The sequence below is a fragment of the Ursus americanus genome, chromosome 11, assembly GCF_024610735.1.
Source record: "Ursus americanus isolate L20-20 chromosome 11, mUrsAme1.1.p, whole genome shotgun sequence".
Taxonomy (NCBI): domain Eukaryota; kingdom Metazoa; phylum Chordata; class Mammalia; order Carnivora; family Ursidae; genus Ursus; species Ursus americanus.
Genome location: NC_142137.1, coordinates 75,543,540 through 75,830,324, shown reverse-complemented (window position 1 = coordinate 75,830,324; position 286,785 = coordinate 75,543,540). Strand labels below are relative to the sequence as shown.

At 46.7% G+C, this 286,785-nt stretch overlaps 5 protein-coding genes and 1 pseudogene across 40 annotated transcripts; 3 read left to right on the top strand and 3 right to left on the bottom strand.

Annotated features, from left to right (window-relative positions):
• Positions 1-43,383: 43,383 nt before the first annotated feature.
• On the bottom strand, positions 43,384-68,489 carry ERMARD (ER membrane associated RNA degradation). Of its 17 annotated transcripts, XM_045770557.2 has the most exons (19): positions 68,292-68,489; positions 67,592-67,738; positions 65,374-65,542; positions 64,010-64,149; positions 62,670-62,771; positions 62,305-62,394; positions 59,863-59,960; positions 59,290-59,447; positions 58,128-58,242; positions 57,424-57,526; positions 54,745-54,774; positions 53,198-53,266; positions 51,960-52,133; positions 49,146-49,229; positions 47,431-47,504; positions 46,735-46,860; positions 46,265-46,483; positions 45,380-45,493; positions 43,384-43,572 (listed from the first exon to the last, which is right to left on the bottom strand). In XM_045770557.2, exons 3-19 carry the CDS (start codon positions 65,540-65,542, stop codon positions 43,389-43,391), a joined length of 2,049 nt encoding a protein of 682 aa, XP_045626513.2. In that variant the 5' UTR covers positions 67,592-67,738; positions 68,292-68,489; the 3' UTR covers positions 43,384-43,388. The 17 variants fall into 17 exon arrangements, with proteins under 17 accessions (XP_045626513.2, XP_045626511.2, XP_045626514.2 ...); XM_045770555.2 differs by having other exon boundaries at positions 67,592-68,489; XM_045770558.2 differs by having other exon boundaries at positions 59,290-59,426; positions 67,592-68,489.
• A 73-nt stretch (positions 68,490-68,562) lies between these two features.
• Positions 68,563-81,901, top strand: DYNLT2 (dynein light chain Tctex-type 2). Of its 2 annotated transcripts, XM_045770625.2 has the most exons (4): positions 68,563-68,772; positions 76,591-76,797; positions 79,314-79,472; positions 81,624-81,901. In XM_045770625.2, exons 1-4 carry the CDS (start codon positions 68,659-68,661, stop codon positions 81,732-81,734), a joined length of 591 nt encoding a protein of 196 aa, XP_045626581.1. In that variant the 5' UTR covers positions 68,563-68,658; the 3' UTR covers positions 81,735-81,901. The 2 variants fall into 2 exon arrangements, with proteins under 2 accessions (XP_045626581.1, XP_087721840.1); XM_087865714.1 differs by lacking the exon at positions 79,314-79,472.
• Positions 81,902-90,519: 8,618 nt separating this feature from the next.
• On the top strand, positions 90,520-108,817 carry PHF10 (PHD finger protein 10). 2 transcript variants are annotated; one of them, XM_045770580.2, is made up of 12 exons: positions 90,520-90,816; positions 93,174-93,280; positions 95,524-95,654; positions 96,274-96,357; positions 97,294-97,427; positions 97,525-97,674; positions 98,265-98,374; positions 100,041-100,194; positions 102,433-102,588; positions 107,019-107,127; positions 107,412-107,600; positions 108,626-108,817. In XM_045770580.2, the coding sequence occupies exons 1-12, from the start codon at positions 90,535-90,537 to the stop codon at positions 108,709-108,711; spliced, it is 1,692 nt and encodes a 563-aa protein (XP_045626536.2). In that variant the 5' UTR covers positions 90,520-90,534; the 3' UTR covers positions 108,712-108,817. The 2 variants fall into 2 exon arrangements, with proteins under 2 accessions (XP_045626536.2, XP_045626537.1); XM_045770581.2 differs by having other exon boundaries at positions 90,664-90,816; positions 96,280-96,357.
• C11H6orf120 (chromosome 11 C6orf120 homolog) lies at positions 107,874-110,779 on the bottom strand. Its single transcript, XM_045770582.2, has 2 exons — positions 110,682-110,779; positions 107,874-110,310 (listed from the first exon to the last, which is right to left on the bottom strand). The coding sequence occupies exon 2, from the start codon at positions 110,267-110,269 to the stop codon at positions 109,715-109,717; it is 555 nt and encodes a 184-aa protein (XP_045626538.2). The 5' UTR covers positions 110,270-110,310; positions 110,682-110,779; the 3' UTR covers positions 107,874-109,714.
• Positions 110,771-279,855, top strand: WDR27 (WD repeat domain 27). Of its 18 annotated transcripts, none has more exons than XR_015726188.1 (25): positions 110,771-122,034; positions 122,163-122,385; positions 131,503-131,644; positions 135,012-135,136; positions 137,526-137,639; positions 138,656-138,707; positions 139,955-140,025; positions 141,789-141,906; positions 142,879-142,999; positions 144,202-144,305; positions 145,316-145,383; positions 145,577-145,698; positions 146,124-146,206; positions 149,622-149,700; positions 150,688-150,765; positions 158,025-158,122; positions 159,607-159,699; positions 164,291-164,412; positions 165,438-165,571; positions 169,326-169,423; positions 170,747-170,868; positions 179,956-180,053; positions 181,043-181,145; positions 201,349-212,091; positions 212,881-218,037. XR_015726188.1 is itself a non-coding variant. In XM_087865709.1 (25 exons), the coding sequence occupies exons 2-25, from the start codon at positions 122,197-122,199 to the stop codon at positions 274,222-274,224; spliced, it is 2,487 nt and encodes an 828-aa protein (XP_087721835.1). In that variant the 5' UTR covers positions 110,771-122,034; positions 122,163-122,196; the 3' UTR covers positions 274,225-279,855. The 18 variants fall into 18 exon arrangements, 17 of the variants coding, with proteins under 17 accessions (XP_087721835.1, XP_087721837.1, XP_087721833.1 ...); XM_087865709.1 differs by lacking the exon at positions 212,881-218,037 and adding an exon at positions 274,171-279,855 and having other exon boundaries at positions 201,349-201,447; XM_087865711.1 differs by lacking the exon at positions 212,881-218,037 and adding an exon at positions 230,862-242,010 and having other exon boundaries at positions 201,349-201,447.
• Positions 181,976-182,927, bottom strand: LOC148109308 (polyglutamylase complex subunit TTLL1 pseudogene; annotated as a pseudogene).
• Positions 279,856-286,785: the final 6,930 nt, after the last annotated feature.

Genomic DNA, 286,785 nt, shown 5'->3' with positions numbered 1-286,785 from the left:
GAAGGTCAAGTTCGAGGATGAAGGCATAGAATCGGGGTGATTAACTAGCACCTGGACATAAGGTCCGTCTCAACTTTCCTGGGGTTCCCCCGGGGCTCCCCCTTATTGGCCCCAGATTTCATTGGGAAGGGTCAGAAAGAATCGTAGACACAGATAAATGAAAGGGTAGAAATGAGTTAGCTGAGGGTAAAACAGGAAGGACGGGCAGCAAAGTCACAAAAATAACCCTAACGTTAACTCCTCAACGAATTCTCATTGGGATTCTGCGATGGGAAAGCTGTAGATTAGTCAGCGAAGCGAAAGACACAGTCCCTGTTCTCAGAAAGTACCTTCGAGGGTTGTCGGCGGAAGAGGGAGGAGCCGGTATAAAAACGTGGGTGTCGTGATTTAGGGCAGCATAAGTTCTTTAAACAAGAATTGCTGTTCTTTGTCAAATGAGAGGAAGATCGTTCTGGTCTCCCTGGTCAGTGATAACCACAAGCAGACTTTGGGAGAAGGGCCCCGAGCGCAGCCCCGGGAGGTTGATAAGCAGGGTCTGTGTGAATAAAGGAGTCCTGTGCACAGAGGAGTGGCTGGGAGAGGGCCCTGCCAGCCTGGAGTAGACCGGGAGCAAGAGGGAAATAAAGCTCTTTCCCCTACAAATGTGGGTCTCATCCATCAGAATTCGGACCAATCACCCCGGGATTTAATTCAGTACAATCCAATGAGCACTTTCTGAGGATTAGCTGCCGATTGCTCCCATTGGGCTGACGGATCTCTGGCGGAACGAAATAAGTAGGTGGGATCGTCTTGGCGCTCTGAGACGCCACAACTGGGGTTCCTACTCCGTATTGGCCAAGGAAGACGGCCAAGCGTGTTGGGAATGAAAGCCTTGTCCTCAAACACGCCAGTCCTTCAGGCGGGGGGGGCCTTCCTGGGGGGGGCCACACTGTCCCTCAAGGCTCCAGGAAGCACTCTCATCAGTGACTACGGCTACTCATTTTTGAAAACTTGGAAAATTCAACTGATGGATTGGCTCCACTCAAAAGACACCCGAGTGTATGAAATCTAGCAAGCAGCTCTGATCTCTCTGTCAGCACTCGCTGGGGAACACCGTCCTTCCAAATCCCCCAAAGGTGAAGGGTGTCTGAAGCGAGGGGGCCTCTCGAGAGCCTGGCCTCCAGAGAAGGAGAGGCTGTGACAGATTTGAGTCTGGGGTCTGGGGAGGACTTGGGCCTCAAGTCTCCACACGCGGGGCTGGACTGAGCCCCCCCCCCCCCCTCCGGGGACACGGGGCCTTTCTGTCAACAGAGGGAGCAGGTCATCTCCACGAGGAACCCCCAGTTTATTTCGGGTGTTGCCTCCTGGTGTTTTCTCCGCTGGCCACATAAAAGGGAACAGCTTGCACAGCTGGAGGCTAGTGTGGAGGCTGCAAGTGGGTGATGAGGGCGGGGAGACAGCAGCTCTAGGCGGATCCTCACGCTTGGACGCAGCTCTCTGCGATCCAGGGGCCTGATTCATCCCCAGAAAAGGGGGAGACGGCACTCACCCCAGTGTTTTCCGTGCATGCCAAGTTGGTAGAGTGGGGAATTTAGGTTGATTGTTTGGAAGAGAGATCCTGCAGCAAAATGAAATATCCCAAAAGGATTCGGGGACTGACTCCAGGCTTGGTGCACAATACAAGTACCGTGGTGTGGGGCGCCTGGGGGGCTCAGTCAGTTGGGCGTCTGCCTGTGGCTCAGGTCACGATCCCGGGGTCCTGGGATCAAGTCCTGTGTCGGGCTCCTTGCTCAGCGGCAGTCTACTTCTCCTTCTCCCTCTGCCCCTCCCCCCTGCTTGTGCTTGCTCTCCCTCTCTCTGACAAATAAATAAATAAAATCTAAAAAAAAAAAAAATTACTGCGGTGTGACTTCTTGGCATCTAACCAGCTAGGGGGCCGTGAGCTGCATCAAGCAGGCCAGGCTCAGGTGGCATTACCTGTCCCAGACCGCAAACAGGTGTCCTGGCTCTCGAGAGGAGACTGCCCCCAGGGGTCTCACGGGAACGGATTATCCCACAAGGTGGCGGGGCTGCTGTGGCTCCCAGGCCACCATGCTCCTTCACCATCTCCCGCACTCGGGGGACTGGGTCTCTGGACGGAGTGTGAGGGCGCAGGGCGCTTTCTTCTCAGCCGGCTCCTCACACAGCCACATTCACCACCAGCAGGAAACGTTCCCAAGCCGATGCCCGCGGTCGGGGGTGGGGGGTCCTGGGATTGCTTCCCCGGAGCCAGGTCGGCCCACTCAGGATGGACACATTTCCAGAAGGGAGTCTTTGTGGGCTAGGAATGCTGGGTGGCAGCCGGAAGCTGAGCGCGCTGGGCGGCGTTGCTTTGTCCAAAGGAGTGGGGTAAGATACGTGGGCAAAATCACGGCGGGTGTGGTTCAAGGAGCCTGATGAAGTCTCCGCGTCTCCAAAATCATGCCCGACTACAGCACAGATCCTTGGGCCCCCTGATAGTCCAGTCACGGCAAAAACAGTATTCCAAAAGGGGGGAGGGCCCTGGCTACTGAGTTGAGTGGGTTCCTACCAGTCTAGCCCCTCCCACGGAGGTGCCGCGTGTGACGGCAAACTGCAGAGAGCGGGCTCTCGCCGCCGGAATGACCAGGTGTCAGGCGGGCGGCAGGAGAAGCACATTACAATGAAAATACCAAAAAACGTTAGGATGATAAGACGGGCTGAAGGCCTTTCCTCAAGGACCAGGAAGTCACCCAGGAAACTTGGTGTGTTTGACACACAGGCTACGCGAGACGGAGAAGATAGAATCGGTCAGCCCTGGCTAAGACACAACTGTCCAAAAGAAGCAGCTGACCCACCCAGACAAGAGAAGAAACGACACGTAAAAACGGGAAAGAGGCAATGATTATTTTTGCAAATGACATGATGAGATTGGCGTGAAACCCCATCATAACAGAAAATGCAGGAGAGGGGCTCCCCGTGAATTAACATGTGCAGACCCTCTGACGGGCGTGAGGTGGGCTCCTCCAGGGCCAGCCAGAGAGCCGTGGGGGCGGGCGCAGGGAGAGGGGCCGTGGGCCTTGGGGACGCTCCAAGCAGGAGGACAGCACGAGCTGACTCACGGCTTTCAAAAGTCACTACATCTTACGTTCCAGCTCCTTTATGAGACAGTAAGGCCCAGTATGTAGGCTTGATGTGGAAGAGGGGTGCTGACTGTGGTTGGGGACCGCAAGCACCCTGGCTTCCCCTGCCTGGGGCCCATAGGGAGCTCACGCCGCTCCAGCAAACTCGGGTCATTAAATCCATTGTAAAGCCTGCGTACTCCCTCTCCCGGCACAAAGCCAGCTTCCTCGCCCCTCCGCTCCTCCCCCACACGTTCCCTTCCTGCCACGTGACCCCTGCCTGGTTCTTATCTACCCCGTCCTGCCCACACCTGTCACGGCCTCAGCGTCCACAGATGTCTGGCCGCCACACCTGTCTCTCTGTGCTGCCTTTCCATTCCAGTGAATTTAGACACTAAGTCACCCGCCCCGGTACCCCCCCAGACCCCCCCAGACCATCCCAGGGAAAAGTGGTCCCTTCAGTGGGAGGTTTAACTGCTCCCCTGCCCACGGATTCCAAGAGGTTCCCTGCCCGGGTTTCAGGGGCCTGCCCACATTGCAGCAGCCCCACCGGGCCATTCTGTCAGCCGGCATTTAATTAACTAATTACAACCTGCTCACACGAGTACACAGAACGCGGTGTTCGGAGTGCAATTTTCTCCTTCCAATTCATTTATTATGAGCCCCGGAATACATCTGATAGGCTCTCCCCGAGGGGATGGAGTGGTAATTGGTCCCTCCATCTGGCAGCGAGGCTCTGTGCCCCGTCAGTCCTGCCCGCTGCCGGAGGGACACAAGAGGACAGGCAGCAGGGGCCGAGGGCCCAGGTGGAACCCGGGGGCGTCTGGGACGTGACTGGCACTCCGTCTCCATGAGCTGTCACGGCGGACCCACGCAGGCTGTGACTGTAGAGCTGGGAAAATGTCCTCCTGCGGGAGACAAGCTTGGTGGTGACCGTGTCTCCGGCCCACGAGCAAGCCTGCACCCCCCATTCGGACAGGTTGGCGGGGCAAGCCGTCGAGATGGTCTTGGCCGGCGGCGGGGCCCTAGCCCAAGGCTGGTGCTCTGATCACCTCGCAGGAAACAGAAACTGCCGTGGGTCATTTGTTCCAGAGACACTGGCCTGGAAAACTCCGAGTTTTGCCCGGGGTCCCCGGCCGGGCTCCTCTCCTGCGTGGGCAGAAACCTCGGGAAGCCGCAGCGCCACCCTGCCTCCCTGGGCCCTGGGCTTCCAGATTCGGGCCCACGAGCCTGCACGGGACCATCACAGCAGAGCGCCGTCCCAGAGGGGGCTCAAGGCCCAGGCGTGGAGAAGCCAAGAGCCCGCACAACGCCAGGTTGCGTCACCTTGGGGCTGCGACAGTGACAGCAATTCAGCGGCTTAAAACAAAGCAAATGGAGCGTCTTTTTTTTTCTGCAGCCGGAAGTTCTATCCCTGGGCCTCACCAGGCTCACATCTGGGGCTGGCGGCTCTGGGCTCCTGCAGCGCCGGGCACAGCGTTTCTTAGGCCAGGTTCCCCATCTCTGAAGCCAGCAGAGCCCCTGGGGCCTTGCTCACGTCCCAGCCCTTGGATGAGTCCGTGAACATCTCTAGGCAGACACTCATGCTTCCATCACACACCAGAGGGAGATTTCCAGGCAGAAGTTTTAAAATTGCAAAGAAAAAAACTCTGTCAGGGGCAAGAAGGACCACATTTCTCTATATGGCTGATCCAAGAACTCTGTGCCTCCCACGTGCCGTGCGCTCCGTTCACATTCATTGTGCTGGAAAATAGAATTTGCCAATGAAACCACCCACTCACGTTCCGAAGATTTTTAACTACGAGATCAGTTTCCTTAGTAGATACAGGACTACTCAGTTTCTCTATTTCTTCTTGAGTGTGTTTTAACAGTTTGTAGCTTTCCAGGAACCGGTGTGTCCCATCACCCTGTCCGATGCACGTGTGTGGCGTGTTCACAGGGCTCCTCGCGGTCGTCTGTAACCCCACACCCTCGTTTGTTCCTGATATTGTAATTTGTCTTTTCTCTTTTTTTCTTTGTCATTCTGGCTAGAGGTTTACTGATTTTGTTAATATTTTCAAAAAATCTGTTTTGAATTTATTCATTTTTCTATTATCCTGTTTCCAATTTTCATACAGTTCAAAATACTTTCTAATTTCCTTGCAATGGCTTCTTTGCCCTATGGATTGCCTAAGTGTGTCATTTCATTTTCAAGTAGTTAGAGGTTCTCTAAATATCTTTCTGTTATTAATTTTCACTTCAATTTTTTTATGGTCAGAAAACATGTTTTGTATGATTTCAGCTCTTTTAAATTTATCAGTTTTTATGACTCCAGATGGTTTATTTGGTGGAAATTTCATGTACACCTGAGAACGACATACATCTGTTCTGCTACAGTTTGGTACGGTGCCGTACCCCTGTCTGGCAGGTGCAGCTGGTGACGCTGTTCTGCTCTTCCTGGTCCTCATCCTGGTGGATCTTCTGTCTGCTAGGTCTGCCGATCACAGATGAAGGAGTATTGACGTCTCTAACTATAATCATTGATTCCTCATTGCTTTTTTCAGACCTATCAGCTTCTATTTCAAGTATCTTGTGTACTTAAGTGTGTACTCATTTAGGATTTTAAATTGATAAATTCACCATTTATCATTATGTCATCTCCTTCTTTAGTGATGGTTTCCTTGCTGTGGAGTCTACTTGTCTGATATCAATGCAGCCCACCGCAGCTTTCCTTTTATTGATGTCTGCGTGGTACATCATTATGTTTAAAGGAGGCTTCCGGTAAGCAAGATAGCTGGGTCTTTTTTTTTTAATCCAATCTGATAATCTTTTTTAATTAATATGTTTAAGTCATTTTGATTTAATTTAATTACTAATATGTTTGGATATGTTTACTATTTTATACTTGTTTTGTTTGTTCCCTATATTTTTCATTGCTTTATTTCCCCCTTTCTGTCTGTCTTAGAATTATTGGAATATTTTTTTCCTATTCCATGTTAATTTTTCTGCTGGAGTCTGGTCTATGCCACTTTGTAGAATCATGTGACTATGTAGTTGTTGGAGGTAATAAATCAATTTACAAGTTCAACTTTTCACTGTCTACTTAGTGTAGAGGCTCTTTTGCAGAACAAAGAGGCTGGGCTCAGGGGGTAACATCCTCAGGGTTACCACGCTTAGGGGTCCACGCTTATGGGGAGGGACCACTTTCAGGGGTCTGCACTCAGAGGGTGTTCATGCTCAGGGGAACTGTGCTCACGGTGGATCCATGATCATGTGAGTCCCTGGTCAAGGGGACCATGCTCATGGGGATCTATGCTGAGGGGTTCATGCTCACAGGGGGACCAGCCTGTGGGGGGGTGCATGCTCAGGATGAGAAAAACTGACATGCACAAATTTCAGCATTTATGGGGTCTTGTCCTGGGATTTAGGAGACCCTGGAAACGTCTAGATTTTGCATAGTCGGTTTTGTTTCACCAGAGGGATCACCCACCCTGTGGCCCCCAGGCATTTCTACCAAATGTGTTTGAACTCCAGGAATCTCACAGGAAAACCCATGGCACATAAGAGAAAATACTGATTTTTTGATGTGTATTTACTTTGTATCTTGTCCCATGTAAAACTCTACATTTTTCTATATAACGTAGATATGTTAGAACAGTTGTTAATGGATACCATTTATACATAAATAAATAGGCAGAGCGTTGCCGTGCTCGGTCAGAGTACTAATGGTGGGGGAGCAACCAAAGAGGTGGGAGGCCACACAAGGCCTCTGAGCAAGTCCCAGAGGCCACGACATTGGGGATTGTTTCAAGTCTCTAAACACATCCTTGGAAAACATCAAAGATGCATGGCTGATAAATAAATGTTTCTTAAAAAAACAACAACCCACAAAACAGAACAATACACAGCCCAGACGCCCATGGACACACAAGTAGTAGAGACCATGATGGCTTCACCGGGACAGGAGGGGGCTTCTCTCCAGCTGGAAAGGACAGTGTCCTGGGGGGAGCAGTCAAGGCAACAAGGACGCAGGGGTCCTGGCATCCTCAGGACGGCTGGTGGCCCTCTGGGCTGGAGTCTAGATGCCCGGGGTGGACGACGAATCCCTGGGACGTCATAGCCTTGAGCGAAGCAGCCATGGGCCACTTGAGTGGTTTGGGGGAGGGGCCGAGCAGCGGGAATGGGGGGCCTTATACTTGTTTTAACCTGGCCGTCCGCTGTGGGAGTGCAGTCCCCACCCAGGGGACCTCCTAGCTGTTCTGAAACCACCTGCCCAGTGAGCACACCAAGCACGAGCTCAGACACCGCAGAGCAGGCCTGTCAGAAAGTCAACAACATAGAAAGATGAAGAAAAGTTTGGTTTGGACAAACTTGCCAAGAATTTTGCAATCAGAAGACCCAGGAGGATTTTTTTTTAAATTTTGTCATATAGAGTTGTCTTGTTCCAAAAAACAGCTTGTATTTGAATTACATGAGGGAGAAAGCCCTAGGTGCTCACATGGGGTCTGCACAGGAGGACACAGGGCCAGGTCACTGCCCTTCACCCCCTGTGCCTCCCAGACACCAGATCCTGCATGACAGCCCCTCTTTCCGTCTCCCCTGATTCTCAACTCTCTCCCTGTAAGCTGTTTCCTTGGGCGCCTTTCTGGGGCGCTGCCCCCCCCAGGCATCTGGCCAGTTCCCACTGGGGGGTTCGGGTGAGCCCTCCAGGTCGGCCCCACTGCCTGCTGCCCCCCTCACAGGGGCCAGCCACCCGCCACCGTCGGCCTCCCCTTTCACCGCGCTCCCGGCACTGAAACGGGCTGAGGCTGTGGTTGGTTGATTGTGAGGCACAGGGGAGCTGAGCCCTTGGCCTCCTTGTCCCCAGACTTACCCCGAGAGCCAACAACAGTGCCTGGAGCACAGTGAGTGCTGAGCGCGTAGTGCTGGCTTCATGAAGAGGACGGGGGAGACGGGTAAGGGCACGTTGCAGATTTGGACCAAACACCCTAATCTGGGCTATACATGTTTTATTTGGTCTCCGTTTCACTGGAAAAAAACTTTATGTTAACATCAGGAGATTTCACTCTGGAACCCAGATTTCCGGATCCTGGAGCAAACCCTGCTGGCGGCCTGGCCCGCTCCCCCACCGCAGCTCCCCGCACCCACCCTGGGCTGCCCTCTCCTGCCCACGGTCCCCACCCATGTCTCGTGTGCAGAGGCCGCATGAGGCCTGAGGAAACCCGTAGAGGCTGCTCCCCCTTCTTCTCTAAGGACGCAGCCCCTGAGGGGACGTTCTGCGGGGAGGAAAGCTCTGGCCACGGTGGGAGCCACACGGGGGGGCAGGAAGCAGACATGCACTGGGGTCCAGGGCAAGCGCAGGTGGCCCGAGCAGGGGACGGACTCAGAGAACTCGGGACCAGGGTGGTGGCGCCTTCTGCTGGCCTCACGCGGCTGTGAGAAGCCAAATGTCCCCACAGTCCTGAGAACCAGGCCCACAGGGCCCCAACTCCTGCCCATCGACAAGCTGTAACCGCGGCTTCACAGGACAATCGTGGCAACATTTTTAAAGGCTCTGGTGTCAAAACAAAGCAAGACCCACCAAGGCGGGTCATTTATTTTTTTTCATTTTGTTAATTTAAATTCAGTTAATTAACATACAGTGTATTATTAGTTTCAGAGGTAGAGTTTAGTGATTCATCAGTCTTATTTAACACCCAGTGCCCTCGCATCTTGTGCCCTCCTTCACGCCCGTCACCCAGTTACCTCATCCCCCCACCCCTCCAGCAGCCCTCAGTTTCTTCCCTAGAGGTAAGAGTCTCTTATGGTTTGTGTCCCTCTCTGTTTTCATCTTGTTTTATTTTTCCCTCCCTTCCCCTATGATCCTCTGTTTTCTTTCTTAAATTCCACATATAAGTGAAATCATATGATAATTGCCTTTCTCTGCTTGACTTATTTCACTCCGTGTAATTCCCTCCAGTTTCATCCATGTTGATGCAAATGGTGGGTATTCATTCTTTCTGATGGCTGAGTAATAGTCCATTGTATCTATGGACCACAACTTCTTTATCCATTCATCTGTTGAAGGGCATCTTGGCCCCTTCCACAGTTTGGCTATTGTGGACATTGCTGCTATGAACATTGGGGTGCATATGCCCCTTCTTTTCACTACGTCTGTATCTTTGGGGTAAATTCCCAGTAGTGAAATGGCTGGGTCATAGGGTAGCTCTATTTTTAACTTTTTGAGGGAACTCCCATACTGTTTCCAGAATGGCTGCACCAGCTTGCATTCCCACCAACAGTGTAAGAGGGTTCCCCTTTCTCCACACCCTTGCCAACATCTGTCATTTCCTAACTTGTTAATTTTAGCCATTCTGACAGGTGTGAAGTGGTATCTCATTGTGGTTTTGATTTGTGTTTCCCTGATGCCGAGGGATGTTGAAAATTTTTTCATGTGTCTGTTGGCCATTCGTATGTCTTCTTTGGAGAAATGTCTGTTCATGTCTTCTGCCTATTTCTTGACTGGATTATTTGTTTTTTGGATGTTGAGTTTGATAAGTTCTTTATAGATCTTGGATATCAGCCCTTTCTCTGCAATGTCATTTGCAAATATCGTCTCCCATTCCGTGGGCTGCTTCTTAGTTTTTTTGACTGTTTCCTTTGCTGTGCAGAAGCTTTTTATCTTGATGAAGTCCCAAAAGTTCATTTTTGCCTTTGTTTCCCTTACCTTTGGAGACCTGTCTAGCGAGAAGTTGCTGTGGCCGAGGTCACAGAAGTTGTTGCCCGTGTTCTCTAGGATTTTGATGAATTCCTGTCTCACATTTAGGTCTTTCATCCATTTTGAGTCTGTTTTTGTGTGTGGTGTGAGGAAATGGTCCCATTTCATTCTGCTGCATGTGGCTGTCCAATTTTCCCAGCACCATTTGTTGAAGAGACTGTCTTTTTTTCCATTGGATATTCTTTCCTGCTTTGTCAAAGATTAGTTGACCATAGAGTTGAGGGTCCATTTCTGGGTTCTCTGTTCTGTTCCACTGATCTGTGTGTCTGTTTTTTTGTGCCAGTACCATGCTGTTTCAATTATTATAGCTTTGTAATAGAGCTTGAAGTCCGGAATTGTGATGCCACCAACTTTGGTTTTCTTTTTTAAAGTTGCTTTGGCTGTCTGGGGTCTTTTGTGGTTATATACAAATTTTAGGATTATTTGTCCCAGCTCTGTGAAAAAAAATTGATGGTATTTTGATAGAGATTGTGTTGAATGTGCAGATTGCTTTGGGCAGCATAGACATTTTAACAATATTTGTTCTTCCAATCCATGAGCATGGAATGTTTTTCCATTTCTTTGTGACTTCCTCAATTTCTTTTGTTTTCTGAGTATAGATCTTTGATTCTTTGTTTTGGTTTATTCCTAGGTATATTATGCACCCAAAACCATGTCAGGTCATTTATTTTTTTATTTTTATTTTTTTATTTTTATTTTTTTGGTGACACATTCTTTTTTTTTCCATATTCTCCTTCACTTTTTTTATAATAATTTTTTTATTATGTTATGTTAGTCACCATACAGTACATCCCTAGTTTTTGATGTAATGTTCCATGATTCATTACTTGCATATGTCACCCAGTGCACCATGCAATACGTGCCCTCCTTAATACCCATCACCGGCCTATCCCAGTCCCCCACCCCCCTCCCCTCTGAAGCCCTCAGTTTGTTTCCCAGAGTCAATAGTCTCTCATGGTTCATTCCCCCTTCTGTTTACCCCCCCTTCATTCTTCCCTTTCTTCTCCTACCAATCTTCCTATTTCTTACGTTCCATAAATGAGTGAAACCATATGATAATTGTCTTTCTCTGCTTGACTTATTTCACTTAGCATTATCTCCTCCAGTCCCGTCCATGTTGCTGCAAATGTTGGGTAATCATTCTTTCTGACAGCTGAGTAATATTCCATTGTATATATGGACCACATCTTCTTAATCCAGTCATCTGTTGAAGGACTTCTCGGCTCCTTCCACGATTTAGCTATTGTGGACAATGCTGCTATGAATGTTGGGGTGCGTATGGCCCTTCTCTTCACTATGTCTGTATCTTTGGGGTAAATACCCAGTGTACAATTGCTGGATCATAGGGTAGCTCAATTTTTAACTTTTTAAGGGACCTCCACACTGTTTTCCAGAGTGGCTGTACCAACTTGCATTCCCACCAACAATGTAGGAGGGATCCCCTTTCTCAACATCCTCTCCAACATTTGTTGTTTCCTGCCTTGTCAATTTTTGCCATTCTAATTGGCGTGAGGTGGTATCTCAATGTGGTTTTGATTTGAATTTCCCTGATGGTTAATGATTTTGAACATTTTTTCATGTGTCTGTTAGCCATTTGTATGTCTTCATTGGGAAAGTGTCTGTTCATATCTTCTGCCCATTTTTTGATTTGTTTATTTGTTTCTCATGTATTGAGTTTGAGAAGTTCTTTGTAGATCTTGGTCAGGTCATTTAAATCAGCTTCTGGAAGCAGGGTCTGGATGCAGGGGTCTAGGAACTCCCCGTGATTCTGATGCACACCAGGGTTAAAATGCCCCTGGCTACAGCGTGAGGGGCTCGCGGGTAGATAATCTCCCTAGCAAACGAGAAAGGGAGCAGAGGAGGAGGCCGACTAAGAGGACAGGCAGCTGCTGTGTAAGCGCAGCAAACCGCCTCGAGCCTGGGGAGAACATAGGGGGCCTGATTATATAGAGTCCCACAGCCCCTTCCAGGCTCTGCCCCCAAGACTCCACTGTGAGACCCTCCCCTTCCCTCCTCCAGCCGCTGAGGCTCCGTCTCAGGAGGAGCAGAAACCCAGCGACCTTGTCACCAGGGGCCCTTTCCCGGGGGCACCTGTCTGCCCAGCCCTGCACCCCACCCCCCACCCCCGCCACGCGTTCCCAGTGCCGCTTCCAGAGCCTGCACTGCCGGGTGTTCAAAGACACTGTTCTAACAGGACAGAGGCCGAGCCAGGGGCGCCAGACTGGAGTCTGAAACTTTCTCCAGTTACATAGTTTCCATCTTGGCCCGTCAGCAGCGCCAAGAGCCCTGTGCCATTGCCGCTGTCGGCCCCTTGATGTGACCCAGGCCACCTGCCCACATGCGTGCTGCAAACAGGTGGACGCCAGTGAGTCGTCTAATTGTTCCCTTAATTGTGAACCGTGGAGGCTGAACTGGGCGGCTCCTCGGAAGGGGTGGGCTCACCCCTAGAGGTGCCCCGGGCTCTGGGGCCACTATCTGCTCACCCCCAAAAGTGCCCAGAGGCACATTCACGCTGACACACGCGTCTCCTCCCTCCCACACCTGTGGACGCAGCCCCAGGCCACATGGCCCCCCGGTACTCACAGGGGAGCCTGTCCCCCACCTTCTCTCCCCACTGTTGGCCCCTTCTGTCCGGCACAGGCCCCACTGTGCTTCCTAAAGATGTGTCAGCTTAGGGCAAGGCTTTCCTGCGGCTTTAAACCGCCCTGGTGAGTGGCCCTCTCCTGAGGGGAACCTGTTTGAATTCAGACCAGAGCAAGAACAGCGCCCCTCAGCTCACTCGCTGGTGAGACGCTCTTGAGGGTCTTTCTTGGGGGCACTCAGTTGGCCCTTTCCCATGCTGACCCCTAGTCAGAGAAGCATTAGGTTTTCTGCCAAAGGGGGCTCCTGTCGCCAAGTCACCCGTGAGTGGCAGCATCTCTCCTGTGCCAGTGGCCGATAGTCCAAGGAAAGCCACGAAGTTCCTTGTCCTCAGCTCAGATCTACAAGCTGCTGGTGTCCTTTGCGTTTGCAGGACAGAAGCACTGAAATGTATTTTGTATTACATGATGACCGCGCAAACCAAAATGTCCTCCAGCTTGGGGGTCTGGACAGGCAACCAGGTGTGTGCAGAAAATGGCAGCAGAGAGCAGAGTGGTTTACCCTGTTTCTGAGCAAAACTAACCTTGTTTTCTCGTGTTTTTGGCAAAACAATAATAAATTTGCTTCATTCCAAAAACTTTCCATTTTCCTTAGGTGTTTACACAGAGCTGTTGTTGATACAAAATGTAGGTTTCTGGCTTCTGAGACCAGCTCTGAATCCAAGAAATTGGGTCAATATTTGAAAAAATAAGTTTTCAGTGTAGAGCTCATCAATAAATTCAAGGAGAAGCCAGTTTCAGCCAAAGAGTAATTATTTGGGGTTTTGCAAACCACCTTTCTTTCAAAAAGTTTAAAACATTTTAAGCCTGTTTACTCTGTGGTCACAACAGAGAAACCAAGAGGAGCACTTTTGTCCCCTTCCTGGTAAAAACGGAAACTCTGAGGTGAGTGCTCCTCACCCCCACCCCAACTCCAGGACGGGAATCCCAGCAAACGGGACCCTGCACGTCGATGCACCCTCTCCAGAATAACGGGAGGGCCGGATCCTGGGAGGCCGGTCAGACCTGCTCTCATCATTTAATTCTTGGAGCAGAAATGGGGCCTAATGGACGTGCAACATCCCCCCACAGGTGCAGATTCAAGGAAAAAACTACATCTTCAACCCCAGAATCTCCATGCCAGCCCACCCCGCACACAGCAAGATGCTAATGCTCACGGAGGCCAGCCATAAACTCAGTTAATAGACTCTCCGAGGGAAAACTGGCCATGACCGGCGTTTCCCAAGCTCCCGCTTACGCTTCTGCACAAGATGTTTGCCCCACGTCCTCAGACAGTCTTAGGTTGGTGGGATCTTACTCTTTGATTATGTCCCCGAGGGTAACGTGCTTTCTCACGTGCTTCATGTTCCTTACAAGGACCCACATAAACGGCCAGAACCCAGGACTTCGAAACTTCCAGTAGCAGGTGCAAAGAGGACTCTGCACCCGTGTCGGGTCTGACTGTCTGCGTGTGCCGGAAACACGCCGGCCAGCGGCTCCTGGGCCCCTGACAGCTCTGTGTGTCGCAGAATCACAACGGCTGTATTTGGTCTGGCAATGCACAAGTCAGATCCCTCAAAGGAGGAAGCCCAATATTGGAAGTCCCTGTCCTGGAGAAACAAAGGCGAAAAACACTCGCACATTTGTATTGTGTCGCTGAGTGAGAAGGTCAGGGACACGTGTGCACACGCTCTGTGTTCTCTAGCTCGACGAGGAGGGGGTGCCGGTCACCAGCGCAGGCCCCAGGCGCTCCCCTGGCCAGCCAGGCAGGCTCCAGAAACCACCCCACATTCCTGACAGGCCTGGAGCTGCCCAGGGTGCCTGTCAGGACATGGGGCCCCTAACAGTCATTTTCGAGACATAAATCCCACATAGAGCTCATGTTAATTCACGCATGATGCTGACGGTCAAAGTCGCGGGCCCTGCTCTGTTCTGTAGGTGTGATCCGGAATTCTGTCCCGGATTACCAGCTCCGAATGCACATCCCTGGGGACGAGTCTGTCTGCAGGAAATCATATAATTGGAGAGACGCACACTCTCCGCCATTAGTGAAGATAATTAGAATTCACGCCCAATTCTCGTGTTTAGCCGGAATTGTGGTTGGTGACATCATCACCACAGTCAGCAGACCACACCCTGCATGGCCGCACACCCGCACTGGCTTCAGGGGAGGCAACAGCGGCCCAGGACCCCAGCCCGGAAAGCACCGTGTGGGAGCCCGGGGCTCGGATTCAGAATGCGGTGCCCGAGTCCCAGAGTTGGGAGGATGCCCAGAAAGGAGCGCTCTGTTCTACGGTCGAGGGTCACGTGCAGGCCAACAGAGAGCCAACAGCCTCTGTGGGTGCAGCTGAGCCAGGGGGAGTCTTCCCTGCTTTGTGCCAGCCCCGCTCCAGGCAGGCCCATGCCGGCCACTGGCACAGCCCCTGGGAGAACCTGACAGCACTTAGCGGTGCCAAGTGACAACTGTCCTTGCAGACAGACAGACAGAGGGGAGCTGGTGGAAGCCGTGCCCAGGCGACAGCCTGCCGGTCTGGGAGCCCCTTTCCACTCGTCTCCCTGAAGGTCTCCACGTGCACGAGCTTCCCGGAAAGCGTCAGCATCGTGCCTGACCGCCGGCCCGCCTCGCCTCCCTCATGCTCCAGGTTCAGAGCAGCCTCAAAAGCAAGTCATCGGGCGGTCCGCCTGCAGAAAGTCGCATTTCCCAGACATCGCGGAAGCTGCCTCCCCTGCACACCCCACGGGCTGAGTTAGGGACGAGACGGAGAAAGCGTTGCTCAGAGCTCGTGTTTGTGAAGATGCTTCCAAAATTCTCGATTGAAAAATGGACCAACGCTATCAGTGCCACAGCATTTGTGCTGACAGTGTGAACAAGGGTCTGTGTGGGTCGGGGCCTCTGTGGGCTTGTAGAGAATAAGGACACGGGACAGGCCAACGGGGCATGGGTCTGGAGCAAGGTCTGCGAGCCTGAGTCCAAGCCAGGAGCAGACAGAAGCCCCACACACAGGAAAGGAGGGCAGCGCCGGGCCTTGTGGAGGCCGGGGACAAGGCCATGCAGGAGGAGAATTCCTGCATGTAGACAAACCACTTTTCCTGCATAGTCTCGGCTTCAATCTTTGCCTGCTCAAGGGACAGCAACTTTATGTCATTTCCCGTTCAGAATAGAAAAGTCATCCACCATGTTTTATATAGATGTTTGTTAGTTTTTTCATCCAAACACCTTGCAGCTTCATGTCTCGTGACCGGCTGCTGTTCCCAGAGGCACCGGGGACGCTGCCCATGGCACCGGGAGGAGGGGGACAAGGCAGGGGCAGCAGCTCAGGTCAAGGGGCTTCCCAGACACACAGGCAGGTAGCAGGCTGGGGGTCCCTGTGCCGGGAGCAGGCTCTGCTGTGAGCCCTGAAGGACGGGGGGTGGCAGGTGGGCAGGAAGCTCGCCCATGAGGACGGCACCCAGAGCGGAAGGCGTGCTGCTCAAACCCACACTTCGAGATGAACGAAGACTATGGAGGGACAGCTGTGGCCACCTACACCTGCGGGACCACCCCCTGCGCAGCCCTCGAAAGAGGCTGTTCTGCGAGGCAGGCAGGCAGGACGAAGGGCACGGAGCTGCTCCGAGGAGGGGCTCTGCACGCGGCCCCACGCACTCCCATGCGGCAAACGACAGGCCCTCGGCAGTTAGAGGCCACTGGCCACCACGGGTCCCTCCAGACCCGTCCTACCGGGAAAGCCGCCATCTGCGACAGCAGGCCCGTCACACACACACGCGCACGCTGGCATTCGAGGAGCAGACCTGAGGCACCACTTCACGGTGGGGGGGGGGGCGGTGAGGCCCCGCCGCAGAGGGATTTGTCCCCGGTCGCGTGGAGATGGGAAACCAGCGCTTGAGCCCCCGAGACCGGCCTCCTCCCTTCCTGTCACCCCCGTCTAAGCAGACGCCCGGTGGCTCTGAACATGGGGAGGGGAGCATCTCGGCATCTGAGGGTCTTCGCCAGCCCTCGGACTCATGCTCAACCCCCGTTGCTCCCTCCGGGACTGCCAGAGCAGGGTGCCCGCGCGGTCTGAGCCCCAGATCTCACTCATTTGCTTCTTGACAAATCCCATTGTCCGGCTACGTCAGCGGGCAAAGCTCTGTGAGAACGCCCCCAAAGCCGCCAAAGGATCTGTGTCCAGAGGCACAAAGCCCACCCTCAGCCCCCAGCCACATGCCAGGGGCAGCGCCAGACAATGCTATCCACCGTCCCCAGGCCCTAAGTACAGGCCTCTGCTGGTAGATTAAGACACTAATCCGTGCTCCATCTCCGGTTCTTTGAGGCCGTTTTTGAAGGTAATTCAGTGCTACCCATTTGGGGACTTAGACAAAACCATGGCCAGGAGTGACCTTTGATTCCCTTTGGAGGCGCTAACGAAGGTTTCCACAGGTGAAGGCTTTCTATCCGTGCCTGACAATGCTGATTGATAACACGGAGCTAATCTCTCGCCTTTGTTCCCAGGGGGCAAAGGTTCGAGCTGCCCCTTTGAATCTGGGCCTTTCAACTATCCAGTGAGTAAATCATAACAGGACTGGAGGCCCCAGGATTAATGCCCTGCAGGAAATGTTCTCCTGGGTCCCTAATGACCACGGCCTCGCTGGGAGGGGGGAACGCTTCGCCCTTACCTTAGAAACAGGGGAAACGTCGCATCTCGTGGCCAGAATACCATGAAAGAGAGGAGCAAAATCAGAGTTTAATTATCTGCCGCGTTCACGCAGCTGATGTGGACCGGAGTCAGTGACAGGAGAGGAGAGAAGGCCGGCCGTGTGTGACCTGCTGCAGACTCCGGCGGCGGGGGCAGCACTCACGGGGCTCAGCATCCTGACAGGCCCCCTCCTCAGGGCGCAGGTGCACAGCCTGTGAGCACGGACAGACGGACGGACGGCAAGCCGGCGGGGGAGCTCCCTCTGACCCCGCAGACTCGGGGACGCCTTCCGTGCAGCTCTGCCCCCCAGCCTGTGCCGGCCGCTGCCTCGTGGAGCCTCGCACTAGGACCAGCTCCCTCCAACAGACACACGATGAGAGCCTTGTCAAAAAAGAAAAAGAAACAGGGAAATCAGTTTTAGCAATTGTACTTCATGAAACCGATACATCCAAAATTTTGTCATTTCAACATGCAATCAGTAACAAATGATTATTAATGAGATACTTCGCTGTCCTTTTTCACATATGCCTTCAAAATCTGGTGTGCGTTTTATGCATACAGCGCATCTCGATTCGGATGAGCCTCGCGTGGCGTGCGGCCGCCAGATCGGCGAGCCTGCTGTTCTCCCGGCCTGCCGGGGGCTCCTTGCCGCAGCGCTCACAGAACTCGCAGCGTGGCGAGCGCTCTCAGAGTTCACCTGCGTCTGGAGAACGGCCTCGGCCGCGTGAGCTGCAGTCGCAGGAATGAATGTGCCGCGGCAACATGTCCTCAGCCCGTGGGGACACGTGGAAGGAGGAGGAGTGAGGCTACATGGCTGCCCTGACAGGAAAGCTGTGCATGGAGGCTCTGCACCCATTCCAATGTGGGGGAAGTTCCCAGACACTAGCTGGGCCCACAATTCACTCAGTTCTGACACCACGTACCTGGATAGAGTCAGGCCCCACGGGCTAGCGGCTCCGTCCCACTGGACTGTCCCCCACTGGAGGTGCCGATCTCAAGCCACCTGTGCCTCTGACCCCATCAGCTACAGATGGCACGTTCCCACAACCTCCTTCTTGGGTTGAATTTGCTAGAGTGGCTCACAGAACTCAGAGAAGCCCCTGGTTCCTTATGAAAGAACGTGACTCAGGAACAGCCCCACGGAGACACATGCAGGGCAGGTATGGGGAAGCAGGGTCCACACCCTCTCCAGGGGTGCCACTCTCCTCAAATCCCCACATGTTCACAGACCAGAAGCTCTCCAAACCCCGTACTTGCGGGTTTTCATGGAGGCTTCATTGCACAGGCCTGATTGATGAAATCATGACCATTGGTGATTGACCCCAACCTCCAGCCCCTCCCATCCCCCCAAGGTCAGGGGGTGGGACTGAAAGTTCAGAGCCTCTAATCATGTGAGTGGTTCCCCTGGCAACCTGCCCCCACCCTAGGGGCTTTCCAAAAGTCACCTCGTTAACACTACAAAAGACACCTTTGTCACTCTCATCACACAGACCAAGTACCTTGTTCTTACAAATCCCAACATCAAGAACCAAAGAAGTGAACTGTGGAGCCTGAAGGTCCCCAAGGACATGAGTTTTTATGACCCGAGTGACCGAGGATCCACTGAGGAGAGAAGCGAAAGGACAAGGAAATCTCTCCCTTCCAGAAATTTCCACCAGAAAGACGACAGAGGAAATGTGCCAGCCCTGGGAAGGAGAGGCTCTGGACAGGATGGGCCCTGTGAGGCCCTTGGGGGCAGAAGACCCTCCCCACGGGCAGGCTTCGCCACACAAAGCTCTCCGAGCCCCAGGGCGACAAATGTCCTTAGTTCCACAGTCAAGGACGTGCACGCATGGCAGTGAGGCCACGGAACAGAAATCTCCAAGATCCTCGCGCCTGGGGGCTGGGCCAAGGGCAGGGGCTTCCTGGGACGAGGCAGCCACGGACCCCAGAAATGTGTGGCCTGACAACCCCCAAGGCAGGAAAGGGAGAAACCCCACTGCAGATAAGCCCTCCATCCGCGTTCCAAGTGACAGAGAAATGTGAGGCTAGGGACAACAGCCGGCAAGGACGGGACTGAGACCCTCCGCACACTTGTCTCCCACCATGAGGACAGGGGACGCAGGAACGAACATGGGCCTCCGTGTCACGCTCGGCCAAATGTCATTTAAGAATGAGAGAAAACAAAGACATTTTCAGAAACAAAAGACTATGGGTGTTTTCTGCTTCCAAACCTCCCAAAAAGGATTATTAAAGGATTATTTTGAAGAAGAAAAGCAAAAGGTAAATAAATGCCTGTGAGATAAGGACCATGGTGAGCATAGACATGGATACGTCAATAACTTCAATATAAAAATCAAAAAACTAACTTCATGTTTAAATGTAGGTGGTTAAAAATGCTAAAATCCTTTTCCTGTTTGGAAGGATAATAAGACTGGGCAGATTCTGATTTGTTAGAAATGAAATTATAGTGAGATATGAGTGTTAAGATGTTAGGTGAATTTTAAAAGAAGAGAAATTAAAAACAAAACGGGGAAAACGAGGAGGAAGTGATTAAGATCTATTGACCAAAACTAGTAGCATTCCTATATCCACTAGTTACCAATTATTCGATGTAATAGGAAAAAAATATATCATGAATAATAACATAGAAGCTATTTTTAAAATAGCAGTAAGTCTGAGAAAGACACGCGGGATCTTTGGGGAGGTGATTTTCAGCCACTGAGGAGCATAAAAAGGAGATTGGAACAATGGACATACACCGTGCGATGCTGTGTTTATGGGTGTGAGGACTAATTCTGCAAATGTAGCAATTCTCCGCCTTTAGGGCCTATGAGTTAAACGGCATTGAGGGGCGCCTGGGTGGCTACGTCGGGTTGTGATCTTGGGGCCGTGAGATCGAGCCCTGCATCAGGCTCTGTGCTCAGCAGGGAGTCTGCTTCTCCCTCTGCCCCTCCCTGCTGCTTGTGTGCGCTCTCGGCCAAATAAATTAATTAAATATTTTTTCTAAAAAAGTAATCACTCCCATGCACCAAAGAACACTACCAAGAAAGCAAAGAGACAATCTATGAAATGGGGAAAATATCTACAAAGCATACATTTGGTAAGGGATTACTATCCAGAATATATAAAGAACTCCTTACAACTCAAAAAAAAAAACAATAAAAAAAATTAAAACGTGGGCAGAGGACTTGAAGAGACATTTCTCCAAAGGAGACGAAGGGCCAACAAGCACACGAAAAATGTTCCACCTCCTTAGTCATCAGAGAACCACGAATGAAGCCACGGTGGCGTTCCGCTCCACACCGGCCAGGACGGCGGCATGCATGTTTGCGTAAGAGCAGAAGCAAGTGTTGGCAGGGATGGGGGAAACTGGAACCTTTGTGCGCCGTGGGCGGGGCTGCAACACCGCATGGCTGCCGCGGAAAACAGCCTGTTGCTCCTGAAAAAGTTAGACATAGAATTACGTATGACCCGGAATCCACTTCCCAACGACGCACGGAGCAACGGAACGCAAGGACACGCACAGGGGCTCGCACACACGTGTTCACGGCAGCGTGTTTCATAAAAGCCAAAAGATGGAAGCGACGGAGGGTCCATCCACAGGTGACCGGGTGAAGGAAACGTGACCGCGACATGCAGCAAAGCAGGATTCAGCCATAAAAGGGAAGGAACTTAAGAGACAGAACCACATGGTGGGCCTTGAAAACGTGGCACTCACTAAAATAAGCAGACACAGGAGGACTGTGCGCGTGCGAGGCACCGGGAGCAGCAAATTCACGGAGATGGAAGGTAGACGAGAGGGTGGGGGTCAGTGTTTAATGGGCACAGAATGTTTGGGGGGGACGAGGAAACCGTTTTGGATAAAGACAGTGGTGATGGCCACACAGTGTTGTGAATGTGTTTAATGCCCCTGCAAGGCACGCTCACTCAGACGTTTAAATCATAAATACTACGGCGTGTCTATTTTATAAGAAAGAATGATGCTGGGAACGTTGGCTATCATAAAATGATACTCCTACCTCAAACTTTCCTTGTATACAAGCTCCTGGGGGTTAAGCAGGTCTTGGAAGTAAATACAGGAAAGTATCTCTATGATCACAGGGGAAAGTTATTTTAAGATACACAAAAACATGCCCCCCGACAGATGAATAAGTTTGATTGCATCAGAATGAACAGTTTTGTGCCAATGCCAGTTCCCAGTTCTGACGAATGCACGAGGGCAACGCGAGATGGAAACAGACCCTGGTGAGGGGCACACAGACCTCAGCACGAATCGTCATGTCTGTGAATCAGAGCAGAAGAGACTTACACCCAACACCCAACAAATATTAACATACAGAACTTGAAAGCATTCCTACAAATCAGCTTAAAAAATAAACTGGAGAGGAAAGTGGGTCACAGAAAGCACAGAGGCTCACCTGTCACATGTCTCGGCCTCTCCGTTACCAGGAAGAGCAGGTTTAGAAAAAACACAGGTGTCCTGTCGCATCCCTTCGAACAAGGAAATCACGCTGGTTCGAGCATGCTGGTGTTTGCAGGGGGAGGGAAGGGAGGAGCTCCGGGACGCTGCTGGTCGCGCCCCGGCAGTCAAGTGAATGTGAACACGCCCAGGGACCCTGAATGCGGCCTCGCGTGAGTTCTCACAGGAGCACCTGCCGGAAGGAGACTGCAGGTCAACGTAAGTGACCAGACACCCTGAACGAACCAAGAGATAAGTAAGATGTTGATGCTACGTACGTATCGAGATGGGTGAGTTAGAAGACTAACCAACGCCAGGGTGACATCACAGTATCTAAGGACCAGTAAGCAGCGGGCTCCAGGCCCCTGCCGCGAACCGCCCCACCCACACGGACAGGTAAACACCAGCCTGGGGGAGCCTTGCAATCATAGGCTTGAACTTTTCCGGACAGTTCTGCCTGCCTGGGTGGAGACGGCAGGCGGCTCTTCCTCCACAACCAGCGTCGTCTCCTGCTGCCCCAGGCCTCAGGCTACCTCTCCTCTCATGGCTACTGAGCGTCCAGACCCCAGGCCCGGTTCCAGGCCGGGTCAGGTGCACGCAGCCTGGAAGACCGTCCTCGGCTGGACCCAGGTGCTGGGGCCACAGAACGGGGGCTGTTCGTCCTCTCGGCTTCATCCCACGACCTGTGGGCCCCTCACCCTGGCTGTGGCTGCTGATGCCCACGGCTCCCGCTTCCCACACCCCCCATTGGTCCAAGTCCCATTTCTAGGCCCTGCCCCGAAGACCACGAGGATGATGTGGTCTGGCCTCCCGTGGCTCTGGCACCACCCAGGTCCTACACAGAGGTCTGCTGGAGGAACTGGTATCTGGCACAGGAAGGCGAGGTTTGCAGGCCAGGAGAGGGTGCGCATGGCCGCTGGGGGGCTGGACGGGGCGAAGAGTGGCAGAGAGGGGGCCCGGCCTCGGACCAGGTGCTGCACAGAGTCACTGCTGTGTTTTGGGGACAAGAATGACATAAAGGGCCATACACCACTTTCATCCCCATCATGTAGGTAAGGAGCCTGCAGCTTGGGGACCCAAGAGCATGTCTGGGGACACAGCTCATCCCCGGCGCAGGCCCCCGGATTCTGGGCTCCACTGCCCATTCTTGCAGCACTAGGCCAATGGTGTCTCTGCAGCAGGTGTCGGGCGTCCTCAGGAAGGGCCCAGAGAAGAGATGGCCTCCCGTCCACATTCCTGCCAGGCATCTGCTGACTTTCCAGCATTAGAAGACAAGCCAGACAGATGACGTGTTTCTAGGCACAAAGAACTGCCCACGGAGAGGATGTGGCACAGCTTGTGAGGGGCGGGACAGATCCAGGGTCCGGTCTGACCCCTCGAGCCACCTCACGGATGCCACTGGGCCAGTTCTCTCAACCGTTAAATAAAGAACGTAAGCCCAGGCAGAGGCAGCTCTCTGTCCTCCAAAGGCTCACACTCCCCATGGCAAAGGGCAAGGTCATCCCGGGGCTTCCTGTGCCTGCCTTGCTTCTCCCCCATTCCTGCCTCTGAGCCACGCGTCCCCTCGTAGGCCACCCATAGGAGGGTCAGCCGTGACGCTGTGTCGGTGGTGACAGGGTCAAGACTGGACGGTGGCCTCAGGGGCAGTGTGGAAATTTCACTCAAAGGCCACTGGCAGGTATAAACAGCAGCCCCGGCTGCAGCTAGGGGCGGTGAGGACAAGACCGAGGTTATCAAAGCCGAGGGGCAGGCCTCGCCGTGCTCGTGCGAGAAAAAGGACCGCGAGAGGGAAACGTCAGCTGCAGGAAGGAGGGACCAGGATGCCCAGGAAGATGGCCAGGAGTGTTGGGCCAGCCCCCTGTGCCGGGAAAGCCCTGAACAGGCAGGAGCAGGGGTACAGGGGTGGGGGGCATCTGCGTGGTTCCTCAGGAGATCGGATGGAGCACAGCCAAAGCTGGTAACATACAGACAGCCAGAGTTAGAATTTTGTTGGTGGAAATGCTGACCTCAGAGTGCATCTTAAACCTGCCGTCTGGCATGTGTCTCTAGGGCAGCTGTTGAGACCCCTGTCCCCAGGCAGGGGTCCATGGGGCCATCGGGGGAGGCTCATGGGCCTCCTTCCGGCTGGCTGAGCTGGAGGGTCCTCAGTGGGGACAGTGACGCTGGTCTGCTTCCAGGTTGCTGAGATGCTGGTCAGGAGGACATAGCCGCTTTCCAGACTCTGAGAACGCAGCAGACGAACGATGTGTTTTGAAGGGCATGGGCTGACAGACTGAGGCCCATGGGTGTATTGAAGTGCTGACTTCCCCCCATCAGTGCAGACGTCCCCTCCCTTTGGGCTAGGACCACGGCCTTTGCACCTGACACTAGCCTCGCAGGAGGGCCCGGGACGTGCTTCTGTGGAAAGGCAATCCTGGGGAGCAAACGAACACCCCCTAGTCCCACGACGACCTCTCACCCCCAGCTGGCCGCCCTGGCTCTGATCCACGCTGCCCTGAATGGGCCCCCTACTCACACCGTTTGTCTGCTGTGCGTGCTGCCCAGAGTGAAAGGCTTCATGGGCTGGCCCACATGTTTCTGTCTGGCAGAGAACATGGCTCAAGATGGGGGGGGCAGGACTCACCGACCCCTCCCACTCCCCAGAAACACCTCCGTGACCGACCCCAGGAGCCGCATCCCCCAGGCAGCGCTCCCGGCAGAACCGCAGTGGGACGCGGGGCTGATGAAGCCTGCATCCGCGGTCAGAGCAGCCCCGGCCCAGCCTGGCAGGAGCGGCCACCACCGCGAGCTGGAGGACAATGGCAGGATGCTTGGAAGAATTCCCCCTTGGAGGGAGAAGAGGATTAAGGGCCCTCTCGGGGCTGCCAAACCCCAGCCCCAGACATCATGGCAGCTCAGGCAGGCGCCTGGCCGTGGGACATCAGGACAGATTGTGTTTTGGCAGCTGAGGTAACGGCTGGCAGGAAGGGGGGCGCGTGCGTGGTGGCACAGACTAATGATGTGTGAGGATCGGAGGCGCTTGGCCGGGACGGCAGGTGAGAAAGGGGACACAGGCACGCGCTCCCGCCACGGGGCCCAGGGTGCTGTGTGCACGAGAGCCAAGAAGAGACGCACCACGGAAATCACAAGAGCCAGTGGCTTGTCTCCTGGCGGCTCCAAGAATAGTGTCCCTTTCAAGCAGGCCCACCTGCGCTCCATGTTGGGCTTTCTGTGGCCTAACAGGGAGCTGGTGTCTTGTTCAAACATTTTGCGGGTGAGCGGGCAGCAGGGAGGGGCGGGTGCGGGCTGTCTCCAAGTGCGGGGGCCTCCTACCGCCTGCTTGGAGAAAGGGGCTGGGCACGGAGGGACCGCCCTGCACGGCTCCCTCTGGCATCTTCTGAGGGATCCCTGGCTGCGTCCCTGTGTTGGGCACATATCTGTCAAGAAGATTAGTTTCAATTTGCCGTGAATGTTTTCAAACTCCTTCCTTATACATGAAAGTGTCACCACCTCATCTCAGCCTCTGCCAAACTGAGTGGCAAGTGCGTAAGAGGAGTTTTCTGTTTTCTGGGGAAGATAAATAAATAACACTCGCTTTACATAATCCCTTGGCCCACGCCAACGAGCCGTTCCGTGCTGGGAGATACATCTGATCGACGCGGGTCCTCCTGTCTGGGGTGTGTATGTTCCAGTCTGGATTGTGCTTAAGGAAATTCAGGCCAAAGCAAAGACGTCACGTTTGACTGAAATCGTATATGACCCTCACAGAAGCTGGGCTCACGGGACAGTCCTGGATGATTTCTGCTTATCCAAGACTTGGTCATTTACATAAAAAGTAAGTCCTACCCAAACCTGTCCTTACAGAGCGCAGAAAAGAAACGGACAGAAATGGACTGCCCACGAGGGCTACCTGCGAGCACGGGGGCCGCCCAGTTCGGTGTGTAGGGTCCCGGCGTGTGCCGCAGGCCTTCCCGATGGAGAGGGAGGCTCTCGAGGGCACAGGGACGTGGCCGTGCTTCTCACATGCACCTTCTGATGAAGCTGAGCCCACGGTGCGGTGCTGACCTGTCCACAAGCGGAAACAGGCCCGTCCAGGCTTTGCAGCTCCTGCTTCATCACGCGCCCCTTGGAACGGGCCAAGAAGCTATGAACTGAGCTCTCAGTGCTGGGCCCGCCGCCATCACCCCCAAACACACTGGAACCGGGGTCAGGTGGTGCCTGCCTGGTTTCCTCACTCCCAACGTTGGTCTGGACATGCAGCCTCAGCACAGGATCTGCTGTCTCGCAGCCACCGTGGCCTCTCCCTCCACTCGCGGTCCGCTGCCTCCCAGCTACCCCGCTGCACGGCTGTCGGCCCCATGCACACGTGAAACCCTTTTAAGAAACATCAAGGAGTAATAGATGGAGAATCAGCCCACAGAGAGGCCCCGGAAGACCAGAAAACAAGGTTCGATCCCACATTGTTGCCGGGCCGACGAGTTCTGTTACTGTTGGTGATGGTTTGCCCTTTTGGGACACGGCCACATTGAAGCTTCAAAACTCATGCCATCATAGGAAATCATGGATGAGTCCCGACAACAGTGAACTCTGCCGTGGGAGACGTGGGCCGGGACACAGGTGCTGAGCTCCACCTGCCGTACAGTCAGCCCGGCAAACCCCTCACCCCGCTGTCCCCGCTGGAGCCGGGTGCAATCCCTGGGCCGCCGTCCCATGGAAGGGGGCTCAGCAGGAAGGAAAAGTGCCGTCGGGTTGCTAGCTCTCGATTCCATCGTTCTTTCGCACCTCCCCCAACACCGAGGAGACCTACTGATAACCCGCTTCACCACAGAGGACACAAGAAAATCACCAGCCGTCCGCGCTGTAGACCATTTAAAGACCGCGCCATGACACATGTAGAATCAAAAACTGGGTACCAGACGTGATGCCAGAGATTTATGAGTCCAGACACAGGGATCAGTGTCCTCAGGGCCCCCCTGAAGTCCCAGCAGATGCGTATAGTTTTTTTAAAGCCTGAAGATTGCCCCCTTTCAATGGCAGGTGCCCGCTCTCTACCTCGGAGGCAGAAAGGTTTTTCCATCTTGGTTCCCAATCACCACAAAACCACAATGTGATTCTGCAGATTGAGAGGTTGACAAACAAGGTCAGGACACAAAGCGTTAGAGACAGAGACGGGCGCTGGGACATCTCCGCTCCCGACGCTCCCTCTGCTGTCACCACGGAGACCAGGGCTCGGCAGGGCCGTCTTAACGGTTGGCTTCCGCGCACTCAGATTCCCTACTTACTTGCTTTCTTGCTTCTTATTTCACTTTTAGAAAGGGTTTAAAAAGTGTGCATCATGTCTATTTAAATTTACTGACTTGATTTTTGTATCATCCCCCAGCCTCCATCCATGCCTGCTTGATTAAGAAAGAATTTAAGATGGCATACCAGACATGGCTTTATGCATTTAAGGGTATATGTGTATATTTGATGCATATTCTCTGTTTCAAACTCAGAGGAAAACGTAAGCTTTAAAACAATGGCATGACTGCACGAGGTCTAAGTCTTTCCTGCTAGGGTAGTTTGTGAAATTAACTCAGGATGCTGTTGAACTCTGAGCGCATAAGAAAATGTCTCTATGGAAAACTGGGCTTTGAATGATACGTGCTAGGGGCTGCAGCGACACATAATTCCATGCCAAAATTAAAAGCCTGGTTTCAAAACCGGTTATGGGTACTTTGTTTTATCTTGTAATAGATCCAAGGATTTTAAAAAATGGGATCATCCTCATCAAAGCTGAAAAAGTATTTGATAAAATTAAGCATTAAAAACTTTAATAAAATAAAATTAGATATTTTCTTAAAATATTAAGATGCATCTATCTCAACCCAAAGACAATATCAAGTGAAAACCAAATAATAAGAAAATTTAGTAATTTATCAGAGTATAAAACTAACATGAAGAAATCAACTGCTTTATAAGATATAACAGAAGAAAAATACCTCTATTTAATTAACCAACAAACAAAGATAAAGCATTAGGAAGGAACTTCAGAAAGTTACACTCATATAAAAATTCATATAAGAAAATCTGAACAAGTGGGGAAAGCATCTGTCTTCCCCAACTTAATTTATAAATTGATGTGTAAATGGATAAAAATAAAGATGGATTAAGGTTTTTCTAGATCTTTGCATTGCATTTTTGCATTTTTTTTTATTGCAGGGAGAAGGGTAGATAGTCTGATCCTAAAGTTTAAATAGAAAAAGAAACCAAAAAGAATAGGCAGGAAAATCCTAAAAGAGTTAAGAGTACTAGCTCTTCAATCATATAATAGTCTCAATAATTAAAACCCTGCTGTGGGGCTCATGAACAGACACACACCACAAAACCACAGACAGTACAGGTAAACACTAAAACACGTGAGAAACCAGTATACAATACAGGTGACATCTCAAATTAGTAGTGAAAAATTGATGAATAAATGGCGTCAGAAGGACAGAGTAGCTATCCAGCAAGTAAGTAATAAAAGACAAAAGCCACACCCCATGCCTCACGTTGTACATCAAAATAAATTCCATAAAAGTCAAATACTTAACTGTTAAAAATTCAACTATAAGAGCATTTATAGAAATCATGGGCAGGGGCGCCTGGGTGGCACAGCAGTTAAGCGTCTGCCTTCGGCTCAGGGCGTGATCCCGGCGTTCTGGGATCGAGCCCCACATCAGGCTCCTCTGCTGGGAGCCTGCTTCTTCCTCTCCCACTCCCCCTGCTTGTGTTCCCTCTCTTGCTGGCCATCTCTCTGTCAAAAAAATAAAAATAAAAATCTTAAAAAAAAAAAAAAGAAACCATGGGCAAATTTCTTCATAACTTTGTAGTCAAGGGAAGACTTTTTTTTTTAAAGATTTTATTTATTTATTCGACAGAGAGAGAGACAGTCAGTGAGAGAGGGAACACAGCAGGGGGAGTGGGAGAGGAAGAAGCAGGCTCCCAGCAGAGGAGCCTGATGTGGGGCTCGATCCCATAACACCGGGATCACACCCTGAGCCGAAGGCAGACGCTTAACCGCTGTGCCACCCAGGCGTCCCAAGGGAAGACTTTTTTAATTCAAACTAAAAATCCAAATGCAGTAAAAGAAGAATTTATAAGTTCAACTACATAAAAATAAAAAGTTCTGCATGAAAAACTGCCATCAGCATATTAAGGAGTCAAGACAGACAATCAAAAAAATATGTATTTCATCTCCTATCACAACCTATATCCTTAATATAAAAACAGCTCCTAGAAATCAATAAGAAAATTAGCAACGTCCAACAGATAAATGGGAAATAACTTTAATTAGACAGTCCAGTGAAAAGAAAACACAGAAAGATGCTCAACCTTACTAACAATAGAAAAATTATTTGATTGGCAAAATACTCAGTTAATGAGATTGTGAAGACAGGGGTGCTTTCATATATTAAGAGAGTAAATTTTATAACCCATACAGAGAATAATTGGGAAACAGCTATAAAATTACAAAAGCGCATATCCTTTGAGTAATTTTATTTGTAGGAATCGACTCTAATGATATGTGCAAAATGACATCTATGCAGTGCTTTTAGCCCAACATTATTTATTATAACAAAAGATTTGCAACAACTTAACTGTACATCAATAGGAAACATCCATATAATGGAACACTATTCAGCTTTAAAAATAGAGAAGTTCTCCATTTCTAATATGGGAGATTCTCCAATATATACTGTTAAGGAAAAGGGCAAGGTGTAGTATAGTAAATACGCTACTATTTGTATAAAAAAAAACAGGGAGAGTGGAAGTGAGCATGTATATTCATACTTGTTTGTATGTGCATTAGGAAAGTATGAGTACACAATAATCACAACTCATATCCTTAACATATAAAGAGCTCCAAGAAAGCAATAACAAAGAATGTTTTACACAGAGGAATCTGGAGAAACTGGGCAGAGGGGGACGGGGTGGAAAGCAGACACTACACTGAATACCTTTTCATGTTTTTCTTTTTTATTTCTAAACCATGTGAATTATTACCCATTCAAAAATTAAGCTAATTCTAGGGGATAAAATTATCTTTTTTATTTAAAGAATACTCTCTTTTATGTTTGAGCCTCAAATAATATATATTACTATTTCCCAAATGGACAGACTGCCGTTGACCTTGTAGACCAGTTTTTTTTTTTAGTATGATAGACAACAGAAAATTGAACTTCAATATGGTGTGGTTTGTGTTCACTGACCAGTTCAGTCAACATAGTCTTTGCTTACAGTATGACTTTCTGTTTTCTCTTTTTCTCTGTACTATGGATTCTGCAGAACCCCGTTGTCAGCTAGCCCCTCTGAGCTCTCATCATGTCCTGAGAATCTAAAGCAACATTGTCAACAGTCCCCGCGGCACGGAAGGCCAGGTTCTGCGTGTGACAGGTGAAGCCAGGCATTTCCCGTCAGTCCCCTCGAGCCCCGGCAGGAATTACAGCCACACGGTTCCCTGGGAGACTCCCGGGCATGTGGAAGTTCAGCGTCTGACAAAAGTCACCCCTTTGGCCCAGGGCAGGGGTGGGGCGCTGCAGGTTTCCGCTGGGGGCGGTTTCTTTCTCTTGCCTGCTGTCTGTCCTTCTCTGTCCTGTTGTCCCCCCAGTGCTGTCTTAACCCAGACATTTGCAGGCTGCCAGTCCTTTCCTGGAACCAGTAAGTGGCCAGCCCGGAAATAGATGAGAGCTATCGATCAAACCCAGGGGATTTTGGAAATTTGTGTTATTCCCATGGAGGCTGGAACTCCAAATCCTGGAGTGCTGACGACGCCGGAACCCAGCGGCCTGGCTGCACTCTGCCCGTGCCCGCCCCCAGCCCCCGGCGTTCGGATTTCTCCACCCCCCTGGATCTGAAGGCCTCGGCCAGTCCAGGGCCCTGCTGACTGCCTAGCCTGCCCACTTTGTCTCTCGGATGGGGGTCGGCCCCTTGGCCTACTTGGTGCTCTGTGAGCTCGCCAGGTCCTGACCACTGTGAGGATGGCAGCTGCCTCGCGGGGCGATCGCCAGCGCTGTTGATGACGTAGAGAAGGGGCAGGTGTCAGCAGCCACGAGGACGGCACTGCTTGGGCAATGTGTCCGTGTCCCTCGCCTCCGTCGTGGGGCAGGCCCCTCTGACCGCTGCCCGCAGTGGACATGCCCTGTCCTTTTTTGTGAAGTGTGCTCAGCCTGGCCCTGGGCTGGCTGCCCCCAGTCCTCTCCGGGCTGCCCCTGCCCCTGTCCCCGTGGGCTCTCCCTCCAGCACCTCACTCTCCGCTGTGACCTGGCGGCTTCATGGCCCCGACACGGCAGGAGCCTGAGCCGTTCCTGCCACCGCTTCCACGGGCACCTGGAGAGCGCAGGGGAGAAACTGCGCGACTCATGGGGTGGGTGACGGACGGTGGGGAGAAAGCTGATCCTCTGTGGGGCGTGAGATGCTCCCTCAGCTAGCCTCTTGTTCAGGGCAGCATAAAGCAGGACCGATATGAAAACCGTCCCGTCCGCCGCATCCCGGAGGAAGCTGACGCGCTGTCACGCGGGCGGCCAGAGGGCCGCCCCGTTTTGTCTCCGCTCTAGAGCCCTGCGTGGTCCCGGAGGCCGTGGCGAAGGAGCCCTGTGGCCTGGGCCCGCGCCTACCCTGGGCGAAGTGACAGTGTGAGGTCAGGGAAAAGCTGGGTGGCGGGCCCAGGACTATCTCACGGGATGCCCCCTCAGGAACGGTGCCGCGGTGCTCGCCGGTCCGGTTTGCTAAGTAGTGCTGGGGAACAAGTGTTTGTCACAGGTGCTGAAACTCGCGGTCTGGAGCTCTCAGATGCCGGAGTATTTCGGGACCGCTCATTAGGCTCAGGCAGAAGGCGGGGAAAGCCACCGGGACTCATGCCAAGCAGAAGCTGGCACACGGGGGCCTCGGCAGCAAGATGTGTGCTCTAACACGCGGGCGGGGGGGACAGTGCCGTGGCTGGACGGTCCAGCCACCATCTGCACACGACCCGTTGACACGCGGCCACACCCACACCATTTGTCTGCCGGCTGGATGTCGCCCCTCCGAGGTCCCCACGTAGGTGTCTGGGGCAATCACACCTTCCTGTTGTGGGTTCCCTGATGGGACAAACACAAGGCAAATGGGCTTCCTAGTGATGTCTCAGGTGCCTGACCATTAACCAGCCCTCCTTCCCAGGCCTGGTGTGACGGGCGGGACCTGGCCTCTCCCCACTTGTAAATAATGGGGGTTCACCCACCGTCCCTGGGGAGCGACTGGGAAACCGGAGCTCCTTGCTTCTCCCACATTCCGACACGTGTGAACACTGAGACTTCTCTGGACGAGGGCAGTGCGGGCCTCTGCCGCTCCAGGACCCCATTTGTCTCCGTCATTGAACCCCTGACCTCGTCCAGGCTACCAGCCCCACTCTGCCCCCTTCTCCAGGAGAAGTCTGTGAATTTCACCACTTCACATACCGTTGGCTCTTCAAATCCCTTCTTCCTGACTTTGCAACTCTCTGCACCGCGTTCTCCTCCCGCTGCAGCAACCCTGCCCCCTCCACTTCTTGTTCCAGAGTACCCCAGAGATGCCCACAATCCTCCCGGCCCCAAACCACCCTCCTCACCCCTGAGCCTCATGGCCGAACCCCAAGGGTGCCCAACATCCTCACCCAGGCCTCACTCCCTGTCATGTTTCTGGGGCCACCTCTTTCTTCAAGCCCCCAGGCGTCCCTCCCACACGCCAGCTAGGTTCTCAGCCTTCTAACTTGTGTTTTGTTGGGCTTGTCCAGTGGTCAGGCTGCTAACGTCGTTCTTCCCCAGGTCCTGTCCTCGTTTCCCTCCTGACACTGCAGACCCCAGGTCCAATCAGACGAGGCTATGACCACAAGACAGACTCGTGGTCCGCACCATGGATGGAGAAGGCCATGCTGGCCCCCATGTCTCAGCCCACGCCTCCCTGACCAGACCCGAGGACGACAGCTTGCCCTCCACACCCCTTCCCTCCGCCGCTGCGGCCTGTCTACCACTGATGTCTGCCTCCCTCTGTGTCAGGCCAGGGCCCTTGTCTCAAGTGTTCAGGGATCCCTTGGCCTCCCTGGCGAAAATAAATATCTCCCACAGTGAATGCAAATACTTGTTTTCTGATTAGTTATGTCTACTTATTATGTAACTTTCATTCAAGCCGAAGAAATCCGAATTATCAACTACAAAAGGGAAGAAATGAGAATCCAATTCCAGCAAGAAACTGGCCCTCCAGGCCGCCAACCCCAGGACACTCGCTTAGGCGGAGGGGAGGCCCACGAGATTTCTCTGCTGTTTGATCATCAGGAGTGTCTTAGAAGTGAGCAGGGAGGGAGTGAGCAGACGGTAGGTTTGGGAAGCAGATGCCCTCGCAGGCTGGAGCCGCCACGGAGCCGGGGAAGAGTCTGCGCCACTCCCCGAAGTCCTGGCAATGACACAGGGACAGACACACGTGGGCTGAAGGGAAGTGAGACGGCCCACTTTGCCGCCCACCAGCCACAGGGCACCTGACGGGCTCAGTTCTCGGTTTGGTGGCTTTCTCGTGGACGCAGACCTGTGGGCAGGCCCTCCTGCCCGTGTGACCTCACCTCTCAGGCCCTCCCTCTTCCCCTCAAAATGGGTGACGCTGCCTCCTTCTCGGGGTTGCTGTGAGGTCTGTTTTTGGGTGATGTGCATCAGGATGACCGCCTGCAAACTGTCCCACGAGGGACTCAGGAGGCGCCGCAGACCGCCACGGGCGAGGCGTGGCCACCTCTTCCATTGGCATCCACCGCGTAGGGCGGCCGGGGACACGGCTCCGCGCGGCGTTCCTGCCTGGAAAGGGCAGGCTAACATTCCCGCTCCTCCTTCTCCCTCTCAGGTTTTCTGTGCCTTGGCTCCCCCGCTCTGGAATGGAGTTAATAACACCATCTGGCACAGGGGTGTGCACAGACGTGAGCAATTAGTGATTGCAACGTACTTTGAAAATGAATGAGCTGCTCGTAGGGGCGGCATTTAATATTTATAATGATAAGTCTGTGCCTGCTGGCTTCACAAACTATAATCACCGTTACAGGCCTGAGTTTTATGACTGGCTTTTTGAACTTAACATTAACTACTCTTACTTTAAAGTAATTAAATGACGTGTCGAAAGAACTTCCTGCATTCATCCAGGGCCTTCTTTGGATAAACTTGAGGTCCCACCTTAGGTCCACTGGAAATAGTCCCACAGTAACTTGCGTGGCCACCGCCTTCCCACAGCCCCCAGGGAACCTGCCGGCAGGCACTCACGGTCTGCGGCCCGGATGCTGACGCAGGTCTTCTGGAAGGCCCAGAGCGCGTGCAGCCCAGCCCCTGCGGCCCTGCCCGCCCTGCCCCAGCCCTCGTGGCCGCGTGGGCAGGTTTACGGGAACAGCCAGGTGGGAACTCTTCTCTGCACCTCGCAACAAGGATGAGCTGTCACAAGATCTCCACGGCCCATCCGCCCCTGAATGCCCTCCTAGACAGGAAACCATCGCGGTCTCTAGACAAAGAGCTCCTCTGCGGGTCTCGGAGGAGTGCTGCATGGTGGGGAGACCTGGCTGAGGCCCTGCGCCTCCGAGACAGCCCCTGCCACCCCGCGTCACTGCCTGCGCTCCTTTGTCCTCGCCTGTCCCTGTGAGTGGAGGAGTCCCTCCGTGAGTCGATGGGTAGGAACCACACTGACCAGGCGCGGGGCCTGCTGGCCTCGCCCCTCATCCCAGCCGGGGGCTGGCAAGAGGCCTTCCCTGCGTCTGTGAGCAGTGCTGGGACGGAGGGACCATGTGTCACCTGACCCGTGGTCGCAGAGGCTCACCTCCTCTGGGCAGCCTGCCTCAGCCAGCTCAGCGGTGTTTGCCACGTTGTTGGCCAAACAGCGCCACCACGCGTCTCGCGGAGAAAACGCAGACGCCCAGAAAGTCACTAGGGCACCGGAAGTTTATTCCTAAGACCAGCTTCCCGACCAAAGTGCTGAAAACCAAATCCAAGGTCACCAAGACGTGACGGACAGCCCTCTCTGGATGTGATCCTGGGCTCACGCCGGGACACCAGCCGTGAGCAGGGCACGGGGGCGATAGGCAGCCCCGTCCGCAGGCCACAGGCGGTTCCAGGTCACACTCGGCAGGGTACTTCTCGGGCAGAACCAGACGGTTCTCAGCTCTGACGGGAGGCAGAGGACCCAGAGCGGCAGGTGTGCCCCCCACCTGGTTTACCTAAACTATGTAGAGACCCCAACACCAGCAGCTGGGGAGGGGGCGCCCATGCCTCTCCTGCCGGCAAGCTGGCCGGTGTGTTGGCGTCCCTCAGGAGGTCAAGTGAGAGGGAAACTTCCCCTTGCTGGCGAAGCCCAGCACAGGGACAGGTGGCTGACCCCGCGGGAATGCAGCACCCCATTGCCCCATCCGTGCAGGGGAGGGTGCACCGGAAGCTCAGTGGGGAACGAGCTCAGAGGAGGGGGGGCCGAAGGGCAGCGCCCAAGCATCTGCGAGGAGCAGTGTCCACTCACAACAGCCGGGCCTCCATGATGCAGGGGGGCACTGGCCACCCTGCCCTGCACCTGGTGCACCCTTGTTGCGGGTTGTGATGGCTCACCACACGCCACGGCAGGAACAGCAGGCAGGCTTAGCCCCGCACCCAGAGAGCCCACACTCTGGGAGGCAGCCCTGGGTCTCGGGGTTCCCAGAAACTCCCAGCAGGCTCCTTGCTGCATGCTCTCCCAGGGAGACCATTCTCCCACCTCTGAGCCCAGACCAGGTCAGCTGAGGGTGCAGGGCTGGCTGCGACATTCCCCTCACGGAGTGAAAATCCAGGGGCCCTTGTGCATAGAGCAGAAGTGCTGTCCTACGTCTGAACTGGAAAGCTCTTCCCGTTTTTCCATGGTCTCTGTTAGGGACTGGATTGGGTCCCCCCAAATTTGTGTGCTGAAGTCTTAACTCCCAGGACCTCAGAATGTGACTGTATGTGGAAGTGGGGCCTTCAACGAGATCGTTAGGTTAAAATGAGGTCCTTCAGCCCTGATCCCGTCAGACTGATGTCCATGTGAGAAGAGCAGATGGGCCGACATCCATGGCCCGGCAGGCTCAGGGGACAACCCTGCAAGGAGGCGGGAGGGCGGCGTCTGCATGCCCCCAGAGAGACAGAGGCCTCTCCTTATGAGAGGCCAGACCTTCTCATGGTTCTGTTTCTCTGGAGAGCCCCGGCTGATACTGGCCACGCGGAGGTGTGTGGCTGAATCACATCTACGCTCTCCCTCCCACCGCAGAAGGTGACATGTGCCCAGGTTCCGGGGAGGAAGACAAGACGTGTCGGCGAGGGTGATGGCAGCACCCTGCATTCTGCAGGGATGCGAGGGGGAGAGGCTATGCTAAGGCTCCTTGCTTGTGTTTCAAAGAACACGATTTTCTCTTTTTTTGTCTTTGAAGCAAATGCTGGTTCAAGCTGAATGCATGGCTCCCCAGAGCCGTCGGTGGCCTCCCGCGCCCGGCCTGTCCCATGAAACAGGCTCACGTTGGTTTGGTCATGTAGGTGCGTTTCCGGGATCCTCAGCATTCCAGTCCATCAGTTGTCATTTCTCCTCTTTCATTTATGAGTTTATTCATTTGGGTCCTCTCACCCTCTTTCTTCGTGAATCTAGCTAAAGGTTTGCCAATTTTGTTTATATTTTCGAAAAGCCAACTCTGAATTTTGTTGTTTCTGTGTCATCTTGGTCTCTCATTTATCTCTGTCTTATCTGGATTGTTTCTTTCATTCTGCTAATTTTAGATTTATCTGTTCTTTCTCTAGCTCCCTGGAAGGTCCAGCGAGGGTGTCTGTCGGAGATCCTGCATTTATCACTATGGGCGTCCCCTGGGGAACTGCGTGGGCCGCGTTCTGTCAGTTTGGGTATGAGCTGCCCCCTTCTAGTCTCAGGATAGGTTTTGTCCCCTTGTTGACGTCTTCAGTGATTGTTCAGGAGTGTGTTGATTTCCACAGATTTTTGACTCTTCCGGTTTTCCTCCTGTTACTGATTTCTAGTGTCACACCACTGTGATTGGAAAAGATGTGTGCAGCGCATTCGCTCTTCCGAGATGTGTTGGGACGTGCTCCCTCCTGGGGAGCGCCGCGTGGGTGCGTGACAAGAGCGCGTGTCCTGCTACTGCTGGAAGAAACGTTCCCCGTTAGGTCCGTGTGGTTGACGACCTCATCCAATCTGCCGCTTCCTCGAGGATCTTCTGTCTGGAGGATGTCCCTAGTACTACTCTACTGCTGTTTCCTTCCTCCGTTCTGTTAACACTTGCTTTAGGTATTCACATGCTCCAACGCTGGGTGCAAATATATTTACAATTATTAAACCCTCCTGATGAATTGACCCCTTTATCACTATGTAACGATCTTCTCTGTCTCTTGTGACGGGTTTTGTCTAAAAGCCCATGTTGTTGGGGCGCCTGGGTGGCTCAGCAGTTAAGTGTCTGCCTTTGGCTCAGGGCGTGATCACGGGATCCTGGGATCGAGCCCCACACGGGGCTCCCTGCTCCGCTGGGAGCCTGCTTCTTCCTCTCCCACTCCCCCTGCTTGTGTTCCCTCTCTCGCTGGCTGTCTCTCGGTTAAATAAATAAATAAATAAATAAATAAATAAATAAATAAATAAAAACTTTTTAAAAATAGAATATATCTATAAGAAGTCAGCAAAGGGGCTCAGCTGGCTAGGCATTCGACTCTCGGTTTCAGCTCAGGTCATGATCTCAGGGTCGTGGGATCAGGCCCCACATCAGGCTCCATGCTCAGTGGGAAGTCTGCTTGGGATTCTCTTTCCCTCTCCCATCCCTCCCCTTCGTGCTCTCTCTAAAATGAATAAATCTAAAAAAAAGAAGCCAACAAAGAACGCATGGCTCAATGATGGAATCTTAGGAGGAACAAGATGAAGTTGTTTCCTACTTTGTGGTGTCAACTCTTTTCTCACGTGCAGAAACTCTTATGCACAAGGAAATGATATGGGAGGTACATTCCCACATTTGGTGGCAATGGGGAGGGCCTCATGCAAAGCATCCTGGTTCCTTTGCGTGGAAGGTGTTTATTTAGAGGAATAACATGATCTGACCAGTGGTTAGGGAACATAGTGTTCTGGCTCAGAGCATGCACTGAAGAGGCGAGAGGAGAAGTCAGGCTCTCTACAAGTCCTTAGATGACGACAAGGACAGGCTCGGGCACTGCATGAGGGGGTAGAATGGATGGGAAATTGCGAGGTGAGTGCTGGCATGTGCCCCTCAAGGTTCTAGCCCTGGAGTTTGGGGTCCTGGTGCTGCCTTTCACCGAGACAGAGCACACACAGGCAGGACTGAGGGGAAGAGGATGCCAGGTGAAGGAATGTGGCCTGTGGGGTGCTGGTGCTTAGCTGTCCGGGAGGTAGAAGATTGAGTCTTAAGGTCGGGGCTTGAGATAGTTGGGAATCATCAGCATAAAAGTAAGTGGGGAAAATAATTTGCAATTTAGAGCAAAATCCTATTGCATCTTTTTGTGCCTCATAAGTGTTGGGTCATTCATTGCCTGGGCAGAGACTGCTTTTGTTTGGGAAAGCAATCTGGTGGGACACAGTCTAAGGAAAGTAAGACTTCCCCTGGAATGCCTTAACAGGAGGGTAACTACAGAAGAAAATCAAGTATTTGGTATAATAAAGTGAGAGTGTGAATCCCCTTGGACAGCTTTTGGGTAGAGCTGGGGAGAAGCCAGACAAGTGGAAGGAAATGGGGATGTGAGAAGCACTAGGGACAGAGTCAGGGCCCTAGCGGTGGACACAGCTAATGAGGAACCCTGATGGTGAGCGATGAGAGATGTTTGTCGGGAGAGTGAGGACGGACACTCAGATGGAAGTGACTTCCTTCTCTGTGTGGTACTGGCCCTGTGTGACCTCTAGGGCTTCTGCAGAAGGTGTCCCCACAGTCAGCCTGGCGCGGGGTTGGCCGCGCAGGGATCGGCATGAGGAAGGCTGGCTCAAGAGGCATGCAACCCCTCCAGGCCACTTGACGCAGCGGGCCTCAGTGACTCCGCTTTTCATATCCAATCTGCGTGGATCTGTTGAAATCCTTGGTTTTCCCAAACCAATGCAAATGCCACCTCTGGGGAGTACCCCTAGTCTCCCCGAGGGGACACAGGCTGCGTGTGTGCACGCTGTTTCAGCCAACACTTGCCCCCTTGGTCTCACTCTGACGTCACTTCTGCGTCAGCCACTCTCTGCCGGCCAGCTCCCGAGCACGTCTGGGTGAGAATGTGCCTGTTCACAGCCCTGAGAGTGTCCAGCCTCTCCTGACACGGACACAGTCTGCTGTTCATGCAAACTTGAGCTGTCTGGTTTTGTGAACAATATTTCTAATTGTCAACTCACAAATCAGCATTGTTAATATTAGTTTTGTGAACTCGAACTTCGTGAATGGGAAGGAGGATCGTGCTTTTGGCGGGCTGACAATAACCAAACTTCTGTGCCTGCATGACAAAGGCCATACACGTGGCCAAACCCAAAGTGTGGGAATGAACCTGATATCCGGGGTCTCATTCTGCCAAGTCTGCTGCTGAGAACCTGACCTCCTCCTGCTGCTTTCCAGAAAACACTCAGGAAATGTGTCCTCCGGGTGGTCTGCCCAGATCCCAGCACCTGAGGCGTGGACAGGCACACGGCCAGGGCCTAGACACCAATCAGGAAGGAGTGGCAGGGCCAGAGGAGGAGAAGTCCCGTGGGTGTCGAGGACACTGCCCATCCAAGAGGGAGCCGTGTGTGCTCAGTTGGGAGTCTGGCCCTGTGATGCCCGGAAGAAACGCAAACTGAACTGGGGTCTCTGCCCGGACGTGGAGCAGAGCCAGGTCTGGGCACGGGAACGGGCATCCAGGGTAGGCTCTGTCGGCCTCTAATGCCAAGTCCCAGAGAGTCCCCCTGGCCACAGGGATGTCCTCTTGCACCACCTGAAGCTGGCCACACCCGAACGGCTGCCAGGAACCCTCAAGAACCGACCCTTCTGCCTTTTTCTGCTTCCACGTTGGTAATGGGGTCAACCCCAGCAGGCACGGAGACAAAAGGACAGAGTTTCACCCAAGAAAACAACTGTTAATTTCTCCCAATTGCACTGGCAGAATTCTGGGGTGTGAGCATCGATGCCCTGGTGCTGGATGATGAGGACACAGTATTGGCTCTGAAACGTACTGAATTCTAGACCTCACAATGGCCTAGCTCCCTGACACCCTTCAGAGGAAGAGACCCAAAAGCTTTGGAAGGTGGGAATATCTGAGATTTGTTTTTTTTAAGATTCTATTTATTTGAGAAAGAAAGGATGGGTAGGGGAAGGGGAGGGGCAGAGGGAGAGCCATTGATGGTCTCGCCATCCCGCAGGACATGGTGACACTTCCGCCACCAATGGTATGTGCTGACGCGACACAAGATGTCCCAGACACCTGGATGAAATACACGGATACTGGCGGGGGGGGGGGGGGGAGGGTGCGGTCTTGAAGTTTTCAGGGATCCAGCGATCAGGGAATGTTCACACCCACGGCCACTAGGAAAGTTACCAGTGAGACTCTTCTGGCTTCTGGAAGCAACACTTACCAGATGTGGGCACACTGTGTAGACATTTACCCAATAACCCACAATACAGCCAGTGCTGCACGAGGTCCAGAATGAGAAAATGCTCGGCCCCTCAGACCGTAGTTCCAACACAGAGCCACCAACTGGTCCCCGGCACCCACGGCAGAGCGTGAGACTACCCTGCAGGTAACGGTTCTCCTTCGACGCCTGCTAGACGGGGGGACAGACTCCGACGCCACACTTCACCAGGGACTCCACGTTCCCACGCCCTGAGCTGGTCAGAGCGCTGTCTGACGCTTTGCAGCCTTGGGCTGGGCAGCTGCTGGAGCACGTCATTGTTAAACCGAAGTGACGTGCATACAAGGCAGGGCTCAAGCGTGTCCTGAAGGTGCGGCAGACGGTTCAGATGCCCACGTGCGCTGCCGCAGTGACAAGACCCTCTTCGTGTGCCCACGGTCGCCCAGAGTTGCCTGGGAGCACCTGCCAGTAAAAAAGGGTCTTTAAGACTTTATTTTAGAGAGGGGGGAGAGAGACTCTCGAGCAGACTCCATGCCCAGCAGGGAGCCCGACACAGAGCTCCATCTCACCACCCTGAGATCATGACCTAAGCCTAAACCAAGAGTTGGACACTTAACCGACGGAACCCCCCAGGCGCCGCACCTGTTAAAAGGTTCTATTTGATTTCTGAAGAATACCATTGGTACCACTTAAAGGTGAAGAATGGGGGCGCCTGGGTGGCACAGCAGTTAAGCGTCTACCTTCAGCTCAGGGTGTGATCCCCACGTTCCGGGATTGAGTCCCACATCAGGCTCCTCCGCTGGGAGCCTGCTTCTTCCTCTCCCACTCCTCTGCTGTGTTCCCTCTCTCGCTGGCTGTCTCTCTGTCACATAAATAAATAAAATCTTTAAAAAAAAAAAAAAAGGTGAAGAATGGTAGCACGAGAGCCTCAAGGGTGACCCTGGAGCAGCAGGTCAAGCACCGCGTGTCACAGTTCACGTTACCTGGAGAACGCAACAGTCCGGAGGACGGGTCTCCAGGAAAGCGGGCAGTGGCAGTCCAGGTCTCAGAAGGAACAGGACTGGGAATCAGTGGCAGGTGGGTCTCAGCTGTGGACAAGGGCTGAGGAAGGGGAAGCGGCTCGAGCTCCCGAAAGGAGCAACATGCAGATGACATCTCCCGGGTGGGAGCTCACCCCTGGTGTTCAGGGACACGATGACTCATCTGTGGACGTCCGTGACCTTTCTGTGCCTGTCAGTGACCCCCGCAAAAGCCTTACTCACCGCCATGGTTCTGACAGCACTGCTTCTAAGAGGTCTGTCTCCCACAGAAGTCTGGCAACGAGGTCCGTGGATGATCCCCACCTCGGCACGGGCTCTGCACCCCCAACCACCCAGCTGGACAACACGGCAGGGGCTCCGCTCGAGATGCTGGCTTGTGGCAGTGCCTTGTGCCCTGAACTGCCCCTCATGACCTTACAGCGTGGTCTTGCCCGCACCGAACACACAGCTGGAGGAAGCATGTGACGTGGGGATGGTCCCTCTCGCTGCATCAGCCACTAGCACAGCCCTCTGAGAATCTTGGGCTCTGCTGACATGAATATCTGTTCCTAGGAAGGTCTGCTCCGCAGAGCGACACGAGTGTCCCATCGGCCTGCAGGCTGAGAGGTCACCTGGCTGCCCTGGACACCTCGCACCAAGAACCAAAATGCAAAGCCAGTTGACTGTAATGACTTGGGTCACTGCTGCCCACTCCCCTGAGGACAGGCCTGCTGCCAGACAGGGGCAAGCAGGAATGTGTCTGGAATTTAGGAGATCCTTTGGAGAACCTCCTAGAATTCCCATTTCCAGCAATCAGAGCCAATGGAGAATGAGTTGCCCAAACCAGAAAGACTTCTTGGAGGGAGACCTCTCAGGAATGAGGTCCGGGTCAACCCACCAGGTGAGGAACCACCACCAACAGAAGTGGGTGGTGGAGGCAGAGGAACATGGAATGGGTTGTAGAAAAGGGAATTTTTAATACCAACATCTGTCGTCTCACCAGGAGCAAACGCAAGGTGCACAGGAGCTCCACCCATCTCTCCATGTGCTTGGTAAATGTATCAGTTCTTTCACTGCAGCTCCCATATCTGGAGGGTTGAGTGGCTAATCCCATAAATTACCATTTAAATTAGAATCTGTCCAAGGGAGGGTGTGACTGCTGCAAAAGAACAAGTCGCAGGAGCAGAAGCTCAGCCACGTGGGATCTGGGGTCTACACCTGCACCAGAGAAGGGTGCATCACAGGCACAGCTCGTGCTCTCTGTCCTGGAGTTTAGTTTAAAAGGGGGTGGTGGGTGTTGAGTTGGCCAAGGGATGGATGGAATGTCTGTCGTCCCACAGCACCACCCCTTCCCTTTTGAGGTCTCCTCAGCACTGCTCTCCAACAGCAGAGAAGCCAGAAACACACAGGATGGACACTGTTCCTTGGACTAGAACATGGGCTAGACCCTGCCTGGGAGGTTTGGATGGTGGATTAAGAGGCCACGATTCACTGTGTGTGGCCTAGCGCATATGCAGACCTGAGGTCTGGGACAGCCTCACAGCGGGTCCTGAGAGCTGCTGGCTTTGGACTGTCACCAGACAGATGACCCAGACAACTGCAGCAGCACAGAGAGCCCTTGAGAATCACGGACTTTGGCTCTCTGAGCAGGACCGGGGTGACTGCACCCTTGACCCTCACTCCTCCAGCTCTCCCCACTCCTATGAGAAACCCTCCCCACCCAGACAGGTGCCACGGCTCCTGCTCTCCTGGCCACACATGGACGGGCAAACCTGCTGCCTAGCACCCATGTCTGCCCACCATACCCTCCTCCCCAACTCTGTCCCATGGGATGTGGATCATCCAACCTTACTCTCAGCTCCAGGATGAGGCCGGACTGGCCCACACTCTTTCTCCGTGCCCTGTGGTGGCTCAGGATTGAAGTCTACCCAGTCATCGCCAGTGAGGATGGGGGCAGGGTCCTGGCCACAGTGACTGTTTTGAGTTTTCTGGGTGACATGTGGGTGAAAAGCTCCCCCTGGACACTGTGTCATGGTGGCCAAAATGCTGCAGCCATTAGGTCCCAGGAAGGGACCCAGTCCGAGGTTCACACAAACATGGGAACAGCAGTTCAGAAAGCTGCAGAAAAACAGAACTTGATCCCTAATCAAGCAGAGCCTGCAATCCACCCTACCTTTGGCTTTTCAATGTCCGTGCTGGTAAAGCCTATTCAGGCTGGGTTTTCAGATGTAGCCAAAAGTATCTTGACCTCTAAGTGTTTTCATAAAACTCCTTTACTTGTGGATTTCTTGGCTAAATGTATTAACATTTGTTTCTTTTCACTAAAAGTCCAAATTTTCAACAGTGCTGTTCGTGTAAGATTGATAGTTTCATTCCACTTGTTCTTCTGTTGGCTGGTGTAAACCACCAGGTTCTCCGTGTACCGCAAGATCGACTTTAAGAACCTGTTTTAATGAAAAAAATTAATTTCTTTATTCTATTATAAAATGCAACAATGATTTAAATACACTTTTTGTTTCGGAATTAAAACTAAAGTACTGTACTGAATTTTTGTCTGTAAATTCAAATAAAAAAACTACATGCAAACAGGAAGTGATAACAGAAGCTAGACGAAGAGATGCTGAACGTACACGTCCCTGGAGAGGCGGCTGGACCCCAGACGAGTTACTCCCCCGAGCACCTTGTTAAACTCACTCTCACTTTGTAAGATGGTTGCACGTGACGGAACTGAGCTCCAGAAAAGGCATTAGCGACCGCCCGGATTAAACGCCACGTGAGCACGTGAGCACGCAATGCACACAACAGGGAGCGTGCAGGCCCCGCGGCTCTGTGCGGGTGCCGCCCTCCGACCCCGGGCATCCCGCGCCTGCGCTCGGGGTACAGGTGCACTGCCTCGCGGGAGACACTTTCCACTCGGACACAGCACTGCTGAGAGGTTTTTATCTGATGGCTCCCGGGCTCCTCTCCAATGTGTGGGGATCACATCCTCTTCTATTTTCCACATTCTCCCCAGTTTGCCAAGCAGGCTAAAATGTTCCCCAACTTCTAATTCTGAGTATTTTCAAACTTAGAAGTTAAAGGAGTAATATAATGGAAGTCCACAGATCCTTCATCTAGAGAGTGGTCTTCAGCTGGGGATGACTCTGTGCCTGGCAATGTCTGCACCATCTTGAGCTGTCACCGTGCAGGGCTACCGGCACACGGCACGGGGGGCCAGGGCGCTGCTCCCACCATGCGTGCTCAGACGGCCTACCGCGGATGACCTCCCAGAGCAGAATGTCAACGGTGCCAAGGCGGGGGCGGCGGTGTCATCTGAAGCCACCGGTCCATAACATTCAGCATGGCGGCTACCCTGGTTCCCACCTGGGTTCCAAGTTTAAGAAAACGCCAGTCCTGCTTCTATGTTCACTTTAAACACGAGGTATGTGCTACCCACAAAGCATCAGCAGTATCACTCTCTGGGTTGTGGTGGTGTTAGGAGGAAAGCTGAAAGCGTTTGCAAGCTCATCACATTTAATGTTCTGAGATGACCCTACACAGGTGTTAGTTTTAAAGGTTCACAAACTTGCACCAAAATCCAGAGAAAACCAGTGAAGAGCCAACCAAGACTGTGGGTTTGAAAAAACAATGGGCACCTGCACCCCAGTGTTCATAACAGCTCTGTCCACAATAGTGAAACTGTGGAAGGAGCCGAGATGCCCTTCAACAGATGAATGGCTATAGAAGTTGTGGTCCATATATACAATGGAATATTACTCAGCTATCAGAAAGAACGATTACCCATTTGCAGCAACATGGACGGGACTGGAGGAGATTATGCTAAGTAAAATAAGTCAAGCAGAGACAGACAATTATCATGTGGTTTCACTCATTTATGGAACATAAGAAATAGCAGAAAGATCGGGAGGAGAAGGAAGGGAATAATGAAAGGGGGGGTAATCAGAAGGGGGAATGAACCATGAGAGACTATGGACTCTGGGAAACAAACTGAGGGCTTCAGAGGGGAGGGGGGTGGGCGGCGGGATAGGCTGGTGACGGGTATTAAGGAGGGCACGTATTGCATGGAGCACTGGGTGTTATACGCAAGTAATGAATCATCGAACTTTACATCAAAAACTAGGGATGTACTGTATGGTGACTAACATAACATAAAATAATAATAATAAAATAAAATAACCCGAAGTGAAAAATCACTTAAATTTACCAAAACTTAAAGTAAATTTTCATTTCTTACACATACAACACACTTACTTTAGATACTGTTGATATTCGTAAGTATTTTTTCCATGAACCACGTGAATGTTGACCAATTCCAGGGCAATCAGCAATAAAATCAGGTAAAGCACAGGAGACAGAAGTTTAATACTAAAAAAGATGAAGGAAGTTAAATTTTGACAAATGTAAGTATTTTGCACTTAAATTGGTGAAAACTCTTTTTCGATCCTTTTTTCAAGGGAACTTCAATTCAGACTTTGCAGGAGAAGGCCGCATTCCTTGTGTGCCCTGCCCTGCCATGCCCTGCCTGTCCTGCTGCCACCCAGCCTTCCAGCAGCCGTCGCCCAGGAGCAGGACACCGCTGGCTCCATGTCCAGCACTTCCACTGGTTCTGGGTCTCTCCATCTGCCAGCATCTTTGCTACAGTCTGATGTTTGGTAAAGGACTGTCACAAGAAGAAACACACAAATGGCGCAAACATGGAAACGTGTTCAGTGTCTGCAGGGGAAGGGCTTGGGGAAGGATCTAACATAACAGGCATCATCTTAGAAACTGCTGGTAGGAGTGGACCTTCCAGAAGCAGCCAAGGAAAACCCGTTAAAAGCTTTATAGATACAGATACCACTAACTCAGAGTTCTAGGAATTTGTCCCAAACGGTAATTTCTTAGGGATATACAATGCCCTAAATACACAACAGGTACGGAACCAGGATGCCAGCATGCCCAAGCTGACCTGCTGCTAACATTTTAAATGCAGATATTCACTGGGGTCAGTAGCACCCATATTCTCTTACGCCAAAATCATAACAGTATTGAAAACACTGTGTCCTGTAATGTCCTCTGAAAGTAAGATCAGAGCTGCATCCCAACAGAACCCCTGCCCAGCGGGGCGTCTTCAGACCAGGACAGCGAGCCACACACCTACTGAGCATGTGCAGGTAGGTCTGCCTCTGCCGGGAGCGCAGCCTCCTTTCCACCCACTGCTGGTGTCTCAGCTCCGCAGAGGCAGCGACCTGGCTGGACACGCGGGTGCAGTGTGCACTGATGTTTCGGAGCACGGTGAGCACTTCCAGAACAGTTCTGGGACAGAACAGAGTTGGGACGGGGGTGCCGCAGAGCTCCTGGATCACCTGGGAGCACCTGGGGATGAGAGCGTGCATTAATTCTCGTGGCGTATGGTCACCGCCTCGACGGTCAGCTTCTGGGGAGCAGTGGCCAGTCGCGCATTGTGCTCAGGTCTGCGGTGGCACGCACACGCACGCTTTACTGTGGGGGCAGAGTGTGCAGGAGACCCTCGTCGGGCACACCAGCGCCTCAGAAGCCGTGGAAGTGTGGGACCCCACCGCGGCTGGCCAGCGCTCCGAAATTTTCCACAGTTCTCAGAGACTCACCTCTCATCGGGAAGACGGTCCCAGCCGCTGACAACACCGTCCCCCTCGGGCAAGTGGCGGAGCAGCTCTTGCAGGATTTCTGTGAATAAAGCCTCACAGGCCTGCGTTTCAGAAGTACCTTCTAATCTGAAAACAGAAGATATGTAGATATAGGACGATGATGAAGACGCCCAATCAGTGCCCATGCACAATGTTTAACGGTTCACTTAATCTACAACTTAGTTTTCCCAAATATAAAATGAAAAAGCCACTACCAGAGGCAGTGGTAAAAATAAACGGTAAGATCCGCTAAAAGCAACACATTGTTGACGACAGATAAGCAACAAACCATCTAAGTGTTATTCCCATGACGTGCATCTGCTGTATCCCGATTCCAAACTCTCTGTCCCCACTTCTCTCCTGACCTTTAGATCCTGTGTCTAATCACCCACTAAATATTTCGAGCGGACACCATCCTCCTCCCCACAAAGACTGCCCCTCGTTCCTATGTGTCTGGTCTCCCCAAATGTCCCACCACCGCTGGGCCCTCAGCAGGGAGACCGTTCCCCCTGCGCCTCCACCGAGGGGCCTGCCCCACCCACCGAGGCCCAGCACGCCCCCCACACTTGGTCTTCTCATGGTGTGGCCAAGACCTCACGTGGAGGCTGGCGTCCACTGGGGACTGTGAGGTCTGCGTGACCCCAGGATAGAACTCACCTGGCTGCCTCCTCAGCCTCTTCAGGCAAAGGCAGGAGGGGCCAAACCCTGATGCTCTTCTCACAGCTCAGCACCTGAGAGGAAAATGTCCTACTGCTTCTAAAGATTTTACAATAACAGTCTGGAAAATACGTTTGTAACTATTACGAACGTAGCGATCACTTTCTAGGAGATATATATTGCTAAAATTGTTACCGATCTTACAACATTTTAAGACCAGGTGCTGGGTCGCAGTTATTCAATATAATCAGATAAGAGAAGGCCAGTGAAATTAGCAGGAGATTAGGAAGTAGTTACTATGCGGAGTAGTTGTAAAACATATCAGCAAACTCTTGACGCCCCTGCTGTTGAGAGCTGAGGTCTGCATCCCCTCCCGAACCTGGACGTACTCTGGTGAGTGGTCTTCACCCAGACAACACAGTGGAAGTGAGGATGTGTGACTCTGGAAGCCAGGTCAGAACCTCTCCCTAGTTCTCCAGGAGGCCCTGCACCAACTTCTCATCTTCTCAGATGGAACACCAAACCAGGGAAAGCCCATGCCAAATTTCTGACTCATGGAAGTGTAAGCAAATCGAACGCTGACACCACTAAATGTAATTCATGCAGCAGTAGTAAGCAGAGCAATGACCTTAAAAAGAATGGGTTGCAAGACCGCTAAATGAAAAATGAATACATCGTAGGCAGCAGGAATAAGAGGCTGCCGGGGAGGGTGACGTCGGAAACACCCACTGTGGGGCATGAAGGGGCCTCAGCCAGGGCCGTGGAAGCAGCAGCCAACGAGCAGCAGGGCTCGTGAGGCTGGAGATTCGGCCACGGAGGTCTATGGGCAAAGCCTGCCTTCCTGAAGCTTCTCTTCCTTCCGGGACGCTCCCCCTTCTTCGTCCCTTCCCTTCCTCCCTCCTGACTGCAGGTCGGGGTGCTGCAGGCATGCTCTGGTGTCTTCCCTTGCAGCCTCATGCCTCACTGCTGAACTAGAACCCGTGGGACACAGGTATTCGGGTTGAATTCTTCCCTCACGTAGCACCAGGACAGCAAAACACCTCTAGAACTCTCTGCATGTCCACTGCTGACAGCCCCTTCTGACACTATTTCTCTTAAGACGTCATCAATGAGACTCTGTTGTCTCGGCAGTTTCTTCCAGCTGCCGCTACACATCTCTCCCTGAACCCTCACGTGTGGATTCTACAGCTTCCGTTTAGAGGCAAGCTCACTGAGGAACGTCTGCATTAGCAACTGTCACAACTGCTCTACTCTTGAAGACAACCCCGTCCGTGCCCCTAGCTCATTCATATCCTGCTACGTGGAGAGTGAAGTACCCAAGCTCATTTCCACACGGGGACTTCCTGGCAGAGACGCTCAAATGTCTGTGGTTTACATGATTTAATTCACAAGGGGACAAGCTGTGGCCTCACGTGGTAAAAGGAACATTGCCACTCTTCACCACTGGCACATGGGGTAGCAGTCCCGAGCTAAGGCAACAACCTGCTGACCCAGCCACCACACCTCAAGTACTAAAATCACCAGAAACAACAAACACCGCCATTACTGCCTCTGCTGGATGTGGGACATGAGGCTCAGAGGGACGGAGCTGCACGGCCAAGGCCACGCTCCTGAGCGGCAGCCTCCAGTCGCCCCTGAGGTCTGGCTTGCCAGGCTGCCTGGACCCATGGGCAGGAGCCGTGCACGCCCGTCCCGATGGCCCGTGTGAGGCTCACCTGTTTTTTAAGCTGAGAAACTGGGTGGAAGTGAGCACGGTAGCCCTCTGCAAGACCAACCAATGATTTTATCGCTGCTTTTTCCTGGTTCAGAAAAAACAGACAAGGGTTACTGCGATGTGTGGACAGGCCCCCAGTTTTCTCTGGCTGAGTGTGAGTCATGCAACAGCTCCCGTGTCACCATTTTCCTTCAGCTGTAAGAGAGCAAGACTCTTCACTGAAACAGGTCTGAGACAGTGGTCAAATCATAACCAACAAAGATTTTTTAAATGAAGCCAATTAACAATGATACATAACAAAGGGCACATCCGCTCTTTGTCCACAATCAGTGACACAAGAAATACATAAGAAAGAAGAAAGACTCCAAACAACTAGAAAATATAAGAACGTCTCCAAAAAAAATAGAACAGGAATTTAAACATTAAAAATCAGTACAACCAAAAATGAGTCATGTTGTTAAACACATAAATACTGGACAAAAGGGTAGAATAACATTATTTACAGCTGATGTAACTGTGTGACTAGAAAATCCATGCTGGCTAACTAAAACTATCAGAAACAAAAAGAAAAGTCAGTGAGTTGAAAGCTAACTTAATATACCAATAATCAAATCAGTTGCTTTCCCACACAGAAGCAGTAACTCCCCAGAATTCTCAATAGCACAAAGCAAATCGCTATATATCCAGGTGCAAACCTTTCATTCGCTCTAAGACCCAAGTCCTACCGCATAGCAGAGAGGTTCTGTGCACAAGGCAGGCGGGCCAACCTCTGCGTGGGGCAGCCACAAGTCACACGTGTGAAGATTAGTGATGAAGCCACAAGAGGCCCTGTGTTTCGGCAGAGCACACGGCTTCTCCTCTGAGACCCGAGACCTGGGAGGATGGAGGGTGGAGGGAAGGAGGAGGGAGGGCCTATGGAGGACCCCTCTGGAGGCTATGCTGACAAGAGAACAAAGGGCCATTGCAGGGAGCGCAGGTGAAGGCTGGGGCAGCTCGGCCCAGCACACGGCACTGGAGTGCTGGGGACCAAGTCTACGGTGGAGGATGGAACACAGGACGTGGACAAGCAAAGAGAGGAGGATTCTGGCCTCTGGATGGCGCTGCGACTCACAGGGAGGCTCAGGGAGGGGAGGCTGAGGACATGGAGACACCATGTTCGGGAATAATTTTCACTGTTATAAAAACCATCAATTATCCCTAAATTAATCCATCAAGAGCCCATTCCTGTTTGTTACTTGGTTAGCCTTGGACTTTATGTTTACTGTAACTGTACACGTTTGCCTGCAATCCTAACAGGGAGGAGACGGAAATTCTGAAACAGAAGAGAGATGGGAAAGTAACCTTACAGACATTGAACTGTGTCACAAAGGTGAGCACACCAAGTCCACTGCACACACTACCGAGATGTCTGTCTTCCCAATGCTCTCGGGCCAACGTGCAAGCCCTTTGAAAAAAAAAAAAAAAAAAAACCCACAAAAAAAACAAAAACAAGTAAACCTAGATTCTCTAAATAAATTCCAACTGGATCAAAAGATGCAAATGGAAAAAAAAAACCTACAAAGGTACCAGGGAAATGCATGTATATGTTTCTAATTTTGGAAAGCAAAGGGTCTTTTAAGAATAATTCCAAATGTATAAGCCAAAACGTAAAGACCTCAAAACTTCAAGAAAAATAAGAAGCAAAATGCACACTGGAGTGGCAAGTACGGCTAATAAACCATAAAAATGCATAAAATGGAGCAAAAGACATTAATCGTACACAAAAGAATCACGGACTTCCAACAAACAATAAAAGACACCAAAGTTGGGGCGCCTGGGTGGCTCAGTCATTAAGCGTCTGCCTTCGGCTCAGATCATGATCCCGGCGTTCTGGGATCGAGCCCCACGTCAGGCTCCTCCACTGGGAGCCTGCTTCTTCCTCTCCCACTCCCCCTGCTTGTGTTCCCTCTCTTGCTGACTGTCTCTATCTCTGTCGAATAAATACATAAAATCTTTAAAAAAAAAAAAAAAAAAGACAGCAAAGTAACACAAAACACAGAGATAAAAACATGGTCTTCCTGGAACGTTTTGCTTCAGAACTGTACTTGAACAAATTCACTTACACACGTGCCCAAGTGAACAAGGACTGTGTACTTCAGACACTGTAACTGGGAGTGTTCCACACGTCAGAACTCACCCATCCATGAGGAAGAGCTTACATAAGCGAGGATACACGGATAAAAACGTCAAGCCGCTGATAAAAACCAGGTGGCACAAATGCTAGCCACAAACAGGTCTCTTCCTCTAGCTACACCGTGTGCTCGTGGGAAGAGGCGGGAGCAGACGCCCACCTGGGAACCGTGCTCACCCGAGAAGGCGCCCCTGAGTGCTGTCACTTTTCCTATCACGTTTTCTGTTTTGTGTGAACCTCTACACAATCTTTACAGTAACTGTGACATGTTTAACTTGAAAAAAAGATGAAAATATCAATAACCCAAATTATTTGTTATAAAATAATAAAAGAATTAGTTGATCGATCAATGCAAATATTCCATCCGACCAATTTAACCATCATTTGTAAAGTTTCCTAATATGTTAAGTTAATCCTGTTTTATACTGGCTGTTTGGGTTGGTCACACAGTATCGGTTTACCTGCTGCAGCAAATACATGCACGTAACCAAATCAAGTCACGATTATGTGCTCGGATGGAGCCATACTGGAACTCAGATAAACTTAAAGAAAAGGTGATTAAGGGTTAATTACATTTGAAAATAAACTGTATTCTGTCACAGCTGAGTGACAGTGAATCTAATGGTTCTCTTCCCTATATGTTACCTTACAGGCTGCCGACAGATCTTCGGCAACGAATCTCAGTATAAGTACGATGGAAAATGCAAGCAACTGGTTTGCTACTTCTTTTGGGAATTCAGGTAAGTTGATTTCCCCGTGGCTTAAACGGTCTCTTATACGGGGGCCCTCCTGATGGTTCAGGAAATCCCAAAGAAACTCCTTTCAGAATAAAAACAGAGAAAATATTTTGTTAGTTTTCTCAACCGAGGGAAGAAAGAACGGGCCACGCGTGACCTATCTACGGAGCAGCAGTGTGTGCTCACAGAGACGAGGAAACCGAGCTTCAAAAAGACAGACTTAATCAAGGTCATACAGCTGAGGGACCATGCTGGGTTCTCCCTGGGAACTGTCTCTAACTGCACCCCCCACACACTCTGCTGCTGCTTGGGGCAGGACCCTCCCTGGGAAGCCCCGGTCTCTCTCACTGCACCCGCCATGCTGCTTGGGCAGGACTGACAAGGAAGTGGACAGAGCCAGTGCTTTCATAAAACTCACCAGGTCTTACTCACATCCCCCCTGAAGGAACAGGCTGAGGTGTCCATGTCTGGAAGCTAACTTTCCTCCTGCCTGAACACAGCTTCTCCCTGTCCTGCAGCCTCTAAGTGCCCTCTCTCAGATCACTCTCTCCTGCTTCCTTCCTTATGGCACAGGCTGCAGCAGAAAGAGAACTGCTGAGCCAGGCAAGTGGACAGAGCCGTCCCAGAGATCCGGGAGGGAGACAGAGGCCAGATACCCTAGTTCACTCATCCTAGCTTCCTGATGCCAGAGAGTGCACAGAACCCCACTAACGTCATGCAGGAACTAGAATCTAGCCTGCTAGGAACTCTCAGTTAAAAGGAATAAATATAAAAATTCTACTTAGAGTCCAAAGTAGCCACTGTAATAGCTTCCTAAAGTAAAAAAAAAAAAAAAAAAATGGTAAGTAGGAAATGGAAAAAATGGTCGACATCGCTATCCGTGACTGCTGCTCCCTCCAGCACCACGTTCCGTATGACAGACTCACATGCCATTTGGGAATAGGGCAGCTCTATCAGCAGGCCTCAGAAAAAGGACATTTAAACCCGAGCTGCACTCTGCCGCGTGCGTGACGTTGAGACAGTGCAGGGCGGCTCAGAAGCGCTCTTTGTGAGCGTATCACAAGCCAAGATTACTTCATTTTGGAGAAGTGCTAATCACATCCATAAACAGAAGAATATCAGATCAGAAAAGGCCTAGTATTTTACCATTGCAGGCTCTCCGAGGAAAAGAGGAAGCTGATTGATTTTACCATCATTCAAGTGTTTTGCCAATATCTGAAACACCAAAAATACATACAGTGATTAATTAGTGCACACACATGTACATACAGAACCTTCAAAGGACCCGGCGTCTTTGGTTCTCACACACTGCAGAAGCCGAAGCACAGGAAGTAAGGACAGTCTTAGCGACTGGGTGCTGCACACAACCCACGAGCCACTGAGCCCACCCCGGAAGCCAGCGGTGTGCTGCGCACCGGCCAACCGGGCAGGATAAAACAATGAATGAGGATAAAGACAAGACACGGCAGCCACCTGTTTTCTAAACCAGTATGACCTTAGGAATGTATGGGAATAGAGAGAGCTTCCTAATTGTGTGTGTATACGGGTGTTTATGTGTACTTACATCCATCTGTGTGAGTGATGATGTGTATATCTGGTATTCGTGTGTTTACGTGTATACATGTGTGTGGATGTGTACTTACAGGTGAATTCACGTGTACAGGTGCAGGGGTGCATATCACGTATGTGTATTTGTGCATACATACGCTGCTGTGGATTTACATGTGTGTATCCATTTCTATGGATTTTGTACATATGTGTGCACGTTTCTGTGTTATATGTATACATATATGCATATATGTATGGATGCATTTGTATTTGTGTACTTACATGTATGTGTGTTCCTGTTTCTATGTATGGGTTCATGTATATTCACACGTGTGAGTGTGTATCCGTGTGTGTGTGTGTGTGGATAGAAATATACATCAGAGTTACCTTATATGCCACTGCTTAACACACCAGTTTGGAACGCAACCACCCGAATAACCCTATAGACCCTAATCCCATGAAGATATGACTTCACTATCTAATTTAACCATCATAGCATCAAACATATTATGTATTACATTATAGCAAATTACTCACCTAACGGAATAAAGTCTACAGGCACATTGCTTGATTCCACCCGCCACTCATTCACTAAGGAGTCGAAGAGTTATCTTAAAGGCAAAGTAATCTCGACACCCAAATCTCTCCAGAGACTCTCCCTTTGTTTCCTCATGTCTGCTAACTCTGCGAAATCACACTTCAGGCTCTATAAGGATTATTATCCAGGATTACACACACGAAAGCCTCTGTACTCTAAAGTGATTAAAGATATTTTCGATGGCAATTTTTACTAGCCCAGATTTTCAGCTTCAGAATCACACACCCAATTCACAGATTAAATACATCAGCGTGCATGTTAAACTGCAGCGCATGTGTATTTCACGTGCAAGACAAGCGAGTGTTAATCTTAAATCTAAAATGCAACCTCCACATAATTATAGCATATAATATTAGGATCTCCTGGCATTTTCCAATGTTGCTCTTTCCGTAACTTCAGAAACTAGGTTAATCATACTGGATCCCAAAATTAGCCTGAAAACTATACTTAACATAATAAAGTGGTTTTTTTGCATGTGTGACTATCAACATTTCCCGTGTAGTAAAAAACAACATTTTGTTTCCAGATACTCCATAAGTCTACTTACTTCATCGAAGGTGGTATAAAGAGCCGTGGACTTCAGAAAAGAAAACAAAAGAAAAGAAATAATTAAAACAAAATATAAGTAGAGTGACATTACTCAAAGGAGAAAAACAATTCTAGTACACGGCCACAAATACGAAACCTTCTTTTGAAAATAAATCTTAACCTGGCGACACCTTGGGAAGAATGCCACTGGCGTCGCAGCACATCACACCAAGCTACGGTGAGCCCGGCAGGCCCTGCTCAAACTCTGCTCTCACACACGCTTCAGCTCACGTTCCTCCCATCACACAGCCCGACTCACACACATATTTGCGTGCAGGTGAGCACAACTGGACGTGTTCTCCCACAAACAGCCTGTGTTTTGCACGCTTCCTGGTGCAATCAGTCCCGTCTGCAGACAACAGGCTCTAGAGCCGGCTGCCTCAACATCTATGCCTGGCTTCTCCCCAGAAGCAAGACCCTGGGCACCCCCCACGCAGGTATCTCTGCAAAATGGCATGCAGGTAGTGCCCATCTCGAAAGGCTTCTGGGGAATTTAGGAAGATTTTGCATACACTGTGATGAAATCAGCATTCTGTGGAAGCCAGCTCTCAAAGTGTCTCATTGACTAATGCTTATTAACATATCTTCAACTTAACATTATGAAACTTCCTTCAACATTTATTATGATACCTATATAATAGCACATACCTATAAAGTCTGTATCTTTAGCTCCCAAACCTATCCTGCTGACCTGAAAACTCTTCCTGAGCTCTATTCTAAATATCCGACTGCCTACTAAACACTGAACTTCTCCTCGATTGCCATGAACTGCACGCGTGAACTTCTACCTTGTCTTAAGGAACTGGTATCAATGTCTTATTTCTTACTCCTCACACGTGAGCTTCCTAAAGTCACACAGTCTTCCTCATCTTCCGATCTCCCACTATCTCAGAGACCTTATGCAGTAAACAGGAACGGCACGGGCACAGCACTTTACAGCTGTAGAAACTATTTTCTCATGTGTCTTGACTCATAAATAAGTTGATGCCAGGGTCATTCTGAACAAGAGCCTGGCCTACAATCTAAGATAGTCTTTGATAAAAACAGTCATGCTATTTACTTGTGTGGTCAAATAACACGTAAACAGCCAAATCTGTTTAAGCCACCATGAAGTAATCCCAAGCATACTAGAGTGACAGCTGTGACAACCGGGGTTCTAGCTCTTTCTGCTGGAAGACAGGTGCTCCGCAATGCTGCCTAGCACTGCCCGGGACTGAGCCGACAGGAAGGGCACTGGGCGTGGGCATCGGGGGACACAAACGTGAGCACTGCACTCTTAAGGAGGCTGCACCAGAAACCTGTACACACATGCACGTGAGGCAACAAAACAGTACACGGGGAAGAGAAGGTGCCGAACTGGAGTGGTCACTGGGAGGTCACTCACATGGCCTGAAGTGGTCAGGCAGCGACCGTGGGCAAAGCCTGAGGAAAGACATGTTCTGGGACTGGCGAGGGGCCTCGGTTATGCCGGAGGAATCCGGCAGGAGACAGACCGGAGGAAAGCTGGACCATACGCAGTCCCGGCATGCCCCGTGCAAACGCGAAGCTCGTTGTAGGTACCGGGATGCCATTCAAGTTTTGAGCAGATGAGACCATGAAAGACGTAAGAATCATTATCACTGTGATAATTATTATAATGTGAGAGGAGGCGGGTGAGGCCTCAGCGGTGAGAATGGGCGGGTGGGGCTGGACACCAAATGGACGAAGGGGACACAGCACCAGGTGGTACTGGAGGCTGGGGCCCGGCGCCTGAGCGGATGAGGACAATAAGGAACACACAGAACAAATTTGTGGGAGAAAAAGTGAGCTTTTTAGAAATAAAGTAGTACGGAAAACTCCTGTAAATGTTCAGCAAACAGAGTAAGCCTAACTCAAGAGGAGGACGAGCTGAGCTAGAGGAGACGACTGCCTGGGACAGCACCTGCCTTTCACCCTACAAACTGCTGTCCCAGCACTGCTCTGGCCACATCAACAACTCAGCACGTGTCGGGCTTTCGCTTTTATTAGGTTCAAAGTATTTTCCAATCCTTGCTCCCCTGCAAGTAAGGTGGCTTAAAACCTGGGAGGGAGTAAGATTTCCCGGAGGTAGATCCAGGGAGCACAGGGTTGAGAACACAATTCTGAAGAATGCTTCTGAAAAGGGGCAGAAAGCGGAAGCTGATTGAGTGAAAGAAACAAGAGTTCCAGGTACACTGGCCACTGATGTTCGCTCCGACACACTTGCCCCCTTGCCTCTGCCCGCCGCAGCCTCTGCAGGTAGTTGGGTATATGGCCACCCAAAGGCTTCCCCAAGCCTCCCTGGCCCAGAGCAAGGAGTGTCCTTGGGCAGAGCCACCTCCTGGGGCTACAATGCTGCACTGACAGTAATAGCTACAGAGAGGAGTAACATGGTTTCTACTTTTGCAACGAGTTTGAAATACTTGGAAATACAGAACTATCAAAACAATCACAAATAATATGTCGTTAAAATCATTATAATAGGAAGCCACAAAAAATGACAATCAAGCCTTCCAAAGAAAATTCTTAGCCAAAAAATTCATTTACTGGTAAACAAAAATGAGATATTAAAAACTTTTAATTAGGCAGAGAGAGCTGTCAATACAGCGGCAACCACCATCAATCACTAAAGCATACATACCTCAGCAGTCAGAAGTCTTTTCGGACATCTGTTAACTGTGGCAAAAACTCTCCTAAGCCCCGTCTCTAGCTGTGTCAGTAACAACACGGCACAGTCAGCAAACCTGCAAAATTGAAGGAAAATGGGTAAATCTCAAGCTTTAAAAGTAAACATTGGCACCAACCCCAAATAACTGCACTTTGTTCCAGATATTATCGATGTGCGTTAAGGCAAGGAGGGGTGACAGTACCCGCTAACGTGAGAAACAACACAGAATCAGTCTGCTTAGACCCGTGAGCTTCAATCTCCTTTCCACTGTTCTGACATAAGAGAAAACATGCTTAGAAGCTCCCGAATAAGATGTTATCAAACATCTGCCCGATTCCTCCCATCACTTGTAAGAAATACTCGTATTCCAGGATTTGGGTGGGTTCTCAAGGCACGAATGAACCTACACACAATGGAACCTGAAGGAAGGCCAAGGCCGTGGGCCTCACGACATCCACGTGCACCTGCTCTGCTCCCCAGGAAACAGAGTCTAACTCACCTCCTCCTTGTTGCAGGGACACGCGGTTCTCTCACAGTAAGAACTCAAGTGACACCGAGAAGTTGATTCCAAACCACGATTATCGGTATGGACCCCGCCAAACGGCTGACGCATGTTCTGGTCAGTGCTGTGAAAGTGCTTTCTGCTCGGCCCCCCTGGAGAGGGCCCCCTCACTCACCTGTGTGACCTGAACGCGACTAACGCAGCTTCCCAGTACGGCAACATGACCTTTGATATGAAAGAGGATTTCCTCATCACTTCTTCTAACACCGAAAGTACCTCAGAAGTGAGCTCTGCAAAATAACAGAGCCTTAAGCACAACCACGCTCGTCAACCAAAGAAGGATGTAAGCAGACGCAGGGCGGGATGCCCACGGGTTGTAGGTGACTGCGGCAACCCCAGGGCACGCGCACGCGCACAACCGCCTGTTTAGTGACTCAGGCCACAGCTGAGAGGAGAGGACGTCAGGGCTGATCACGCTGACCAAAAGTAGATACATTTTCAGAAGACAGAGGAACAAGACTCAGCCCTGAGGTAAACTGTGGACTCTGCCTGATGATGACGTGTCCATGTAGGCTCATCCCTGGTAACGAATGTGCTCTGCGGGGCGATGTTGCATGTGTCGGGGCGGGGGTGTACGGGGAATCTCGGCACCTCCTTATCCATCTTGTTCCAAACTGAAAACTGCCCTAAAGTCTTAAAAAGTACGTATCATTGGCAGTCACTGGACCACCGAAGGGTCTGCGGTACGAAAAGGCTAAGACTGCCGGGACCAAGGTGACCTGGGCTATTCCTGCCATGATTTCCATCAGAGGTACAGCCCCCACAGCTCTGCTGCCCCAGTGGAAAAGGAATGGGGTCAGAGCAAACACATAGTTTGACTGCACTTTCAAGGTCTTGTGTCCCCCACCCCCATTAATTTGGTAAACGGCTTTGGCACTGAAAATTAAAAAGACGACGGAGGAGACCACCTACACTGGTGGCCTTTTTGGCATAATCACGTGTACAAAGGCAGGAGGGCTAAAAGGAGGGGAATGTACGTTCCGAAATGGTCCTAAGCCATCTGTATGCACACACACTTGGAGCATGAACCATTTCTAACACGAATAATGGATTCACGCAGCCACGACTCTCAAAGACTCCCCAGCACAACCTGGGGGGCGCGGTGGGAGGAGGTGAGGTTTTATGTAGCGAAGTTTAAGCACCTTGGAAAGTTCATCTTTTCCTGCCTCTGGAGAGTAAGTAGTCCATCGAAACGGCTCATGTCCCCATGCTACCTCCTGACTTTATCCCTATCTTCACGAAGACACATTCAGGGGCAACTGAAGTACAGCACTTGCCAGGGAAAACGGCCAAATCCTTGAGGTCTGTAAGAGCTACGAAAGGCCGGTGTGCCAGCACACGTTCAGTTCGTTGCAAGTAACTCTTCAGCAGCTGACCCAATCCCGCAGTCAACAGTATCATCGCTGAACAGTATCTAGTGCAAACACCACAGGATCTGTTAGAAAAATGCACCGTCATACACAGAGACAGACTGACGTTGAAAAGAACAAGATTAAAATTAAGAAAGCACACCACCATTCGACTGCAGGAAACCCCCCCTGGCTGTGGGAATTCAGCTACGCGAGGGCTGGGAGGCTCGCGAGCGCAGGTCTCAGGGTCTCCCGTGTCCCAGCGAGTGGTGCCCCTCGTCACCTCCGCGAGGCTCGGCCTCAGGCTGCCTCTGGGGTGGAAGTCAGTGGGGTCCCAACCCTGTCACCACACCAGGTGTTCATCGACCTCAGTCTGATCTTCAAATTCCTGCCTCAGAACTCTTATCTTTCTCAAAACACACTTTTCCCTGACGTAAAATTCAAGGTCAAACAAACGCCGAAGTACCTCAAAGAGAGAAAATGACCTTCCTACCAACATACTTTGGGGGGATTTCGTGAGGAGAGGCAAACCCGTGCCATAGGACATTACGCAGGTTGAGTCCACACGGAGATCCGACGAAGACTTTCAGCACGTCCATCTAATCAGGTTAAGAACAGATTACTGAACAGTTAAAGAATCACAGAATCACGGAATAAACTGATAGAATTGTGGGAGAATGTCTGCTTTCTTCTTTAGAACAGACCCAACACTCCGGCTGGCATACAGTAGTAGTATCAGTAGTAATAGTATTCAAACAACATTTACCGGGCGTCTAACATGTCAAACACATTTCGTGTGAACTGATCCTCAGAACAACCTATGAGGGCACTACTATTAATCCCACTGTGCAGATGAGGGATACGAGCATGGAGAGCTGGAAGCTAGGTCTCAGGGGCCACGAGCTACGACGGGGAATGAGATCTGTCCCAGGCTATGAGACATCGAGCGTGCCTACTACCTAGATAAAATAACACAGAGAGTAGGAGACGGGAACTGCACAGAAGGCAGACCCTGTGAGGAGGGGCTGCCCACTGATGCTCCTAGCCCAGGCCTCCCCTACTTCTCTGCTGGCTGGAAGCTCACCATTCACCTGCTGCCATCCCTCCACTTAGAAAGACTCCCGTCGGGGCGCCTGGGTGGCACAAAAGGTAGGCGTCTGCCTTCGGCTCAGGGCGTGATCCCGGCGTTATGGGATCGAGCCCCACGTCAGGCTCCTCCGCTAGGAGCCTGCTTCTTCCTCTCCCACTCCCCCTGCTTGTGTTCCCTCTCCCGCTGGCTGTCTCTATCTCTGTCTAATAAATAAATAAAATTAAAAAAAAAAAAAAAAAAGAAAGACTCCCGTCATGGGGTTCCCGCTTCTCAGATGGCGAGACTCGTGCGTTCCCACGGGCTCGCTCTTGGTTAGAAGCGCAAAACTTCGGAACAGATTCAGGAAAAATGGAAGACACGCAGAGACTAAAAGAACTCAAAAGCAATCATACGAGAACAGTGAGCCCCCAGAAGACTCGGGGAAGGACAAACGCTGTGTTCAGACGCCTGAAGGACTCTTGCTGAGAGGGAACAGATGCAGAAATTCTGAATTTCTCTCAAAGGGCAGGACAAGCCAGAGCAGAAATTACAAAGAGCGTTTTCGACTCAGCATCAGAACACTTGGCAACCAGTCTCTTCATGCAATTCCAGAAACTCTTGTCTATTTGTAGCACATGAATAGTAATACCTAATACTAGTAATCGTAACAACACTCTTAAAGCTATATTTATTTTTAATTTAATTTACTAACTTTAATTAATTGTTCATACCACCTGGGCAATCAGAAATACACAAGCCAATGAACTAGTAGAAGGATCTGCGCCTGAGAGTGGCTGCAGGTCGGCAAGAAGCTAACAGCACCCAGGCAGACAATAAACAACGGGTCAAAACACCTGGATCTGTTTCAGAATTCAGTGTAACTACAGGTATTTTGTACTTGATCTTCACTCCATATTCTCCACTAAACAAAGTGAGCTTTAAGCTGACAAGGGACCACTATAAAGTGGGAGGTCTTTACTGAAAACAGATTTCTTATCCAAAAATAGTGAGTCTAGCTGGTAACATATTACACCAGTATTTTAAACATCATCCTGGCTCAGCTGGCTCGGCTTTACACAGGACGCTATCCTGGTGTTCTTCTGCACCTTGACCCTGCTTCACTCGGTTGCCTAAAGGTTATTCGTTAGTTTTATTTTTTTTTTTAAGATTTTTTATCTATTTATATGACAGAGAATAGAGACAGCCAGCGAGAGAGGGAACACAATCAGGGGGAGTGGTAGAGGAAGAAGCGGGCTTCCAGCGGAGGAGCCTGATGGGCTCGATCCCATAGCGCCGGGATCACGCCCTGAGCCAAAGGCAGATGCTTAACGACTGCGCCACCCAGGCGCCCCTCATTAGTTTTAAACAGCCTTGGTCATGTGGCCTGTCGAAGATTTTGACAAAGTAGACAGTTCTGCATGTTTTTAAATTGGCATCTAATTTTTTTTCACAGGAAGCCTGAACAGTTTCAAAAGGGCATAAATTCCCACATTTAAAAAAATGGATATTTTACGATAAAACTTTAATACCACTCCCTGAATGGTTCAAATTTTATTCTAGAATATGTAATTATGGTAATTATTAATGTATAATTAATGAAAGCAATAGAGTTCAAATTGTTCATCTGGCTGGCCCCCCAAGGCCATCCCACCAGAGACTATTACAGCACGCTAAGACTCAGAGTAAGAGAGACTTGTGTCTTGTGCCTGGAAAAGTGGCAATTTTGAAAGGGGAGGTGGGTAGGGAGAGTATGCTCGAATTACAGCTGTCATCCATTTTTCCCACTGCAGCATCACTTTCTGAGGAACAGAAGTAGCGCTACCACAAACGGCTGTGCTGCGTCGACTCTACCAAGTCCAGGTGAACAAGCTTACCACCGACCGCCCAAAGACCGCAGCAAGCTCTTCCGATGCAAGCAGATCTCTCAAAAGAAAGGGGCAATCCTTCCCATTCAGTAGGAAGACCTAGAATCCAAACAGCTGCATTCCAATGAGCCAAACAATGTGAAGAAAAATCCCACCCATCAAGCCACTATTTGTACAAATGAGGGAGAAAAGCACTGAAGACACCAATGTTTTGATTTCATAATCATTCAAAGAGAAAAATACTAAATAAACATCTGTGCCAAATGACTACATAGGAAAACAATCATTAAAATCAAGAAGTCTGAGGATAGCTGTAGAAGTTATATGTTCATGCAGATACTTTAGTGAACCAAAGAAAGAGTTCTCACACTTACATCACCCAAAGCCCGTTCTAGACATGCCGTCAGTTTCATTAAGCTAAGAGGAATAGCGGGACACTGAGGGCTTTCCAAAGCATCGAGTATTTCAGGAAATAACTGTGTAGAATAAGACATACGTTAGAACCTATGATCAGTAAGAAATACTTCTCAAAATATTTCTCAAGCAATACTATTTATGACATTCAAACTTCTAAAGGTGTCAACTGGTATTGACTTTTTTGGTATGGGTAAACATTTTCTATAGAGATATATAGTTGACCCCTGAACGTGAGTTTGGACACCACAGGTCAGCTTACATGTGGATTTTTTCCACAAATACAGTATGGTATCGTAAGTGCATTTTTCTCTTCCTCACGATTTTCTTAATAACTTTTCTCTAGCTGACTTCATTGAGAGAATACAATATATAATACATAAAACATACAAAATACATGCTAATCGACCACTTACATTATCAGTAAGGCCTGTGGTCAAGGGTAGGCTATTAGCAGTTCAGTTCTGAGGGTGTCAAAAGTTATATGCAGATGTGTGACTGCACAGGAGTGGGCACCCCAGCCCTATGTTGTCTAAGACTCAAGGTAAACAATATCTAAAGAATCAAAAAAATGGTTAATATCTAAGGAGTTTTGAAAGTTTTTTTCCTCCTTTAAATGTTTATTGAAAGCAACAAATCTGGCATAACTATAAATTGGAAAGTCAAATATTTTGACCTAAATCTTATTTCCCATTTTGATTCGTTAATAATAGATAAATGTGAGGCAGCTCGGCCTGTCACAGCAATGACCCTTCTATCGATATCAGGAAATTTAAAGTATTTTAGAATTGGACCTTTTATAGTTACTGCCCTATTGTGGTCATTAAATGTGCCAAGTGCAATGGCTGGTTTGCACCAACCAACAAACTAGCCCAAACAAGGTTTGGGCTTGACCCCGCACGACCCCTCCTCCCTTCGATTCACCCTCCACAAGCCAAGCACCACCCCCCCCCCGGGTTTCCTTGTTCCACTGTCTCAAGAACACCTTACTGTCTGTCCGTAAGGTCTTTGCTTTTCTCTGGAGTGGTCCATCCTCATCTGTCCCAGGACCAGCACCCACATACCTAGCTACTCCCCAACCCCAGTATGGATAATGCATCCAAAAACTTCCTTTGTTCCAAGGACGTTTCAGGCCATGGTGATTGCGTAACAGTCTAAGTTTCCCTCACAACCCTCAAGCCTTTTTACAGGTGGATGGCTTAGCGGATGGAGGAGACCCCTTTAAGATGAGCAGGTAACGAGGGCCTCTAAGCAGACTTTGCAAAGTCCTATATTTCTAAAGGTTGTTCACAAGCCAAACCTCTGGAAAAGCTGTCCACTGCAGCCACGGTGTGTATTGAATTTCAAACTGCCCCTTGGTCAGAGATAACAAATGTGAGTGGACGGCCTCACACACAGGGCCCAGCAGCCTCACGCTGCCCTGGTAATCCAGACTCTGGGCTTCAGGGATAAGAAAACAAGTGTTAGTACCACAGCTCCATATCGTGTGATGAAAATGCCTAAAGCATCAAAGAAAAAGTGTTTTAATTGTGAAGTTTCCATGAAATCAACAACTGGTTTATAGTTGAACTTACAACAAAGATACTCCGATATTGCTGAAATAAGTTACATAGCGCTTATCTGATAATAAAAGAAAAATACACTATTAGTATGGTTTGGTTAATCAAGAGAAAATATTTTCTTCACTTTACTGGTACCTAAGTTTATACAAAATCAGGTTCATGCTGTATCTATCTTAACCTGATTTGTTTACTTGACATTATTAGACTGTGAGATTTCCAATGACGTTATTTTAGAACACATGAATTTTTTGTTTTAATTTTTTGATAAGTTTGAAACTGAACATTCACAAGGTTCACACCCAAAAAATAGAAAAGGGTGAAGGTCTCCCTTCTTGCCACCCAGTTCTCTTTCCTATAGCAACTATGGCTATTAATTCCTTGGGTATATATAGAAATATTTATACACACAGAAATACAATTATATGCTCCTCCTATTTTTTCACTTAGCCACGTGGTTCAGAGAGATGGGCTTCTCATTCCCTCGTGCCACCACATAACACTCTCTTGTGTGCCTCTGTCATAGTGACGCAGTACGTTTGGCTGTTTCCAACACTTGGGTTTTTTTCCATTTTTGCTTACAATCAGCACCAAGCGTAACCTTGCACAAAAGCTCTTTCATACTAAGTGTGCCTGTCTTACTAATTCCTGGGATAAAACTGCTGGGCCAGAGCACGTTCATTTGCAAACTTTGTAACTATTATTAAATTTCCCAACCCACATCCCTGCTCTAAAAAATGTACAATAAAGCCTGGAACATTTAAGACAGCTGTGTAATATCCTACTGGTCATTTCCTACCCAGAATTCCTAGGACTCCTACTTTCTTCTCTCTTCCATCTGACTGCTGGCCTGGAGTGAGACTGTGCCACCTGCGGCCTCCTTCTCACACAGGGCTTCCTTGGCTCACCGTTCTAGTATCTCTCCTGTGGTCCTCTGGCCTCATTCCCTCCCATGTCACCCGGTCCCTTTCGTCTTCTGAGCTAGGTCTGTATTATAACAACGTCTAACTAAGAGAAACAATGGTCAGAAAGGAAAGTTTTAGAGTCAAGACGTTTTAAATGGAATATCACTGACAGCTGCTTGCGGTGCAAAGAATGTACAGACCTGATTGTGTATAGATCACACAGGCTGTGATGGTCTGCCAGCATACTTCACCCCTCTGACTTACAATGCTATTGATATCACAACGTTCTCGGACTTCAAACCCGAGGTTACAGATCATATCATAGACTGAGGGAGAAAGACAAGTGGTAATCGGATCCTCTATTAGCATCTGAAATATAAAATATAGAAGACATTATTTAAAAGAGGTACAAACAGAGTAATATCAATTATATATTCAAGTCACAAGAAAATCCCATTCTATCTTAAGTACAGAACACACCCAGGTATAGCTACTGCTGACACACTTTCTGGCTACCGTGAGAGCTGTATGATTGAAATACTATGATTTAATATTAATTAAAGATAGTTTACATAAACTTTTTCAAATAAATGTTGAAGATGTGAAATTATTGATAATATTTGTTAAGATAGGAGTTTACAGAAGCTTGGCACATCGTATGGGTAGTGCACTGTTCCTTTTAGCATTCCTCTACTGCCCCCAAGTTACCAAATGAGCAATTTTTTTTTAATGGGGAATGGAAAAGCAGAAAATCAAGCACAATGAACTACAATGAAGTAAAAAGCATACCTCAGACTCCTTACGTGGTATAAGAAGCAGCAAACCACACTTTTACATGAAGGATTAAATAATACCAAAGCCTCTTAATTATCCCCATATTACACTAACATCATCTTATAAACCTGCAAAGGAGTCACACTCTGGGACTAAAATTATCATGGGGTCTTCATCTGATGTATCAAGTCAAAGGGTGTCTGTTCTAACACGAAGGCTTAAGCCCTACCAGCACCCTGGTTTGGAAGCTGGTAATTTTGAGTTCCTCCACTCCACTCAGCATCCCCCCGTTACAGTGTTCACTCCTCCTGTTCCCCAGAACCCTCACTTCCCACTCTCAGCACCGGCTGACAACCAATCTTCCACAGACTCAGGGAACCTGCGCCGAACAAGCAGTGATGCCGTGAGCCTACAGAGCGCACGCTGCCCAGCCGGTCAGGGACCACGGACACTGCAAGACAGGAGCGGGAAGACGGGACCTGCTCCTGCTGCCTGCAACCTGGGCCTTCCTCTCCACTCTCTGTCCCTTGGAGCTTCTCCCCAGCAGCAGCAGTGCCCCCGGCCAGAGTAGCGGAATGCAGTCTGCAGTTTTCCCAGCACCTGTAGGCCCAGCTTCTTCACTGTGACCCCACCAGAGACACCCCACCAGCTGTCCACTGCCTGCTCTTCAAAGGTCTGCCTCCCAGAATTGCCAGGCCCAACCCGTAGCTGAGCAGCACAACCTGTTCCTTAGAGATCCAAGTTTCAGCTTGGTGGGACCTTCCATGAAATCTCTAAGTTGTAAAATTCCAACCACTTCCGTGGGTCTCTCAGTCCCACAGCGAGGGACTGCTTCCTACAGCTGCCAAGTCCACAATACTTGCAGAGATCTCTTCTTACTCTTTTTGTAACAATTCTACACCTTGTTAACTCTTACTTAAGTCTCTTCCTTCAAAACCTAGTGTGGTCTGTCTTCCGACTGATAGAGAAATGTAACCCTAAAGCGTTACTTTGATATCAAAAGGGACTCCTTGCATTTCTTAAAAGCATTTGAACTCCAAAGCAAGGAGCTCTGGTTCTGGAGTGACAGGTGGCAGGCAGAACTGTTTCTGCACAAAAGCCCATCTACTCCACTACTGCAGGCCCTGGATATGGTAACAGAAGCTCTAAGAAATGTCTTCTTTTTCGGCTGTATTCGCCCTATCAATAGAGTTGCCCAGCAGCCTTAACCAAACTGTAAGATCCGAGAGCACCAAGGTCAGGTCTTATACAGAACGTAACCCCACGACACAGCATAGCCCCCCACCCAATAAACGAATGAGAGTTAACTAAATGATGGCTCATCCTACCTGGAGCTGAAGGGAATACACTTCAGCTTTGGAGAACAACAATATCCTGTCCCCTACCAAGAGATACACAATTCTAGAAGCTGGCTTTTATGTTAACTTTCAAGCTCATACTGTCTTGGACAAGAACACACCTCATGTTAATTAGGAATAAAATCCCACTTCAAATCAAGAAATATTAGATACTGCAATACCTTGTGACTCACGACTGTACATTTTCCTGTGTGTTAGTTATGAACATGCCTGTCCTCCCAGTAGAAACCAGAACCGCTCCCCCTGACATTTGTCAGTGTGTGCGTTTGTGTGCACCCACCCATACCTTTACTCCTTGATACTCCAGTGTCTTGTCCAGGGCAGCATGGGGCAATGCAAATGACCTATGCTTAGGACCTTCAGTTTGAACTCTTCCTCAGACTCGTTGTACCTCTTGTTTTGAAGAAATTAGTATTCTGAGCCTCCGTTTTAACTGTAAATGGTGCACAATATTATCTTCTAGGGTTGCAGTCATTAGAGATAATGCTTGAAAAGCATCTCACGCATAGCACTCAAAAAGCAGTAGCCATTATTGCTAAAAGTGATGATGAGGTTTTATATTTAATTGCACGAGGATAGAAAATAAAACCTTATGAGGCAACCCCGTATAACCCGATCTATAGCCATTGAGGCCTTTGTGATTTAGTTTTGTAACCAAAATGGCCTAAAAACTTCGAATTTCAGTTTGCAAGTACCAACTGCAGAAGTAATTATGACACAGGGCAGGACGCAGAGAAAGCTTCCTTTAGAGGACGAAGCCCATAGTATCAATGACGTAATGGCTTGTGAAGACCTGGCTGGGGCCCCGCACGCGATCACTCCTACACCACTGACTCGCGGCCTTCAGCCTGGGGCCTGGGACGTGCGGGGACCTGAGCCCCAGGAGAACTGGCCAAGGAGAACTAGGGCCAGGGCTGCCGCCTCCGGGGTCAGGGTCGGGTGCTCATCCCCCGCGCAGCCGCCGACGAGGGGCTGGCAAGTCCAACCTGCTTCCGCGGCGGCGCCGGCGCGGACACCACCGAGGCCCGGGAACCGCGGCCCAGAGCCCGCCGGGCTATCAGGGTTCGGCCTACGTTGCACCTCCTCCCGCCCGAACCTCGGCGGGCGCCGCGGACGCCAAGAACGCGTTCACCTGCCCACGGGTACCCGGTTAGCGGCCTCTCTGGGGCCGTCACTTCCGCCTCCGGGAGGCCGGCCTGGCGTCATGACGCACGCTCCGCCCCGCCCCCTCCCTCCCAGCAGCATTTCCGTGCCGGCGCGGCGCAGGCGCGGGACTTGAGCTCTCCAGAGAAGCGGCCGAGGCCTTTGGGGCGAGTGGAGGCGGGCCGCTGGGCGTGGTGGAGCGCGGAGGGCATGGAGAAACGCGGGCGAGGCGGGAAGTCATCCCCGAGTCCAGCACCTCAGCTGCAGCCGACGCCGCCGCAGCCTCGGAAGGAGAGGAGGCCCAGCATGTTCGAGAGGGAGGCAGTGAGTGCGGGGGCGGGGCGGGAGCACGGTGGCCTGCGGGGCGGGTGTCGGTGAGCGGCCGGTCGGTCGCCCTCGCGCTCCCGGGGCTCGTGCTCCCCTCCCTCGCGAGCCCCCCTCCTTCGTGCTCCCCCCTCCCTCGTGCTCCTCCTGTTCCTGATCCCCTCCCTCGTGCTCCCCTACCTCATGCTCCCCGCGCTCGTGCTCCCCCCCTCGTGCTCCCCAGGCTCGCGCCCCCCTCCCTCGTGCTCCTCCGGTTCCTGCTCCCCTCCCTCGTGTTCCCCGCGCTCGTGCTCCCCGCGCTCGCGCCCCCCTCCCTCGTGCTCCTCAGTTTCCTGCTCCCCCCCCCCCCCGTGCTCCCCATGCTCCTGCTCTCCTCCCTCGTGCTCCCCGCGCTCGTGCTTTCGAGGGCTCACACTCCTGGCGGGGCTGTGAGAGGCTCGTTGCACTCAAGGCCGCATGTGTGCTGCGTTGACCAGGACAAGGGTCCGATGTGTTGAGTTTTCAGAAAGAGCTGCAGTCTCAGTATTTGAGGGTCGTGCAGGAGGAAAAACCAAATGCGAGACTTGTTGTCTGGAGTTAATGGAAGATGCCGTTCACTTTTATGGGTGGAATAATACCAGGGTTTCTGTGAGGCCATAGTTCGAAAACCATTATTGTAATCGAGACTTTTCCTTTTATTGAGACGTTAAGTGAGGAAATAATTTGTCCAAGGATAGGGAACTGTAAGGCTAGAGCGGAGACTAGCATCTGCTCTGGGACTCCTGGTCCACTTGCCTCAAGGTTTCCTTTCCCACCTACTTAATGGGATCCATAATCGACGCAGTGAAGGAGAGAGCAGACAAAACGCTGATGTTGAAAGATCCTAAAACAGGGGCACCTGGGTGGCTCAGTCCTTAAGCGTCTGCCTTTGGCTCAGGGCGTGATCCTGGCGTTGTGGGATCGAGCCCCACATCAGGCTCCTCCGCTATGAGCCTGCTTCTTCCTCTCCCACTCCCCCTGCTTGTGTTCCCTCTCTTGCTGGCTGTCTCTCTCTCTCTCTGTCAAATAAATAAATAAAATCTTAAAAAAAAAAAAAAGAAAGAAAGAAATAAGGAAAGATCCTAAAATATTTCTAGGAATAAAACAGGAATCAAAACTTGGCTCTAATGACAGCTCTGCGATGTCTACATTTTACAAAGGAAAGAACAGACTAGAGGAAGAAAATAATAGAGCAGTTTCACACAAGGAAGAGAAAGGGCAGAGTGAGGCTGAAAACCTTAATCTTTTGGAGGTGGAGTGTCATGCCCCCAAAAGCTATGCTGTGCAGTTTGGCCCCGTAACAGTATGAGCTCCAGCCATGCAGATCCACTTACATAGAGATTATTTTCAATAAATGTACTGAAAATTTTTTTGGAGATTTGTAACAAATGAAAAGACATTTTTCTAGCTTACTTTATTGTAAGAATACAGTATATAACATTAAAAATATGTGTTTGTTACCTGTTTATATTATTGGTAAGGCTTATGGTCAACAGTACACTATTAAGTTTTGCGGGACTCAAGTTACAGACTTTTTTTTTTTTTTTTTACTGAATGGGGGTGGTCAGTGCCCCTAACCTTCCTGTTGTTCAAGGATCAGCTGTGTTGCCTGGTAATCTGTTTTATAGATAGATCATGAGCAGTAAAGAAAAATTTCTGTATTTCTGTATTTTGAGGTCATAAGGAAATACTAAAAACAGCTATGATCTTAATTTCAACAACTTGGATGAAATGCACAAATTCCATGAAGGACACTATTATGGGTTGAATTGTGTTCTCCTAGGATTCATATGTTGAAGCCCTTACCCCCAGTACCTCAGAACGTGAGTATATGTGGAGATAGGCCTTTACAGAACTAAGTTAAATTGAGACTGGTAGGGTTTCCCCTTATCCAGTCTCACTACTGTGCTTGTAAGAAGAGATTAAGGCACACAGGGTAGAACATGCCTAGCAGGGTGACCATGTGAAGATGCAGCAAGACAGCAGCCATCTGCAAGAGAGAGGCCTCAGGAGAAACCAACCCCACTGCCACTTTGATCTTGGATTTCCAGCCTCCAGAATTGTGAGCAAATAAACTTCTGTTGTTTAAGCCACCTGGTCTGTGGTCTTTTATTATGGCAGCTCTAGCCAACTAATACATAGAAACAAACTACCGTAGCTCGCTCTAGAAATAATAGATACCTGAATAGCCCCTATAATCTATTAAAGAAAGTGAATCTCTAGCTTAAAACCTTTCCATAAAGAAAACTCCAGGCCCAAATGGCTTTTCTGGTGAGTTTCTGCCAAATACTATATAGTGTTGTGCAAAATTGAAGAAAAGGGAATTCTTCCCAGTTAATCCTATGAGGTCAGCATTACCCTGCTATCAAAACCAGGATAATAAACACTTCCTCATAAACACAGATGCAAAAATTCTGAATGAAACTATAGCAAATTAAATCCAACAACATGTAAGAAAAATTAAATACATATACTGCACCTAACATAGGAGCACCTAAATACATAAAGCAAGACATAAAGGGAAAGAGACAGCAATGTAATAATAATAGGGGACTTCAATACCCCACTTCAATCAATAGGTAGATCATTCAGACAAAAAGTAAAACATCATCCTTAAGTGACACATTAGACCAGATGGACTTAACAGATATATAGAGAGCATTCCATCCAGGAACAGCAGAATACACATTCTTCTCAAGTGCACATGGAGCATTCTCCAGGAGCTATCACATTAGGTCACAAAACAAGTCTTCATAAATTTAAGAAGACTAAAATACCAAGCATCTTTACCAACCACAGTGGTATGGAACTAGAAGGCAATTACAAGAAGAAAAATGAAAAATTCACAAATATGTGAAGATTAAAAACATTCTATGGAACAACCAGTGTGTCACTGTAGAAATCAAGAGAAATTTAAAAATTCCTTGAAACAAGTGAAAGTGGAAATACAACATACCAAAATTTATAGAATGCAAAAAGGCATTTCCAAGAGGGAATTTCATAACAATAAATGCTTACCTCAAGAAACAATCTCAAATAAGCAACCTAACTTTACACATCAAAGACTAGAAAAAGAACAAATGAGATCCAAAGTTAGTAAAAATAAGGAAATATTTAAGCAGAAGTAAATGAAATAGATAATAAGACAATAGAAAGGATAAGTGAAATTAAAAGCTGGTTCGTTGAAAAGATAAACAAAATTGACAAATCTTTAGATTCACCAAGGAAACAGGAGAGGGCATAAATAAGAAATTTGAAACAGGAGAAAAAAAAATGAAGAACATTACAACTGAAACTGTAGAAACATAAAATATAAGATATTACTAGCAGTTATATGCCAACAAATTTGGACAACCCACAAAAAATGTATAAATTCCTACAATAGAAAACCTGAACAGATCAATTACTAGTAAGGAGAGTGAATCAGTAATCAAAAATCTCCCAACAAACAAAAGTCCAGGACCAGATGGCTTCACTAGTAAATTCTACCAAACATTGAAGGAATTAATACCAATCTTTCTCAAACTCTTCAAAAGAATAAAAGAGGAAGGAACACTTTCAAACTAATTTTATGAGGCCAACATTACCCTGATACCAAAACTGTACAAGGACACCAAGTGGGTTTAAAGGGAACATACCTTAGCATAATGGAGGTCATATATAACAAGCTTACAATGAACATACTCAATGGTGAAGAGCTGAAAGTGTTTCCTTTAAGTTCAGGAACAAGACAAGGATGCCCATTCCCACCACTTCTATTCAACATTGTATTGGAAGTCCTAGCCAGAGAAATTAGGCAAGAGAAAGAAAGAAAAATCATCCAAATTGGAAAGGAAAATGTACAACTGTCACTATTTGTGTATGACATGATATATATGGTAAATCCTAACGACTCCACCAAGAAACTGTTAGATTCAATAAACAAATTTGGCAGAATTGCAGGCAACAAAATCAATATGAAAAAAAATCTATTGCATTTCTATACACAAACTATCAGAAATTAAGAAAACAACCTCATTTCACAATTGCATTAAAAAGAATAAAATGTCTAGGAACAAATGTAACCCAGGAGGTAAAAGTCCTCTACAGTGAAACCTGTAAGACATTGATGAAAGAAATTGAAGACAACACAAATAAATGGAAAGATATTCAATGTTCATGGATTGGAAGAATTAATATTGTTTAAATATACATACACCCAAAGCAACCTACAGATTCAGTGTAATCCCTAATAAAATTCCAATGGCATTTTTCACAGAACAAATAATCCTAAACTTTGTATGAAATCACAAAGGACCCCAAATACCCAAAGCAGTATGGAGAAAGAAGAACAAAGCTGGAAGCATCTCACTTTCTGATTTCAAACTGTATTACAAAACTTTAGTGATCAAAACAGTATGGCATTGTCATAAACTCAGACACATAAATCAATAGGACAGAACAGCATCCAGAAATACACATTTATGGTGAATTAACTTGTAACAAAGGAGCCAAGAATATACATACAATAGGGAAAGGACAGTCTTTTCAATGGTTGTTGGGAAAACTGGACCACCGTTTTACATGTACACAAAAATAAACTCAAAATAGATTAAAGAATGTAAGACCTGAAACGATAAAACTCCAAAAAGAAAACATAGGTGGTAAACACCTTGACATCAGTCTTGGTGATGATTTTGTGATCCAACTCCAAAAACAAAGGCAACAAGAGCAAAAATAAAGAGGTGGAACTACATTAAACAAAAAAACTTTGGCACAGCAAAGGAAATCAACAAAATGCAAAGGCAGTCTACTCAGTGATAGAGATTATTTGCAAATCATATAACTGATAAGAGATTAGTATCCAAGATACGTAAAGAATCCTACAACTCAACAGTAAAACAAAACAAAAACCAAACAAACCAAAAATCCCCTAGCAAATGGATTAAAATATGGTCAGAAATTCTGAATAGGTATTTTTCCGAAGAAGACATACAGATGGCAACAGGTACATGAGAAGATGCTCAACATCCCTAATCAGGGAAATGCAAATCAAAACCACAGTGAAATATTACCTCACACCTCTTAGATTGACTATTATCGAAAATATAGGACATGACAGGTGTTGGCAAGGATGTGGAGAAAAGGCAACCCTCATGCAGTGTTGGCGGGAATGTAAATGTGTACAGCTACCATGCAAAACAATATGGAGGTTCCTCAAAAAATTAAAAGTAGAACTACCATACAATTCAGCAATTCCATTTCTGGGTATTTGTCCAAAGAAAATAAAAACACTAATTTGAAAAGATACACACATCCCTATGTTTATTGCAGCATTATTTACAATAAATAGCCAAGACATGAGAACAATCTAAATAGTTATTTATTCCTCCATTTAAAAAGATGAAATCTTACCATTTGCAATAACATCTGTGGACCTTGAGAACAGTAGGCTAAGTGAAATAAGTTACAAAAATACTGAATGATCTCACTTATATGTGAAATCTAAAAAGAAAATAGGTGAAGGAGGTCAATAGGTATAAAATTCCAATAAAATAATGATAATAATAATAGTAATAGTATATTATATTAAAGTGGGGTTTGTTCCAGGAATGCAAGGTTGGTTAAACATTCAAAAATCATATAACCATATTAACAAACTATTAGTGATGAAAATAGACTGGCAAATAATAACATTTCTACTCATATTAAACCAGCTCACCAAATAGTCACGGCCATAGCTGGACAATGATATATATCTAAGATGATGCTAGCTCTGTGAAATGTATGCAGTGGTTGAATAGATGATATGTACTTGTTATAATCAGATGCCAAGAGAAGAGCTGAAAGATTCTGCACTTAAACATGTTCTTTCTCTTGCCAACCTGCCAATCAGATAAACCCCTCGGGGCAAAGAATGGGAAGTATTGCTCCAGTGCCAGTTTCTGCCGCATAAAATAGAGAATAAATACTCTCACAATACTCCTAGGATTGTGATTTCTGATATTTACATTTTAAACTATTGACCTCTGCAGTAAAATATGATTAGGAGGGATGATAGAAATATGTAGACCTGTTTTACATACTTAGAGAAATCTAGAGGTAATAAACATCAAAATAAAAGTTTAAGAGCTGGGTGCAACAGTAATCCTATATAAAAACAACTCCTAAAAACATAAAATGTGTTTTTAAATCACCTTAACACCTCATCAAAAAAAATAACAAAAGAATAAATGCTTCAGAAGAAATTGAAAGATTTGTGTTAATTACTTGGAAATAAAAATTCTTATATAAATGCCAAAGTAAACCATGTTCCTGTTTAGAAAAGCTATTACAAAGTTACAGAATTACTTAATGTTATTTGTAAAAAGCATTACAAAGTATAAAGTTATCTTCATCCAAGCCCTGATCTCCTAATCTGTTCACCACACCAACCAGAATGACCTTTTAGAACTGTAATTAAGAACATATCACTCATGTCCTTAAATTTTTCCAGCACCTTCCCACCGTTCTGAGAATAAAATCCAAACTGCTCACCACATTCTACTCAGTGCTTCACAACCTGCTCCTTGGTTGCCTTGCTAGCTCCCTTCATGTCACCACTCTGCCTCACTCGGAACACTTGACCCAGACTGACCACAAACCCGCTCCTAGAACACACTGCCTTGAAGCCTTTGTTCTTTTTGGGCTTCAGCCCAAATCTAACTTCATTCAGAGGGGCCATCTCTGGCCACTCTGTCTAAATTAGTCCCTCCCAATGAGCTCCTACCAAGTCAGGTGGTTTTATTTTTATAGCAATTGCTACTATTTAAATCCGCTTATTCATTTTCCTATATGCTTTCAATTGTCAGTCAGCCCTCCTGTCCATTGGAATGATCCCTGCATGAATGCAGACTCCTTGATTATGAGTTAACATAAGCCGAACAATTAATCCCTAGCTATTACAACAAAGCTCACCACTGTAACTTCAGAGCCTAGAACATTTATCTGGACCATATTAGGCACCAATAAACATTTCTTTAAGGAGTGTCGAATGTCACAGAATGAATGTTGAATGTCGAAAGCATAAAATTTTGATGTGTACCACATCAATTCATTTTGCTATCTTTTCAACTTAAGACTTATGTAATGTTACTTATGTAAATGTTATGTAAAGACTTATGTAAATAATGGTATTTATTCAAAGACAAATAAAAGTAAATAATTAAAATTGTAAGAAGACAATGAAGGATAATATTTTCATAACCTCAGGGTAGAGAACAAGAAAGTTTTCTTTACACACCTGCCTCCTAGCACCAGTTGCCCTCCCTGGAGGCCTCTCTTGTTTCTGGTTTTTTGTATCTTCTATGGATATTTTAAATGTTATCTATGCAAATTTCTGTTTATAGATAAATAGATGATAGCTAGCTTGCTAGATTATTATTTTTCCTTTTGCCCAATCGGTAGCCAGGAGTGAATCAGTGAATCTAGGATTCAGCAACTTCTTTATCACAGAAGTCAATTAGAATGGATTTCCAAACTTTGTGTCAGCTATGCCCCATGGTACCAGGGTTCTTAAATCTAAAATTTCATTTTAGGGGTGCCTGGGTGGCTCAGTCGTTAAGCATCTGCCTTCGGCTCAGGGCGTGATCCCGGCGTTATGGGATCGAGACCCGCCTCAGGTTCCTCCGCTGGGAGCCTGCTTCTTCCTCTCCCACTCCCCCTGCTTGTGTTCCCTCTCTCGCTGGCTGTCTCTCTCTGTCAAAAAATACATTAAAAAAAATCTTTAAAATTTCATTTTACTATTAAAAAAGTAATCTCTTTCCCTTCCCCCTCTTTCAGTATGCACAGATTTTAAAGGAAAGACTGAGAGAATCGGTTCATGATGTTCAGTATGTAGAGCCTCCATTTGATGATTCAATTGCTGATCTAGGTAAAGAATGGAAGAGTGCCCTGGCAAAATTAAAGTTTGCTAATTCATATAGAATGCAGCCGTTGAAAAAATTCCAAGCTCATTCAGTAGAAACTAAAGTACAGCAGATATTAAAGGTAGGTTGATAAATACATATAATAGCAATATCTTAGCTTTGGAGATTTGATAAACTATATTAAGATTTATGGCCATATATTTCATTGATTGATGTTTTTTGTAGCATTTATCTCTGAAAATAAAAAAGTACTCTGTAGTCCTACTCAAGAACCTTCACATCAGTGCTGTGAGCTAGATTTAATTCTTTTGTTATTTCAGCTCTTAACTACCCATAAATTATTTCTCTCTCAGGTTTCGTGTTTTCCCATATTTGGAGGAATGAGTTAAACAAAACACACTGCTCTGTATATGGGTGTGAAAAGTTGGTTCCTGGACACTAAAGCGTCTTAAGGACAGGCAACTGCCAACAAATGCACAGGTTCCCTTCTTTCAACTGACTGGTATCTAAAGGTCATTTAAGACAGTTGTTTCCAGGCTAATCCAAAAAAGCTTCTTCAATTTTATGAAATACTGTAAGACTAATATTAATACCAACATTATTTATACTAATGTTGGTATCTGAAAGCTACATTGTTCAGATGGAAAGAATTCCTTCATCATCTTTCTTAAAGGAGCAAATTAAAATTTTTTATTTATAGAAAGTTTGAGGGACAACTTTTTCTGAATCCCCTTTTCATCTGGTCTCTAGTGCTGGGCACCAGGCACCCAGGCATTTTCTGATGGCCAGATCCCCCTGGGGGCTCCACCAAGCCTGAGTCTACCTCAGATAGGTTCCTTGTTTCAAAGTTCCCTCCCCCTTCAGTTTACAAGGTACATCCCTTCAGACACAACTGATGTGAGCTAGCTGTTGGGAAGAAAGCATCTCTTTATTTTGCATAAATGATTAATACTTTTTTAATCCTATTAAAGTTTATTGTTTAAATGAATTAACTTTTATTAATACAGAAGAATATTTAGGGGGCCTACTGTAGCCTCCCTCTACTACCATAGACAGAAAACTGAGCTAATCATTGTCAGATGGCTCATTGCTTCAGGAAATAAATTCAACTCAATTTGATACAATAAAATAATTATTGATTACCTTCTTATTTAAACACTAGCAGCAAGCATTTGTGACATGAGAATATACATTTTGGTGTTTCTCTTGCTTGGTCTTACCACATAGACTGAGTTCAGACTTATTGGGTATAGTAGGATTTCAAACTGTATTTACATATGTTAATTTACAGAATTTCATCGAGCATGATAGGGCCTGGAACAGCTGATTGGATATGTAGGTGGATAGGTCAGGGTCATAAGGAGGCCACGGATTTTTCCCTTGGGTTCAAGGAAAATTCAGCATAGTTCTTGATGCAGAAATGGTTTGTACTGGGGCGCCTGGGTAGCGCAGTCCTTAAGCGTCTGCCTTTGGCTCAGGGCGTGATCCCGGCGTTCCGGGATCGAGTCCCACATCGGGCTCCTCCACTGGGAGCCTGCTTCTTCCTCTCCCACTCCCCCTGCTGTGTTCCCTTTCTCGCTGGCTGTCTCTCTGTCACATAAATAAATAAAATCTTTAAAAAAAAAAAAAAGAAAAGAAATAGTTTGTACTGCTGGAGCTTGTGGGTGTCTTCCGACAGCAAGTGCTCATTCTTTATTAAATAGGAGCACGTGGTGGGCGAAGCCTGAGGTCTGTTAGGCAGATTCAGAAGAGAGAATGGATGTTGCTACATGACTGAAAGAACCACAGCCAGTGCCTGAGGGAAACGAATGCTTCTAGACCCAGTTTTAGGTCCAGCACCATATTCTAGAAGGGAATCAAAACCAAAAAAAAGAACAATATATTTGGTTTTACTTGCCTATAAAATTAGCTGGTAGGAGTTCATTCGTTATTGCAGGACCCAGAACCGAGTTAATTCATCATTGTCCGGGTAAGTCAGAGGCACTTGCAGTCTGCTCATGAGGTGGGCCAGCCTGCTTCCCGGCCGTGGGAAAGCCTAGTGCTTCATGGCTCATCTCTGTCTCCCCAGATGTGATTAATCCACAGCAGACATGGCAGGAAACCTGGGGTCTCCTCAGCATCCACCCGGAGTCCACAGAGAGAGCCACAGAGTGCCAAGCCATGGGGAGAGGGCTAGAGAAGTGGCGTTCATTCAGGGAGACTGGTGAAGACAGGAGTCATATAATACAGGCTCCAGTCCAGGAAACCCAGGCTTTAGGAAAACTCAAGTCTGAGATTTAGCAAATACGGAAATTATAGAAAGATTTCCTTCATCTACCTAAGCATTCCCAGAAGCATTGTTTTAAAATTCCCCTGTGTGTCCCCACCAGTGTTTGATGGGGTGACCTAGTAAAGGAAAACCTAGAGGTTAAGAGTGGTAATGAAGAGCAATTGAATGTAATTAAAAAACCAAAATAAACTTTATTCAACATTGTTATTGAAATAAATTGGTAAGCACAACATTCATTTAATGTTATTTGGTTAGGAATGCATGTATTTTTTTAAGTTATATGTATTATTTAGATATATGTTTTCTTGAATTTCTATGTAGAAAATATTTGGTTTGAAAATTAAGATGTTTTTCCTATTTTTTTAAAGGAAAGTCTTAAAGATGTCAAATATGATGATAAAGTCTTCTCTCATTTGTCACTTGAATTAGCAGACCACATCTTGTCAGCAGTGAAAGAATTTGGGTACCACCGTTACAAGTTCATTATAAAAGTATTATTTATTCAAAAAACTGGTCAGGCAATAAATGTGAGTAGCACACTGACCCAGCATCTATCAGCCAGTGCTCCAGTGTCCCCTCTAGTGACCTGACCATTCCTGTGCCACCTGCCTCCCAGGCACTTTGAGGCCCCCAGGTGCCTCTCTGACAAAGGATGATTTTGTTAGCTGTATCTTCCTTCACTGCCTGTTATTTGAAAAGTACTAACCCAGAAATGGCAATTTTCTATTGATAATTTATTAAACTATATGACTACCCTATTCCTTGGTCACACTAATTTTGACAGTTTGTTATTTGATAAGTAACCAGTAAGTTTATTTTGAGCACTAAAGGGAGTTAGATTAGGTACTGAGAAAAAGACAGAAAATGGGGAGACGCAGACCATGATTCTCTGAGAGTTTTTACTGTACTTGAGGAAAGGAAACAATTGCAGGTCGGAGGTTAAGAAATGGGGGGGCGCTTGGGTGGCTCAGTCGTTAAGCGTCTGCCTTCGGCTCAGGGCGTGATCCCAGAGTCCTGGGATCGAGCCCCACATCAGGCTCCTCCGCTGGGAACCTGCTTCTTCCTCTCCCACTCCCCCTGCTGGTGTGCCCTCTCTCGCTGGCTGTCTCTCTCTCTCTGTCAAATAAATAAATAAAAATCTTAAAAAAAAAAAAAAGTTTAAGAAATAGAATGGGATGGACAGTGGGCCAGCCAGGGTTTCGAAATCCAGTCGACCTAGATATGAACACTGGCAGTGACAGTTGGAGCCTGCGGCCTGGGCATAGCTGTTTTCACCTGTAAAATGGAGACAGTACACCTACTGGCCGCAGCTGCCCTGATGGTCAAGTGAGGTAGTCTGTAAGAAAGCCCTCCACCTGGTCTCTGGCACAGTCCTCAGTAAGAAGCAAGGCAATTACTGTCATTTACAAATACGGATACACTAGGCCACGTGAGCTTGAGTGAGCTGCCCGTCAACATGTGGCAGCCGGGCACGGTCTGCAGTCTTCGTGGAAGCAGGCGGAGGGGCGCTGGCCACACGGGAGTCGGCAAGACAGGTGGCCTTGGCTCCCAGGGAGAGGAGAACACTAGCACATACTTCTCACGTGGAGAAGATTAAAGTAGGGCAATGTGATAGAGTGGCAGAGTGGCCGCTGGGATTGTCTGGAGATAGGGAAGGCCCTCTGCTAGAAGAAACCAGCTGTGCCAGAGATCCGGGAGAAGGACTTGGCAACCAGAGAACACGGGAGTGCAAAGTTGCCATGGCAGCGGGGAACCTGGTGTGCTTGGTTAATAACCTGTGTGCTTGCCGTATGTTTTGGTTGCAGACATGGGTATGATGTGCATTGGCTAATCGTACCATACAACAAACCACCCCAGAACTTAGCGGCTTAGAACACCATTCTGTGGGTCAGCCCACCTGCAACAGCTGCTTTTCCAACTGTTCTCCCTGACGCACTCACAGCCCCTTGGTGACTCTGCTGTGCTTCAGGTCCAACACGGCCTCACCCACATGGTTTTGGCTGGTGCTGGCTGCTGGGTGGGGCTCCTGAGTCACAGTCCTCCAGTGGGCTGAGTGGCTTTCCTTATGTGGGGGTCTCCTCACAGGGTTCTGAGCAGGTGGGAGCAGAAGACCTCTGAAGGCTTTGGAAGTCACACAATGTCCCATTCTTTTGCTCACAGCAAGTCCCAAGGCCAATTCATACTCAAGGTCTGGAGAAACCACAAAATGTTTGTGGCCATTTATATCCACCATGGAAAAGTAGGCTGTAGTCAAATCATGTATGGCCTTGTGAATGAAGCAAATGATTTAGAATTTTCTCTAACTGCCTGCTTGGATAATCAATGCCATTTCTTTATTTTAAAACAAGGTTCTAATAGACTTTCCCTTGAAATTTTTTAAAGATGGAAAGGAAAATTCCATATCAGGGCCTGTAACACAGAGGAATAGTACTGTATGCAGAACTCTTAGACCCAGTTTCAGAGGGCTCCCATCCCTGCCCCCAGACACTCTGCTAAGGTCCAGTCCCTGTGCCAGAGAAGGACCACTCCAGGAAGAGAAGAGGGGCCCTTTCAGGAAAGGGGAAACTGGACAAATTACTTTTTAATATCACTTTCTAAGATACTTTATAGACTTTATAGAAGTTTACTTCTTAATATGTTCGATTGAATGTTGGTCTTTTGAAATTTGTGTATCACAGATTGCCAGCAGATGGATCTGGGATGTTGCGTGGGACAGCTGGGTTGCAGTGAAACATGAAACAGAAACGTACGTCGCCTTGGCCCTGGTGTTTGCTCTCTATTGTGAATAGCTCATTAACACGTATGGGAGTGCTTGCCTCTCCACTTTCCCGAGATGCGTGACTTTGAAGATTTGCAAACTTCATAGGAGTTTTGATTAGCTATACTTTTGCCTCCAGTTGAAGCTTCATTGTATTCTTTTAACAATAAACAAGTAAAAGCCAGATTTTTACCTTCATACTTGTTAGTTATCATATTTATTGATGTTCTATTACCCCAAAGTATAAAAGTATGAATGATACATATGGGGATAGATAGATATGAGTATATAAATGCGTATAGTGGATTCTAATATAGGGAAATTACTTATTTTTAGAATTAAGACAACTAGAATTTGCTACAGGAAATTATGACACAACATCATAATGTGTCAAGTAAATGTTAAAATAGATTTTGGAAAACTTCTAAGGGCAGTTGTATTTTTAAATGGCATTTTAATACGTTACGGGCATTCTTTAGAAAGGACTTACAAGTTTGAAATAAAGACCTTAATGTATTTAACACATCCCTAACCAATCAAAATGCTTAAAGGGTGGTCATTCTTTTTGTTAGTCTGTTAGTTAAATTCTTTTTAGGTGCAAGAACTGAAAAACCTAATCTAGTTGCTTCAAAAAAAAAAAGAGAGAATTTTATTTTCCAGGCATTTGATCAGGGATCCAGGTTGTTTGTGTCTTTCCCCTCTCCCCCCAGACTTTTACATACATTTGTTTAACTTCATAGAATTTACTCGTGTTCCTGTCTATGACTAGACGTGTCATAGTTCACTCCTTGGGGCTGGGGCTGCATCCCCCCTTTGCTGGAGCACATGACCACATGAAAAGAGTAGACAGGACTATCAGGGCTCTCCCAGCAAGGAAGCAGGGGGTGGGCTTGGAGGAGGCAACCAATAACGTCTGTGGTCAGATGACTTTCAGAGTTGTAATCAGAACTCGAAAAACCATGTCAAACTGCATGGATGGTTAAAACAGCCATTAGATGGATAGTCCAAAGACTGGAAGGTAGAAAGGTAGAGGAGAGTTTTCTTTTCACTCCATGTGTTATCATGACCTAGATAATCCAGGACTGACAGTTCCGTGCTGCGCAACGTAAACATGCTCAATGTCGCCCAAAGAATCTTCAGCACGGGAGTTCTCAGTTGTGAGCGGTCGCTGCAGAAACAGTGGTAAGGAGGCTGTGCCGCAGCTCCTGGTAAGCAACGCACCTTCCTGCTGAACTTGCAGGAATCATTAGTTGTAAAGCGCACGGCCCCACAGATGATTTGTAAAGTGAGAATGATACCGTCCTTCTAAGGCTAGTGTGGGAACTACATGAGGTAATTAATAACCAAGCGCTTGTGCCCAGCACCTCAGAGAGCCCTGGAGTTTCCTACGGCCTAAAATGTGACCTGTTGGTATTACCTGATTTGAGGTCTCAGAAGTACCTTCCGCTCTGCTCTTTCTCTTGCCTTCCCCAACCCTATACATGCTTTGTCCATACAAGTGACTCAAATCCCCCCTTCTCCTCCACCACCAGGTCTTGTCTGGCTCTGTGCAGTGCCCCTTTCTTCCGTGTATTCATTTGTTCACTGTTTTGTTCAGCCACACTCTGTGTGCACCATGTCCCAGGCACTGTGGGAGGCTCAGGTGTGCAGCAGGGCCCTGGTCTCAGCGGGGTTCCATCGAGGCAAGAGCACCTCCGGAGGAACAGGCAGCACACCCTTCTTTGCATCCCACAGAACACTGGTGGTGCGGCCACCTGGAAGGCATGACCCGGGTCATGTCAACCCCTGGCCGGGTTGCCTCAGTCATCCTCGGTCACCTTCTGAATTAAAACAAACTCTTCTGCCTACTCTTACAGGTCTGATTCTCCAGGGAAGAGAGCTGCCATTTTCAGAGGTTTGATGGATTCCAGGTGCATGTGAACATCTCTAACCCAGCAGTACTTCTCGCTGCTGCCCCCACTTGACCTCCTCTGTCATCAGGCGCCTTGGATGCCCTCCTTTGTACTTTCCCCTGTCTCGTGCAAGTTTCTGTTCAGGCCTCCCTCTCACCACAAAGACCCCTTCCTGCCTCTCCTCCTCCAAGCTGTATGGAGGCTTGTACCAAGAGAGCCTCTGCCCTGCACTCAGTCACATCTTCCCACTCTGCCTCGGCTGCCACTTTACCGTGAGCCTGCAGAAGCCACTGGCCATCCTTCTGAACTAATTTCCCAGTGCCATTAAGGAATCCTACGAATCACATCAGATATGACACAGATGTTTGCTTCAGCTGCTAGAGAAATCTGCAGGCCCCTGATCTGACCTCCTGCTTCTCAAAGCTTTTCCTAGCACGTTAGTGACCTTCCTCTGCAGGGTTCACAGCACTCCTCTATATTCCCAACCTCTCCTCCACATGTATTTTGAATCTCTTTCCTTTTTTTAAAAATATTTTTATTTTTAAAAATATTTTATTTATTTATTTGAGAGAGAGTGAGTGAAAGAGAGCATGAGCAGGGAGAGGGGCAGAAAGAGAAGCAGACTCCCTGCTGAGCAAGGGAGCCTGACACAGGGCTCGATCCCAGCACCCCGGGATCATGACAGACACGTGACCAACTGAGCCACCCAGGCGCCCCTTGAATCTCTTTCCTTAATAAGGACTTGGCTTGTCCCCACGGAAGAGTCTCTGTTCTCTGAAAGGGAGGGATATGCAAAGCAACCTCCAAAGGAGCCCTAAGACCAAAGAAAAAGGCCAAGTCCAGCTTGAGGAGAAACAGTTTGTTAAGGGGACTTGTGGACAGAAGTGTGTCTTGGGTGGCAGTGATGGATAGATTGCTCCAACCCCACCTTCCTTAAGACCTGCTTTTTCAGCCCTGGAGGGTGGGCATACCTGGGGGGGGGGGTCAGTCAGGAGGACAATGGTCAAGTATCCCTGTGTGTCATAGTCCTATGTCCAGGGCAGAGCAAGCACATCAGGTCCTGAGAGTGTGCCTAATTAAGGGTGCGCTTAAACAGAATGACAGCCTGGGGTAGGGGCTGTGCTCCAGAAGGTCACAGAGTGGCCATCATGGGTTTGTCCAAGGTGACATCCATCTGGTTCACCCAGCCCCTCAAGCAAAAGCTGTTTTTCCTCTTAGTCCCTAACGCAACCCTCTGGACTTAAACTGTGTGTATTCACACCTCTTCACGTCTGTGTGCCACTACTGCCCATGGCCCCTGGCTTGTTCCTTCTCATTACCTGAAGACAAGAGCTAGGGGACTCCAGCCCCCATCTCTGTTGACTCCTGCTACCATTTGTTGTGACTTCAATATCCACTCAGATAACTGTCCAGTAAGGCTGTCCCCACGTGGGCATGGTTCTGATATGGACAAATTCTGATTGCCACAGTCCAGTTAAGAAACACCAGTCCCCCAGAAGCATGATTCAAATTTCAACTACTCTGCTGCATTGACTGAGGAAGTGCACCAAGTACAGACCTCACAGCCAGCGCTCAGCCCGCAGATCACCACGCCAATGACCTGCACATGTTCTGGTCTTCCTCGCAAAGCCCGTCAGGGACTGGTCACTGCACCCCGGTTATTCAGTGCTTCGGGCCACAGCACAGACAGCAAAGTGTGCAGCTGTACCGCCTCCTTGTCTCCCAGTGACACAGCCACAGGATGGTTCACAAAAATGGACCATAAAAAGAAAATTCCGTCTGACATTAAAATTTTGTTTTACAGAATTTGCCAAAAAAGTTGAAAGTTCATCAAAGAAATAAGTGAGGAGCTGAAAATGAAATTGGATGTGATTAGGAAATTTGAAAATGACTAGAGTGAAGCCGAGATGATGAGACCTCAGCCTGCACAAAGGTACTGTCCAACAAGGAAAAGAGCATGGTAACGTTGGATCCACATCCTTTAAACCGCTGTTGGAACAGAAAAATGCTTGTAGTCGACAAGACCTCCTTCTGCTTTGGACCGAAGACGGTATAATAATGACAAATCCCAGTGGGCCTGGCTAGCATTCAGGCCAAGCGTTGACGTTAGTTGTCATGTCAAAGAAACTGTAACTACAGAGAGACGGAAGAGCAAGCTTGACCTGCAGTAAAGCTGGTTGCATCCTTGCAGAGGTCCGTGGAGTTGGTCAGTGTTGAGCTCTGGTGAAGCCGCTGGGCCAGACCAGGGTGCTGCTGGGAGACCTGCCCCCAGACCGCACAGGTCAGTTAGAGCAGGTGGTCGTGACAAAGGGTGAAGAGACACTGAGAACAACTTCACGTTAAGGACACTTGGAGATATTTTACAACACCGAAAATGCAAAACATCAAATGTTGGATGGAGTATGAATTTATCAAGGCACAAAAAGGTAAGTGATAGTAGGAGAAGGCAAGTGCTTTTCAAACTACTCAGTAAAGTTTTTAGACAGAAATAAAGCACTAATTCTTCGTGTTTTTCGTATTTATAGTGTACTAAATATTTTACAATTAAAAAAATTCTCTATACATTTATAATTGGCAGTAAGGGAGTTTTAAATATTTTACCGAAAGTGTTGGGTAATTATAATTTTTCTCTCTGATTATTAAGATCACTTTGGACGATCTCAGCTTCCGTGGTATTTTTTACAGTCCTGTGCTCTCAAGAAAACTAGGAATTCTGTACTCCAGCTTCCTGATTCCTTGACCAATTCACATTTGGTGACCTTTTCCTCTAGCCCACCTTGGTCATCTACTCCTTGGTTCATCCTGTAGACTCAGCTATCATCAACAGCAGTAGGACCTCTGAAATCTTGGACTCAAAGCGGGTTATTTTTATACAATCATTTTCTGTCCTTAGGGTTCAGCACCTGTAGAATCTTACTGAAATCTCCATTCAATGCAATAGCCCATCATTATAATCGCTCCCTTACAATCACACTCAAATTCCTTTGCCCCCTTACTCATCTGGGAAAACCCCTTCCTGAAGGAAATGCATATTCTTAGCCTGAATTCAAGTAGCTAAATTTGACAGAGAACATGGGAAAACCAGACCAACTGGTTTCCCTTGAAGCTCTCCAGCAAAAACCTGCAGCAGGCAAACCCCTTGGTACCCTAGGAACTTCGCTCTCCCACCTCTCCCCACTACCTCCTTATTGCTCTCCTTTCTTCACTTCTGTGCGTTGTTTCACCTCCTATTTCTTTCAGGAAAGAGAAAGTATCAGAGGAAAATCTTTCAGGTTTTCCACCACCACATCTCAAAATCTACTTGCATCTGCAGCCACATTCTGTTTTCTGTCTTGTCCCAGTGGATGGATGGCGCCTCTTGCTGTCAGGGGTTTACCCAGCACCTGTGCTGGCTTCTGGCCTTCCCAGAGCTGCCTCCCATAGCTCCTGCACGTGATGTCCCCTCTGCTCCCCCTCATCAGCATTCAAGCTTGCCCTTGTGTCCCATCTTAAAGACAACAGCCGACTTCTCCAGCTACCATCTTTCTCTGGTACTCGGCACAAACGTATTCACATATTAACCTCCTGTTCCCTCCTCAAGAGACTTCAGTCTGGCTTCTGAAGTTGCCACTCCTTAGAAACAGCTCCACAAATAATTAAGTTTGCTCATTCCCCCAGATTGCTAAATACAATGGACATTTCTCTGTCCTCATCTTATTCAACCTCTCAGTTGACATAGTTGACTGTCCCTCTTTATGAAACACTCTATCCTCTCGGTTTACAAAATCTGTCACTTAGTTTTCTACCTATTTCCAACTTAGTACATAGTAAGGTAGTATTTGATGAATGAATGAATGATTCTCTATATTTCTATCACCTAACATAATTCTTAGTTCATAGCTTCTTTTCATAAAATATTTGTGAAATAATTGGATGGACATTATTATTTTAATCCTACAAATGAGGAAATGGAGTTTCAGAGAGATTATAAATTTACCCATTATGGATCACACAGCTATTACGTGGCACAGTTGGTACTGACAACAATCTTATCTCTCTTTTTTTTTTTTTTTAAAGATTTTATTTATTTATTCAACAGAGATAGAGACAGCCAGCGAGAGAGGGAACACAAGCAGGGGGAGTGGGAGAGGAAGAAGCAGGCTCATAGCGGAGGAGCCTGATGTGGGGCTCGATCCCAGAACACCGGGGTCACGCCCTGAGCCGAAGGCAGGCGCTCAACCGCTGTGCCACCCAGGTGCCCCTTATCTCTTTTTTTTTTTTTTAAGAGGGAGGAGGGAGGGGCAGAGGGAAAGGGAGAGAGAAGATTCCAAGCAGGCTCCACACTGAGCGGAGAGCCCCATGCTGGGCTCGATCTCACCAGCTTGAGATCAAGACCTGAGCCAAAATCAAGAGTCCGATGCTCAGTCGACTGAGCCACCCTGATGCCCCCAAAATCTTAACTCTTAATCTTTGTTCTCACCATTGCATCATGCCACTGCCCTGTATATTTCACCCCTACCTCCTGGAATCTGCCTTAATTTACCCTACTCTCGACCCACACTGGAATGGCTGATGTGCCTAAATATGCTTCCTATTTTTCCACCTTCAGTCTTTTCAGGCTTGAAACCCTATTCCCGCTTCCAGTTGTACATTTACCTGGAATTGTCCTACCAGTCTCTCAAGATACTTTTCAAATTCTATTTGTTCTAACCTTAAAATCTTGACTTTTGTACTTGCAAGGAAATTTTTTCCCCACCTAAACTGCCTTTAAATACATTTATATATTTGTGTCCTATTCTTTCAGTGTTGAAACCGCTCATGGGCAGTGTCTCCTTAATATTCTGGCTTCCTTGCATGTTGAAAGGCTGAGTCAATATCTGTTGACTTGGAATGAAGAGTTTTAAACTTGCGTCTGATCTAGAGACAGAATATCCAAGGGAAGAGAGTGGACCGAAATAACTATGTATACACACACACACACACACACACACACACATATGTATATATTTAATGTTAAATTCTATCTAGAGATCTGAGTGAGGGCCCTGATCAGTTAAGAGAATTTGGGAGAAAGTTGATTTTTCTTGGTGGTATTCAGACAGGCCATTTTCTTCAGTGGGTAGGGAAATGGGGAGCTGGTCTGATGAGGTTGTGAGTGGAAGCAAAGTTTAAATGAGGAGCCTTTGTGAGTCTCCCGCTATTGGTGCCATTTCTGAGCTGATGGGAATGGAAAGTCAGGAGTAGGTGGGCTGGGAGAATCAAAGTAGGTCCTTTAACCCTTTGCTTCGCCTTTCCAAACCTGTGTTTGTTGAGTGTAAGCAAAAATCATGAAAGCAGGGTCGTGTGTCTAGTGCCCTGAGCAAGTCCTCTACACTCTCCCTAATGAAGTGTCTGCTGAGAGGGCAACTGCAACACATTGCTGGGGCCCTTGTCGTCACAACTGTCTGCCATGTTCTCGCAAGGTTCAATTCCTAGCGTGTGTGAGAAATCCTGGAAGTGAGCAGGGGAAGTCTACGAACGAGGGTTCATAATAAATTCAGCTCAATAAAACTCCTCCCATTACGTCGGAGTCTTTTATCAGCCTGCCATTGTACTCTGACCTGTGCGTAACCCTGAAGATCAGGGTTCCCCGCACTTTACAGATGAGGCAGGAGGCCCGGGGGAGGTCGGGAGGGTCCCCATTGGAGCAGCGCTAGGGAGCTCTTCTGCGCGCCCGGACGCGCCCGGTCGCCTTCTAGGGTCTCAGGTGCGGGCTGCGGCGGAGCGCACACTGCGACGCACAACCCCACGCATGCACGCTGTCCGATTTCGACGGCCCTGGGGCGGACGTGCGCGAACTTTCCCAATGAAAGCGGCCGAGGACGTCGCTGGAGCGCGCCGGCTGCCTGGCAGGTGGCTCAGGAGCTGCGGAGAGCGCGAGGCCGCCGGCAGAGAACAAAGGCGGCCGAGGGGCGGTGGCCAAGGACCCCACGCGAGGAAATGGGCAGGGGCCCTCACAGCCCCCCGCGACACAGCCCACAGGGGCGGTGCCAGGACGCGGGAAAACCCGGGGGGAGGGCGTGGGTCCCTCGGGATTGAGGGGGAGGGCGGACGCCTGGAGGGAGGGTCCCTCGGGAGAGGGGGGTAGGAGGACAGGGACCCTTGGGAGAAGGGGGGGAGGAGGAGGAGAACCCCGCGGGGTAGTGGGGTAGCGGCGGCGGGGACACCTGGGGGGAGGGGGCGGAGGGTCCCGCGGGTGAAGGGAAGGGGGAGGGGCGGCGGGGACCCCTGGTGGGAGGGGGCGGAGGGTCTCTCGGGGGAGGGGAGGGGATTGGGGCGGAGGGGGCCCCTGGGGGGAGGGGCGGGGGAGGCGGAGGGTCCCTCAGGGGAGGGGGAGGGGCGGCCCCCCTGGAGGGAGGGTCCCCCCGGGAGGGGAGGGGAGGGGGCGGGGCGGCGGGGACCCCCGGGCGGGGCGGCGCGGGCGCGGTGGGAGGAGAGGGCTGACGTGTGGCGGGGCCGGGCCGGGCAGGGCCGGGGGCCGCGGGGAGGGGGCGGCTGCGAACGCGCCAAGTGGCGGCGGGCCGGGGCGGGGCTGGGGGCTGAGGGGACGGCGGGAGGTGGGGCCGCGGAGCGCGCCGGGCTGCGGCGGGCCGGGAGGTGGGGTGGCGGCGGCGGCCCGAGGATCGCGCGGGGCCGCGGAGCGCGGCGGGGCGGGAGCAGCTGAGGGCTGCGGTCGGCGGCGGCCGGGGGGCCGAGGGGAGCGGCGGCCGGGAGGCGGAGAGGGGCCGCGGGGAGCGGGCGGCGGAAGGGCGCGGCGCGCGGGGCGGAGGAGCGCGCGGGGCCGAGCGGCGCCGGCGCGGCGGGAACAGCCGAGGCCGGCGGACGGCGCCGAGCGGCCGGCGGGGCTGACGCGCGCGGGCCGCCGGCGGCCTCCTTCCGCCCCCTCAGCCGCGGCGCCCCGGCGGCGCGCTGGCGGCGGCCATGGCGGTGGCGGCGGCGCTGGCGGGCCGCGGGGCGCGCGGCGGCAGGGGCCGGCCCCCGGGCGGCGGGCGGGCGGAGGGGGCGGGGCCCGGGCGGCGGGCGGCCCGCGCGGCGGCGGCGGCGGCGGCAGCGGCGGCGGCGGCCGGGACGAGGCGGCGGCGGCGGCGGAGGCGGCGGCGCGGGGCGCTCGGGCTGATGGCGGCGGCGGCCGGCCCCGGGACGGCGCTGTCCCCGCGGCCGTGCGACAGCGACCCGGCCACCCCCGGAGCGCCGTCCCCGAAGGTGAGGAGCGGCACCCGGAGTGGCGGGGCGGGGACGGGACGGGGCCGCGGCGGCGGCGGGGCCGGGCCGCGGGGTTCCCGCCGGGACGAGCCGGAGGCCGCGGCCCCCCGAGGCCGCCGCCCCCCGAGGCCGCCCCCGCTCGGCCGCCGCGGCCGGGTCCCTGAGGCGGCGGGGGCGGCCTGGCCCCGCGGAGTGCGGGGCGGAGTGCGCGTCGCCGGGGTTCGGAGCGCGCCCGGCGGAAGCGGCTCTCGGGGCCGCGGCGTCCCGGCCGCGAGCGGGGAAACCGGCCCCGGAGGCTCCGGGGTGGCTCGGGTGGCTCTGGACTGTGTTGCCTCGCCGAGAACCCGGCAGACAGCTGGAGCACAAAATAGTCCGTGAACTTAGTTTAGTAACTAGACCAGCACGCAGGCGTTCTAATTTTTCCTGCGAAACTCTTTTTGTGATTTGAAATGTAGTCGGTGCCGTTTCCCGGAGCTAAGGGGACCGCGTGCTCAACCGGAGGCGACTGGAGAGCAGCCGGGCTGCGAGCTAAAGCGCGTGTGCGCCATCAGGGGTTTGGGGAGAAGGTGGGCCCCCGGAAGCGGCCGCTGGAGCAGGCTGCGGAGAGCCTCGGGGGGCGCGCACCTGCGGGGGGAGCGCACCTGCGGCCTTGGCATACCACCTGTGGCTCGGAGTGCGGCCGGTCCCTAACGCGCCGCTCCACCGCGCACCTGTGCGGGCAAGGGGCCGCCGACCCACGCTCCCTCGTGCTCGCAGTGCCTCTGCTTAGCACTGCTAATAGCACATGCAGAGCACTGCCTATGGAACTCTGGGTTCAGCTTTTTTTGAGGACTTTGAATTTTTAACTTTTTTTTTTTTGAGTGTTTCAGCTTTTTAACCAAGGGAAATACACTTAAATCGACGTAAAAGTTCTTAAAATGCTCAATCGCAGGTAAAACAAAACAAAACAAAAACTCTTGAATTTGGTTAAAGGGAGTTTTCCTGAAATACTGAATATGAAATGTCTCAATTGTGATCCTTACTGTTAAGTGTAAAATTTTGGAGAATACATTTATTCTGTCTGTTCTCCATCTCATACTTGGTTGCTTTTCTTCATAGGAATGTACAGAATTCTTTAATTGAACGATTATATTATACAGGAACTAAAAAGGACAGTATGCCATATATTGTACTATTTGGGAAAGGATCGGGGTAAATTCCTAAGTAGCTGGAGCCATTTGAGACTTTCCAATTATCATCACAGTTATATTAACTTTTGTAGGACACTTAATTATTTGCTAGGCCTTGCTCTAAGTGCTTCGCACGTATTTAACTCATTTAATCCTTGCATCAGCCACGCCATGCAGGCGGTACTATCATCTCAATTTTACAGGTAAGGAGAGGCTCACAGAACACAGCACTCAGCTAGTGAAGGAAAGTGCCCAGTAAGATCCCAGTCCAGCTTTGGTATACATGACCAATATAACTTATTACCTCTTTGTATTCTTCTACGGGAGTGCCTTCTTTTTAATATGTAGCAAGAAGACCATGGTATTTAACAAAACTGTATTCATCTTACAAAGCTACATGTCCTTGATTTTTTTAAAAAGTTATTTTTGTAAGCCTTATAGTCATTAAGCCTTAGGTAATATGTAAATAAATCCATTTTCTAACATCTGATGCCTCATTCGCGTTCTGAATGGAATGGTTCAACTTAAAGTCTTGATATTAATGTCTCATCACGGATAATGTTACCTAAAAATGCTTAGGCCTCCCCTCTTTTGATGGGGGTGTGTGTGTTGCTGTATAGATTGATGACTCTTATTAGGGAATATTTTTGCTAAATTTTTGCGGTGTAAGAAAAAAAATAGCAGGATTGGTAACCTGTTTTTAGTCTTTGTATGCCCTTTTTTCATGGAAATAGAAGTATATAAGAGCCCATTAGAATAGTCCTGTCAACCAACGAGCTATGAGTTGAGTTAAACACTAAATGATTCACATATTTTTTTCCTAGCTGAGGTAGGAGGGTTTGCTTTAATTTTAGAGTGTTGCAGCAATTTTATGTGTTTTTAAAGCACAGGATATTTTAACTGCAGTCGGTAAGAAAGCAAAAGTAGATTTAGATTTACAAGTCAATTAAAAATTTTCTTACTCGGATTGTATTGAAGATCACTTTTTTTTAAGTTTTCTTCTCAGGTCTTGCCATACCAAATTCTTGACCCCTGTTAATTATAATAGAAGGTTAACATTTGTATAATCAGTTGTCCTTGAAAAGCCTTTAAGTGGAGTCTTTTAGCAAGTCTGGGAAGATACATAATCGTTCTTTCCTTATTTTTTTATTGTTCTCTTTTTATTTTTTGAATTTTTTAAATGTATAGGATGATAATGAAGATAATTCAAATGATGGGACCCAACCATCCAAAAGGAGGCGAATGGGCTCAGGAGATAGCTCTAGGAGTTGTGAGACTTCAAGTCAAGATCTTGGGTACTGTCATTTCATTGCTTAATCGTAGTTTTTGTGGTATGTTTCTCTCCTCTGCGATACCTACCTCCTCCCTGGCCCCTGCACTGGCAAAGGCAGTTGTTAGAAATTGTAGTATACTTTTGTCATGTTTTTACATATGACGCAAACATTGCTTTTGCTACTCAGTGCAATTACGGCATGTATTTATTGTGATAAAATACACATATAAAATTCACCACTGTAGTGATGTTTGGGTGTGTCACTCAGCGGCACAGGTTAGTCCAGTGTCCTTCAGCTGCCACCTGCACCCTTCTCTAGTGCTTTACTACTGCGAGGAAACGTCCTAGCCATGAAGCAGTAACAGTTGCCACTTCCCTCTCTCCCCGGCCCCGGCAGCCGCCATTGCCCTCGCTGACGTTTTGGATTTGCCTGTTGTAGTGTATTTCGTGTAGATGAAATCATAACTGTATTTGTCTTTTTGTGTCTGGCTTCTTTCAGCGTAACTTCTTGAAAGTTCATCCATGTTGTAGCATGTGTTGGAATTTCCTTTCTCTTTAGGGCCGAACTGAGCTCCGTTGTGTGGCTAGACCACCTTTTGTCCTTTCATGTGTGACTGACACTAGGGTTGTTTCCCACTTTCAGCTGTTGTGAACAGAGCTGCGGTGGACGTTGGTGTACAAATATGTGTGCAGTCCCTGTTTTTAATTCCTTCGGATCTATCCCTTGGGGAGGAGCAGCTGGATCGCTGCTGTTCTGCCAGCAGTGCAGTTTCCTTCCCCATTGGTTCTGTCCCAGTTCTTCTGATAATACCACTCTAAGAGATGTGAGCGACATCTCACTGTTGTTTCTAGTTGAATTTCCAGAATGACTAGTGGTGTTGACCGTCTTGTCAGTGATTATTTGTGAATCTTTGGGGGAAATGTCTCTTCAGGTGTTTCCGCCATTTTTACACTGGGTTGTTTTGTTGTTGAGTAGTAGGAGTTTTTTTATGCATTCTGGATATTAATCCCTTATCAGATACAAGATTTGCAGTTCTTTCTATTCTGTGGGTTGCCTTTTTCACTCTGTCGAAAGAGTCCTTTGCTGCACAAAATTTTTAATTTTGCTGAAGTTTTAATTACCTATTTTTCTTCTGTTGCTCATGCTTTTGGTGTCATGTCTAAAACCTGTTGCCAAATCTGAGATCAGGAAGAGTTACTCCTTTGTTTTCCAAGAGTTTTCTGGTTTGGTTCTTGTATTGAGGTTGTTAATCTATTATTGAATGTGATAGGAGGTAAGGGTCCAATTTCATACTTTTGCATTTGGATATGTAATTTCCCAGCACTATTTTTTTTTTTTAGATTTTATTTATTTATTGACAGTGAGAGAGGGAACATGGAAGGGGAGTGTGAGAGGGAGAAGCAGGCTTCCCGCCAAGCAGGGAGCCCAATGCGGGGCTCGATCCCAGGACCCTGGGATCATGACCTGAGCCGAAGGCAGACGCTTAACGGCTGAGCCACCCAGGCGCCCCTCCTAGCACTATTTTTGAGAAAACTCTACTTTTTGGTTGTTACTTTTAATTGGATGCATAAAATAGTGTCCCATTCTTGCCTCTATTGTGCACTGATGAGATTTAGGGGTTGAGTTGGCGGGGTCCAGAGATCTGTCATTGGCTCTTCAGGATTGGGATTGGTCCGTGGTACACTGACACCATCAGACCAGGTCTGTTCTCTGCTTCTGGCCTTGTGGAGTCTATGAGAAAAAACAATTATGGTTTATAGTTCAGCTCTTTGAGAAACAAGGTTTTGGAGTTCTGCTTTCTTGGCTGTTTGATTCACTGAACAGCAGGTGGAAAATGAGTTGGCGACTTTGTACCTTGGGAGAATGAAACAGGGGTATGGGCGTGAAGCCCAAGAGAGGGAATTCAGAAAAAATATCACCACCGTTTTGGCCTCGTAGATCTCTTACGCTACAAAATTCCTTTACTGCTGACACTTGTGAGTCGTGGCTCTTCGGGGTGTGTGGAAGTGCTCCAGTGCTTTGTTTGGTGTCGCACATGCTCGCTTTTCTTTCCCTCTGCCTGTTTTGTGATGTTCTTGGACGCACAAGACCGTGGGAACTTGTATGTATGGCAGAGTCCGACGACTGAATGAGAATTTAAATAATTAAAGTAGTTCTCCAAAATTCCTAAAAATAAAACTCCTCAAAAATAAATCCTTAAAATAAAAATGACTAAAACTTAACAAAAGCCACATTTAAGGCATAATATATATTTCTGTGCTTAGCTTTAGCTACTATCCAGCAGAAAATTTGATAGAGTACAAATGGCCACCTGATGAAACAGGAGAATACTATATGCTTCAAGAACAAGTCAGTGAATATTTGGGTGTGACCTCCTTTAAACGGAAATATCCAGGTATTAAGTCTTAGTTTATGTAAAAGATTAAGTCTAACTTGTAACTAATAGTAATTCTTTTTGATAGGTTATCAACTTCTGAATATTTGAGTATGGATTGTTTGTAATATACTGTATATTCTGCTGGCTGATGTTCCTTTCTGCTGTCACCCAACGTTTCTCTCCACTCTCAGTTTGCTCTTATGCTTTATAAATGGACTTAAGAGCAAAATGTGGAAGGTGAATTTCCTGGGGGAAGTCTTAGAAAAAGTCATGTTATGGCCGAAAGCAGCAGGAGTTTGATTCTTTCCTACTGCTCCCTGGCCTGAGTGAGGGAGGCAGTACGTGGGGCTGCGTCTGCATTTGAGAAAAGCTGTCTGTGCAACTAGTTACTATTCTTGCTTTGGGTTATTCTATTTTCAACTTTAATTTAGCTTTTATTCCTTGAATTTGTACGATAGCGTGGTCTCTTTAGTAATCTTTGGAATATATAACACGCAGTACTTTTTCAAGTCCATGAAGAATTTAACTTTTTAAAAAATCTTAAAAAGGTTTTTAAGTTTTTAAAAGCTTTACAAATGCATAATGTTACAAATGTAAAAGACTATTTTTAATAGTCTTTTGTTCTTTTTTTTTGGAGATTTAGAGCGACGAGATTTGTCCCATAAGGAGAAACTCTACCTGCGGGAGCTGAATGTCATCACTGAGACGCAGTGTACTCTAGGTAACGGAGGCTTTGAACGTGGATTCGGAAAGCTAGATGTTTATGAGGTGATATTGGATGGGTATTTGTCGTCTTTCCTGAAGTATTTTACAATATTAATGAGCTAGATTGAATTATTTAAGTGTTAAATTGTTTTTGGTTTTTGTTAAAATACAGAGAAGAATGACATTTTATAACAGTATCATTTCACAGAAGTGTCCGTGTGTCTGTGTGTGTGTGTGTGTGTGTGTGTGGCATGCAAGATTTGTATAGTAGTTATTAAAAGTACTGGTCTTTGTCTCGTATAGGGCACATTTTGCTGTTTTTAGTTCTGTATGATTATCTCCATGCTTTGTTTCCAGTTTTTCTTTCATAAACGTTTTAATGTGCCATGGCTACTTTTTAACATAAAACCATGGGTGTTCATCACAGCAGTTGGTATGATCTGATGCTCTGAGTTTGAAAATTGCCTGTGTGACTTGTATGTGTGTGCTGATGCCTCTCTGGGAATTTGAATGGACTCTGTAATATTTCTCGTGTATTGAATTTGAAGACTAAGTACTGCAATATATTGAAAAACTCTTGTTTTCTTCTAATATCTTTTCTTAGTTAAGGATATTAGATTAAGGATAATCCTTAGTCCTCAATTGCGTATAGTTAGTATGCATCATTATTTAGCCACTGTTTTAGTAAAGGGATATATGTTTATAGTACATTGAATCTTAAAGTGGTTGAAAAATTGATTTATTTTCTTTTGCAACTTTGATGAGCTTTTTTAAAAAAATTGTTTGACGTTATATTATGAATATTTTTTTAATTTTCGAATATATCACAGTATTTTCCCTTGACTACTGGAAAACTTTAAATGTAGGGTGAAGGAAAAGCAAATTTTGAAAAGTAGTTTTGTTCAGTTAGCCTTAAAAGAGCTTTTTTTACTTTTTTTTTGGTCTAAAATAGGTTTAACAGCATTGCGCAGTGATGAAGTGATTGATTTAATGATAAAAGAATATCCAGCCAAACATGCTGAATATTCTGTTATTTTACAAGAAAAAGAACGTCAGCGAATTACAGATCATTATAAAGAGTATTCTGTAAGTATTGAGGTGCCTGCCATCTCTTATTTGGTTTGGGGAGAATGACATTTTGTAAAGTTATATTTGACTTCCAAATGTAATATTTTTATTTCAGCAAATGCAACAACAGAATACTCAGAAAGTTGAAGCCAGCAAAGTGCCTGAGTACATTAAGAAAGCTGCCAAAAAAGCAGCTGAATTTAACAGCAACTTAAACCGGGAACGTATGGAAGAAAGAAGAGCTTATTTCGACTTGCAGACGCACGTAGGGCTGCTTAACTTTCTTAGTTCCTGAACCTCACTTAGTGCTGTGATGGTAGAGTGCTCAGGACCTCCTTTATTTAACCGTTGTTTTTTCATACTGGCAATGTGTCCTTTTCTGCCCCAGAACTTGAGATATAATTTTTAATGATATGCCAGTAATACTCCGCTCACTTGTGTGTGTGTGTGTGTGTGTGTGTGTGTGTGTGTGAGTGAGGTGTCTTTTGCTCTGTGGTTGACATTCTACTACTTGTCCCAAGGGTTGTTTTAAGAAATTTCCATCTTAATTTACGTAATACTCATGGTTGCCATGTGAGGTTGAAGCTAGTATTCTCATTTCTTAGATGAGGACGTTTGTATGCGTTGCCCAGGTCCCCTTGCTCATCAGTGGTGGGCAGAAGCACACCACGTTTCCCTCAGCAGTGATGGCCGTGGTGAAGAGCCAGACACAATTCCCCTGTACAGCTAGAAACACTCTCCTGTCTCCTTGGGTTCTAGTTCCTAATGTCTCCTGTGTTTTTAGCCTTTTGGGGTGAGGAGCACAGTGGAGAACACAAGGGATTGTGTTTTGTATTTCTCTGCATGTTAACCCAGGTTATCCAGGTGCCTCAAGGGAAGTACAAAGTGTTACCGACAGAGCGAACCAAGGTCAGTTCTTACCCAGTGGCCCTCATCCCCGGACAGTTCCAGGAATATTACAAAAGGTATTCATTGGTTTTATGACCCTTCCTACTGGGTATTGCTGAGGGACTTGAAAGTCTTGTGTACTTGCCTCCAAAAAGTTGGGCGTGCGTCCATATTCTCTGACCTCTGTGGCTCTGCCGTGAAGAACACAGTTGAGGCGGCGCTTGGACAGCTGCTGACAAAGCCCAGGCTGCCCGTCTCCCCGCCCACCTACTCATGTTTCTGTGGGCAAGTGCCAGAGGTTCTCAAGCACCTCAGGTCTCACACTGTTCCTTTGTCACTTGAAAGTTTGTTGGGAATGCAGACTCCTGGGCACAACCCCAGACCTGCTGATTTCTTGTCTGTGTTTCCACAGACCTCTGCTGGGAAGCACTGGCTTCGTCTGCAGAGAGTATGAAGGAAGGAGCAGAGTGGCTGCTTGGGTGGGTGTGGCCACCTGCTTGTTCAGCCACATCACTGGCCTGGCTGCTGCTTCCACACAGTGTAGCAAGATGTTGCTCATCTCTTATCCCCAACCGGGATGTCACTGAAAACCAGGCGAACAGGGTCATTTTGTTTGAAAATCTCAACTTTTACTTCAGCTTTAAATCTTATGTTCTTGAGGAAAGAGATTATTCTTTAAAGAATAGTATTTAAAATAGACTATAGGATCGGGGCGCCTGGGTAGCGCAGTCGTTAAGCATCTGCCTTCGGCTCAGGGCGTGATCCCGGCGTTCTGGGATCGAGTCCCACATCGGGCTCCTCCGCTGGGAGCCTGCTTCTTCCTCTCCCACTCCCCCTGCTTGTGTTCCCTCTCTCGCTGGCTGTCTCTCTCTGTCACATAAATAAATAAAATCTCTAAAAAAAAAAAATAGACTATAGGATCATACTATTTGAAAGCCAAATTTAAATCATGGATTAGCAGATTTTAATTCACTTTTGGGTCAGCAGATTATTAAAAGTGATATGCAGGGTACCAGTCCCTTTGCTTTTTGCTATGTTAGTTGAGGGAGCTGCTGATCTGGTGCCTACTCCTAAACGCAGGTGTCAGGGTGTGGACCGGGTGTGATGTGGGGGGGGCCGGCTGGTGGGTGGGAATGGCACGAACATGGCGTGGGTGCCATCTGACTCAGGATGAGGGCCTGCTGATCTCTAGTGTCAGACACAATAGGTGATTAATTTGGTTTCTTAGATAATGTCATGGACCACGCACTGCCGTGCATCACGAGCGTCGATTGATGTAACCCTCACGTCCGTCTGTGAGGTGGATGCATCGTTGTCCTCGTTGCACATGCGAAGCAGCGACAGACCCACAAGCAGTGAGAACTTAGGGAGTGGGGGTGGGGTGCTCAGGCAGCTTAGGCTTTGTGCACGGTCCTTAACTGCCACAGTTCCACTGTAGTCTGCTGACTTTTTTTTTCCCTCCTCTTTTTGGGTTGAGGATGAAGGAGAGAGACATTATCTTTTGACAATAAGAATCAAGTGCATATATTACACTCTTAGCCTGTTGTAAAAAAATGTTTAAGCTTTTTATTTATTACCTTTCTTTACTTGATAGAAAATGAAAAGTTATTTGTTCCATCTGTAATCGTTTTCCAAAAGTATTTGGGGTTAATTGAGAAGATGAAGGCTATCTTTGAAGCTCATGGATTAGATCATTCATATGAATCATAAAAGATAACTGACAGTCATCTGTCTGAACCTCAGGTACTCACCGGATGAGCTGCGGTATCTGCCGTTGAACACCGCGCTTTATGAGCCCCCTCTGGATCCTGAGCTCCCGGCCCTAGACAGCGACGGCGATTCGGATGATGCCGAGGACGGTCGAGGCGAGGAGAGGCGGAAACACAAAGGCACTTCGGTAGGAGCATTGATCTTTACGAGGTGGTGTCTCCTGCCCCTTGAGTTTTTGCTAGTTGCTTTCCCAGATGTTGAATTGAACTTGTGTCACCACCCTCTTTTTGAACAAGGACAGTTGCATATAATTTCCTGAATGTGTTCATCAAGAAAATTTATTGTGTGCGTTGGTATAGATGGGCTGTGCATGGCCTTTGGTAAGTTTTATTTTTAAAGTTGCCTTTAAAGTTATCACAGGCACGTTAGGAAAGGGCACCGGATATGAGTTTACAATCCTGTATTGAAATGTCTTGGTTTTGGGAGCACGTTAACTTGTGTTCCTATTGTTTAACTTTTTTTTTTTTTTTTAATATTTTACTTATTTATTTGAGAGAGAGACAGATATAGTGATAGAGAGCACAAGCAGGGAGGAGAGGGAGAAGCAGGCTCCCTGCTGAGCAGGGATTCCCCACTTGGGGCTCGATCCCAGGACCTTGGGATATGAGCCGAAGGCACTTGACCGACTGAGCCACCCAGGCACCCCGTCCTGTTGCTTGATCAATAGTTCAGATTTCCTATAGGAGAATGTGAAGGTGACTGGTACGTTGTGCTCTTCGGGAAGTTTTCTTGTATGACTTTTTTTTTCCCCCAAGCAAAATGCAATTGCATGACTGGGAATGTCTGGTGTGCGTGGTGGAGGTGAAGGAGAACAAAAATCACAGTGCCAGAGGATTTTGATTTGATGTAGCACATTTTTAAACCTCATTGTGGCCAGCCTGAAGCCGAGAATGTGCTACTATTAAATGGGCAGTACATTTTTTTGTCACCAACAACTTCTAAAACATTTAATGATACACATTACATAAAATAAGATGCTATTCCAGTAATTAAAGTGATGGTACCATTTTTCTCCTGTCTTATTGGTAAAAGGGGAGCTGTGGTGTGAGCAGGCTATGTTGAAGCTGACTTTCCCTCACTCTGCCTAGAGGAGTATAAATTAATCCAGCATTTCAGGAGAGCATTTAACAGTTTATACCAAGATTTTTAACTTCCACAGAATTTGACCTAGTAAATATACTAACAGAATTTACCTGAAGGACAAAATTTAATTAGGAAAAAAAATGGTCGTTGGAGTGTTAACAGTATTTGTTATAATGGAAATTAGGAATAAGTTCAATGTCCACAGTAGGTGATACATTACATTTACATGACAGAAATTAAGTTCAAAGAATATTTAATGATGTGTTAAAATGCACATAATACTTAAAACAATTGAAAAACACGAGCATACACAGTGTAATCCACGTGTGTGTTTTAAAGATCACGTTTAAAGATTTATTTATTTTAGAGGAGTGGGGGCGGGCAGAGGGGGAGGGAGAGAGAAAGTCTTAAATAGACTCCGCACTGAGTGTGGAGCCTGACGTGGGGCTCGATCTCACAACCCTGAGATCATGACCTCAGCTGAAACCAGGAGCCGGTCGCTTAACAGACTGAGCCCCCCAGGTGCCCCACTAGTTTTGTGTCCTAAAACAATGAGGAGAAGTGTAGATGGGGTGTGTGTATGCGTGTGTGAATGTGTTATGCAGACGCACACCTGGAAAACATTACAAGGAGACACGTTCATGTGCCCAGCAGTCTCAGAATGTTTATCAGGATAGTTACGGATAGCCTACTTTTTTCACTTATAATTTTCATAATTTATATGAACATAGCATTTTTATTTTAGTTAGAAAAGTTTAAATTAACAAATGAAGAATTAAATGATCAGATATTGAACTCCTAAACTTTGAACATATAAAATATGTCAGATACTGTCTGTCGTAGAGCCTCAGTGATATTGGTGCTTGCATGGAATACAGGTGAGTGCTTGAAGAACTTTAATGACATTTGTTACTCAGTAAAAATACCCACCCTTATTTAAGAGTTTATTTTTTAAGCCGTTTTTTGTCTGAAACAAACAATGCCCGCCGGTGACACAGCACAGTGCTGTCGAACACCGGAGCAGCCAGTTCTGTCCATGTTACGTCAGAAAACGGTGGATGAAGGTACTAGCTGGTGCAAATGAAATTAGTTCTGTGTTATCATGTATTTATAAGACCGGTAGGTGATTTTTAACATGACTTCTTTTAGTCTGCACTGGAAAAAGTTTTCTTATATTTACCATTGTCTTTTTATTTTTACACTGATGGAACTTCAAAACTTCTTATAGATCCCACTCAAGTCTGTGTGAATTCCAAGGAATCTTTGTGCTTTTGACCTCCAGGACAGCTCCTCCGGCAACGTGTCTGAAGGGGAAGGCCTTCCCGACAGCCAGGAGGAGCCTTTCCAGGGAAGACAGAGATCCAAGGACAAAGCTGCTACTCCAAGAAAAGATGCTTCCAAACGTTCTGTACTGTCCAAGTCAGTCCCTGGGTACAAGGTAGAAGAAAAAAGCCCCTGACTCCGCTTCCTTCCTGACCAGCCTCTCTCCCCGAGATAGTCTAACTTGACTTTCAGAGTCGCGGAGCTCTGCCTGCTGCACTTCACTAGCTGTTCTTCTGTGGTGTGTGCCCTCTGTCGGCTTCCTTCTTTTTTGCTTTATTTCCCTGGTGGCTTTTCTGTCACTTTTGCCTATGGTTCAGCTTCTGTTTTCTGTATATGTACAACTTATAAGAAAATCTTTTGTCTTTTAAACAATAACCAGGCAAGTATGGGTTTTTAAAAAATTATTTATTTCATAGGCAGAACTTCATACTTTGTTTCCTTGGAGTAAAGATCCTAATCATCTGACATTTAAAATATCCTCGTATTTAGTATAGCTGAACATGCTAAGCTGTAAGGGATGGGTGGATAGACTCTTAGAGTAAGCTGCCTTTCCTGGAGAAAGATCTGGGTTTAATCTAAAGATTATTTGATCCATTGGCCAAATTCAGCTAACTCTGCGATAGAAAATAGTAAAACCTGTTATTTACATTGTGGTGAATTTTTAGCCTGACCTTGGCAGATAGCCTCTATAACTCCATGACCAGGATTTAAGCATTATTTAGTGGTGCAATCTGGCATATATATTTATATGTACTTGTGAACTTCTGGTCTGGCTCTTCTCAGAGTAAGGTAGTATGCTATCAGCAATAGTATTGTTACCGTCTTCCCCCTCAGAGAGCTAGGTGAGAGGTGAGTAGCCTTATCCCTGCATGGGGGTTTAGGAATGTCCTGCAAGGGGTGAAATCAGCCGCACGGTTTTACGTTCTGGACGGTAATAGTAAAATAGACCATTCGTATGGTCTGGAATGTATCAGAATATGCCTTTTATTGTGGTTATGAAGGTGTTTTGAAGGAACGTTTTAGAGTAAGGCGATCGGGTAGTTCTGCTGAGTGGAATTGTTAAAGCATCTTGTCGTGTGTCAGGATTGGGGTCGCGGTGGACGATCTAGAAGAACAGGTGCGCGCGCGGGCCGCCAGCCAACTTCCCTTCCCCCAGCCGGGCCCTTCTCGCAGTCCGCTTACCTTTCTTCTCCTGAAGTAAACAAAGCAATTTAACAAATTAGTGTATTTAATCCGTGTTTAATTTGAAAATGCCTTTACATAATCAACTTAGAAATGCGTGTTTTTCAGTCTATGGCAAGCAAATTTTAAGCTTCATTTGGCAAGGGTTGGCTTCCAAGGATGGCTTCAGTAGGCTGCAGCTGTGTGATTTTTATACTTGTTTTTACATATATAGCTTACCTAATTTTTTAAACATAAAATGTAAATTAATGCTTAATAATTGGAAGCAAATGAACTCCAAAGATTAAATCTTGGAAAGTGAGCCCGGTGTGTGTGCTGCAGAGCGTGCTGCTGGTCTTCAGTTGGAGTGGCAGCTCGAAGCACACTGTTGGCATCAAGGAGACCTTTCACAGTACGCCTGGATTCATCATGGGTTCAGAGGAGAGAATGGTGAAGTCGATGTTTTAATAGAGGCCGAAAATGAAGAATTATTCCGCAGTATCATTGATTTAATCTAGAAATCCTATAGATTAACCTAAATTGATATTACTCAAGGGAGTGTAATATGCAAAATACACATTTTATAATTTCTGTGAACATTTTTAGTAGCTAAAAATGTTTCAGGTATTTCAAAGTTTGGAACAACCAGTATCTAGACTTCATACATTAATGTGAACATGTTTATTAAAATTAACCTCTCTATGAAAAATATTAATAAGCCAAGATGTGCCTAAATATTAGGGTACTTCAAGCTGAAGGTCATATATATAAATATGTTGGAGTTAAGAAAAATGATGATGTATCTGATGTCTTGCTTAATAAGATTCACTAGTGCTTGCCCTTAAATTGTAGGACAGTATTGTTTAGGTTACATTAACCTGCAATTAAAACATAATTGTTAGGATTCAGGCCTATCTGACAAGTTTATAATTAAAATCTATATTATATTAGTGCTACCGTGAAAGTCTCACTTATCTTTGGTTATTTCTCAAGCAGGAAAGTCAGTGTGTTGTGAGCCTTTTATTTGAGATGCTGAGAACCATTAGGATGAGTATTTTACTTTTCTTGTCAATAGTGAAACTTTGATGTTGTTGCAGTTACTAGAAGTAGAACTGACTGTCAGACATAGGGTTCTCTTCCGTCAGTCTTCGAGGGAGTTCTGCACACTGTTCCCTTCCTCCGTCAGAGGGGTCTCCTTCAGAGACTAGCTTCCCAACTCGTGGTCCTGGGTGTGAGCAGGTGGCTTCTCAGCTCAGAGTGCTTGAGCGAACAAGAATTGCCATAGGAAATGCTCCAAAGCTCTGTCTCTCTTTCTTTCTCTCTCCCTTCTCCACCCCTGTCACTCCCTCTTTTCATCAAGATGAAGACTGTTGGGTAAGAAAAATTTTAAGTGGTTTAACAAAATATTATGATTTTTAAGCTTAGAAGTAAACCTAGAATTTTCTTGGTGTCCCTTTTTTATCATAGGTGTTTAATGTATATTTTAATGGCTGTAGAACTTGAATTGCTCTAGAATGTGAATGACTAGCCTTGTGTTTGATTCCTTTTTGACTTTTGTAAAGGATCTCCTATGAGGAGTTCTTTTAGGATTTAAAACTGTGTAGTTACTTCCCTGACTTCAGTGAAAGATATCCGAATACCTGGTATACCAGTATCTAACTTCAACTACAAGTATTAAACAAGTATATCTTTTCCATTCAGTGCAGGTGCCATAACCACAAGAGAGTTCTTATTTTGGTGTATTGAGAGGTAGTTTTCTGCTGTATAGTATGGCAGTTACAGATGTGGTCATCACCGGATCAGAACTTGGATCGTAGAAGTGCACTTCTAGCTGTCTTGTGTTCAGGTGTAGGAAACACAGTGAGAACGTCCTGCATAGAATGTAGCAGCAACAACGGAGGGTAACTGCGCTGCAAGACCACACGGTGTGAGCACGTGACACTATCCTTTTGTTGGGGGAGCAGGGTATACAGACACACATACAGGAGATGTAGAATAGTTCACGGTAAAGTTTTACATGTATGTTTTAACTTCCATGATATTTATTATTTTGTAGAGACATTTGTGATTGTGTAGTTATTGTTTTTATTATATTTATGTATAAGGTTGACTTTTTTTTAAATAAATAAGCCAAAAATTATTTTTGAATGCCTCTGTCATCTTTTGCAAAGAAAGATAATTTAAAACATAAAAAACTTAAAGAATTAACGAATTGTTAAGGCTTAACAGGTTTTGAAGGTGGCAGTGAGACATTTCAAAGCTGGATTGCTGTATACAAAGTTGGAGTTTCCTTTAGACTCCTCTTTGGTTTAGTAACTTAGGAGAGGGAAATAGAAGATGTATTTGGCTGGGTTGGAATAAAACAGAAATACCCCAGTCCTGTTGAAGAGAATCTCCCCGCTGGTCGTGTATACACATATGACCCTGGCCCATCTCCTACTTGGCCCATGCTTGCTCTTCTTTTTCCGCCACCATTATGTACGTATTCAGGTAGCATGAATGAACATCATCTTATGGTCAAAGCTGTGACGTTTGTATGTTCTCCCTCCCCTAATAATTGTAGGTGCTGTGAATCTTTTCTTCTTTGTCCTTTTCCGTGTGTTGCTAAGTGTTTTTTAAAGCCCAGATACTTTCATTGAATTGAGCAAAGCTTTAATCCAAAAAATGAATGGTACTCGAGAATATGAGGGTGTCTGTAATTTTTTAAGTGATTTTTTTTTTCTTTTGCTTGTCTGAAAACTTATTTTCCTCTTTTATGTTTTGTATCTCATATGGAATGCTTTTCCCTTAAGCACAGGCTCTTTTATTATTAGATATGCAAAGGGAATAATCATAGCTTGGTTTCCAGAAACATTTATGCACATGACAATGTATGGATGAGACATCTTTCAATTAAAAATGTTAAAACATTGATTCTTGTAACTTAGATTTTATAGATCTATTTTTACAACTTTGGGAAAATAATCAGTTTTTAAACAAAACCAGTATATAAGCTGCTTAACACAGAGCCTTCTGTTTCTCAGTAAGCCTGACTATACATGTAATAGTCATTCGGTTCCTGGATTTTCTCTTCCAGTTAATAGTTCAACTTGACATTGTAGTTTCTTCCCTTCCAGTTTATTATACAGATCTTACTGTGCACATAGGGAGTGTAGAATGCTACATTTAATCCTAACAGGAGATCACGCTGTTGACAGAAGTTTTAAACGAAATCGAAGGCTTTAGTCAGTAGGCCATTGTATGTTGAAAGCAGGCTGTCTGGTTAGGTCTTTCAAAAAGGTCCTCACTAGCAAGTTACCAAAAGTAGATAGGCAGTAACAATTCCTTATGAACCCATAGTAAGTTCTTCTGGCATGAATTTATAGCCCTCTTCTACCCTTCCAGCCAAAGGTCATTCCAAATGCTCTATGTGGAATTTGTCTGAAGGGTAAGGAGTCCAACAAGAAAGGGAAGGCTGAATCACTTATACACTGCTCCCAGTGTGATAATAGTGGTAAGTACTGACATGTCTTCTTAACATTTTAACCACCCTATTTGTTGCTTCGAAAACCAGGATTTTTAGTTGTTAGACCTGAGTCAAAGAATCATCAAATTTATAGGGTAACTTGTGAGGCATAGAAAAGCCGCCCATGTATTTTCCTCTACTTCTTGTATTTTCATTTCTTTGGTGATTAAACATTGTAGCCATTCTCGAGAACTCGAAGCAAACTAGCATTTTATTATGCCATATTAAGTTCAACATTCTTTTGTGAAATACTAATGCTGGTTTTGGTTTAGGCCATCCTTCTTGCCTGGATATGACCATGGAGCTTGTTTCTATGATTAAGACCTACCCATGGCAATGTATGGAATGTAAAACTTGCATTATATGTGGACAACCCCACCACGAAGAAGAAATGATGTTCTGTGATGTGTGTGACCGAGGTTATCATACTTTTTGTGTGGGCCTTGGTGCTATTCCATCAGGTAAAGACTGAAAAAAGGAGGAACATTATCTTTGAGTGAAGGGACTCTCCCAGCCTTTTTTTAAAGGCTTTGCATAACACCATAAAGACCCTTCTGTTAAGAAGTGACCAAAGTTGTGATTATCCAGATAATGTCCACCTGCTTTTCATCCCTAGGTAACCCAACTAAAGGACAAATGGGATGTCAGAGTGCCCCATCCAAGTGCTGGAAGTAGAGTCCAATGTAGCGTGAACTCATGTCTTTCTACTGAAAGAACTAAAGCAAGAGCATCAATTTGTTTCAAAGCCTTGATTTTATTTTTATGTCATCTATTCAGAAACTTAACAAAAATGACTGCTATGCCTTTATAAATATTAAACCAGATTTCTATAAAATGAGGCAGCATGACAATTCCAGATAACTTTGGAATGAACACAGAGTCAAAGAATAAATCACAGTAATTGGACTAAAATATTACACATAATTGTGTAAATTTAGAACTTATTTGCATAGTTAACACTGTATAATACTTTTATAAAATATATGCCTAGAACTAAGTTTCCTGGGAATCATTAAGAAACAGGCAACTTGAAGTTCTGGAGTAACTCAGATGGAGTACATGGTAGTTTATCACTGATCAGTTTAAAGTGCGTGTCTGGTACACCAGGCCTCAGGAGCTGCCACTGAGCAGCAGAGAAAAAGGCTGAAAATAAGCCAAACTCTGTAACAGGTTTTATAGGAGGATTTGTAGTACTGAACTCTGAAAGTAGGATAGCGTTTGGGTTTCAGAAAGGACTGTGGTAATTTTTTAAAGTCCTTATTGTATAGAGTCGCTCCCCCCCCCACTGGCACTGAATTTCACATTCAGATTACACTGATGAAGGGAAGTGTACATTTTTCTCCCTAAACTCATTTGTGTCCTTCACATCACAAATCCACAGAGAAATGTCATTAGTGATAGCTAAGGAGGGAGAGCCAAATGGGTTTAAAATTCAGTCCTAAAGAATTAAATTTCACACTATATTAACTAACAATTTTTCTCCTAGGTCGCTGGATTTGTGACTGTTGTCAGCGAGCCCCCCCAACACCCAGGAAAGTGGGCAGAAGGGGGAAAAACAGCAAAGAGGGATAAAATAAAGTAGTTTCTTGACCCCCATATTGTAATATGGATTTAAATGAAATATTTGGTGCCAACTTACATTCTCAATTTTATGCCAATAAAAGATTTCTGAAATTAACTATGTGCTTAAAATCTGCAAGTTCATTTATTTGTTATAAGCCACTTTTACTCTTAAAACCAATTTCAAGTAGAGAAATAACAGTTCATTTTCCAAACGTTTTTTCAATTTCTTAGTACTTTGGCTCTATCCAGAAATTCAGTTGGAAATATTAAGACAATTTAATTGAAATACTCAACTCTTCCTCCATTGACCTGAAAGTGACTATTATTTGCATGAAATTTTCCTAATCTATATTGTTTCTGGCCTATGGTGGGTAGCATAACAGTTATTTAATGATGGAAGAATTTTAATATAGCCAAAGGTGATAAATACAAATGACCTGATGAGATCTGGTGCAGCTGGTACAGGAACAACCTGGGTCTGTCTGCCAGGAAACCCGTCTGGAGAGGGGTGCCCACTTGACCTGGGGAGCAGAAACGGGGCTTTCGCCCCATACCCACCCTAATCCCCAGAAATCATTACGTTTCAGACTTGCTTTTAGTAACTCTGAAAAGTCTACACGTTGTTAACTGGACTCGGAATTTCTAACCAGAATACAGTTCTAGCTACCAACCTTTTAATCTGATGCTCTATTTCAATTTATTTTATATATACCTGGGTTACTGCGATATTTTTAGTCACCTGACAAGCTAATCAAACTGGAGTTTAAACATTTTATTGTGCGTATTCCTTTTACAGGAATTTTGACATTTGGAGAAAAAAAAATTACATCGCTCTTGCTGCTTTCCCTACTTTTGGGGTGTATGAGGTAACAAAACTGTATGGCTTTATTTTCCATCCCTCAATTAGAAGAAGTAACCAGAATTTCCACCAGATCAGTGTAGCTGGGTTCCAAGAGAACTGCAATCAACTTCACAGATTACGGGCGTGAGACTCCAGAGCACGTTCAGTGAATCAAAACAGGATTTCAAGTACCAGTTTCAGAATACTAATTAGTATAGTCCAGAGCACGGACTCCTCCTCCGGGGGCGCATCCTCGGGGGCGTGGGCGTGCCTGTGCCCTGGGTCCCTGCCATCGATGGCCGCGACCTCAGCAAAGGGGGACTGCTCAATCCTGCGGTCGAAGTACACTTTCATCTCGAACTCGCTCTCGTGGTGGGACGGGTGCCCGTAGATGCCGATGCCCACAGGGCGCTGGAAGTGCGCGGGGATGGACACCACGTCCTGGCCGCACGTGACGGACTGCAGCTCATAGTCGTCGAAGCTCGGGTGGAGGGTGCTGTCCGACACGTACAGGTCTGCATCTCCCTTCAAGCTCTGCATCCTAAGAACAATCTTCCCCTCATGATTTAACCTCAAGTAGCTGTAATTCCCGGCTCCTATCTGGCCCTGCACAACGTGCAGGAGGATCCATTCTTCGGGAACTTCGTCCTCGTCCGAGGGGCTCACCGAGGACACCACCTGCGAGGCCAGCAGGACCAGCAGCGCGCGCTTCCAGGCAGCGGCCATGTCCGCCGCCCGCCGCAGTCACCTGCTCCCCTGCGGACGTCCTGCAGGAGGACCAGAGGGCAAGCTCAGCACCCCCGCGCCAGCAGTGCCGGCAGTGCCGGCAGCGCCAGGCCGCTGCTCGGGGGCGGGTCCCCGGAGGCCCGAGGAGGAGAGCCGAGAAAAGAAGGGGAAGGAGGAGAGGTGCTGGGTGGGAAGGGGAGGAGAGAAGAGAAGGGGAGAGCGGGAGCGGTGCAAGGTGGGAAGGGGGAGGGGAGGGAGGAGCGGTGTAGGGTGAGAAGGGGGAGGGGAGGTGGGAAGAAAAGGACCGGGGCGGCTCCGGGCAGCCGGAGCGCGGGGCCGAGCGGAGGGGCGGCTCTGGGAGCGACGGCCCTGTCCGGAGCGAGGACTGGGGGAGCCCGGTCACCGTACTCACCGCCGCTCCCCGCCAGGCGCCGCGTCTGGAGCATCCGGGCCGGGGCTGGAGCGCCGCGCCAGGGCAGCCGGAAATGAGGCGGCGCCCGGAAGTGAGGCACGACCCGGAAGTGAAGCGAGACCCGGAAGCGGAAAGGGCCCTTAGCCTCTCGCGGAAATGACGAGGGCAGTGGGTCCTAAGCCGCGGCAGCTCGTAACCCGGGCGACAGGGGTGGGGCGGGGCGCGGCCCGGCGCTCTCCGAGTGCTCACCGGGACGGAGCGTCCACCTTGCGGGCTGCGCGCCAGGTCCCGGCGGGCCCCAGGTGAGAGACAGGAGGCCGAGGACGCGACCCTTCTCAGGCACCTGTTACCTGTTCTCTGTTCCTCGTAAGAACACGGTAGTTTTTGAAATGCTCCTAAAAGAGGCTTCCCGATGGAGTCGTATTTCTGTTTAGGGTACTTGGTGAATTTGGAACCTGGTGTGGAGGGGCCCCTATTAGTCATTGAACTAGATTTCCCGAAGAAAGATTGTATGCATTTTCGGATCACTCGTTGTTGTTGAGTCCCATTCTGCTGCTTTCGTGGAAATCCGCGGAGTCGGACCTGAGAGCACGCAGTGCCCTGGCGCCCCTGTCTGGGGACTTGGACTCCGCCGGGTCCCACAGGACTCGTGGGACGGTCGGGGCGCCGAGGGAGGCTGGGTCAAGCAGGTGTGGTTGCAACACCGACTGGCGGCAGTCGAACTCACTTGTGGGCGTGTCAGGGTGACAGGACAGGCTGCAAGCTGATGAATTTTGTGAAATTGGGAAAAGCCACCTCCAGGGGGTCGTGACCCGCTGGTCTTTGGGCTGGTGATGGAGGTGGCACCAGTCGGGGTGTCTGCTTGCACGTGGGATTCCCCCGCTGACCTGGGCCGACCACCCGTTTTATTTCCCCGTGAAAGCGTATTGGCCTGGAGTACAAGAGAGAGGCTATGGCAGAGGGAGACATCTGGATCTGTTTAAATAACTGAAAAAGGAAATGAGTTTTAAACCACAGTATCGTTGTTCGTTCTCGATGCCTTGTGCTCACCTAACAAGTCATGGTTCGGAAGTGAGGGCTGAACGTCGTCTGTAAAGTCAGAATTTCTTCAGTCTGCCTAACAGAAAGAGGGTGTAGTCTGATTGATTGATTGCACCTAAATATAAAGAGTAGTGTTACCTTTAAAATATTTAATAATTTAGGAAAGGACTTCAACAAATAGAAATGACTGTGTCTGATTTGGTGCCCTTCCCACTCCCCGCACTTTTGTTACCAGCCTTGTTCCATATTATCCTAGTTCTAGCCTCAGGATAGCGAGAATTAGGGCTCTCTCCTGTTCTGGGTCATGTGGAGAACTTTATGTTTTCTTTTGCTCCAGTGTAAACCATCAAGGATACTTTACTTACGGTTCCATTTATAATTTTCTGCGACGAGCTTATCCTCTCGTGAGCATCATTTTGGCGGCAAGCACTCCAACAGCCTTTAAATGCTTGACCTGTGCCCACAGGGTTTCCAGCTTTTTTGGCTTCCAAGATTCCCATTAGCTACAAGCCATTACTTACTACAGAATTTTATTCACATGAGGCCTTGTGCTGGACCCAGTCCAGCTTAAATTGGGCCCAGTTTCATCCAGGACCCAACCCAATTTTTAAGTTGGACCCAGTTTGGTAACCACCAGCAGTTCCTGGTGTGGAATCTGGGCAGGGTGGGGAGAGGTTGTGGAGAGGGATTCCAACCAAATGGGCAACTGTAGATCTCAGGAGATTGGGAGATCAGCACAAAGAGAGCCGCACTCAGAACCGAGAGGAACTCACCCAGGGCTTGGGGAAACAGGGACACAGAGAACTCAAAGTGCTTTCAGGGTACCATGCCTGTGTTTCTCCTTGCCCTGAAGCTGTCAGAGATCGCTTCACATCCCATCACAGCTGCTAAATCTGTAAAATCACAAAAACTCAACTGAATACATTTAAAGATCAAATTGGCTATTTAATGATGCATGAGGCATCCCTGTCTAGCAGTGGAAAGGAGCTTTGCCGAGCTGTAGGAAAGGACAGGCTTTTAAAGCTGGAAAGGGTGTGAGAACGACATTGTTAGACAATGCATTGTTTCAGACAAGGTCGCCTTCCTCAGGGAACGGAAGGGGTCTGTGGGCCAGACTATCACTCTGGTGCTAACCAGATAATTCCAAATTGAGTGTAGAAAGTTAAATTCCTGGGGATTGAGACTGCAGTTAGACTAGGTATTAAGTCTTGGTCTGCTGACATGGGGTTTAGTACAGTGACTGCATTTTGGTGGCGTTGTCTTCTTTCTAACAGTTCAGATATGTACTGAATATTTATCATGTATTAGGTACTAGGATACAACAGTGAGAAAATAGACACATTTTTTCCTTTCCCAGAGCTAGACATTAATCAGTTATATAATTTTATGTGTGTATGTGTGTGTTTATCTATATACACTTGACCTTTGAACAACATGAGGGTTCAGTGTACCTCCCCCCCCATAAAGTGGAAAATCTGTGTATAATGTTTGACTCCCTGAAAACGTAACCACTGGTAGCTTACTGTTAAGGAGAAGCCTTACCCATAACACAAACAGTTGACTGACACGTATTTTGTGTGTTACATGTACTGTGTACTGTATTCTTACAATCAGATCAGTTAGAGAAATGATAAGGAAAATACATTTACAGTACTGTACTGTATTTGTTGAAAACAGTGTATGTAAGTGGACCTGCACAGTTCACAGCTGTGTTGTTGAGGGACGGGCAAATCCGAGGAATGAACTGGGTCACAGGAGGACAATGAATGGGGCTGGGCACATGGTGGAGAATGAGCTCCAACAGCTGGGCTGGGCTACGAGTCTGGTCTTTATCTTCAAGAGGACGGGTAGCTGTTGGCAGCATCTAAGCAGGACGTTGCCTTCATACCTTGTAGTTCAGTCATTCCTTGGTTGTGGATCCAGAAGGAGGTCCTTAGGGAACTAAATTCCCCTCAGGCTGCTTAGAGACAAGTAACAAGGACTGGCCTGGGTACAGGTGCATCTCAGAACACTGGCTTCCTGTAACCCAGCAGCCAGTACCTTACAGGGTAATGGAGCCCGCACTGTAAAGGTGGTGACGCATGTGCAGTGCACATTGCATGAAAATGCCAGGCTGCAGACATGTGAAACCTCCACTGGGTTGGGAATTGTGTTGAGGAAATGCAGGTGATCACCCCACAGGTCTGGGAGCACATGGTGTCAGCATCCCAGAGCCCTGTGGACCTCCCGTCATCACTCCCTGCCTCCCTCCCAGCAATGTTTCCCAAACATCCCTCCCTCCTTCCCAAAGAATCCAGCTCTGCGCGCTGGTAGACCAATACTGAGCAGACACTATGGTATGCACGCTGTTATGGATACCCCTCTTTCCCCAGGCTGCGGCACGTGGACAGTTGGGCTGTTTCCGATTTTGGAGTCATGAATAGTGCTGCTTTGAGCCTTCTGATAGCTGTTCTGTGTTACCTGTTTCTTGGTGCATGTGCTCATGGTTCTGCGTGTGCTCCGCAGAAAATTACCCCTAGATCTGTTGAGTGTTTGCTCCAACTTCACATTACTCCTCCCGTGGGGTTCGGAAGCTCATCCATATTCAGTGATCTTTTCTTAGTCTTTTTGATTTTAATCGTTCTGATGGTGTTCACTTTTCATTTAAGTTTGCATTTCTCTGATAATTAATGAGGACGAGCATCTTCTCCAGTTAATTGGCCATTTGGAGATCTTTCATGAAGTGCCGTTTGCATATTTTTCTATGGGCTTGTCTGCCTTAAGATTTGTGTGAACTCTTTGTGCATTCTGGATGTCTTTGTCAGCTTTATGTGGTGCCCATCCTTCCTACTTTGTGGCTTGCCTTTTCACTCATTGAATGGTGTCCTTTGAGGAATACAAGTTTTGTATTTGTGGATATTGATTATGATATTATTGTGGATGTATTTTATTAAAGTTTCTGTCCTTCTCGAACATCTAAATGCTAATATATACTAGACAAACATGGGTTTGTTTTTTTTTTTTTTTTTCCTAGTATCTATTCCTTTTCTGGCAGTAGTACTTGGATTTCCTTGGGTCACCACTCTTTTTCCTCTCCTGGCCAGGCTCCAGGGGTCACAATTCCATGACACATAGGGCTGACTTGTCAGCACAGTTTTATCCTTCTGATCACATGGTAAATTCAAGGATGAGAAGTGGCCCAAACTCATAGAGAATGTTTGGGGTTTGATAGGAAGAGATGGTCACTCTTTCCAGTGCACCAGAGCATGAGAGAGTGGCCACGGGAGCTGCTGGCCAGCAAATGGCAACAAAAAGGAGGAGCCAGAGCCAAGATAGAGGCAGTCCCAGCTGAAAGATGAAGAGACCAGGCCTGGCTGGCTCAGGCTGCTGTATGGAGCCCTGCACACACTTTCCAGTTAAAGGCCTGCCCCTCCCGAGGCCCCTTTCTTTAAGGCCTATCAGGCTGAGCTTTCTCTCATTTACACTGAAAAGCCTCTCGCTGACATGCAGAGTAAGCTGCCATAGTATCTACTGAATGTAAGGACTGTCATGGCATTTTATATTCTAATCGGTGCTATTTTGGACATCCTCGAAGAAATGCATTTTGGGAAATGTATAATGACTTGCTTCTTTTAAGTTTATAGGATGAAAATTTATGAATCAAAGAATATGTACTTTTTAAAATATTTTGATACACTTTTACCAAATAGCCAGGCTTATACCCATTTATTCTCTTCCCAGCAGAAAAAGTCTGCACATGATATTTTTACTTTATAATGTAGTTATTGCCGAGTTGGTGGATGAAAAATGATACTCTTTTGTCTTATGTTGCATTTCTTGATTACTAATTTTTTATATGTTTATTGGGCACTGGTATTAATCCTTTTGTGAATTTATTGTTCCTGTTTATTTTTTTATTTTTAAAAGTAATTTTATTTTGTTTTTTTCATCATGATGCATGCCCTCCTTCATCCCCATCCCCTGTTTTTCCCATCCCCTGCCCACCTCCCTCTGGTGACCCACGGTGTGTTCTCTGCGGTTACAAGTCTGTTTCTTGGTTTGTCTCTCTCTCTCTCTCTCTCTTTTTCCCCCTGTGTTCATTTGTTTTGTTTCTTAAATTCCACCTGGGTGAGATCTTATGCTGTTTGTCTTTCTCTGACATATTTTGCTTAGCATCATACTCTCTAGCTCCATCCATATTGTTGCAAATGGCAAGATTTCATTCTTTATTATGGCTGAGTAATATTCCATTTGTGTGTGTGTGTGTGTGTGTGTGTGTGTGTGTGTATCCCCTATATCCATTCTTCAGTCTGTGGACACTTGGGCTGCTTCCATTATTTGGCTATTGTTGATACTGCTGCTATAAACATAGAGGTGCATGTCTCCCTTTGAATTAGTGTTTTTGTGTTTTTTAGGGTGAATATCCAAGTAGTGTGATTATTGGAACATAGGGCAGTTTTTCTTTTTTTTTTTTTTTAATTGAGAGAGAGAGAGAGAGAGAGAAGGAGAGTGAGAGGGAGCAGACTCCCTGCTGAGCAGAGAGCCCGATGTGAGACTTTATCCCAGGACCCTGAGATCATGACCTGAGCCAAAGGCAGATAGATGCTTAACCAACTGAGCCACCTATAGGGTAGCTCTGTATTTAACTTTTTGAGGAACTTCCATATTGTTTTCCAGAGTGGCTGCACCTGTTTGCATTCCCACCAACAGTGCACGGGGCTTCCGCATTCTCTGCATCCTCCCCAACACCTATTGTTTATTGTGTTGTTAATTTTAGCCATTCGGACAGGTGTGAGGTGATATCTCATTGTAGTTTTGATTTGTATTTCTCTGACGATAAGTGATGTTGAGCATCTTTTCATGTGTCTGTTGGGCATTTGTATGTCTTCTTTGGAGAAATGTCTGTTGATGTCTTCTGCATATTTTTAAATTGGAATATTAATTTTAGGGGGTGTTGAGTTAAAAAAAAAGTTCTTTATAGATTTTGGATACTAGCCCTTTATCTGATGTGTCATTTACAAATATCTTCTCCCATTCCGTTGGTTACCTTTTAGTTTTGTTGACTGTTTCCTTTGCTGTGCAGAAGCCTTTTATCTTGATGAAGTCCCAGTAGTTCATTTTTGCTTTTGTTCCCCTTACCTTTGGAGACCTGTCTAGCGAGAATTTGCTGTGGCCGAGGTCACAGAGGTTGCTGCCTATGTTCTTCTCTAGGATTTTGATGGATTCCTGTCTCACATTTAAGTCTTTCATCCATTTTGAATTTTTCTTTTTGTATCATATAAGAGAATGGTCTGGTTTCATTCTGCTGCATGTGGCTGACCAGTTTTCCCAGCATCATTTATTGAAGAGACTGTCTTTTTTCCATTGGATATTCTATCCTGCTTTGTTAAAGATTAGTTGACCATAGAGTTGAGGGTCCATTTCTGGGTTCTCTGTTCTGTCCCACTGATCTGTGTGTCTGGTTTACCACACTGTCTTGACGATCACAGCTTTGTAATGGCGCTTGAAGTCCAGAACTGTGATGCCGCCAGCTTTGGTTTTCCAGTTTGCCTTGGCTGTTTGGGGTCTTTTCTGTTTCCATACAAATTTTAGGACTGTTTGTTCTAGCCCTGTGAAAAATGCTGTTGGTATTTTGATAGGGATTGCATTAAATGTGTGGATTGCTTTGGGTGGTGTAGACATTTTAATAATATTTGTTTTACCAGTCTATGAGCATGGAATGTTTTTCCATTTCTTTATGTCATCTTCAATTTCTTTCATGAGTGTTTTATAGTTTTTAGAGTACAGATCTTTTACCTCTTTGGTTAGGTTTATTCCTAGATATGTTATTGTTTTTGGTGCAGTTATGAATGGGATTGTTTTCTTAGTTTCTCTCTCTGCTGCTTCATTTTTAGTAGATAGGAATGCAATGGATTTCTGTATATTGATTTTGTATCCTGCAACCTTACTGAATTCATTTGTCATTTCTAGCAGTTTTTTGATGGAGTCTTTAGGGCTTTCTATATATAGTATCATGCTATCTGCAAATAGTGAGAGTTTCACATCTTCCTTACCAATTTGGATGCCTTTTAATCCTTCCTCTTATGTGATTACTGTGGCTGTGATTCCAGTCCTGTGTTGGATAAAACCAGTGAGAGTGGATATCCCTGTCGTATTCCTGACCTTAGGAGAAAGGCTCTTAGTTTTTCCCCATTGAGGAAGATGTTTACTGTTGGTTTTTTTTTTTTAAAGATTATTTATTTATTTGATAGAGAGACAGCCGGCGAGAGAGGGAACACAAGCAGGGGAAGTGGGAGAGGAAGAAGCAGGCTCCCAGCGGAGGAGCCTGATGTGGGGCTCCATCCCAGAATACCGGGATCACGCCCTGAGCCGAAGGCAGACGCTTAACTGCTGTGCCACCCAGGTGCCCCTGCTGTTGGTTTTTATTGCTCCTCTGTAGTTTGTATTTTTTTTTAGGTTTTAAGCTTTTTCTCATTATTTATAATAGCTCTCTAAATATTAAGGATGTTTGTTCTTTCCATTATTTTTGCAGATTTTTCACTGGTTTTTGTTTTTGAATTGTTAATAGTACTTTGTAACCTGCAAGCCATCTGAAATTTAATTGTTTTCATTATTATTTCCCAAATGGTTTAATCTAGTCGTCCCTGATCAATTAGAACAATTGGTTTCACATAGCTGAAGGTCATACTCCTTCCTCCTCTACCCCAGTTATGCTTTCAGTTCTGTCCAGGGGTTCCTGCGTCAGCAGGGATTTCTGGCAGCCTGTGGGGGGAAGTCATTTGGGATGGCTGGCAGCTCAAAGCTCTAGGGGTAACTCGCCTTTGTACAGGGATTGGCCAGCAGGACCGCACACATTTCGTGCGGAAGGGTTAGACGTCTTGTGTCTGCGGGCGGCTCCGAGCCTGGTCACTGGCACAGGCTGGCTGGGTGTTGGTGCACTTGTCAGGCCACTTCGAGCAGCACTGAGTGGCTGAGCAGGCGGCCCATGCAAATCCGTTTGATTGTGAAGCCGTGTGGCCTCTGCCTAGGTTCCCTGTGCTGCTGCGGCTCTCTTACAGGGGTGGAGCTGTGAGGTCACCTGTGGCCCGGCTCTGGGTGTGGGTGGCAGAGGCGCTGCCAACGAGGAGTCAGCAGTGGGAAATGTCACCCCGTACTGATACCTGTGACGTTTTTACCTGTAAAATGGAAAAAAAGCATTTAACAAACAACTTTGAAGGGTTGTTGTAAGTATTAAATGACATAGTGTATTTATTGACACACCCAAATCTGCATGTTAATATGTGTGAAAATGATTTTTAAACTGTAAGTACAAATTCTATTCTTTGCAAATCATGGTGCTGAATGTTACACGAATTACAGAAGAGATTTAAGACAGTTCTTGGTGCATAAAAGTTTATGTTGAAGGAATAATACAAAATTTAATCACAGTTTGATGGGTGGATTCTTTTTTATTTTTTAAAATTTTTATGTCTTTTTAAGTCTCACAAAAATGTAAGAATTTTACTCAAAGTAGCACTTTTTTCTTTTAAAAATATTTTTTATTCAAGTGTAATTAGCAGTATTATATTAGTTTCAGGTGTACAATATAATGATTCAGCAGTTCTGTACATTACTCAGTGCTCATCAGGATAAGTGTGCCCTTGATTCTCTTCATCTGTTTCCTTCACCCCCCAACCACCTCCCCCCCAACCACCAGTTTCTTCTCTGTATTTAAGAGTCTGTTTTTTTTTTTGGGGGGGGGTCTCTTTTTTTTCTTAGTCTGTTTGTTTCACATATAAGTGAGATCATATGATACCTGTCTTTCTCTGACTGACTTATTTCACTCAGTTTAATACCCGCTAGTTCCATCCACATCGTTGGAAATGGCAAGATTTCATTCTTTTTGATGACTGAGTACTATTCCATTTACATATATACCACATCTTCCTCATCTATTCAATGGGTAGATTCTTAAAATTTTTTAAACAATTATAACTTTTTATATATTCTTTCATGTTTCTGACAATATTTTATGTTTTAGGGAAGCGTTGGAGGAGCCACACAGTAATCTCATTGCGTCCGTCTGGGACACTCCCCTCATCACCAACTACATGCTGGCTACGGTGCTAGGCACGGGTTCCTTTGAAATGATAAAACCTACAAAGCAAATCATGGTAGCTTTAAAATGTTTAGCTATTTTTTATAGGAAACTCCCTGCCATGTCTTGGCAGTGCAAGAATAATAAGTAAAACCAAGTTTATGAATTGGAAAAGATTATGCATTAAAATATTCAGAATGTTTTTATTTTGTCTCCAAATTTTTGCAGAATTTTCAAGTCTGTAAAAATCGCCTCTTATTTGTTATAACAGAGAACATTTGTTTTGTGGGAGATCATGGAACATAAGTCCTCTGACTGTATTTTGAGAACTTTATCACTTTCATCTCTCTGCTTGTCTGGTATCTTGGCCTTACAGATGCTAAAATAAGGGTTTCTAGTTAGGTCTTCTACTGGAATGCTTACAGACTTCTTTTGGATTGTTTTCCAACAGAATAGCTTGGGTAGATATTTTTGTGGCTCTCCTTTGTCTTGTTCGATCGTGACTGTCGTGCCTGCGCTGGAAAGTGGTTATGGCCGACTGCCCAGTGCCTGGGTGCTGTGTACCGCGAGGTCCAGCCCTCCATTCCGTGGCCTGGGCTTTACGTGGAACACCACCTGCGCAGCTGGGAAGCCGCCACGGGATCTTTCTCTGTCTGCGGTCCTGAAAACTCTTGTGTGGTCTGAGCTGGCATCACGCAGCTGGAGGATTGCAGCCCAGGGCCCTGACCCCAGCCCCTTTTTTTTGCCTCTGAAGGGGTTATCTGGGTCAGGGTGTGGGAAGGCTACGGAGGTGGGAGGGGCATCTGCGGTACTCAGCTGAGACCTGAACGCTGAGGGGCCGGCGGGTGGAGAGCTCGAGGTGGAACCTTCAGACAAGAGAGACCGTCAAAGTGAGGAGAAGCGTCTCCGTCGTCAGAGCTAGAAGCAACCCCGCATGATGGGTGCAGAGGGAGCCTCTGTGTTTACGTTGAGATTTGCTGGCATTGAGGGCCGCAGTGCCACCGGGCCCAGGGGAGGCTGCCCTTCAGTAATGAGGTGGTGTGGGCGTCTGTGGCATCCTCACCCCTGTCAGGGGTTGGGGCGGGGTCTAGATTGTTTTGTAGATTTGCATGATCTTTCTTTTGGGTATTGAGGGCCAAAGTCCTCTTGAAGAAAGATGGGGCTAGGTATAGATTGGATATGAGGGCCACAGGAAAGGAAGGGATTGATATTCATGTAGGCTTTTGTCCCTGGAAACTAGAACGTGGTTGTGCCATGATGAGAGATCTGGAGATAGAAAGGGTCAAACTGAGAGTCATCTGTTCTCCAAGTTCCCTGAGCCAGAGCCCCTGTGCATGGAGCTGGGGACTTGGCCCTCTCTCTTCCCAAGCCCAGTCCCTCTTGATCCTGACCACCTCGCCCATTGCTGCCGGCCTGAAATGTGCATTTTCCTAAACAGCTTTGTTCAGCAACCTTCAATAGCCCTCCAGTTATGAACTGGGCTTAAGTGGAAGCCCTTCTATATGGTCCGTTGCTGAGCACAGCAGGCTCGCCCCACTGGACGATGACTTCTTCTCCCTCTTCTAACCTCATCCCATCTCTGCTGGGCAGTGCCCCCGGTCTTCTTCTGTCTGGACTACCCCTTTCCCCATGAAGCCAGCATGTGACCCATATTGGGTCCTCTTGAGTCCGCTCGACCACCATGGTGACCAGATAGCTAAACCCTTCGTTCATGACTATGTCAGCAGATTCTGTGGATGAGCTTTTCAGGTCTAGTGCCTGGAGTGAGGCGTGAGGCAGAGAAGAGTCAGGATGACTCGAGGGCTGCATGTATATGAAGAGAGAACGTGTGTGAAGTCATTAACTGTGAAGTGGGGTAGAAGGCTGAAGCAGTGTTTGTTTTTGTCAGTATTTCATTCATGTATGCTTATGTTGTGAAACACTTGAACAAACCCAAGGTAAGCAATACCAGATCTAGATTAATATTGCACTTTACCACCAATTTGCTTGGAAAATGATTTTGTATCTCAGAGTCATCAATAATAATAATCAATGTCAGTTATAACTTTGTGTTCACTCCTCAGTGCTAGTGCTGGGCTCGTGCATCGTGGACCACCGTCATAGACTGCCTCTGCCTTTCTGTCTGTTTTCTAGCCGTGGAAGCACAGTCCGCAGCTCTGAGCAAGGTGTGTTGAGTAGGAAGAGGAGGACCTGAATCGAGGGCCGTTGAACCTGAAAGCCCGTGGGACGAGTGAGCAGTCGTGTGTGTGTGTGTGTGTAAGCTTCAGGACTTTCAGTAATATCTTCTCCTTTGTCTTGAGAGTGGGGGCAGGTGAGTCAGTAGGTGTGGCAAACTGTGCGTGTGATTGTACCCGTCATGTCTGTATTAAATATCATCCCCATAGCTGTCTTCCACACACCTGGGAGTTCAGACTGGAGATGGAAGACCCACAAGGGATTCTCTGCGCTGATGCTGGCCGTGTCGGTGACTTGGTCACAGAGAAAGGCCTGGTAGCATCGAAGGAGCCTGCACCCCATGTTCAGCTCGCTTGTAGCGCTCAGTACTGCGCTTTCCCTGTAGACGGGAATGCGCTTTGCGTGTGGAGCACCGAGGACCCTTTGTACCAGGTATTTAAAAATTTCTGTGTGTTTTTTGTGAAGTCAGATGACACAGAGAGCCTTGCAGTTGCCTGCCCATTTCTCGGATGCTGTTTGGGTGATTCTGCCCCCTGGGGATTCCAGGACCAACTATGGGAGAAACAAAAACACTGTGCTTATGCTGGAGTTTTAGAAAATAAACTGCCTGGAATCACTTCATTAAAAAAAGTTCTTCCTCAATAAGAATAGAAGCCAGAGTAAGTACAATAACTCCATAAGGAGTGTGATTCTTTTACTCTGGGCAGTTTTTCTATTTTGTATTAAGATTTCATACATTTATATAATATGTAAATATAGCTTATTACTGGAATGTTAAATAAAGTGTATAGTTCACAGTAAAAAAAAAATAGAAACCAGAAAAGGCTCATGTTAACATAATCAAGACAAGTTCAATTTTTGTAGATTTTAAATATAACACATTTAAGGAAGTTTATTACAGAATCTTTTACATCAAATTGACAGTTTTAAAGCCATCATTAGTTTTCTTTCTAAAGTTATTTCATGATTAGTATACTTACCAGAATGCTCTTCAAAACAGGTTTCATAGTACAAAATGAAAAGAGTAAATTCTATCAGCATTTTGGGTGTTGGGATCACTTTTATCTTTATTTTGGATTTCAGGAGTTTAGGGCCAGTGATGACAGCACATGGAGCCAATGCTGTGCTTGCCTGAAAGTTTCTTTTAATTTCAATGTTACTGGAACTCACTTCACTAATAGTAGGAGCTGTTCATCACTGTTAAAGAGAAACCTGTAGTTAGATTTTTCCCCATCAAGTTACGACAGATTTTATTATGTTTCTTTAACATGACTTAACACTGATGAATGGGCTCCTGCATTCTGATGTCCAGCTTGATCTCTCTCGCTTTTTCAGTGAAGTGTGAGATACTTAGAAAATTGTGTCCCAAAGACCTCGATGTGAGACAGGAATCCATCAAAATTCTAGAGGAAAACATAGGCAGCAACCTCTACGACATCGGCCAAAGCAACCTTTTTCATGACACATCTCCAAAGGCAAGAGAAACAAAAGATAAAATGAATTTATGGGACTTCATCAAGATTAAAAGCTTCTGCACAGCCAAGGAAACAGTCAAAAAAACTAAGAGGCAGCCTACGGAATGGGAGAATATATTTGCAAATGACACAAAGATAAAGGACTGGTATCCAAGATCTACAAAGAACTTCTCAAACTCAATACACGAGAAACAAATAAGCAAATCAAAAAATGGGCAGAAGATATGAACAGACACTTTTCCAATGAAGACATACAAATGGCTAACAGACACATGAAAAAATGTTCAAAATCATTAGCCATCAGGGAAATTCAAATCAAAACCACACTGAGATACCACCTTACGCCAGTTAGAATGGCAAAAATAGACAAGGCAAGAAACAACAATTGTTGGAGAGGATGTAGAGAAAGGGGATCCCTCCTACATTGTTGGTGGGAATGCAAGTTGGTACAGCCACTCTGGAAAACAGTGTGGAGGTCCCTTAAAAAGTTAAAAATTGAGCTACCCTATGATCCAGCCATTGCACTACTGGGAGTTTACCCCAAAGATACAGACGTAGTGAAGAGAAGGGCCATATGCACCCCAATGTTCATAGCAGCATTGTCCACAATAGCTAAATCGTGGAAGGAGCCGAGATGCCCTTCAACGGATGACTGGATTAAGAAGTTGTGGTCCATATATACAATGGAATATTACTCAGCTATCAGAAAGAACGAATTCTCAACATTTGCTGCAACATGGACGGCACTGGAGGAGATTATGCTAAATGAAATAAGTCAAGCAGAGAAAGACAATTATCATATGGTTTCTCTCATCTATGGAACATAAGAACTAGGAAGATTGGTAGGGGAAGAAAGGGATAAAGAAAGGGGGGGTAATCGGAAGGGGGAATGAAGCATGAGAGACTATGGACTCTGAGAAACAAACTGAGGGCTTCAGAGGGGAGGGGGGTGGGGGAATGGGATAGGCTGGTGATGGGTAGTAAGGAGGGCACGTATTGCATGGTGCACTGGGTGTTATATGCAACTAATGAATCGTCGAACTTTACATCGGAAACCGGGGATGTACTGTATGGTGATTAACATAATATAATAAAAAAAAACATAAAAAAAAAAAGAAAATTGTGTCCCAGATATCGAGTGCCATCGTTTGATTATGACGAAGTGAACACAGCTGGGTTTCCATCATCCAGGCTCTGCCTTGTCCCAGGCTGTGCTCCCTTCCCTCCTCCCCAAACGTGACAGGCCCTCAGCTCCTGGCGCCCTGTGTTAGTGTTGCTCGCGCTTGAACTTTGTATGAGTGGGGTAATGCATACTGCCGGTTTCTTTGACTCACCGTGGTGTTTGTGGGGCTCCTCCTTATGGTTCATTTGCATCCCTGCACAGTATCCCGTTGCATGGGCAGACCACACTGAACCCTTTCTGTTCTTATTGGAGATTTCCGTATTTTGGCTGCTACGGGCATTCCTTTGTGTGTTTTCTGGTACACACGTGTGTACAACTGCTGAGTCATAGGGAATGTGTGTATTCAGGTTGTTAGATAATGCCGAGATTTCCCAGTGGTTGTAGTGACCTGTACTTCTTCAAAGGCCGTGTAAGAGTTCCACTTGACCCACATCCTCATCTGTACTTGGTTCTTTTAGTCTGAGGCCTTCTGGTGTGTGTAGGGGTGCTTGTTTGTAATGTGCAGTTCTCTGCTGACTAGTGAGGCTTAACCCCTGTTGGCTAACTTATTGGCCATTTGGACCTTCTCTTTTGTGATATGTGTTCAGTCATGTGCTGTGTTTTCTGACAGATTATCTGTCTCCTTCCTGTTCCTGTGAAGGGTTCTGTATGTATTCTAAACAAGAGCTTTACATTAGTTTGCATTTTCTAGAGTTTGATGCCAGTGGAATCAGAGCTTGCTTTTTGTGTCTGGCTTCTTTCACTCAGAATAGTTATTTTGGAAGTTTTCCGCATTGTTCATGTGTCAATGGTGTATTCTTTTTCAACACTGAGTCGTTTCCCATTGTGTGAATGTACTATAATTTGTGTATCCATTCTCCTGCTGTTGAACATTCAGGTTATTTTCACTTTGGCTACCGTAGATAAAATGCTGTGAATGTTTGCATATCTTTGTTTTATAAATGTCAATTAGGTCACATTGCTTGATAGTGTTCTTCACATCTTCCACTCATGGCCTCATGTTCTGTCAGTTACTGAGAGATGAGTATGGGAATCTCTGACTCTACACGTGAATTTGCCTCTCTCTCTTCCATCAGTTTTGCTTCATATATTTTGAAACTCCATTATTAAGCACATAAATGTTTGGTATCTTTATGTTCTCTTGGCGAATTGAATCTATGAATGTTGCAAAGTAACATTTCTTTATCCCCGGTAATATTTCTTGCTCTGAAATTTTGGCTACATTTTTCTTTTTCTTTTTTCTTTTTTTAAAAAGATTTTATTTATTTATTTGACAGAGATAGAGACAGCCAGCGAGAGAGGGAACACAAGCAGGGGGAGTGGGAGAGGAAGAGCAGGCTCCCAGCGGAGGAACCTGATGTGGGGCTCGATCCCATAAGGCCGGGATCACGCCCTGAGCCGAAGGCAGGCGCTTAACCGCTGTGCCACCCGGGCGCCCCATACATTTTTCTTTTTAGGGACTACTTTTTACCTTTTTTTTTTTTTTTAATTTTAAGTCTTTATTATTTTATTATTTTATTTTTATTTTTTAAAAGATTACTTATTTATTTGAGAGAGAGAGACAGCAGAGTGAGCAATATGAGTAGAGTGGGGAGGGGCAGAGGGAGAAGCAGACTCCCTGCTGAGCAGGGAGCCTAATGTGGGGCGTGATCCCAGGACCCTGAGATCATGATCTGAGCTGAAGGCAGACGCTTAACTGACTGAGCCACCCAGGCGCCCCAAGACTTTAAAAGCAGTTTTAGGTTCACAGCAAAATTGAGGGGATGGTACTGAGATTTTCTGTATACCCCCTGTGCTCCCTGCAACACACAGCCTCCCCTGCTGTCAACACCCCGCACCAGAGCTGTGCATGTGTTGCAACTGACGAAGCTGCACTGATACATTATCACCCAGAGTTCATAGTTACCTCAAGAACCACTCCTGGTGTTGTGCATTCTGTGGGTTTGGACTAATGTGTAATGACATGTGTCCACAATTAGAATATCATTCAGAGAATTTCAGTGCCCTAAAATCCTGTGCTCTGCCCCTTCATCTCTCCCTTCCCCAACCTCAACCCTGGCAACAGCTGATCTTTCACTGTCCCCATGGTTCTGCCTTTTCCACAGTGTTGTGTAGGTGGGATCAGACAGTGTGTGGATTCAGACTTCTTTCACTTAGCAATATGCATGGAAGATTCCTCTATGTCTTTTCATGGTTTGATGGCTTATTTCTTTAAGAAATATTTCTTATTTCTTAGTGCTGAACAATATTCCGTTGTCTGGATGCAGCAAGTTGAACTATTTACCTACTGCTTCCAAGTTTTGGCAGTTATGAGTAAAACTGCTATAAACATCCATGTGCAGGTTTGAGTGGACATACATTTTCAGCTCCTTTGGGTAAATACTGAGGAGCATGAGAATATTTTTGTAAGAAACTGCCAAACTGTTTTCCAAAGTGGCTGTACCATTGTGTATCCCCCCAGCCATGAGTGAGAGTCCCTGCTGCTCCACATCTATATTGGCACGGGGAGTGTCGGTGTTCTGGAGCTTGTCACCCTGGTAGTGTGCAGTGTCGTCGACGCAGTGTCGTCATTGTCGTCGTCTTCCGTATCTCCCTGATGACCCGACGACGTGCAGTTTGCTCACCCGTCATCTGTATATCTTCTTTAGTGAGGTGTCTGTGATGGTCTCTGGCGCATTTTTTAACTTGGTTATTTTCTTATTGTTGCCTTTTAAGAGTTCTTTGTATATTTTGGGAAATAGTCTTTTATCAGATATGTCTTATGCAAATATTTTCTCCTAATCTGTGGTTTGTCTCGTTCTATTGATGATGTCTTTGATGGAGCAGAAATTTTTAATCTTAATGGAAGTCCAGCCTATCAATTCTTACTTTCATAAGACACCTTTGGTATCTTATCTGAAAAGTCATCACCAAACAAAGTCATCTAAGGTTTTCTCCTGTGTTATTTTTAAGGAGTTTATAGCTTTCTCCATTGTATCACCTTTGTTCCTAAGCCAAAGTTCATATGACTGTGTTTCTGGCTCTCTCTTCTCTCCCATTGATCTGGTTGTCCTCTCTTTTGCCAGTACTGTACAATCTTGATTAGTGTAGCTTCATAATAATGGAAGGCAGGGAGTGTCAGTCTTCCAGCTTTGTTTTTGTTGTTCAGTACTGTGAGGCCATTCTGGGTTTTTTGCCTCTGTATAAATCTTAAAATCAGTTTGTTGATTTTGACTGGGATTGGATTAAATCTATAGATCAAGTTGGGAAGAACTGACATCTTACAATATTGATTCGTTCTGTCCATGAACATGGGGTATCTGTCCATTCATTTAATTTTTTTATTTCTTTCAACACTTTTATTTTTCCTCATAGAGATCTTATATAATTTTTTTTTTGAGCAAGAGAGAGAGAAAGTGAGCATGTGTGAGGGGGGTTACAGAGGGAGAGGGAGAGAGAGGATTTTAAGCAGGTTCCATGCCCAGCACGGAGCCCAACACGGGGCTCAATCTCACGACCCTGAGATCATGATCTGAGCCAAAAGAGTCGGGCACTTAACTGACTGAGCCGCCCAGGTGCCCCAGAGATCTTACACAATTTTGTTAGATTTGTACCTAAGCATTTCATTTGTTTGAGTGCTAATGTAAATGGTATATTGTGTTTTTAATTTCAAAATCCACTTATTTATTGCTGGTATATAGGAAAGCAGTGGAATTTTGTATATTAACTTTGTATCCTGCAACCTTGCTATAAGTGCTTAGGGTCAGGAGTTTTTTGCCAGTTCTTTTGGATTTTCTACATAGACGATCATGTCACATATGAACAGAGACAGTTGTATTTCCCTTTTCTCTGTCACTATACCTTCTATTTCCTTTTATTGTGTTATTGTATTAGCTAAGACTCCCAGTATAATGTTGAAAAGGAGTGGTGAGAGGGGATGTCCTTGCCTTGTTTCTAATCTTGGTGGGAAAGCTTGTAGTCTCTCACCATTTCATGCATTAGCTTTTGGTATTTTGTAGATACTCTTTATTAGGTTGAGGAAGTTCCCCTCATTCCTAGTATACTGATAGTTTTTATCATGAATTGCTGTTGGATTTTGTCAAATGCTTTTTTCTACTTTTTTTTTTCAGATGAACTGTACTGTGAAGCAGCTACTATTTCTATTTATTTATTTGTTTATTTGTTAGAGAGAGTGAGAGCGCATGTGGGGGGGCAGAAGGAGAGGGGGAGAGAGAATCTTAAGCAGGCTCCAGGCCCAGCACGGAGCCTGACATAGGGCTCAATTTCATGACCAGCCAAAATCAAGAGTTGTACACTTCACTGACTGAGCCACCCAGGCACCCCAGCATTCTTTGATATTTTCATGTGATTTTTCTTCTCTAGCCTGTTGATGTGATGGATTAATTGATTTTCAAATGTTCAACCAGCCTTGCATACGTGGAGTAAATCTCCAAATTCTGCTTGGTCATGGTGTATAATTTTTTATACGTTGTATGGTTTGATTTGCTGACATTTTGAATATTTTGTTGAGTTTTGCATCTATGTTCGTGAGAGATACTGGTTTTTAATTTTCTTGTGATGTCTTTGTCTGGTTTTGATATTAAGGTAATCCTGGCCTTATAGAATGAATAAGGAAGTATTTCCTCTGCTTCTTCTGAAAGTAGTGTTTCCCTCTGTTTTCTTTATTCAGTCTTTTTTTTTTTTTAAAGATTTTATTTATTTATTTGACAGAGAGAGAGACAGCCAGCGAGAGAGGGAACACAAGCAGGGGGAGCGGGAGAGGAAGAAGCAGGCCCTCAGCAGGGAGTCTGATGTGGGGCTCAATCCCAGGACCCTGGGATCACGCCCTGAGCCGAAGGCAGACGCTTAACGACTGAGCCACCCAGGCGCCCCTTTATTCAGTCTTCTGAAAGAGTTTTCAGAGAATTAGTAAAATCTCTTCCTTAAATATTGGGTCGAATTCACCAGTGGATCCATCATGGTCTGATGCTTTCTGTTTTGGAAAGTTATTAATTACTGATTTTTTATACCTCTTTAACTTTTTGAACATATGGAATAGAATTATAATTATTGTCTTAATATCCTTATCTCATAATTCTGCAGTCTGGATCAGTTCTGGTTTGGTTTCAAGGTCATCTGGATGATCTGTGGGTGGGTGTTTTCCATGGTTCTATATTTCTCTTGGTTTGTGACTGAATGGTCTTTACTCCTTGAATACCTGATTATTTTTGATTGACTGCTGGACATTATATATGAAAAAAGTGCGTAGCTAGTTTGGGGCTCTGGGTGACCTTAACTTCTTGCAGAATTTATGCTTTCTTCTGATAGCTGGCTGGCTGAGGGCACGTGCAATCCCAGGTCACTCTAATCCAGTTGGGGATTATGAGAACTCGAAGGTGGGCCTGTGAGCCCTCTTCTGTTGCCCGTTCACCTTCCCTCCTTGGGCCTGGCCCTTTGTATCACTACTTTAGGCCTGGGCGTTTGGTAACATGCCCTTCCCTACCACCTTAGTAGGCAGTATGCTTTTTTTAAAGCAGAAATTTATTAAAATCTATTTGTATTATTTTAAAGGAAAAAAATGCATGGAGTCCTCAACCTTAAGGCCATCGGCTCTGTTCTCAGAAGTACTTTGTCAGGCAGTGGAATTCTTTTCCCCTTTCCCAGTGAGATAGTTCTGTTTGTACCTGAAAATAGATGCATTTAATTATACTGTTTTTGTGCCCCTAGTCCCATAAGTATCTCAGGTTTCGACTGCCTTTACTGGAATTGGCAGAAAGCTGCCATTTGACAAGTCTTCATGGGTGAATGGCCTCCCATGTTGGGTCCCTTCTCTGTTTCCTTCTGCTCCTTTCTTAATTCTTTGTTGCTTTCATTGCTCTCTGATGTCTTAAAAGTGTATCTGTATGTTCTTGGCAAATTTTGCCCCGCTTTCTTGTCATTCTCATCAGGAGTTTGGTGCAGATGAACTGGCTGCCACGACCAGAGACAGAGCTCTCCTTGTTCTCGTGTTTGAGTGATGGCTCTCATGTCAAAGTGCCTACTGTCTGCTGACTGTCAGCTTGAAAGTACCTACGTAACACAGTCTAGACAACCTGTGTTCTTTCCTGATTCCATTCCCCCTTTTTTAGGCCGCCATTCACCAGGGTTTCAACCTGGAACACTGATTATCTTTGCTTCTGTCCCTTCCCCCATCTCTCAGTGTCCACTGGTCACAGAGTCTTCAGTTCTCTGTCTCCTCCCATCTCCATCCCTGCTACCCTCATTCAGCTTTTACTGTACTTGCTTTGGGATGTTTGGTCCCACTGTGTGCCCACGGTGGTCCCTCTTCTGTGCTTGCAGCAGTGTCACAGTTCTGAGAACAAGTCTGGTCAAAGATTCTTCTGCTTGTACCTTCTCGCTGGCCTCCCATTTCCTAGCACCCTGTCAGAACTCCGTACACAGTGCCCAGCCTTTCTGTAGCTTCACCGTGTTCCTTGCTTGCATCAGCAGCCTCTGACACGAACCTGGTCTCCCAGCGACCCGAGTGCTCCCCTCCTCTTGGGGATCCGTCATCATTGCCTTACCCTTCAACGTCCCACACAGCTGTTACTTCTTCAGGCACGTAGCAGAGATGCGATTCACATTTGCTTAATTACTAACTAGCAAGGACGTGGAGGAGCGAGAGGACCTGCCTCACTTGACTAGTGTGATTCTTGACGTTGAGTAGCTGTGACAGGGTTTGCTTGAGAGAGTAACTGAGCAGTATGTTTATAGGAATTTTAATACATGAATTATAAATGAATATAGGAAATAAGTATGTTTGAAAAATTCAATCCATTTGATTTCTTAGGTTTGAGATGATGCTGTTATGTTTGTTTATATTTAAATGGTATCCATAGTTTATAATAGTTTTGTTTCTGTTAACCCTTTCAGCCTCTGACCCTAAGAGGACACCATGAGCCAATTACTGCTGTGGCGTTTGGAAATGCAGTGAGTCCACTTCTCATCTGTTCCGCATCACGGGATTATGTTATAATGTGGAGTCTAGATGAATGCAGACAGAAAGCACTTCAAGGTAAATGAACATTTAAAATATATTTAAAGAAATGTACAAAGGGAATAACTCATCCTTAAATAAACTTGGTAACGTAAGGGGGCTTGGGAGAATTTTTCACTCCTTTAACCTTGAAACCAGATAGATGTCCAAGCTGGACGTTCTTTGGGGGAAGCATACCAGGCATTCAGATCTACTGACCTTTGCTGTGTGTGAAGCTGACATGATAGGCTCCTTAGTTTTAATCTTCCGTGTTTTGTTATTTTGAAACCTGTGTTTTTTGTGAAACTCTGAAAACATGTAGGCAAGTGGAAATATTCTTTCCTTACAGACAGTGAGGAGAGGCAAACATGTATTAGGCAGGCAAGCAAGTGGTTATGAGTTGTGGGGAGCACAGTAGAGAAGGCAGGCGAGGGGTCGACGGAGGGTGTGGGCAGAATGCACTCACGTGGTGTCATCTCTGGGGAGGTGACTTTTGAGCTGGAACATGAGGAGGAGCTGGATGGAAGGGCTGGTGCTGGACAGTGGCACCGTGCTCGGTGTGTGCTCGGGCCGTCTGTATCAAGAGCTCAACCTGTCGGCCAAGCCGAGAAGGAGCCCACAGGATGGGAGCATGGTGATGTTAGAGAGTTTTATCAGATGAAGGTGAGAAGTGAGGTGAGGACCACATTAAGGAGTTTGGGCTCCATGTAATTGGTTACACTGAGAATTCGTAGGATTGCTCCAGAAAACAGGCATGAAGGGATCTTAGGCAGCAGCACGTGGAGTAGTTTATACCTCATCTCATGTAATTTGTAGTTGAATGCCCAGGGTCAGTGGATCAGCACAGCACACACACACACAGATGCACACTCGCATAGCACGCACATGCACACACGTGCACAGCACACACATGCATGACACACACATGCACACACACGCACATCACACACACGCACAGCACACACACGCACAGCACCTGCATGAACACATATACGTATACACACACAGCACACAGATGTACACACAATTACATGTATGCACAGCAACACACATAAGCACAGCGTGCATGCACACGTGCACGGCAACACGTGTACACACACACAGCACACGTCCACAGCACACATGGACACACATGCACAACACACACATGTAAATATAGTAAATATACTGCACACACATATATGCATCTAGTAACGTATGTGTGTAGTCCATACACTTGTGTGTATATAGTGTACACATGTACACGCATACACTACACGCGTGCATGTATATATGCACATAAGTATACATGATGCAGAAGCATGTACATGTGTGTGCAGCACATGCACACACGTGAACATAGGTACGCACGGATACATGTGTGCAGTGAACCACATGTTCGTTATCTGCTCCCTGCAGAGGTCTTTGTAAATAAGCAGCCTTCCACATGGGAAAGGGCTGCACTCTTCAGAACTCATGTGGACTTGGACCCATGTGGTGTGGTCCAGGGACAGGGTCGAAGCTGGCCCTGGGGCACAGCCCCGGGGCTCTGCTGGAGCACGGCACGGTGTGCTGCAGCTGCTCCTGTGTCCCGAAGCTCCAGCAGTGGGGCCGGGGTGAGCTGTCCACCCCCGTCCAGGGGAGCTGCAGGGGCCTGGGCAGGACGCAGCACTGCCAGGCTTGGTTTCCATGCCTGTTATGGCAGGTGCGCTGGATTACATCTTCCTGTCCAATATGATTGCCTTTGCACTTGGACTAGAAAATGCACTGTGACCTGGGGCTGTTGTTGGTCACTTGTCCCCAGGCTCCTTTGCTGGCTCCCTGTCACTCTCCACCCTCTTCACACTGGAATATGGGCTTTCCCTCTTTCCCATCAAAAATCGCTCGTTTGGTGATGACACCAGGCTCTGACAGCTGCCACCACTGCTCTTGCTGAGTCCTCCCTCCAGACTGTGGTCTCATGTGTGAACTGTGCCTGGATATCCCCACGCAGATGTCTGACAGCAGAGTAGCTTACCTGTCCTGATCGCCTTTCCCCTACCTGCCTCCTGCCTCCCGCCTCCCTGCAGCAGCTCAGGTCAGAAATCATACCACTGTGCTTCTGCCTCCCGCCACACCTCTACATCCAACTGACCCCAAGTTCTGTCTGCTTTACCTTCAAAACGTAACCAAACTCTGGACACTCCTCACACCCGTCTTCACTGCTTCCCTGCAGTCCGGGCTGCTGAGATCACTCAGCGGGGTTATTGCATTGGCTCCTCCTGCTCACCTTGCCCAGCGCTCTCAACTCAACAGCCAGGGGTCCCTGGAAAACTGGAGTCTGAGTATGCCACACGTCTGCCCAGAGCCCTCTAGTGCCTTCCCACCTCATGCAGACTAGGGACTGACAAAGCTACGGAACCCCCAGCCGAAGCCCCAGTCTCAAGGAACAGCCCAGGCCCGGTCCTGCCCCCGGGCCTTTGCATCTGCTGCCCCATCTCAGGACCATGGTAGATTCTGCCACATCCTTCAGGGTCTCCATTGCCATGGGCCCTTCCGACCACCACCCTGGACCCTAGTCCCTTTTTGCACTTTGCTTTCTCTTACGGTGTTCACTTCCTTCTAGCATTGTACCTAATTTGCTTATTGGTGCCTAAATGTCCCACCCCGTACCCCAGGTAAGGTTTCCACAAAGGCAGGATTTTGTCTCTTTGTTCACTGGTCTGTCCCGGGTGCCCAGGGAGATGCTTGGGGTAGCGCAGGTACTTGTTGAATACTCATGGAATGAGACCATGGGATTTTAGCCAAGATAGAACTCCATGTGATGTATGTGCCTCTCCCGTTCTGTAGTTTGCGGTCTCGCTGGTGACATGACCTTGCTGGACAGGGCCCATCCACAGTGGCGCCGAGTCCTGCCTCATGGTGGGTTGGTTGAGGGAAACCTGCTTGAGGCTGCGGGTCAGCTAGTGTTGTCACCTTGGACCTGCAGGCCTGCCTGGAGACATCCTCATGGGGGTAGAGAGGCCCCGGAGGCTCATATGGGCACCCTGTGCCTTCTGCCTATCTGACATGGGCCCGAGCAGCTCACACCGCTGAGCTGGGAGCTGGTGTGGTCATGGAGGAGGAAGGATTGGGACCGTGAACGATTTTGTATGACCCCCATTGTGTGTGCACATGCAGCCTTCCCAGAGACCCATTATCTGTGATGACACCAAGTCATTTTGTGACGGATGATCCCTGCATTCCATGTACTTCCAGAAGAACTGTTCACACTGATGTTTTTCATACTCGCAAGGAGCCAAAGTCACATCCAGGCCCATCGTCACTCTGCATGTGGTTTTGGAGGATAGAGCTACAAGATCAGAGCCTCCCTGTGGCTTGTTGTGGAGTTGGGCTGAGGTTGTCGAGTCCGTTGATAGACTGACACTAACACTGACACTCTGTCTAGGGCTGACTCCTCGAGGGGTTGTCGTGGGCACCCTCCTGGGAAAGGTGCTGTGTTTGAGGTTGAGCCCGGATGACCGTGTGGCTGCAGTGTGTGCTGGAAAGCAAATATTCATGCTGGATACTGAGGTAAGGTTCGATGCCTGCCCGCGTGCAGTTGAGTGGGGCCCCACCTGCCTCTTATCAGCAGTACTGTTAACTGGGCGGTGAAGGAAGACACACTTTACTGCACTTGGGAAGCCGCCTGAATCAGATGCTGCTGTTTTATGTCAGTCATAACCCCAGTCCATGACATTAGGCTTCAGGCTGCTAAGCAAGTGTGTTTGGTCAAACATTGATTTCTCTGATTTCTCCTCCTCTGGTGATCTCTCCAACCCCTCCCAGCACAGTGCTTTTGTTTATCTCTCTTTTCAAAGCTTGCTTTCTGTCAAAAACTGGACTTTTCTCACCTACCTCTTAACTTGGGTTGGCTTAAGCGAATATGTCTCCTCTTCCAGGCTCTGCAACTTCTAAATCTCGCGTCTGACTAGGAAGCGGGAGCCCATTAAGCTCAGCCAGGCATGAGAGAGCAGGAGTGGGGCCGGGGGTGTGAGGAAGGCCTCCCGTTTCCTCAGAATTCACGTTCTGCTTGAGACTTACTTTGGAGACAGATCATCTGAGCCCTGGCCTTGGCTTCTGTTTGTTAACTTCTGAATGCAGTTAACAAAGCTATTTGCCTATGAGGAATTTTCTGCCACATCTACTTAAAAAATCTGGGTTAGGGAGAATGTCAGGCATAAAATCTGAATTGAGGATTAGTTGATGGTCGGTTTACTGTGTGCAGGCAGTTTGGGGCACGGAGCGTACGTGTCTGTGTTCATGCGATTTTTGGCCAAATTGTGCAACTGAGGCTCACGCAGATTAAAGCGCTAACATTGTAAGTGAGGTCACAGGTGTTGGAAAGTGTCCTAGGGTTCAGTGTTCCATTCAGGCACCGACCACACAGAGCACAGCTCACCAGCTGTGGGGGAAGGAACGCAGGTGAGCCGGGAGGACACGAAGCACTGTCAGCATCAGAAGGAAGATAAGATGTCCCAGAAAGAGAAGATGACAAGCCTGAGTCAGGCCTCAACCACGCACATGGAAAGTGAGGGGGCAGATGTTTGTTCCGGACTGTGTACGGCTGGCCTGTCATTGTTCGCATGTTTCTTAGCAGGCTTGTGGGATTTACTGAGGGAAAGTAGCTTACCGAACACGCGTGGGCTGCCAGCAAGTACGGGACGTGTTGTAGTTCTTTCGACAGAACATGTAGGTAGTGACCAGTTTATGAACTTTGCTTTGAGAGACTTTAAATGAATGCAGAACACTTAAACTAATGTAACACATGACCATAAATACCGAAAGGAAAGAAGGTATTTTCCAGGATACAATGTTATTAATAGACAAGGGCTTTTTCATATTCCAGACATTAGAGGGAGCAGAAATATGCATTTCCTAACATCCAGTCTGGAGAGTATCCCTGTTCTTGTGCATATTATGACCCCACCTTGTATTTTTAATCATCTGGTGATAAGAGACGTAAGATAGCTTGTCAGGGGTTTCGGGTTACATTATTGGAAGTCTTGGAGGGTTAAGTGCTTACTTCTTAGTTAAGCTGCAGTGTGGCTACAGGTGTGTATGTATTTTTTCCTGCATGTGTGTGAGGGGATCTTGATCTTGTCTGACTGGATGCCGCGGGGTTGAAGAGAAGGCCTGATCCCAGGTGCCCGGAGCTCCACAGGGACGTCTGTTGGGGTGACTGGTCACCACCATCTCTCTGCCGTGCTATGTGATTCTGGCTTGTGACACTGTCTTCTGGGGCTGCCTGGCTAGAGCAGGTTTCAAGGGCTTTGGAGAAAGGGTAGCTCAGTAGTAGTAGAAACACTGTCCCGTCTGATCTTAGGACGCTCTGCCCACCCCCGCAGAGCTGTTCTGGGCAGTCCTGGCAGCGAAGAGTGGCCTCAGGGCTGCACATAGGATGTGGACGGGAAGATGGGAGGGCCCCGTGAGCCGTGCCTGCCATGTGGCTCTGCTCGGGATCGGCCTCGGGTCGCTCGTCTCTAAAACTGCCGTGCACCTGTCCCTGGGCAGCTTGTGCCCCCTCTCAGCTCAGCCATCTGAATTTTATTTTATTTTATTTTTTTTTAAAGATTTTATTTATTTATTTGACAGAGATAGAGACAGCCAGCGAGAGAGGGAACACAAGCAGGGGGAGTGGGAGAGGAAGAAGCAGGCTCATAACGGAGGAGCCTGACGTGGGGCTCGATCCCGTAACGCCGGGATCACGCCCTGAGCCGAAGGCAGACGCCCAACCGCTGTGCCACCCAGGCGCCCCTGAATTTTAACTTCTAGGTTTATAGACAGGTAGTTTCACATTTGGAAAAGGGAGTTATGTAAAATAGAGCTTAACAGAGACTGTTTTGTGAGATGTATGTAACTTCTTAATAACAACAATTGCCAGAACATTTAGTTACTGATCGTCCTTCACAAATTTTCCCAGAGCCGGTCTACACTAGCTGAGCTGCAGGGTCACCGGGGCGTCGTGACTGCAGCCGAGTTCTGTCCGTGGCAAACACATATCCTTATCTCAGTGTCTGAAGACAGAAGCTTCAAGGTAAGGGCATTGGCATTGGAGTACTTTAGCTGCTTTTCAGAGGACTGTGGACACAGTTGGGCAGGCCTTTCTGGTCTGCGGTCACCACATACACGTGATTTTATTTCTACCACACTTCTGTCCTGAACTTGGCCCGAGGTGTCAGCTGGGTGTGTCCCAACATTCCCAGGTGGGCTTGGGTCAGCTGCGGGACCCTCCTCTTCAAATCCAGGACCTTGCGGAGCTAGAATGTTAATTTACTCCACAGTGTTTCCTGGGGGCCCAGAGCAGAAGAGCCATTTTCCAATATCAGAGGATTCAATCAGAACTAAATCGAGCTGAAGAAGAAGATAATTTAAAATGCCAGCTCTGTTCCCATCCAGCTCCCAGTCAGCTAGCATCACGATTATTATCCTTGAGGACTTGTACAGTGTAATTGGAAGAAGAGTTACGGGTGGTTTACACCTGCAGGGGGGGAGAGGAGAGAGACTGAAACACCTCCTGCGTCGTCTGGAAGTGTCTGCCCAGCAGACCGGACCTCACAGATGCTGCTTCCCTTGCTCGGGCCCAGCCCCAGCCCCTCCAGCTGCTGCGAACAGATGAGCTGTGTCTGGATGGCAGTGAGGGTGCCCGTCATCTCATGGGGTTTCTGAGAATGGGAGGTGAGTGTGGAGAGCACTAGAGTGAGTCTGAAACATGCACTCGCACTTGACAGCTAGGCGGCAATGACTATGCCGGCACACCTCTCCTGCACAGTGTCAGTTGGGTACTGGAGATGTCTGCAGCCCTGTCTTGGCTCTTCCAAACCCATGGATCCTTACTTCTGGAAATGTTAGCTTTTTTCCCATATGATTCTGAAGTCTTTTATTGTGTTTCTACAGTTTTGTTATTTATATACCTATTTTATTATTTTCTCCTTTAGGTAACTCACACAAATTAATTTGTAACCGAGTAGAAGTATTAGTTCAGGCTACATCAGAATTGTAGATCAGAAAAAAATTTCAGTCTCTTCTAAAGAAACATGTGTCTTTCCAAAGGTTTGGGATCATCATGTGGGATCATTAATCTACAACTCATCAGTGTTAACAGGTAACATAGAACTTGTATGTGTGTTTTGTCAGTGGGCTTCGTGGAGTCAAGTTCTTCTAGTGTTTGTTTGTAAGCTGGAGTTGTCACATTCAAGAGGGTGAGGGTTTCCCTCCCATCTACACGTTGTAAGGATTCACTTAACAGGTACATTTCTTGAAGTTTTTAACTTAAAATTAAGCATATACTTGCAGTCTGAAAGGCTTACTGGTGCACTAGAAGAGATGTGCTGCCCACCTCTGCTCTCCCCAGGAACAGGCATGGCGCCAGGCCTCCGCGGGGCATGTCTGCCGCGTGGATCAGAGGCTGTGCTTAGGCGGAAAGTTCTGTACAGCCCTGAGCTCTCGGTGACTGTGCCCTCTGCTCAAACTGTGTGTCTGGCGGTGAGTCCCTGCAACAGGTCACATAGGTCTCCAGACATCTCCTGGCTGGTGTTCCCGTGCTCTTGGTGCACATTCTGCTGCACAGGGAGCCCCTTTCTGGGGATGAATCACAAAAAATACAGCTTAGTGAACGTGTGGGTACCTTGTGACCTCATGCACATACTGTTGTCTTCCGAGAGATTCAGCATTCTTCCTGACATCACTCATCCATGTGCCAAGTAGGAAATTTTATCAATTTGAATACAGCTGTCAATCTCAGGGACAAAGCACATTTCTTGGAATTACGTTGGAATTATTTCTCTGAAATTAATTTGTGGAATTATTTGACTGTCAAGGAAACAATTACTAACTTGATTTTGATGTCATTTATAGTTTATTTAGGACATGTAGTGTTTTTAAATGTCCATTTATCCTAATTTTCCTTCCAAATTCTTGACGGTTTAGATTCAGAATAACTTCTAAATGACATGCTAGGCAACAATTTAAATAGTAGGCATCATTTAATTGCTGTTTTCCTGACTAATCCTATAAATGTGTTACTTCTGTTGCAAGTTTAATGGTTATTGTGTAATAGTGCTTTTTTTAGTGTGGGTGATGGAGCTGCTGGGGCTCGTGGCATGAATGGACTGTGCCAGTCAGGCTGTCACCTCCACGGGGAGCTGCCCCCAGGCTGTTATGTGGGACAGCTCCGCTCCCCCCACCACACACGCAGGTTCTCAAAATGTGTATGCACTGACGGTTGCTATTTCCTGGTGAAGAAGTTATTTCAGGATAGTTCAGACTTGACTAAAAAAATATTATAAGTAAAACTCAGATACTTTTCAGTGTAAGTATTTAGAGATACATGTTTGTGTATTCCGTTCATAGCCTCCCCTCTCTTGAGTCTCGTCCTTGATGCAGAGAACTGGCAGCTGGTGACGGGATGTGCCAACGGCCAGGTGAGGGAAGGGCAAACGTCAGTTCCGGGTCCAAGGAACGGCTGCAGAGGCGTCTCTGCTTCCACACCCCCTCGTATTCTTTCTGATTGGAAGAAACTGTTCCCCCCAGCAGTTGGGCTGCTCCTTTTGGGGCCTGGGCATTGGGTGGGGCTCATACTCGCATGCGCCACCCACAACGGCAGAAGAGCCAGCTTTATATAGTTTGAAAAATTTAAAGATACTTGATTTTTTTTTTTCAAAACTTAACGTTTTTTTAGGTGAGCAGTTCAGGTGTATTCACAAAGCATGGCTATTGTTCTTTTTAAAAAAGTTGCTGTTGAGATAATTTGGGCAAGATATCCTGTTAGGAAATAACACAGTTCTCACTCCCGTGTGAGTGTCCTTTCCCTTCACACGGAACACCTCGCCTCTGACACTTCGGGTCACCGCACACGTGGGGTGCCCCCCACACCGGGCAGCTCTCCAGCGCGCCAACGGGGTGTCCTGTGATCTCACCCACAGGTGAGGGGCCGAGTCCCAGGAGAGGGCGCCCCCTTCACACGCCAACCACAGAAGTGGGTCTGCCGGTTACCCCGGTTCTGTGCAAGCTGGCTGCAGACTGGAGGGGTCCACACCCCCTGATTTGCTAGAGCGACGTACAGACCTCAGGGAAACGCTTATTTACCAGTTTACCAGTCTGTTTTTTTAAAAAGATTTACTTATTTACTTGAGAGAGAGAGAGCGCATGCGGGAGCGTGTGGGGCAGAGGCAGAGGGAGACTCTAGAGCAGACTCCCTGCTGAGCGTGCTGAGCTGGGGGCCCAATGTGGGGCTTGGTCTCAGGACGCTGAGGTCGTGACCTGAGCCGAAACCAAGAGTCAGACGCTTCAAGGACTGAGCCACCCAGGCGCCCCCAGTTGACCCGTCTGTTAAAGGATGTGATAAAGGACACAGACGGGCACCAGATGGAGAGGCACATATGGTGAGGTCGGGGAGGGTCACCCTCCCGGTGTGGACTGGGACCGTGTTCACCAACCGGGAGGGTCCTGAACCCCGTACTTGTACTTGTGGGACTTTACAGAGGCTTCTTTACGCAGGCGATCGATCCTTAACTGCATTCCCGGCCCCCTCCCCTCTCTGGAGGTCAGGGTGTGGGCCTGAAAGTTCAGAGCCTCTGATCACGTGATTGGCTCCCTGACAACCTGCCCCCACCCTTAGGGGCTTTCCTAAAGTCACCTCATTAACACAACAAAAGACACCTTTGTCACTCAACACTTAGGAAGTTTCCTGGGGTTTTAAGAGGTCTGTGCTGGAAACAGGGAGGAAGTCCAAAAATACGTATTTCTAGTTACAAATCACAATATCACAGATGCATTTTTGGAAACAGAAATTTTATTCTTTTTGACAAAGGTGACTGCTATTACTGTCTTTTTGCCCGGTGACGTGCCCGTTGTATTTGGAGCTGTGTGTTCGTGGTGTTGGGTTCAGAGGGACTGGCCTGGCGTCAGTGGGGATCAGAGCGCGTGCCTTCTTGGGCAGTGGTTTATAAACCAGAGCTTGTGTCTGCACCTGACGTCAGGGGTCTGAATCGATGGGTGGTGCCGGGAAGGCTCTGGATGGTAGGGAAAGGGAGGGTCAGACCCACAGAGGAAAGGTCCGCAGCTGTCAGGCTGCGTGGGTCTTGTCTCCGGCTCCAGACCCATTGTTCTCCTTGGGCTTGTACAGTGTGTTTACCTGTGCCTTGTGATGGCAGACTTGCGGTCTGTGCCTTGTTGGTTTTTCCAGCTTTGGATCTTCAGTTTGGTTGAAGGACATCATTATCGTTGTGTGACACGAGTTGACCTAAAGAAGAAGAGAGAGAGTTTCTCCAGGAGGATTGAGTCCAGGCTGTGCAGCCTGCCAGGTAATGCCATGCAGACCCTCCCACAGGGCGCCTGCGCACAGGGCCCCGGCCCATGGGGCTCCTGAGCAGCCTGCCAGGGTCCGGTGTTACGCGAGCTGGAGGGAGCACGTGGCAGGGACAGCTCTTACTGGGAGAAATCTAGTGTCTGACCTCAGACGCGCACCAGCACCAGAGGGCTCTTGTGAGGGAGGGTGGGGTGGGGTGGGGTGGCAGCAAAGCTCATGCTGTGTGCAGGGGGTGAGGTCTGCTGATCAGGAGAGCACGCCTCCCCCCAACCCAGGGCAGCTGCTTCCCCGCTTTGGATGGTTGTCATGTGCAGAGGCCCCCAGCCTACCTGGGCCGGCCCCCTTCTCTGCGGGAATCCTCTCCCGCTGCCCACAGTTGCTCCCCCCGTGGCCACGCCTCACTTCCTCACCGGTTGCTCTAATATGTATACCTTGTCACAAAAGGAGCGGACGTGCTGCTGGAAAACACTGGGGATTCTTCTTACTCCTGTGGGCACGTGCCGTCCACTAAGTTTTGTGTTACAGCACAGGTGTTTTTTCCTTTCTTTTTGTTTGTGTCTTTTTTTTTCATAGATGGCTTTAAGCTATTTCTGTTGAAAGAAGGTCAGAAATTACCTTTATCCAATGTATCTGTTTTCTTCCTAATGCTTTAAGTCTCCGCTTGCGTTACCTCTTGTGTAAGCGCCGTTTATTAGGTGAGCCTGACCCTCCTTTAGGGACAGTTAGACTCCAGGTGTGCCTGGGACTCCACCTTTCTTCCCGATGGGCCTCACTGTGGGGTCTGCGCTGTGTTTATGATCGTGTTCTTCATCACGTGTAAGCCTGGCATTTTCCTTGACTTGTGATCTGACCTGAGTTACTCTAGCCCACGTGTATTTGCTACAACAGCCCGTGTGCCAGCTGTCTGCCTTTAACTCGCCTGACCATTTTAATCCCATGCTCAGATTATCAATAATTCTGTTCCTAGGAGAGAGTCAGCGTACCTGCACAGATGGGCTGGGGAAAGGAGAGGAGGTTGAAGCAAGCCTCCCTGTCCTGGGGCTGGCACCCTGCGATCTGTCCCTCATCCTCCGTGCCGAGTGTGGGGGGTGAGTGTGATGGACTTGGCCAGTGCCACTGAGGAACTCCTCTTAAGTTAGGTTCACTTTTTAAGAATGATTAAAATAAAGCCAAAGTATTTTTGTCTATTTAAGTAATAATGACTATTAGTGTTTTTAGGTTTGCATATTCTAAGTCTTAAAGTTGATAAACTTGGTCAGTTATTTTTAAGTCTGTTTAATGAAAGAAATGAAATTGTTTTTAATTTTGCTCACCAAAGTCTAGGGAGATCTTGATTCTGTAATAAGGTAAAGGGGGATGTAATCATAACTCCTTCTAAACCTCCCCCATCTGTGCCCTCCATCAGTCGTTTCAGAATGTATGATGATGGCTGTTACTACTGAGTACAGAAAGCTCTAGGGACAATGGGGGATGAGCCTCTGGTCTCTCTGGACAAGGTGGGGCTTATCGCGATGGGGAGGCGGCCATGCTCTGGGCCAAGTCTCTGCACAAGTGCCCTGCTGGATCTGCCCCTGGATTCAGGCTGCATGGGAACAGACATCTGAAATGGCCTGTGCCGGAGCTCCTTGAGGATCGGGCCCAGGCTTCCTCCCTGGGGGGCACACGGAGTTGTTTGGCCGACTTGGGGACAGCTGGGGGAGCGCGAGGGCCCAAGAATGAGCCCAGGAAGTCAGGGTGGTCAGAGGCTCCAGGGGACAGAGGGGCAGCCAGGAGAGAGGGTGCCAAGAGTGGTTCAGAGTCCCAGGTCTGGCACAGCCAGAGGAGGCTTATTGGTCCCTTTATTAACACTTATCTAGTTTGTACATCGAAAAAAAGAAGAGAAAGCAGAGCTGTGTTTGCCCTCTCATGGGCTCTGCTACTGTGGTCTGTTTCCTGTTGAGCTGCTTTCTTCCTTTCTAGACACCGTGTGGCAGGACCCTCAGGTGCCGCGCTGCCCCTCTCTCAGGGACGCCCACCTGAGCAGAGTCCTGTGGCCTCAGAGAAAGGAAAAACCTTGCAGGTCACAGTCGAATTGGGATCAGGTTGTGGCTGTTTAGTACTTGTCTTCACCAGACAGCAGGTGTCCAGGAAACCCGAAATTCCAGCTTTGTCGAGGATAGTTATAGATCATAAATGTCCAGAGTTGGCCGCCTCCAAGAGCTTGGGGAGGGCCTGCTTGGTGGCACCCTGTGGGATGGGAGCCCGAGGAGGGGGACCCGTTGGGCATTTTCTCTTTTTCCTTTAAAATTAGCCTGTCTTCTGAGAATACCACATGCTTGTGGATTGGAAGCTCAGCTGGCTTATTCATATTTAACTTGGCAAACTTCGAATTGGAAGCCGTTTTACATTACAAGGGTAAGATCAAAGTTAGATCATTGTTGATATAAATTTTGTGTAACTTAAGTTAATCTTTTTCTCTGGCATCTGAGAGAGTGACCCTTTCGGTGTAGAAGGCCTAGTCATCAGAGTGCGCAGACGGGCCACAGGCAGCCCCTGTGCTCAAGATCCCAAGGACACACTTTGAGTCCACTCCTACCTTTTGGTGGGTCTCCCTCCCCTTGGTCCCCAGTCCTCCCATCTTCTGCGTGCGTGCAGGGCTCTGAGGAGCACTTGTTCTCTTCGGCACTCCCATGTCTGTCCCAAGCTCCCACCAAGGATTCTTAAGTCCATCCCGTCAGTCAGTATTTCCCATTGGAGACTTAACACCGTGACTGGGTGGCTGGATGGTCTCACAAGCTAGTCAGACTCAACTTGTCTGAACTGAGCGGGGGCGCCCTCCTGTCCAACCCTGGTTCCCGTCCTCAGTTTCCGTGACCACCATGCCCTGAGCTGCCCCTGCCAGAAATGTAGGCATGATTAAGGCTGCCTTCCCCAACCTCCCTGTGTGTGCCACAGCCAGGGTCACCTGTAAATGCAATCTCCCTTCTTTCTCTTTTGAGGCCCCTGGGCTTTGGGGACAAGTCTGAGTTCTTAGCCTGGGCCAGCTCATGCCTCCCTCCTCATGGGAAGTCACTGTGCCTTTTCCATCACTTATGGGACTTTGCCTGAGCCCTCCAAACCTCTGCTGGCCTGAGCTTCTCTTTCTCCTCCCGCTCGCCCTTGAAGGTTCACGTGAACCTGCTCCCGGGGACTGTATTCTTCCCGGCTCCCCCGTGGCTACACTGCACGCTGTGGCTGTGGTCTCTGTGGGCGCCTGCTTCTCCATGTCTCGGGCTGCTCTGGGCTCAGGGCTCTTGTAAGGGCCTTGCTCCTCAAGACATGCCAGCCCCTAGCACAGGCCTGTGTGTGCAGGTGCGTCAGTGAGTGCGTAGTTCCCTCCACTTACCCTGTCAACATTGCTTGTTTGTTTCTCTTTGCTGGTGAAGATTTCAGGAGCCTCAGCATTCAAGTTGCCGGGTCCTGTGCAGTGAAGAGCAAAGCCGGTGATGAGAAGGTGAGTCCTGCAGAATGTAGCTCTCTGTGCTTGTCCTGTACTCTCACTTCACTCCGCAGGGGACCGTACGGTTGGCTTACGGGTCGCGATGTCATAGGCAGCATGTTGATGAAGCACACAGTGCCGTGTGCAGCTATCCCGTAACTACTAAGGTCATCATAACTGTGTGTGCATTGTTGACTGTCCCGTGCAGGCCATCTGCTTACTCACGTCCTTGTTTGGCCGTAAGATCGCCATGCTGGAAATCCATGTTGCTGGTCTGGTGAGGTCTCAGCAGAGGCACAACGTGGGAAGGGACCTGTCCGTGCTGCCTCGGTACCGTCTTCCTGCGTAGGGTATTCATGTGCAACTTCACCAGCTGGTAGAACTTTGATTCCTGTTGATCTTAAGAAAGAAAAGTGAAGTTTAGTAAACTCCCAACTGTACTAACCCTGTTTGAAAGAAATGATGGCTCATGGCTTTGCTTCTATCTTGTTTAAAACCAAATGATTCATAGTTTGTTTTAATGCAAAATGTTGTATTTCAGGATAGAATGTAAATTATGAAATAGCACTTTTATAAAAAATATTAAAAGCTATTTCTTAGAAGGGTAAGAATAAGCTTGATTGTTTCCAAACATTGCACGCCCGTATGTACATGAATTATTAATCGCTTGTGACTGTCCTTAAAATGTGCGTTTCCTTGCTGCGAGGCCGGTATGTGAGTTTGCTCTCCTGATGCACTTTGTGTTTCTTCCTTAGTGTCCATGTCCTGTCCACCTCTCCACTGTACTGCAGACGTGCTGAGAAAACCAGGGCGCAGCCGGCCCCGCAGAGACAGTCGGGTTAGTATGATGTACTCGGGACTGTCAGCAGCAAAGCTGGTGGTGCTCTTCGACCCCGCGCTGGGGGCACCATTCTCTTGCTTGGTCAGCATGAAAATCCAGTGTGTCCTCCCTTCCAGTGTTCCTTCATTCCTCTGCCTCTCACATATGTTTTACATGCTGTTTGTGGTAGGGAATGTGCTAGATGTTTCTTTTCCTGAATTGGGTATAATTCATAGGAATTCAAACACATTTAAAAATGCTGATGGCTCTAGTGGTGGGAAGAGCAGTGGTCCCCGTGGAGGCTCAGTCATTATCACGGGAGTCATCTTTTCTTGCCTCTCTGCTGAAGAATTTTCAAGCACATCGCAAACATCATGTTATTTTCCCCCGTGTACTTCAGCATGCATTTCTAAAACATGTGGACATTTGCTTAACTAGTTGTGACGCCGTTATATCAAAACCAATTTGGTGTCTTATATTAGCCAGCCCATATAAATTATTCCTGATTGTCTCAAAAATTTTTCTCATTGTTTTATTAGAAGCAGAAAACAAATTCACATGTTGCTTTTTACAAAGAAATGATTTTAAAATTAACTTCTGTTTTAAGATGATGGACTTCATTACATTCCATCTGTTTCCATTGTAAGAATCATTGATAATCAATCTTTTTTTTCCCTTCAGTGACCAACCCAATGTCCTAATCAGTCTTATCAAGCCTCTTATTGACCTAATTAAAAAACAATAGAGGTGCTCGGTCAGTCTGCTTTTATCTGCATCTCTGGTGAGGGACCCAGCTCCTGGAGGCTGCAGGACTGGGTGGAACGGGGATGCCCCCCTGCTAGGACCTCCAGGCTCTCCTCTCCTGCAGATCCTGTCCTGCTCAGGGCCCCTGTGCCAGCCATCCCCTCCCTTCTCTACGAGACCTTCTGAAATCCTTGACCATCCTATTGGAAGACATAGTACAGAGTGCCTGACTGCCACACTCACAGGTCACCGGTGGCCAGGTCCCCTGGGGATCAGATGACCGCCCCCCGCCCTCCTGGGTCTCTGAGCGGCTGCTCCCTCCTCCTCTTCTGACCCATCCTGCACCATCTCTCCCTCCCGCTCAGTCTGAAAACCCAGCTGGGAGGATTGCTCAGCAGGAAGTCAGCTGCCATCCTTATTTAAATAGCAGCTTCCTGAAAGAATTGTCCATCCTATGTCCTTGTGTTACTCAAAGTGGAGAGGCTTTTCTAGCTGTATATTATGATCTTATACTTTATCGATGTGGTAAAAGTCTGTTTTTCATATTCTTTTTAAAAACATGTTTTGTTCATTTATTTCTTGTTTCTTGTGTATATTTTTTATTGTGGTAACATATATAATGTAAAATTTAACATTTTAACCATTTTTAAGTATACAGCTAATTGGTACTAAGTACTTTCATATTGTTGCATAATGTAAAAAGTCTTTTTGAATAATTTTCTTAATACCAAAAATAATTGAATGTTATGTATGTGCTTCTATTAAAATTATTTGGAAAACTTGTGACTAACAAATATGAATTACATTGCTAACAGTTGGAAGAGTATTCTGAAATCGTAAACATATTTTTACTCAGAGAGAACTACTTGGGGATGAAATCTCCGTGTTACGCGGCTAGTGACGTGTTGTGTTTTCCCTGCGAGTGTGGCCCGCTGTGTCCGTCCGCCACCTGTGGGCGGCTTCACGCCTCAGGGCTGTGATCGTACCGTGCGCCTTCGTGTGGGGTCTGTTGTGAAATGAGACCCATGACTCTTTCTCCTACTTTTTTTTTTTACTGAACTCACTTATTTCTTTAGCTTTTGTTCTTGCATGTGTTTTATTTAGATTTACCCTTAAAAATGGATGTTTTTCAGTTTTTGCTAGTGTGGACCATCTTATTCAGATGGGGGTATGTGATATGCCGTGTGTCACAGCTAAATGACGTGTAGAGCAAAACCTTTGATAAGAACGATTGTATAGATAGTAAGGTTATTACAGAAATGATAATCTCTCTGTATCCAGAGAGCCGTGAAATTTCAAAGTGTTGATTTTTATGACAGTTTGATATCTTGTTTAAAAAATATTTGTATGGAGAATTAATGAAAATGACTGGTTTATAGCTGTCCTGTAATCTAAAAATTTCCATCCTCTACTTGCAGAAAGCGTAACAGAAATAAGAAATACCTGTGGTGAAGAACTGTTTTACTTTAGTGCTTAGGGCAACTATTAAATAATATGCATTGACATATTTATGAACTTAATCTAGTAGTTTCAAGACCTTCTCATAATCAAGTACACTGATGCATCTGTAACTTTATTATCTGGTCTTACAAATATTCTCGTGTCGGCTTCCTTTTTCTTGGAGACTTTTTTCTCCTTCAGTTGACACTGAGGTGGAGAGAGGTTTTCTGGTCCTCTGTGGGTGCAGTTTTATTTCCAGATCTCCCCTGAGGCACCTGCCTTCCCCCCCGGGGGGGCCCTGCCTTGTGTAAGCCAGGGTGCGTCCTCAGTTCTTGGTCACATACGTGTCATTTTAACGATTTGCTTGTTAGCTTCACTTGGTTCTTGATGGGAATATGGTCCAGGTTATTAGGTTCGAAATAGCGCCAGAGACAGAACTATCTTTCTTTGTTTAAAAAAAAAAAAAGGAAGTATTTAAAAAATAACTCAGTATTATACAATTACCCATTTTTCTAAAGTTATCTTATAGTCTTGTACAGAATATTTATATTGGATACCAAGTATTAAATGTATGTAAGATTAAATAATTTTGGCAGAATTTAATTTCATCTGAGAGAATTTTTGAGATTTATGAATATTTGCGATAAGTTCATGCAATGTCAGAGTTTTATCAGTCTGCAGTGTTGTGGAAGACTTGCGTTAAAGATCGGGTAATAAGTCTTATCGCCATTAAAAGGCACTGACGTAATTATGTTTTAGTGATTTATCTTTCTTTTTATTCTAATGATAAATAAGAGTATAAATGAGAAATTTGGGTTAATTTAAATCATTGCTATTCATGTTTGTAGCAAAGATGTATTTGTCACAGATTCACGGAGCGAGTTGCTCCTGATGGCCGGTCTTTGGTGTCCCACGGACAGGATGTTACGCATATAGGGCTTTGTGTAGGCCCGTTTTATTACAACGTGAGCTGGCGTGCTCATCCAGAGGGTTTGAAATATGTGGTCTTGAACGTTCTGCAGTTCAGTATCATTTGAGGGATGAGAAAAACATTTTCTCGTTGTTCTCTTATCCTCTTAATACCCTCGCTGCAAACTTCTTGGCTGGTAGTGGTTGGTTTATCATCATATGAAACCGTTTAAGTTGATAGGTAATAAGCTCACTCCATCTGTGTGAACTTTTCTGTTCTCAAGGAACTTTGTTCTTGTCATGTTCAACATTCGCTACTTTTGACACTCGTTTTACGCAGCTGTGCGGAGCGCCGTTAAGGACCAGCCCCTGGTTTTCCACAGCCAAGTGAGGTCGTCTGGGTATGCGTCCACACCGCAGTGAGTAAATGGGCTCATAGGTTGCTCATGATGGGACGTGGAGGCAGGGTTCAGTGCACCCGCATGCTCTTCTCCCACCCTCCTGTGGCTGCTGTCCTCCCTCATCCGGGCCCCAGCCCCTCCTCAGCACCCAGGGGACTTGCGGATCCTGCGGCAAACGCAGAGCCCCCAGCCGTGGCCCAGGGCCAGGCCACCCTCTCCTGCGCCTCGTCCTGACGGCCCTGGGCACAGCCTGATGCAGAGAGTGCCGCTCGCTCCGAGAGGCTTGGAGGCAGGTGTGGGGTGGGGGTGGGGCTGTCCCACGTGCGTCCCTGCGGCTCAGCACCTGTGTCTCAGCGTCTCTGGGGTCTTGTTTCTTCACCTGAAAAACAGCCCAGTACCAGGCAACTGTTCAGCTACTGCCAATACTCGGTAGTTTGATTTTATTAGGGGAGGGTTCAGCATGACTTCCCAGTGACTTCACTTCTGTTCCTGAGGAGGTTCGCAAGTAGCATCCACAGATGAGGTTCAGTTTCCGTTGTGATTCTGTACGTTCATCCTCCGAAAGCAGACAATGTCACAAGAGTGCGACTGCAGATAAAGAAGTGGGAGGATAGTTGCTACAATCGAAGTAATTGAATGTTTCGTGTATTTCTAGCGTGAGACACTGAAAGCATGAATGTTTTTATTTTTTTATTATTTTATTTAATTTATTTTTTTTTAAGATTTTATTTATTTGACAGAGAGAGACACAGCAAGAGAGGGAACACAAGCAGGGGGAGTGGGAGAGGGAGAAACAGACTCCCGCTGAGCAGGGAGCCCGATGCGAGGCTTGATCCCAGCACCCTGGGATCATGACCTGAGCCAAAGGCAGATGGTTAACGACTGAGCCACGCAGGCGCCCCAGTGAATGTTTTTAAATTTATGTGTGTATTTTGCTGCAAAATACAGGTCTCTTAAGAAGCTTGGACCTGTAATCTTTGAGAGTAACATGTTTTCTTTCCACAGCATAGCTATGTTCTCACCAAAGACCAACACCAGGAGCAGCGGTGAGCGCTCTTTACCTCGAAGAGACGGTCACAGGTGGTAAGTAACCAGTTTGCCCGTTCATAGTAAACGTAGCATAATTTGGAGAGACCCTTTGACTACTTTACGTGAATTTGTTTCAGACAGGTGTACGACCTTGTAAGTATGTGTGTACATACGGGCACGTATGCACACAGTGTGTATTCATTACTGGTATATACATGTCCTTTGGTCACATTCAGTTCTGCCTTATTAATCCTTTTTCAGACAGTCTGCTGTTTTTACCACCTTAACAACTTAGGAAGATTTGTTTTGTTAAAGTTCTGTTTTAGAAAGCGTTGCAGTCGATGATGGGTCGTTCTTGAGTTTGTTAGGTAACGACTGCATGGAAGAGTCCCAGGGTGGCAGGCTCCAGAGGAGCGCATGGACTTGGACGCCCTTCTTGTCTCGTGGGTGCTGCACACTGCGTGCGGGACCATGGCCAGTCCTGCCGGTCCCCGGGCCCCGTGTACCTGGGTGGGAAGGAGGGGGGCCCTCCAGGACCCTCAGTCCCACACTTGGAGGTGACCTCATCTGGACAGAGGTTCCGGGCTATGGTGCTGAAATGTCACTTGCTCTCATCTGCAGCACGTCTGTGCGCGAGCAGTCACTTGCAGAACACTGGTTTTACCCAGTTTTGTGATGTTTCTCTTATGCCCAATGCTCTTCCTGCCCTTCTCTGCTGCTCCTGTATCAGTGAGTCATCGATGGCAAGGATGTGACCCCCGCAGGTGCTCTCACATCCTGTGACACCCAGACCAGTGGTTGGGGACGGAATGCAGCACCAAGAGCCATGTTGGTGACTTTTTCCTACGAGAGCCCAGCTGTCCAGACGGAGCCAGTGGTCTTTGATGTGTTTCTGGCCTAGGGCGGCATTCTGTGGAGGGGTTTCAGTGAGGGGAGGGCCCCAAACAACATCCTGGACGCAGGCGAGTGTCCTCAGGGAAAGGCTCCTCTGAACTCCCACTAAATTTCACTTGAAGGGATGGCGGTGCCTGGCTGTGGGGCAGGCTTGCAAGGCCAGTCTTTCCAGCTTGTACGGCCTCTGACGATGGGAGTAAATGTGTGACTTGTCGCCAGTAACTTCCGGCTTTTACAACAACCTGTCTTCACAGCCACTTTTTCTGCCCTTGCTGTGTGCCCAGCGCCCTTCCACATTCCCCGAAGTGCGTAGCAGCGCCGCCTGACGGTGCTTCTAGACTGAGGTGGAGGGCTGTGGAGGCCACACGGGTGCCGGGGAGGGGCCTGGCCTCCTGTGCCCCCGGCTGGCCCAGGCCCGCGACCTTGCTGCTGCTCAGAGGCTGCCAAAGCAGTTGCTGAGGATGAACACTGAGCAGATCCTGCCTAAGGCTACGGGTGCCTGCAGTGGGCCGTGCTGCCTGCTCCCTGGTCCAGTGGGACCTGCTCCAGCCAGCCCGCCCCTGCGCGGGGTCCTGGCCGCCGGTCCTGTCCCGCAAGCCGTCCACGGTCTCTTTCACAGACTGGGAATGTGGTTATTCTCATGGCAGATATAGCCATTTGTAAACTAGAGTAATGACCATGAGGGCCGCCCACGGAGAGTGTGACTCTGGAAAGTAGTGTGTGTTCTCTCCCCAAGTGCTCCCACAGTCACTTCAGTGTGTGTTGGACGTGAGAAATCCGTGAGAGTTTATGCTGGAAATGCATGCATTGTGGTCCTCTGGAAGAAAGTGCTTTTTACAGAGTTATTTTTTTATTTTAATGTTTTTTTATTATGTTAGTCACTATACAGTACATCCCTGGTTTTTGATGTAAAGTTCGATGATTCATTAGTTGTGTATAACACCCAGTGCACCATGCAATACGTGCCCTCCTGATGGCTAATGATTTTGAACATTTTTTCATGTGTCTGTTAGCCATTTGTATGTCATCACTGGAAAAGTGTTCATATCTTCTGCCCATTTTATGATTTATTTGTTTCTCGCGTATTGAGTTTGAGAAGTCCTTCGTAGATCTTGGATACCAGTCTTTTATCTGTAGCATCATCTGCAAATACATTCTCCCATTCCGTGGGCTGCCTCTTAGTTTTTTTGATTGTTTCCTTGGCTGTGCAGAAACTTTTTATCTGGATGAAGTCCCACAAGTTCATTTTATCTTTTGTTTCTCTTGCCTTTGGAGATGTGTCATGAAAAAGTTTGCTTTGGCCGATGTCGTAGAGGTTGCTGCCTATGTTCTCCTCTAGAATTTTGATGGATTCCTGTCTCACATCGAGGTCTTTCATCCATTTGGAGTTTATCTTTGTGTATGGTGTGAGAGAGTGGTCAAGTTTCATTCTTCTGCATGTAGCTGTCCAGTTTTCCCAGCACCATTTATTGAAGAGACTATCTTTTTTCCACCAGATGTTTTTTCCTGCTTTATCAAAAATTAGTTGCCCAAAGAGCCGAGGGTCCATTTCTGGGTTCTCTATACTGTTCCATTGGTCTATGTCTCTGTTTTTGTGCCAGTACCATGCTGTCTTTGTGATCACAGCTTTGTAGTACAGCTCGAAATCTGGCATTGTGATGCCCCCAGCTTTGTTTCTCCTTTTCAACAGTTCCTTGGCGATTCGGGGCCTTTTATGGTTCCATACAAATTTAAGGACTATTTGTTCCAGTTCTTTGAAAAATGTCCTTGGTAATTTGATTGGGATAGCATTGAAAGTGTAGATCGCTCTGGGTAGCATGGACATTTTAACTATGTTAATTCTTCCGATCCATGAGCATGGAATATTTTTCCATCTTTTTGTGTCTTCCTCAATGTCTTTCAAGAGTGATTTATAGTTTCTAGAATATAGGTCCTTTACGTCTCTGGCTAAGTTAATTCCAAGGTAACGTATGGTTTTTGGTGCTATTGTAAATGGGATGGATTCCCTAATTTCTCTTTCTTCCGTCTCATTATTCGTGTATAGAAATGCAACTGATTTCTGAGCATTGATTTTGTATCCCGCCACGTTACTGAATTGCTCTATAACTTCTAATAGTTTGGGAGTGGCTTCTTTTGGGTTTTCCATATAGAGTATCACGTCATCTGCGAAGAGAGACAGTTTGACTTCTTTGCTGATTTGAATACCTTTGATCCCTTTTTGTCGTCTGATTGCTGTTGCAAGGACTTCTAGTACTGTCTTGAATAATAGTGGCGAGAGTGGGCATCCTTGTCGTGTTCCTGATCTTAAGGGAAAGGCTTCCAGCTTTTTCCCGTTGAAAATGATATTTGCTGTAGGCTTTTCATAGATGGTTTTTATGAGATTGAGGAATGTACCCTGTATTCCTACACTCTGAAGGGTTTTAATCAGGAAAGGATGCAGTATTTTGTCAAATGCTTTTTCTGCATCTATTGAGAGAATCATATGATTTCTGAATTTTTCTTTCTGGATAAAATCTAAGACCCCGATCGATTTGCGAATGTTGAACCACCCTTGCATCCCAGGGATGAACCCCACTTGGTCATGATGGATAATCCTTTTAATGTACTGTTGGATTCTATTAGCCAGGATCTTGTTGAGGATTTTGGCGTCCATATTCATTAGGGAAATCGGTCTGTAATTCTCCTTTTTGATGGGGTCTTTGCCTGGTTTGGGGATCAAGGTAATATTGGCCTCATAGAATGAGTTTGGTAGCTTTCCTTCTGTTTCTATTTTTTGAAATAGCTTTAGGAGAATAGGTATTATTTCTTCTTTGAATGCTTGGTAGAATTCCCCAGGAAAACCATCCGGGCCTGGAGTTTTGTTTTTTGGAAGGTTGTTTATCACTGACTCAATCTCTTCATAATTAATTGGCCTGTTTAAAAAATCAATTTCTTCCTGTTTCAGTCTTGGTAGTTTTTAGGTTTCCATGAAGGCCTCCATCTCTTCCACATTGCTTAATTTATTGGCATAAAGCTGTTGATAAAAGTTTCTAATAATCCTTCCAATTTCATTGATGTTGGTTGTGACCTCTCCTTTTTCATTCATAATTTTATTAATTTGGGTCCTTTCTCTATTCTTTTGGATAAGTCTTGCCAGTGGTCTGTCAATTTTATTGATTCTCTCAAAGAACCAGCTTCTAGCTCTGTTGATCTGCTCTACTGTACTACTGGTTTCTAATTCGTTGATTTCTACTCTAATTTTGGTCAACTGCTTCCTCGTGAGTGGATTAAGCCTGTCCCTCTGTTGCTGTTCCAGCTTCTTGAGGTGAGAATATAAAAACTGCATTTTAGATTTTTCTATTCTTTTGAGTGAGGCTTGGATGGCTATGTATTTCCCCCTTAGGACTTCCTTTGCAGTATCCCTTAGGTTTTGGACCGTTGTGTTTTCATTTTCTTTGGTCTCCATAAATTGTTTAAATTGATTTTTGATTTCCTCGTTTGTCAAATCATTCCTGAGCAGGATGGTTCTTAGTCTCCAAGTGTTTGAGTTTCTTCCAAATTTTTCCTTGTGGTTGAGTTCCAATTTCAAAGCTTTGTGGTCTGAGAATATGCAGGGAATAATTTCAGTCTTTTGGTATTGGTTGAGACCTGTTTTGTGTCCCAGAACATGGTCTATTCTTGAGAATGTTCCATGGGCATTAGAATAGAATGAGTATTCTTTGGTTCTGGGGTGTAGTGTTCTATATATATCTATGAGGTCCAACTCGTCGAGTATGGCATTCAAAGCCCTTGTTTCTTTGTCGATTTTTTGCATGGGTGATCTATTTCTGATAGTGGAGTGTTGAGGTCCCCTACTATTAACGTATTTTTATCTATATGTCTCTTTATTCTGGTTTAGAGTTGGCTTGTGTGTTAAGAGTTGCTGCTCCCCTGTTGGGGGCATATATATTTATAATTGTCTTATCCACTTGTTGGATACATCCTTTAAGAATAATATAGTGCCCTTCTGTGTCTCTATTGTCTTTAGTTTAAAATCCGATCTTTCTGATATGAGAATTGCTACCCCAGCTTTCTTTTGAGGTCCATTGGCGTGCAAGATGGTACTCCATCCCTTCACTGTCAGTCTGAATGTATCTTTAGGTTCAAAATGAGTTTCTTGTAGACAGCAAATGGATGGGTCATGTCTTTTTATCCAATCTGCAACCCTGTGGCGCTTTATGGGAGCCTTTAGGCCATTTGCATTGAGACTGAATACTGAGAGATATGATTTTAATGTTGCCATGTTGCCAGTAAAGTCTTTGTTTCTATCGATTGTGACTTTCTGTTCTGTATCACTCTTGGGGCCTTTTTACCTTTATAGAACCCCCCTTAATATATCCTGTAGGGCTGGTTTCGTGGTTACAAAATTGGTCAATGACTGGCGATTCTGGAAGGTCTTTATTTCTCCATCAATTCTGAATGACAACCTTGCTGGATAAAGGATCCTTGGCTGCATGTTTTTCTCTGAAAGAGCTTTAAAAATGGCTCCCCAACCCTTTCTCTCATTCCAGGTCTGTGTAGACAGGTCTGACGTAATCCTGATACCTTTGCCTTGGTACGTGAGAAATTTCTTTGCCCTGGCCACTTTCAGTACTGTATCCTTGGATCTAATATTTGCGAAATGCACTATGACGTGTCGTGGTGTAGGTCTGTCATGGTTGAGCTTGGGAGGGGTCCTCTCTGCCTCTTGGACACGAATTTTTGTTTCCCTTGCTAGATTAGGGAAGTTTTCAGCTACAATTTGTTCAAATATCTCTTCTAGACCTCTGTTTTTCTCCACCCCCTCGGGGATGCTGATGATTCTGACATTGGAACGTTTCATTGAGTCAGTAATCTCCCGTAACCTACATTCTTGAGATTGGATTTTTTTTGAGCCCAGTTTCTATTTTAGCTTTCTCTTGTACTAACCCATCCTCCAATTTGCTGATACGTTCTTCTGCCTCATTCACCCTGGCCGTCAGACCCTCTAGTTTTGACTGCATTTGGCTCATAGAATTTTTAATTTCTGCCAGATTTGTTCTCATTTCCACCCTTAGAGATTCTATATTCTCAGTAACATTTTCGTTAATACTTTTTTCAAGTCTACACATCATCTTGACCATTGTTACTCTGAATTCCATTTCTGATAATTTGGTTACATCCATATCCGTTAGTTCTGTGGCAGAGGCCACAGACTCATTGTCTTTTCTTTGCTCGGGGGGATTTCTCCTTCTCGTAATTCTGATGAGGAGAGGGTGCGGGGTTTTCCAGAGCCCAAATTATTGACTGGGACCCAGGTCGTGTGCCCTTGTTTTATAGGAATCTTAGGGATGTGGGCTTCTTGATTTTTCAGCCTGCCTTCTGGGGGAGGGGCCTGCCGCGCCGATACTCAGGCAACCCTGTTTGGGTAGAGTCTCCGTGTCCCCTGCGAGGGGGGATGGGGATGGGCACACTGTGAGCTGGTATTTCCAGGCTTTTGTTCTCTGGCGGCTTTCCCTGGTGGCTTGCTGTGCCTCTTCTGAGAGTCAGAGCAGCAGTGGCCGAATCTCAGCCTCTGTCTCAGAACAGAGGGATCGCGGACCGTTCTCCACTGATGTTCTGGCCACTTTAACTCTGTTACTGTTGGTGCTGCTGAACCCTGCAATGTCCCGGGATGTGCGCCCCACACCCGGCGTCCCAGCGCTCACTTCCAGGGCTGGCGCGTCTCTGTCCTTTGTGTTTCTAACGCTGCCAGCCGCCAGCCGCCCCCACGCGCTCCCGGAGCTCCCGGTCTCAGTCTGGTTCCAGTGAGCGCACCGGAGCTCCGTTTCAGTGTGGTTGCGCGCATTCCCTGGCTCATGGTCTCAGTCTGCTCTCTCGAGGGTGCCGGTCCGCGAGTCTGCCCGCTCCCCTGTGCAGGTGGCTACCGCTTCCCGGCGCCCGAACGCGGCGGCTCCCTCCCCCTTCCGTTTATCTTCCTATATCTGTGCACGGTTTCACGGCTCCCCGCTTCGTACCTCAATACTCAGTGCTGGAGATGTTCATTTGTAGAGATCCAGGTGTATCTTCCTGCGTCTCAGGCTGATTCCGTGAATGTCCAAGCTGGTCTGGTACCTATCCACCTCGACTCAGGGGACCGGCTGAAAAAGGGGTCCCGTACTCCTCTGCCATCTTAATTCTGGCTGCTCTGATTTTGTTTCATTCATTTGGTGTTTTTCACTATAATACAATCTTTGTTTTATATGTTAGGTTTAACTAGGATAAACATCCTCCCTCCTTTTTACAGTTATTTCATAGCTTTGCATGTGTTTGCATGTATTCAAGTTGGATAGAATGAAATTGCACATGTAAACGGGGGACAATCCACCATTTCTAGTCTATTGTTTTATTTCTAATCTCATTTTGAACTCTCTTGATTTTCATTTTTCTGATGTTCCTTCAAGTAAGGAATACCCTTTGGAGAGTTCTCCGCCAGTCAAAGTCCACAAGCAGCGTGTCCTCGCACACGGGCCAGCTGCTGCAAGCTGCATCCAGTACTCAGGTACGCTGCGCCCAGGGCTGCCCTTCACCGCATTTCCAAGGGTCTTTTACCTGCCCCTGTTTTGTCATAAATAGAGCTTCAAAAATCTCGGTTGCATGAAGTTTTGTAGCACTGTTCGAGTCCGGATTAAAATCAAAGCTCACGTCGCCTTTGAGCGTACTGGCATTAGGGCATCCGCGCTCACGCTGGTTGCTGCTACAGATGGGAGCTCCTGGATTGGGAATTAGAAGCTCACCCAGCTCTGTGCTTTGCATGTGTGACCCTCTCCTCTGTAGCATTGGAGGGAGCCGCGAGGGGGTCGGGCTGGTTCGCGGAGGTGGAGGAGACCGCTCAGGGCGGATGACTTCAGTGTCCTGTGTGGTCGCCATCCCTCCTGGGAGGAGACTTTCCTACAGGGCCCTGCGCGTTTTGGGTTTGTGGTGGCCACATCGCTCTCGAGCGTGTTGAAATGCCTCTGCCAGACTCTTTGCTGGGTCTTCAGCACTTTTCCTAAGTGAGTTTGGAGGAGTCGGGAGCAGCTCCCGTCCACGTGGCTCTGCGATCTGAGCTCTTTCTGCAGGAGCACACGTTGTTTCTGGTTTCTAGACTTACCCGGAGGGGAGAAGATATGTTTGTCCTCAGTCCCGGTGGCTAGAAGGCCATCCCTCAGCATTTTGAGGGCATTCCTGCAGTTTTCATTACTTCCAACTATGCTAAGTTCCCTTCGTTTATCATGTAAGTTTAGTCAAAACATGTTTGAGTGATTTTGGGAAATGAGATACATACGATCATCAGTAAAGTACCTTTGTGGTGTGAGATAGTCTTGCTTATTTATGATCATGATTGTATGATGTGATTAGAAATAAAGTAGGAGCCTTGAGTTGGAAAATCATGGGGATCTGTAACTTAGTTCTGCCCTGTGTTAGGGGTAGGTTTAATTATTCCTGTGTAGCTGATCAGTATGTGTCTTTAAAATCTGTTGATGGGAGGCAGGATGCCCTGGGGCTTAGGGTTCTCTGGGTTCAGAACCCCGTGCTGACTCTGACCAGCCCTATGGCTCCTAACTCCCGGGTCCTCTCTAAAGAACGTCCTGGGGGTTGCCACCTGGTGGACCCTCACAGTGCGGTGCTTAGCCGTTGAGCAAGTGCTGTTTGTTGTAGGTTCCCTCACTACCTGACGAAACGAATGTCAGGTTAACTCAGATTCTGTATTTACCTGCTGCAAGTGCGGCTCCTGTGAGCCGTGATCTTATACGGATCTCTCTTACCGTGTTTAAGCAGGAGACGGACAGTGGCTGCAAGTGCGGCTCCTGTGAGCCGTGGTCTTATATGGATCTCTCTTACCGTGTTTAAGCAGGAGACGGACAGTGGCTGCAAGTGCGGCTCCTGTGAGCCGTGGTCTTATACGGATCTCTCTTACCGTGTTTAAGCAGGAGACGGACAGTGGCTGCAAGTGCGGCTCCTGTGAGCCGTGGTCTTATACGGATCTCTCTTACTGTGTTTAAGCAGGAGACGGACAGTGGCTCGCCTGTGGCTTTGCTAACCACTTGTCACTGGTCTTCCGCGCTGATCTCACTGGGACACCTGCTGTGTTTTCAGGTATGCCGTGTGTTAATTTTAGTACTATGAATTTATGGGTGGTTCTCCTTTGGTTCTGGGTATCAGTTGCTATTCTCCTCAAGATCAGACTGGACTGGAACTAAGGCTTGCATGGAGGTTTAGCGAACTAGATTAGCCCCGCTAAACTGGGCAGAGGGGGTGGAGCCAGGGAGCGCCCCACGGTCAGGGAACCAAGCTTTTACAAAGTTCCAGGGGAGGGGCAAAGTCAGATCTTACAGACGTGACTAAAGCGCATTTGGAAAATTAGGAGGGTTTATACACAGACATTTTTATAAAGGTAAGGAGGTGAGGATGTTTCTCGGGTGAGTAGATTTGAGGTGAGGGCAGCAGTGTTGGAAGTCTTGCTGTTTTAGCTTCCTGACAGATTCCTAGTCCTGGAGCCCTGAGCTACCCCCACTCTCAGTCAGGCTCCTGGGCCCGCTCGCTGCAAGACTCACACTTGGTAGATATTTTAGCAACAACAAAAACACAAAAAACCCCAGAAATGCTGCCAGTCCAGGTGTTTCTGTGAAGTAGGGGAGAGGCGCCTGGCGGAGGGCGTGAGGCGTGGTGGGTGGAGGGGTGCAGGAGCATGCCCCGCAGTGTTCTCCCAGACTCGGCCACCTCCAGGGGCTACAGCGGGTCTCCTGACAGGATGGCGGCGGGGGGGGGGGGGGCCCTCTGGGGGCAGCTTCCTGGCCCGCAGCCCACCTTGTCCCCTATGCTCTGTGGCTCCTCCTGGCTCAAAACCTTGGTTCTGAATGCTCTTGTTAAGGCACCTTGCGTGTGCCCGGGACTCCATGTGGGTGTGTTTCTATCGCTCAACAGTGGATAGAAATGGCAATTATGTTGGATGTGGATGTTTCTCTGTTTTATTGAAGGAATAGGGCTTGTGGCTGAATTCAGATAATGCAGGAGATGTTCAAACTCACCTTTTAAAAAAGTGCCCTGTTTGTCTTTTGGAGAAAAGAGTCGTTCTTACCCACCCCACTTGTTCTAGAACACCATTCCGCCGTGTACCGCTGGGTTACTAGTCATATGGTTCAACTTTGAAAATACGATTGCTTTCTCCACACTTCACGCAAAAAGCAGGAAAATGGGCGCTTTAATTTTCATTGCAATCTAGGGCAAATGAGACCAGTATCATCTGGATGTTTCATTGTGGTTACAATTAGATGCTAAGTTAGAATTCCCTCCTGGAGAACTCAGGACTGGGTCCCAGGAGAGCACAGCCGGCTGTGTGTCCCAGCTTGAAAACCAGTGGTCATGATCGCGTTTAATTTAGTAAGGGCCTTTGAATGTGGAACGCTTCCCGTCACACCTGGTTGCCCAGCCCAAGCATTGTGGGGACGCTGCTTCCATCCCTCAGTTAGTGAGTGCTGGGCACAGAACAGAAGCTCAAGGACACGGGTGGATGGATCTGAGCACATCACGGGAGGATGCGCCCAAGGCTGAGGGGTGTAACAGTGGAATTCTGGGGCCAGCCACTTCATAAGATTAAATTTGATTAAGATTTTATTAAATATTATGGAGTTGCATAAAAACCAATTCTGAAAAAAGGGTGGACTTGCTCTCAGAATGTCTTGCTTCCTGGTGTTAAGTTCTCCCCGTCTGCTTGATCTCGGCCACGCTACTGCCACCCTGTGTTCCTTCTCTGTGGCATGGGGGTCACACACCTCAGGCAAGGCCCTGGCCCCAGGGAAGGAGAGGACTCAGAAATGTCTTGTGTTCCTGCTCCTTCTGTTCCTGGGGTTCATCACCCCAGTGTGCACACCACAGGGGCATCTGCCATCCAAGGTGGGAGGCCCTCAGTGTGGTTCCGTGAGAAGGCAGTGTGTGCAGCATGGGGCTGACCTGAGGGGAGGAAGGAGGAGCCCAGCCGAGGTCCCTGCTAGGCACGCTGTCCAGCTGGAACTGGGGTCCCTGCACCAGGCCTCGAGATCACAGCTGCTTGTGTGCAGGGTGGAGCTCAGAGGAGAAGGTCGTGTAGGGTTGTCATTCGGAGTCAGAGAGGTCTGTCCCTGGCCTCCCAGCTGATGCACTGGGATGCCTTGTGATGCCTGGGGACCAGCAGAGTGACGCCCCTTTACAGTTTCTACGATGGGAGCACTTCTTCTTTGGTAACTCAGTTGATCTTGTCTGGGCTTCCAGGCTGGAATACTAGTTAGCAGGGAGGGACGGAAGGACAGAGGAGGGTGTTCTCACTCTGCAGTGGATTATCACTTAATTGGGAAGAATTACACCCAGTTAAACGGTGGTGACTTCAGAGTACGTGTCCCTGACTCGTGGGTGAGGTGGTGGCAGTCTCAGCTCCCCTCTGCGATGTCGAGGAAGGGAGCCACTGGGCTGGGAATCCAGGTGCGTCTGCAGGTCCCAGAGCCGGAGCAGGCAGAGCTGCCTACATTTCATGCCCTCACCCTGAGCCTGCGGCCGGGTCCACAGACTTGGGACGCTAGCGTGTGGTTGTGGCTATCAGACACACTGACCTTCAGTGAAACATCACGGGCGCCGTACCCGGTGACAATTACACGCATTGTGTCCCCCAGCCTTGCTGCTCCCCGCAAAGCAGCAATGGTGCGGGCCTGCAGCCTGGTGTGATGGGGCCTTTGTCCTCCTGGTAAAACTCCCAGAAACTACACCAGAGGGCAGCAGAGCTATTTCAGGAAATCCAGCTCTGGTTGTCTTGGGTCGCGCTACAGAACGGCAGTGCGCACTCTATAAATCCCTCCTGCGTTTCCATCTCTTCCTCATTGGTTCTCTGGCTGGTATGCAGCTCCCTGTGTCCTCTGCCGTGGTCCGGCCGCAGCAAGAATATCCTTCCGGGGGTGCTGGCTTCCGTGCATGTTCAGTCACAGAGTGCTTGAGCTGGAGGCTGGCAAGCTCCCGGATGCGCTGCTGAGTCCATGGGTCCTCTCTCCGCTGTCCTGGCCAGACGCGGACCTGCAAAGCCCACAGAGAAAGGGGCTTTGCTGTGGCGCTGGGGTCACCAGGCCTGTCCCACGTGCCCCGTGTAGCACAGTACCATCCAGACTTCCCAGTTGTGCCGTGGCCGTGGGCACTCGCACCCTAGCCTGCCCTCTCTCTGTCCCTCTCCACTCCATAAAGCCCACGGTTTTCTTTTTTCTTTTCTTTTTAAAGATTTTATTTACTTATTTGACAGAGAGAGAGAAAGCGAGAGAGGGAACACAAGCAGGGGCAGAGGGAGAGGGAGAAGCAGGCTTCTCACTGAGCAGGGAGCCCGATGTGGGGCTCCATTCCAGAATGCTGGGATCATGACCTGAGCCGAAGGCAGACGCTTAAGGACTGAGCCACCCAGGCGCCCCAAGCCCACAGTTTTCATTTCCGCAACGGCCAGCCTGTCTCTGCCTTTCCTTGGGCTCCTCTGCTTCTCAGAGCAGCAGCGTCAGGACCCTTTTACGATTGCCTCCTGGGGTGCTGACCTTTCTAAGCGCCTCTGATGGAGGCAGGATGCAGAGGTCGGCCTGTGTCAGAGACAGCAGGTGCCCAGTGGGAAGGAGTGGGGCTGGCAGGTGGGCTGGCCCGGTGCTAGTGCATCTGGTTCCTGCAGAGGCATGCGTCTGTTCTCTGGGGCCCCGTGCTGCCAGCCACTTCCTCAGGGCCGCGTGGACTGCTGGGCAGCGTGGAGCTGTGGCAGATGCGGGACAGGGAACCCGCTCGCAAGGACCCGCTGTCCCAATGACCATGTGTGTGGTTGGAGTAGTCTGTGGACTGTATTGGGTGCCCAGCCCGGCGCCTGGCAGGTCAGGCCCCAGCCTACCTCAGTGCACGCGCCCTTGCATAGAAGGAGTGGGTGCAGCACCTGACCCCTGGGCCCGCTCCCTGTGAACTTAGTGATCCGACATCCTGATCGCTAGACATGAGGAGGGGTCACATCAGAAGGCAGGGTTTCGCTGTCTGCCAAGTCAGGGCCAGTAGTGGCGGGCACAGAGGTCAAGGGGTCATAACAGCCCAAAGGACAGACCGCAGTTGGCGGTAGAGCTTCTCTTCAGGTGTTTCGATGAGAAGTGAGAAGCAAGTAACCAGTATGTTCTTGATCCCGTGATAGGGGTTGAATGTTACTTCTCATCTCATTCCTGTACACTCCTGTCTGCTGGGGAGGCTCTCGTGGGGCACATTCATCAGCCCTGCTGCTGGCGAGGTGGCCTGTGTGCAGCGGTCCCGGACACTGAGCACGGCCGCTGCGCAGGGCCCAGACGCCGACGGCCCTAACGGTAACAGACCACATGTGGCTGCACTCAGCACGCCCTTCTGACCTGTCCCTTCAGTGCTAAGGGAATAACACTTCTTGAAGACGCGTTATTGTGACGCCCACAGACTTCTGTACTTCTTATAATGCTACATTTTATGAGTTTCTACAGTTTATGTTCCTTACGTGCACCCATGTTCCTTACGTGCATGTCCCGTACATTTTGAAATAGCCTTTAAATGAGCACGGTTCACCTGCTCGGGCTTCGGTTTCCCTGGCGCCACCGTAGCTTGGCAGCGCTGCCGGCCCAGCGATCTGCTGCTGGAGGAGCTGCGTCCTGCTGGACGGGAGGCCTAGGGCCCCTCTGCTTCTGTCTCCCGCCAGGTCACGACGGGGCAGTGAGCACCGTGTGCTGGAGCCATGACGGCCGGCGGCTGCTATCTGCTTCCCAGGACGGGACGCTGCGGCTGTGGTCGCTCCGCAGGGCGGAACTCGTGTTGTGTGTGGTAATGGGCGACCCCAGTCGGTTACGGGCAGGGTTTCCCTGACCAGCCCTGTGGCCCCCAGACTGGCAGACTCACAGAGGCACGCAGCACCTTCTTGGGCCCCGGGCTTTTACCCTCACCGGGAGCGTGGGAAACGGGGTGAACCAGAGTTGCCTCAGTGCACCCACCATGGTCGATGACTCAGCATTTTCGTGTGTGTGTGTGTGTGTGTGTGTGTGTGTGTGTGTGTTGTGTGTGTGTGTGCGCGCGTGCACACACACACACGTGTCACGTGCATAGAGGCGTGACAGCCTCGCACACACACGGGCATGTGTGCAGTTGTGTGCAGGCACAGTTACCTGTGAGCGTTTCCACATGCTTATAAGAGACCATTTGGACACAACGGGAGAGGCGAGAAGGGGAGATGGTGATGATGTCACAGCTGAGACGGGGGAAAGGGAGGTGACAATAGGGCTGCGCCCCCACGAGTCAGATCAGGATCTGGCGAACTGCAGATTGTCAAAGCTGTGGTTAGCACTTATCTCCTGTGGTCTTACTGTGAAAGGGGGACTGAATCCTCGGAAGACTGGCCAGGAAGGGACGTGTGCAGACCAGGGACTCCAGGACGAGGTGTTTGGAAGCAGCTTCATGGGGACGGGTCTGTTTTAGGGTCGTTGACACTGTCGTCTCCCACACGTGACTCTGTGGGTTCGAAACACACACCTGAGAGCAGATGTCTCAGAACTGGGTTCCACGGTTAGAATTTTGTTGTTAATAAAATCCTTGCTATTTAATATGCTCACTGCCAAGTTTCAATTTTGTTTTATTTTAAAGTTTTTAAATGGCCAGGATTCAAAATACTCATTACAGAAAAATTTTAATCATGCGACATCTTTCAGAAATAGTCGGGAAGAAGAAACAAAATGGTGAACCGGTCCTAAGGAAGTGTGTCTGCGTTTAGAGTGGACGTGTGGGTTGGTAGGCGTCTCCGTGTGGCTCCTGTCAGCCTCTGCTACGTTGGCCGTGATGACTGATTTGCATTGCAGGGCAGAGACGTGTTTTCCAAGCCCGTTGGGTCTGCGCAGTTCTATTACATAGACACTTTCATACTGCTGTCTTCCGGCCCCGAGCTCCAGCTCCTCACGTACCACGTGGACACTTGCAAGGATGAGATCCAGAGGTGCGTGGTCTGCCCTTCCGTTCCCTGTCTCTGCACGGTCGGGGGAGCCCTGTTTCTTACTGGGTTGTCCGTAAATAGAGTGTTTACATTTAAACATGTCACCTCACCGCAAGCTGCTGGCGAGAGCCGAGGGATGGGCTTCTCCCTCCTCAGAGCTGGTCTGTGGTGCGGCGCGGGGCCCTTGGCGCAACGAGAGGCTCCGGGGCTTCTGCAGGTGGAGCTCTTGCCTTGGTTCAGCAGCGTATCTGATTGATGTTACGTGGGACGATTCCTGCTGTGCTTGTAGTGAAGTTAAAACACGAACCACTTCATACACACACACACACACACGTACACGTACTAAACATACAGACTGATCACCTGTTCACACCTCCCTGTGCAAATACTAACATTTGTTTTGTTTTCAAATATCGTAAAGAAACAAAACATTACAGGGATAATTAATGGCCTGCCTTCCCAGGCCAGTTCCCACCCCTCGTTCCTCTGCTTTTTCTCCTTACCACGGTAAGTGTAGCTACCATCTGTCACCACACAGAGTTACCCAGTACTATTCACTATAGTCCTGTGCTGCACTCCCATCCCCGGACCCGTATTTCCTAATCCCCTTCCCCTCTTCCACCCATGCCCCCCACCTGCCACCAGTTTATTCTCTGTGTGCATGAATCTGTTTCTGTTTCGTTGTTCTTTTGTTTTTTAGATTCCACATATAAGTGAGATCACAGGGTGTCTGTTTTTCTCTGACTTCTTTCACTTAGCATACTACTCTCCAGGTTCATCCTCGTTGCACGTGGCAAGGTCTCATCCTCTCTGATGGCTGAGTACTGTTCCATTGTACATATGTACATCTCATCTTCTTCATCCGTTCGTCTGTCCGTGGGCACCTGGCTGCTTCCAATCTTAGCTGTTGTAACTGTCCTCTTGTTGAGATTGGTGTGTTTGCTTCCCATCCATGCTTTTATATTTGCTAATGCAACACATCTTTCATAATAATCAGAATTGTGTTTCTGAGATTTAGCCATGCTTGTGAACGTGACTTCAGTCTGTTTGCAGCCTTGCTATGAAATTTTATACAACAGAAATGTGCCATGGCTTCCTCACCCATCCTCTTGTTGCCAGAGAGCTGGCTTTTCCCGACTCGCTCTTGTTCTCTAACCAGTGGTCTGCTGGATTTCCTTGTGCACATGTGGACATGGGACCATGGCAGGTGATTTCAGACTCGTCTGCTCTGTGCTGGCAGCGAGACAGTGAGGGCAGGTTTTGTCTTTCTCTGGAGGCTGGCTGTCCTTCTGTCCTCTCTGCAGGGGATGCCGTCTTCTTTCCTGTAACTAAGTACCTGACTACGGTGCGTCATGTCAGCCTGGAGTTGAGCCATCTGGAGGGTTAAGGCTCACAGACTTGAGGTCTGTGTGCTGGTTCTGTTCTGCTGCTTTTCACTTTATGATTTCAAGGTGGATGCTGGAGCTCCAGGCATCACATTCATGTTCTTACAGCAGCATGAAGGGGTAGACCCCTGGGAGCATGCAGGCCTTTGGGGCTGGGACCTGTCTTAGGAACGTAAGGGCAGGAATTGTCAGAGTGTATAAACTGGGCGGATTGCTGCGAGACTTCCCTCACCCATCAGATGTGTGGAGTCACCCTCACATCGGCGTGTCTGTGCTCTTACTGTGGGGCGTGTGAGTTTGAACAGGTCTGAGCTCAGGGTCTGTCTTGTGAGTCATTGTGGCTTCTGTTTCATCCCCAGCCCCTTGTGCCCATTGGGAGACCTGTGGGCAAGTTTTCAGCTTAGTAGGCTGATGGGGTAGCTTTCTCATTGTGAAGGAGGAACACACATGGCAGGTACCCCTGGCTCCCAGCAAGAAGATTGGCTTACTCTTAGGTCAGCCGCTTGGCCAAGAAACGTGCACTGAGGCCGGGATGGATTTGGCTCAGGTGTGATGTATCCGTGGGGTCACAGAGGCTCCTGAGCGGGATGCAGGTGCCGTGGCCGGACAGACAGCAGAGAGTGCCCTGGGCTCCTTGTAGCATTACCGCTGTAGCTTCCTGGCCCCTGGTCTGCCGTGGGCGCTCATGCCCATGAGGCCGCGGCGTGGCATCGTGTGCCTGCTGCATCTTACCAGCCAGCTTCCCACTGGCCTGAGTTTGGAGCCAGGTATTAGGACCTGAATGGTTACTGGTTGTTGCAAGCCAGGCATTTTTAATGTCTTCACATTTTTGATAATACAGTTCCCTGGAAAGAAGTACTGTGTTTGCAGACTATTTGCTTCTGGTCCAGCAGACAAAGCTGGGGCGTGGAGATGGCCTTCACACCTGATTCCTTCCATGCTGGCCTCGCATGCGCTTACATGCCCCTTTGCGAATGGTCCAACCCTTCAGCGGGTGGTCGTGTGCGGCCCAGGCGGCCTCACCTCCTCTGTCTGGGGAGATGACCCACGGAGGTTGCTTGAGAAAGGCCCTTCCCCAGGCCTGCTGCTTTCTTGGGCTGCAGCTGCTTTCCCCACTGGAACGCCAGAGTCAGCTGGGGGTCGTGACTCTTGGAAACTGGCAAGGCTTCAAATGATGGGACGCCAAACCTCCCCCGGGCCACAGGCATGAGTGTCTCTCAGCAAAGCTGTCTGTTCCTTGGGCAGGGCTCTGGCCGGCCCGCTCAGTGCACCTCGGCCCTTCTCGTGGAGCAGATCCTCTCCCTCTGAGCCAAATTTGGCATGAGGCCCGCTATGCCTCATGAATACCTGTGCCTTAAACGGGGACTGTCCCTTCCCCATTCCCACCTCACCTCCACATCCTGTGATTTTAGCTGTGTCTGTTCTCCCTTGGCTTGCGTGATCTTTCTGACGTGTCTGTCCTGGTCTGAGCTGTTTCCGTGGCTCTCCCATGACACGGCTGCTTTCTGCCCCATTAACCACCTGCTGTTTGATCCCGCGCAGTTTTTCAGCAGGAATGCACAGTAATTTGTGGGATCTTTGTGTTGTCACTGAGCTTCCCTTCAAAACTCTCCTGTGACTCCGCTCCATTTGTCCCTCCAGTCTGTGTGGCTGACCTCCACATCTCCATTCCCCCCAGGACCTGCTGTCTGAGTCATCCCTCTGGATGCCCGTCTCTGTGCCTATCCTGCATATGTGGCCCCAGGCCCCCACGCAGCATTCACCCACCCGTGGAAGGTATAGGCTGATGGCCTGTTCATCCCCCCTCTCAGCTGCCCAGCAGGCTCAGACATGGAGCCCTCCCGGCGCTCTGCCCCAGCCCCCACCTGCTCCTGCCCCGCTGGGCCATCCCTAGAGAGTTCCCCTGGCCCTGTGTGGGCCAGGATCACATTGTAAGATTGCTGGCAGGTTCCCTTCCTTTACAAAATTATTGTTAGGGATTCTTGAGGTCGTATGTTTATTAAACCAATACTAACTGCTTATGTTACCCTTTAGAAAGTATTAACAACATATGTGTAAATGGAAATACAGATAGTTTATAACTGGTTGGATGTCTTCTTAAGTATACATAATTATTTTAGAATTAGGAGAAAAATTTGCTTTCTCATAGACAGGAATGAATTATTTGGGGCTTTATATGATATTTTTTCATGAAGTTTTCCTATAGGAAAAGTTAGTTTCCTAAAGGAATATTAAGGTAGCTGACGTATTCCTTTGATGTTATAAAATGTAATTGTGATATGAAAACTTTTTTCATAGTCAGCTTTTTAACAGTAGAATGCTTAGTTGTGGGAGGGAAACAGAAAGATCGATTATCTTTATTTTTCTTTCAGATACAAACAGAAGAGCAGGTGCAAACGTGTCTTCAGACTTGCTACGACTGGTATAACAGAGATTACCAGTTTATCAGCCGTAAACGACTTCTATTCCTGTATCCTTGCCCCTGCTCTTGGTTTTCACATCCTGAGCCTCACCCCCTGGCAAGAGCGTCTGCTGAGGGCCCAGGCTGCAGGTGCACTGCTGAGCACGGGACTCAGGGAGCTCACGTCTTCTGCATTAATTACACGTGCAGTGATTCCATCTCCGTGGTGAAGAGAGTGCCAGAGGAAAACTAGATGTGGACGTAGCAGAGCATATGACATACAGCAGGGTGATCTGGTATTTCTGTCTGTAGTTTATTGTATAATACGTAGTAATTTAGTACTTTTTAAAAATGAACTGCTACACTTGCGATGGGCATCCTTCCATTAACGAAAGTTTGCCCCAGCTCTGTGGGGGCTGGCAGACGTTACAGCAGTAATGTTGAATCTGAAATTGAGGCTAAAAGTTTATTTTTTGACTTTTTTTGGCTAGCATCATCCCTTTTAATTAAAAAGCATTGGTTTTGATTTATTTAGAAGAAAAGCTCTGATCTTCAGGAATTCATTTTATAAAATTTTAAGTTATTCAGAGGTCTAAGTTATGTTCTTTTGAAGAATTTTATAGTTGACATTTCAGAAGGACTGATAGAAGGTGTCAGAGGCTCTAGTGTGTTTTAATTACAAATGTGGTGTTTTTATGCTAGAACCTTTGCTACACACATGACACAACACCTAGCAGAATTGTGTCCTTGTGAGTATTCTGGCCTCGAATAGTGGTTTCTGTGTATTTCAGTGTAAGCACTGGGTTTATTATCGAATCTAGTGGTCCTTCTACCATATATACTATCCATGACAGTGCTCTGAGCCGCACCTTGGAGGCGGAGTAGTTCTGGTGGTCACTAACTGCCACTCCCGTCCCCAGTGTAGGAGTTAGTGGCGCTCAGTCGACAGTATGCCATGCTGGGAGTGGTGGGCTCTCGTGTGGCCGACTCGGGTGGCCCTGTCCACGTTCATGGTTGTATTGCTAATTTTACCATCAGACCTGTCTTCTGAGCTCAGTACCCATAGATTCAGCTGCCGTTCCATCTCTTGATTTGGGCATTTCCTGGAGCCCTCAAACCTCATTTCACTGAAGTTAGACCTCTGGGCTTCCCACCTTGAGACGGGTACCACCTGGGTCTGCCCTAGTCCACGGCCCAGCAGCTCCTGCCAGACGCCCAGCACCAGAAGGGGGGGAGCAGGGCTGTGATCACAGCTTCTGTGGAGCCTCAGATGGTAATGCCCATCATCCCCAGTGTGTCTCCTTGGTGTCCCAAAAGTACTAACAGAATACACGGGACGGCTCACTCCCGGTGGCGGGTTGTTGAGAGGAGTTCCCTAACTGAGTGGCACAGATCTCGTGCTCGCGGCCGGCCGGAACAGGACTCTGGAGGTTTTTGACCTCAATGCAGGTCGCAGCGCAGCCGCGATCTTGGAAGCCCATTCACGGCCTGTCCACCAAATCTGCCAGAATAAAGTGAGTGAGCTGTTGACAGCACTTATCATTTGTAAAATTGTATGTTTAAAGTGTTTGACTCGTACAGATGTCTGATGCAAGTTTAACAGTTTGCTACCGAATTCATTGCTAATTTTTGGTCATCATTAAATTTTGTAAGCCTCGATGTTTGACCTTAGAAGATAGTTTAATGCCATATGGAATGTTAATTTTTGTACTTTCCTCTTTGATTATTTTGTGGGCCTATTTTTCAGCCTTACTCGTAATGCATTCACACTTAAAACTTGATGAAGGGTTTGGGTGTTTCAGGCTCTGAAGGACTGAGCGAGTCATGTAGACCCTGCTGGAATGTGAGGTACCTTCAGGAATCGGTAGTTTCTCTTTGTAAGATGTTCCTATCTGTCTTGACAGAGTAGTAGTTTAAAACTACCCACAGCTAGGGTTACAGACTCGAGATTAGAGGAGGTGCTGTTTTGATGAATTCATTGTCTCATAGTTTAGTTTAAAAGACACTTTGCAGACCAAAAGCCATTTAAGATTTGTGAACAAAACTTGTTTTTAGGACTGCAACTACAATTTGGATTTTTGATATATTTGCAATGACTTTAATTTATAAATAGTCTTCTGAAATCTGCATTATGATCTCAAGGGTATCATTGTTCTTTTTTTAGAAGGAGGGACAGGCAGAGGGAGAGAAAAATCCTAAGTAGGCTCCACCCCCACCATTACCACCATCATCACCGTCATTACCACCATGACTGTTTCAGCTGCTGAAATTGGAAATACAAAATATAGTTTTGGAGTTTTAAATGCTTTTTATTTATAAAAAAATAAAATCCCAGTTTTAAAATAATGGTAAAGATAATTCTTTTAAACTAAACCAATTTTCTCATATTTTCAAAAGAAGTTATTTCATTTTGAAAATTGATGTGATGCTATTTTGTCTGACATCTTGGGGTTTTCTTGTTTCCATTCCTCTGTTCCGATTTCGTGGTAGAAGACTTTTAAACCTTTTGCATTCATTACTTTTCTCTGTGGCAGGGATTAAATAAGATTTACCTGTGCAGGTAAATCTCTTAACATATCCTCAGTTCATTTAATAACAACTATTCTTCCTATTTTTTTAAAATATGAATTTATGAAGGTTAGTAGGCATTGCCTTAGAAAACTCTCACTTCTCAAATGCACCGAATTCCACACGATCCCTTTGTTCCTGTGAGTGTTAAGGACAAATGTGCAAGAATTTGCTACTTGCAGTAGAAGATCAGAAGCCGAATTAAGAAGCTGCTTTCAAAGAAATTGTATACAGAATGTGGGAGGTGTGGGCATGGGTCATATTTACACAAAGCTGACTGTGGCGAGTGCTGTCACGTGAGATGACAGAGTGTGACGGCCGTGATGAGGATGTTTATTGTCTCCTGGGAAGATTGGAGAAGGCTATATTTGACTGGGACTCTACCTTGTCGCGTATTGTCAGATAGAACTTGATTTTAGGAGAATTTTGAAGTATGTAAAAATAGGTTGCCTTAGCCCACGCAGTTAGTGAGTTTGGGCTAATAGGCAGGTGGTTCTCTGTGTTCCGTGTGTCCTCACAGCCTGACTCCCTCACGTAAACCCATGGTATGAATGCCACGAGTGCACCCAGCACTGCCTGGTCAGCAGCTTCCTGGGCAGTCTGTCCATCCATTCTCCTGCCCCAGCTGCCATCTGCTGCCACCCCAATCCGCTGTCTCCACAAAGCTGTTCCTCAACCCAGTCATACTCCCACTGCTAAATACAAGTGAACATCTCACTGTCTTCCTTGAAATTCCTCGAGGTTCCCAGCAACTCTTGAGATAGAGTCAGACTTGGCCTGCAGGCCCTTGCTGCTCTCCTGTCTCATCCCTGTGTGGACGTATGTGTTGGCATGGACTCTGGTCTCAGGCAGGGTTTGTGAGGGAACCTGGGTTGCTGGGCCCAGTACCATAGGTGACTTCTGTGGGATGCATTGAGATCTGGTGATGGTTAGCTCCTGGGGGGCTCTCTCCAGGACAGGAGGAGGCAAACCCCCAATGTTGCCCTGTCACGCTCTTACCGGTGCACACACCATACTCACGTGTGCCGAGTGCTCCCCTGCCGGACACGACGTGCTGAGCATGCGTGAACTCCGTGCTCAGAGAGCCCTAGTGCATAGACGTGGAAGATGAGGCACGCCACGGCAGTTCCCTGAGCCGCGTCCGCAGCGAGTGTGCCCTCAGTCGGCCGTTGGGCCGCCGAGCTCCGGGTCCAAACACAGTGCGGAGCTGTGGTCTGGGGGCCGCCGTGCTGGCATCTCGTGTGCAGGCTCGGGGCTTCCCCAAACCTGATAAGAAGCCTGCTTAGCAGACTTGTGGCCCTGGCACTCCACGTCTTTAGCGGTCCACCACGGCGGGGTCTCAGGGGATGGCTGGGACTGAACATCCTGGCGCCTGCCCCTGGGTCCTCACCACTCTTGTGGCCTGGACTGGGTCAGGACATGCAGGCGCACACACATACACACGTGTTTATGGCTGTGTGCACACATGCATGTGGAGGTGTGTGGGCATGTGTGTTTCCATGTGTGTGCACATGCGTGTGTGCATCTGTATTAAGCTAGGAACGAGTTCATGTCAACATCTCTCAGTGAGTCTGCACCTGGCGCTGTGGTGAGCACGGGGATACCCGCGTGCAGGAGAGAGCAGGGTCCTCACACTTGATGGATTGGTATCCTTCTGCAGAGACAAGTGGGTTCACACGACGTCACGTGCCCTGTGCCGCGGCTCCTCTGGGGGGCCCTCTCTGCGGAGGTGAGGTGGGCCTAGGTCCATGAGGTACGGGAGGGAGCCAGGTGTGCATGGGGAGAGCAGAGTGCAGGCTCATGTGGTGAAGCCCACGGTGGGGGTTCACTGCAGAGCGCCTGGCTGGGCTTATAGGCTCTGGGCACCATCTGGGCTTTGTTCCAGGTGCAGGGCGGCCATCATGAAGGCTGAGCAGGAAGGTGAGTGACCGCACCGATGCTTGCGTGGCTGTGCGTGAGTGCAGTGCACAGACATGGCCGTAATGAGATTGCACCTCGTGACTCTGGCTGGAAGGGCTTGTGCTTGCGCTCTGTCTTCTACCCTGTGGGTAGGTCGCTGGTGCTCTGCAAACACGTTGTGCTTTATGAGCTCCCTGCAGTGGAGTGAGAGGCTGGAGAGGGAAGAAGGGATCCTGAGCACGTCCCCGGCCAGGGAGGGCCTCGGGAGCAGTGGCACCAGCCAGGGAGGGCCTCGGGAGCACAGCACCAGCCTCTGCGGTCCCGCTTCGCTTGCATGGATTCCTGGCTTCACGGCTGGTGGTGGTCCATAGCTGCTGTCCTAGTGCACGCCTTGCTCCTTCAGCGGCAAACAGCTTCGCGTAATGGTGCCGTAGACTGAGCTCCCTGTGCTCAGATGCCTGCCATGGTTCCGTACCCTGCCTGGGCCTGGCTCTGTGGCTGATGTGGGAGAGGCTGGGGCTACAGTAGTCCCGGTGGGCGGTGGGCAGGGGCTTTATGATGTTGCCTGTTTTCAGGGTGCAGTGTCAGGCTGGAGCAGCGTCCCCTTCCTGTTGGACATGTGGATCTCTGGGACAGCATCTCTGCATTTAGGGAGCCCTAACAGACTCCTAGGAGACTTCGGTCCAGATGCGCTAGTGTAGACTGTGGGGTTAGCAGCAGCCGGTGCAAAACCACGGCCTTCCTGCCGCCTCGGGTGACACAGTGACCACACAGAGACAAGCGGTCTTAGGTCCCTCTCATAAAACCTCTCGTCGTTACCAGTTTTCGTGCATTTGCTTTAGGAAACTGCTTAAAATTTCTTCTCCATTAACTAGAAGCTTATGTAATGAGCAAGCAGTAGCCCGATCTACCTCAAATTGGTGCGGTCTTCCAGTGATGACTGCGATGTTTTGGGATCATTGTGGTGTGCTCTTGGTTGAGAGGTGTTGTATTAGGAAAAACAGTCTTGAGGTTTTTACTGGGAAAATAACTGGTTTTACTTCCTGAAAATACACTTCGGAATGGTATCTGATGGGAGGGAAGGGAAGGAGTGTAAGGTTACAGACACTTATACTGTGTTCTAATAGTTTGTTTTTCTAAACTTCTTTTAAATTTTTGTTCAGTTACACAACATACATCAAAGTGTTCAGACTAACCGCAGCCATATGGGAGCTGCTACCCAGGAACGCTCATGGAACACAAATCCTAACTGGTCCAAAGGTCGTATTTCCAGTAGAACATAAAACAGATCATTCCGAATTTCTCTTGAGCTCAGGACAAGCATAGCCATATCCGTCACACTCGAGTAATGCTCTTTTGCAAGCATCCCGGTGCGTGGTCTGAAAACCACCTCTCCTGAGAATTGCCCCACGGTCGTTGTTGGAGAAGCAGACTGTTTAATTTTATCACGTTCACAACAGTACCACATCAAAAAGTGAATGCTGTATTTTCCTGTTTTTAAATTGTGTTATATCATTAAATGGTTTATTTTTACAATGCAAATACATAAATCTTTTATGATTTATTGGTCTCTTTTAAAATCATATCTCTAGTTTTTTCTTTATATATAATAAAAACTTGACTGTTACTTTTTTTCTATGCCTGAATAAGATACATGCATTTTTGTGATGTGAATACATAATGCTGTGTACAGCTCATTTGAATTGAAAAATTAAATATATAAAGGTTTAAATAGTTTTCTAGTGAAAACATTTTATCGCACAGAAAACTTTAGATTTTCAGCAAGAATGGTCAGTAAAATCCTGGTATGATTGCCTTAAAATATATTACTTTATTATCTTTAGATCTTGTTTTTTTTTTTTTTTTTTTTTTTTTTAAAGAAATGAAATGCTTGTGGGGACAGACACAATTCTGGTCTGTATCTTTCTTTCTCATCCTTCTTTGATGACCACAACTGAATTTGTGGTCCCAAGTACGCATCAAAATACATTCTGTATTGTGTGGTGTGCTTTCCTTTTACATAATGGCAGCAAACTGTACATATCTCTGTGCTACCTGGTTTTTATTCTACACCGTAGGTATGAATTTAATCCATCTTTATGCATTTACAATGGATGCATTTAAGCCTATAAATTTCCCCCTGAATGCTGCTTTACTTGCACTTTACCAGTTTAGCACGTGGCTATTTTAATTATTTAGCAGTAAATATTTTCTAACTCCCGTTATGACCTTTTTAAACCTAGACTTTATTTAGATGTGTGCTTTTAGATTTCTACATGTATGACCTTGTTTTTGGTAAACGTTTTGTTACTGATTTCTGATTTTATGGCATTGTGTTCAGAGCACATGACCTATATGGCACTGATTCTCTTCTACCTGTTGAGATTTTTGTATTTATTGAGAAACTTGGTTCTCTGGTTGATTTTTATGGCTATTACATATGTGTGCATGAAAAGAATGTGTTCTCACCCACCGTTGGGTATGTGTTTGCATAGATGTCTATTGGCCCAGCCTTATTAATTGTATTCAAATTATTCAAGTTTCCTATTTTTTTGTACTCGATTGTTTTTATTAGAGAAATGTATTAACATTTCTCTCCATGATTGTAATCCTGTCAATTTCTTCTTATAATTCTATTAATTTTTTGCTCTATATAGTTACAGGCTGTGTTATTGGGTATATTTAAGTCGGATTTCATATATATATATATATATATATATATATATTTTTTTTAAGATTTTATTTATTTATTTGACAAATATAGAGACAGCCAGCGAGAGAGGGAACACAACCAGGGGGAGCAGGAGAGGAAGAAGCAGGCTCATAGCGGAGGAGCCTGATGTGGGGCTCGATCCCATAACGCTGGGATCACGCCCTGAGCCAAAGGCAGACGCTTAACCGCTGTGCCACCCGGGCGCCCCAGATTTCTTATATTTTTATGTGCAGCGTTCCTTTTATAATATTTATAAACTATTTTTAATGAGGTCTTATTTGCCTTCTGTCAATGTTTTCTGGTACTTATACAATCAATCCTGCGTTCTTTTATTTAGTATGTGCTCTTTTTCTCCCACCTTTCACATTCAGCCTTTAAAGATAATGTTTTGTTTTTCTTGAAATCCAACTAAGAATCTCTTTTTTTTTTTTTTAACTTGTTGAGTTCAGTCTGTTTGCACTTAATATGATTACTCACACATTTGGTCTTATTTTCTGCTTTCTCTTCTACATTAAAAAAAAAACTTCTGTACTTTCTGTTTATCATGAATTTTCTTGGCTTCTTCATTTCTTCCTCCTTAGCCTCCTTGGATTGACTGAAAACAGATTTTAATTCTCTTTTTATCCCAGTGAATGCTTTTGGTTTTTTACTGGTTAGCTTCAGGAAACTAGCAGTGTTGTAAGGTGTTCTAACTACGCCTTTTTTTTTTTTTTTTTAATAATGATTTTTTATTATATTATGTTAGTCACCATACAGTACATCCCCGGTTTTCGATGTAAGGCTCGATGATTCATTAGTTGTGTATAACACCCAGTGCACCATGCAATATGTGCCCTCCTTACTACCCATCACCCGTCTATCCCATTCCCCCACCCCCCTCCCCTCTGTAGCCCTCAGTTTGTTTCTCATAGTCCATAGTCTCTCATGCTTCATTCCCCCTTCTGATTACCCCCCCTTTCTTTATCCCTTTCTTCCCCTACTGATCATTCTAGTTCTTATGTTCCATAGATGAGAGAAATCATATGATAGTTGTCTTTCTCTGCTTGACTTATTTCACTTAGCATTATCTCCTCCAGTGCTGTCCATGTTGTAGCAAATGTTGAGAACTCGTTCTTTCTGATTGCTGAGTAATATTCCATTGTATATATGGACCACAACTTCTTAATCCAGTCATCTGTTGCAGGGCATCTCGGCTCCTTCCACGATTTAGCTATTGTGGACATTGCTGCTATGAACATTGGGGTGCATATGGCCCTTCTCTTCACTACGTCTGTATCTTTGGGGTAAACGCCCAGTAGTGCAATGGCTGGATCATAGGGTAGCTCAATTTTTAACTTTTTAAGGGACCTCCACACTGTTTTCCAGAGTGGCTGTACCAACTTGCATTCCCACCAACAATGTAGGAGGGATCCCCTTTCTCCACATCCTCTCCAACAATTGTTGTTTCTTGCCTTGTCTATTTTTGCCATTCTAACTGGCGTAAGGTGGTATCTCAGTGTGGTTTTGATTTGAATTTCTTTGATGGCTAATGATTTTGAACATTTTTTCATGTGTCTGTTAGCCATTTGTATGTCTTCATTGGAAAAGTGTCTGTTCATATCTTCTGCCCATTTTTTGATTTGCTTATTTGTTTCTCGTGTATTGAGTTTGAGAAGTTCTTTGTAGATCTTGGATACCCGTCCTTTATCTGTAGTGTCATTTGCAAATATATTCTCCCATTCCGTGGGCTGTGTCTTAGTTTTTCTGACTGTTTCCTTGGCTGTGCAGAAACTTTTAATCTTGATGAAGTCCCATAAATTCATTTTATCTTTTGTTTCTCTTGCCTTTGGGGAACTACGCCTTTCTGTTAAACTCTTAGACTCAGTGCCTTGCCCAGTGCCTGGTGTTTTGTGGACGGTCTCTGGGTGTTCGCGTTGTGTCTGTTGCATTGTCTGGACGTTGCGATTTACCAAGTTGGCTTGACCCCGTGCTCGCTTGTGGATGCCTCAGCTATGTTGGGATTAGGGGCTGGGGGGCCCTGAGTGGATTCCTCTGTGTCGTGTTTCTCACCTGAAATGGGTATAAAATAGTTTACGTCTCATAAGTGTGTTGAGAGGATGAAGTGCTCAGTGCCCAGAATGCTGTGGGCACAGGGAAGACTCTCTGTTTGCTGTTGATTTGTGTAAACCTTCGTTTCCTGTTTGTGGCTGAACAACAACCTCGAGGTATGTGCGCAGTAAGGGTCAGATACACTTCTTTACATTGTTCTTAATAATTTGGATATTCTTGGCATGGAAGGAAGATGGACATTGTTATGAGCCATAATTATTTAGTGTTTGGGTCCAAAAATGGTTCTGTACGTGGAGTGCAGTTGAGCCCCTTCTAGGAGCTATTTTAAGTCACTGCAGCCTTCCTTCTGACTGCAGCCCGAGGGGAAGTGATGATCGGATCAGGCATAGGTCCTCCAAGGGACCCCACCAGGGACACGCACGGGGCTCCACGCAAGCCCGTGCACAGACCCCTGCACGGGGGCCTTAGGGCTTGATAACCGGCAGATTCATAACCTCAAACCTCAAGTGCCCCATTCAGGGCATCTTTCAGATAATTTATTGAAGATATAAATTTAAATATAAATTCTGGTATATTAATCTTGTAGTCTTTTTTATCTTTTATCGTACTTTTCTAACTCTCGGTGGCATTTCATACATAGAAAACATACGCCAACACTTCCTAAGGTCAAAATGTACCGTTAGTAATTATTCATAAGGAAGTTTTTGGAGGCCAATTCTGAAATTGTTATAAATAAGAGAAATACTTTGTGTCAGTTTCTTTTTTTTTCTTTTGTTTGTTTGTTTATATATTATTTGTAGGAGTTCTATGTCGATCACTGTGTATAGGATGTGGTAGGAGATAAGCACTTATAAATATTAATAAATCATTAATTCTATACATTTGCAAAAAAAGACTTCTTAATCAAATTTGTATGTTCAAATTCAATAATTATTTGATTCAAAAAAATAAAAATGCAAAGACCCCAGACTCTGATTCTTAAGGTATTCCTTTCTTTATGCAGATTGTTGCTAAGTCCAGGGTTTTGTTTTTTTAATTTTAATGATTTTTTATTTATTTATAATGATTTATTATGTTAGTCACCATACAGTACATTCCTGGTTTCTGATGTAAGGCTCGATGATTCATTAGTTGCGTATAACACCCAGTGCACCATGCAATACGTGCCCTCCTTACTACCCATCACCAGCCTATCCCATTCCCCCACCCCCTCCCCTCTGAAGCCCGCAGTTTGTTTCTCAGAGTCCATAGTCTCTCGTGCTTCAGTGTCAGTTTCTTACTTCAGATTCACCGTTGTTAGATATCACCAGTGTAATGTTTATTAATTCAGCCTTTAAAGAACACATCTTGTTTCTTCCCCTTACAATTCTAGGGATCATCATTCACGACCCAACAGCACCAGGTTTATAACCTTTTTGCCACCACAGCCACCGGGGACAGCATAAAGCTGTGGGACTTGAGAACCCTGAGGTAAGGCCCGCCCTGGCCTGCAGGTCGCAGCCGGGGGCACACGGACGCGCTTCTGTGACAGCTCCTGAGGCATGTGGCCTTAGGGTCCGTAAACTCGGTTTGATCTCTTTGCTAAATACGACCAGGTTGTAGTGAACGGATTCATGCTGACCCATCTGAGAACCGGTCACACCAATTCGGAATGCTAACAGAAAGGGTGCTGGTCTTTCCTCTGCTGTGTGAGTGTCTTGTGACCCCTGAGGGTCAAAGATGCACAGGGAGGTGAGGAGATGCTCAAACTCTAGTCATGCAAACACGTAGATATGTGTACTCCTGTTCTCTAAAAAGATAGTTCTGCTATGGGGACTAATCACTAAATCGATAACGTATGTAACAAAGTGTCATCAACACTGGTGTGTGTGCACGCACAATACCGATTTGCAAGGGCAGAATGAGCTGTGTCTCTGCTCTCCTCTAATCGCTAAGCGAATACAGAAACCGCTCTCACGTGGGGAGGGTATGCTCCCCGAGGCCGTCTCCGGGTGTGGCTCTGTTTGGCATCGCGGAGCTCCCTGGAGCCCAGCCCTGTGCTGGTCAACACTTGCGAAGGCTTTCCCTGGGCGGCTCTGGCCATCCCCAGAGGTGTTGGAGATTTTCTGGGTGACACCAGCATCGGTTCTCTGACATCTGTAACAATAAGCAGGTTTTATGTAACACTTTGTAAGTAGTTGGTTGTGGCACTTGACCAGCCTTGAAAGAGTGTCACACCTCCCAAAAGTCTTTGAATCACTGATCCAAATAATTTATGATTTGAAAACGTTCGTTTTTATATTTTTTTAAAGATCTCCAGAGTAACCTGCCTGCCTTTAATAACTCACATGAGAGTGTGTTGTCTCAGTGCTGGTTTGTTAATTATTGTAAAGACAGGCTACAAGTCAGTGTCCTTTGCCCTAATTTGTGTTAAATTAAAAAATCATTTTTTTCTCTTGGTATTTATTTTTTTCCTATAGATGCGAGCGCTGTTTTGAAGGACATCCAAACCACGGATACCCATGTGGGATTGCCTTTAGCCCTTGCGGACGCTACGTGGCTTCTGGTGCAGAGGACAGACATGTAAGTACCGCTGTGGCGTGTTTTTTGGTCTTCAGCCGTGAGACTCTAGACTCATTCTTGTGGAAACTGTTTAATGTTGTTGCACATGAGGATAAAAATCTATTTTAAGAAGGTTGGCTACTGGCCAGGGTTTGAGACTTGCAAGTAGTAGTATTTTAATAAGAGTAATGTGTGAGTTATGAAAGGTCCTCATGTGTTAGTTTTGGTGAGGCAGGATTATTTTAAACCCCAGTCATATATCAGTTTATTTCTTTATTCATTTATCAATCATTGCACAAATTGCCTTCCATGGGAAAGGAATTGCTACGTGCTGCATTTTCTGTGAATCACCACATAACGACTCTAATAAATAAAATACCAGATCAAAGTATTTAACTGGGAGTGTTCCTTTTTGATATCTTAGGGAACAATTTTTATTTTATTTTATAAAATATACTTATTTTATTATTATTTTTTCTAACCTTCCAAAGAAGTGCCTTTATTTATTTACAGGGCTTAAGAAGGGAAAAAACTCTAGAAGAAGGGAATTTCAGAATAGGCCCTGGTGCACGGAGGACTTGGCAGGGTCTAGGATGCAGTCTCCCGTGTTTCCTGGTGGTCACTGTCTGGTCGTGGGGGCATCCCGCGGTCTCTTGGTCGGCCACTTTGGGCCCCAGCGACTGGCCCTGGCGACTTCTCAGCTCCCGGTCAGCCCTGTCACCCCGCACCAGCTCTTCCTTGTACAGACTTTCACGATGGCTGGGGACTTCCTCTGGGGCGACTTGTTCCCAGAGTCTGTAGTCTTGCCGTTAGGAGCCGCAGTATGGAGGGTGTCACTGGTCAGCTACTACTTATGGGTCTAGTTGCTGGCGGTGCTGGAGGGGAGAGCCGGACTCCTGCGCCTCTGTCGGCCAGCGCTTCAGCTTGTCGTCTGCGATGGTGTCGCAGTTGTGGCACTGGAAGCGCTGCTGGTCGCTGTTCCTCTGTGCCGTGGCCTGCAACGACTGCATGATGACCCAGTGGACCTCGTCCAGCAGCTCGCGGAGGCTGCTGTCCAGGTAGAGTGCAGGCTGCTCACGACCCTTCCCCATGGGTGTGGCTGTGGGGGTGTTTCTGATTGGTGAGACACACAAACAAACACGGGGTCCAGCTCACTCGGGGTGTGCTTCCCTGAGCAAAAGTGGTGGAATCCAAATTCAGCCGTGTTCACTGAGCCACTCAGCGGGCGGGCGGAGACGCCAGAACCATCACGGGTTGGATGTCCTCTCGCGGGTTAGTCATGGGTCGTTGATGTTCGGAGACATCACATGGCTTCTTTAGTGGACGGTGTCACAGCCAGAGCCATTTTGCTGTCCTGGGACCACGTGTTGATCTGTGAGTTTTTGTTGATCAGAAAGACACCTGTGCCTGGGCTTTCCACAAGGTTTCGTGACCTGGAGCGGCTGTTCTGAACTCCTCCACAGACAGGTTGTGGTCAGCGGGCAGCATGGGGGTGTTTTGTGTTTCCAACCTTTTCTGTTAGAGGAGCCCCTTCTTTTTCCTGCTCCTTCCTGTGGCTTTTCGTATTCTCCACCATCAGATCGTTCTGGGTCAGTTGGCCATGGTTCAGAACAGTTGACCGTGTGATGGTCTGAGAGCCGATAGACAGTTTTGATGCCACAGACGTTGTGGTGGGTTTGCACACTGATCCAGTAAAAATTCCAGCCCTCGCTTTCTGTCACTTGGATCCACCCGCTCTTCAGAGTTATTCATCAGCACTGACTTCTCCACATCAGTGACCCATTTCACTTTTCCTGCCACAGTTCACAGGTACTTACGGTGCTGACAGGAATGTCCGCTTTCTCTTCCTCTCCAGTGAGTCCTGCCTCAGGTTCTTAGCTGATGGCAGATGGCTTTTCTGCCACTTCTTGGTGGGCGTGTGGTGTGGAGGAGCACCGAGGAGTCTGGAACATGGTGGCCCAGGGCCGCCAGCCCCACTGCAGGCTGGCAGGACGACACCAGCTGCCACCCCATGGACCGGCCCAAGTACTTATTTCATTTCATTGTTTTAAATTGATTTTTTAATTTTAATTTAAGTTTTTTAGAGAGAGAGGTGGGGGAAGAGCATGGGGAGGGAGAGAATCTCAAGCAGGCTCCGCAGCCAGTGTGCAGCCCAACTTGGGGCTCGATCTCATGACCCTGAGATCATGACCTGAGCCAAAAATCCAGAGTCAGATGCTCACCCAACTGAGCCATCCAGGAGCCCCTCAGTGTACTTATTTTAATGAAATCTCCTTCCCTTCCTCTCCCCAACATACCTTACACGTTAGACACACATGTCTTATGGTGGATTTGGAATAGAAACTAATACATATCCATTTGTCCTCAACATATTTAACAAGGCTTTGTGTTAGTTTCCTAGGGCTATTGCAACAAATCACCACAAATTTGGTGGCTTAAGACAGCAGAAATCTGTTATCTCACAGTTCTAGAGGCTGCAAGTCTAAAATCAAGGTGTTGGAGGGTTGGTTCCTCCTGGAGGCCCTGAGGAACCAAGTGCCCTGGCCCCTTCCACTCCTGGGGCTGGCTGCCGATCTCTGACATTCTTTGGCTCGGGGCTCATCAGTCCAGTGTCTGCCTCCATCTTCACATAGCTATCTTCCCTGATGTTGCCATGCTCCCTCTTCTTTCTCTTATAAGGACAATGATCACCGGACACTCTAAATCCAAGCTGATCTTATGATCTTAACATAATCATATCAGCAGAGATCCTACTTCCAATAAGATTACTTTCACAGGTCCTATGGTTAGGACTTGAACATATCGCTTTGGGGGACACAGTTCAACTTACTACTAGTCTATGAGGGTTATCTAAATAAAAAAGGCAGAGAAATTTCTAAAAACTCAAGGAAACTATATATAGAGTTTATTTGGAAAAAAAGAACTTACTATTTAGTTGAGATATTTATTGTCTAAACTTTTTTCTTACTCAGTTTGATGAGAATGGAATTTAAAAATATGGAAAACTATTTTATGAAACTTTTAAGTAGGAAAATCTATTCTAAAATTTTACCAGTTCGTAAGTAACTAAATGTGCTCCATTGATGTCTTTCTTTGTCATCTGCTATGATAGATACTTGAGTTCACTCTAAATGAGGTACTTTGATTATGTGAAAGTGGGCAGAAATAGATACTTCAGGTTTTCTCAAAGAATACAATGTATTCTGAAATGTGAGTGCTATGTAGCTAATAAGTAATTTGCAAATTTATTAAAGCAACTTAAATAATTAAAATAAGTAACATTTATTTGACAGTATGACCTATTTGCCACCATTTTGGATGCTTCTTTTTCTTTTTTTTTTTTTTTTTTTTTTTGATTTTGGACAAAAACCTTGCTGGCGTTACTAGTACCACCACCAAGAAAATAATGTGATTTTTGGTTTTTCCTCTAAATTGTTTCTCTATATGGGGTGCCTGGGTGGCTCATTCAATTGAGCGACTGATTCTTGATTTTGGCTCAGGTCATGATCTCAGGGTTGTGGGCTTGAGCCCTACATCGGGCTCCATGCGGGGCATGGAGCCTACTTAAGATTCTCGCCCCCCCCACTCATGTGTGCACTCGATAGATAGATAGATAGATAGATAGATAGATAGATAGATAGATAGATAGATGGATAGTTTTCTCTGTATCCTGTCATGTACCCTAAACTCTCTTACAAATTCAAATCCAGCCATCAAGTTAACATCTTATTATGCGTAATGACTTTGTGGCTTTCAGGTAGAATATCAAATCCTTATTTGCTTCGAAGGCTTGAGCACTAGTTGGATATTACCTAAGAAATCCATGACATAACTTAAATATGGATCTATTCTTCTAGGAGCCAAATGTAAGTCAACTGTGTACATTGAATTTTCTTGAAATTTTTGATCACTATTTTCTTTTATTCAACATATTTGTGAGTGCAGCTGAAAAATCATTGAAATTAAGAGTATAAAGTCACAGACATTGAAAATAGATGAGAAATGAAGCTGATGTGAGAACAGTTAAGTCTAAAGTAGGCTTTAAAGCTTAAACCATTACTAGAGATAATGAGGATATTTAATAATGATAACAATGCCGATCTGTATAGAAAATATCATAATTCTTGATGAAGTCCCAATAGTTCATTTTTGCCTTTGCTTCCCTTGCCTTTGGAGATGTGTCTAGCAAGAAGTTGCTGTGGCCAAGGTCATAGAGGTGGCTGCCTGTGTTCTCCTCAAGGATTTTGATGGATTCCTGTTTCACATTTAGGTCTTTCATCCATTTTGAGTCTGTTTTTGTGTGTGGTGTAAGAGAATGGTCCTGTTTCATTCTGCTGCATGTGGCTGTCCAATTTTCCCAACACCTTTTGTTGAAGAGACTTTTTTTCCATTGGATATTCTTTCCTGCTTTGTCGAAGATTAGTTGACCATAGAGTTGAGGGTCCATTTCTTTCTTTTTTTTTTTTTTTATGTTTTATAACATCACCATGAATTCTTTTTTTTTAAATAGTATTTTTTTATTATGTTAGTCACCATACAGTACATCCCTGGTTTTTGATGTAAAGTTCGATGATTCATTAGTTGCGTATAACACCCAGTGCACCATGCAACACGTGCCCTCCTTACTACCCATCACCAGCCTATCCCATTCCCCCACCCCTCTCCCCTCTGAAGCCCTCAGTTTGTTTCTCAGAGTCCATAGTCTCTCATGCTTCATTCCCCCTTCTGATTACCCCCCCTTTCTTTATCCCTTTCTTCTCCTACCGATCTTCCTACTTCTTATGTTCCATAGATGAGAGAAATCATATGATAATTGTCTTTCTCTGCTTGACTTATTTCGCTTAGCATTATCTCCTCCAGTGCCGTCCATGTTGCAGCAAATGTTGAGAAATCGTTCATTTTTTTTTTAAAGATTTTATTTATTTATTCGACAGAGATAGAGACAGCCAGCGAGAGAGGGAACACAAGCAGGGGGAGTGGGAGAGGAAGAAGCAGGCTCACAGCGGAGGAGCCTGATGTGGGGCTCGATCCTATAACGCCGGGATCACGCCCTGAGCCGAAGGCAGACACTTAACCGCTGTGCCACCCCAGGCACCCCGAGAAATCATTCATTTTGATAGCTGAGTAATATTCCATTGTATATTACCCCAAAGATACAGACGTAGTGAAGAGAAGGGCCATATGCACCCCAATGTTCGTAGCAGCATTGTCCACAATAGCTAAATCGTGGAAGGAGCTGAGATGCCCTTCAACAGACGAATGGATAAAGAAGATGTGGTCGATATATACAATGAGGGTCCATTTCTGAGTTCTCTATTCTGTTCCATTGATCTATGTGTCTGTTTTTGTGCCAGTACCATGCTGTCTTGATGATTACAGCTTTGTAATAGACCTTGAAGTCCGGAATTGTGATGCCACCAGCTTTGGTTTTCTTTTTCAACATTCCTCTGGCTATTTGGGGCCTTTTCTGGTTCCATACAAATTTTAGGATTATTTATTCATTTCTGTGAAAAAAGTTGATGATATTTGATAGGGATCACATTGAATGTGTAGATTGCTCTAGGTAGCATAGACATTTTTACAATATTTGTTCTTCCAGTCCATGAGCATGGAATGTTTTTCCATTTCTTTGTGTCTTCCTCAGTTTCTTTCATGAGTATTCTATAGTTTTCTGAGTACAGATCCTTTGCCTCTTTGGTTAGGTTTTTTCCTAGGTATCTTACGGTTTTAGGTGCAATTGTAAATGGGATCAATAAGATAAAAAGCTTTAGCATAGCAAAGGAAGCATTCAACAAAATCAAAGATAATGGAGAGAATGGGAGAAGATATTTGCAAATGACATATCAGATAAAGGTCTAGTATCCAAAATCTATAAAGAACTTACCAAACTCAACTCCCAAAGAATAGTCCAATCAATCAAGAAATGGGCAGAAGACATGAACAGACATTTTTGCAAAGAAGACATCCAAATGGCCAGGAGACATTGAAAAAGTGATCAACATCACTCAGCATCAAAGAAATTCAAATCAAAACCACAATGAGATACCACCTTACACCAGTCAGAATGGCTAAAATTAACAAGTCAGGAAACAACAGATGTTGGTGAGGATGTGGAGAAAGGGGAACCCTCCTGTGCTGTTGGTGGGAATGCAAGCTGCTGCAGCCATTCTGGAAACAGTATGGGGGTTCCTCAGAAAGTTAAAAATAGAGCTACCCTATGACCCAGCAATTGCACGACTGGGAATTTACCCCAAAGATACAAATGTAGTGATCCGAAGGGGCACCTGCACCCCAATGTTTATAGCAGGAATGTCCACAATAGCCAAAATGTGGAAAGAACCTGTATGTCCATTGACAGATGAATTGATAAAGAAGATGTGGTTTATATATACAAAAGAATATTATGCAGCCATCAAAAATGAGATCTAGCCATTTGCAATGATGTGGATGGTATTATGCTAAGCAAAATAAGTCAGTCAGAGAAAGACAATTATCATATGATCTCACTGATACGTGGAATTTAAGAAACAAGGCAGAGGATCATAGGGGAAGAGAGGAAAAAATGAAACAAGACAAAACCAGAGAGGGAGACAAACCATAAGAGACTCAATCTCAGGAAACAAACTGAGGGTTGCTGGAGGGGAGGGGGGGTGGGAGGGATGGAGTGTCCGGGTGATGGACAATGGGGAGGGTATGTGTTGTGGTGAGTGCTGTGTATTGTGTAAGACTGATGAATCACAGACCTGTACCCCTGAAACAAGTAATACATTATATGTTATTAATAATAAAAAAGAAAATATCCTAATTCTAAATCTGTATACACCTGATAACATAGTTTCAAAATATAAAAGGCAAAAGTATTATAACCCTAAGAAGAAAAAGAAGCATCCTCAATTATAATGGAAGACTTTAACAAACTTATTTTAATGGCTAGAAAGCAAATCATTGCTGACCGTGATGGTCTTCTGCTCACTATGCTCTGCTGATTCTGCAGCATCATGTCCATGATCGTGTAGATCGTCTCCAAGGACTGCTCAAGTCTTTACGTGCTGTTCAGGAGTCTCCACGATGGGCTCCAGCTTGCCTGTTGAGCCTGCTCTATGTCTCCTGTGTGTCCTATTTTCTATTCCATGGTGTCATACAAACTCCGGATATGACAGTCCTTTTTATAATACAGAAAAATGAGGGTGAACCAAAAAAATTCTCATAGACAAGAGACCACACAGAAAAATGTGTTTTCTGTGCAGGTGAAAACTTAACAATGTATTTGAAAATAAGCTGAAGGAAATTAAGAAAACACATAAAGTTTAACAGAACAGCTAAAGCAGAAACAGAGTAGTTCGGAAATAAAACTGGGAGACACAGGAGTATATGAAACGAAAACTGATAAGCATTAGAAAAACATTAGAAAAAAAAATTTCAGAAATAAAGGCCACATTTGAATGAATATAGTAGAAAGTAGATACTCCAGAGAGCATAGTAAGGGAAAAAGAAGATATGAAGGAGAAAAAGAATTCAATGCATCCATACATGAATAAAGAAAATGATGAAAACATTCAAGTTGAAAGACAGATATAGAAGTTTTGCTAAAGAGATTCAACCTACATATAATTGGAGACCCTGAAGAATATTTTTCAACCAGTAATTGAACAGAACTAATATTTAAAATTGTAATTCAAAAGTAGCTTTTTCAGAAATTACTTAAATCTGTATATTGAAAGCCTCAGCATTGAGGGCACCTGAGGCTTGTGCTTGGTGACTCTGTGGCTGTGAGTCTGGTGGCATTTACATTGCTAGAATGTGGTTGTCTGATGGCATTAAGGTCATTTGCCAATTTTAAAAGCATAGCCCTGAAGCCACAGGAAAGACCCAGAATGTTTGTTGAGTGAATAAATGATCTCTTCTTGGGTCCCCAAGATGCGCTGAAAGTTTTATCTATCTCTAGTAAAAATGACATCAGTTTTCTTTTTTTTAATTTATTTTTTAAATTCCAATGTAGTTATCATACAGTGTTATATTAACATACAGTGTTTCATGTGTATAAAACAGTGATCCAACAATTCTGTACATTACTCAGTGTTCATCACAGTAAGTGGACTCTTAATCCCTTTTATCTAGTTCACTCACTCACCCCCTCCCCCACAACCACCAGTTTGTTCTCTATGGCTAAGAGTTTATTTTTTGTCTTTTTTTTCTTTCTTCATTTGTTTTGTTTCTTAAATTCCACATTTGAGTGAGATCATATGTACTTGTCTTTCTCTTATCACACTTAGCATAATACCCTCCAGATCCATCCGTGCCGTTGCAAATGGCAAGACTTCATTCTTTTTTATGGCTTATCTTCTTCATCCATTCGTCAGTCTGTGGGTACTTGGGCTGCTTCCATGGTTTGGCTGTTGTAAATAATGCTGTTATAAACATCGGGGTGCATGCATCCCTTTGAATGAGTGTTTTTGTATTCTTTGGGTAAATATCCAGTAGTGCAATTGCTGGGTCGTAGGGTAGTTCTATTTTTAACTTTCTGAGGAGCCCCCACACTGTTTTTCAGAGTGGCTGCACCGCTTTGCATTCCCACCAACAGTGCAGGACGGTTCCCCTTTCTCTGCATCCTCCTCAACACCTGTGGTTTTTGTGTTTTTGATTTTAGTGATTCTGACAGGTGTGAGATAGCATCTCATTGTGGTTTTGATTTCATTTTCCTGATGATGAGTGATGTTGAGCATCTTTTCATGTGTCTGTTGGCCATCTGGATGTTTTCTTTGCAGAAACGTCTGTTCATGTCTTCTCCCCATTTTTTAATTAGACTGTTTGGTTTTTGGCTGTTGAATTGTATAGGTTCTTTATAGATTTTGGATACCAGCCCTTTATCTGTAATGTCATTTGCAAATATCTTCTCCCATTCTGTAGGTTGCCTTTTAGTTCTGTTGATTGTTTCCTTTGCTGTGCAGAAGCTGTTTATTTTGATGAAGTCTCAATAGTTTAATTTGGCTTTATACATTGCCTCAGGAGACCTATCTAGAAAAAATTTTCTATGGTTGATGTCAAAGAGATAACTGCCTATGTTTTCTTCAGGGAGTTTTATGGTTTCCCATCTCACATTTAGGTCTTTAATCCATTTTCAGCTTATTTTGTGTATGGTTTAAGAAACTGGTCCAGTTTCATTCTTTTGCATGTGGCTGTCCAGTTTCCCCAACACCATTTATTAAAGAGACTGTCTTTTTCCCATCGCATATTCTTTCCTCCTTTGTCAAAGATTAATTGACCATGTAATTGTGGGTTTATTTTTGGGTTCTCTGTTCTGTTCCATTGATCTAGAAGTCTGTTTTTGTGCCAATACCATACTGTTTTGGTTACTTCAGCCTTGTAGTATGTCTTGAAATCTGGGATTGTGATACTTCCAGTGTTGTTTTTCTTTTTCAAAATTGCTTTGATTTTTTTTTACTAATTTCAATTAGCCAACATATAGTACATCGTTAGTTTTGATATAATGTTCAATGATTCATTAGTTGCATGTAACACCAGTGCTCATCACATCACATGCCCTCCTTAATGCCCATCACCTGTTACTCCATTCCCTAACCCCCTAACTTCTGCAACCCTTAGTTTGTTTCCTGGAGTCAAGAGTCTCTCGTGGTTTGTCTCCCTCTCTGATTTCTTTCCACTTAGGTTTCCTTCCCTTCCCTTATCATCCTCTGCGCTGCTTCTTATATTCCACATCTTAGTGAAACCATATGATTGTCTTTCTCTGATTGATTTATTTCACTTAACGTAATACCGTAATACTGTCCAGAGCAATCTACAGATTCAGTGCAATTCCTATCAAAATATCAATAGCATTTTTCACAGAACTAGAACAAATAATCCTAAAATTTGTATGGAAACAGAAAAGACCCCAAATCTACTACACAATCATTTTTAAGTGGCAGAAGAAATATCTAAATAAGCGGAAATAAAATAGATCATAAAATGAAAGCTTCTCTCTGTGTTTATGAGTATAGTTGACCCTTGAACAACATGGGGATTAACAGTAAAAATTTCCCCAGTAACTTTTGATTCTCCTCAGACGTACCCGTCAATAGCCTACTGTTGAGCAGAAGCCTTGATAACGTAGACATAGTTTGTGTGTTGTGTGTATTGTATGCTGTGTCTCTATGATAAGGTCAGCTAGAGGGAAGTCACTGAGAAGATCGTAAGGAAGAGAGAATAAACTTGCAGTACTGTAGTTATCAAACAAATCTGGGTGTAAGTGGGCCCACACAGTTTAAACCTGTGTTGTTCAAGGATCAACTGTACGATTAAAAATAAAGCAATTAAACAAAGCTGAGGTCAGTATATTGATTATATTAGTGAATTCAAGTAGAATAAAGTTATCTTTTAAAAGAGAGACACTCCGATTGGATTTTATAGATAAGAAGAAACATCTGAGTTTATGCTGAATGCAGAGGAGGTGCTCTGAGCAAAGTGATTCAGAAAGGTAAAGAGAGGGGCATGTGTGTCAGGCAAATGAGGCCGATTATGTGATCCCGGTTTCACATAAGATGCAGTTCAACCCCCAAAAATTAAGGAGGAAAAGACACTTTATAATGCCAAAGGCTGAAACTCACAGTGAAAATATAATGTCTCTTCATCAATGAAAATAAACAGAGGAGCAAATTCATAAAGCAGATATACCAGAAATGAAACAGTAAATAGGCAGACATCAATAATGGGACTTGAACAAATCTCTGTCCTCAATAGACCAGGTGCATGAGCACAGTGAGGTTATAGGACACATAACCCGTATCGGTAATGTGTCATCTTACAGACACGCGTACCATAGTTGCACGCCAACGAGGAAGGCACCGTCTTTCCACAGGCACATCAGACATATGAACATTAACCATATATGAATCCACAGAGAAAAGCACAACAAATTCAGGAAAGAACAAAAGTAGCGTTCTCTCACCACGATGCAGTTAACCCATAAAGTAGTAATGACATACAAAACAAGAATTCCTCGCTTGTGGATACAAAAGTTCTATTAGGGAACTCTTGGTTTAAAGATGTAAAGCAAAATGAAATTGTAGTATTTCTTGAAAATAAGGATATTTTCAACATGCTATTTCAGTGTCTCTGGGATACAAGCAAAATAGTGGTTGGAGGAGATTTTAAGGAAGGGAACAAGAAGTGAATTAAATATCTGTCTATAAATCAAGAAAAGGAACAACAAAATAAAGAACAAGAAATTGAGATAAAAGCAGACGGAGGACAAAGTACAAAATAAACTTAGGCTAATCTAGATTTTTGAGAAAGAGAGAACTTAATATATAATTAATAAGAAATGATGAAGAGGGGAAAAAAACATGGAACAGAGGAACTTTTGAAAATTGGGAGACTGTTTTTCACAGTTTATGCTAATAAATATGAAAGGCATATAAAAATGGATGATTTGCAGGAAATATATCAGAATTTTCCCGAAAAGACAAATAAATGAACAGGTTAGTTTTTATAGAATAGAAAAAAATTTCCAAGAGCTTTTCTGCAAAAAAGTACTAGATCCAGATGATTTCTCAGGGGACTTTACCAAACTTTTAAAATCAGAGATACTTAACTCTTTAAGGTAAATAAGGAAAACATCCAGAGTATTTTTTGAAATGAATATAACTGATATGAAAACATGATAAAATTTCAGAGAAAAGTTACATTTTACTTATAAATTCAAAAATCTTAAGTGAAATAGAAATAAACAGAATCTGACCACAATAATTTATCAATGCTCATGAGATTCCAGGATGGCTCAGTATTGAGGAAGCCATTAACTAATGTAATGAGATTGTGTCATCATTTTCGCATACACAGAGAAGCCATTTCAACACAATTCCCCATTCATTTCATATAAAATACCCCTTGCAGGATAAATGTATGAATATTTGTTTCAAATGATCAAATACTTTCCTTGCCCAAACTCCAGCATCTTATGGGGAAACAGTAGAGGCAGCCTCTGATCGGGAACAAAGCAAGAATGCCCATCGATCCCACTGCTGTTTCACGGAGTGTTGGAGTATTTACCTATGAAATTTGGCAAGATACGGAGAGATAATTGTAACTGAAAAGGAACAGTTAAAACTATCTTTATTCATAGATGATAAGATTGCATATCTGGAAACCCCAAGAGAATTAGTGGTCATTATAAACAATAAAATAATTCAGGAAAGTGTTAATAGTAGGATTTAAATTAATATCTGGAATTTAATGGTCTTTATATATAAAATAATAACCAGTGAGAAGATATAAGAAAGAGGAGAATCCATTTAAAAGAGCCCTAAGAAGGATAAAATGTTCAGGCATAAACCTAACAAGAACTATGCAAAACCTATATGAAGAAAACTTTATTTTTCCCGGAAATGTAGACTTGAAAAATGCAGTGTCTTGACTTTTCTTAGATAGAAGATTCTATCTCATAAAGAAATCGGTTCTCTGTAGGTAGTTTGTAAACTTAACACTTCTGCAACAAAAACTTCAAGTTTTCCTGTAGGTCAACAATCACACTGTAAAATTATTTCAAAGAACAAACAAGTAACAATTGTTAAGACACCCTGGAAAGAAGAGCTTTATGTTGGGGGAAATCTTGCTTTACCAGTTATTAAAACACTGTTAGAAAGAAAGTCTCTAATTACTGGATCATAGGGTAGCTCAATTTTTAACTCTTTAAGGGACCTCCACACTGTTTCCCAGAGTGGCTGTACCAACTTGCAGTCCCACCAACAATGTAGGAGGGATCTCCCTTCTCCACATCCTCTCCAACAATTGTTGTTTCTTGCCTTGTCTATTTTTGCCATTCTAACTGGCGTAAGGTGGTATCTCAGTGTGGTTTTGATTTGAATTTCCTTGATGGCTAATGATTTTGAACACTTTTTCATGTGTCTGTTAGCCATTTGTATGTCTTCATTGGAAAAGTGTCTGTTCATATCTTCTGCCCATTTTTTGATTTGCTTATTTGTTTCTCGTGTATCGAGTTTGAGAACTTCTTTGTAGATCTTGTAGGCCAGTGATGGGTATTAAGGAGGGCACGTATTGCATGGAGCACTGGATGTTATACGCAAGTAATGAATCATGGAACGTTACATCAAAAACTAAGGATATACTGTATGGTGACTAGCATAATAAAAATTAATATAAAAAAAAAAGAAAGTCTCCAATTAAAACAGTGCAGGGGGCACCAGGGTGGCTCAGTCCGTTAAGTGTCTGACCGTTGGTTTTGGCTCAGGTCATGATCTCTGGGTCCTGGGATCCAGCCCCGTGCCAGGCTCTGCACTCAGCAGGGAGTCTGTGCATGGATTCTCCCTCTCCCCGGCCCTTCCTCCTGCTTGCACACACTCTCTCTCTCCCCTTCTTTCTTGCTCTCTCTCTCACAAAATAAATCAATACATTTTAAAAAATGCCAGCATGGAATGGGTGCACACCTGCTAAAACAGGTGAGTATTTCTAAGCATCAGCCACCGAAATTGTTCAGAAGCACCAACATTCCAGCCATTGCCTTTCGTGACCTTTCGTGACCTTGTGTGAGCCTCTTCCTGCCATTCCCCGCTGATGGAAACCAGAGATCCTGGAGGAATAGCTGCTTGCAGGTCAGTGGCAAAAAGTTTACAGATGAGCCAGGGACATCTCGTGTCAAAAATAAAGGAGGAAATTGAGGAGTGACGGGTCATATAATACGGCTGCAGGGAGCCACTTACTGGCCAGAGAAGGCGTAGTTGAGCATTGAGAGAGTCATGACTGTAATTGGTTTTAAGACATTATTAAACTAAAATCTCACAGTTTTTAAATCACACTCCAAAAAGATGACTAAAAACAAACCAAAAGCAAACATAAACAAAGCCTTATTGGTCCCCACTTGGAGGTGGCTAGGGCAGCAGCCCCTCACTCAGAGCCACGTCTTTTTAAGGGAAATAATTCAGCATCCGTCTTGCCTTTCCTGTTTGGACTGTATTTCAAGTTAGCCTTATACCCTCTTTGAGGAATAAAAGTTATTTTTTAGGAAATAATTCCAGACAAGTGGAATGAATGGCAGAATTAGAAAATTCCCCTCTTGCAATCTCAAACAAAGTAATTGACTTTGGCAAATGTCATCAGTAAATGACACTATCAGATAAAGATTGATGCCCCCAGGCAGCTTGAAAAGACCTTTCTTCAAAGAAGACGTAGTAGTGGCCAACAGATAAATCACTCATCATCAGGAAATGCAAATCAAAACCAGTGAGATGTCACCTCACACCTGCTAGGATGGCCATCATCGAAAAACCAGGAGATAAGTGTCGGCAAGCATGTGGGGAAATTGGAACCCTCTTGCACGGTTGTGGGAATGTAAATTGGGGCAGCCACTCTGGAAAATAGTGTGGAGGTTCCTTAAAAAATTAAAAATAGTATTACCATAGGATCCAGTAATCCCACTCCTGGGTATTTATCTAAAAGAATTGAAATCAAGATCTTGAAGAGAGATTTGCTCTCCTGTGTTACTGCAACATTATTCATAACAGCTAAGATGTGCAAACAACCCAGATGTTTATTGATGGATGAGTAAAGAAAATTTGGTGTATACATACAATGGACTCTTATTCAGCCTTGAAAAAGAAGGAAATCCTGCCATTCACAATGACGTAGATGAACCCGGAGGATATTATAGCAAGTGAAATAAGCCAATCACAGAAGGACAAATACCACATAATTCCACTTGAAGATTCTGAAACAGTCGTACTCATAGACGCAGGGAAGTGGAATGGTGGCTGCCAGCGGGGATGGGCAGTGGGGAGACAGACGTTGGTCAAAGGCACAGAATGTCAGCTATGCAGGACCAATCTGTCTAGTGCTCTGCTGTAGAACACTGTGCCCATAATCAGCAGGACCATGTCCTGCACTTACACAGTGGTTAACAGGGAGACCTCGTGGGAAATGTTCTCACTACAATTAGGAACAGACTGATGGAAGCTCTGCAAGGGATGTCATACCGTCACAACCCAAACCTCTTGACCAATGGTAGCATCATTCAGTATGCACCGCTTTAGACATTATGGACATTCCTAGTGCCATTTTGAGGTGCACACCACACTAATATTCAGAAAGTATTCTTGTGAAAAACCAGTAGAAACTGAACCGAAATGAGTCTTTGTAGATAATTTCTGGCTTACAGCACATACACAGGATGACGGAGCCAGTTGAAAGACATCACACAGAAGCGAACAGACAAGTCCTGAGGGGAACATTCTTCAGGAACCCGACCCCATGTCTCCAACAAGTGCTGGTGTGGGAGAAAGGATTGCTGCAAACAGCAGTGCTGGAGGGACGTAACAGCAGCTCATGGATCTTGTGTGGGGCCTGTGTGCAAGGACACCTGAGGATGTTGTGCGTGTGCTGTGACCGGTGGCACCTCTCCAGGACTTACTTTACTTTAGTTAGAAATAAAATATCAGCTCAGGCACGTGCGCAGTGTCCATGTTTTTAGAGATACAAAGTACCTAGGACATCATCTTAGCAATTTGCTAAAAATACTTCATACTTCTTCAATCACAAAAACTAAAAAGGAAAAGTAAAGAACAAAGGTATGGTAGTTGAAGCAAGTATAGCAAAATCTTGACAATGTTGTGTTTGGGTTATGCATGTATGGGCTGGTTATGCAATTCTCCATATGTTTGTATGTATTTAAAATTTTTCTTAATAAAGCCATGCACAGACTTTGGAAACAGAAGCAGACACAGGGGACCTGGGTTTTTCCATTGGGCGAGCCCCTCTCTGCCAGACGGAGGGCCCTCAGGTTCGAGAGAGATGGGCTCTGTGTCCCAGGCCCAGACCCGTAGGGTTTCCTCCACAGCGGTGTGCCATGATGTCTGCTGTGCGGATGAAGTGGGCTCTGTAGCTGCATTTGGTGACGCTGGCTTGAGTCTCACGTTATAGACAGCTGTGGTCAGACTGTGATGACTCCGTCAGGGTGTTGCCAACGTTACAGGTTGATATAAGCGGCGTTTTTGCCAGATCCCTTTGCCCCGACATGCCACACTATGATCATGTTTTCAAAGAACGAGCTAATGGGTCCTTAGAGATGACTGGTTATGGAATTGGTCATAGGTCCAAGGACGCTGAAGAGTTAGAAACGACGTGGATGAAGATTTGTGCAGGACCCTGAGAGCTGCTGCCAGCCCGGTGCAGGACTCTGCCGGGCGGGTGACCAGCAGTCTGCGTGTGCCAAGGATCCCTCGCACGGCTCTGCAAGGGGAAGCGGCAGCGAGCAGGGCAGAGCTTATCCCCGCGTCTGCCAGACCACGGTGGAGGTTGCCTCCAAACTTGAGGGCAAACCCAGAGTCCTGTAAGTAACCTCTGCTCGTTCACGTGGTGGTGGCCACACAGCTCCGCGTACTAAAATCAGGGGCTTCCTGACAGAGTCTTGGCTTCTGCAGAAGTGGGCAACGTTTCTGTCCTCATGTGGTTTTAAGTAAGGCTCTGTTTTAAATCTTGAACCTTTGGGTCTTATGAGAAAACTTTATAATTTTTGTGTGTGTGTGAACTAAAAATGCAGTGATCTGAAGCAACACGCACAGTTCTGAGAAACACCGTTTCTGAAAATACTTTGAAGAGCAAAGTGAGTGACCACAGTGTGATGGTTGATTCCCCCGTGGACAATACCACCACTGTTAGGAAGCTTCAGGATATGGAGTTAACTTCTGTTTGCAATTCCTTTTCCCATTTCTGTGGAGAAAATCCAGGCAGAGGGAAATGAAGGACATGTGTTCAGAGTAATGTAAGATGAGAAAATGAAGGAAATTTCATCTTCGAGGATACGGTTCAACAGAATTACAAAATATTCGTACTGAACTGGTCTAGTCCTGTTTGCAGAACAGCGCTCTTTTCAGCGGTACATTCAGTCCCTGACGGTGTCGGTGAAACGTTTTCAGCAGCCGTGCGGTTTGTGCCACAGCCTCATCTTTGGCCTGGAGCACACGGCCCCTTTCTGCTTATGACTTCAGTTTTCAGAGTGAGACTTATTTCCTAAGGATTTATTTCAAGTTTCATTTGTTTCTTAGTACATGTTAGGTCCGGCCGATTTCCCTTTGACAGGGACGAGTGGCTTCCTGACTCTAATGAAACGCATTGTGTTCTGCTCGCGGATCATAATGGACTGAGTCATTTGCAGGTTATTCCTGTGTTTTCAGCATCAAACAAGGTGCATCTTGTCCATTGTGGCGGGTCGTTGCCGCTGTGGAAAGTGCAGCTGGTGACAAGTGTGTATCTGATGAAAGATACTTCTGATACTCGCAGCCGCAGACGGCTGTTTCTGTGTTTAATCTTTGCCATGACCAGAAAGGTTCACTGGATTTAGGAACCTTCCAGGCAAAAAGATGTGTCATTTAAAAGCATTTTCATACAGAAAACGAAGGGCTGGGGCGCCTGGGTGGCACAACGGTTAAGCGTCTGCCTTCGGCTCAGGGCGTGACCCCGGCGTTATGGGATGGAGCCCCACATCAGGCTCTTCCGCTGTGAGCCTGCTGCTTCCTCTCCCACTCCCCCTGCTTGTGTTCCCTCTCTCGCTGGCTGTCTCTCTCTCTGTCGAATAAATAAATAAAATCTTAAAAAAAAAAAAAAGAAAGAAAACGAAGGGCTGTTTCTTAAATGACCCTTATCTAGACGTCCTTCGTGGTGTCATGGCGTCATTTCATGTGCGTTGTGAGGTCCATGCAAATGCAAGGCAGCCTAGTTCCCGCTCAAAATTCGGTAAAAACATAAGGCGTCTCAGGAAGGACTTCTCCAGATGCTGCTCTGAAAAGAAAGGTATGTCGCTCTTCAGTCCCCGTGCTCTCCTCAGAGCCGCCTGCGCCCGTCTGCTCCGCGTGTCTCCGGGCTTCCTGGGGAGGGAGGGAGAGGCCGCGCCCTCCAGCCGCCCGCTCCCGCCGTCCCCTGCCGCTGCGTGGGGCTGCGCTGTCCGCGGCCTCCCCCCTGCCCTCCGCTCTCTGCTGTTCTGCATCAGCCCGCATGCACGGTCCCTGGAGTCTAACCGTGTTAACCGGACCATCAGCTCCTACTCGACTGCCTTCTGTAATTGGGTGCGTGTCGTTCCTGAAACGTGCGCACCGCCAGCCCCAGTCCCTCAGCTCCCGGCCTTTTTCCCGCTGTTCCTCATTCCGTGAAATCCTTGCTGTCATGGCTCCCGGCCCTCGTGGCTTCTCTACACGTTTGCTTCTTCCTTCACCCTTCCTACTCGTCTCTCATCTTCGGCCGTAAGTTCGCGGCCCGTGTCCCACGTCACCTAGGTGCCGCACACGGGGAACGCCGGCCCCTTCCCGGCTTCCCGAGTGCGGCACAGGTGCTGGCTCTGGTCGCGCACCGGTGGCCACTTAACTCTGGAGCGTGCAGACCCGGTGCGCGTCGGCTTCCCGGAGCATGGCGCCCCTTTCCAGAGGGTTCTGGTGGTTTTCCCTGTGGAGACACCCACGCGGTGAGACGTTTGCGCCTCGTTTCTCTCCGTGGTTTGGGGTCTAGAGAGATTTAGGGTGTGTGTCTCCAGGAATACATTTTTATTGGCCCCCACTTTATGTATAGGGCGTAAAGGAGTTGTCGGTTCACTTGGTGAAGTCTTTTGCAGGTTCTTGTGTGGACGCTGTGTTTCTCTTGGGCACACGGGGCGAGGCCGTGGAGCCTGCAGCCTGGCGTGGGTTTAACCTCGCTGGAGACGCCAAGCAGGTGTCCACGCAGGCTGTACCGCTGGCCAGTGTGGCATCGAGTCTTTGGCACCCACACGTGTGCACGGGTTACAGTGACGCAAACGTGCCGTATGCAGCAAGGCTCCGGGCGAGGTGCTGGGACTGTGGCGTGAGCAGCGGCGCGCTCCCTGGAGTCCTCGTCTGCGGAGCGGGACGGTGGTAGTTCTTGGGAGGCGGAGAGGCTGACAGGAGGGAGTTTGACAGGGAGCTGACAGGGAGCTCCCTGTTTGATGGTCAGGCATGACGGGTGCCGAGGAGCGGTGGCCCGTGTGGGTCCCCGTAGCTGCCGAGCTGAACGGCACACGCGAGGAGAGTCCTGAGTCCCGAGGGCGTCCATGTGAGCGCCCCGGAGGTGGAGGGCGAGGCTGTCACTGAATCGCCCCCCGGGACGGGAACGAGTCTGAAGAGGCCCCGAGTCCTCTGTGGACAGTCGAGGTCATAGGCGGCCTCACAGAACAACATAGAAGTTTAGAGTCAGAAAAACCCGGTTAGAAGGTCAGTGTTGATGCCCGATGTCTGTAGCGGTCACGTACTCTCCGCGTAACCTGCTTCCCCAGCATGACTATGAGGGTACCTGACGTTCCCGGCAGCGTGAAATGTCCTGTAGGCGCCGATGAACCACACAGTGTGACCGTTGCTGGGCCAGGGGCTCTCAAAGCGGGGTCAACTGTTAGGAGCAGCTTTTCAAATAAACACGTCTGGGTCAGAAGAAAAAATCCATGCTTTGATCTCTCCCCTCCAAGATACATACGATATCTGTTCGTCGACTTTATTTCAGAAACCACCATTTAGCCAATGATAGGATCATCTGCAAGTTCTAAATGTGAAGGACTCATTTGTGAGGTTTTTGTGAAAAAAGGAATTGCCTAGCTGCCTTGCTTTTGCTGCAATGTGGCATTTCTCTTTGTTACCAGTGGAGTCCACAAAACACTTTTTGCACATTTTGTTGCTTAAAAATTAGAATGGCTCTCTCATCTCATATCTCATCAGGATGGTATCCAGTCCCAGATTTCTGTCCCTAAAATGAAGTGTCTGATGGCATCTCTGTGTATATTTACACACATCTGTGTGTATATTTTCATATAATAATACTACTAGAGGAATGTAAGTTATTTTTAATTTTATCAACAGCTATAGAAAAAGTTCAAACTATCTGAATCACTCAAATTCCAGGCTAATTAGTAGGAAACAAAGAGTAGATGGTTTTGTCTCAAATTTATGGGAAAGGACAAACACCACTTTCTCACTCAGTTTGGGACTCGCAGGTAAGGTTGGACTGTGGAGGCATGAGGGGCCGTGGATCCGTTACGACGATGAAGACCCGAGAAGGCGAGGAGGAGAAATGCACGCGTCATGGAATCGGGTCTCCGGCTGGGGGGCAGCGGTCTGTCAGGTGACCTGCGGCCGCGATGTCGCGCAGCCGTGGGGGTGCGGCTGCCCTGCCGCCCTCACTGACTGTTGGCCCTTTCAGCATGGAGCCCCATGTGTTTGTCTTGCAGGCGTACGTGTATGACGTCGGCTCGAGCACGTTTTCTCACAGACTGGCTGGACACACGGACACCGTCACTGGCGTGGCCTTCAGCCCGTCAGCCCCCCAGGTACAGTCTCCTTGTGGCAGGGGGAGCACCTCCCTCCCTACAAGGCTTTCCTCATGTTTTCTGTATCTGTTGGCCTTTGTTTTGGTGAAATCCTGTCTTGTTTAAGGTGACGTGCCAGTTTTCATCGCGCCCAGAAGGCGGACGTGGGAGTGTAGGCTTGTTCTGCAGTGGATGTGTTCGTCATTCAGTGCACTTGCTCGCGGCTACAGAAACGTGGGCGTGTCCACGCACACTAGTGTGCACGCTGTAGCTGGCGAGTCCCGGGGCCGCTGAGAAGAGGGTGTAGAAGAGTCTCACCCGTGGCATTTGGGTGGAGGAGGGAGACCACAAAGTTTAAAGGCACTTGTGTAATTAGGAGAAATGATGAGAAGAGAGTTTCGTCAGCTGCAAATCAGTCATACGAGAGAGTGTGTGGCCTTGCATTAAAATACCAACTCTTAAAACTTGGTAATGTGAGTATTTGGGGATGTCAATTCAGAGACTAGTGTTACCGTGTGATTGTGTGTCAGCCTGGCGTGTGCGCGTGTCCACACGTGAACGAAGTGGGACCGCACCTGCTCCCCCCAGCGCGCTGCTGCCGTCAGAGGCGTCTTAGACGCTCGGGCACGTCTGGCTTCCGGTGACACTGGACGTCGGAGGCATGGATGCAACAGGCTGGTCACATCACTGACCACAGAGCCCCCGTCCATGCCATGGAGGTCCTCACGTGCCTGAACGAGCCTACATGCCTACGTCAACTGTGACGTAGCCATGTGGTCCACTGCTGGTGGGCTTTCGGGTTCAAATGTTCTTTGCATGTGTTATTATGATTCACTTTCCCTGATATAAGGCCGTGCTGTGAGGACCACAGGGGCCTGCTTTTCTCGTTGATACTAAGTGTTGTCGTTAGCTCTTGGAGCTGTTGGATTCTGCTTGAATCCTCTGCCTGGCCCGGCACCGGTGAGGTGGACAAGTGTCCAGGAGGGAAGGAGCACAGAACATACGGCGGGGTGAAAGGTCAGCAGGGCACGTGGCAGAGGGCAGGGTGTCGTGACCCTCAGGCGGAGGGCGACGTCTGTGGCTCTGAAAATTCGGTATTGGCATAAAAATGTCTTTTTGTGTAATGGAATGAGGAGCTGCTCTGACTGCTTGACAGTTCAAGTACAGTTACGAGGGAGAGCGGGAGGCGAGGGGAACAGGCCATGCTCCTCCTGAGCCTTGACCCCGATGCGGCGGGAGGGTCGGTGCAGGAGCCGGTTTTCTGGCCACAGAACAGGAACGAGCATTTTCAAACATGAACATACAGCAGCGCAATTCACTTCTATAAAATTGCTGTTGAATTTTTGGAATGGTGATAAAGCCACCCAGGCCTGATTATCTTGGCATGCAGAAATTCGTAACAAAAAGTCTCCCTGTTCCAAAAGTTTTGCATTTTGTCTGATCACAGTTATCAGAAAGATCTCTGTGAATGCATCTTCTATAATGACCTCTAGATATGTTTAAAAGTCTCTGTTTTTTAGTATGATATTTGTTTGATTTTAAGACACACATTATCCCTTCACTAACTTTTCCAAAATTGGAGTGAAACTCAGAATCCTCCTGTTTCCTTTGAAGTGTGTGTTCTGTTTTACAAGATCACTGGTGTCCATTGACCGAAGTACCTGACTCAAGCTTCTGTTCTAAGAAACCTATTAAATGGTGCATCAAAATCATAATTTGATATTTTTATTTGTAGAAAAAGACTTCTCTGAGTTCTCATCACATCAACATTTAACTTTTAGCATATTAATATGTTAGCATGTGAATGCGTGTTGAGGTGCAGAGGGTGGCCTTGTGTGTGCTCAGGGGGTAGGGTTCAAGTCTGTAGGTTCGGGAGTGCTGCTGTGCCAGCCGAGGAGGGCAGGTCTGCATCTCCGGGCGATGGCGCCGCCTCCGTGTCTGGGCAGGAGGGTGTGACTCCTGCGGAGTGCTGCGTTTGTGCTGGGCGCCCATAAACGTCCCCTCTCCTCACAAGAGGAGATGAAACGAGTGCTCCCACAGGTGCACCGTGGGGGAAACCGCGCTTCAGGGTTAGTGGCGTGGGCGTGGTGCCCTGAGCTCCGCAGACTTAACACAGCTGCTGACGTGGCTGCCTTCTTCTTCCACCCACTGCCTTACCTTCTTAGGTTCTTCGTTGCATGAATTCTGGGTGACTGCCCTCAACTTGAATTGTGCTTGCGCAGATCAGCCATTGACCTTCAATCTTTTGTTTCCTCCTTGTCCTGTGGTTGGCCCCGCCTCTCCACGGTGGCTCCTGGTGCTGAGTCGTGCCCGGGATGGTGCTGGACTTGCAGGCCCAGGGAGGAAACCCACAGGTGCCCACATCTGTCAAGTGCTAGGTGCCGTGCTCTCCAAAGTCACAACCTCATTAGGGCAGGGATCATGAAAACCTGCAGGATAGGCACTGGTTTCTCCATGCCACAGCTGGGAACTCAATTTAAGGGCCCTTGTCCAAAGTGGCTGGCATGGTGGGAGGAGGCGATACCAACCTAATGCCAGGGACGCACCACGACTTTTGGAAAGGCAGGAGATAGATTACTTGACTAGGTTTCTGTTAAATAAATTTCAATTATAAGAAATATTATCCCCTCTAAAAATCAAAGCCTTGGTCCCTTAGAATGCTACTAGATATGGTTAAAGGAGTAGTGATTTTCACCAGTGCTGTTGCTAATTATCAAAATAAGACTTGTGAGTCTTTTGGAAGAAGATTGCACTGTACTAATGAAATTATTCTCACAAGGCCTGTGGCTAAGAGAGGACTCTGAAAATGAGCAGGAATCCTGACAGCTCACAAGGGAGCATGGGCCTAGACCCCAGAGACTGTGGCAGTGCCTCACATCCTGCTGGGAAATGTAGCCGAGTCAGCATGGCCCACACTTGGCTTGAAGGCTGTGCCATCAGCTTGGGCCACTGGGATACTTGTCATAAGACCTGTCCATTCAGCTGTTCGACTGTTTAGGGTGGGAACGTACATCCAGAAAGCACCCCAGTAATGTCATCCTGGCTGAGACTGTGGCCGAGAGGTATGAGGAATCCAAACCAGGTGCTACAGAAGAGAGAGGACTGGGGTGTGAGCCCATGGGTTCCTGGTTTGAAAGGGGTGGCTACCAGTCACACGAGAAGTTCAGGAAGAAAGGTTGGGGAAATTGTGGTTTAGCCATGGAGGAAAGCTGCTCCATATGAGGACAGAAGTAGGTGGAATTTGTTGGAAAGTGTAGCAAGAAGTCACAAATATAATTTCATCATGTTATCAACCTTACCTTATGTTAGTATCATAATCATCAATTTTATCTTGTGTCAAGTATGAAATAATTAATAAGAGCATTGATATAAGATAATATAAAAGCTCTTTCTTATTGATAGTGGGCAATGAGGCTGTATTTCCCATTTTACAATTCTGTGTCACGTGGGGCATGTTTGGGGAAGTTTTGCTCGGTCTTCCTGGCTATGCTGGGTTGCATTTAGACCAGGTCTAATGCTGCCCTAGAGCACGAGGTAGAGACATGGAGCCCTCCAATAGTGAGTGTAGACAAGAAGTAGAAGAAGCCAGGTACATGCGTTCAGGGTCCAGTCTACACAACATGGTTCAGGCTATGACTCAAAATACCCCAGCAAGGGAAGAAAGGAGGACCAAATGTGGAAAGTGTGCAGGATGGCATAGTGACTGTTCCCCCCTCTCAGGCCCACAGCCCCTGGTGTGGAGAAAGAGAAGGAAAAAGTTAAGAAATGGAAATCTGAGAACTTTTTATTTTCCTTTAAGGTCGTGATACTTCGCAGTGGACATTTAGGCTGTTTCCAGTATCTTGGTGTTATAAGTAATATTCAGATGTACATCCTGAGTGTGCAGTGTTTCTATATCTGGATTTTATTTCCCAATATAGGTCATTAAAAGTAGTGCTACTGAGGAAAAGAGCAAAAACTTGCAAGGATTCTGATATATACAGAGAAATAGTTTTCAAATGTCCCCCATTGCTTGTTTCCTTTACCAAGTTAGATTATTAACACTTTCATTATCTTCGTTAAGTTCATTATCGAGAAATATTGCCTTTTTAAAAATACTATGAAGATTGTGTCTTATTCCATAAGCTGTTAATTATTGGAGTTTTTCATTTTAAACTTGCTTGTTTATATCCTTCATATCTTTATCTTTCGGACCCAATTTAAAAGTGACATTTTGTCCTTTGTATTTATAGTGTTTTTTGTAGATTCAGTTTTGCTTTTTATTTTGTTGATTTTTCTCTCGAGTATAGAACTTGGATCTCTTCTAATTACACCAGGCCTAGAAAGTTTTTTCTCTTCAAAATTTATCTCCCTGATGAAAGTATGGTAGATTTCACATAAGATTGTAATTTCAAGCGCCCTGGCTGGCAGCTCCAGTATTTAGGTCACGTCGGAGCCTCATTTTGTTGACGGCTGTTTCTGTTGACAGTCGGCTCGCCTGCCTTTCTTTTGATGGGTTGTAATTTTTGAGTGAATGCTGGATGTTGACTGTGGGAGGACATAAGGATGCCTGGACAAACATGTCTCTTTTTCTGCTAGGCTGTTAGTTTGGTAGGGTTAGGAGTTGAGCCAGGTGCCATGCATGCACTTTAATTATTAAAACTTTGATTATATTAAGGTCATTAGAATCACCACAGATCATTATACAAATAGAAGTACACAGACAATATTGTATTCTTCCCAAGTCATCTTTTCTCAAACCTTTTAGAAAATTTTATTTACTAAAGCATATGAGGATGAAATTCAAATCTACGTGTTTTAAATAGGCCACCTTACTTTGAGAGTTGTGTTTAGCTCTGCCAGTGAAAAATAACCTGAGTCTATATCTGGGAAAGGGTTATTTTCCTTGGTTTTTACATTGAATAAAAGTTTGCTGGCTCCCCCTAGCTGGCTTCTCTAGTGGTTGGGGTTAATATACAGATGAAGTGTATCAAGCCCACAGTCTCAATAGTTTCCTGTGAATTTAGGAATAATCTGAAAATAATTAATACTTTAGGTGTTTGTAATGTTTTAAGGATTTTGATACATTAAAATATTTGATTCCAGCCTGAATATGAATTGACTTAGATTTGTGACTTTTTAGTGGAGAAAGATGAGAAAATTTTGCTGTTTGTGAACAGCGTTTGAATTTTCAAGAGAAGTTGAGATTCACCTCATTTATGAGTTTATTTTTGTAGATTTTTGACAATTGGGAGCATTTGGCTTTTTAACTTTTTTTCATTTAAAGTATTCAAGAAAATATAACGTATTTGAAATGAATCTTGACAATTTTAGAATAACTTAAATTGTAAACTTAATTCATTGCTTAAAGATTTTTAATCTGTTCATCATGAGTAGATTTGACATAAATGAAACCCACTTTGCATGTGACTGTTAAAATTTGCTAGATTTCTATATATAATAAATAAGAAATTGAATGAGAAGCTTAAGGAAACTAGGTCTTAAAATTTGACTCTTTAATAAATTGAATTATAAATTACAAAAGTCAAAATGAACCACAAGTCTCCAGCTCTGTTGTGGAGATGAAGGGTGAAAAGTCGTGATGCTGCGTCTCTACTTCCCACGGCCCTTAGGAGAGTGCACAGTTGCAGGAGGCTTGGAGGATGCGTTCCAGGTAATGCACGCGCCTGCACGCTGTGTCAAGACGAGCCCACCTTTGCGGGGGCGCCAGTGGGGATGTTGGAGGAGAAGCTGAAAGAGTGGTAGTTCTCCCACCACAGCTGATACAAAAGACTGAGAACAGTTCTGCGTGGCATTTACATTAGCTCAATTTATGAGGAAGGGGCATGCGGCTTAGCTTCTGGGAGTATATGATCTCCACTCAGGTCAGGATTTGAAGGTCACTAAAACGGCACCGAAGACGCATACCGTTCATTAAATAGGACACGTCTTCCGCATTTCTGTGGTGACATCATTCTGTGTTTGGTTATAGACATCTTTGCCTTTTATGAATAAATTTACTTAGCCCTGCAAGGCAAGTGGTGGGGTTTGGGCCTGAGGTCATGACCCCCATCTGTGTGTGGCCTGCTCCCTTTCTCAGCTGTGACGGTGAGAGAGACGGCCATCTGGCAGAGCTGTTTGTCCTCAGGATAGGAAGTGGTGTGGTCCAACACTGCTCTAACTCAGAGTGAAATCCTAAACCCCAAGCCCAGGTTCCTTTGCCGTTTGATGTAAACATACAAAGACATGTCAGTAAGTCGCAGCATGGTGCATGCTTTCCTCTCGGTGAATGGCAGGTCAGGAGTGGTCATCAGTGCAATAGTTTTGTGTTTTCTTCTCATGTAGCCTGTTCTGAAGGCCCTGAATGCAGGGAGGATCCGCTCAGGGTCCACGAGGACAGACTTTGCAAGTGCTGAGTCCCCAGGTACCTTCTCTGGGAAGGCAGGAGGTCACTGTGGAGTGCGGGCACCTGCAGGGGCCCCCAAGCCAGAGGAGAGGCCTGTGCACCGGGGACATTTGTTCTGCCCAGACAGAGCTGGGTGTTCTCCAGCCATCTCTCAGAATGACCCTGAGAGTTGTAGCTTTAATAAGCGGTGCTATTATTTACACACACAATGTTTCCCTCTCAATGTACCATCAGCCACAGACAAAACTGTGCTATTAAAGAAAGATCGATAATAAAAGTAAAAACTGAACTCATCCTATCAGCGAATGAGAAAATGGTACTTGGTTTGCAAAACTCACTTCTTAGCACTCAACTCCTCAGGGACGGCTCCGTTACAGGAAGTGGAATGGCCTCTCCGTGTGCATCCCCAGAATGTTCTAGCGTTTGTGTGATTCATGAAGACACACTGTGAAGGAAAATAGTTTCTTCAGTGTTTAAGGTCAGGAAGGAAATAAATACGTATTCTAGATTTTTAACACCTGATGAGGTGTTTTTAGTAGTTGAAAGTTAATGACCAATCCCCTTCTACTAGACAGAAATAGACCAAGGTCCCCAGTGTTCTTATTTGGAAAAGAGCATCAGATCACTTAGGTGTTTCTAATTTAGAAGATCATGTAGATCTTACTATTAAAATTCAGTCTCCTTGATGACTGAGAGTGGGTTTCACCTTGGTATAAAATTTTACCAAAAAAAGAAAAAAAATAGACTTTGCCTTTGGGAATCGGCCCTGAAGTCAGGTGAAGACAGACGCGGAAGTGTCAGCACTGTGTGCGTGGGGAGGGGGCACCCGCATCTGTGCTGGCTCCGGGCTGCTGAAAGCTGCTGTTTGAGAGACCACCTCGCAGGGAGCTGGGGGTCGGGGTCAGGCAAATAAGACGGGCTTTCTTTTCTCTAAGCAGAGCACCTCTCTGGGACTGTTTCCTTAGTAGATGCATCTCGGAGAATGGCTTTTCCTCTTTTTTTTTTGAACATGTAACTCAAACAGACCACCACTCATTCGTACATCTGTGATTTTTGCAGAAAGTACTCCCAACAGTTCATAAGATGTGCAGTATTTAGGTGGACAGGAGGAGAGAGCATGGACTGTGGCTGTAGCAGGACTGGACTGGAATGTCATCGTGGGCTCTTCCACATGTGTGGGTCCTTGCCGGGCCCTCCCACCTCCCCAGCCTCACCTCTGCATCTTGGGCTGTGAGCCACGGCGCGGACTCTGGTGGGAGTCACTGAGTGGGGCGACTGACATTGGTGTCAGGGCCAGAGAACCAGGCTGGGGAGCAGACAGCAGCCACGGTCTTCCTCAGGCTGGGAGGCTGGGTGTGCTCAGGGCCACACAGAGGGACACTGGATTCCAGGCATGTCCTCGGTGTTGACGTGCAGATAGGAGTGCAGGAACCACACTGGCTGCCCTTTGCCTTCTTGTCCACCTGTCTGGTCCTTGTGGCGCCCATCATGACCTCCAGAGACAGGAAGAGCTGGTCACCAGTCCAGCATCAAGTGCCCTGTGGAGAGGAGTGGACCCAGAGACCCAGGAGCCGCGGAGTCCTCATGGTCTTTGCAGTGAGACGTGGGTGAAGTTGTGTCTCGTACGTGGCTCTTCTGAAGTGCTCCAGAGATCAGATTCTCTCTTAAACCTTCCCCCACCCCCACCCCAGTTTGGCCTGGGTGACTCCTTCAAACTTCAAATGTGGACTCAGGGATCACAAAATTAAGCCAAACAGTGAACTTGATGAATCGATTTTCTTATCTTCATGGTTTGGACTTTAAATTTTAAATTAAGAAAACAATACATTTTGATTATACTCAGTCCTTAAAAATCACGTTGAAGGGAAAAAGGTTTTTGCTACTGTGCCTATTTGAACAGTTTCTCTGTCCCTTTTCTCTGTTGTGAAGAAATAGGTCTGTGCTCATCCGTTTCACTCTTGAATATGATATTTTTTAAAAAATCGTGCTTCACATTTTCAGTGGAAAATCAGCTTTGGTCAGCTGAAGTCGTGTTGATGTCAGCAGAGGCCTCTTTGTACCGGAGAAGCCTGCGGGGCCCGCCTCGGTGCGGAGAGACTAGCTCCTGCCCCCCACCCCCCAGGGGGCCCCATGCGCACCTGCCACTTGGTGGGCTCTGTTTCTGGTCTCTGCTGTCTTCGAGTCAGTGACTGTCTGCCAGGCTGCGCTCTGTAGGACAGGTCTACACACCCACGACTAATTTTTTATCTGGAGCCAAGAAGAAAAAAGTTTGAGTTCAACCTAAGCATTTACTTGTACTTTAATCACATCTTTAGGAAGTGGGAACTGAATTATCTTCATAGTGCAGATAGGGAAACTGAGGCACGAAGAAGCTGACATACTTGAGCGCCATGGTGCGCTGTATGATCTGCACTCCATGGAGCTAACGTCAGCTGCCTGGCGTGCCCGGCACTGCACACCCACAGCGCCATGTCAGGACGCAGACAGAAGTCAGGGTGCCCCCAGGGAGGCTCAGGGAGGCTCCTGGAAGAGATGAGCGACTGGAGCATGTGGCAGCGGAAGTGGGAACAGAGGCCACACTCCACTGCTTAGGGAGGCCTGGGCACGAGGAATGTTTTCCATCCTAGACTTATACACCAAAACTGAATTCTACGACGAGATTTTATTCTGTGGGAGGCAGGATGTTTTCCATTTTTATTCATGTGTCAATAACACTCTTTTTTTTAGCCATTGAGTACTTTCAAATTTGTTTTCATATATGACGTTCTAGTTCTGAAGCTCATGTCATTCCCAGATATTTCCTGCCCACCTCATCAGGCCACATCACGAAAGCTAATTTCATTCCTAAGAACCTAAGAGTCTCAGTACTTTCCTCTTGGAAAATATTCTGTAGATTCTAGCAAAGTCAACAGCGAAGCCATAAATTTAAATGTAACACATACTAAAGGAATAAAACCTGCTTTTGCCACATTATTTATTTTAATATTCAAGTAATTTTCTATAAAAACCAAAATATTGTACCAGAATTCGACCTTTCACTATAATGCAGGCATGACCTACCCAGGTGATAAATTAAGAAGATGAAACATAAATAAGGCATCGGTTTCAAGTTTGGGCTGCTGGCAGGTTTCGTTGGGCAGAAAGGGAAGGAGGCTGAGCTATGACAGCATCTGGGTCTGTCAGGGCTCCCCCGGCACACGGAGAGTGCCTCGTGGTCTGTGCCCCAAATGGATGATGGCCAGCGTGCACCGTCGGCAGCCGAATCTACTCCAGGACTCAAGGGCGAGTGACTTCCCTCTGGCCAACAGTGGTCAAGTTGGACAGCCTGTTTTGCTGTAGATTTATGGCTCACGCACTCTGGACAATTGTGTGGGGGAATGCTGGTGTGCAAAATGTGCTTGTATCAAGGTCTAGTAGAATGTTTCTGGAAATACCAAGGTATTTTGGACCCTATCCTGGGTGTTCTCTGTTCACAGATGCATGGAAGAGGCTAGAAATGTGAACTTTCACAAGATCACCTGATTTTGGTGCAGTTGGGCCTCAGGTCACGCTTGGAGAGATTCTGCACTAGGTTACCTGGGATCTGGTGTACCAGCTGTCTGCAGCAGAGCTACCCTCCTGATTGAGACCGCTCGGCAGGCAGATGTTCCTATCCCGGGTTGCAATCACCGACTTCCACCCATTTTCCCTCAGAAGACCTATGTCTGTCATTCAGTAGCAACGCCTCCACCGGGACCTAGCCGAGGCTTGTTCATGAGTGCAAGGGTGCACCTGTCTGTCTCCATCCTGGCTAGGGGGACAGACAGCACCCGTTCCTGATTCAGATATGCTCAAAAGTCACTAATTAACGTGCCTTAAACACAGCAGTACTTTAGTGAGGAAAGCGGATCGTGTCCAGAAACCATCACTCATATGTCGGACACAGTAAGTTAAGAGGAAGATTGAATTCACAGCCTTCTGATGAAATGCAGGTCACACATGTTTGTTGAAGCCAGAACATCTCAGGTCATGAAGAGGTGTGGTGACGTGATCTCTTCACTACTCTCTTCCTTCTTCCAGATCAGAAGCGTACCTAGAAGCTGAAAGGGTCTCACAGACAGGATGGCCCCTGGAGTGGCGACTGGGACGTCTGCGCGCAGACAGTGGGGCCCCCGGTGCGGCGATGGGGGCATCTATGCATTTTACACCGCGGTCAGCGCACATTATGCCCACGATACAAGAGCAGCAGCGAAACCATCTCAGATCTACTTCTGACCCTCGCCCGACCGTCTTTTAAGTTTGTGAGGAGTTAAAGCAAGATATTTTTCTATACTTTTAATCAATACTAAAATATTATTTGAGTCAGAATTAAAAAGGCGAGATTGAAGGTGGAGACAGCCAGAGCTGACAGTTCATCCACAATCGCACTGATGCATGTGCTCTGAGTCAGGTCGGAGGCTGGCTCTGCCCCTCTCGTGGACTGGCAGTGGCCACACTCGCTGTGGCTCACTGTGGCCCAGTGCACATGCCCCTGGGACCCCTGCTACCTCCAGACACAGGACTTCCCCTTCACCGGGACCTTCCACGCCCCAGAGCAGAGTATCCCAGCGTCTTTCTTGTCTAGAGCTCTGTGGCAGTGGGACCTTTGTCCGTGCCCTTAGGTGTCCCTGTGGCCGTGGAGAGCTTTTCTGTTGGGTTAGCCAGGGAGGCTCTGGTGTTTCCTGTTTGGGCATGTTCATGACTGAAGCCGCTTCTGGTGCAGCTGTCTGTGGGCAGACGTGTCCCCTTTCTCCTGAGCAAGTGGATGGGAGCACGGCTGCGGGCGGGCTCGCGCTCCGCACTGAGAGCCTCCTCGCTACTTTCTAGGGCAGGTGCTGTTCCTACCCCCGGGACTGCCCTGTTTCCTTAGTCTTTTTAATTTTAGCTATTGTGGTATTTTTATTGTGGTTTTAATTTGCATTTCTTTAATAATGACTGATATTGAATACTATATCATATGATTATAGGCTTATTTTTAATTATTCATTATTATTAATGAGTAGTAGAACTTTTTATGTTTTTTTTTAAAGGCTTATTTATTTATTTGATAGAGAAGGCGCGTGTACATGAGGTGGGGAGAGTGAATTCCAAGCAGACTGCACACTGAGCATGGAGTGGGACACAGGGCTGGATCTCACGACCCTGAGAACATGACCTGAGCCCAGATGAAGAGTCAGATGCTTCCCTGACTGAGCCACCCAGGCGCCTCAAGTTGTCGAACTTTTTAAAAAGTGTGTTCGGATACTGTCATAGGCCATATGCATTACAAATATTTCCCCTCATCTGCGGTTCGTCTGTTTGTGTTTATACTGTCCCGTAATGAACATACGTGTTGAATTTTTATGAAGTGCGAATTTTACTTTCTGGCTTGGCTGGAAAATCTTGCCAACCCAAAGCCTGCAAAGATATTCTCTATGTTTTCTCGTAGGAAGTTTGTTTGTGCTTATATTTAGTGGTTCATTCATACCCCGTGGTACCTGCTGCCTGTTGCTCCCTAACGGTCGGCTGACCCTCGAGCGCTGCGGGGCGAGCGGGTTTTCCCCGTAACTACAGCACAATCCTGTAGACATACGTTGTCTTCCGCACGGTTGTGGTGGTAAGGTTTTCTCTCTGCTAGCCGACTCCTGTAAGAACACTTAGTATGTGACGCGAGCGGCATACAAACTGCGGGTTAACCAGTGAGGCTTCTGCTCTACGAGAGGCTATAATTGTTCGTTTCTGAGGAGGCAAAAGTCATGTGCAGAGTTTTGGCAAGCAGGAGTTGCCCCTAACCCCCACGTTGTTCATGGATCAACTGCTTTAGCAAAAATGTAGTGTCCTGAAACATTGATTCTCATGATTCCCGTGGGTCAGGAGCCTGGACGTGGCTCGGCCCGGTCCTCAGATCAGGGGCTCTGACAGCTGTGGCTGAGCTGTTGACCAGGGCTCGTGCTCACCGGGTCTCTCCTGGGGGCGGGTCCCCCTCCAGGCTCATCAGCTTGTTGGCACGTTCTGGATCTTTGTGGTTGTGAGACCGAGAGCCTCAGTGTCTGGCTGGCTGAGGGCTCGGAGTCACCGTCAGCGAGGACCAGTCTCTCCCTGCCAGGCCGGGACCCCAGTGAGGCCACCTGCTCCCTCACAGTCCACAAGGGAAGAGACCCCAGCGGGGCAGTGTGCAGTCTCGTGTGTAACTGTGTCCCACCGCTGTGTTGGGGGCCCAGGGAAGTCCCAGCCCACCCACACTCGGGGACAGTGCGTCACGTGTTGGCCTGCACGTCCTGCTTGAACTAGTTGAACTAATTTGGGGAATAGAGAAAAATATAGATCAAGATTCTTTTTTTTTTCCATGCAAATATGTATTCACTCTAGCAATACTTGTTAAAAATACTTTTCTCTTCCACTGAATTTCATTGGCGTCTTTGTTGAAAATCAATTGACTCTATAAGTGTGGGTGAAATGTCTCATTTAATACATAATCTTTTACAATTTTAAGAGGTATTTTAGCTTATTAATTGGGTTTATTTTCCCGATGGTATGGGTACCACTATAGTCATCTGGTGAAGATTATCTTTTTTTTAATTTTTTATTATGTTATGTTACTGTGTGGTGACTAACATAGCAGAGATTATCTTCTTTCTAAATACCACCTCTGAAACCTTTCACAGTCTTAGGAGTCCATATTATGAAATTGAAGTCTCATTAATTTTGTTCTGGAAAGTTAGTGTAATCACTGAATTACATTGTAATCAACCTTATGCATCTGGGATGATCATAGTTTTGCTGTATTACTTTACAATTTTTTAATTTTTCCCCTGGGTTTTTAGCGACAAACATAAATGATCAATGTTTTTCATCCTCCCCGCTGCCCCCTGGATTTGGTCCAAACCCTCAGCTGGGCCAGCTAGGTCTCTCTGGCGTGCCCAAGCCTGCTTCCTGCCTTGCTGCCCACACGTCTGCCCCAGGGTTCCATGCCCAGCCCAGGCACCCCGCTCCCCTGTGGACCTCTGCCCCGCACCCTTGTCCCCCCCGGAACACGTTTTTACTGCCCCCCTCAGTCTCCAAACCGCTCAGCCTCCTCAGTGTTCGAATGCTGTCCTCCGTAAACTCCCCCGAAGCCCAGTCAGCCTCAGACCCCCCAAGTGTGAGCACCAGGCTTCAGAGCTTGGTGCGAGGAGCACACAGGGCGCTGTGTTCTCAACTTCCCAGTTCAGACGGCAGCTCCTCCCTGGAATCTGAGTCCCTGAGGGGGTGGTTCATCCGCAGGTGTTTATTCCTGGACGTCAGTCTGATCACCACTGCAGAGCAGATCGACGCTCGCTGGATACCGGTCAAAGAAATGATGCCGTGTTTTATTTCTCACAGCTTTACTCATTTCCACATTGCCTAGAAATCACAGTATTTTCCAGCTGAGATACAAGTATTTCAGAGTATTTATCTTGTTGTGGAGGCAGAAATGCCCATCAACACGCAGAGTTCTCAAAAACTCACCTCTGAAGTCCGTCTACTTAGATTTCTGCCTTTGAAATAGTAAATCGTTAGAAACGCTGAGTGAGTTCTGTGTGTAAAACGCAGCTGCTTGGGAAGTGGAACTAATCCTCCTTGAGGACTGCCTCCCATCTGGTGACCAACACAGAGGCTGTGGGGCGGCCCCCACCGCCACAGACATGGGGACCCGTGACGAAGACGCCGCGCACGGACAGCATTCACTTGCGTTTCCTGAGGATATACACAGCTTCGGCATTTTCAGGGACTATACGCCCACACTGTTCAGCGTTTCAAAGGGCATTTTCCCAGTAATGGTTGTGTGAAGATGCACGGGTCCACAGGCAGGGGCGTCAGAGCACATCAGTGACTTATGGGCAGATGGCCAGCAGGTTGCAGCTCTTTTCCCTCTTATCTTGGTCAGAGGAATCACTGGTGTGAGCTGGCACACCCCCTTCTTCTCACACAAACCGTCAAGTTTCCTTTGGAAGGCTGCACGTATCATTGCCCATCTCCCGTCCGTCTGTCCTGCCCACCTGCAAAGTTCTTCCAGACCTTGAGGTTGAAGGAACATGCGTGTCAGGCCGTAACCCACCACACACCTCTAGCTTCGGATACATGGGCTTCACTGTCGGATTTCTGAGATTTCCTTAGCTGGGAAAGAGCATTCCGTGTGGTGATTGCTTCATTGGTTCTGAGAATTACGATTTGTTTTTTCATGACTCATTTTAGCGGAACTCGAACAACAGCATTTTGGAGCTGGAAGGGACGTGAAGGGGCTGGTTCCTGGACCCAGAGTGTGTCGAGGCTTGTAGCACGGGCCTGCTGTCTGTCCTCTCACCAAGACCTGTCCTTCCACCGAGACCCGTGCTTGCTGTCAGCCACACCTCCGGCCTCTGTGGCCATCACTGGGAGCCTCCCGTGACTCCTGATGCTGGCATCTCATGCCCCAGGACTGACTGAGCAGCAGGCTCCCCGCACAGAGCAGTGCCACTGTACCCCTGAGAGCACAGCCACCTCCTGCCATCGGGGGAGCTTGTCACCAGCACAGGCACAGAGGTGCCTGTGGTGGCCATGGCTCTGATCACTCATTGTCCCTGGAGTCGGACGGCTTTCTGTTTAAGCACGTGGATGTCGAGCTTGAGGGGTCCTGGTGATCTGCTATCAAATATAGTCATATGTTGAATATTCACAGTTCTATATCAGGAGTGGGGACACAAGAAGTTCTCAGGAATTTACATGCTAAAGGGACTCTGCAACGTCTGTCACGGCAAACTCCCCACCTGCCAGTTACTATAAAGCAGTGATGCCTGGCGGCAGGGCGACTGGAAAATACCTAGGATCAGGGAGGAGAAGCAGGGAGGAGGGCGGTGTGGGGGGAAAAGACCACATCAGGGAAGAAAAATGACAGGACATTAGATTCAAGCAAAAAGGGGCTCTCGTATAAGTACCAGAAGATGAGGCAGGAATCCTGAAGTGAGAATTTAATGCTTTCCCGTGAAACTTCACTGTTGGCGTTTACTCAAGCTGAATTGGGGGGGGGGGTGCTCGCAGCCAATGAGGAGTCTCCATGTGCCCCGGGGTGGCTGTCTGCTCAGTGTCCTGTCCCCACCCACTGAGAGTCCCTCAGATGTGTTCAGAGGTGAACCGAGGCAGCAGTCTTAACCTGGATGCCGGGTACATGTGGCCTGGCAAGGGGAATCCTATACGCAGGTCCCACTGGCCGCCCGCCCTCGGCAACCCTGCACGGGCATTTCCAAGTGGGTGTGCCAAGACTCCAGAGGACGCTTGGTGCTCAGGCAACATCGGCACGTTCCCTGGAATTTCCAGGACACGCACGTCACACTCAGAAGCAGAAGCCCCATGCAAGCTCAGCGGTCACTTACACACATTCACGGGAGTGACTTTCTGCAGACTTCCATCTGCGAGCAGAAGCTGGCAGTCAGTTGCTGTCATTTCGTCTGTCAAATGGTGAAGCCCAAAACAGAGTCCAACTTTTCATGGGCCATGGGCATTCAGAAAACAAAATAAACACAGTAGAATAAATTACAGAAAATTAAAGTAGAATTACAAAATAATTGTATCAAACCATGAGAATCAGAGACATCTGAATAAGCCGTGCAGAGAAGAGGCACTTGTCTCTTCCCCTGAAACTTGACAGCAGAGGCATCATGTTGTTAGTGGGAACCGTGGTGACTGTTCAGACCAGCAAGCCCGTCTGGCTGCAGGATGTAGAGAAAGTTAGATTTGGCCAGAGGGAATATTTTAAAGAGCTAGTTAGCTGTTTTCAACAATGTCTTAGCATCACTATTAGAGAAGAAGAGAGCTGTGAAATAAAAAATAAAGCCTCTCCTCCCAGTGAAGGAAGGAAGGAAGAGAAGAAGGGAGAGAGGGGGGAAGGAGGGAAGGAAGAAAGGGAGAGAAGGAGGAAGGAGGGAGAGAGGAGGGGAAGAAGGAGAAATGCAAGCACTGCAGTGAACCCAGACACCCAACTTCAAAGCGCTTTTCCTAAAACCACGACTGGAGAAAGGAAAAACAGAAGGTCCTGTGTGTTTAGATGTCACATGAATCCAGATGACACTTCTGGCCTCTGCCCACATGTTACAACAGTGACTCACATTTAAAATAAGGATTTGCCAGTGTGCTTTCATCACCAAAGTACTGGAGCCTGTGACCACGGACCAGTGCCGAGAGGGGTACACACGGAGCGGGGTGTCAAGGACGGGTTGTCCACAGGCCGGTCCAAACGGGGGGTGCAGACGGGTGGGGGGTGTCAAGGACGGTTTCCCGTGGCACATGTGCACCAGTCGATGCTCGGGTGGGCCGTGGTGCTGTTCTGCTGGTCTTCTGCTGCCATTACATCCTTTGCTAAGGGACCATTTGGGTTGAGGCAACCCTGGGGCAGGGAGATCTGCAGACTTGGACCAGTTCTCTTTGAGAAATTGTAAATGGACCTTCTGCAGGTCTACAAAACAGTTGCCATAAATATAATTCATGGTAGACATCAGATACTGTTTTAAGAGTAACAATTTATGTTTTGAAGTCTCTTAAATTTCTTCTTGATAATTGCTCCAAAATTAACTCCCAGTGCACAGACTGACTTTTGGAATAAGATGCTTGGAAGTTGAAACCCATACGGGGCTCGTTGTGACATGAGGGGCTGCTGCAGGGTCTGAGTCCCCATGGAAGGCTTCCTGAGGTCAGTGCGTTGGTGTCATTAGGCCGCTGCTTCAGGACTGAATGCCATTTTGGATCACCGTGTTCTGGAAATGCTTTCTTGAAATTTTTAAGCAATCATCATGACAACAGTGTTTATTCCTAACAAAAATATAGGCTTCTGCCTGCTTCTGGAGTTGATTAACTAGAAATCTGGTCTCCACTGAAATGAGATGTTGACTTTGCAAAACTGCCTTATAGGTTGGAAGTGACGCTCCAATTACACCCAGGAAGTCAGGGGCGTGCGTGCCGCGTGACTCCACCACGCTGTGTGCGCCCAGGATTCATCTCAGCCTTAGGGCCACGCCAGAGCCAGTGAGAAGCCACAAGGCGAGACACTGTAAATAACATTCAACAACTGATTTTAGCTTGATAGTTGCATGTTATAAATAACTACTTCTAATTCCGTGTATTTTAAATTCCAGTAACTAGTTGATAGTTGCACTGAAATTAGCACTTAACACAAAATGTTAAACATTGTCTTTATTGCTTATAAAACTGAATGATTCTTCTCAGCTCACTGCTCAGAGGTTGGTTGCGTGGGCTCCGAACCCCACTGTGCTTCCCTCTGGACGGAGAGATGACGAGCATTGCTAGTAATGAAGGAAGACCCCCCCTGGAGAGAGGACACCTTGACCTTAAGTGTCTGCTTCACCTTTGTGCTCTCATTTCATCTACCACTTTGGATGGGAAAACTACGTACACCTGTTAACTCAGGGTGAAGAATTCAGAAGTTTGAATGACTCAGTGCCAACTCCGACCATTTTGGAGCTGGATAGAAACAGTGACACAGAATGACGTTGCACTTACTCAGGGTTGCCAGTCTGCTCACCTGGACTCGGAGGAACAGCCACAGATGGGAGGTAAGCGACGACAGTCTCTGAGTGGACGCAGTGGACACCGTGAAGGCCCAGGGTGTGCGGCAAGCCAGGGACACTCTGCTAAAACTGTCCTGGTGAGGTGGCAGCTCCTGCCCCACGGGACTCACAGCCGCTCTGCTCCAGTGCAGACCGAGCACAAAAGGGGGACTTCCTCACCCGCACGTGGAAGCCACATGGTGGCTGGGGGGGGGGCAGCCAGCAGGTGTACCCCTGCAAGGCTCCCAGCCTCCCTGTCCTGGCGGCTCCATCCCTCCCCCTCCGGGTGGGCGGCACCAGGCTGCTGTCCCTGGCCCCTCTGGGTGGGACTGCAGACACCCCGAGGTGGGTGTCCAGAGCTCCACCCGCAGGAGCCTGGTGGCCCAGCCTGGGTGTCCACCCCGCGTGGGAGGCCACCACAGAATCTGGAAGGGGTGGGATGTTGAGAAGAGAACACTTGGAACTGGGCTGACTGAGGGCACATCTGCAGAGGGAATTGAATCCTTTCCCCCACATTTCCCCCCCATGTGTCATCTGTTACCTTAGGGAATCCATGTACACACACAGCCTCCTGCATTATGGACACCCCCCCCCCCCCGACAGGGAGCATTTGTTACAGTCGTGAACCCGCATGGACAGACGTGGTCACCCAGAACCCACCCTTGGTGTCGGATACTCTGTGGTTTGGCGGGGTGTGCAGTGACAGGTACTCCCCATCATAGTATCACACAGAGAGGTTTCTGTGCCCTGAGGACCCTCTGTGCCCCGCCCTCCATCCCTGCCCCAACACCAACCCTGGCAATCCCGTTGTTCATTGTCCCCACGCCTGCCTTTTCCACAGTGTCATGTAGGTGGGGTCACACCGGCTGTGGATTCAGACTTCTTTCACTTAGTGATTTGCATGGACGGTTGCTCCCATCTTTTCATGGCTGGAGAGCTCATTTCTTTCTAGGGCTGAGTTACATTGTGTTGTCTGGACAGGAGTTTTTCTTTACAGCGCCATTTTTCAACTCTTTTCTTGTGTCACCGGCCTGGCAGAGAGCCTGACTAGAAGGACAGGAAGGGGCCTCATCTGAAGAGAATTTTTCAGTGCTTCACCAATAAGGATGACTGTTGATAGGGAACGATTATTGGCCCAACATGTTTTAAGTATGAATTGGTGTTGAATTTTATCAAATGTTGTGTACATCCATTGAGAATATATATATTTTTTTCTTTTTTAAGTTTTTAATGTGATGAATAGCACTTTCTGATTTTTCTAGTATAGAACCACCTCTTACGCTTCCAAAAACCTCAAATTGGACACGATGTCTTGTTCTTGAATAGTAAGCTAGGTTATCAGGTACAGTGATCCCTCCCCCTCGATTCCCTTTTGTCAAGATTGCCTTCCTTATTCTAAGGGTGTGCCCTTGCATAAAAATTGTAGAGTAAGCTGTGTCTATAAACGTCCTTGGGGTTTTCATAGGAATTTCATTGAACCCGTGTATGTATCAATTTGGGGAGAGCTGACATTTTACTGTGATGAGTCTTCCAACCCATGAATATGGTTTGTCCTTCTACTTATGTTGATACTTGATTTCCTTTGTCAGCATAGTGTAATGTTCAGCTTACCTATACTGCTTATGCCTTTAAAAGTTATGTGTGCTATATAATTTTCTTTAATTATAAATGATACTGTTTTTAACATTGGTTTCCACATGGTCATTATCAGTATATGAGATGAGATTGGATTTTGTGTGATGTGACTTCGGTCACATTTCTAGGAGTTGCTTTTTGTGGTTTGGTTTTTTGTGGATTTTTTTTTTTTTTTTTTTTTGGTTGATTCCTTGGGAGTTTCTATGTAGACAGTCACGTCGTCTGCAGATAGGGACAGTTTGCTTCCCCCTGCAGTGCACAAGCATGTTGTGTTTCACTCTTGCTATCTTGCAGTTGTTGGAGCTGCCAGCACTGTGTGGAGTAGGAGCGGGTGTCCCTCTGTTGTCCCCAGTCGGGGAGCATTCTCTCCTTCACGTTACGTGTGATGCTGGCTGTTGGCGTTTTGCTGATGCTATCAAGTCCTCTTCATAAATTGCTTTTATCACAAGTGTGTGCTGGCTTTTGCCAAATGCTTTTTCAGGATCAATTGATATCATGCAGTTTTTCTTTAGCTTGTTGATAGGGTGGACTGTGATATTTTGACGTTGTATAATGTCTTGTGTCAGTATTAGAGATCTGCACAACATGTGCAGCAACATGGACGGCACTGGAGGAGATAATGCTAAGTGAGATAAGTCAAGCAGAGAAAGAAAATTATCATGTGGTTTCACTCATTTATGGAACATAAGGAATAGCAGGGAGATTGGTAGGAGAGGGAAGGGAAGAGTGAAGGGGGGGTAATCAGAAGGGGGAATGAACCACAAGAGACTATGGACTCTGGGAAACAAACTGAGGGCTTCAGAGGGGAGGGGGGTGGGGGAATGGGATAGGCCGGTGATGGGTAGTAAGGAGGGCACGTGTTGCATGGTGCACTGGGTGTTATACGCAGACAATGAATCATGGGACTTTACATCAGAAACTAAGGATATACTGTGTGGTGACTAACATAACATAATAAAAATTAATAAAAAAAAGAAGATCTGCATAATTAAGTGGACTGTACTTTTCATGTGATTAATGCATGATGTTACAAAAGCATGCATCGGTAGAGATCCATCCATTCACACTGGAAGATAGACCGACAGATTTTAGCAGGTAGGAATGTGCTCATCGACATGGTTTGACTCCGCAGTTCACACGGCCTTTAAGAAACACCCACTCATCATAGTTTGGAGCAGCATGAAAGAAGATTATTCTCAATCATCTGAAAGGACAGTGAAGAATAGTTCTTCCATTCCAAGTAGTCTTCAACCAAAACAACATATTGCTTTAGTCTGTATGCAGAAGTAGGAGAACCCAGCTGTCCTCCACTGGGTTAGACATTGATGATGTCACGACAGTCGTCTCACTAAATTTGTTTTTGTTTTGGAAAATATAGGTATTTTTCACAAAATAGGTTATTTATGTAAAAACATAATGGATTTATCATTGTTAGATGAATTCAAGTATAAATATATTTTTAAGTTCTCAGTTTTAATTTATAATTTGCTAAATATTGGTAGATAAAAACTATGTAAACAAAAGGTCTTTGGTTCTCAATAATAAATTTTAAGAGCATGAAGGGGTATTGAGACCAAAAAGTTTAGGAACTGCTACTTTATGATAGGATTATTCTGGCTTTAAATGATTTCTTAGATTCATTTTGGGAAGATGTTTTTCTATAATTTGTTCATTTGCTAAGATTTAAAATGTATTGGCATGAAATTGTGTTCTCTTACCCTTCATTATTATTTGATTTTTATTATAATTTTAAAATTGTGACATTGTTTGAAACTTGCAGAGAAATTGTAAGAATAATACATGGATATTCTATATAGTTTTACCAATATTAATAATAATTTTATTTTATATTGTTATTATTATTATTATTTTTTAATAACTTTTTACTATATTATGTTAGTCACCATACAGTACATCCCTGGTTTTTGATGTAAAGTTCCATGATTCCTTAGTTGCCTATAACACCCAGTGCACCATGCAATACGTGCCCTCCTTACTACCCATCACCATAATATTTTACATTATTTTTTAATTGACTTATTATTTATCCATCACTTCCTTCTTAATTTCTCTGCATGTAGCTATTTAGCACTTGAAATTTGGCTAGTCCAAATTGAGATGATCTATAAATCTGTAATACACATCAGATTTTAAAAACTTGGTACAATGATAAAAAATTTTTAATTAATTTTATATTGATTACATGCTGAAATAATATTTTTATATACTGGATTAAATCAAATATCAAAATTAAATCATTTGTTTTTATTTTTTAGTGTGGCTTCTAGAAAATTTTAAATTATACATACGGCTTGCGTAGTATTTCTATTGGATTATATATATATAAATTTGTTTTTTGAAGCCATCAACAGTATGTTAGAGAAATCTTCTCCTTTATGTCTGAACACATTAGGATGCATTTCCTAAGAACTGTGACATCCTCTTACGTATATAGAATAAGGTTATAAAAATCAGGGAATCTAACATTGATATATCCAATCTGCCGTTCACTTCCAGCTCACATTTAGAAATCCTTTATAACTTTTCCCGTCCCAGGATGATGTATTTCCTGTATTAGTATATCTTCCTAGCTTCTCCTAACTGGACAATTTCTCTGGCTTTCTCTGTATTCCTTGACACTTTTTTTTTTTAAAAAAACACAGGTAGGAGAAGAAAGGGATAAAGAAAGGGGGGGTAATCAGAAGGGGGAATGAAGCATGAGAGACTGTGGACTCTGAGAAACAAACTGAGGGCCTCAGAGGGGAGGGGGGTGGGGGAATGGGATAGACTGGTAATGGGTATTAAGGAGGGCACGTATTGCATGGTGCACTGGGTGTTATACGCAACTAATGAATCATCGAACTTTACATCAGAAACCAGGGATGTACTGTATGGTGACTAACATAATAAAAAATATTATTATAATAAAAAAATTAAAAAACCAAAATTTTTAAACATAAAGAAAACACAGGTCCATTCTTTCATAACATTTCTTCTTTATGATTAGTTGTTTTTTGTCTGGACGGCCACAGAGGTGGTGCTCTTCAATCAGTAGCACCGTGATATTGGTTTGTTCTGGTCGTCTTGTGGACGTTTGTAACTTGGCTAAGATACTGTAAATGAGGCTTCTTTTTTGTCAAGTCAGTATTTTTCCTTTCATAATTCATAAGCAGTTTGGGATATAAGTAAATATCCTATTATCAAACTTTTACCTACTAATTTTGGCATTCATTGAAGAGCTCTGGCATTTTTTCATAATTGGTTTTTAAAGAAGACAACAGACTTAAAGAAGAAAATAGATTGAGGAGGATCTCTGCACACCAGCAGAACTCACACATGGTTTTCAGCACGCGGGAGCTGGACTGTGTTTACAGGCACGTGTGCATAGGCCAGAAACCAGGAGCCCTCACTGAACGGCAGGGTCCTGCAGCCCAGCTAAGCAAACCTGGACGTGGGGACAGATGAAAGGGTTGGGAAAAGAACTCTTTATAGGGAAACTATCTCTGTGTGGTTTTAGAATGACCCAAAGGCTCAGAACCGTAGCTTGTAGAAGGCAGGACCGCTCCCCTGGGTCTTTAAAGCAGGATCCGGTGGGGGGCCCACCTGCTCCTCAACCTCCACATCACCGAATTGGGTCCAATGTTGGAAGTTTCAGAAAGACGGATTTTAGCTCGATGTAACAGAGAGCTTTATACTGGTTAAAGTGGTTTAAAGGAGTACCTTCTGTTCATGAGGAATTTCTACCCTAGGCAGGACAGGAGGGTGACACCTGTCCCTGGGGACCTATTACCATTTGACATCCCGCGACCATCAGGGTCCAGCCCCCATGCTTCACAACTTCAAATATTTTGTTATGGAAAACTTTACGCATACATTCAGCATAGAATGGGTCACATGTGCCCGTCACTGGCTTCAGCACCCATTGCTCATGTCTTGTCTTACTTTCTCTCCCCCACCCCCAACACACACCCTGTTCTGGGGGAAACCCCTGGGAAGGTGGACTTTCGGCTGTAACTATTTCTGTATATGGTAATACCTTCAAAACGAAGGGCTCTTGGCCGTGCGTTTGGAAACCGCATGTTGAGATGTGTCTATATACTTGTGGCTGATGCCAATCCCGCTGCCTCTCACCGTGCTTCCTAACACCTAGTCCCCCCGCCCCCATCTCTCACGTGGACCCCCTCTTCCCCACCCTGCACCCAGAGGCTCTTCCTAGAACACAAACCAGATGTTCTTACTACGGTAGTTTTTCCTCTCCTGCAGGGGAGCAGAGCTCCGACCCTGCCCACTTCCTGGCCTCCTCCAGCTTCCTCCCCATTGAGCAGGCTCTATCCACAAGGGCACATTTTTCAGTTTCTCACTTGTTTCTGTTTCACACCAGACTTTCCCATTTGCACTTGCCATTCTCCTGACTAGAATGATTTTCCAGAAACTTTCTCATGAATGGTTTCTTGCGCTTCAGACCCCAGCTCACAAGTTGTATCTTCAGAGAGAACTCCTCTGAGCTATTTAACGCAGCCCGCTCACTCATTCTCATCTCTGTCCTGTCCCCCGGTTTAAGTTCTTCATAGTACAGAGGTCTCCCAGTGTATCGGCTGGCTTATTGGCTGCTTCTCCAGTAGACTGAGTGCCGCACGAGGCGAGTCTCACGCCAGGAAGGAAGCTGTCAGGGCCTGTTTCTCTCCCAATGACTAGGAATACCAGGGGTCACTCCAGGGAAAGGAAAGAAGGCGGGTTACCTGGACTACTCTCTGTTAATATGGTGATAACCAAGCTCCTGGTAGATGGACTCATGGTAGTTCCTGGAGAGACGGTCTTTGCCCAAGTGATGCTTTTTTAGCAGGATGTCTTTAGGTTAGAATTGCATGTGGTAAATAAGTCTGTGACCTATGGATCTGTGAGTCGTGGCTCCCTAGAGCATGCCATGTAAGCTCTGCAACTATCTGAGGTCGAAGATGGGGATGCCTCCTAATGGGACTGCTTGCCGCCGTGGGACGGAGCCTGTGCCTGACTCCGAGACCAGGGGGAGGAGACATCTGGAGGGCTGCTGGGGTGTCTCAGGCCTCTCCCAGCCTTTCCTGTGTCTCTGGATGGCTGTGTCCTCGGAATCCCTGGGAAAATGTGGTCCTGGGTGAGAGCTCTATTCGTGTGTGTCTGATTTACCATCTGGTCAGTTTGGTAGCTCAGCCGCCCAACCCCCAGAGCCTACAGCAACGCGTGGCCCAAAGAGCGTCAACTAGTATTTGTTGCATGCATGCACACGATCATATGTTTTGTGCAGGGGTAGCTGGAATTTAAAAAGCCATATTTTTTATAGCATTTTTCTTCATTTTTAAGCAATCCATGTCAGAATAAGCCAGTTTTATTAGTTCCATACTTTAAATGGGATCTTCAGATATCTAGAAATATATCCAGCTTTATAGTGACAGTAACTAGAATCACGGTTCATAAAGATAACCGACACAATTTGGAAATGTTCTGTGGCTGTGTGTGCCGGCTGGTGGCCCACGTGGGGTCAGTGTCTGCTGATGTCACGCGGGCACGCAGCTGATGTGTTGTCAACAGCTTCTCCTTCAGGGAATCTTCAGAGGACAAAGTCCTTGAGTGAGAACACCACAGCAGGTTTCTGTCATTGGAACTGTGAGCACAGTACTTCATCCTGACTCCTTGGGAGCCTGTTTTGTTATGGGCACAGAAGATGATTTCATAGTTTCCAGAGATGATGTCTTTCAGGCATGCCGGCAGCTTCTGGACTTGATTCTGTAAAGCGACCCCTCGGTCCTGGTCCCTTTGCATGGACGTTGGTGGGGGACGCGGTCTGGACCTGCTGGGAGCAGTGCTGCAGGGTGGGTATGTTGGGTACAACCACTTGCATTTAGACACCATTAGCAGTTTATACACATCTGAACTCACTTCTGACCTCCTCTCTTGTCCCTCCCATGCCTACCCAGTTCTGCGTCCTGCCCGCTTTAAGAAAGTCGGGAAGTTCCCAGGTGTGGGTGGCCTTGGTTCAGGCAGGCAACACACCGTCAGGTTACTATACCACATTTTAAAGCCAGAGCACAGTTGTTTTAAGCTGTAGTGAATATATCTGGGCGACACTTACTAAACCTCATTTCCCAGGATAAGGTGAACTCCTGGAAAATATCTCATTGCTTTTTAATTTTGCCTTTGGTTTTCCATGATTTCTGTCTGATTTTAAAAGAAAGAAAAAGGAATTTCTAAAGATGAGTCTATTTTTTCTCCCTGTTGCTGATTTTAATTTTTTTAAGACTTTATTTACTTTTTTAGAGAGAGAGTGCGAGTGAGTGTGGGAGGGGCAGGGCGAGAGGGAGAAGCAGACTCCATGCTCAGCCCGGAGCCTGATGTAGGGCTCGATCCCGGGACCCCGAGATCATGACCTGAGCCGAAATCAAGTCAGACGCTTAACCGACTGAGCCACCCGGATGCCCCTGTTCCTGATTTTCAGAAAGTGAAGTACTTTGTGGTGTTCCTGAATGTCTCTGATGTCTTTCAGTTGTCGGACCCGAGATAATCTAATGATACTACGTCTTTGAGTTTTAAAGAAAGTGATGAAGGGGAACATGGTCGCCAAGCAGCGTTGCCTTATGACTGTAATGCCAGACACCCGTCTTCATTCCCTAGTTCTTAGCAGTTTTATTGGCTACTCCTTATGTTCTTTAGCGCCTCACTATGCTGCCAGGTGATACCAAACAGTGATAAAATGTCAATCATAGGTGGGGCCTTAAATCATTTGATTCTACTCGAGCCTGGAGGAACTGTGGCTTAGTGAAAATGGTAGAGCTAGTTCCTAGCAGAGCACGTGTTCCCGAGGTCTCTAGGGTCCTGGCCGCTGCGGGTGTTACTGAGGGAGCTTTATCCCAGGAATGCAAGACTGGTTTAACAAACAAAAATAAATTAATGTAATACATCACATCAGTAAATAAAACAAAACATGATCATCTCAATAGACACAGATGCGCGCACATACATGGTTCCCTGTGAGAACCACTACCTGTCTTCCCCCCGCTTGCTTGTGCTTATGGGGGTGTCATCTCCCTCGTGCATCTTGGGGTAAGAACACGTGGCAGTCAGTGCACTGGGTGGGGCTGAGATCAGCTGGAAACAGAGCACCTTTCTGTTGGGGACCGTCCCCTGTACGTATAGTGCCACTGTTAATGGTGCCTGGAAGTGGAGCCTCAGTGCCTCCATCTGCCTCTGACTTGTCTGTGTCTTGAGCGCAGGGCAATGTCTGACCTCTGAGAGGTCAGTGTCAGTCTCTCCAGAGACAGAAGGAGCCTCCACTGGTCCCTGTTTAGTCACACTTGTTCCTCCCACACAGAAACATTTCCAGGAATTGCAGCTGCTCATGGACATAGAGAGAAGACTCGCCTTAGGACTGTTACTTGCTCTGCCAGCCTCATCTTCTCCTGCAGCCACTCACTCGCTGGCTGTGCGGGCTTCTCTCACACAGCTGTGCCTGTTTCTTCTCTCTGGAAGACGGGCTGTCCACTCGTCTCCCTGGCTGCTCCGTGCCTGTCCTTCCCTACCCAACCTACCCAGGCATGCTCCCCTCTGGGGGCCCCATCTTCTGGGTGCGCTGCCTCCCCCAGCTCCTCTTTAAGCCCGTTCCTTTCCTGCTCCCGCTCCATGTTCTCACACCCCGTGAACCCTGCGCCCACACAGCTTAGCGTGTTGCAAGCCGTGCCCTGCGGGGGCCCAGACGTGTATGTTGGACTGATGTCAGCAGCTAGGCGGCTTCATCGTGACGTGGATCCAGCGATAACCCCTTCAGTGTGACCTCATCCTGAGCACTGATTTTCTCGGAAGTGTGACTGTACAGGGGCCCAGGGAAGGCATTGTTGGGAGCCAGAGCTACACATTCTTACTTCAGTTAACAAGCATGAAAGGAACATCTTTTACCCACCTACCCTGACAGATATGCCTTTATCACATCAAACTTGAAAAATGCATGTAACGCTTTTTGTATGACTGAGGTTAATGAAACTTCAAAGGTCATTGAATATAATTATCACAATGCAAGTTTGGATATATTCTGCAGAAGAGTTAGAACCTCATTTACTAAAAAATAGGAAAATGGTCCAGGCTTGGGGACAGAGTAATGAGTGTCCAGCCTGCTCACAATGAATGACCCGCTAGACCCAGGTCAGAGCTACGCCCCATCACAGGGCGCTAGGAAGACTCGACTCGTAAGGTGGGGGATATGTGGGAGCTTGATAGCGAGAAAGCATGACAAGTGGGTGTCGTGGGAGACAGATGAGCATATTTGGGTCATTGAGGTAACGCCGCAGTGGTCGGGTTACGGCAGAGAAATGCTAAGTGTGAGAAGCTTCTAGTGTTTACTTTGTGTTTCTCCTACAGTTTGAGAGCCATGTGAAGGTATGATTCTGCTCATATCTAGGCTGGAAAAGAGCACCTGAAGGGAATTACTGTGAAATCAAGGACGGTGAAATGTAGCTACGTGTTATTGTGCTAAGAGTTAACACCGTGATATTCTTTCTTGGTTTGAGGAGGGAATCAGCAAGGGTGAACTCCAGTAGAAAAATAGAATGAAGTTTGATAATGTTTTTAATTCCAGAAGACATCATTGCTTCCCTTTTACATAAATATGCAAGTGCACCAGAGAGTAAAAACTAACCCAAGAAAACTAGCAGCAGCCCATTTTCATGAAAATATAAAGTCAAGAGAATGTAGTTGTATGTATAAAATATCATCCATTCATCCATTCATTCAGCCAAAATTACTGAGTGCCATGAAAAACACTGGTGAGGAATGCTGGCAAGATCCTTGTTTTCATGGGACTTAATCGAGAGGCCGTGTCAGGGATTCTGGCAAAAACAATAGAGTTTGGTATGGAGGGACTGTCATGAGCGGGAGGCTATGAAATCAAACGTATATAAACTCTTTAAACACAAAAAGACATTGCTGCTATTTTGGAAATTGTGGTGTGTGTGTGTGTGTGTGTTATGTTTGCATATGCTTTTCCGAAAAGTAATTCCCGAATTGAGGCGTTTAGACTTCCGGCTCAGGATAACTTTAGGATTCAACCTCTTGGTACTTGATATATTATTTTTGTTCCATCCACAGAGTAGAGAGGTGAGGAGGGTGGGGAGGCCTGGGCCCAGGCGCTCTGACCCACTGTTGCCCCAGCAGCAAACACCACCGGCCTTGCACACACTGCACGGCAGGGGCAAGTGAAAGCACAGAAGGAGGGCCCCAAACCTGCACGGCGAAGGCCCATTTGCTCCCCCTCCTGAAACCTCACGGTTACGCGTGCTGGGAAGCAGAGGGGCTGGTGTGTGTCAGTCACGGAGCGGAAGCGTTTGTGGATTTGCACATGGAGAACTAGAAATGCACTGACAGAGAGAGAAGAGAGAGGCAGCCTCCGACCTCCGCCCCCGCGGGCTTGTTGCTGTCCTCCTGTGCGCCAGGCCACACGTGGACTGGTCGGTGGAACGTAGCTGCAGCTGCTTGTCGCTCTTGAGTTGTGGCCATGGAAGACGGTTCCTGTTATGTTTAACGGTTGTTGATCTAATATCTGGCTGGTGGAAGATATTTGTTCCTGATGGTCTGGCAGAGCTCCGGGCTCTGCAAACACTCACTGCCGTGGCCTCCAGCCTCGAGCCCAGTGTGGTCACAGTGGAGGAATGTGGCAGTTGGGCTGTAACTTGAGTTCTGCTCACTTTCTTTGTAAATGATTTCTAAGGCCAACTTGAAAAATTTGTCTTTAAATAAGTTGCAGCGTTCTAGTGTCCTCAACACATAGGATTCCTGTCACACGTGGTTCTGTTATTGCGGGCTCGGGAGTTACAAGGACGTGGCGACTGTGTCTTTTCACACAGGGATAAGTGGCTTTCGAGAGACCAGACACAACCGCAGGGTTTTCCGCACGTGAACCCCGCAGACTTGCCCGGTGCCTGCTTCCCTCCGCGAGTCTCGGAAGGACAGTTAACGCCGAGTGGAGGCTGCGTCCCGGCCTCGGGCTCATCTGTGTGGTTCGACCGTGACAAGAGCATTGTGGATTTTAGTAGAATCTTCAGACTATACAGTCATTTTATGGGATAGTTAAGTGCAGATACACAAATAATATGTTCAGAGATGATATTTCTAATGCTTTGTATGCTTTCTCACTTTAAAAAAAATATATTATGTCATACGCAAACAATCATGGAACATCAAAAACTAATGATGTACTCTCTGGTCACTAACATATCATAATAAAATAAATAAAAAAAAATAAAGGAGACTTCTCCCAGGCCCACCTATAAACACAAACCACCTGGAGGAAAAGAGGCAAGAAATATTTTCTCTCACGGCTAAATTGAATAAACTTTAACTTCTTTCCTTCACAAAAAACAAAACAAAACAAAACACATTATTTTGCCAAGTAGGGATTCACATGAACAAAGGGAAGCAGACAGAGGGGAGCAGCACAGCAGCTCTTACGAACTGTCCCAAGCTCAGTGGCGGTGCCAGCGCGTGAACTGTCAGATGTTTTCTCCCATACACATCCGTATGCACACACCCACAGGACGGTGAGGTCCTATCGCCAATACTGTCTTCCAGCCTAATTTTCCACAAGACGAGCTTCGGTATTTGCTCTCCGTTCTGCCACGTGGGTCTACCGTAGTTGACCTAATTCACCTTTGCTGCGCACGCTGTGCCGTGATGAGCACCCTTGCACACGCGCTGTTTACACTTGTGTGATTACTGTCTCGTGGTCGTGCTTGCAGGTAAGTGCTGAGTCAGTGTCCTCACTTTTTATCAGCTTTTGAGAAGTATTGCCAAATTTTCTACAAAACGTTTGGGCCAACTTGTACATCTTCTAATAGTGTGAGGAAATGGTCTACATCGAACAGTAAAAAGTATTGTTTCAACAATGTTTGTCAGCACAGATCACAGGCCTCGGCCCCAGCAGTCAGGGGCAGGAAAGGAAGTGGTGTGGGGCCTCAGTCCTTAGTGGGGAGTGGCTCGTTCCTGCGTCCACACTCACGTCCACACTCACAAAGGGGCTTCTGTGAAGCAGAAAGTGTTTGGGTGTTAGCACAAAACGGAGCTCTGCATGATCGGGCAGTTGTATTCTGTTGTCTTTGTGAATTATTTATTGACGCTTTACGTTTTTTCCATTGAACTACCCCCCTTCCCTTGAGCTGTTAATCCCTTCCCATATGTTAACATCATTTTTCTCAGTTTGTGATATTAAAAAAAAATGCTAAGATCTGTTTTTATTTTTAGATTTAGGAGAACTTTCTGCTAAGATTGCATATTTACTGATATTCCCTAATTTTGCTTCATATTTACATGTACAGTACTAGGTTAATCTATTACCCATTTATTTTTGTCCCAAAGCATTAGCCAGGCACCCAAATTACTAGTCACTTTTTTCCTCATTAATTTGAAATGCCAGACCCTTTGTATGATGTTCTTGTCTGCACTTCTTAACATGATTCCCCGATCCGACACAGCACACCGATTTTGATTATGTAGCAGGATAATAACTACTCAGTATCCTGTTTAAGAAGTTCTGGTTCTTCTTCTAAAAATAATTTCATAATGCAAACTTTTAATGTTCCTGAAAGTAGGGATAATGCCCTAATGACCCTGACGTTTCCATCACCAGCTTACATGGTCAGCAACACCCAGCCAGTCTGTACCTCTGTCCCAGCCCCTTACCTTGAGGTCATTTGGAGGCAAATCCCAGTTGGTATTTAATCTGTAAATATTTCAGTATGTGTCTTTATTAGATATTTTTATTGATACGTAGTTTATGTGACTTAAAATTTACCATTTTTACTGCAATTCAGTTGCTTTGAGTGTATTTATATATTGTGTAACCATCACCACTATCTGCTCCAAAGTATTTTCCTCACCCCCAAAAGAAACCCTGTACCAATTAGCAGTTGGCCCCAATTCCCACACCCCCAGTGCCCTGGCAACCGCCGATCTTCCTCTGTTTCTCTGGGTTTGCCTGTTTTGAATACGTCGTGGGAGTGGAATCTTACGATAATGTCCTTTGTGTCTAGTGTCTGTAGCGCAGTGTTTGCAAGACTCGCCCACGTTGTAGTATCTGCACTTCACTCCTTCTTACGGCTGAGGACGACTACAGTATGGGTAGCCCACATTTTGTTGGTGGGTTTTTGGGTGGTTTCCACTTTTTGGCTACAGTAGATAATGCTGCCGTGAAGATTCAGGCACGTTTTTGTCTAAATGTATTTTTTTCAGTTCTCTTGTGTATAGGCCTAGGAGTGGAATTTCTGGGTCATATGGTAGTTCTATTTTTAACCATTTGAGAAGCTGCCAAAATTATATGGTGGTTGCATTATTTTACATTCCCATTAGCAATGTGTAAGGGTCCTGATTTCTCCACATCTTTGTCAACACTGATTTTTAATCTTTTTTTTTAATAGCTGTTCAAGTGGTTGTGAAGTGGTATCTCCTGGTTTTGATTCGCATTTCCCTAATGATTAATAATGTGAATATCTTCTCGTGTGCTGGTTGGCCATCTCTATGTCTCTATGTCTTTTTTGGAGAAATTCTATTCAAATCTTTTAGAGAAACTCTATTGAAATAATCTTCCCAGTGTTAATTGGGTTATTTGACATTTATTGTTTAGTTTTCATAGTTCTTCGTATGTTCTGGATATTAGACCCTCTTCAGATATGTGATTGGCAACTGTTTTCTCTCATCCTGTGGATGGTCTTTTCACTTTTTTTAATAGCATCCCTTAGCACAGGAGAGTTAATTTTCCATAGGATGGAAGGTAGGGGTCCAAATCCCTCCCCCCCCTTTTTTTGCCTGTGAATATGCAGTTATTTTATATCATTTATTGAAAGAATGATTCTTTTCCTTCACTGAATAGTCTTGGAACCTTTGTTCGAGGTCAGTTGACCATGGATTATAGTGTATTTCTGGACTCTCAGTTCTACCCCATTGTTCTTTATGTCTGTCCTTATGACACTGTCATGCTGTCTTGGTTACTGTAGCTTTGTAGTCAATGTGTAAAGTGGGAAGTATGAGTCTTCCAGCTTTGTTTTTCTTCAAGATTGTTTTGTCTATTCAGGGCCTCTTGCATTTCCATGAGTTTTAGGATCAGATTATCTTTTTGTATGTACAAAAAATTTTGATAGGGATTACACTGAATCTCTAATTGAATTGGGGAATATTGCCATTATAATAATATTGTTTTCCACTTTTTGAATATGGGATGTCTTTCTGTTTATGTAGGTCTTATTTAATTTCTCACAACGTTTCATAATTTTCATTGTGAAAGTCATGCATATATTTTGCTAAATTAATTCCTGAGTATTTTACTCTTTTTGATGCTATTATAAATGAAATTATTTTATTAATTTAATTTGAGAATGTTCACTGCTAGTGTATAGACATGCAACTAATTTTTGTATATTGATCTTGTATTCCACAACCTAGCTGAGCTAGTTTATTAGTTATAATAGTTATCTTAGTGGATTTTTTAAACTTGCAATATGTAAGATCATGTCATATGCAAATAGAGATAGTTTTACTTCTTCCTTTCCATTTTAGATGGCTTTTATTTCTTTTTCTTGTCTAATTGCTCTAGCTGGAATCTCCAGTGCAGTGTTTTATACAAGTTATGAAAGCAGACATCCTCATCATGTTCCAGATCTTTGGGGAAAGTTTCCAGTTTTTCACCATTAAGTGTGATCTTCGCTGTGGTTTTTTACATAAATGGTAGAGGAACGTCTCCTCTGTGCTTAGTCTTTTAATTTTTTTTTATCATCAAAAGATGTTGCATATTTCCAATTTTTTTTGTATCTGTCAAGATGATCATATGTTTTTTTTATTGCGTTGTTATGGTGTATTGCATGAATTGATTTTTGTGTTGCTACTAACCTTGCATTCCTGGGATAAATCCCACTTAATCACAGTGTATAAGCTTTTTATATGTTGTTGCATTCAGTTCTTCTCTATTTTGTTGAGGATTTTTGCACCTGTATCTGTAAGGGATATTGTTCTATAATTTTCTTTCCCTGTGATATCACTGCCTGGCTTTTGTATTCGGGAAATACTGGTTTCACAGAATGAGTTCTGAAGTGTTCTTTCCTCATCTGTTTTGCAGAAAGTTTAATAATGATTCGTATTAATTCTTCTTTATATTGTTAGCAGAATTCAGCAATAAAGATATCTAGTCCTGAGTATTTCTTTGTTGAAGGTTTTAATTATCACTGTCATCATCACCACTGACTCAATCTTCTTAAGTGTTACAGATCTATTTCGTCTTGAGTCAGTTTTGGTAGTTTGTGTGTTTACATGAGTGTGTCCCTTTCATGTAGGCTCTTTGATTTGCTGGGACACCATGGTTTGTGCTGTCACTTATGATCTTTTTATTTCCTTAAAGTCAGTCGTAATGTTTCACTCCTGATTTTAGTAACTCGTGTCTTCTCTTTTTTTTATGCGTTGTTTGCCCATCAACATGGATGTATAGTTATTATTTATAATTATTGCTTTATGCATCTTTCTTTTAGGTGAGATTGAAAATAAAAGGTGTTACCAACAAAAGTTCATTTACGCTATCCTTCATATTTACCTGTTTACTTACCTTTGCTGATGTTCTTCATATGGACTTGAGTTGTTACCTGGTGTCTTTCCGTTCATCCTGAAGGGCTCCCTCCAACATTGGTTGTAGGGAAAGTCTGCTAGCAACACACCCTCTTAATGTTTATCTGGGGATGTCTTAATTTTTCCTATATTTTCAAAGGATAGTTTTGCTGGCTATAGAACGATTGACTGAAAGATTTTTTTTTTCTTTCAACACTTTGTATAAGGTACCCTGCTGCCTTTTGGACTCCATGGTTTCTGATGAGAAATCAAATGTTAATCTTATTTATATCATTTGTACATGATGAATTGCTTCTGTCTTGCTGCTTTCAAGATTGTCCTTTTGTTTAGTCTTTGGAAATTTCATTATAACATATCCATCCAGGTGTTCTGTGAGCTTATTCTATTTAGAGTCTGTTGAGCTTCTTGGATATGTAGATTAATGGTTTTCATCAAATTTGGGAAATATTAGCCATTATTTCTTCAAATATTTTAACTACTCCTTTATCTTCCTACTTTCTTTCTGGGACCACCTTTATGTGTGTGTTGGGACATTTGATGGTGTCCCACAGGCTCTGCTCCTGTGTCTTCATTCTTTTTCCTTCCAGTCCTCAGCATGGCTGCTCAGCTGACCTGTGTTAAAGCTGTCCGGTTTTTCCTCTGCTCACCTGGATCTGCTATGGAGTCCCTCCAGTGAGTTTTTCACTTCAGGTACTGTGCTCTCTAACTTTGGAATTTCTATTTGGTTCTTCCTAAGTCCTAACTCTTTATTGATAGTCTCAATTTGGTGACACATCATTCTCAAATTTTCCGTCAGTTCTTTAGGCATGGTTTCCTTTTGCCCCTTAAACATCTTTAAAGTAGCTGATTAAAATCTGTCTAGAAAGTCCAGCGTCTGGACCATACTTTCTTGTTTCCTTGCATGCCTTATACTTATTTGGTTGTTGAAAACTCATTATTTGAACGTTATAAAGTGATCCCTCTATAGAAATCAGATTCTCTCCCCTTCCCGGGATGATTTGTTATTACTGCTTGTTATAATTGTGTTTATTCATTTTTTACTGACTTTTCTGAACTGATTCTGTACATTCTCTATTTAATTTGTCATTTATGGCTTTTGAAGTCAATGTCCAGTTAACTTAGCTGTTAACTAAGGATAGGACAGAGATTTCCTTAAATGCCTAAGACCAAGTAATTTCCCAGTCTTTGAACAGGAGGTGTGTGTGTGTGTGTGTGTGTGTGTGTGTGTGTGTGTGTTTGGGCACAACTTTAACAGTCAGCCAACCAATATATAATTCTTTCTTATTCCTTACATCTTCATAGAGCTTCAAGGTCAGTGAGAGGTGAGGATGTAGGGCCTTCTCAAGGTCTTTCCTGAGCATATGCACAGCCTTAGGCATGCATGTGGACTTCTAGATTCCCAGGAATATGGCAGAGCTTTTCGAACTCAAATGGACATCTCATTCCAAAGATTTCCTTTCCAAGGTTTCTGGTTTGTCTATTGTTTCCCCAAATGTTATCTGTCACCCAGCCAGCAGCAACTACTGCATTAGCCTCTGACTGTTGTAGACAAATGCTTTAGCCCTGACTGGTTCTGAGTTGCATACAGCAGGAGAAGCCTAGAGGAGAGGCATCAGATAGGTCAAAGTACATGACTAAAGTCCCTGTGCACGAGACCCACTCTGCTTCACCTCGTGTGGGCAGTACAGGTAGTTAGTCTCATGACCACTGCTGAGCAAGGGGTCTGGGAACAGACAGGAGTGTGCCAGTACCTGGAGCCTTGGGATTCCTGCTGGCAAGGGATGAGAGCGACCCAGCGCCTAGAGCTCTCTAGTGTTGAGTGAATGCTCTAACAGTTGCTGTGACTCCGATTTTCAGATTTGTGAAGAAAAGCTAATTCTGAGAGTTATGCAGGTTTTATTGCTCTTATTGAGGGACAGAAGTTGGAGTTTCTTATTTTTCTGCTCCTTTCCTCTTAGTTTTGTTGTAATTTATTTCTCCAGCTGAATATTAGAGTAATTTATTCATACTGAGGCTTTGACTAGGATTATATTCAATTTTGGGTCCATTTTTGGTGAATTGAGATCTTTATAATTTGGATATTTCATCCAGGAACAATTATATGCTTTTCTGCTTGTTGGTGTTACGTCATGTGTGTCTTTATAAGTTATTTTAAAAATACATAGTTCCTTCACAGTTTTAAGTTTACTTATTTTACTTTTATTTTTCTAAAAAATTTATAATAGATAAATATATAATGAATATGTCTACTTATTTGTACTTTTTAAAAAATCTAATTTACATTCAGTTAGCCAACATATAGTACAATGTTCCTCTCAGAGGTGGCGTTCAGTGACTCATCAGGCACATGCTGTGATGAGCACCCGGTGCTCTACTTATCTGTATGTATAATACGAAATCTTTTTTTCTGTTTTCTCAAGAATATATTGTTGGCAGGAAAACAAGTTGTTCATTTGCAAATAATTCTTTCCTTGAATACTTTTATTCCCATGACATCCTTAATTTTGTAAGTACACAGTCATACAAATAGTGATAATTTTGACACCTAATTTCCAAAATTATGCTCATTATTTTCTTTCACTCCAAAATTTACCAGATAGCATTTTCAAACATTGCTATATCAGTGTGGCAGTGGCAAGCATCCTTGCTTCATTCTGATCTGTTTTGGGTGCAGATTTTAAAAGTATGAAACAATAAAATTTCTAACAATGGAGAAGTTTCAGTAACTATAGGATGTTATATGGGAGTTTACTAGAAATAACTACAGAATGTAAAAATTGAGCATTCTTCTTGTTGTTGGCTTGAATTTTTCTGCACCACTTACAAGAAGAATCTTGTTTCACCAAGAGACTTAACATATCCTTATGATTGTCCTTTCTCCATTTTGTTTTTCATTGTGAAACGAAACTTGGGAAGGTGACGTACATAAAGCAAGTGCAGACACCTCAGTGGCGCATCGAGCGCTGTGCTAGTGCGTTTCATACCCGTTTCCCCCAAAGCCGCTCAGTATTCTGGCGTTTATGATCATCATCTTCTCGGTTTTGTTTTTAATTCTGAAAACACATGTCTCTCAAACATCTCCATCACTGAACTTTTCATACGTGCCACATAGTGTATTTCCTCCTGTTTTGATCATTACAATGAACGCTGCCTGGCACATTCTCGTGCATGGCCCTTGGTGTACGTGTCAGCACATTTGTGTTGTCTGTGTGGCTACAACAGGGGTGAGGGCTCGTAACTATGGGTATTGTCAGCTATCACAACTAAAGCCAGGATTCCAAACGGGTTGTACCAATTGAAAGACCCATTATCCATGAATGAGAGTTTCAGGAGCTCCATATACTCCTCAGCACTTGGTGTTTTAATTTTATTCTTTCTGATGTGCCTGCAGTGGAATTGCATTATGGTTTAAATGAGCATTTTCATGGTTACTAACATGGTTGAGTGCTTTTGAATGTGCATTTTTCATTAGGGTATGATTTTTCTTTTTTTTAAGAGTTCAGCTTTTTATTGAACAGGTTACAGGAAAGGCTTAGTCAAAAAAAGAGCAAAGCCCATGTCATCATCAGACTCCTCTGATTCTTCTCTCTTTGCTTCCACCTCCTTCTCCTCAGGAGGGGCAGCCATGGTGGCTGGGCCAGGACCTCCCGCTGGAGCAGCCCCAGCTGCTGGAGCTGGTCCGGCAGCCCCTAAACTGTGGGGGAGGCTTCCCGTGTCGATGGTGGCCAGGACGTCTGCAGACAAGTGTGGACAGACAGGTTCCACATTTACACTGCTACTGTAGGAAGGGCGTTGGTCTTATCCTTGCACAGGGTGAGGGCCCAGTAGAGGCGGATGAGCCCCTAGGTGGATGCTGAGGGCAGGCGAGGGCTGAGCGGTGCCACCGGGTGAAGGGAGGGCCTCCCCCAGTGCAGCCTTAGTGTCCTCGGCAGGAGTGAACACCTTAGCAGCAGCTGAGGAAAAGTAGGCTATGATCTTGTATGAGGTGTCTGTTCTGGGTCATCCAGTTGGTTTGGCCTGTTCATCTGTATGTTGCTGTTGATTTGTAAGAACGATTTTACAAATTCTCTTAGTTGTATGTGTTAACAGTATCTCCCCAAACTGATGACTTGTCTTGTTTTAGTTTTGGTGTGTATGCACCTATGGTTGGATGAACACAGTCTGGTTTATTAATCCACTTTATGCCTGTGTCTTTAGGTCCCATTTAGAAAGTTGTCTCTCGGTGCAGAGCATGAGACTGTGTCCTTGATTATCTGCAGAACCCTTACCGTTTTGCCTCTCACGTAAGGACTGTCAGTTCACCCTCCTTTCCTCTGGTAACCAGCAGTTTGTTCTCTATATTTAAAAATCTGCCTTTTTGTCTCCTTTCTTTGTTTTTTTCACTGGTTTTGTTTCTTAAATTCCACATGTGAGTGGACTCATATGGTATTTGTCTTTCTCTGACTGATTTATTTCACTTAGCATTATACTTTCTAGGTCCCTCCATGTTGTTGCAACTGGCAGTATTTCATTTTTTTAAATGGCTGAATAATGTTCCATTGTATATATGTACCACATCTTCTTTATCCATTCATCTATTGATGGGCACTTGGGTTGCTTCTTTATCTTGGCTATTGTAAATAATGCTGCAATAAACATAAGGGTGCATTTATCTTTTTGAATTAGTGTTTTTGTTTTCTTTGGTTAAATACCCAGTTGTGAAACTACTGGATCGTAGGGTAATGCTATTTTTAATTTTTTGAAGAAACTCCATACTGTTTTCCACAGTGGCTGGGCCAATTTATATTCCCAGCAACAATGTATGAGAGTTGCTTTTTTCCCCACATCCTCACCAACACCTGTTGTTTCTTGTGTTTTTGATTTTAGCCATTCTGATAGGTGTAAAGAGGTATGTCATCGTGGTTTTGTTTTTCCCTGATGATTAGTTTTTTTTTGTTTTTTTGTTTTTTTTACTTCTTTAAAAAAATTTATTTATTTATTTGTCAGAGAGAGAGAGTGAGCACAAGCGGAGGGAGGGATAGAGGGAGAGGCAGACTCCCGGCTGAGCAGGGAGCCCGATGCGGGGCTCTATCCCAGGACTCTGGGATCATGACCTGAGCCGAAGACAGATGCTTCACCGACTGAGCCCCCCAGGTGTCCCTTCCCTGATAATGAGTGATGTTGAGCATCTTTTCATGTGTCTCCTGGCCCTCTGGGTGTCTTCTTTGGAAAAATGTCTATTCAGGTCCTTTGCCCACTTTTTAATTGGATTATTTGTTTTTTGGTGTGGAGTTGTATAAGTTCTTTATATATTTTGGATATTAACCCTTTATCAGGTATATCATTTGCAGATGTCTTCTCGCATTCATTGGGTTGTCTTTTTGTTTTGTTGATGGTTTTCTTTACTGTGCAAATGCTTGTTGTTTTGGTGCAGTCTCAATAGTTTATTTTTGCTTTTGTTTCCCTTGCCTCAGGAGACATATCTAGGAAAATGTTGCTACTGCCAGTGTCAAATTACTGCCTATGTTTTCTTCTAGGAGTTTTATGGTTTCCCATCTCACATTGAGGTCTTTCATCCGTTTTGAGTTTATTTTTGTGTATGATAGAAAAAAGTGGTCCAGTTTCATTCTTTTGCATATGGCTGTCCAGTTTCCCCAACACCATTTGTGAAAGAGACTGTCTTTCCCATTACATATTCTTTCCTCCTTTGTCGAAGATTAATTGACCATATAGTTGTGGGTTTATTTTTGGCTTTTCTATTCTGTTCCATTGATCTATGTGTCTATTTTTGTGCCAATACATACTGTTTTGATTACTCCAGACTTGTAGTATATCTTAAAATCTGGGATTGTGATACCTCCAGCTTTGTTCTTTTTCAAGATTGCTTTGGCTATTCAAAGTCTTTCGTGATTCCATACAAATTTGATACTATTTGTTGAGTTCTGTGAAAAATGCTATTAGTATTTTGATAGTGATCACATTTTTTTTAAAGATTTTATTTATTTATTTGACAGAGAGAGAGACAGCCAGCGAGAGAGAGAACAGAAGCAGGGGGAGTGGGAGAGGAAAAAGCAGGCTCCCAGCGGAGGAGCCTGATGTGGAGGCTCGATCCTAGAATGCCGGGATCACGCCCTGAGCCGAAGGCAGACGCTTAATGACTGAGCCACCCAGGCGCCCCGATAGTGATTGCATTGAATCTGGTGATTGCTGCACAGAATGGACATTTAAACAATATTAATTCTTCCAATTCATGAGCATGGAGTATCTTTTCCTTTGTTTGTGTCTTCTTCAGTTTCTTTCATCAGTGTTTTATAGGTTTTGGAGTACAAGTTTTTTACCTCCTTGGTTAAGTTTATTTCTAGGTATTTGATTATTTAAAATTTTTTTTTTTTATTTAGGCACGCCTGGGTGGCTCAGTCGTTAAGTGTCTGCCTTCAGCTCAGGGCATGATCCCGGCATTCTGGGACCGAGCCCCGCATCGGGTTCCCTGCTCTGCTGGGAGCCTGCTTCTCCCTCTCCCACTCCCCCTGCTTGTGTTCCCTCTCTTGCTGGCTGTCTCTCTGTCAAATAAATAAATAAAATCTTTAAAAAAGATTTTTTAAATTTAAATTCAATTTAATTAACATATACTGTATTATTAGTTTCAGAGGTATAATGTAGTGATTCATCAGTTGCATACAAGACCTGGTGCTCATTGGATCAAGTGCCCTCCTTAATGCCCATCACCCAGTTATCCCACCCTCTAGCCACCTCCCCTCCAGCAACCCTCAGTTTATTTCCTATAGTTAAGAGTCTCTGATGGTTTGCCTCCCTCTCTGTTGTCATCTTATTTTTTAAAAATTTAATCTTACTTTATTTCTGCTTTACTGAGGTATAATTGACATATAAAATTATAAAAATTTAAAGTGTACATTGTGGTCATTTGATATATGTATTCCCTGTGAAAGGATTCTCCCCATTAAGTTAATTAATGCCTCTATCACCTCACATATTTATCTTTGGGGGTGAGAACATTTAAGTTCAACTCTCTTATCAAATTTCAATAATATGATACATTGTTATCAACTACAGTCACCATGTTTTACATTAGATCCTCAACCTTATTTATCTTCTAGCTGTTGTCATCTTATTTTATTTTTCCTTCCGTTTCCCTGTGTTCATCTGTTTTGTTTCTTAAATTCCACATATGAGTGGAATCATAAGGTATTTATCTTTATTTCGCTTAGCATAATACCCTATAGTTCCATCCCTGTCATTGCAAATGGCAAGATTTCATTCCTTTTGGTGGCTGATTAATATTCCATTGTGTATGTATATATATATACACACACACACACACACATCTTCTTTATCCATTCATCTGTTGATAGATTATTTTTTTGCAATTGTCAATGAGATCATTTTCTTAATTTCTCTTTCTGCTATTTCATTATTAGTGCATACAAATGCAACAGATTTCTGTATATTAATTTTGTATCCTGTGTCTTTCCTGAATTCATTTATCAGTTCTAGTACTTGTCCAGTGGAATCTTTATGGTTTTCTATATATATTATCATGTCATCTTCCAATAGAGTTTTACTTCTTCGATATCAATTTGGATGTCTTTTATTTCTTTTTCTTGTCTGATTGCTGTGGCTAGGACTTCAAGTACTATGTTGGATAAAAGTGGTAAGAATGGATATCTTTGTCTTATTCCTGACCTTAGAGGAAAAGCTCTCAGTTTTTCATCCTTGAATATGATGTTAGTGGTAGGTTTTTTTATATACGGCCTTTATTATGTTGAGACATGTTCCCTCTAAACCTTTGTTGAGGGTTTTCATTACGAATGGATGTAGTACCTTGTCAAATGCTTTTTCTGCATCTATTGAGAGGATCATTTGGTTTTATACTTTTTTTTTCCTTACAGAAGTCTAGTTAGGTTTCTGTTATCAAGGTGTTGATTTTATTGTTTTCTCTCTTTATTCATCCTGAAATGAAATGAGTCTAGACCTTGGATTTTTTCATCAAAGTATGTAGATTGTCAACCGACCTTCACTATTTCATTTACTGTATGTCAGGGAGCTCTGGGATAACAGCTTGGAGCCACTGTAAAATGCAGTGTCTGATGGGGTCTTCACTGTAAAAGTGTTACTTTTTCCTACCTGCATTCCCTGCCACTTTAATTCTGAGAGGTGAGAACAAAGATAATGTGCAACTTCTTTGTTCCTTTGTCTATATCTACTAGTCCAGGACTTGGCAAGTAGTAGGTATTTGCTACAAAGTAAGTAGTTCCACAAATGAATGACTGACTATAATGTCTCACGTATTTGCCAGCAGAGATATTTCTTCAGAACCTTGTCTATACTGTTTCTATATTGCTCAAAATATTCTATTCCTGAATTCTCCTACTTAGGCCTGGTTGTGTTTTGGAAGTTGTTGTCTCTGAAAATACGCAAATATATCAAAATGGATAAATTCTGAGTCAGGGGACAAACATTGGGGTTCTGAATCTAAAATCTTAAAATATGGGTATAGATTCTTTGATGCTTCTTTTATCAAAGGCTGTGTCTCTGTCCTCTCTTGAATCTGGGTATTGTTATGACTGTTTTGATCAATTAAGTGTGACAGAAAGGACACCCTATGATTTCTAGGGACAAGCCATAGAAGCCCATGTAGCTTCTACTTTGTTTGCGAATTTGCTCACTCTTGGACCCTGAGCCACACTATAAGAAGCTATGTTGAGGCCACCGTGCTAGAGAGGCCATGCAGGGGCCCATTGAGCAGTCCCAGCTGAGCCCAGTGGGTAACAGTCATCAGTGCAACATAGAGCGGAAGAGTTACCCAACTGGACTTGCCCATAACTGACCCACAAAATCATGAAATATAAGAAAATGGTTATCATCTTAAACCACTAAATTTTGGGACAGCTCGTAAGCAACAATAAATAATTAGAACATTTTCACGTACTTTTTATTTTATGAAAGTATATTTTCTTAATCTACTTCCGTTAGAGTCAGTAGTGATTTCATCCATATTTTGGGCATCATTGTTTCTTGGTTTTCACGTTGTCCCTTTCCTGTCTCTTCATAGATTTTGTTTTAAGATGAGTAAACTATATCAGGCCTACTGGACAGGCACTATTTTTTCATATTCTTTCTTGGAACATTTAACATGACCTTCTATTAATATAAAATCAAAGGTTGTTGAAGCCATTATCTCGAATATCTAAAGAAGCAAAATTAGACAAGTGGTTTTATTGCATCCCAATGTTGAAATGCTCATATTTGCAGCATTTGAGGAAGTTTCAAATAACGTAATTAAAATCTGACTTGTGTATAATCTAAAAAGTCAGTGTGATTGTATGATGGTCTCTTACTAGCTGTTATTAAACATTTCCTTGCTTTACTAATTTTAGCTTCCTCCAGAATAAAGTAGCTAAATGGCATAACATAATTTGAAGTTACTTTTGATCTCTATGATTATATCTTTATTTTGTAGACTTGATAGATTTCAAAATTTAATTTAATTTTTTAGTCATCTAGGTATCAGATTATGGGTGGATTTGAAATATTTGACTTTTTGACTTTCTGCCTTTCCTACATTAAAATAATGTGAGTAACCATTGTTGAACCAGAGCACAAAGCTAATGCCTTTAGCAAAAGCTTTCATAAACCCCACGGGATAGAGCAAAGAAAGGTGACTCACAGTCTAGTTGACCCTCATGTAGTGATTTCGTTGAATTGTTAGTTTCAGGAAGATAGTGTAATTTGTTTATGGAGAAATTTCCTGTTAGTATTTAGTTTGCTTTGCTTTGTTTTCTTTTTTTAAACCAGAGTTGAAAATTAGGAGCGAACTGCTAAAAACTAAAACTTGATGTTTGGTATTTTTCTTCACTCAGGGAAAGCAAGTAGCCAGGAGGAGTAGAGGGCTGTGTTGGATGATTTCATAATTTTTAAAGACTGAGCAATAGAATGACATGCTTTGTTAATTTAACAATATTATATTACAACAGAAATGACTTGTTTAAGTAGTCTCAAAACTTATCATTGAAGCTTGAAAAATTGATGTCAGAGAACCTACTTATGGCTCCATTTGTGTTATCAGGTTAGCTTTAAAGAGAGGTGAGCCCACTGAGCTCCCTGATGGCTGGCTAATGCACGTGACAGATGACACACTGGCTGGGCTGCTGATGGTTCTCAGTTACATTTGACTTAGGAATTTACTTCCATTACATTTAAAGTTGAAATGACACTTTATTATCTAAAATCAAAGTATTGCATTACTGAACAGATTTTTAAAAAGACTTTTTTTGATGACTTAAGAATAGTTAATTACATCTTCAAGACTTCTGGCTATAAAATTTTCACATTTGATAAGAAGACACTATAATTGGCAAAACCACAACCTATTACTATTTGAAGGTAATTTAAAAATACAGATTGTGGCCAGTAAGGCTCTATTAAGTAGTAATTACAAAGTTCTAACGTCATGTGTTATGTCGAGATGGGGCTGAGTTTTCAACAGGCTCTTGCAAAGATCGAAAGCGCCAAGGCGTCCTGAGTTGACAGAATTCTACTCTGGAGGGTGGTGTGGTAGTGTCAACTATCCAAAATGCTCCGCGGGTTCTTGAAGAATCCAGAAGCCGATTCAATCCATCACAAACATCAGACTGAACTAGAGTGTCACGAACCACCATTTCTGGAGCTACTTCTCTTTCCTTGATTTGTCAGAAAGAACTCAGACAGAAAGCTCAGGGCAATTGCAGAGCTGGGCAACAAATTTCCGACTGACGGTGTTTTGACCATGAGCTGCGTCTCAACGCGCAGTATCCACGTTGAACAGTGATTCTCTTATACAGTAATCGTATGCAACATCCCACTTGTGCCAAGACTTGTGAGAAAGATAAACAAAAGAAGGAGCCCCCAGAAGAACCACTCATGTGCATTTCAAGGCAAGGTGTATGGGGAGGAAATAATCAAGAGTTACAGAGATGGCGAAAGCTTGTGGTCACGCTTACATGGATAATGTGAGAGCCCATCCCATGTAAAGTTTACATTCTGAATAACCTTTCCCCCCCCTTTCATTTCTAATGCCTTCTCTTGGCACCCTCCTCTCTACCAACATTTTCTACCGCTTTCCCTGCTAAATGTCAACATAAGAAGAAAACCTCACCACTTCCATGCCTTAGTGGGAAGGGAATGTCCTTTTGGGTAGCGTTACCTAGTTTTCCTCTATTGTTGAGGATGCTGGCGTGGGGCTACCTCTGGGACAGCCCACTCAAAATCATTATCATAACTGTAGCTGCTACGTACATTGTCAAAAGTATGTTAGATATTTGACTTGAATTAAATCTCATAATGATTTCATGAGAAAATAAATAAATAAAAATGGGCAGAGGACCTGAATGGACATTTTTCCAAAGAAAACGTACAGATGGCCAATAGACACATGAAAAGATGCTCAACATCACCAATCATTAGAGAAATGCAAATCAAAACAAGGAGATACCACCTCACACCTGTCAGAACAGCTAAAATAAAAAGACAAGAAATAACAAGTGTTGGCGAGGATGTGGAGAAAAAGGAACACTTGTGCACTGTTGGTGGGAATGCACACTGGTGCAGCTGCATTAGAAAACAATATGAAGGCTCCTCAGAAAATTAAAAGTAGAACTACCATATGATCCAGTAATTCCACTACTGGATATTTACCCAAAGAAAACAAAACACTAATTTGAAAAGATATATGCATGCCTATGTTTATGCAACATGATTTACCATAGCCAAGATATGGAAGCAACTCAAGTGTTCATCCAAAGATGAATGGATAAAGATGATGTGGGGTGTGTGTGTGTGTGTGTGTGTGCGCGTGTGTGTAGTGGAATATTACTCAAGCATATAAAAGAATGAAATTTTGCCATTTGCAACAACATGAATGGACTTAGAGGGTATAATACAAAGAGAAATAAGTCAGAGAAAGACAAATATCATAAGATCTCACTCATGTGAAATTTAAGAAATAAAACAAAGAAAAAAGGCAAACAAAAAAACAGACTCTTACGTACAGAGAACAAATGGTAACTGCCGGAGAGTGAGTAAGGGGATGGGTGACATGGATAAAGTGGGTTAAGGGTACACTCGTTTGGATGACCACTGAGAAACGTATAGAATTGTTGAATTATTATAATGTACACCTGAACCTAATATAACACTGGATGTTAATTATACTTGAACAAATATTTAAAAATAAAGGAGAATGTTGTCTCTGTATCTGATGCTGGAACTTGAAGTCCATAGGACAAACAGGGTAAGAAGATCACAAGCGGGCTGGAATCCACAAGCATGAAAAGCTAGACCCCTGTGAGAATAGACGGAATCCCATGATCTGCTCCTATTCCTCTGACCCTGGCGATGAGATTACCTTACAGAAGTCAGGACCCTTCATTACAGAGCTACACACACGGACGCCAGGCCCGGGAGTCAAAGAAGCCGAAGGAGGATTCCAGGATAGGTAGAACGATTACAGGCCCAGCGGCTGCTTCATACCAACAAGGAACATCAGCAGACCAGCAATGTGTGTGAGCTGTACAGTGGCTGCTGCTTGTCTTCTGCCTTCCAAACTGCCCAAGGATCTCCCTTGCCGCCCACCCTAACGAAAATTTACAAAAAAGCAAGTTCTGGAAAATGCAGTTCAGCCTAGCCAAATTGACACAACACAAAGCCATCACAGGCACTATGATATTTTGGGTGAGTAATGTGAAGATTAAGACCATTTTTCCTGTTTTTGCATCACTGACATTTTTCATATTTTTGTTCGTTTTAAAAGTAAAGATACACACAGGTGCTAGGGAAGTCTATACAGGCTTTTGTCCCAGCCTGGAAGTTTAAACAGAAAACAAACAAACAAAAAACTTTCTAGACTGAGTTAAGCCTTAAATAGTATGCATGAAATAAGGACACAAAGAATGATGGGAACTGAGGTGCAAACAAGGAGAAGAAACAGAGAGAGTATATAAATCCGCTTTCATTAGAATATGCTAATGCATATTGCAAAGTCTCAGTATAGGTTTGTTTTACTTACACTGATGTCCATTGTATTTGGCTGTATTTCTCTTTCTAATTTTCATTCCAAGCCCCAGAATGTAAAAGCAGTTCTCCCTGAAGATAGAACATGCCTCAAAGGAGAGAAGAGTGAATAGTCAAATGACACAATGACTCTTAAGGATACTTGGGAAAATCATAGAATTCATTTCCTCTCATATGTTCTTGGCCATAGAAAGTCACATGGCCATGCCTGACTTCAGTGAATTGGGGATATATAAACATCTACATGGAGGGGTAGTAAATCTTTCAAACAAATAAAATAACAGTGTCTTGATCACAAAAAAAATAAAAAAAAAAATAAAAATACAGATTGTGTCAGTTCTTCTGTTTTCTATGTAGAAGGAAATAACTTCTAATATTTTGTATATACTGAGTAAAGTTCTTTTTTGTTATTATTTGAATTAAAATCCTTTGAAGGAAAACAAGGTAAACTTCCACTTGCAGACATATGGGTGTGGCAGCTTCTGTTTGGATGAAGCTTCCCAAGATAGTGTTTTATAATGACTCCACTTCCCTCTAGAAGAGAGCAAATTAGTGACCATGTTATCAGTAACATCTTTCGACTCACCAAGAGTCAAGGAAATGCTTTTGAGATAATTTGTTTTTATTTTTTCGAATTTTTATTCAAATTCTAGGTAGTTAACATATAGTGTAATATTGGTTTCAGGAGTAGAATTCAGTGATTTATCACATACAACACCCAGCACTCATCACAAGTGCCTCCTTGATGCCCATCCCCTATCTGGCCCACCCCCCCCCCCCCACCTCCAGTCCAGCAACTCTCAGTGTGTTCTCTACAGTTAAGAGTCTCTTATGATTTGCTTCTCTTTGCCTGGTTTTTTAATGAACTGTGGATGTTCGTAATGACCTCTGATCGCTGTATTCAAAGGTTAGAAAACAGGACATTATCTATCCATTCATTCATCCATCCACACATTTTTCTGTGAATGGTAACGTAAAACCATGTAAGATGATGACAGTTATGGGCATTATCTAAAAAAGTTAAGCATAATTTGGGGACTAAAGTGATATCTAGAGCAAGGATTGGATAACTTTTTTTGTTAAAGGGCCAGATAGTAAATATTTTAGGCTTTGTGGGCCAGGAGGAAAAATTGAGGATAATATGTATGTACTCATATAATAAGAGAGGAAAGAAATCTTACAGTCTTTTCATTGGTGACTTTCAAAATATAATAGTAAAAAGTATGATTTTTTTTTTTTGGTAATACAGCTCTGTGGATGAAAAGAATGAAATTATATTTTTAGGGAAGGGCAACATTTTATGTAACTGGGTTTCAAAGTTCTCATTCCATATCATCAGGGTTGATTGCCAGTGTTCATCTGTTAATACTGACTTAATGAAATTGTAGGTCTCTTTCCTTTGAAAATGTTTTTTCACTCCGATAGTTACCACCAAACACTGGTGTCAGTCCACAAGCATTTGATTTAACTGAACGTGCTCACTGCTCATCAAGCATTTAGACTTCTGTTAGATTCCACACTTGATGTTTGTCTGTTAATATTTCATCACACTAATCACTTTCAGTTGAGGGTTAGGTGGAAACCCCTAAAATGGCACCAGTGAGTTCTGCAATGTGGAAAGCTGTCCTGCCCCCGCACTGAGGTTTGCTGGGACCGGACCTGTCGTCTGAGCCTGGGGCTATTTCTTCTTCAGGTGTGTGTGGGAATGGAGGTATCACTCAGGTGTGACTTTTCAGAACATGGGACGTGTGCAAAGCTGCTGACGTTGCTTGTGATTCGAGCATTATTTGTCATCAGAGTGACGCTACTGCAGAGTAAGTTTCACCTCTAAGTATAGTTTTGCCTTGTAGTTTTAGGCTGGATCCGTTAGCACCACAGTATCAAGCTAATTCAGTGTTTAATAACAATGGTGGAAGGCAGTTCTCGCTTAGAAGACTTGCAGTGTCCACCTTGACCTCAGTAGTTGCAATAAAACTTCATAGCAGCTGTGCTGTCAGACTGCTGCGTGGAAGAGCCAGTCAAGACACTCAGCTTCTATTTCACACAAAACCGCACAGGACTGATGAAGGTTAAGCGCTCATGGCTGGTGCACGGGTTCAACAACCCAGGACAGATAGTGTCCTCCACCGCTGAGAACACAGCAGACAACCCCGAGCTTCACCTCACAGCTTCAGAAGTGTCAGTTGTGGACCTGTGTCTCCTCCTCTGCCTATGTTTTAACACCATCGGTCATAACACGTCTTAGAAGATTCCACTTCAGGTTGTGCTAAATCCATGTTTTCTCAGCTTTCCAAATACTCCTGGCCATAGTTGTTCTGTCAGGCTGGTCAGAGACTGCTTCTGTGGTTACATTAGACTGCTGCTGACTTCTTAAATCATCATGTGAGCTGTGTTATCAGTAACGTTCACTGATGCATCCAGAGTCAAGGAAGCACTCTGGAGAGAACTGGCCTTGTTTTTAATGAACAGTGGGTATTGTTGTCGATGTCCTCAATCCTTGATCATGTCTTCAAGAGGGAAACTCAGCAAGCCACCAGTCTTCGACATGCCTGCTGCCTGGGAGCCACGTGTCTGGATGCTGCCGTCAACACGATCCAGCTTCTGCGAGCCTGGGAGCCACGTGTCTGGATGCTGCTGTCAACACGATCCAGCTTCCACGAGCCTGGGAGCCACGTGTCTGGATGCTGCCGTCAACACGATCCAGCTTCCATGAGCCTGCTGCCTGGGAGCCAGGTGTCTGGATGCTGCCATCAACCATGATCCAGCTTCTACGAGCCTGGGAGCCACGTGTCTGGATGCTGCCGTCAACACGATCCAGCTTCCACGAGCCTGGGAGCCACGTGTCTGGATGCTGCCGTCAACACGATCCAGCTTCCATGAGCCTGCTGCCTGGGAACCAGGTGTCTGGATGCTCCATCAACCATGATCCAGGCAACAATTTCTTAATGACTTTCCTTGTTTGGCTAACAAATAAGCCACTTATAAAATTACTTTGGTTGCAGCCTGATTGTTATTTTTAAAAGAAATTATGCTCTTTTGAGATATGCTGTTTTAAAGTTTCTTGCTTTTCTGACCCTGCCGTCTGTGAGCTGTGATGAGCGCTCCTTCAAGCTCAGCTGTGTGTCAGCACGGTGAACACAATGTGAGCAGTCCACACACTGCCACACTGCCCAGGGCTGTAGACAGAGTCCACCTTTCTCCTGTTTTGATGTGATACATTCTCTGAAATAAAACGCCTCAGCCCAGCAGTGAATGGGGCACTTGTGATGCTACCATCTCGTGACTGCATTGTCACGGACTGTGGCGCACTGAACACAAGCGTGAGGCCACCAGAGGCCACATCTGGTCCCTTCACAGCCAGGACTCCCGGCAACCAGCCAGCAGCCAGCGACAGTCCGTAAGCACGTGGCTGTGATGGCACCAGCGTGCTTTATTCATGAACATTGCAACTTGAACTTTGGGTCACAAAATATTCCTGAACATTTTTCAACCATTTGGAAATGGAGAAGTCATACAGAAGCTGGCCGTGAGCCTGCGTGTGCTGACTCCTGGAAGACAGTCACAGGGAGGTTGGGTGGGATTTGCTGTCAGCAGATGAGGAGGGTACAGTTCCCTCCCTGGGAGAAGGATCTAGGAACTTGCCGTGGTCACTCACACTCCAGTTGTTTGTCCCACGTCGTACCTTCTCTAACTGGAAGGGGAGAGCTCCAGGCAGCGGAGGATGGAGTGCCGCACGGCTTCCACGTTGACCTCGTCCACGCCCAGAACCGCCCTGCACCTGCCAACAGGAGAGGTCCCTCCCCGTCCTAACTCACCGACACACTTCTGCCTCTTCCTTTCTCCTCCCCTTCTACCTCCTTGTCATAACTTGGGTCACAGAAGAACAGGAAAGGAGGGAAAATGCTGCTTGGGGGCCACGTGTTTGCTTTTGTACTTGTTTTAATCTTCACTGAGTCTGTTGTGGAAAAAGGCCAGAGACCCAAAGGACAATTTGGAAAAAATCAAATCTAAAGCAGAAAGCAGAGTGTTTCTCAGAACTCAAAGTATTTTAATTGCTTACAAACCCTGAATTAATTCAAGTAGTGTTCATTCAGATGCTAGGGACATCAACCATGTCCTTTAAATCCAGCTCTGACCATACAGAGACACACTAAGGCAGAGTTAATATGCTACATAGTAAGATACTTTTGCAGCCTGTGTGCCTTAGTAAGTAGTAAAGATACACACTTTCAGTATACCAACCCTATCCAGGACACAGGAACACATGTGGAAGTGGTCCAGTGCCTGCCGGCACGTGGTGCAGTGTGGTCCCAGCTGGCGTTGTAAAGAGCACGCCCTGGTCCACCTCAGTGAATCTGTACTACGAGGTGTCAGAAGATTTCGTCTAGAAAATGCACACATCCTGAAGATGGTAAGTGTAGCTATACAGCTGAGTTGTCGCAACTCTACTTTTACCTATTTTTATCTGTAATAGCTGTATTTTACCCCATTACTCTGCCTCTGTGAGTTCGTTGTACTCTATTGCTTTCCTCAAGTCTTGGGATCACTCTATTTCTCTCCTCCTTATTCAGCCAGACTTGTTCTTCAATTTGGCACAATGTTTTGGTTTCTTTGGACTTTGAGATAATGTTCTCAGGGAGGCAAGACTTACAGATTATAAACCCAGACACTTGGGAAAGTTATTTATGAGGATAGCCACCAACAAGACCCTTAATTTTTTTTTTTTTTTGGATCACTTCAAGTTCTGTTAGCATGCATATGGGTTAGAACTCACAGCTGCTCAATATTTGGTATGGAAGGCAGAGTGTTTTAATGGCTTATGATTATTGCATGTCTCCCAATTATTGTCTCCCTGGAAATTTGAAATGACTGTGATGTGTGCCTATTTCCAACCATCAAAGGGAAGACATGATCAAAATGGAGAACATGGAGAAATAGTGCTTGGACCCCCTCCGAGTGTAGCTTGTACAGTTGTGCATTTCAGTTTTTAGCTCAGATGAAATACTACACATTTGCAGAGAAATCTTAATTCCACTGGAAACAGAACAATGTCGTGAAAACCTAAGCATGCACTGCATAGTTAATGTCTGGAAGCGTGTAAGCTTACAGCTTGGAGGGTGTTACCTAGCGTATATATTCTGATCAATGCAGCACCTCGTGAGGGTTTGAAAGCAGTCTAGGAAAGAAAGTGCAGTGTGTCTCCAAGTGTGGTCCGTGGACCAGCAGCACCAGCATCACTTGGGAACTTGTTAGGAATGCAGATTCTGGCCTTCCAGATGGTTCTGATCACAAGAAAATCCAAGAACCACTGGTATCGTGGTTGAAGGACTTGGATGCTTCTCAGCTGTCAATGTGCCGCTGAAGCTCTGGGGTTGCTTGGAAGACACAGGCTGTAATTGGGTGGGTCTGGGTGGTCCAGAAACTCTGCTTTCTAACAACCCACAAGTGGTGGTGATTGCTGCTGTCTGGGGCTGCACCTGGGTTAAGGGTGTGCTTCTGTGCACTTGTGTCTGATCCCAGCTCTGCTGGCAACAGGCCCACCTGCGGCATGCTACTCAAACCATCCAAGTCCTGTTTCCTTGTGAACAGAAAGGGCTGCATCTGTGCCATGCTGGCATTGGTGTGACTGCCCACCTGTGGGAGGAGCTCGATGGACATGGGCTGCAGGGCTTAATACAGGATGGCAAAGCAGGGAGACACTCCCAACTGTAGCTTTTCCTCCCTGTCTCTGTCTCTCTCCATGAACTGAAGTCAGTCCTGACAATGAGCAGGTGATTTTCAGCTGACTGGAGCTTGCCAGGACCTTAGGAATACTCTACAGTAACTTCACCAGCAGTATCGAGGCTGGTCCATCTCTGTGCAACTGGTGCTCGCTGCCAAGGGGGACTTCGGTCAGCTGTGGCCGGCCGCGGTCACATGGAAGGCCACGCAACCTTTGTGATCCACAGGCAGGAAGAGAGCCAGTGGTCCTGTGATCCCTGACAGATGTCATGTAAGGATCTGTGGCAGATTACGCACAAAGTATAAGATAAGGTTTCATTTCTTTTGTAGATAAAGCTCTACTGCCTAAAATGATTGAATTTCATAAAAACCTTGAAATAGTGTAGGCTGTGATATGGGATGCCTTAGTCACTAGGACAATGTTCTGCACACAACAGAGTTGGAAGAGTTTTGCAGTAGACAGAGGAACTTCTGTTATTTAGATTTCTACCATTAATGTCTTACCACTCTTGCTTTATCACAAAACTGTCCACTGACCTTGCCTCTGTCCACTAAGTAACCCATCTGATTTGGGATGCATGTCAAAGTAAATTTTACACATCAGTACACTTCCCCCCAAACCTCTATTTTTAGCATACTTTTAACCTAATACTACCTTTTTGAACCAGAATTTTATCCCTCTTATGAGCAAACCTTCCTTTTAGTGCCATAGGAGCTCAGTGCTGTGCCAGGGACAGAATTAAAAATGATGGTTTGGCTTTTAATTTTATGGGTTATCAGCTGAAATCTTGCGCAAGCGCAGAGCTGATTGAGAGGTTTAACACGGCAGAAGGGTGTGTCAATGCCCCGACTTTGATTGGGAATTGGTTCTTCCACTTCACGTGGCTGTGGGAATACAGGGCAGGCCCAGGAAGTTACAGCACACATTAAAAATGTGAGCAAGCCACGTGCACTGAAAACATTCAGCTAACATTTTTAAGCTTACATTCTCTTCTTCCAAGTCAAACTCTCTCATCTTCCTCTCAAAAAAAAGGAGCATTAATGAAAGGTGGATGACAGGCTGTAATGTCGGGGACACTCTTGGAAGCTGAAAAGAGTCCTCTTCTTCCCAGAAGTGTTTACGGGGCGCATGGGTGAGGTTGACCGCGGGGCTGCAGTGTCAGTGCACTGAAATGTCTGCAACTCCAGACCCCTGATCCAAATGGTTCTTGCTTTCTGTGGAGTTACCCTGGGGCACCCGCTGCACGGCCCCTGAGTCTTCCTCAGCTCATGGCTGTGAGCCCATCCCATGAACTAGCCTCTGCACTCCAACACTTCTGGAGGCTCGAGAAGCTCACTAACTAACGGGGCACCCAGTATCTCCAGCCCATCCCCTGCATCCTGGGTGCTGTGTGGGTGGTCTGGCCACCGTGTCTTTTTCAAGGACACAGCGGAGGCAGACCTGTCAGATATTGTTTGCTTGTGACATGTGAGGACGGTCTGATCTTCCTTTTGACTGGTGGATGGTCCGTGGGATTCACAACTGGTGTTTCAGGGAGACCTCACATTGTTCTGAACCCATAAAAGACACCGTTCAAGTGCCGACTAGCTTCTGCTACCCTCTAAGAATGGGCAAAACAGTGGCCCCAAAGGTGTCCACACCCAAATCCCCAGATCCACGAATATGTTACTTTGCATGGTAGTAGGAACTCGAGACGGATGGGATTAGGGCTGCCAATCACCTGACCTTGCAGTTGAGACAGACCTGGATTATGCAGGTGGGCCCAGTCTAATCATGGGTCTTTGAGATGCAGGCAGCAGAGAAAGATGTGATGGGGTCTTCACAGATGGAGAAGGGGCCGTGGGCCAAGGACTATGGTAAGCCTAGAAGTGTGAACACGGCCCTGCTAACAGTTAGTCCAGTGGGACCCATTTGGAACTTCTGACCCACAGAACTGTAGAATGCTAACCTGGTGTTAGTTTGAGCCATTAAACTTTTGTTAGTTTGTCCTGACAGCAGAGTGAACTGAGTGCAGTGTGGACGGAGTGTATTCTGGGGTGCTGTGTTGGACTTCAGTCTTAGTGGCAAGACTTTCAACGGGACAGATGAGTCCAGGGTCTTGTCCTGTTGTCTCCTGTTTTCATACAGCGAGGGTCCTAGGAGGCCTGGATCCTGCCTGCAGCGAGAGAGAGCCCAGCAGCGTCCATGTTCCCTTCTCCTCTGTATGTGCCATGTGCTCATGCCACCATTTCTCTCTCCCCGTCAGTGGGACTCCTCACTCACTCATCCACCCCTTACCCCTCAGCTCCTGGTACAGCCAAGTGTGCGGCTGGCTGATGGGATGGTTTGGTCCTGTCTGTGGGTTTAGTCATGGGCAAGTGTCAGGCTGTTTAGCTTTACCTCGTTTACAGAGAACCTTCTGGAATAACTGGGTACCAAACCCAAGCACACCGAAGGTGTTGCTCCATTGACTCACCTCCTTGGCCAGCTTGCTGGGAGTGGCCGCCAGAGGTGGTTCTCCAGCTTGTGTCACCAGGCAGGGCTGCGTTGAGGCTTCTGCTGGTCACTGATCAGACAGCCTCACACCCCCTACTTCATCTTACCCGTGCGTCCTCAGTAATTGCCCAACAGGACCTGGTGAGAGAAAGGGCCAGTTGAGGCCCTGTTGGTTCAGATTCACCAAGTAGAATATCCAGTGTACGTTACAGCCCTGAGCAAAGTCTGTCCTCATCAGTCCTCGTGCACTTTGGCTACTGCTTGTATAAAAGCTCACTGTATCTTGTGTTGGCTACTTTCATTTGTGTTAAATATCTTTGAGCAATGACTTCGTTCTCCTTGTATTTTACTGGTGGTTGGATTTGTGGCATAAAGAATACTGTTAGTCTTGGCACAGTATTGGCACAGTTGCTCTCTGTTACATGTACTGGGAGTAGGTATCAGGCAGCTGTTGCTAGGAAAAAGGAAGCATAAGCCACCACCCCCGAATTCAGAGGCTTCGACTGACAACCGCTTGTCTTCATCAGTGTGTGGTTTGCTTGTCTGGGTCAGTTGTGCTGGGGATGCTGGAGACGCTGGGGTGCCGGTCCAGGATGAGCTCGAGCCGGGCTGGGCCACTCTGCCTCCATCTGCAGGTGGCTGCATGGGTGTGGCCTGCAGGACGCAGCAAGATGCAAGATGCAGGCATCTCCGTGAACCATGGCGGGGATTTGGGCTCCCGCCACACCAACGTGGGTGTGATCACATGGTCACCATGCACACACTTGCTTGCTGAATTGCAGGAGCAACCAGGACTTCTCCCACACCAGTGCTTCCGTTGGCAGATTCTATGCTGGAGCCTTGCTGACAGAAATTCTGGGACCCATGGACCCCCGTGGCACAGGGCAAGGGGCATATTTCTGGTCCCCAGAACATGTGAACCAGGGCCTCTGTGAGCATATCTCACTTTATGCAGATTACATGCACGACCTGGCATGGCCTGCCTGGATGGAGCGGCTGGGGTGCCTTTCTGCGGCACCCAGGTGACAGACCACGAAGACCACAGCGGGTGAGGGCGGGAGGAGACCCACTGTGGTATTCACTGTCCGCAAAGACGGAGGAGCTTCCCGCTTCCGTCCTCCAGCCTTTCCCTCATTTCAGGGATGGCAGTGTGCAGCCCATTTTCACTTGGCGGAGAGAGGCTTCCGTGAGAGTGGACAATGGGAGGCTGGGGGGCCCCTCCCGCACCTTGATGGGGTTTTCTCCCCCACTCTCCAGCTCAAGAGGCTCACTCCGAGAGGACCTGCTCTTCTGTCCCCAGAAGCTATTGCATGGGGCCCTTGAGGTCATGGGCCAGCATGAGACGGGGATGTGTACTGCTGAGTAAAGCTGGGGTGACCCAAGGTCAGATGAGGCAGCACAGGGTAGTCTTGAAATGGGAGTGCTCATGCGTGGATGGCCCGCGGCCCTGCTGGACTGGAACTCACCTACAACAGCGTGCTCCCTTTTGGGAAGCCACTGTTTCCCACACAGGCCATGCTGGGATTACGGAAAACCAAAGTCTGGCAGCGGCTTCAGTCTCTGCACTTCCCCCACAGACAAGAAGACCATCCTCCTCTCCTACAACAGCCTCAGTCCCACCAAGCAGGGGCTGCTGAGCGAGAGCTCCCAGCTGCGCCCGGAGCCGAGAGGAGACCGTGTGTCCTCAGGGCCAGGCCACCCCCCTGGCCAGCCTGCTCTCGCGTGATGGGGCCTGAGGCCTGAACGGGGCCAGCATGGCCAGCCTGTGATTGGGCCATGTCCTCTGAGCCTCCAGGATCAAGGCAACCTTGTGAGCCTGGCTCGGGCATCATCGGGAACACAGGGAGCCTGCCTGCGGGTGGCGTCCTCCTCGGCTGCCCTGGCCACGGAGGCTCCGAGCTCAGGGCCGTTCAGACGTGTGCTCCTCTGACAGACATTTCCCAATCCTGCGGTGAAGGGCTGTCATAGAGGGAAGTGTCATGATCTGGGTGTGGTATGCGCTACAAATGACTCCACATTCCAACAGCACAGTCTGGATTTCTTTCTGGATACTATTCCAAGACTTTTCTGGCACATCCACCCTGTTCAGCACAGGCTGCCTTTGGGCACTGGCTGACTCAGCCTCTCAGGGAGCAACCGGGACCAGCGCTGGACCTGCAGATGCCGCCCTGGGCATCTTCTTCCGGTCCTGTCTGGCCCCCGGGCGGCCCTCCCAGTGCTCTGCAACTGTGCTGACGTGGACGGGCGGAATCATGCACGCATGCACGCAAGCTCCCTTCCCCGCTCCGGGTACGTGCTGGCTCCAGGTGTCCCAGTGCAGGGACACGCGGCCTGCAGAACAGGCTTGGCACACTTGCCACGAGGCTGTACAGGGTTGGCTCCGGTTACTCTGGACCCCAGGGGTTGGTTGCCTTTCACACAAGAGAAGCGGTGAGCTGTGAACACGATCTCCATTTCGGCTCAGAGACAGACCGTGTTACTGTCCGTCCTGCTGCGTAAGACACCCCGATATTTCTGGGCAGATACGGACGCGGCCGTCGATGCCGTCTGCTGATAGTGTTCATGTTTCCCACGTGAGCTGCACACGTGCGTGCGTGTGTGCGTGCGCAAGCGTGCAGCACCGAGGTCTATATAGTATTATCACACGTGTATCCACCAGCACAGTCAAGATCCAGAACATTCCGTCACCACGAGGATCCCTCCTGAGTCCCTTTCGTGACCACACCCATTCCCCCCACGCCTTCCCTGACTCCTGGCAGCCAGTAATCTGTTCTTACTTCTGTCATGTTGTCAAGCATGTTCTGTAGTCACGCCAGGTAACCTTCTACGATTGGCTTTTTCATGCAGCATAACCCTCCGAATACCCACTGTTCCCGTCAGCAGTCTTAGGGCCGGGGCGCCAGTCTGCAGGGCCCTCTACTGCAGGTAGAGTAGTGCTGAGCGCCTGCATGCAGAGGTTCCTGTGCCCCGTGGCAGCTGCTGGGCACCACGGCGGCTGCGTGTGTGTGTGTGTGTGTGTGTGTGTGTGTGTGTGTGTGTTCGTAAGGAACTGCCAGACCGATGTCCAGCCAAGTGTGAGCCAACACCGTTCTTCCCCACTTGCTGACGGGGCTGTCCTCCCTCCCGGACTGCTCTGAGCCTTCATCAGAGGTCAGCCGCGGTATCTGTGTGCGCCTGTCTTGGCTCTGTGTTCGCGCCCCACGGTCTGCGTGCTGGCTCTCCGCCATACCCCTTTGTCTTGAGTTTCACCGTGTGCAGAAGAGTCATTCTTCCCACTTCATCTCACTTTTTCAACACTGTTTCAGCTATTCAACTATTCTGTGGCCTTCCCGTATGAAATTAAGAAAAAAACTTGTCTATCTGTACAAAAACAAAAAAGAAAAAATGCTTAAAATTTGAGCATTGTATTACGCTTATAGACCAAGTTGGAGCAAAGTGACACCTTCTTGATTTCAGTCACCAGTTCATGAACTTATATATCTGGTTGCCCAATGACCCTGTCAACCGTCAGTGCCTATATTCTGACTTTCTTCCTTAAAACTTCTGTTCCAAAATTGTATCGGCTGCTTTAATGCTTATTCAGTCATGACTCTAATTAACTAATTTCCTCATTAGTTGATGTGTGAGCTGATTGTTTTCCATTTTATTATCTTTTATTTACTTTAAGCAGCTGCAAATAGTTCTTGAAGTAAGAAATCTTAAGTTGTAAGTCGGCAGTATACCCCAGAAAGCCTCCCTCATAGCATATCTGTGTATGCTTATCTTTAATTTCCAATGTTTTTATGAACTTACAACTTACAGGATTTGCTTTTTATATCCCATGACATACTTTATGATTTTACTTACAAACATGATTTTTAGGTTGTGCGTTTTATTTAATGTTTGTATGATTTCTGCTTCTGCATTCTGTCATGCAGCGTAAGTTCCTACAGGCATGGACTCTGTCCTGCGGGCCACCGTGTCCCCGGAGCATCTTCCTAAATGCTGCTGTGCGTTTTCCAGTGCGTAGTCGTTACCTGGCTTCAGATTCATGCCTGACAAAACACGCCAGAGGAAGAGTGGTCCTGGCCCACAGAGGCTCACTAGCCACGGTGTCTGGTGCTGAGCACACCGGCTCAGCCTGCAGCGGGGAGGCCGCGGGTGGCCGCTGCCCCGCCAGGCACACCTTCCTGCTCAGAGAGAAGCAGATGGAACCCTGTGTTGCAACAGATCCAAGGATCTGACTAGGCCAGTTTATTTTTTTTCTTGTTATGTTTTATATACAATTTCTGTATGTTTGAAGTAAAGGGGATGCCTTGAAGCATGAATTTGAAACTTGGTCTTCACTAGAAGTTGTACTTTAGATATTGAATAATAGAACCGTAAAGGGGTTAGGAATTTGGGACTTCACATTTCGGATAAAATAATTTTTAGCATATGGTTTCTCTCATCTATGGAACATAAGAACTAGGATGATCGGTAGGGGAAGAAAGGGATAAAGAAAGGGGGGGTAATCAGAAGGGGGAATGAACCATGAGAGACTATGGACTCTGGGAAACAAACTGAGGGCTTCAGAGGGGAGGGGGTGGGGGAATGGGATAGACCGGTGATGGGTAGTAAGGAGGGCACGTATTGCATGGTGCACTGGGTGTTATATGCAACTAATGAATCATCAAACTTTACATCAGAAACCAGGGATGTACTGTATGGTGACTAACATAATATAATAAAAATATTATTATGATAAAAAAATAATAATTTTTAGGTACCCCCTCTGTCCACCCTGCCCCAAAGTAGGCACCCTCTAGAGTCATTGCCATGAATTTCATTCCACTTAGTCTAGGAAAACCTACTAAAATTTCTGGAGCATTACCCTTAAGGAGACAGCCACGTTCTTCCATCGGTCCGCTCCTCCTCAGCTGCCGACCGCACGCCGATGACATTTGCTTCCCGGGGGACCTGAAATTCCATTCTCCTCCTTTTACAGATGTCCCTGGGTCTGTAACACTGAGCAGATTTTCTACGTGATGGAACACGTGTGTGATTCTCCCCGTACAGTATTTTCTATTCAGTGTGCATTGTGTGTGCGTGTGGACACGCGCATGTGGGCAGTGACATGCGGTCAGTCTAGAACAGCCCGTAGAGCGGATCTGCTCTTCGGCAGCTCAGCTCCTGAACTTGGGCCCGTCATCAACACCAGTGGAGTTTCTGGTGGTTCGGGTGATGTGGCTTCACTCCCTGGAGATTTCCAGCCGCGACAACGCCGTGGGGCTTTAGACGTGGAGGCTAAGACAGATACTGTACTGCACACACCTGTAGTTGCCCGTCCACACTGGAGGCTGAGAATGCCGAGGAACCCCGCCCCCCAGCGGTGCCTCTGCAACGCGTGCGGCGTGCACTCTGTGTGCTGAGTCCAGCGGCCTCCTTCCATCTGTCGGGCAGGTGCAGAGCTGGCAGAGTGCCACCTCCCTGCTTCAAACACAGACGCAACCATGCACTCGGCGTCCGGCTCCGTGGAGGGTGTGCGGAGACTCCAGGGGACTCCCCTGCTGAGCTTTCCCCAGGCCCCAGATCCCTGCGTTCCAACCCGTAGAGCAGTAACTTGAGAGAGTATCTGCATGGTTGCAAGTAGAGCTCGTCCTGCAGGAGCCCAGAGCTTCTCAGAGACAAACCAACATGGTATCTAAGCCTCGCCCAGGGCCTGTCTGCTGCATGCGTGGGAAGCAGCCAGTTCTTGGGTTTGCTGCAGTATGAGCTTGAACTGCTCCCCCAGGAGCCCACAGCACACAGGATAAATCCATTCTCATAGCAACACAGGGAAGTTTCAAGGTCAGGAAGGACACAATTGCTTGGGTTCCATTCCTGCCAGGACACCTGGGCGTAAGCCTTCGTGCTGAGGAAATGTGCCACAGACTCTGTGTGGGCACTTCATGCTCTGTGGTCCCGCCCTCCAGCCAGACTGTTCCAGAATTAACACTTCCCTGGGCTACCGTTCAGCACTGACTCACCTGGGAGAGCCCACTGTTGGCGGACCCATGTGTCCCTGTCCAGATCTGGCCTGGACCTGCCCCACCACCTGCACACGGGGTAGAAAGGTCACTAGCGCAGAGTTTGCAAAGTTGGCTTACTGGAACAAGCTAGGGGAGGGGCCGGAAGGCGACCACGAAACATTGCCCTGTGTTGGACTTCATCAAGTTTAAACAAAGTGGAAATGTTTACCCTGGACTAGAGACATTTGAGAGGTAATGAAATTATAGAACTGAAATCTCTGGAGATCTCCATCAGTTGCACGTTGGGCGCATCTGCCCATCCCGGAAACTCTGAGCTAAGTGATCAGGAGCGGGGTCTGACTGCTAGCCACTGTCCCTCGTGAAGTCTGAGTAATCAGGATGGTGGCCTCAGGTGGAGGCACAGAATTCCAGTCAGACGTCACACATGCCTCTTCAGAGAGGCTGGCTGCACACTGAAGCAGCATGTGATGCTACGTTTTTCTGAAATCCGTCAAAGAAACGGACATGGGCAACAGGGTGTGTTCTCTAGTTCTTTTCTGCCATGAGGGCTCATGAAGCGAACGTTTGCAGTATCGGCTAGCGTGAATCTTCCCCTCCCTGCCTCTGTCCGGGCTGGGTGCCTGTGTGAGGTGCCGTTGCGGTTTCTGCTGCCGATGCCGAGCAGCCTGTCTGGCAAGGGCCCCACTGGAGGGTCAGCACGCAGCAGAGGAGCAGGGTCCCACCCAGATCTGCCCCTTTTAGCTCTGCGACTTTTCACACGACTTTTTTCTTAAAAAAAGAAAACAACACTAGTTTTTTCTCTAAGTTTACCTTCACCCCTGGAATCGTGTGACTCAAATTAATGATGATGTATCAACAGAAACAGATACTGGGGAGTTAGGAAGGGTTTGATCAAGGGGTTGCACAGCGTGACGTGGGCATAAAAAGGCTTCCTCTTCGGGGGCTTCATGTATCATGGTGTCAGGGACTGAGAGCGGCCACCTGAGTGACCCCACATCAACCGCGTGTGTGTCTTATATGTGACACGTCATCTTCGCTATGAAGTGACTTGTGTTCCTGTATGTGTCATGCGTGTGTGTGTGCATACATCAGTCCACGTTCTGAAGCACAGTTACGTTGTTGTCCCCACTTGACAGATGGTAAAACTGAGGTGCAGGCAGACCGGATAGTTTACCCGAGGTTACTGGTTACTCAGTAACTGGTCCGCTAGCTTGGGACTCCCTGTCCTTTCCACCTAATTCACAGCGAGATTGTAGGTGGTCTTATCCCTACTGGTGTCCAAGTCTCATTTACAAGGTTAAAGAGGGAAAGAGAGCTGGAGAGTCCCCCGTTTGGTTATCTGCTAACCCCAAAAAAACAAAATTCAGAAATGTCACAGGACAAGGAGGTTTAATCCTGGGTGAAGCTACATGAAAACCGACACCTTATGCTGGGCACGTGGAGAAAGGCACTTACACTGGCCACACCCACCAGGGGTTTGTGTTTGCTTGGATTCTCACATTTGCTGCCCACAATCGTATTTGAAGCAGTTGGGTGAGAAGAGTAGCACTGGATATCATCTTAAAATTCTGCATTAGGAAACATTTGAGAAACTCCTCATTTCTAAATTTCTTCTTTTGGTGGATGAGGCTGAACAGTGATTTCTTTGTGAGGAAATTCCAAACCTTTCCCCTCATCTACCACAGAGATACCCCCAAGCACACAAAAGGGCAAATCCTGGCAACCTCTCAGACAGAGTCCGACAGCTGACTTATCCACACATGAACACACGTTCTCATCAGGCAGGAAGCCACGTCCATCTCAATTAAATGATGACATGAACTTCTCTCTTCCTTCCAATGGCACATCTGGGTTTTGTCTCCTTTACACCTGTTGTGTTAGATGAAGTGTCCGTGAAGATGGCCATCTCCAATCACGGGAGCTGTGGGAAGTCCACAATTTCCTATTTGGTGTTCCTGGGATTTCCCCATTACCTCTGAGAGCAGGTCGGCCCTGTTCCCTAGTGGCCAGCCTTCCTCCCGCCAGGAGGCCCAGAAGGGCGGGTCAGCCTGGGAGCGGGATTCAGGCACGTGAGGTCATTATAGTGCCACTAAGATGACACAGCTGGTGAATGGCAGCCCGCCCCACACTATGCTGAGCGCTGTGCTCTGCTGTCTTTTATTACTGATGGGCCACATACATTCTTTTAATGTTTTTTTATTATATTATGTTAGTCTCCATACAGTACATCCCTGGTTTTTGATGTAAAGTTCGATGATTCATTACCTGCGTGTAACACCCAGTGCACCATGTAATACGTGCCCTCCTTACTACCCATCACCAGCCTATCCCATTCCCCCACCCCCCTCCCCTCTGACATACATTTTGGATAGGGAATAGGGAAAGTATGAAGGTTCCAGAGAATCTTGAGTTTGGAGAAAAGTGGCCATTTTCAGCCCTGTTAAGACGATAAAATGTCGTAGGCTGAGCTGTATGATCTGCCCCACCTGTCATGCACTTGGACGGTGGTCCTCAGTGAGTAAAGAAAAGGTCTCAGTGCCTGTGGAGATGCAGAGAAAAGGAAATCAGGACATGTGGAGCCTGTGTGAGGCTGGCGGACTATGAGCAAACATGAAGCAGTTTAGCAGCCTGTGTCGTTAGAGCTGGAATCCATGTGAGAGATGCACTAAGGACCAGCGGATGTCTGCATTTACAACCCAGAGTGCTTGTCTCGTTCTCCTTGTACACTCAGTTCCTGCTGGAAGCAGAAACCAAATTTGTTTCACCTCTGGTTATTAACCATTTTTCAGGATTTCTCTATCGTATGTACAGAAGGTGTGTGATCCTGAAAAGTAGTCTTTGTTTACATGCTGCATGTGCAAACACCTAGAGTTTTACAAAATCTGGTTTATGATATATGCTCTTACTTCTTCAAATGAAGTATTACTGTAGAAGCGAGTCTCACTTGCCTGAAGTACAGACATTTTATTTGCAGCCTGCTCATGACTTAGAGCACAAGGCTTCCTTTCTTAATACCCAGTTGGTATTTTGGATGTGATTTATTTTAAATAATCTTTGGCAACTCCCATTATCTACTTCGCTAGTCTAATGTATGGTAGCATTTATTACATTTTAAAATTTATTTTTAAAGATTTTATTTATTTATTTGAGAAAGAGAGAGAGAACAAGCAGTGGGGAGGCACAGAGGGGGAGAGAGAAAGAGGGAAGCAGACTCCCTGCCGAGCAGGGAGCCTGACGTGGGTCTCGATCCCAGGACATGGAGATCGTGACCTGAGCCAAAGGCAGATGCTTAACAACCGAGCCTCCCAAGTGCCCCTCATTTATTGTATTTTTTAAACTAACATTTACTGGTAAATAGTTTGCATAGAGTAAAATTCATTCTATATGGTATAAAATTAAATAATTCTTAATGGATGGATACAGCCATACAACCTGCCCCACAATCATTATGGAGATGTCCCCATCAGATACCAAATCCCACCAGAGTCAGGATGGAGAATATCTGCCACCCAGGTCCTGTGAGTCCCTCTGTAGTCAGCTTTTTCTTCCCACCCCAGCCACCGATTTGATTTCTGTTCCTTATGTCTTTTCAGGAAGTCATATACTTTGGATATAACACTATGTGTTTGGTGTATTTATTCTTTCATGTGGGATAATGGTTATGAGACTTTTATATGGTTACACGTATCAGTAGTTTGTTCCATCATACGGTTTCACATTTGTTTATACATTCACCAATTTGTGGAAATTTTGGTTGTTTCCAGCTTGTATGTATTATGAGTAAAGCTACGGAAACATTCATGAACACCTTTTTGTGCCAATGCATGTTTTTAGTTTTTCTGGACAAATAACATACATATGGGATTTCTGGGTTGTATATGAAATGTATGTTTTATTTTATAAGTGCCAAAATGTTTTCCAAGTGGCCAATTTTCCCTTCCATCAGCACTGAACGTATAAGAATCCCCCTTGTTTCACAGTGAGAGTAGGACATTTTTTATTCTAACACCAGCTAAATATAATGCAAAATGTGGTTATATGCCGATTTCAGTTATGGACAAGCCTATGTGACTCCTAACTAGAGCACGGCCAGTTGAATTCAGCTGCACCCTTGAAAATGCATTTTGAATAAGTAGGATTTATCTCCAAATGCAAGATTGGAAAATCTAATGACTTAATTCACTACTTTGATAAAGAGAAAATACTTTGTGTTATCTCAGTAAATGCAGAAAAAGCATTTAAGTCCATTACTGTTTAGGATTAAAAGGAAATCTAGCAAAGTAGGAATAGAAAAGAGATTCTTAATCTGGTAAAGGTTATCTGCCAATATTTATAGAAAATATTATACTTAATAGATTTTACATGCATTCTCTCTAAGATCAGGCATATGAGAAGGATATCTACTCTTAAAACTCCTTTTAACATAATATCAGAGATTTGATCAATAAAACAAAGAGAAACAATGAGAGTAAAAAGGCTTGGAAGAGGAGAGACAAAACTCATTATTTGCAGATGATTTGATCCATTTAACTGGAAAAACTAATAGAATCATTAAGCTTTTAGAAGTAATATAATTCAGCAAGGTTTCAGTAAGGTTGCTGCATGTCATATCTAGTTACAACAATCAATATACCAGTAATAACTAACTGAAATTAAAATAAAAATAATATTTCCTTTATAATAACAAATAACACTTGAAAGTAGGAGCTTAACTAAGAAAAACAAATAACTATGGAGAAAACTTTAAAACTCTAATAAACTGCACAGAAGATCTGAATAGTATTCCGTATCCTTTCATAATTTAAGTTACAACTTAATATAAGGATGCCAGTTCTTCACTAATTTATAAATTTATTGCAATCTTAATCAAAATTCCAGCAGGATTCAGTAAACTTATTCCAAGAAACATTTACTGGAGAAAAAAGATCCATAAAAGGCAAAGTCAACTTTATATTTTCTTTATCAGATATTAAGACATATGAAACCATAGAAATAAAAATAATGTAGCATTGGTTCAAGAACTGAAATAAAGCCAAAGGAATATAATTGAGAATTCAGAGATAGACGCATGTATATTTGGGGACTCAGTACATATTAATATGGCACCATAGAACAATGGGGAAAAGATGAATTATTTAGTACAATGTTTAGGGAAAATTGGATCTGTACAGTAACAAAAAAGAAAACTGTATTTCTATTTAAATATGCATACCTCTAATGATTTAAATATCTAAATGTGAAAGGTAAAACTATAAATAAATAGAGGAAAATGTAGAGTAGCTTTGTGACCTATGCTTTGGAAAGACTTCATAAAACTTAAAAAAAAACTGGAAAGTATAAAACATGAGACAAAAAATGTGATGAATTTATTTTCATAAAGACTAAAGATTTATTTTTAATGAAGGACACCATGACAAAGGTAATGCTCAATAACTGACAGTAATATTTAAAACTGAAAAAATGAGCAGTATGTGAAAAAATGGACCTCGATTCTTGATGCACCTTAGAAAAAGTTGGGGCCTATGTGTTTTTTGGTTTTTTTTTTTAAGATTTATTTTATTTTATTTATTTCAGAGACAGCGAGCAAGCACAAGCAAGGGGGGGGGGCAGAGGGAGGGGGAGAGAGAATCTCAATCAGCCTTTGTGCTAAGTGCAGAGCCTGATGTGGGGCTCGAACCCATGACCCTGAGATCGTGACCTGAGCTGAAATCAAGAGTTGGACACTTAACCACCTGAGCCACCCAGGTGTCCCAGGGCCTGTGTTTTAGTGTCACCCTTGTGCCTCACCTGCTGTCACTGAAACCTAATCTCTGTGAGTGGGCGTGGGTGCTTGTATTTATGTAAGCCCACTCCATGTGATAAGGTTTCAGAATGAGGCCACCAATGGAGAAAGATTAGTGTGTGTATTGTCCTGGAGACTTAATATAAATTTAGCTGTGTGTGTATTTTTATTTATCTTTCCTACAGTTCATTTTGTTTCCTCAATAAGTATTTGAGTTTTCCTTAATTCTCGATAATTCCAGCTATTATCCTTTCAAATATTATCTTTTCCAATCTCATTGCTCTCTCCTTCTGAAACTCCTTTTAAATGCATCTAAAGCCTCCTTCACATTTTCCATCCTTTCAACTCTATGAGTTACATTCTGGGTGATTTCTTCACACCTGCCTTCCAGTTTACAAATCCTCTCCTCAGCTGTTTCTAATCAGCTGTTAATCCATCAATTGTGAGTTTATGTTCAATGACTCTTATTTCTAGTTTCACTTTGTTTTCAATCTTCCAGTTCTGTATTATAACAGGTTATCCTTTTATTATGTTCCTAGCCATTTTAAACATACTGATTCGAAGACCATGTCTGATGGCTGTGTTGTCTACAGTGTTCAGTACTCCATTCCTGCTGAGTCTTGTGTCCACTATAATTCATAAGGAAAGGTCCAGAGATGACCTTCAGCAGAGCTTATCCTTGATGGTCCTGCATGGCTTTTGGGGAGGAGTGGTCCGAGTGGTCTTAGGTTTGCTCTGCTGGGTGCTCTGGGAATATTAGCAGCTGAGACCACTTTTTTAAGTTAGTTCCTTGATATGGATTTCTTTATATCACATAGCATAAGTGAAAACTGCAAACTCCCTATGGGCTGCCCTTGGCTATGGATTTTGGAGGTGATTTCCTCACCTCAGGCTGAGACGTCTTGTCTCCCTGGTATCAAGGTGGGCTTCCCTGTCCATGCTTCACTCAGGTCTAAACACATGAATCTTCTGACTTTATACAGGTTTCTTGGCCCAACTCCCTTTATCATGAGACCCCACATCCTCACCTTCTGTGTTCACATGGCAGTTAAAGCCCAAGATGTCCCCCCAACACACACACACTTTGCTTTAACAGAAACTGATTTCCTTGGGCAGAAAGTGATGTCATAAACGGGTCACCTGGCTTTCAGTTCCTTTCCCAGGCTTGTCTCTATTTTCCTGCAGCTCAACTATGTGAGTGAACAAGGCCCATCCAAGCTCAGAATGCGAGTCCCTCCAGGAGTCACTAGCCTCGGCTTCACGAGAGCAGTGGCGAGGTCAGCACCCTGCTGCAGTGCACAGCATGCACGCCCTCTCTTGGCATGCCCTGACTTTATTGAAGGAAAGGGACTTACCTGTCCCTCATAGTTTGTCTTTATGATTCACTGCCCTTCTGGGAACTTTCTACCCACATGGTTATCATGGGAGTAGCAAGTTACTGAACCCATGAGCCTGCTAGGGCCACAGTCAAACTGGAGCCAGCAGGAAACAGTGGCTGAAGCCTGGGAGCTTAAGTGAGATGAGATTTTGTTGCTGCTTGTTCTGTTTGTTTGTTTTGTTTTTATTTGGCTGTATGGACCGGAGAATTAGAAACTCATGGTTTCCAAAGAAAAAGAAGAATGAGGAAAACGTTCCCTGGGGCAGACACAGGTGATAACGACAGGGTGCTGGTGATGGCTGAGCCTGTGGCTTCGGCTTTCCCTGACTCCAAAGTCCTTTTTTGTTGTGAGCTCGTTTAGACATTCCGATAACCATATAATTAAATGCCTTTCTGCTCAACTCATCCAAGTTGGGTTTCTGTCCCTCACCACCAAGCTAGCCCCAGCCCCTTGTGAGTTCTCACAGCAACTTCCGGCCCTCAGGGCAGGGCAGTCGGGGACTCTGCCGTTCCCGAACGGGCTGTACTTTGTCACCCATCTTGTGTCCCGCGTGGTTAGACAAGCCCTCCTCCCCTCTGCTCTCTTCACCCCCCGAAGGGCACCTGCGCCCCAGGGACCAACTAATGCAGATGGCCAGGAATGCACAGCTTGCCTTCCATTTCCATAGATGAAGATCTGACCCTCGGAGGTTGAATTCCTAGCCAAATTCAAACGAAACTCACGGGAATAAGAGCTACTGTGTTTATGCCCTGGATGCGGTTGCTTTTCCTAATGTTTCTAAAGTTTGGAAATAGAAGTGCCTCAGCCATCTGAAACTTATTTTTATGTTGTTTGAAGATATGTTCTAAGGAAGGGTTATTAATGTTGTAAGATGTCATTAGTATGAGATTTGTAGCAGTGTTTTGCAGACTGAGGTATTTAGAACAGAGAAACCTCATTTCTTTTTATCCCAGATGTGTGTGGTTTATAATCATTGTCTGGTATAGTCCAATTAAAGACAAATTTTAAAATAAATTTGACACATGTCCATGAGCATAAGATTATTTGGGGAATTGTGAATAAGTGAAGTTTTGCTCCAGTGTGAAATCTTTGTTTTAGCCATTTCTTTGAAATAAGAACCAAGTTCTCCCTCCAAAACAATAAACATTTTCAGGCCAAAATCTGGACTGTAAACATCAGTCCTTCACTCTCAGGATTATGTAAGTGGTGTATTGGGTCTGAAAATTGCAGATTTTTATCTGTATCTGTCCTTCACCTGTTTGGTCCTACAACGGACTGTTTGTCGAGTGTGCCCCACGTGTCTGGTTCTGGTGTGTGCTTTATACGCATGAGCAGATAGAGCCCTGGGACTCCAGGATAGGTAATGTCACCCTAGTATGTATCCCAAACGAAAGTAGAGGGAAGTGACTTGCCCCACGCTGTATGGCAGACACGTGGTAGAAACAGCCCGACTCCAAGTCTGTGTTTGTGATCACCAGGCTGAATCTCTGGAAGGGGCTTAAAATTTTATTCCAGTACTGAAATCCTGGATGCCCCTCTGCACGGCGTCCAGTGGCTCCTCCAGTGACTCCCGAGGCAGGGTCTCTGTATTGATTCCAGGATCGTTATCAGTATCAATAGAGACACGTGCCAGACAGGGCATCGTGCTGTGCTATAAACACGCAGAAATGGTGTTTTGTTATTTCTGCATTTCTGATGTTTGATTCACTTCCTCATTTATGACAGCAAAGACCCTTCAGTGTCAATCAACATAAAAATGTCCCCCCGGGAAGTTGTTGATAGATCGATGATCCATCACCTAAGATATTGGGACGTCTCAAACCCAACAATATCTAAGAAAAGAAGAAAAACAATGGTTTTGGGAAAGCCGAGGCGATGTGGGGATATGTTTCCTGAGGGAGCGTGAGGTGCAGACACCCGGGGAGCTGCAGGCACAGCGGGGTGTGTGAGCCGAGCCCTCGCGTCGCGGGGACACTGAGCCCGGCCAGTGTCAGTTCACGGGGATAGCCGAGCGGACGCGCCGTCTGTGGCGAGCGTTGGTCTCAGCACGCACCCTCAGGTGCGCTACCTCCTCCTGCACGCCTCCTCTGGCTAATGGTCAGTGTAACTCCACGCCACCCCGAACCCTGATCTGGGCTCTGCAATGGACAGGATGCACTGGCGTTAGGGGCGGGGGCCTTTGGGAGGTGGCTAGGTCGTGAGGTGGAGCCCTCAGGGACCGGCTTAGTGCCTCACAAAGAGCTTCCAAATGCCCCCTTCCCCAAGTGAGGATGGAGCCCCTAGAACCCGCTGGCCGTTGCTCTTGGTCTTCGGGGCCCCAGGCTGTGAGCAGCACACATCTGTTGTTTATCAGACACCCAGTCTGGTACTTTGTCATGCGGCTCGGGCTAAGACAGGCTCCCCAGGGGTGTCAGGAAGTTTCTGGAGCACACACGACGAGCCAGACAACGGTCAGGCCCCTCATCGGTGGCCGGCCTGGGCCGTGTCTGTGCAGCATCTCCGCTGGGCCCAGGGCCAGGGCTGGGGTAGGAGGTTTGCGTAGTTCCCCACCGCGCTGTGCAGTGTTGGCTGCCCCCTAGATTGTGCTCTGGGATGGGCGGCTGTCCCTCGTTGCAGCCCCCACAGGTGTCTGGTGTCTGCCACCTGCTTCTCCAGGTGTGACTCGGGGAATGATCCCGGGAGAAGGTTGGACTCCTGGAGTCAAGGGTCTGCACCCCGCTGTCCTCTCTTCCTCCCAGCCACCAGGGATTTTTTGAACATCTAGATCTGTGGGAACAGAAGCAGCCAAGTTGTCTCCTATTGACTATTTTCCTACAGATATTTTACCTTTTCTAAGGCAGAGGCTTTTAAAAATCAAAGGCCACAGATGTGCATGTTGCTTCTCATGATGTCATCCTATTCTTTACCCGGCCGGTGGGTTGAGCGTGCCCCAGCTGTGGGCTGACTGAGGGCACTAAACCGAAATATGGCTGAAGATAGCCAAGCAGCATTGGTTCAAATACCACACTTGTACGGAGTCACTCACTGTAGCGTCAAGAACAGCTGGAAGTGGGCAGGTGCGGAGGGGCCAGCTCTGGAAGGCTTGGGGAGCACACCTGCCTCACACGCCCACAGAGGCACAGATGTGGGTGGGGACACCCCACCCAAGTCCAGAGGACCCTGACTGACCTCGTGGATCTTGTTCTGATTCCTGACCGTGGTGCCGAAGGGACGGTCAGACTTGGGACGACTGAATTGGCAGACGTTTGCAAGGGGGGGGCAAGGGTCACCGGGGTGAGATCATGCAGCTCTAGGAGGAGGTGAGGACCCTGATGTGGTGGCCTTGGGGACGCGGCGGGAAGGTCACTCTGAGAGGTTGCGCCGCAGGGCGAAGCCACAGCATCACGAGGGCGTGGCTGCTGATTATGTCATTTGGATGAAGAGCAGATTCAAAGATCATCCAGGTTTTAGATCATAGGATAGGTCAGGGTTGTGGTGGGTTCTTTGGGCAAGAGGAGTATGAGCGGATGGGATTTGAAGTCACAGTGGATGTCCAAGTGGTGATTCGTGTAACGTTTCAAAATGCAGAACGCGAGGCAAGGTATCACCATAGCAGGCCAGCATTCGGTCCAAATGGGAATGACAGGTGAGGCCGCCATGCACACATCCGCCTGAGACATCTGACGTGAGAGTGAGCGGGCACTTCCTGGACTTGCTCCCCAGGACACAGATCCCCGTCCCTGAGTTCACAGGGCAGGTGGGCTTTACCAGCTGGCCCCTGGGGACAAGGCAGGAAGAGGCCTTGTCTGACCCGCCGAGCGAACCGCCCTCTGCCCTGGGCAAGGGAGCAGAATGGTGGGAAGCCAGAGGGACGGGGCTCCTTGGCTCCTGTGTATGGCCGAGAGCCGGCAGAGGCTTACAGAGGCCGTCCTGTCCCCTTCCCTGGAATGTCGACCGTGGATTCTGACCGAGGCTCTCACAAGTATCAGAATAGCAGTGGAACGTAGTTTGCAGTCGTCAACAATCAGGATAGCACCTGCCGTGTGTATAGATTTCAGTATTTGTAGTGCGTTTCGTTCTGTGGTCTGGAAAATCGCCAATAGGAAAGCACACACTGTAAGCGTGTAGGATTCTCTGTCCTGAAAGTGATTGGACCACATGATATCTTGTTTTCAATTGCAGCTTGCCACGGTCAGCCTGGACGGCAAACTGCAGCTCTTTGTAGCCGATGGCTAACCGCAGGCCGGTGTGGCACAGGCGTGAGGGGGCCGCGCCGACCAGGGCAGGAGTCCTGCCTCCCAGCCCCACCGGCTCAGGTCCCTTGACTCCACCAGCCGCTGCTGCTCTGCGTCACTCACGCCTGTAAGTTCCCTGCTCCCCCTAAGGGTCCCCTTGCTGGGAGACTGGCATTGGCGTCCAGTCATTCTGCACAGAGTGTGGCCAAGTTGGAACAGAATGTTCTTCAATAAAAAGTAACCTCGTGTTTGTTTTCTAACAGACTTTGTGTGGTGGTGGGCAGCGCTGCCCGCCGGCCTCATGACCGCGTGTCCCGGTTTTGCTTGGGAATGGGGAGCTCTGCACACAGTTTGTCTTCTGGGCTTTTCCTCCCAGTGGAGGCAGGGTTCCGAGGGTCCCCCACGAATTCCCCAGACACAAATGGCTGTCTTGGGGGTGGACAGCAGGTGTTTTCCCTCCAATGTCCCAGAGCCAAGTCTTTCTGGGACCCCAGGAGAGTCAGGGTGCTTCTAGAACAGTTCCAGACGGCGCATGGCCCACAGCACGCAATGCTACCCAGGACAGAGCCTCTCAGGGCCAGCCTGGACAGACCTGGTAGGTTCCAGCATGAGCCGTCCCATCCCTTGGCCTCTCTCCTGCCAGGAGATGTAGTGCTGAGAAGTACAAGGTTGGGCTCCTGGGCTCCACGTGGGAATGTCCACACACACACTGACTATAAATATACGTGCTTTTCCTTACACAGTTTTGGAGGAGCAAAATTTAGGAAACCTCGTTTTTATTTTTCCTAACACTTGGGAGCTATTTTATCCATGTATAGCAATTCTATTGTCTCCCTTTGTTAAAATTAAATCATTTCAAGAAATAGGTAAATGAAGCAGACTTAATAAGGCAAGTAAACCCATAGACTCTCATTTAATAGTCTTAATTCCAGTTACATCATTTGAAATTTTTTCCCATTTTATCTTAATTCTGCTAAAATACAAATAAGAACACCATCTGGGCACAATTCAGTGGTGTTAACTGCGTTCACTTTGCTGTGCGGTCACTTAGCACCAGCATATGTCTCTAGAACCTTCTCGTCTCGCAAAACGGACACTGCCCCCATAAACACCCGCTCCACTGCCCTGCCTGGCCCTGCCCTCCTCCCCTCTGTCCCTGGATTCCGCTGTGGAACATTTTAAAGAAAAACTAACGTTTTTAAGAAAACCCAAACATTACAAAGCTTTATCAGGGAAAATGCAGGACCAGTAAACTTGGAAAAGCCGTTGCTGAGGTGAGAGGCAGGGAGGAGCGGGAGTGATGACGGAGAGCCTGGGGGCCGCCTCAGCCGCGGGAGCCTGACTAACGGAAGGTGTGGTGCACCGTGTTGGTGTTTTAGCTGCGTTATGTAGCGATTGCACTGTTCACGCAATAAGCAAGTGTACGATGGTGTCGGGTGGGTTGGTTCTTCTACCTTCACTGGAGAACACTGATAACAATAGCCTGTTATTAGAACTCCTCTCTTTTAACTTGATTTCACTTCATTACCCAATTTTTATGATAATGCTTTGAGTTTGCCAGAAATTATTAGTAGTCTTATTTTCCAAATACTTAACAAAAGCTACATGATAGGGAGGTAGTGATGGAATTTTGTCTTGGAAAACCCATTTGAAGGCATTCTTTTCACATACAAAGTTGGTAGATGGAAGAGGATCTGTCCTTCTCCAGGGTGGATGGGAGGAAAGTGCTGCCCGGCTCTGGGATGAGGCTTCTCCAGGACAGAGGTGGTAAAGGTGGGGCACGATGCTTCTGAAGACAGCTGGCTGGGGGGGGGGGTCCAGAGGCAACATGCCCAAGGACTATGGGACTGCGTAGATGACAACCAGCAATCTCAAAGCATCTGATGGTTTGTGTAGCCCATCCCTCTTCCTGACTCTGCAGGGGTGTTCGTGGGAGCATCCTTCATGTTACAGGTAGGAAGCCTGAGGCTCAACGCGGCTTCCTGGGATGGCCCTGTGAGGAGTGCCGTCCCTAGCAGGTGGACGAGGGAGCAGGGACAGGATGATGGGGATGCTGGCAGGTGAGTGCCCCAGGGGGGAAGGGGCACTGACCTCCAGGTGAGTCCTGGCCTCTGATGGAAGAGTGGGACAAGGTGTGGGTCTGTCCAGCCACTCCAGAATCTTCCAGCTGTGAAGCTTCCCTTCTGGGATTTGGATGATAAAATGATTCATATTATGTGGTGTGTGTCATGGGGTTTACACGCTCTTGGCACACCCGATGTTTTTGTAGACAAGAAAGCAAGAATGTGATCACGGGCTGCCCAAGCCTTGTGCAGAGGGGTGGTCTAAACAAATTCTGGAATAAGCAGTTTCTGTTCGTGTTTGACAGTCTGTGTGAGGCATTCTTTTCAGATGTGGGGTTTTGCTTCTCATTAGCTTAAGCAGAACTGACTTCATGTTTCAGACTTTGGGGGGTGGTGCCGGGGTGTTGTGTAGTAAAGGTCACTAGAGTTTTGCAAATGCTTGATTGTCAGATGGAGAAGCTGATAAAACCTGTGATTGGACCTGGGGACCCGTCAGCCTGGAAGAGTGGCTTCACGTGGGAGCAGGCTGCTCAGTGTTCAGGAAGGTAGCAGATACCTAGCAGGGTCTTGACTTCGAGGTTATTAGATTAAACAATATAAAATTACCAGTGTTCAGCTGGTTTTGATCTGCAAGAATGGAAACTCCATGTGGTTCAACCAAAGGAGGGATTTCATGCTCACGCTACCCCTGCCTTCCTGGCCTCAGTTTCCCCTTGCCTTCTTCCCATCTTCTTTCCCGCAAGACTTACTTAGCACCAGTTTTGTTTCAGGCCCTAATTAGAAATAACCTGTTGACTTGTTTCCTCTGTGTGTTCCCAGCTTGATTTCCATTTTGCTATTAGTAGCTTCATGGTACCTTCTGAGCTCCTGGAGCTGCTGACGCAGGGGGGCCGGGGAGCTCCCTGGGGTCCAAGTTTGTTTGGGGAACTCCTCAAGCGACTTACTGTCAGTGAGCGGGTGGTCTGCTCCACTGTGGGGTTCTGGGGCATGGGTGTGGCCCTCAGGCCAGGAGAACCTCTCATACTCACTGCGGAGCCTGCTTGTTTCACTCACCCCCTTTCATCTAAGGTGCTCAACAGAGGATTGAAAAGTGAATCCATGGAACTTACTGCCTGTCCTCCCTGGCACGTGAGGCACAGCATAGGAGGACGAAGATCCCACAGAAACAAGAATTGAATGGAAAAAAAGCAAGTGACACTGACAAGAAGTGATACCAATTTGACTGGGAGCAAAGGTGGTTGTCTGCGATTTTGTAGTTAACAACAAGAAAATTGCGATTGTGCGGAAAAGTTGGCCCTCACAGGAAGGCTCCAAAGGAAGAGGGGGACAGGTGAGGAGGGGCAGTGGGACAGCGGTGACGGAGGCAGGTGTGCGTCCTTGTGTTCGCAGGCATAGGGGTGGACCCAAGCACGGTGGCTCCTCCACGGTGCACGGGACACACACCGAGGATCAGGGCGGGGAACCCCAGGGGCCCCCCAGACCCAGGTGCACAGCCTGCAGGACATTTCTGTCCAGATCAGCATCAGTGTAGGGGATGTGTTCTGGAGGAAGACATTTTATTCCTCTGTTGGTGCTAAAATTATTAATATTGTCACAAGAGGAAACTGCTCTTCTGTTCACTTTCTGAGGGTGTGTGTTGGGTGGAGTCCATGCTGACCAGCGTGGACGCCAGGAGCCTCTTGCTGTTGGCTCTAGACTTCTGCTGCTGATGGCCATGATGTGAAAACATGGCTTTCGGTCCGCAGTCGTTATGGACTGCTGTCATTGTTGTTTGAATAGCAGTGGCAGCTGCTCACAAAGAGAAGCTCCAGGTTGAATTGTAGGTGCTAAAGTGGGAGTTACACAGCTGGATGAGAGGGCAGGTATGAATGCCGTATTACCTTTTCTCTGCAGTGCAAGACTCAGTAGAGATAAGCTCCATGTTTGGGCCTTGCCCCTCACGGGCTGTGATGCTGCCCTCGTCTGACATGGTGCTTGTCCGTGGCCTACTTGTCACCATTTATTCTCTTGTGGGACTCCCCGGGTTCTCAGTGCCCTTCTGAAAACACCTCCTCTGACTCAGACCCTCAAGTCTTCTCTTGGTTCTGCATCCTGTTCTCATCCCTGCAGCCTCGCCATATGTGACCCTCTTCCCAGTGACCCTCTTCACAGAACACCCAACAGACATCTGTCATCCAGAAAGCACTGTGTTTCTGTGACTCTTAGGTAATTACCAGCCATCAAGAAAACACTAAAATTTCCACTGAAAACCCTGAAGCTTTGCTTTCAGACCTGCACCGGAAGTGCCTGGAATGCCAAGTCACATTCCATTGGCAGTGGATCAGCCCGGGCCATCCAAATGCATTACGAATGGATGAGAAAATATGAAAATAAAACCTTCCTAAGTGAAACCGTACTCATTTTTCTTCTACTGTGAAATAAATAATATTTTTCTTTCACAGATATGGAATGAATCCATGAAGTTTGCTGTAGTTCTTTTAAAGGAAACTATACTTTTATAAATTTGGAGTAGGGCTAGCTGAGTTAGCCATTTTTATTTCTGAATGAAGAAAAAATATTTTGTTCTTCAAAAGGCAGCGTTAGATCAATAAGCAAGCCACAGGTCGGGAGGAACAGCCTGTGCAGGGCTACATGGACACTACATCAGACAAAGGGCTTTTTTCTGCATAACAAGAACAACTCTAGCTGGTAACAAAAAGACAAATAACCAAAAGTGGGCAAGACAGTTGAACAGGCACTTCATGAAAGAAGATACATGACAGCAATATGAAAGGAAGACTCGCTCAACAGCATTCCTCACTAAGGAAATGTGAATCAGAGCAACAGTGAGACCCTGGTGCACACACAACAGGGACGTCCTCAGCAGGGACTCTTCACCTGGAGCGCACAGGGCCTGTGGAGGGAGCGCCAGATGGTACGGTTTGGAAACACGTTTGGCAGCTTCTCAAAGAAGTTGCACATACATCAAGTCCGTGTCCCAAATTCTACCTCCAGGGATTTATCTAAGAGAGAGAGTGTGTGCCTATAAAATGCCTTGTGTGAGGGCATTCACAGAGGATTTATTCTCGGTGCCCACTGTCAGGAGAGTGGTGTGTGTAAAGCAGTAAACCTCTGATACGCAGTGACATTCATGCTGAGCAAAGGACGCCAGAAGAAGGCAGTACAGAGCCTATGACTCAGACTGTAGGACATTCTGGAACAACTCAAACCTACGACAATAAAGATCAGATTGCGTCAGGGACCAGTCTGGACAGGGTCTCAGGCTGATTTCGGGGGAGATGGGCATGTCTGCTGGCACATGTGGGTTCCCTGAGGGTGTGTGTTTGCAAACAGACGCACCACTGTATGTAATGACACCTCAGGAAAACCTTCCTTAAATGTGCGTATGTCCCGTAATGGTTGGGTGATGGCATGTGACAGACCAGTGATTTTAGTTTTAGAGCTGGGGATCTGACGTCTACACTACTTCATTCCCTCACCTCTTCAACAGTGTGTGCCCAGCACCCACTGTGTTCCGGGCCCCCTTCTGGCCTATGGGAGACAGCTGGCCTTCCTGTGAGTCAGCAAGGACAGTCTTTCTTCTGGAGGTGTGGGGGGGGGGCTCTCTTCTAGGCTCATTCACACAGAGCAACAACTGTGGCTTTGCACCTATGGGGTCTTTGTAATGATGTTTGAATTTTCCTAAAGACCCACCACTCAAACTCCAGGAAGGGTCGGAGGCCAAAGCTTGAATTCCACCAGGTATAAATGCAAAACAACAGATCTTGATGCGTGAGCATTCTGAAGAGAGATAAGAGAAGTAAATGTAATAACACATTTATGCCAAGGGGAAACTTTAAATATTGAGTACTTATCTACCGCAAATATTCGAACACCATTTAAGCTTCTTAAATGACAGTAGTGGCATTCCCTTCCTTAATCACATGGGCTCCTCCCGCGTGTCTTGTCCTTCAGCTTAGTGTGTTCACAAAGGGTACTGCACAGACAAGTTTGTACTGTCTTTTCTCCTCTGTCGCAGGAGTGCCTCTCGGGTGGAACGTGCACTTTCTGTCCCCTTGTTCTCGGAGACCCTGCTCTCCTGCTTGTCCATGGAACCCTGCTTCCATCCCCGTGCCGTCCTCTGTGTGATGGCTTCAGCCCTGACACTAAGGGCCTGGCCGAGTGACGTCCCGGAAGGAGGCAGTGGGTGCAGGCCACACGGGGCTGCCTCACACCCACAGCCGGCTTCACTGCATCACGATGCATCTGCGGTGAGTCAGGTGGCCTCAAGGCCCCGAGTTCCCATCTGGCCTACGTGCCCTCTGCTGCGCCACGTCAGAGAAGACCACCATTGCTGCATGCTTTTCTTTGGCCTCAACAGATTCAAATGCTAGGACGTTTCTCAGGAATTTCCTGGAGTTTGTACTGAATCTTTGTATCTGTTTTCCTTCATATTAGGCAGTAACTTGAAATCAACTATTTAATTTGAAATCAACTACTTCAAGGCCTGGGAATGGATGAGAGGAATGATGACTTTTACTTCACAGCAGCTAATGAACTTAGGAGGTGGCCGTCTGCACAGGACGCGGTAAAGCTGGACCTTGAACCTACGTGGAGGCACAGTGCACATGACGTGCTTCACACAGACTGCGTGAGCCCCAGACTCGCAGGAAGCCATGTCGGCCTCCAAAACAATTCAAGCTGTAGGCAAATCATTTGACTACACATACAACTCATGTTTTAATTCTTATCATCTCAAGCTAGCGATAATTTCTGTGTTGGTTGTGAACCATAAGGAAAGAGAAAGGATGAAGAAATCTTGGAAAAGAAGTGTGTGCTCGCTGGGATTTTGCTGCAAAACGCATTGTCCCGCACCCATTCGCTGCACGCTCACGAGCAGGGCAGAGCTGGGCTGCGTCTCCTCACGTGGGACTTGCGGCTGCCTGCCTCAGTGCTTCCCGGGGCAGAGGGTGAACATGCACCATGCCAGGCACTCTGCAAGCCACCTGCAACCTTAGTGCACACTGCGCCTCTCATATTCCAAAGTAAATCTGGGGACCACACCCAAATGCAAATGGGGTGACGTGGTTAGTCTGCTGGCGGAGGGCCCACTGCATTGGAGCACAGAGGGGTGATGGCAGGAGCCTCAGCATGTCCCTGCACGCTAGACCGCTGTCTCGGGGGAGTGGGGAGCTTCAGCTGTGCAGGGCCGCGGTTAGCACTGTGCACTCACACGTTTGTTAAGAGGATAGCCCTCAAGTGTTCTTACCACAGTCCTTTGCAGAAGTAGACTTGGTTTAAATTCTGAAGCACTAATAGATGTTTTAGTTTGGACCCCTTGCTTCTGGATGATTTTTGGTGAGGGAAGTAAGTAAAAATCCAACCCAGTGACTTCCTTTAACATTTCCCTTAATCCGTGAACAGGATCTCCTTGTAGGTGACCGACAGGCATTCCTTGTCCACTCCCCTCATCTGAGTCCCGGTCCCAGGTCCAGGCCTCCCCACTTTCCTCCAGGAGAGGACGCTGGTCCCGCAGCCTTTCCACGGCCCAGGTGTGTTGCAGCTGGTGCAGAGCCGGTCCTCCCGGGGCTCACCTCTGACTCAGCCTCCATTCCCCTTGGGAAAGCTCTCATCACCTGACTTAGTCCGGAGGGAGCCTCAGTTCTGCTTCTCTGCAGTCGGCTGCCACCTGTCCGTTCCTATGGGAGGTCTCCAAAAATCCCAGTGTCTGTGCCATGTTTCTCACAGCCTCTTGGAAGCTGTGAAAGAGCCTTATTTTGGTCATTCTGTTAAAATATATGCTACAAAAGCCTGACTTAGGAGAAGTGATTTTAGAGAGTCCAGCAGGTGGGTGGTGATATCTGCCCGTTCCCTCCCCTGGTTACCTGCTCCCAGCCCCTCCAACCCGCTTCTCAGGGAGGCCTGCACCCTGCCCCCACCCACCAGGCCCGATCTGGAGAATGATCCCGCTGTGTCCCTTCTGCAGGAACCGCACCCTCGACATGTAGTAAGCTCTCCCTGGGACTTCCCCTTCCACATGCCCCTTCCAAATGCCACTCGTCAGTGGGCATTGCCATGTCGGTGAACATTCATAATGCTAACGTTTTTATATCTGTGTTTAAAAACCACTCCAGAATTCACACCTGTTAAAACTAGAGTTGGCCCTGTCTGTATGGCCCTCTCTGTGTTCTTCTTGCGTACAGACATTATTAGTTGGGTGACCAGACCTTACTCACCCTTCCTGCTGTGCCCCGCGCCGCCTCCTCGTCTTCCTGCGTGGACGCCTCGGGCCATGGTTTTCTCCTGGGCAGCAAGGTTGTTTCTCAGTGGGCACGTATAAAATGCTTAGCTGATCCCATGGAGGGATACACACTGAGGACATGGAGACAACACTGGTCCAGAAGATGATTAAATCAAAAAGCTTTTACTGCAGGTGACTCTGAGTGTTGACATTAGAAGCTGCTGAGATCCCGGCCACAATTCCCCTTGGAAACCTCACACGACCTGTCCTGACAGCAGCACCAACACCCACGGCAGCGTTTGAAACAGGTGTGATGGGCAGAAACCCCACCTGCTCCGTCCACTGGCCCACAGCTGCAGCCATGAGGGCATGGGAAGGCTTCACTCCAGAGGCTGTTCTGGAAATCCCAAGACTTAAGCAACGTGGCTTGAGTTACAGACAGAAGCTCTCCACGTCAAAAAAAAAAAAAAAAAAAAAAAGTCCCGTTGGTCTACTTTCCACACCACAGCTGTTTTCTAAGCCACATGTTAGTAAAATCCAGGCCATTACTGGTCTCTCTGTTTTCAGCTTTAGGAAGGAAAGGAATCCAAGCATAGTCTGGAATTTCTTACTACGATGCCTGGCCCTTAAAGAGGTTTTATCAAATGTTTTTGGGGAAAAAAAGGATTAAAAACAAGACTCTGGGGGCGCCTGGGTGGCTCAGTCAGTTAAGCATCTGCCTCCAGCTCAGGTCATGATCCCAGGGTCCTGGGTTCGAGTCCCAAGCTGGGCTCCCTGATCAGTGGGGAGCCTGCTTCTCCCTCTGCCTCTGCTGCTCATGCTCTCTCTTTCTGCCAAATATATAAAATCTTAAAAAAAAAAAACAAGACTCTGAGAGTTTCACTTTGCAGATTTGTTTTGAATAGTATTATCTTCCAAACATTGTTTAGTTAAATGACATGTTTGAAGACCAAAATGCATATAATTGAAATATATTTATGTGTAATGACAAAGTTCACAAATTTAAAGCAAAACTCCAACTCTGAAAGAGTGATGTGAAAGATGACTTTCTTGTCCTGTGTAGTCGGTGCGATCATTTGACTCCTGAAGTTCAGAACAAAAGTAGCGGGGAACGTGCATGTTCGTGGGAAGGTTTCAGTATTTCGAAACATGAATTTAATAGTCCCACTGACTTAGAAATCCTTTTGCATTATCCTAAGAAATTTCAACCTGTGTCAATGAGAGAAAATAAAACATTAGGTTCATAGAATGATCACACGTTCGAGGGCCATTTTAATGAGGTCACTTTTTCTGATTTTGTTTAATGACAAGCCAGCCCGTCAGTGAGAGGAAGAAGGGAGAACTTGTCTGCGTAGGAGAGCAGACCACTGCCTCTCAGCCCACATGACTGTCAGAACGATTCATTCAAAATCCCGAGTCAGGAGATTCTCGTAGCCAGTTTATTTATAAAGCCTGGTGCAGAAGAATGAGTTTTACATGAGTTTTGCAAGAAAATGCTAAAGTTTTCGTTTAAAATTTGACAAGATTTTTATTGGAAGTGTTGTTGAAACTCAGTATCTAACGACGTCCCTAATGTTTGGTTTCACGCTTCTTTCATGGTTGGTAATGTAACTGCCTTCTCCTGTGGACACTCCCACGTCCTGTGGTCTGCCTCCCTGAGAGCTGTGGCACACTCTTGTGAGATCCTGGGGCGGCACAACCCAGCGGGCTCACGGCCGCATCCCCCCCCCACCAGGGCCCCTGTCCAGAGATCCCAGCAGCAGGCTCCTGTAGGGTCAGTCTGGGCGTCCCCTCCCCGCAGCCCCCAGCTCCCCGGAAACGAGGTCATAGGCCGAGACTCACTGGTCCTCAGCTCTAGCTGCAGGGCTGCGACCTTGAAGGGCCTGAGCTCAGCCCCTCCTTGGAGGGCTCCACGAGCCCACCTCTCACACAGGAGGGGCCAGCTCACCAGTCTTCAGACTGTTTCCCTTTGAGGGACAGAGCCCTTTCTTTAAACAATCCACATCGCATTGTGAAAACTGATTTGGGGGCAGCTTGGGTTCCAGGGAGAGCTGGGCCCCACACTGCAGCCTCTCCTCCCTCCCGCCACGCAAGGGCTCTGGGGCTCATGGGGATCACCTGTTACCCCGGATGGCACGGCCCCGGGGGCTGGGAGCCCCTCGGCTCCACATTCTGCGGCAGGCAGGGAGGCAGGCGGCCGCCAGACCTGCTGGGAGGGCAGGGGCGCGAGAGGCAGGTGCATGCTCTGGGCTCAAGCAGGGTGGCCGTGTGGCCGCAAGCGGCTCGTTACACAATCCGTCCGTGCCTGTGGCTGTAGGTGGAGCCGGCAGGAGGGCTCCATGGTGATGACGCCTCTTGTTTTTACATTTCCATTTGTAATAACAACAACATCCAACATTGTTGCAGGGCTGCTGGAGGATGGGCACTGTTTAAAACCCACCGCCGTCTCTGTGTTAACTTACTCTGTCCCTGAACTGCGTCACAGTGCGGTGGCCATCCGTAATCAGGCCCATCTTACAGCTATGGACGCTGAGGCTGAGGAAGGGGCTCACGGCCTGGGGCAGCAGCACAGCCAAGGGCCAGCTTCAGACAGCCCGGCTGCAGGGCCCAGGCTCGCCACCACCACACGGCAGGGAGGCCTCCCCAGTGGGCATCTGTGGGGCTTTGTGGCAGGAGATGGGGGCCCGCGGGCTGGGTGCCCGCCTTCCCCTCCTCTCCCCTTCCGGAGCCTGGGCCTCCACAAAGTAGCTGTGGCCCTATGGCTGCACGTGGCCATGGTTGTGGTGGAATAAATGAATGCTCCTTGTCTGGCTTCTAAGGCCCCGGCACACAACTCCACGTTCCTTCCCTCCTGCAGCTTGAATCAGGGGCCCTGGTTCAGGACCACACAGTACGGGCCGAACATCCCGCAAAACTGTGCCCTGACGTTCCTTGGAAGCAAACAGAGCCTGCCGACCACACATGAGCTCCATGACAGTGGCCCCAAACCAGTCTCCACACGGGCAGTGTCCCAGCGCCACCTGCGGATGTGCGAGAAATGCAGATGTTGCCCCCAGGCCCCCTGAATCGGAAACCTGTTTTAACAAGCCCTCTGGTGATCCAGCTGCTGGCGGACTTTCCAGAGCCCCTGCTCGGGGAAGTTACGGGGCTGGTGTAATAGGGTTTATGTTGTGCTTTAACAAAGGATAAGAGAGGGGTGTCCAGGAAGGTATTTGCCAGATAGAAATGGCAGAAAACAGAAAAAGTCCAATAATGTGCAGTCTCAAAATATTAGAAAACCTCATTGCTTCTAGATCCCAAACAATCAGAAATAAAATTTGAAATGGCTTTGAATGACCAAGAGAGACGTCTGTGGAGGGAAAGACGCAGGTTTGCTGTGGAGGTGAGACTACCTTGTTCCGTGTGCGATGAGGGAGGGAGGGAGGGAGGGATGTGTGCGACAAAGCAAGGGCCGTCCGCATGCTGAGGGGTCCGGGAAGCAGTCTGGAGTAGTCACCCCCATGGTTAGCTGGAAGCAACTGTCTTCAAGAGTTCCTGCTGCCAAGTTACCCAGAGCCGGGGCTGATTTGACCACCGAAGCCCATGAACTGCCGCTTGCACAGACGCACCGCCGGGCAGGGGGCTGAGGAAGACCCTCGGGAGAGTGGACCCTGGGGCGGGGCCTGGCGGGCAGGAAGTTTCTCTCAGACGGTGGCCGCAGGGGCCGTCAAGGACCTTGGCCCATGTCCACACGGGCAGGGTTTTACCATGTCTCCGGGCGAGCGGCACGGTCTCTTATCTCCCTCCCAGCGCGAGCTTTACGTCCTGACCTCTGCCTTTCACCCACGAGCTCTGCCTAGGGGTCCCCCCGCAGATGCGGAAGGACTCCGGTTTCTGGGCCTGGCCCAGGGTGAGTGGTGACCAGCTCAGGCCTGCAGGGCAGTGGGCAGAGAGAGCTCAGTCCCCGTCCCCACCCTCTGGTGATGCTCTCATCCTGTCTGTAACTGCATGTCAGGCGCACGCTGGCCCGTGTGCCTTTCTAAGCCTTGTCCAGACCCCACAGGCTCCCCTGCCCCAGGAAACCTTCCCTGACGGCGGTCTGTCACCTTCTCTGTCCCTACATGTGGCCAGTTGTGCTCCAGGCGACTTCCCACACCCTGTGGGCTGGTGCTGCTGGCCCTGGCCGGACCCCTGGCTGCTTGGAGTTCCTTCATCCTACTTACTAGAACCGAGCCATCCCCGGAGTCCCCTCCACGAGTGCAGCCTCAGACCAGCTCAGGGAGTTGAGAGATGAATTTGC

Bases quoted from the DNA above. Each gene is read 5' to 3' on its own strand.
- ERMARD (XM_045770555.2), bottom strand. From the start codon at position 65,542: ATGCTAATAGAGGATCCGATTACCACTTGTCTTTCTCCCTCAGTCTAT. The intron at 49,230-51,959 runs GTAACATATAGG...TTTCTGAACCAG, and splicing joins ATCTGTCGGCAGCCTGTAAG to GAAAAAGCAGCGATAAAATC. The intron at 45,494-46,264 runs GTGTGTGGCTCG...CATCTTTTTTAG, and splicing joins TACCTGCACATGCTCAGTAG to TATTAAACTTCTGTCTCCTG.
- DYNLT2 (XM_045770625.2), top strand. From the start codon at position 68,659: ATGGAGAAACGCGGGCGAGGCGGGAAGTCATCCCCGAGTCCAGCACCT. The intron at 76,798-79,313 runs GTAGGTTGATAA...ATTTTTTTAAAG, and splicing joins AAGTACAGCAGATATTAAAG to GAAAGTCTTAAAGATGTCAA. The intron at 79,473-81,623 runs GTGAGTAGCACA...TGTGTATCACAG, and splicing joins AAACTGGTCAGGCAATAAAT to ATTGCCAGCAGATGGATCTG.
- PHF10 (XM_045770580.2), top strand. From the start codon at position 90,535: ATGGCGGTGGCGGCGGCGCTGGCGGGCCGCGGGGCGCGCGGCGGCAGG. The intron at 96,358-97,293 runs GTAACGGAGGCT...GGTCTAAAATAG, and splicing joins TGAGACGCAGTGTACTCTAG to GTTTAACAGCATTGCGCAGT. The intron at 98,375-100,040 runs GTATTCATTGGT...TCTGAACCTCAG, and splicing joins TTCCAGGAATATTACAAAAG to GTACTCACCGGATGAGCTGC.
- C11H6orf120 (XM_045770582.2), bottom strand. From the start codon at position 110,269: ATGGCCGCTGCCTGGAAGCGCGCGCTGCTGGTCCTGCTGGCCTCGCAG.
- WDR27 (XM_087865707.1), top strand. From the start codon at position 122,197: ATGGAAGACCCACAAGGGATTCTCTGCGCTGATGCTGGCCGTGTCGGT. The intron at 141,907-142,878 runs GTAATGCCATGC...TTCTGTTCCTAG, and splicing joins CAGGCTGTGCAGCCTGCCAG to GAGAGAGTCAGCGTACCTGC. The intron at 164,413-165,437 runs GTAATGGGCGAC...TTTGCATTGCAG, and splicing joins CGGAACTCGTGTTGTGTGTG to GGCAGAGACGTGTTTTCCAA.